This window comes from Schistocerca americana, chromosome X (assembly GCF_021461395.2).
Source record: "Schistocerca americana isolate TAMUIC-IGC-003095 chromosome X, iqSchAmer2.1, whole genome shotgun sequence".
In the NCBI taxonomy this organism is placed as follows: domain Eukaryota; kingdom Metazoa; phylum Arthropoda; class Insecta; order Orthoptera; family Acrididae; genus Schistocerca; species Schistocerca americana.
Window position 1 is genome coordinate 623,805,850 of NC_060130.1, and position 288,358 is coordinate 624,094,207.

General features: G+C 42.7%; 1 protein-coding gene across 1 annotated transcript; it reads right to left on the reverse strand.

Moving 5' to 3' along the window:
* Nucleotides 1-35,028: 35,028 nt before the first annotated feature.
* On the reverse strand, nt 35,029-184,832 carry LOC124556209 (trypsin-1-like). Its single transcript, XM_047130198.1, has 7 exons — nt 184,770-184,832; nt 142,815-143,233; nt 128,047-128,126; nt 121,128-121,304; nt 97,117-97,281; nt 85,096-85,289; nt 35,029-35,214 (listed from the first exon to the last, which is right to left on the reverse strand). The coding sequence occupies exons 1-7, from the start codon at nt 184,830-184,832 to the stop codon at nt 35,029-35,031; spliced, it is 1,284 nt and encodes a 427-aa protein (XP_046986154.1).
* Nucleotides 184,833-288,358: the final 103,526 nt, after the last annotated feature.

A 288,358-nucleotide genomic window follows, 5' to 3' on the forward strand; every position in this document is an offset into this window, starting at 1 on the left:
TTATTTCTCTTTGGGTACCGTTAGAACGCTTGTTTCGAGATCGATCCATGACACTCGGTAGCTTATTATATTAATTACGGGTTCCCGGGTTCGATTCCCGGCGGGGTCAGGGATTTTCTCTGCCTCGTGATGGCTGGGTGTTGTGTGATGTCCTTAGGTTAGTTAGGTTTAAGTAGTTCTAAGTTCTAGGGGACTGATGACCTAAGATGTTAAGTCCCATAGTGCTCAGAGCCATTTTAACCATATTAATTACGTATCTATACAGGGAACTGTCGTTGTGCTAACACAGCTCCTTTATATTTGTTAGATTTATACAAATATTTTAGTTGCAACATCACTAGAATATGTTGAAACCAGTGGACGATACCATTAGAATGAAATATTCACTCTCGAGAAAACCACCAGCGATCCGCCTCGCCAAACACTCTGAACTTCTGAAGCAAGCCGGCGAGCCAGTGTGCCGGGACTTACCCCAGTTCATTGCTAGTAGCGCCACGTCACCTTAGTGCGTCTGCGCGTAGCGCACAAGTATTGCACCACAATCAAGTATGAAATTAAAAAATCAAAATTTATGTTTTAAAACTTCGTTAAAATACCAAGCCTTTGTTCTAGACTTAACAGTTTACACAGAAATGCCGTTTTAAGAGAAAAATACGTGGCGCTAAATAATGAAGCTAGAAAGCCAATGTTTGGTCAGAAGATGTCTTTAGAACTCGTAAATAAGTGACTCAGGTTTCCAAAACCTTAGAACAAAAATTAACACCGGAATCCACATTTTTAGGAAAAATCAGAAGCGCAAAATAATGGGCTTAGAAACATGAAAATTTGTTTTATGTTTCGGTTCACCCCAGAAATAACTGAGACATCACGTTAAGCTACCTCTTATAGTTTTTGAGTAATTAAGTAAAAAACTAAATTTTGTAACTAAAATGTATCCCATTGTTGTAGATTAAGTATCTGTGATTTTAATGATAGAGATTTTTGGTTAAAATGGGTGATAAAACATACCAAGTGATAGAGCCATACCAAATTTAAGAGTTGTAGCATTAATAACAGCTGACATAAGTAATACTAAAGATATGGTTCAGAGGTAACGATCAACCGTTAGTTCCACTATAAAAATTCTAGAAGGCAAAGTTTTCAGTTTAGCGAGATGAAACTTTTTCGGTGATTTCAAACAGCTTAACTGTATACAAGTAAAAATTAAGACGTTTCGTAAGTAATTTGTAACTATATCATTAAAGTTTATGGTTCCCAGAAAGCGGTCGTTCGGAGGCTGCTGCAGTATGGAGATAACTGTAGACAACAAATGTTCCCTCTGCCGTCCGCTCCGGCACCTATATAAATGCAGCCCGAGAGGCGGTAGTAAGGTTCACTTCGCACTCAGCTACTGTAAGATCCACGTCTGTCAAACGTCGGATCGCACTCTGCCTCGGATGACGTCAGAGCCGGACTGTGTCAAAGAGCGTATTTTGCGGTAAAAACGGGTAGTGAACTCGCGAGGACTGTACACCGTCCTGGGTCGCGTAGAATTCGCCAGAGTAACCGTTAGTGTGCAGTCCGAGTAAAATATAATTCCGCGTGGCAAGTGGTGATTTTATTTCCACTTTTATGGTGAGCGTTAATTTTGAACATTTATTACAAACTTCCATTGAGTACCGTAGAGGTCGCCTCTGAACTGCTAAATGTGCTGTTAGACTAGAAAGATTTGCTTTCAATTGAAAATGTTGTATGGGAGAAACTTTATGCAATATGATTTTGATTGGAACTTTAAACATTTATTTAAAATCAAAGCCCTGGTCCCGCAAAGAAATAGGAGAATAGAAACTTTTCTTTCAGTGGGCTGGACCAGAACGTGGCCGTGCAGACTGGAAACTAAGGTCGCTTTCTGGCTGACAACTAAATTAGTTGTTGCCGGCCGAGGTGTCCGTGCGGTTCTAGGCGCTGCAGTCTGGAACCGCGAGACCGCTACGGTCGCAGGTTCGAATCCTGCCTCGGGCATGGATGTGTGTGATGTCCTTAGCTTAGTTAGGTTTAACTAGTTCTAAGTTCTAGGAGACTAATGACCTCAGAAGTTGAGTCCCATAGTGTTCAGAGCCATTTTGAACTAAATTAGTTGCCAGGCTCGCGTGAGAAAAACGGCGAACAAACAAATGATTAACTTTTACCCACCGTCCCACAACTTGTCACCATTCTATCGATTGACAAAGCTGGTAGACGGGAACCGTGAACGGTCACAAGGCCTGTCGAATATCGTGATGCAGTGTGGCCACTAGCGATGCGTAACAAAGTGTGTAGGAAAAGATCTCTTTTTTTTCTCCCGTCAACGAATAACTGTCGTTAGCGTGGGTCCAGATGCGTGCCCGTGTTGCTCCCACTAAACGTCTTTCGACTCGATCTGGTGTAATCAAGGCTACTTTAAGTGATCCATAATTTCTTCCCGTCGTCTAATACACGGGATACCGTGTTATGTAAGTGCCATTTCCATTTTAATGTGTCAGGGAAGACAGAACAATGTTGCTCGAAGTGTAGCATCTTAATTAATATTACTGTCTTCATTCACTGAAACTACGACAAAAGGGATGGATAAAAGAATGTGTCATTCGTGAATAGCTTAGTGTTTAACACCGTGGTGAAACGTGCACAGCAGTTTGAAAAGCCGTTTGCGATGTCCACTACTGAAAATATGCCTGAATTGTTTTTCTGGCTGAGATCGTTGTAGATAATTGTTTTCCTCTTAGCTTTCGTTTCGTGTAAGATTTACTAGTTGCACATGTGCCTGTATGCTGGTAGCATTGTGTCTCCTATGTTATGTACCAGCAAAGCTCCACAGTTGAGCAAAACGAATAGGCGAGGGGCCTCGCGAATTCTCTCACCGATTGTAGATGAGAGTACAGTATTATCACCACGCAAGGTTGTTTATGGGCAAAAGATGTCCCAGTTTGAATTCTGTAAACCATTCACTGTGTTAGATATACTTTCTGTCCGGAATTTTACTAAGAGATTGAAAGGTACATGGTGTCTGGTTCTGAAGATAAATACACAAGCCCTGAAGAGCAAGAGGACGTACAAAAAGGAAAGGCCAAGCTACCCAAGTGTCACATCAGGCAGTGGGCTATGTTGACTAATTGCTACATTCAAACAGAGAAACAAAGAAGTTTGTTATGTAGTATCAACTAATTGTAATGACACTTCCATTTAATGTAAAACTGTAGCTCGCAACTCGCACCCAGTTGTACATGTAGGACGAGTCTCTCTGTGTAAGGGCACCCCTGAAGCACCGTCTGAGTAGCTGGCAGCTCTTTTGGAAGTTGGCATGAAGCGGTAGGGAAGAAATGTAAGGCAGTAAGGTCAGGGGAGAGGAACAAGATACCCAAGTGGTTCCTGCGACAAATTCACATGCTCTAAGGTCATGGGTTAGTCTTGCAAGCTAACAGAGGGTTCTCTTCTTCTCTTAAAATAATGTCTGAACCCACACTCGGATGACTAGCTGCACCAGCTTCTGGTCACCGAGTGTTGGGCGAAGGGAATTGGGAAATTGAGGGGCATGGTCTTGAGCCTTGGCCGCGCGGGATTAGCCGAGCGGTCTGAGGCGCTGCAGTCATGGACTGTGCGGCTGGTCCCGGCGGAGGTTCGAGTCCTCCCTCGGACATGGGTGTGTGTGTTTGTCCTTAGGATAATTTGGGTTAAGTAGTGTGTAAGCTTAGGGACAGATGACCTTAGCAGTTAAGTCCCATAAGATTTCACAAACATTTTTTCTTGAGCCTTTTTCGTAATTATAGAATGGCAGAGGGTCTTAAGGTATGGTCTCTTGACGGGCGGCATACGATTAACAACAATCAGAAGCAGTACTGTCAGACCATCAGTAGACACTAAGAATGGACTTCAATGTATGGGCAGTAGAAAACGAAATTCAACGACCAGAGGAAATCTTTGGGGAACTGCAAGTCATAATCCAGGATAAAAAGGTGTTGAACTACACTCAAGGCGTGTATCAGCTGTTATGGCCCTCCTTCACATGGTTACAAGGGTAGCTATTCAGACTATGGACCTGATTTCGGGAATTCGATAAAAGAGAGGGTGGAGACACAGGAGGTCGGATTTTAAAGATAATATTCGATACTACTGATGCGGAAGACCTAGAAAAAGTAGATTTCGGTAGTGAATCAGGTGCAGGCAGATGTGGAGTATATCCAAGGAACCATCGAGCTCCACACTACATATGTGGCAAGTCTCAGGAAAGATGTGGTAAATAGTACCCGACACCGTCATTCCACGGCTGCCACGCTTATGAACCACAGTTATGAGTCAGCAGCGATGATAAACCATGACTTACGCGCTGTTCAAGATCACTTGGATAATGCTGACACCCAGATTATCATCGTGAGGCGGCTCCTTTGACCTCTCACCAGCAGTATCACCAATGCACTCATTGAGACCTTGGAGCTACAGGCAGAGCTCATCCATACTACTCATGGTTATCTGACCATGACACGCTTACAACTGGGGCAGTTTCTTAAAGGATTTTGAAAAGACAAGAAGGAATTACCAACACCCTAGAAACGCTAATAGTAATAGTGGACGAATCGTTACCACTGTTTTACTGTATGGCCAACGTAGCTATCGGCCAAAGGAGAACCAGGTTGCATGTTAGATTGCAGATACAACTGACATGTAAGAATTGTCTAGTCAAATGTTTCGTAATTGATTCCTACCCAGTGGAGTGGGGAGCCATGGGAAAATTCGTGCAGTTGAGAGTACAGGAGCTTCTGCTGGTAGCACCAGACAGGAAGTCCCATGCACAGTTCTCCACCACAGAGAGAGAGCAATGACTTACCATGTAGCCCACAAGACTAATAATTCCTGATAAATATGAGCTGCGAAAATCTCGTGTCACATCTACTCTTTTCAGTAGTAGATCCTGCAGTCATCATCCGTATCTGCTTCGACCAAGGACGCCTCGATATCACACAGCTTTGGGAACTGCAGGGGCAAGAGCTGCTGGTAATGGAACCAGTTTCGATATTTCTGGGCCTACCTTCGAAATCACCGCCATTACTTCCGCAACCACAACACCGCACTTGACTTACTCGCATGTACTGGACCTTCCCTTCAAAATTGTGCGTAGCAAAACCTAACCTATCTGAATTCCACCATAAAACTGCTCCTTCTAGCCAGCCAGAATGATTGCATTTCGTTGGAACGTACTTGGACACATGAAAAACATCAGCACTGGCCAACTACAATAGGAACCACCACATCAGTCTCATTCGCCATCTGGGTCATAGTAGGCATTGTTTATTGGTGCGTTAAGCGTGGAATTGCTCATATTCCAGCTTTAGCATCTTTTGACCTGTAGGTCCATGCTAATGGTGTTGGCATGAGTGAAGAATTGTCCAAGTCATGGAGAACTGAATTGAGGTAGAGCAGTAATCAGGAATCAGAGACTCAGAGACTGAACTCATGAATCTGAGATGGTGTAAAAAGTGTAAATACACTCCTGGAAATGGAAAAAACAACACATTGACACCGGTGTGTCAGACCCACCATACTTGCTCCGGACACTGCGAGAGGGCTGTACAAGCAATGATCACACGCACGGCACAGCGGACACACCAGGAACCGCGGTGTTGGCCGTCGAATGGCGCTAGCTGCGCAGCATTTGTGCACCGCCGCCGTCAGTGTCAGCCAGTTTGCCGTGGCATACGGAGCTCCATCGCAGTCTTTAACACTGGTAGCATGCCGCGACAGCGTGGACGTGAACCGTATGTGCAGTTGACGGACTTTGAGCGAGGGCGTATAGTGGGCATGCGGGAGGCCGGGTGGACGTACCGCCGAATTGCTCAACACGTGGGGCGTGAGGTCTCCACAGTACATCGATGTTGTCGTCAGTGGTCGGCGGAAGGTGCACGTGCCCGTCGACCTGGGACCGGACCGCAGCGATGCACGGATGCACGCCAAGACCGTAGGATCCTACGCAGTGCCGTAGGGGACCACACCACCACTTCCCAGCAAATTAGGGACACTGTTGCTCCTGGGGTATCGGCGAGGACCATTCGCAACCGTCTCCATGAAGCTGGGCTACGGTCCCGCACACCGTTAGGCCGTCTTCCGCTCACGCCCCAACATCGTGCAGCCCGCCTCCAGTGGTGTCGCGACAGGCGTGAATGGAGGGACGAATGGAGACGTGTCGTCTTCAGCGATGAGAGTCGCTTCTGCCTTGGTGCCAATGATGGTCGTATGCGTGTTTGGCGCCGTGCAGGTGAGCGCCACAATCAGGACTGCATACGACCGAGGCACACAGGGCCAACACCCGGCATCATGGTGTGGGGAGCGATCTCCTACACTGGCCGTACACCACTGGTGATCGTCGAGGGGACACTGAATAGTGCACGGTACATCCAAACCGTCATCGAACCCATCGTTCTACCATTCCTAGACCGGCAAGGGAACTTGCTGTTCCAACAAGACAATGCACGTCCGCATGTATCCCATGCCACCCAACGTGCTCTAGAAGGTGTAAGTCAACTATCCTGGCCAGCAAGATCTCCGGATCTGTCCCCCATTGAGCATGTTTGGGACTGGATGAAGCGTCGTCTCACGCGGTCTGCACGTCCAGCACGAACGCTGGTCCAACTGAGGCGCCAGGTGGAAATGGCATGGCAAGCCGTTCCACAGGACTACATCCAGCATCTCTACGATCGTCTCCATGGGAGAATAGCAGCCTGCATTGCTGCGAAAGGTGGATATACACTGTACTAGTGCCGACATTGTGCATGCTCTGTTTCCTGTGTCTATGTGCCTGTGGTTCTGTCAGTGTGATCATGTGATGTATCTGACCCCAGGAATGTGTCAAAAAAGTTTCCCCTTCCTGGGACAATGAATTCACGGTGTTCTTATTTCAATTTCCAGGAGTGTATAAAGGTTGGAATGAAGAGTATAGGAGTATAGTCTTACAGCAGCTAATCTAGAATTTATACTCTGGACCCGTGTCTTGATTGGGAGTTTGAAAACTGTAAACTATAGCCGGCCGCTGTGGTCGAGTGGTTCTATGCGTTTCAGTCCGGAACCGAGCTGCAGCTACGGTCGCAGGTTCGAATCCTGCTTCGGGCGTGGATGTGTGTGCTGTCCTTAGGTTAGTTAGGTTTAAGTAGTTCTAAGTCTAGGGGACTGATGACCTACGATGTTAAGTCCCGCAGTGCTTAGAGCCATTTGAATCAGTTTGTAAATTATAAAGTAACACCACCTCTGTTTCAGTCCGGTTATCCAATCAGAAATTGGACGGGCCGAATAATTCCAAGAGAGGAAGAGCGTAGTGATGCGGGCACAATCCAGGTGCTTGCTCAGCAGTTACTCCCGTGCTGGCCTGACCGCTGCTGCCACCGCTTCCTGCGGGGGCTGTGTCTACTCCTGTCCCACTTAGAAGTCAGTAAATCATTTTTAACCATTGACAACCTTCATCTCAAAAACGTCACGGATCCGTCATGCACCGGTTTTCATACTTTTTATTTATAGGATAGTACATTTTAAATGCCTTACAGAACATTAAATCCAGAGTTATGCAAATTTGCTATGTTACTGGTACGAGTAGTCAATGAATGCGCATGCAGTTTCTCCCTCTTATTCGCTTTATTCTTTGATTCAATAACTTCCTTTCTACTTCTTACGACAACTTTAGTTCAGCTTTTAGTTGCAATTATTTTGCTTCATAGCAGAGCAGACGTTGTCAGGGCTTAGCGATAAGGCAGGCTTCACACGGAGCGGCCACCAGCGGCAGGCCCTCAGCTTCCAGATAAATTTCTTGAAAACGGCTGGCGAGGCAAGATGCCGCAAGGGGGCTGCACACACTGAGACAGACACTATGGTTTCGCAGAAAGCTATCGCCCATACGCGGCCGGTCGTATAAAGTCGTTTTTGCCTCTGAAGTTAACAGTAGGCCTCTTCCCTGGCTAATACTTAGAACAAGCTTTCTCGTCACCGTTTTACTTCACTGCGGGGTGAAAAGAGCATTATTCACGCCACGCTAGGGAGGCGGCACTCTTGGAACTTAAAATCTGAGAATTTCAGCCGTGCGACAGTAGAATTCCTCCCCCGACTACTGCTGTTTATTTTTACCCTTTTTAGAGAAACTCCAGATCGAGTTTGAGAATGTTGTGACTTTAGCAATGTGTAGAGAGAGAAATGCTGATGTCTTAAGCATCAAAACATCAGAAGGGCAGTAGGAGACATTTCTCTGGAAAGCATAAAATGTAACAACACCCGGGAAAGGACAAAAAATGTATCGTATTGTAATACATACTCTTTGCGCTATACTCTGGCCTATGAATGACAGAGACATCCAAAAAATTATACACTACTGGCCATTAAAATTGCTACACCAAGAAGAAATGCAGATGATAAACGGGTATTCATTGGACAAATATATTATACTAGAACTGACGTGTGATTACATTTTCACGCAATTTGAATTCATAGATCCTGAGAAATCAGTACCCAGAACAACCACCTCTGGCCGTAATAACGGCCTTGATACGCCTGGGCATTGAGTCAAACAGAGCTTGGATGGCGTGTACAGGTACAGCTGCCCATGCAGCTTCAACACGATGCCACAGTTCATCAGAGGTAGTGACTGGTGTATTGTGACGAGCCAGTTGTTCGGCCACCATTGACCAGACGTTTTCAATTGGTGAGAGATCTGGAGAATGTGCTGGCCAGGGCAGCAGTCGCACATTTTATGTATCCAGAAAGGCCCGTACAAGACCTGAAACGTGCGGTCGTGCATTATCCTGCTGAAATGTAGGGTTTCGCAGGGATCGAATGAAGGGTAGAGCCACGGGTCGTAACACATCTGAAATGTAACGCCCACTGTTCAAAGTGCCGTCAATGCGAACAAGAGGTGACCGAGACGTGTAACCAATGGCACCCCATACCAACACGCCGGGTGGTACGCCAGTATTGTGATGACGAATGCACGCTTCCAACGTGCGTTCACCGCGATGTCGCCAAACACGGATGCGACCATCATGATGCTGTAAACAGAACCTGGATTCATCCGAAAATGACGTTTTGCCATTCGTGCACCCAGGTTCGTCGTTGAGTATACCATCGTAGGCGTTCCTGTCTGTGATGCAGCGTCAAGGGTAACCGCACCCATGGTCTCCGAGCTGATAGTCCATGCTGCTGCAAACGTAGTCGAACTTTTCGTGCAGATGGTTGTTGTCTTGCAAACGTCCCCATCTGTTGACTCAGGGATCGAGACGTGGCTGAACGATCCGTTACAGCCATGCGGATATGATGCCTGTCATCTCGACTGCTAGTGATACGAGGCCGTTGGGATCCAGCACGGTGTTCCGTATTACCCTCCTGAACCCACCAATTCCATATTCTGCTAACAGTCATTGGCTTTCGACCAACGCGAGCAGCAATGTCGCGATACGATAAACCGCAATCGTGATAGGCTACAATCCGATCTTTATCAAAGTCGGAAACGTGATGGTACGCATTTCTCCTCCTTACACGAGGCATCACAACAACTTTTCACCAGGCAACGCCGGTCAACTGCTGTTTGTGTATGAGAAATCGGTTGGAAACTTTCCTCACGCCAGCACGTTGTAGGTGTCGCCACTGGCGCCAACCTTGTGTGAGTGCTCTGAAAAGCTAATTTGCATATCACAGCATCTGCTTCCTGTCGGTGAAATTTCGCGTCTGTAACACGTCATCTTCGTGGTGTAGAAATTTTAATGGCCAGTAGTGTAGTTATAGGGGGAATGTGAAGCTTCATAATTTCCAATGCGAGACTCTGGCATTACTTCTTCTTTCTAATTTTCTGAGTCAGGCTGACTGCTTTAAGAAATTAACAAGGATTTCTATATACTACTGCCTTGACGACGGACAGGAGGCACCTCTGCTTGTCAATCAGCAAGTGTAGACCAGCCCTCTGGCTTAGTAAACAGTCGAGTGGATAGTTTCCTGTTTAATCTTCGGTTGTGACAGTCCAAACTGTGTTAATAACCGCAAGATTTAACAGACTTCTGGTTATGATCACGGAAAGTGGAAAAGACTTAGAAAAATTTTCGTCTCCTGATCCATGTTAGGGGAAGTTTGTCTCTAAGTGCCTGTTTATTAAGGAGCTTCACTCAGTCTCATATATTTTATGCTTCTGTTACAATTTGTTTCCCTCACTTTGTTTTGAATTTTCACAAGTCTAAAGATAGGTTACGCTCTTGCGTTGGCAGCATACCGTCATCCCCTTTAACTTAAATTTGGGTAGCATTCTTCGGAAAATTATTGCAGCGTATGGCAGGTTTACTCAAGATTCAACCACCTCCAGACGAGTCTGTAAGCAAAGACTTGATATGCAGCACGCATGCCGATCAACACCAGTCGTCGCGACGATGACGCCACAGTACAGTCACTCGCTGTTGTGTCGTAGCACTCAGCAGCGGCATGGTAGGGAAGTCAAGTGGCAAGATTCACGCTAGTTTCTTTCTGTTGAAGAGTTTTTCTTTCCTCATTAACGTACGCACAACTTTTCGTTATCATCTGCAATGCACATTCATTCTGGAAGGACAATTTGTCTCTTAAATGAGAAGTACCAAAAAATAGTTCAAATGGCTCTGAGCACTATGGGAGAACTTAGAACTACTTAAACCTAACTAACCTAAGGACATCACACACATCCATGCCCGAGGCAGGATTCGAACCTGCGACCGTAGCAGTCCCGCGGTTCCGGACTGCAGCGCCTAGAACCGCACCGCTACCGCGGCCAGAGGTAGCAATCTGTTGGTTTCTATTTCCCCATTTTCAGTATCCAAACAAACGTAAACTAATTCATTGAAATTCATTCGTGTTCTTCTGATGGAGCTTATGGTTCGTGTTTAATGTGATTAACAGTTGCTGAAATCATGTTCAATGTCGTTTCTTTATGTAGTGAAATTAAATCGAAGTCAGTGAACGCAACATCTTCAAGTAGTAGCGCCATTCATCCTAGAAATTTGTATGTTATGAATGCAGATTCAAAGAAGTACTAAATTTAAATTGATGTAAGTCAGATGCATGATTAAGAACTACTAAATTCAATTCATGTAATCCAGATGCGTTATTAAAAAATATTAGGATCAGGAGTAATTTTTTCTTAATACCGGCCCTTTAGTTTAATGTCACAGGGTGAAATTTATTCCTTTAGATGCAGTTTTCAGATCATTGTGCGGATTTGTCAGACATTCAGCTTGAGGGGAGTAGTGTTGCATTTCACATAGTCACACACGAGTCACAGGACAGTTAATAATAATAACTTCAATCGGTAGTTTGCACATCTGCTGCATCTACTCTTCACCTCCGCCAGGGAACCACTCTCCCACACCCAATACACGCTCTTTACAAGTAGTGCCAGAAGTGGGAGTAAGATCTATCACTCAGCTGCAACTTTACCAGTGCCCAAAGATATTCTCAAACGGCATATTTACCTGAACTAGCTGTTACCTGTGGCAGGAAAATATTTTTACAAAAGCTGCCGCTCTGACAAGGTGGAATATTCCTTAATCATATCTAATAACAACGTAATAGCTTAACCTTTCCACAACCATTAACTGTATAGTTAATTATCTTTATTTATTGTTCATCGCCTAACTAACTAAATGGATGTTTTGTACACTGAGTTTCGTAAAATGTTGTATAAAAACGTGCATTTTTGTCATTGTCCCTTAAAGAACTATTCTGACTTGGGCGAGTGGGGCCGTTGTGGTGTAGAGGTGATTGGGTGGCGGCCAGGAAAATTCCGCTCCAAGATATAACAGCTTTTACTTAGTCTTGAGCTACAACGTTGATGTGCTGCGACACCCCTGGATATACTCTCTGCAGGCGCATGGTCTACCGTTGGTGCGGTCGACACCGGAAGGTCGCGGTGGAGAATGGCAACTTGGCGTCCACGTCTTGCTTTGCTGACTCTGTTTACCCTACTCGGCAGCGTGTGCCTGAGTTAGCACTGTACGGCCTTGATTGATGTGTCAGCGTTGCAAATGCCCAATGAATCCTCATGGTCGTCTACTGTTACCAGATTACAAGCTCGCCCTGCTGACGAAGGATGGCGACAATACCACCCTGGCTGTGAGCCGCTGACCTCCACGAGCTCGATTCCTACCATGGAGCCTGGGAATGGCTCATCCGTCATGTCGTTCAAAGTCCACAGGTGCCGACTTACAAGGAACCCCTTCAGTGCGACGTCACAAAAGGCCAATGACATTCACTGCATTCGACGCCCCACATATTGTCTACCACTCAATCACAATATTAGCTGCTAACGGCGGAACGGGTGGTACCTAATGGTGGGTACAGCATGAGGCTACGGTGCGAAGTTGAAATGGTTAGTCGACGAGTAACTCACAACAGTGCTACAGTGCTAGTGGCGTTGATACAAAGCAGAGTAATAGCAACGATTCGTCAGAAAGGAACCCAAGGAATTTTGCAGAGTGAAAAAGAATTGACAGATGAAATATTAGCGTTTCTACAAGATGAGTCAGTGGAACGTGTGGTGTCATATACGCTCGACGGTGCGGATAATGTATATGAGGAATACAGTGATGACGATACGTGCTTAACAAGTGACAGTGGTATCGAAACAGGTATCAAGCCATGTAGTTCACCATTCTTGTCGGGCAGGGAGCCACAAATCCCGTCTCCAGTGAAACGTAGTAAAGGATATTTGCTGTCCAAGGAGCGAATACTAACCATAACCACGTACATAGTTCACCCGAAACATAGTAAGAAAACTATGAAGAACAGATTTCTACTAAGTCCACAGTAATATGATCGTGTAGTTCATAAGAGAAACTATGGATATTCAAGGGAGAACAACGCGCACTTGTTACAGAAACCGGTGTTTGTGAGTTTCGAGGATGGTCGATACACTTTACACAACGTGGCACTACACAAAACTGGCGCTAATGGCACAGTCACATATGGAACACACACGACACAGATCTGTAAGTCCACAGTATTGGTGATAAGTTGGGAAAACCGTCCCGAAACACATGTGCTACAAAACGCCACTGTTTCCTTCGTATGTACCCCGACATCAATGTGGGATATGATCACCGTGCACACGTACACAGGCTGCACAACGGGTTGGTACACTCTGGATTAGGTTGTCGAGCAGCTGCTGGGGTATAGCCTCCCATTCTTGCACCAGTGCCTGTCAGAGCTCCTGAAGTGTCCTAGGGGTTTGAGGACGTGCAGCGATACGTCGACTGAGAGCATTCCAGACGTGCTCGATGGGGTTTAGGTCTGGAGAACAGGCAAGCCACTCCATTCGCCTCATATCTTCTGTTTCAAGGTACTCCTCCACGATGGCAGCTCGCTGGAGCCGTGCGTTATCATCCACCAGGAGGAAGGTGGGACCCACTGCACCCCTGAGAAGGCGGACATACTAGTGCAAAATGACGTCCCGATACACCTGACCTGTTACAGTTCCTCTGTCAAGGACATGCAGGGGTGTACATGCACCAATCACAATCTCACCCCACACCATCAAACCACTACCTCCATACAGGTCCCTTTAGAGGACATTAGGGGGTTGGTATCTGGTTCCTGGTTCACGTCAGATGAAAACCCGGCGAGAATCACTATTCAGACTGTACCTGGACTCGTCCGTGAACATAACCTGGGACCACTGTTCCAATGACCATGTACTGTGTTCTTGACACCAGGTCGGTGTAATGCACCTTGCAGGTCTCCGGGCGAATAAACCATGCCTCTTCAGTCGTCTGTAGACTGTGTATCTAGAGACAACTGTTCCAGTGGCTGCGATAAGGTCCCGAGCAAGGCTACCTGCAGTACTCCGTGGCCGCCTGCGGGCACTGATGGTGAGATATCGGTCTTCTTGTGGTGTTGTACACTGTGGACGTCCCGTACTGTAGCGCCTGGACACGTTTCCTGTCTGCTGGAATCGTTGCCATAATTTGAGATCACACTTTGTGGCACACAGAGGGCCCGTGCTACGACCTGCTATATTTGACCAGCCTCCAGTCGTCCTAGTATTCTACCCCTCATAACGTCATCAATATGTGTTCTTTGAGCCATTTTCAAAACACAGTCACCATTAGAACGTCGGAAAACGTCTGCACACTTACTCGCTGCACCGTATTCTGACATGCACCAACTCACCTCTGCGTATATGGACTGCTGCCAGTGCCACCATGTGACGACCGCAGGTGAAATGCACCGCATGGTCATACCCCGAGGTGATTTAAACCCGCAAACCGCCCACCAGAGCGCTGTTTCACCATGTATCAGCATTATCCTTAATTTATGAGCATGAGTGTACGTTATGCACATCAAATCGCACGCGACGTAGATTACAATGATTTTACAGGAAGCAGTGGATAGTTGCATTACTTCAAACAGTGCTACAGAACTGGAAGACGTAAGATCACAAAATTTCAAAAAAAGCGTCAACTTTACTTTGCACAGAAGACTGCGGAATCAACCCGAAAATTTGTAGATGAGATAAACAAATTTATTCCATCGTTCAATGACGGGCGTGGAAAGTGCTACCAGACTGCACATGAGTGTGTTAGAATCAGAGGGTATTTAGATTGATTAATAGCACACTTTTTGTGCCGATACATTGCGTCAAGGCACTTATTGATCAAATAATCCACATACAGTTCGTAGTTGCATGGCCTTCCTGCAGTCCCAACACGATTGTGCAGCTCGGCCCAGTCGCCTTGTGGTAAACAAGCAGGCTCGCTTATAAAATTACCAGCTTGCCTCATATATGGCTGAAATGGAGCTGCTTTTCACCCAGTAACGCCCAAAATTAGTGACGGGGTTACAGAACGTTGTATTACTGGTCACCTCGTTTCCAACTGGCGGACAGCTATTTCGGCAGTGTACATTCCTCTGCACCTGTATCTCCTAAGAACTGGCTACTAGCCATTACTAATTTATCCATTACAGCTACCTTTTACCTAATTGCAACGCTCATTAGTTCGTTCGCATTCTTTCTCTTGGCTGTCTGTAAGAAGACATGTGCAATTCCATTTAAGACGCCAAGTGTAAGGACATTACACGCTACCCCGTAGAAAAGAATTCTTTCAAGCTGTTATGTCCTGTTAACAAGAAAACTGGGTATTCCAGTAAGACGTGGTCATATGTACCTGTGACTCCGCAATCACAGCTCAGTTACTCTTTTCTCTTAAATCTGTGTAAATAATCTGGACATTGATCACGGCGTATTAGATAGTGCCAAAGGCCAGCAGTTTTTCTAACATGATCCATTTGGAGTTTCTACGTGACATTTGCGAAGAAGCAATACGTCCGCCTTCCAGTGACAGAAGAGTGAGTCCCAAGTATTTCCTTCACAATAAGTGGCCTGCCTTTCTTCATCCAATAGATAGCAGCTCTTTCACTGACACATGCATTAACAAGCATGACCCCAACTTGCAATACATCAACTGATGTGTCAAATGTACTCTAGCAACGCAGATAGCCGGCCGGAGTGTCCGTGCGGTTCTAGGCGCTACAATCTGGAACCGAGCGACCGCTACGGCCGCAGGTTCGATTCCTGCCTCGGGTATGGATGTGTGTGATGTCCTTAGGTTAGCTAGGTTTAAGTAGTTCTAAGTTCTAGGCGACTGATGACCTCAGAAGTTAAGTCGCATAGTGCTCAGAGCCATTTGAACCATTTTGAACACAGACACCAGCTGTTTACTTCACCAGCCTCATTCTATACGTTCATATGCTCACACCATAACCCACTATGGCCATTTGTATCGCGCCAGGTTACAGACAAAAACAGTTTTGAGGAACATCGAATCTACGTTGTGTAATATTAACATTTTGTTCACAATTATTAAACCTGTTGAGCACTCTGTATCTATATGCATAAGAAATTTTGATGTACCATCCAGGTGCCTGTAGAGATACTTACAGGTAGGGATTCTGCGTTAGGGCACGTCATTAATTCTGATTACAGAATTTCGGCTGTAGCGTAGTTGACTTCTGATGTGCGATGGAAAGTTTATTTACTCTATAGCACTGCTGAACTGTATTCAGCAGAACTTCCACTTTCGCTTAAGGTTGTAGTCTGCTGTTAACTTGGAGTAATGGTAGGATATCGTCATCATACATTCTCCAAACGTCTGGTTTTGATTGTAGGCCATTCAAAAAGGGGTTCAAGATTATCTCAAAACCTAGACCAAAGGATCGGCCCCTGAGGGTATCATTTGGTGATTATTTTTGTCAGATTTTTTTTGGAAATCGACAGAGTGACAGTTCTATGTGCACATCAGTCCGTAAGATATTTATAAAGTTTACCTGGACAGTTAACGTGCCTCAGCTGAGAAAAATAAAGGCTGTCAGCATAGTTTGTTGAAGGTACCAGATATACCAGAAATGACAGCGACGACGATCACCAGGTCTAGAGTGTGGATAACAGCGACCTCTCAATACATTTTCCCTTTCTGAAGTCACATCTAGCGTCAATAATTCCAGTCTCGCTCCTGTGAATGTAGAGCCACCTATTTAGCACCTTATTTGGGACTCTTTCCAGGACCATGAGTACAATGAAAAATAACCAGAATACACTGGCAGCTGTATCCTTCACTTGCACACTGTGATTCACAGGTATAGACTGACACCAGTGTCGCGTGACACTCATGTTATACAAAATCCAGATCTTAAGAACAGTTGTTGTGATTGTAAACATGACATCAACAGACCGCTGTATAAAGATTATTTAAAAAATTAAAGTTACTGAACATCGAAATTCATGAAGGACAAAAGACTCCGGAGGCCAGTGACAAATTAATGAAAGAATAAAAACTACAAAGGAAGCTGGGAACTCAACAAGCTGAAATTAGGATTTTTTTGTCTGCTTCTCATTAAGGTTCTCCGTATTGTGGACTCTCTCTTGAGCAAATGGCGTCGAACCATCAATGTTTGTGAGGAGACGGCGTGGAACCCATTCTCGTCGCACTCATGTACGTTTTCTTCTGTTCTCTATGCTACATCGCAGCACATTTTCTGACCCAATGTAGGCTTGACTTTCAACACTAATAATGTTGATGTCGACGCCACATTAAATCACAACCTTCGATTTTGTAGCTCGAACAGTCTGTGAGTTTACTGCAGATTCATAGTGCCCAACAGGCACAATATTTCGGCGATCAGATAGCTTGGCATCGTCAGACGCGCTATCGAACTGACATCTCGAGGGCGCACGGCTGACTTTATCCTCTTCCACCCCCTCCCACGAGCCGTTCTATACGACGCCCTAGCACAAGAGCGCATGTCCGCGGTCGAGGAGGAGATACATTAGTCGAGTGTGTCATTGGCTGTAGTCGCAGAGCAGTGTCTGTCTGAGGCTCTTGCGATGGAATAAGAGCGTACCAGGATCTTAGCACAAACTTTCAAATACTGTAGCAGTGTCGTCAGAGATACCATCGAAATACTAACCAGGGACAATCTCGTCAACTGGGACTGGGGCTATAATCTCTCCAAGGCTTGAGAATACAGCACTGTCTCTAATTAAGAAGATACTCTGGAGAAACGACGTTCTGGAGACCAGGTCAGATGGAGCAAGTACACCCACCATACCAGACAGACGCAATCGCATATTCGGTCACCGACACAGACCCCGTTCAGTACGTCTCATGGTGAGAGGGCTTATAAGTCAGCTGTGCCCTCTCAGGTCAGTTCATGTACCTGACGACCAATACATGTCCGATGGCCGAAATACAGTGCCCATTGGAAGCTATGAACTGGCAGTAACTCCATGGACTGTTCGATCAACAAATATGCTCGGAGGAACTAAAGAATGACTTCGTTTTCATAGTTATTAAATCACTATTTTACCTTCCAGTCGCACCCAGTGCTGCAGCGGCCATAGCCCACTGTAGGAATGCTGTGGCTGGCATGCTACGTCCCAGGGCTAGGCGGGACCCACAGCAGCAATGGCTCTGTGTCTTATGCCTAGGAGCAGGCTGCCCCAATGGTTCCAATGGTTCAAATGGTTCTGAGCACTATGGGACTTAACTGCGGTGGTCATCAGTCCCCCTGCCCCAATGCAAAGTCAAACTGCACACATCATACATCATTCCGGATGGCACCCCAATTGTCACAGTTCCAAAGTGGTAGTGATGAAATACTACCACAAGATATTTCAGTACAAAAGCGGCTGGTTGTTTATATGTTCACAGGCTGCACTTCCTTTTGCAGCACATATACTAAACACTTCCATGCCTGCTGGAGTGAAAGGTATTCTGTCTTCTTGTGCTTAGGTGCTGCTACATCAACTGTCTTGACTCCTCGCCTGGCTGCCTCACCTTAGAACGTGAGATGACTGTATCATGTTCATTGTCATATTCCAATTTCCGTACATGTAAACAAGGACTATGCTTAGCGGAGTAAGTGTTGCTGTGGTAGTTGGTATAACAATGGTCAACATTGTTTCCCTCCAGAACTAACTCTACCTGTACCGACTCCATGGAGATTCGCCTTCCCCTACTCGCTACCAGGTTTGTCTATGGACTGACATAGCTCAGATCCCAAAGTCTGGTTTAACATAGTCAGATTTACAGCTGGTAGCACTTCCACGTATTCCTCTGTCCAGTACAATCGAGGCTGTGAAATGCTTAGGTGGGTCACCCATAAAATTGCGGCAGGTAAATGGTAAGTAGGTCCCATTATTTACTATCATGTCCCATTTATTAGTAATCCACTACTTTCTAACTCTAACCTTTTTGCTGATGTAAGCTTCCCCTGATTGAAACAACTGGCTGCTATTACTAATTCACTGACGACAGAGCACAACCAATGTGCCTAATCACTTCATTGTTGCATTCCTTCTCCGCTTTCAGACACACTGATAACATCAGTACATGGGAATTCTGATGCTCTCTCACTACTCTGTTTGGACAAATTGTAATCCCACTTCTGTGACTCTGCTTCTTCCATTTTCATACACAGAGTGAGGGGGCGCAGTGGTTAGCACACTGGACTTGCTTTCAGGAGGCCGATGGCTAAAACCCATGTACGGCCATCCTGATTAGGGTTTCCGTGATTTCCCTAAATTGCTTCAGGCAAATGCCAGGATGGTTCCTTTGAAAGGCCACGGCCGATTTCCCTCCCCATCCTTCCCTAATCCAAGCTTGTGCTCCGTCTCTAATGACCTCGTTGTCAACGGGACATTAAACAGTGATCTCCTCCTCCTCCATTTTCACATGTTTACTCTTGTCTTTCGCAATCAATAACAACTGTTGTACCTTTACCCTGACAAACTTCTTCACCTTCTTCCACTTAACAGGATGTGCATGGGCTACGTAACATCGGTACCATGCCTGCTTCCCTGCTATTGGAAAGGAAATTGAAATGTGCACCTTTTCTCCATTGTTCCTTGCTTCTACCATGACTTACTTCTGCCATGGCAAGGTTAAAATAAAAGGATAAATTTCTATGATGAGGTTTAAAGTCCAACCCTAGCTCTGGTGTTAGCCCTTTCTGCACTTTCTGTAGCCCCTCCAAGTACTGTTCTGATGACAATTTCACTACCAGCTGGCCTCACACAGCTTGCTGCATAGATTTCTCTAACTCTGCTACCAATCTTTGTGCTTACCTCATGCTGTTCTCCATGGATTGTAGCCACTTTGTTACCACTAGTTTCTTGTCCAATATTTCCACTTCCATTTGCAATACCTTAATGTTATGATTCACTGATTCTTCTACAGTTTTGGTGTAGCTCATTACTTCACCAATCAACTGGTGTGGTAACTGAGTATTGTTCAACATATCTTTTCCGAACTCATAATATGTGTGATGTGCCACTCACTTGCCACCTTGTTTCCTTTCACCTATTGTTTTATTACTTCTACTGTGTCATTCACTCTCTTAATGTCCTCCTCATCAGTTGTGCCAAACATAGTTTCGATATTCATCATTTGGATTTGCGGCTCCTTGTGTTTACCATGTTTGCAGTTAAAATTGTAGAGTGTGAGGTCCAGTTATACAAAACCCTATTTTTTCCCAAGTACCCAAACATGTTTCAGCACCACTGTGCCATCATCAGTGGGTTTCCATTTTATTTAATCTGTAATGTGAACATTTTTGCTAAATGATTACAACATTAGTTCATTTCGTTTTGTTAATACCTTTACACTTGGTGTGTATGACTTTTCAGGACCACTTTTGTATTATTTATTCCAGGTAGCTTGTCATCTGCAACCAAATGATGTTGAAGAGAAATTTTGTTGGGAGTTAACCTATCATCTTAACGTAATTTAGTTTGTTGCGACATTTCGCGCCTATATTAGTTTTTACTTACATTTTCATGTTTCAAGCCCTTTTATTCTTAGCATCATGGTGAGGTGTTGTGATGCACATGTAAATATAATACATGTTACGTAAGTAAAAATGTAAGTAAAAACAAATATAGATGTGAAATATCATGACAAACTAAATTACATTTAGATGGTAGGTTAACTCCCAACAAAATTTATCATGCACACCATGTGTAAAGGTATTAACAAAAAGAAACAAACTATTGTTTGAACTAAATATCCACAAAATTTTGTAATTATTTAGTAGAAATGTTCACATTACAGATGAAATAAAACAGAAACCCACTGATGATGGCACAGTGGTGCTGAAACATGTTTGGGTACTTGGTAAAAAACAGTGTTCTGCATAACTGGCAGACCTCACACCCTAAAATAGTTTCCATAAGTCAGTCTCCTGAATCGACCCAACCTCTTCTCCTCATATGTGGTATAAACCCCAGAAACTGTGTCCTCTGATCCCTCAACTTCTCATAAGTCCCATGTATTCTCTTACATACCTCAGCAACTGCTTTAGGCATTCCGTGATTCTCTGCCCCCTGTTGAAAATTATCAAAGGCTTCTTCTAGTTGCCTCATCTCATTCTGTGAATCCATGCATTAAGTACCACTAATACCACCCAACGATGACTGGTGATCATCCCACCTTCTTTCTTCGTGAACAGCAATTGTCCTCCTAGGTGCTAGTTCTGCAATGTTTCCACACTGATGACCAGTTGTCTGGTTATGACCCACATTGTCTTGCATCAAGGTGTATCTCACCTGATGACAGGTATACCTATTACCATTTGCTCATTTTTCTTATACTAAACATTATGTTACACCTATATCTAACATACAAAAAACATTCACTTGTTCTTATCTCCTAGGTCTTAACCCATATGGACTTCCTATCACTGCTTTGCCTAAAACCTCTTATTTCCTTGTCTTCAACTTATTTTCCAGTTTCCCTTTCCCACCTGCCCCTCCAGTTCCTGGTGTAACCTCCAGACTCCCTTGAAAAGGTATCAAACATTCCACATGCACAGTTGTTGTTGTCATTGGCAACTGAATCTTGATTTTAAGTGGTGATATAGTTTCCAAAACTTGATATTGCTCTTGATACTTCATAAAAAATTGCTCCATCTTCCCCTTCAGAGAGTATGAAGTTGATAGCATCACCCATTGGTCAATTTTGTATTGTGACATCCTTGCTGTACAGCTCACTGCTTTCTCTTGCTTTTCCAGTGCCCATGAATTCACCCTGTGCACCCTGTTCCAAATTTCTCTCATCACCCTTGCAAACTCCTTAATCAATTCCCCTGTCTTTCTGCTTGGTTTTCAACAAGTCAAATTGTGATTGCTTTCTATGACCACATACCACCTCATATGGTGACAATTCTGTGTCTGAGTTATTTGCAGAGTCCACATACCTTAAACAGACAACCCAGTTGGTATGGTGTGCATCCACATAGTGTCATAGTATCTTCCCTATTGTTCTGTGCACCATTTTGGTCCTCCCATTAGCTTGAGGATGTAGAGAACTCATCCTCAATTTTTTCACACAAAACATCTTACACAGTTCCTTGAATAAATCTGACATAAAGTTGGTTCCCTAATCTGTTGTTATAGTTTCAAATACCCCAGACTTCAGTATGCAATTGATCAATAGTACTTGTGTCACTGTTACTGCCTGTTGGTTTGGCACTGTGACGATTTCCACAGATTTATAATTGTGAGTAGATATTTATTTCCTACAGGTGTTATGTTGTAAATTTGTTTTCTTGAGAGGACTTAAAACATTAGTCTCAAGAAACTCAAACAGTGCTAATGCTTCAGGTAATCTCTCCGATGGTACTCTTCTTAGACAAAAATCCGCTCACTGTGCACACTGAATGCAATCCCTCACATACTGGTTCATGTTCATCTTCCTATCCTTCCACTAATACCTTCCTGCTACTCTCATGTTGGTAGACCTACATCCTTCATGACCTGCCAATACATGATAATGAGTTTCTTGTAGCATTCTATTCCTGAGCTTTGCTGGTACTACTACTCATGGTTCCAACTTGGTTTCTCTGCACAGCTCATTACTGCTTATTTGCAATACAGCTATTTTCCTGCTTAAATCATCCACCTCATGTTTCTTTCCAGGCTTATGAATGACCTCAAAATCAAACTCGCCTAGTCTTACCACCCATCATGTCAATCTACTAAATGGGTCCTTCAATCCCAGCAGCCATTTCAATGCTGCATGATATGTTATCACCTGAAACTTCTTCCCATTGGGATAACACCTGAAGTACGTGATTTTGAAGATAAGGCTCTACTTCCTTTTTCCCATCATGGAATAATTCCTCTCTGCTTAGTTCAGCTAACTTGATGCATAGGCTACCAGGTGCTCTACACCCTCTATTTCTTGAAGAAAAACATAACCATGTGCATGATTGGATGCATCACATGACAAAATTGATTCATTACTGAAATCTGGGAAAACTAAGATTGGACTGATGTTAAAGCTTCTTTCAGTCTCTCAAAAGCATGTTGGCAATCCTCTAACCAAGCAGATTTTGAACCTTTCTTCAGTAATTGCATCACTGGTCTAGCAATATCCATAAATCTCTTTATGAATCTCTGTTAATAGTTTGCAACCCCAACAAATGACTGTAGTTCATTCACTGACTCAGGTACAAAAAATTCCCCTATAGCTTTAATATATCTTGGGTCTGTCTTAAACCCACCCTTACTTATTATATGACCAACTTATGCCTCCTCTTTCAACATAAAATTACACTTTTCTGTAGTCAATGTTAAATTTGCTGCCCTCAGTTCAGGAATACCTCTCTTAAGCATTGTATGTGTTGTTACACATCACTGACATAGACAATTATGTCGTCAAGATACACCAAGCACTGATTTGGTTTCAGTCCTCTGAAAACTCTGTCTAATAATCTCTGAAATGTTGCAGGTGCATTCTTTAATCCAGAATGCATCCTACTCAACTGATAATTACCCCATGGCGCAGAAAATGTTGTTTTTGGTCAGTCTTCTGGAGCAGCTTCCAGTTGATATTATACAGACCTTAAGTCCGTCATTGAAAAATACTTGCACTGGCCAAAACAGTCTATGGTTTCAGTAATGTTTGGCAAAGGGTAGACATCTGTTGTAGTCTTAGCATTTAGATATTGATAATCACAACAAAACCTATACTTCCATGTTCAATTCACAGGTTTTTTTTTTTTTTTTTGTATGATGACAATTTCTGCCTCCCATGGGCTCTTACTCTCCTCAGTAATTTCATCCTTCTGCTGCTGATGAATCAATTCTCCAGAATCAGCTGAAAGCACCTCAGAACTCTGTATGATTTGCGGGAAACTAGCAATTCATTTCCTGTAGGTATACAGTGCTGCATAATATGTCTAGCTGCCAACGGCCCTTTTGGAAAAAAGCAAATTCTGAAACTCCAAAATTAGATCCTCCATTCATTCCCTATTACTTTCCTTTAAGTGCTTTACTTCTCCCTATAATGCAGTTTCAGTAGCCTTTGGTGACTGTACATGGCTGACACCACTCGTGTGCCATTCTTCCTCCTCTACATTAGCAATGAACAACCCCATTTTTAACCATAAATTCTTGGGGCAAAAATTATCCACAAATACAGGTACCATTTACTTCTCATATACATACAACACTTCTCTTTACAAAGCAACTTGCCTGATCCAATACTTCATCTACTTCGAACAGTTCCACCATACAGAAAATTCCTACTTGTAAGTTACACTCAGCATTAACCCAAAGCAATTTCCTGGCACCCTTAGGTAGACAATCATGTGCATTGAGTCTTAGTGTGATTGTTCATGGTTTCAAATAGTGTGTCATTCACGATACTCACCTCGCAACATCACTATGCTGGCAGCAGTTCCCCCATCAAGCTCCATCATGTGTGGCCAAAGATCAATTTTGGCACAATGCTGATACATGAAATCGAACCCCAGAATCATGTCATAGCCCTCACTCCCATGTGGCACACTCTCTACACATTGCTTGAACTGAACCATACCCAGGTAAAAATCTACGGCCACCCATCCCAATGGCATGACGTCTTTATCCACCGCTCCATGTAATTTATTCTGTGGTGGGTTTCATTGCTAAGGATCCACCAGATCACTGCTGCCAACTGACACATACACCCCTATGTCCAATGATATCCTGCAATTCCTATTTTCTATTATTCATTTGGCCACACACTCTACCTCTTCATATAAATGTGTAGCATCTTTCTGGGAATGACTATAGATGGTCCTCAGGTTCCCTTTGGCATTTAACTTCTGGTTATTTCCCAGTCCCCTACCTCTGAAACTACTGTGGTCTCAGCTTCTATTCCCATTGTCCTGAGGCTGGCAACATTGCTTTCTCACATGCCCTGTTTGCCTACACCTATAACAATTTATGTTGGTTGAGAACACTGCTCATATAACCTGCACTCCATTTGAAATGTCAATTTCTTCACATGCTGTTACCAATCTGACAGCTGTGCACAGATCAACTGGACCCCCTGTCTATACTTATCTCAACATCTCTGAAGGTAAATCCCCTTAAAACTGCATTAAGTGCTCTTTGCTCAGTCTCTCATAAAATCACCTCATTTACCACAGTACTCTGTCCCAGTTCCTAAGTACAACCATTGATCTTTCTTATCCTGTCTGCAAAGTCTTCCACAACTCTGCATGCTTCTTCGTTACCATGCCCAACCGTTCTCTAAAATTCCTGACACTGTTCTGCTCCTTGTACCTCTGGACTAACCCCTTCTTAAATTCCTCAAATGTTCTAGCTCCCTTGAGAGCCTCAGTATATCCCACACAGTTTTTGATTCTCCTGCTAATCTCAATTTTGCTACTCTTTAGTTCCATATCAAATCGTCCTTACATCTCCATCAAATTCTTAAGATCTTCCACAAATGCTTGCACATCTTCTGTTGATTTCCCAGAGAAAGGAACAACTAAACTTGCAGCTGACAAATCTATACCTCATTGTGTTGACTGTGACTCAACTAGATCATATAAATCCATAATAATTACTGTCAAATGTGCCAACCTTTCCAATAATATGCAAACTGCCTCCAGTTCTGACACACCTTGTGTGTCTGACTCTGCAGAAGCTTTGTCCTTTCCAACACTCATCCTTCCCAACACTCATTTTGAAACGCCAATACCCACAAGACAGACAAAATTAAATTTTTTAACCTAGATCTAATGTCTAATCATTAACCATTTTGACCCTTGATACTGCCTAGCCATATAGTCACAGTGTCCATATGTGAAACATAACACTGGTACTGATTCTGTACACAGTGCTCTCATTCCAAGTTACAGTGTGAACATCTAACAGGTACTAGTCAATGGTGACTCACATACCTCTGAAGTGCAACAAATCCACTGACATTTTACTTGTAACAAATGAAATTAAATGATTGTATGGCAGTGATGGCTGGGAGTCTTCATCTAGAGAGTTCAGCCACAAAGTTTCAAGTCTTTTCAATTGACGCTACATTGGGCAACTTGCATGTTGATGATGATGAAATGTTGATGAGGACAACACAACACCCAGAGCCTGAGCAGAGAAAATATGCAACCCAGCCAGGAATCAGACCCATGCCTTCTGCATGGCATTCAGATGTGCTAACCAGTAAGCTAAGGGGGCGGACTTTACTTGTAACAAAATTTAGCTTACCAAAAGCATGGCAATCAAGCTTGTTATCCATGGATTAACATTCAACAACAATTAAATTTTCTGGACTCACTATGCCATAAGCTGTAGGTACAGACATTGCATTAAAAATGCAACGTAAATGTCCTGACACCAGTAAATAGACACCAGTGTCAGTACATCTGTTTTGTGCTTTCAAATTCCTTTATTTCAACCCTCAACCAGGAAACATTTCAGACAGTGGCAGTGTGGCTAAGGCATCCAGTTGCCTCCCTCATGTGTGTGCATGATGTCCCGCAATGTTGACAGAATACGGTATGGCAGTGCGGTGGCACAACACCACTGCATCCATCAGCAATATCCTCTAGACTTGACAGCTGAGGCAGTGGTGGCTGAGGCACAGCTGATGTCTCCAGTGCTGCAGTGGCCATGGCCCACTATAGAAGTACTGTAGCTGGCGTGCTACATCCCAGGGCTCAGAAGGCCCTGCATCAGCAGCAGCAGCAGCAGCTCTGTGTCTGGTGTCTCAGGGCAGGCTGACCTAACACTAGGTCGAACTGAACACGCCATACATCATTTCAGATGGTACCCCAAATGTCACAGCCACACAATGATAGTGATGTGATACTAACACAGGAATATTTCAGTATAAACAGGGCTAGGTATTTATATGCTCACAGGTTGTGTTTCCTTGGGCTTAGCTATGCCTTACGACATGTATACTACACACTTGGGCGGTTGCTGGTGTGGAATGGCTTCTGCCTTCTTCTGCTTAGGTGTTGCTGTGTCAACTATTTCCACACCTCACCTTGCTGGCTCACACTGGAACACACAATGGCTGTGTTGTGTTTCGTATGGTATAACATCCATCCTGACCTGCGGCTGGCTCAGTTGCAATCTCCTTCCTGCTCTGTAAGTTTCTGACTGAATATGGATGGTGCAGTACTATATGGTACTCTACAGTTATTTAATAATATAATCCTAAAACTGAAAGGTAATGCTATTTCAGCAACATTATCATTTCAGACATATTCTGAATGAATTTGTCAACTTCAGGAAAGAAAAACCCACACCTTTATATGATCTCCTGGCAAAGAATTGCTATGCAATCTTAAAGAAAATAATGATGTTGAGGAACCAAAATTCTTCTAGAGCATGGACAATTTTTATAATTCTAGCATCCAGTATTTAGAACTGAGGAGAACCAGCTTTGATGAAGTTTATAAGTTTCAGTGGACAAATTTACAAACTGAAATTGCCTGGTCTGATTTAGAAGAGAGTGCACAAGTTGTTAATGAAATTATAAAATATTCCATAAATACTGATGGCCTATTAGAAGACCATACAGGGTGATTATAATTAAAGTTAAACTTTCAAACCACTGTAGAAATAACACCATTGGTCAGCATGATGTTGAATTTCAACAGAATATTATCAGAGAAGGGGGAAAACGTATGGCAGAAGAAAAATAAACAGTTACAAAATGTAGCAATAGATGGCACTGTAAGCATCATAATTTAATAGTGGTCGACTACAAATGACTAATGAATCATACAACAATGCCCAAGGTGTACCTTTGACATCAAACAAACTGTGCTACTCTGTATGCATGGGTGTACCGGTGTGATACTGTTGGTTACGTAAGCCCATCCACCATGGTAAGGTCATATCACATCAGATAGGAAAAACTGGTTTTTACTTTCCTGAGGCAAAAAACTGCATAAAAAGCATCAATAAAAATGAAATCTATGTGACTGGCACAAAAAATGTTCAATATGCTGTCACCGTTTTCCGCAACAAGTTGAAATTGAGGAACAGCATGTTCCACAACTGATCAAAGTGTTTCCGGGGTCACATTCAGAATGTGTTGTGCAATGCATGACTTGAATGCAGATAAGTTTGCAATTGGAACACTGAACACATCTTTCAGATAGGCCCACAGCCAGAAGTCACATGGATTAGGATCAAGTGATCGGGAGGGCCAGGGTGTAAGGAACTGTCAGCTGATAATTCTAGCATTTCCGAAATGGAGCTTCAGCAGCTGCTTAATTGGATTTGCAATGTACAGAGGTGCGTCATCTTGTATAAAAATGATCCCATCCACACAACCATGCTGTTGGAGAGCTGAAATAGCATGGTAATGCAAAAGACACTCATAGCACTTACCAGTGATAGTACAGGTAACAGGACTGGAAGCACCTGTCTCTTTGAAAAAAATATGACCCTATGATAGATGATGCTGTAAACCCACACCACACAGTGACCTTTTCAGGATGAAGTGATACTGGTTGATTTGCATGTGCACTTTTTCTTGGCTATATTTGACTATTCTATGTATTGACATATCCAGTCAGATGGAAGTGAGATTCATCTGTCCACAAAATATTCCACAGCCAAACATTGTCCACTTCCATGCAGGCAAGAAATTCTGAAGCAAAGGTCTCTCTTACTGGCAGGTCAACAGGAAGCAACTTGTTCACATGGGTCATTTTGAATGGATGGCAAAAAAGGATGTTTAATAGGATTTATTCACCATGTTCACGGTTATGTCCAACGTCCAGGCAATTCCTTGTGCATGACACTTTTGTAGACCACCACTCATCTCCTCCTGCACTGCTGTGGCCACTGCTTTCACTGATGTTGAATCAATCGCGTTTAAGTACCTGAATAGTGTAAATTCGCGTGTTCGTTTGTCTTCTGTTTTTGTTTTGAACGGCCAGTGTCGGTTGGTCACAGTCAGTGTGCTCCCTGCCGTCGTTGGATAAGCAGCTGCAGCAGCAAGTCGTATACTCCTAGCTCACTCATTTGCTACATAGTTTAATTCTTAATTTCTTTGCGTGTTTTTGGTACTTGCATTGTTTAATTCATAAATTTCGGGTGTATTATAGTATTTGAGAGTTGTAGCATCGCGCTTTAGTACCTGAATAGTGTAAAATCGCGTAGTCTTCTTCCGCCGCCAAGCAGTGTGTCAGCAGTGCGCAAGTAGCAGCATTACTGCATTTACTAGGCAATCTTGTATTTTAGTAACCGTTTAAATTTTGTGTCGATTTGTTTGCGCTCTCTGTAGATTAGTTCAGACGTTCTTTCCACAACAGTTTTTAGCATGGATAGGGACTGCAACTGTTGTGTTCGGATGCAGGCTGAGTTGGCATCCCTTCGCTCCCAGCTTCAGGCAGTGTTGGCTTCGGTCACACAGCTTGAGGCTGTTGCCAATGGGCATCACTGTGGGGTTCCGGATGGGGGTTTGTCGGGGACGGCCAGCTCGTCCCACACATCCCCCGATCGGACTACGACTGTGGTTACCCGGGATACTGCCCGCATTGAGGCTGATCCCTCACCTGTGGTAGAGTGGGAGGTCGTCTAAGGGTGTGGCAGGGGGCGAAAGATATTCCAGAGGGCTGAACGGAAGGCCTCTCCAGTTTGTATGACGAACCGGTTTCAGGCTCTGTCTCAGGCTGATACTTGACATGGCTGCTTGTTCTGTCCCAGAGGTTGCCCCTCAGTCTGCAAGATCCGGGCGGTCGCAGGGGGTGGGCTTACTGGTAGTTGGGAGCTCCAACGTCAGGCGCGTAATGGGGCCCCTTAGGGACATGGCAGCAAGAGAGGGGAAGAAAACCAATGTGCACTCCGTGTGCATACCAGGGGGAGTCATTCCAGATGTGGAAAGGGTCCTTCCGGATGCCATGAAGGGTACAGGGTGCACCCATCTGCAGGTGGTCGCTCATGTCGGCACCAATGATGTGTGTCGCTATGGATTTGAGGAAATCCTCTCTGGCTTCCGGCGGCTATCTGATTTGGTGAAGACTGCCAGTCTCGCTAGCGGGATGAAAGCAGAGCTCACCATCTGCAGCATCGTCGACAGGACTGACTGCGGACCTTTGGTACAGAGCCGAGTGGAGGGTCCGAATCAGAGGCTGAGACGGTTCTGCAACCGCGTGGGCTGCAGATTCCTCAACTTGCGCCATAGGGTGGTGGGGTTTTGGGTTCCGCTGGATAGGTCAGGAGTCCACTACACGCAACAAGCGGCTACACGGGTAGCAGGGGTTGTGTGGCATGGGCTGGGCGGTTTTTTAGGTTAGATGGCCTTGGGCGAATACAGAAAGGGCAACAGCCTCAACGGGTGAAGGGCAAAGTCAGGACATGCGGGGCCAAGCAGCAATCGATATTGTAATTGTAAACTGTCAAAGCTGCGTTGGTAAAGTACCGGAACTTCAAGCGCTGATAGAAACCACTGAAGCCGAAATCGTTATAGGTACAGAAAGCTGGTTGAAGCCAGAGATAAATTCTGCCGAAATTTTTACAAAGGTACAGACGGTGTTTAGAAAGGATAGACTGCATGCAACCGGTGGTGGAGTGTTCGTCGCTGTTAGTAGTAGTTTATCCTGTAGTGAAATAGAAGTGGATAGTTCCCGTGAATTATTATGGGTGGAGGTTACACTCAACAACCGAGCTAGGTTAATAATTGGCTCCTTTTACCGACCTCCCGACTCAGCAGCATTAGTGGCAGAACAACTGAGAGAAAATTTGGAATACATTTCACATAAATTTTCTCAGCATGTTATAGTCTTAGGTGGAGATTTCAATTTACCAGATATAGACTGGGACACTCAGATGTTTAGGACGGGTGGTAGGGACAGAGCATCGAGTGACATTATACTGAGTGCACTATCTGAAAATTACCTCGAGCAATTAAACAGAGAACCGACTCATGGAGATAACATCTTGGACCTACTGATAACAAACAGACCCGAACTTTTCGACTCTGTATGTACAGAACAGGGAATCAGTGATCATAAGGCCGTTGCAGCATCCCTGAATATGGAAGTTAGTAGGAGTATAAAAAAAAGGAGGAAGGTTTATCTGTTTAGCAAGAGTAATAGAAGGCAGATTTCAGACTACTTAACAGATCAAAACGAAAATTTCTGTTCCGACACTGACAATGTTGAGTGTTTATGGAAAAAGTTCAAGACAATCGTAAAATGCGTCTTACACAGGTACGTGCCGAGTAAAACTGTGAGGGATGGGAAAAACCCGCCGTGGTACAACAACAAAGTTAGGAAACTACTGCGAAAGCAAAGAGAGCTTCACTCTAAGTTTAAACGCAGCCAAAACCTCTCAGACAAACAGAAGCTAAACGATGTCAAAGTTAGCGTAAGGAGGGCTATGTGTGAAGCGTTCAGTGAATTCGAAAGTAAAATTCTATATACCGACTTGACAGAAAATCCTAGGAAGTTCTGGTCTTACGTTAAATCAGTAAGTGGCTCGAAACAGCATATCCAGACACTCCGGGATGATGATGGCATTGAAACAGAGAATGACACGCGTAAAGCTGAAATACTAAACACCTTTTTCCAAAGCTGTTTCACAGAGGAAGACCGCACTGCAGTTCCTTCTCTAAATCCTCGCACAAACGAAAAAATGGCTGACATCGAAATAAGTGTCCAAGGAATAGAAAAGCAACTGTAATCACTCAACAGAGGAAAGTCCACTGGACCTGACGGGATACCAATTCGATTCTACACAGAGTACGCGAAAGAACTTGCCCCCCTTCTAACAGCCGTGTACCGCAAGTCTCTAGAGGATCGGAAGGTTCCAAATGATTGGAAAAGAGCACAGGTAGTCCCAGTCTTCAAGAAGGGTCGTCGAGCAAATGCGCAAAACTATAGACCTATATCTCTGACGTCGATCTGTTGTAGAATTTTAGAACATGTTTTTTGCTCGGGTATCATGTCGTTTTTGGAAACCCAGAATCTACTATGTAGGAATCAACATGGATTCCGGAAACAGCGATACAGTGATCGTGTGAGACCAAACTCGCTTTATTTGTTCATGAGACCCAGAAAATATTAGATACAGGCTCCCAGGTAGATGCTATTTTTCTTGACTTCCGGAAGGCGTTCGATACTGTTCCGCACTGTCGCCTGATAAACAACGTAGGAGCCTACGGAATATCAGACCAGCTGTGTGGCTGGATTGAAGAGTTTTTAGCAAACAGAACACAGCATGTTGTTATCAATGGAGACACGTCTACAGACGTTAAAGTAACCTCTGGCGTGCCACAGGGGAGTGTTATGGGACCATTGCTTTTCACAATATATATAAATGACCTAGTAGATAGTGTCGGAAGTCCCATGCGGCTTTTCGCGGATGATGCTGTAGTATATAGAGAAGTTGCAGCATTAGAAAATTGTAGCGAAATGCAGGAAGATCTGCAGCGGATAGGCACTTGGTGCAGGGAGTAGCGCCAGACCCTTGACTTAGGCAAATGTAATGTATTGCGAATACATAGAAAGAAGGATCCTTTATTGTATGATTATATGATAGCAGAACAAACACTGATAGCGGTTACTTCTGTAAAATATCTGAGAGTATGCATGCGGAACGATTTGAAGTGGAATGATCATATAAAATTAATTGTTGGTAAGGCGGGTACCAGGTTGAGATTCATTGGGAGAGTCCTTAGAAAATGTAGTCCATCAACAAAGGAGGTGGCTTAAAAACCACTCGTTCGACCTATACTTGAGTATTGCTCATCAGTGTGGGATCCGTACCAGATCGGTTTGACGGAGGAGATAGAGAAGATCCAAAGAAGAGCGGCGCATTTCGCCACAGGGTTATTTGGTAACCGTGATAGCGTTGCGGAGATGTTTAACAAACTTAAGTGGCAGACTCTGCAAGAGAGGCGCTCTGCATCGCGGTGCAGCTTGCTCGCCAGGTTTCGAGAGGGTGCGTTTCTGGATGAGGTATCGAATATACTGCTTCCCCCTACTTATATCTTCTGAGGAGATCACGAATGTAAAATTAGAGAGATTAGAGCGCGCACGGAGGCTTTCAGACAGTCGTTCTTCCCGCGAACCGTACGCGACTGGAACAGGAAAGGGAGGTAATGACAGTGGCACGTAAAGTGCCCTCCGCCACACACCGTTGGGTGGCTTGCGGATTATAAATGTAGATGTAGATGTAGAATTCATTTCCTCCCTCTAGCAGGTTGCACACCAAAAGAACCCGTCTTTTCGAATTTCTGAATCATTTTCTCCAGACCCTTGGCTCTCATCAGACCAACGCCTTTTTCCAAACCCTTAAGTGTCTGGAACTTCTGCAGAGTAATGTGTGCACTGTCGTCATTCTTGTAATACAGCTTTACAAGCAGAGCATGATCCTTCATTGAGACAGTCATGGCGAATGTCGCAGACACGAAAGGAGGAAAAGCTGTGTACCTGGTGTGTTTATACTATCCTCAATGGGGCATGGATATGACAGGTGTTTCCATTTACATATTCTGACACATACAGTGCCATCTATTGGTCTATTTTCACACTATTTTTTTTCTTGTGCCATACGTTTTCCCCCTTCTCCGATAATATTCCGTTGCAATTTGACATCGATCTGACCAGTAGTGTTATTTCTACAACATTTTGAAAGTTTAACTTTAATTATAATCACCGTGTACATTGTTGAATCAAGTAATTCAAAACCAAAGGACATGTTGTGGTTCATGTTCTGAAAAGCACCAGACACTGTTGAAGAGAAGTGGAAAGCAATTTTAAGGCATTTCAAAAGACTGATATTTCATGCTGCCATATTTCTGAAATGGTTGAGTTTATGATGTCTTTGGGACATACACTCCAGTTGTGAATGTTTATTCAGTTCTGGGGAACATCTGGGCTGCAGAAGTGCATGGACATCCAGTAACTACAGTTAAATGTCTGCTAAATGTTGAAATCAACTCAGAACTATCTTGCTCTGAATTTGTTGATTTAATTAATACAAAACCACTTCTCAAAAGGTCATGTCTTGCAAAAAATACAATTGAATATATAAAGATCAATGTTTCAGATTTTTAAGTACTTTAAAAAACGTGTCCTGAGTTGGATTCTAAACAGTATTGTAACATGCCTTGGGTTGGACCCATGAAAAAAATGGTAAGCATACAAGTACATGTACTACAAAGTGAACATTTTTGTTGCAGTGAAACACCTTTATGTAAATTCTTATGCCATATATTTAATACTTTGCTCCTGTGATGCCATTATTAAGCAATGAAAACACAGTATCATATTTTTCTTTTTCAATAAATTATTAACTCAGTGTATATCGTGATAGTAACAGGAGGAGGAGGAGGAGTTTAGTGTTTAACGTCCCGTTGACAACGAGGTCATTAGAGACGGAGCGTAAACTCGGGTGAGGGAAGGATGGGGAAGGAAATCGGCCGTGCCCTTTCAAAGGAACCATCCCGGCATTTGCCTGAAGCAATTTAGGGAAATCACGGAAAACCTAAATCAGGATGGCCGGAGACGGGATTGAACTGTCGTCCTCCCGAATGTGAGTCCAGTGTGCTAACCACTGCGCCACCTCACTCGGTGATAGTAACAGTAATAGTTGTGACAGCTGTGTTTGTTTTTTCTAACATTCTCTAAATCATTCATTCAATCTCTCTCTGAGCCATTAGAAAAAGTGGCCATAACAGATTAATTTTCTCAATGTAAAAAATATTAATTAATGATTAACAAAATTTTCTGGTCAATACTTTTTACCAGGAGGGCTGAGAACAGTGGATTAGGTGCAGTATATGACTGAATCACACAACTGCCATGAAACAGGTAAACAAACTGCTACCAACTTTATACATATTTGCATCACAAAAACTTTGTATTATTCACATCACTTACCTGTCATAAATTTTAATACATCTAATACAGAAAGTAAGTAAGTATTTAAACATACTAACACAATAAGAAGTGTCAGATGAGATGATGTTCTACATATTTAATGTGAACCACAAATTTTTGGAGTGGTAACAGAAAGAGCAGCACTGACAGACACAGATATACATGTTTAATTTTGAGCTTTTGGAGATTCCAAAATAGTTTCTGTATTATGAAAACAAGTCAGGTACAAAATAGAAAATGTCAGAGCTATTAATGGCATGCTACAATCTAATGATGACTATCTCTGTTACAGACCTGTAGAACTAGAAGCTGCACATATTCATTAAGAAAGAGTGACAACAATAACTAAATTTTACTACTACTGAGTGTTTCATTGTACAAAACAGACTTAATCCATTCTGAAAAACAAGGTACTTCTGTGTAGACTCCAGGAAGGTGCCTTCTAGCACAACCCACACCCCAACTAACAACTCCACACAGATAATACCGACTGTCAGAATGCAAGCAGGCCATAGGTCCACCTGAGTCACCCTGGAAAAGAAAATTAGTAGTAATACAGTATAAAAGAAAAAATGTTAAAGATTATATTATGATATGAGCTTTACAAAAAATAAAAAATAAATTGTAATTGATTTCAAGTAGGTGTGTCATACCAGAGAAGAATTCAGGAAATTCAATGAGGACATGTAGTTTCAAATGACATATATGAATGAAAGGTACTAGTATATGAAATTTGAATCCACATTGGACCAGCCGCTCTCCAGACTTGCCACAAAATTTTTCTACTGAATGAAAATTTGGTCATTTTTTCATTAGAGCATTTGAAAATTTATCTTGTAGTACAAATACTTGTGCTCACATTTGAGAAAATTTGTAACTTCATTGATTGACGACTCCATGGAGTGCTGTGTGCACAATGACCATATATGTTAAATTAAAAGTAAGGTCAGTGTTGGGCATAATATTGATGTTTTATTGATAGCAGAATCGATTTTCAATCACATGGTGATCATCTTCAGTGCTGTACAAATTAAACTCAGACACTGGTATCAAGTTATCAATAACCAAATCTGAGAAGCAATTATTGTGATCAATTCTCAGTTTTGGTTATTGATAACTTGATACCAGTGTCTGAGTTTAATTTGTACAGCACTGAAGATAATCACCATGTGATAGAAAATCGATTCTGCTATCTATAAAACATCAATATTATGGCCAATGCTGACCTACCTTTTAATTTGTAACTTCGTTTTTGCTTTAAGTTGTGCTTACGACAACACAAATCACAGAACAATGGAACCTGAGACATAGGATGTGAAGAAAACTGAGACAAAAAGTCTCAAACATGAAGTAATGACAGATAAATAGATAGACTCACCCAGACTTGCAAAAATTATGTAACAGATGGAAAAATTGTCACATACAGACACAACATATTGAACATGGTAATGACAACAGCATGTCTTCATTTACTATAATTTATAGACGTTCTCCTACACAGTTGGTGGGACCAGCACTCTTCGAAAACGAGGCTGTGTGGCTGGGTTGTGAGCCATGCTTGGGTAAGTCAGTTTGTAGAGCACTTGTTCATAAAAGACAAAGTTCCCAGGTTCAAGTATGGCTCAGGCATACAAATTAACATAAGCCAGTTTGTGACACATCACAGCCTCCTTTTTAATATTTTAGAGAGCAGTTCAAGGGCCACTTTCCATTAAGTGTTATAAAATGCAATCAATTAAAAATATGTAAAAATTATTCCATTCCATCTTGGTGTGGGTGTGCAGCAACCATATTATTGCTACTATTTAAAAGAAAAAGTCATAGGTTGCACAGTGTTCTTTATGAAGTCAAGAATGATGCATTTTGATCAGGTAGGGCATCATCAGCTTATCAGAAAATATAAAGGGAGGTTGACACAATTAATATGGTACAGTCCTGTCTGGGACTGCTGTAAAAGCAAAACAAGCTTCAAACACTGCCCACATAAAATTACATAGAGAAATGTAATGTAACTCACAATTTTAAAAAAATCTGAAATTTTCTGCAAAAAAGTATCCATCAAAGAAGTGATGACACCGAATAAAACACATGGCATATGGGAATATTCACAGTGCAGGACATGCTATATTGAAAGCTATGAACAAAGACATAGAAAACCCTTATGCTCAAAAACAAGTAGAAGAATAATGTAGTAAAACATGTAGAGCAATAAAATAAAGATTAGTCTACAAATATATGATTGAAAGGTAACAATGCTAAAAAGATAAAATTATATTGCATACACATGACAAGCGACGTAGGTAATAAAAATCTAAAAACTAATATATTGTTCAAAAATGTGAAACATGCAGTCATAGAAAACCTAATTTTTGACAGATAGCTGATCATTGAGTAACATGTCCTTCTTTGCGTGTGAACGTTTACCAATTTCGATCTCTTCGTGCATGGTTTTTTGCTGATATATTCAAGAATTTCTTGTAATGTGACTGTTTCACCCAGGCCTCCACAATTTTGAGAAAAATCTGCTTTTATGGGTGATATGTTGATGACATAAAAATTGTTTCCAATAGTGAAGGATCGGATATTACACTTATTGTCAACGAGTTTAACAACTGTCATAGCAAAATCATCTTACACATGAAGTCATGGATAGCAATAGTATTCTGAACTTTGAAGATTTGCAGCTTTGTCTCACTACTAATGTCATCAAATCTGACATTTATGACAAACCTTCTACAAGTGACTCAGTTATACCCACTACAATGTGTCATCTGTATAAGTACACAATGAGCTAATTTAGACCTATGATACGGCACATCACTGAAATTCCATGTAGCGTAGAATTTACTACAAAGGAAATAGAAAACCTTAAATATGTTGCTTCTTGTAATGGCCAAAGGTCCTCCATCACTGAAAAATTATACGTGCAGAATACATTGCCACACGACTGACAAACCACTCTTGGCCCTGTACCTCAAAATTACAGTGGTTACAGATGTCGGAGCAGCACCTTTTTTTAGGATAGGTAGAACAGCAAGAAGTCAAATTCTAAGAGAAATCAGGATTGAAATGAACCTTCAGTTTGAGAAAGAAACTAAACAGCATAATTCTGGCACATTGGGTCAGCAAACACAGTTGTTTGTTAAAAATTATTACCAATAGCAGAAATTTGATTTCCACCCAGTCTTATCTCAGTCAACATGAAATGCCAACTATCTACAATGCATTAAAAATATGATGGCTAAGAAGTAAAATTAATGAACTACCTATCTGCATTGATGAATTAGTCATCCAAACCAGTCGGCATAATCTACCTTTCTGAACATCACCTGACCAATGGTATGGATGTGTCACGTGTTGTAGGATTTAGGTTAACTTCTACTAACAAAGAGATAGAGGGGCTGGCCAGTACTTACCTCAGCTCAGTACAGCCGATAGATACACATAAAACAGAACCGAAAATTTACGTTCCTAGCTTTCGGAAGAAATGTTCCTTCATCGGGGAGGAGAGAGGGGAAAGAAAGGGAAGAAGGGAAAGGAGATCCAGTTACTCACAACCCAGGTTATGAAGCAACAGGGAAAGGAAAATAGGGAGGGTAGCAAGGATGGAGGCATGGTTGTCAGAGGGAAGCCAAAGATATTCTACTGTAAGTACTGTGCCAGCTTCAAACCAAAGAGGATGCATACAGAAGTAAAGAGGTATATAGTATAAAGATAAACACAACTATGTGGGATGAAAAGATGCGTGAATGGCTAAAGAAAAAAGGGAAAGAGTAGAAGACTGAAGAGTAAATGGGAGTGAGGTTGTTTAACGTAGGTTCAGTCCAGGGGGATGGCGGGATGAAAGGATGTGTTGGAGTGCAAGTTCCCATCTCCGCAGTTCAGAGGGACTGGTGTTGGGTGGGAGAAGCCAAATGGCACATACGGTGTAGCAGGTTCCTAGGTCCCTAGAATTATGCTGGAGGGCATGCTCCACTACTGGGTATTGGGCATCTCCTAGGCGGACAGTTCGTCTGTGTCCGTTCATGCGCTCAGCCAGTTTAGTTGTTGTCATGCCGATGTAAAAGGCTGTGCAGTGCAGGCATGTCAGTTGATAAATCACATGTGTAGTTTCACACGTGGCCCTGCCTTGAATTGTATATGTTTTACCAGTAGCGGGGCTGGAGTAGGTGGTTGTGGGGGGATGCATGGGGCAGGTTTTGCAGCAGGGTTGGTTACAGGGGTGCTAGTTTCATCTTCCTCCTATTATCTTGTTCCGTTTATATCCTGTTCTCTTTTTAATTTATTGATTTATTTATTCAACATTCCATAGTTTTAACGTTCGTTATTCGCTGTTTTCCAGCCAACAATCACTGCCAACAATCTCTTCCACACCTACCAGTATCATCCATTTCCGTCGATGTCTTGTTGCTGGCGATATTTTTGTGCCATTGGCTATCTCTCTCTGTCACAAGAAAATTTGTTTGGGACATTTCTGCGCCACCCGCGAACTTTTTTGCGGCACGCGCGATCTTTTTTGCGGCACGCACGATCTTTTTTGCGGCACCCGCGATCGTTTTTGCAGCACGCGCGATCTCTTTTGCGGCACGCGCGATCTTTTTTTCGCCACTCGCTATCTCTGTTTTTGAGCAACGTGTGTTCTTTTCCCCTGATCTGGACTTACTTGCTTGGTCTGGGCAACTTTTTCCGTATTTTTCTTATTTAGTGGTCTTCCTTTGGTATTGAACATTACCAACACAATTAATTTCTTTCTTTCCCGTCCTTCCCTCCGCATTTTATTTTTTCTTATGATTACTATTTCAACTTTAGTTATTTTATTTCCCTACCCACCAGTTACCCACTATGTACCCTAATCCTATACCACATTATTTACATTCATTCCGGAAACATGCATTCACCGTAGGAAAACTGCTATCCCACATACTTTTCCTCCGGTCCTGCTTAACCTTTGGAATTACCACTAAAGGGGTTACCTTAAAAGTTCCCATCTCTGGGTGCAATTCCTCCTTCCACCAGTCTCCCCTTGACTTCCAGGACCTTCAATCCTTAGCCCTTACCCAACTTGTCCTGAATCTCTACACTACTTCATGTAACCACCACTCCCAACAGCTCCTATCTCTCTTTCAAGTCCTCCACCTCTCAAACCCTTGCTTGGAGAACACACTCAGGAACATCATCCTAGAAGCCAGCTGCAAACTTGAGTTCCATGCCACACACCACCTGAAAAAACTATCCACAGTGCTAGTGCAACACCTAAGAAGTGGGGTCCCTCTCCCTATCCCCCACAAACACCAACCACAACAGAACCTTCAACAAACCCCCCTCATAGCCAACAAACCTAGCCTAGCCACCCTACTCAATCTCCCCATCCCAGCACATACCCCACACAGACCAAATCGCAACTATAACCACAGTCAAATGTCACATATCACCAGTCCCTATTCAGTCCTAAACCTCTCATCCAGATCCCTCTCTCCTCCAGAGACATCTGTTCTATCAAAAGGCCTAACCTTTAGCCCCACGCCTAAATTCAACCACACTGCCCTGGTTAAAGATCTCCTCTCATTCACCCGGAACCTCAACTGGAAATATCACTTCACTACCCAAACACAGCCCCCATATACTAGACCCGGTGTTGAACCCTGTCTAGAACAGTTCCGACTGCCTTCTCAAAGGGATCCTCCTCCCCTCCCCCAAAACCATCCCTTGCATACATTTAAGGAATTCCTCACATCCAGTGTTGCCTCCCAGTCCTTCTTGAAGAACATCCCGACAACCCCTAACATCACCCCAGCTGAATCCCGCGTCATTAAGGAGCTGAAAATAGACCGCTCTGTTGTCATCCTCCCGGCGGATAAAGGCTCCACAACTGTTGTACTTGACCGTGCGGAGTATGTGGCAGAAGGACTGCGTCAACTCTCCGACACCTCAACCTACAAAGCTGTTACCCAGGATCCCATTCCCTCCATCCAGACTGAGCTGCAAAAAATCCTAAAAATCCAAGGTCCCTCACAAGGCCTCACAACGACTTCCATAAACTTACTCACTCCACCTGAGCCACGTACCCCTACCTTCTACCTATTACCCAAAATCCACAGAGAGAACCATCCTGGCCGTCCCATTGTAGCAGGCTTCAAAGCCCCAACCGAACGTATCTCAGCTCTGGTAGACCAGCACCTCCAACCTATCACCCGCAGACTCCCATCCTACATCAAAGACACAAACAACTTCCTAGAACGTCTCAAATCCATTCCCACCCCTCTCTCACCTGATATCTTTCTTGTCACCATAGATGCTACATCCCTTTACACAAACATCCCACATACCCATGGTCTCTCTGCCCTTGAGCACTACCTCTCCCAACGCCCACCCGAAGATCTTCCAAAAACCTCGTTCCTTATCACATTTACCAACCTCATCCTCACCCATAATTACTTCACTTTTGAAGGCCAGACCTACAAACAAATCAGGGGAACGGCCATGGGAACCAGGATGGCTCCGTCCTATGCCAACCTCTTCATGGGGAGGCTTTCCTGAAGACCCAACAGCTGCTTCCCCTGGCCTGGTATAGGTTTATAGATGACATCTTTGTGGTCTGGACTCATGGTGAAGAAACACTCCTTAATTTCCTCCATAACCTCAACTCCTTTTCGAATCTGAATTTCACCTGGTCCTTCTCCAAAACCCAAACCACCTTCCTGGATGTTGACCATCATCTTGTTGAAGCTCACATCCACACCTCTGTCCATATCAAACCCACAAACAAACAACAGTACCTTCACTTTGATAGCTGCCATGCTTTCCACATCAAACGCTCCCTTCCCTACAGCCTAGGTATTCGTGGCAAACGTATCTGCTCCAGTGACGAATCCCTCAACAATTACACCAATAACCTTACCAGTGCTTTCCTCTCCCGCAACTATCCTGCAGACCTTGTCCACAAACAGATTTCCCGAGCAATACATTCCTCCCCGTCCAACAACAATGTTCCTACCCCCAGACCACACAGAAGCATCCCCCTTGTCACCCAATATTATCCTGGCCTCCAAAACATCAACAAATTACTCCACCAGGGATATGACTTTCTCAAGTCAAGCCCTGAAATGAGATCATCCCTAGACAAAATTCTCCCCACGCCACCCAGAGTTGCCTTTCGTCGCCCCCCTAACCTCCGTAACATCCTTGTTAAACCCTACAGTATTCCCAGACTACTTTCTCTACCCAGCGGTTCCTCCCCCTGTAACCGACCCCGCTGCAAAACCTGCCCCATGCATCCCCCCACAACCACCTACTCCAGCCCCGCCACTGGTAAAACATATACAATTCAAGGCAGGGCCACGTGTGAAACTACACATGTCATTTATCAACTGACATGCCTGCACTGCACAGCCTTTTACATCGGCATGACAACAACTAAACTGGCTGAGCGCATGAACGGAGATGCCCGCCTAGGAGATGCCCAATACACAGTAGCGGAGCATGCCCTCCAGCATAATTCTAGGGACCTAGGAACCTGCTACACCGTATGTGCCATTTGGCTTCTCCCACCCAACACCAGTCCCTCTGAACTGCGGAGATGGGAACTTGCAGTCCAACACATCCATTCATCCCGCCATCCCCCTGGACTGAACCTACGTTAAACAACCTCACTCCCATTTACTCTTCAGTCTTCTACTCTTTCCCTTTCCTCTTTAGCCATTCACGCATCTTTTCATCCCACATAGTTGTGTTTATCTTTATACTATATACCTCTTTACTTCTGTATGCATCCTCTTTGGTTTGAAGCTGGCACAGTACTTACAGTAGAATATCTTTGGCTTCCCTCTGACAACCATGCCTCCATCCTTGCTACCCTCCCTATTTTCCTTTCCCTGTTGCTTCATAACCTGGGTTGTGAGTAACTGAATCTCCTTTCCCTTCTTCCCTTTCTTTCCCCTCTCTCCTCCCCGATGAAGGAACATTTCTTCCGAAAGCTAGGAACGTAAATTTTCGGTTCTGTTTTATGTGTATCTATCGGCTGTACTGAGCTGAGGTAAGTACTGGCCAGCCCCTCTATCTCTTTGTTAGTATTTGTTTCACATCTTTATATGAGATTTTCCATTAATCATTTAGATCACCTATATGGTCCACATCCTTCATTGTTTTGTCCCTTTTGTTAGCTATCACTTACGTCTGTCATCTTAACACTTTCTCTTCTTCAGTGGTTTATATATACATAAAAAAATATTTTCGTCACCAACTGTGCTAGTTTCATCTTCCTCCTATTATCTTGTTCCGTTTATAGTCCTCTTCTCTTTTTAATTTATTGATTTATTTATTCAAAATTCCATAGTTTTAACGTTCATTTTTCGCTGTTTTCCAGCCAACAATCACTGCCAACAATCTCTTCTACACCTACCAGTATCATCCATTTCCGTCGATTTCTTGTTGCTGGCGATATTTTTGTGCCATTGGCTATCTTTCTCTGTCACAAGAAAATTTTTTTGGGACATTTCTGCGCCAGCCGCGAACTTTTTTGCGGCACGCGCGATCTTTTTTGCGGCACGCGCGATGTTTTTTTCGCCACTCGCTATCTCTGTTTTTGAGCAACGTGTGTTCTTTTCCCCTGATCTGGACTTACTTGCTTGGTCTGGGCAACTTTTTCCGTATTTTTCTTATTTAGTGGTCTTCCTTTGGTATTGAACATTACCAACACAATTAATTTCTTTCTTTCCCGTCCTTCCCTCCGCATTTTATTCCTTCTTATGATTACTATTTCAACTTTAGTTATTTAATTTCCCTACCCACCAGTTACATACTATGTACCCTAATCCTATACCACATTATTTACATTCATTCTGGAAACATGCATTCACCGTAGCAAAACTGCAATCCCACATACTTTTCCTCCGGTCCTGCTTAACCTTTGGAATTACCCCTAAAGGGCTTACCTTAAAAGTTCCCATCTCCGGGTGCAATTCCTCATTCCACCAGTCTCTCCTGGGCTTCCAGAACCTTCAATCCTTAGCCCTTACCAAACTTGTCCTCAATCTCTACACTACTTCATGTAACCACCACTCCCAACAGCTCCTATCTCTCTTCAAAGTCCTCCACCTCTCAAACCCTTGCTTGGACAACACACTCAGGAACATCATCCTAGAAGCCAGCTGCAAACTTGAGTTCCATGCCACACACCACCTGGAAAAACTATCCACAGGGCTAGTGCAACACCTAAGAAGTGGGGTCCCTCTCCCTATCCCTCACAAACACCAACCACAACAGAACCTTCAACAAACCCCCCTCATAGCCAACAAACCTAGCCTAGCCACCCTACTCAATCTCCCCATCCCAGTATCAAAAGGCTTAACCTTTAGCCCCACGCCTAAATACAACCACACTGCCCTGGTTAAAGATCTCCTCTCATTCACCCGGAACCTCAACTGGAAATATCACTTCACTACCCAAACACAGCCCCCAAATACTAGACCCGGTGTTGAACCCTGTCTAGAACAGTTCCGACTGCCTTCTCAAAGGGATCCTCCTCCCCTCCCCCAAAACCATCCCTTACAGACATTTCAGGAATTCCTCACATCCAGTGTTGCCTCCCAGTCCTTCTTGAAGAACATCCCAACAACCCCCAAAATCACCCCAGCTGAATCCCGTGTCATTAAGGAGCTGAAAATAGACCACTCTATTGTCATCCTCCCGGTGGATAAAGGCTCCACAACTGTTGTACTTGACCGTGTGGAGAATGTGGCAGAAGGACTGCGTCAACTCTCCGACACCTCAACCTATAAAGCTGTTACCCAGGATCCCATTCCCTCCATCCAGACTGAGCTGCAAAAAATCCTAAAAATCCAAGGTCCCTCACAAGGCCTCACAACGGCTTCCATAGACTTACTCACTCCACCTGAGCCACGTACCCCTACCTTCTACCTATTACCCAAAATCCACAAAGAGAACCATCCTGGCCGTCCCATTGTAGCAGGCTTCAAAGCCCCAACCGAACGTATCTCAGCTCTGGTAGACCAGCACCTCCAACCTATCACCCGCAGACTCCCATCCTACATCAAAGACACAAACAACTTCCTAGAATGTCTCAAATCCATTCCCACCCCTCTCTCACCTGAAACCTTTCTTGTCACCATAGATGCTACATCCCTTTACACAAACATCCCACATACCCATGGTCTCTCTGCCCTTGAGCACTACCTCTCCCAACGCCCACCCGAAGATCTTCCAAAAACCTCGTTCCTTATCACATTTACCAACTTCATCCTCACCCATAATTACTTCACTTTTGAAGGCCAGACCTACAAACAAATCAGGGGAACGGCCATGGGAACCAGGATGGCTCCGTCCTATGCCAACCTCTTCATGTGCCGCATGGAGGAGGCTTTCCTGAAGACCCGACAGCTGCTTCCCCTGGCCTGGTATAGGTTTATAGATGACATCTTTGTGGTCTGGACTCATGGTGAAGAAACACTCCTTAATTTCCTCCATAACCTCAACTCCTTTTCGAATCTGAATTTCACCTGGTCCTTCTCCAAAACCCAAACCACCTTCCTGGATGTTGACCTTCATCTTGTTGAAGCTCACATCCACACCTCTGTCCATATCAAACCCACAAACAAACAACAGTACCTTCACTTTGATAGCTGCCATGCTTTCCACATCAAACACTCCCTTCCCTACAGCCTAGGTATTCATGGCAAACGTATCTGCTCCAGTGACGAATCCCTCAACAATTACACCAATAACCTTACCAGTGCTTTCCTCTCCCGCAACTATCCTGCAGACCTTGTCCACAAACTGATTTCCCAAGCAATACATTCCTCCCCGTCCAACAACAATGTTCCTACCCCCAGACCACACAGAAGCATCCCCCTTGTCACCCAATATTATCCTGGCCTCGAAAACATCAACAAATTACTCCACCAGGGATATGACTTTCTCAAGTCAGCCCCTGAAATGAGATCATCCCTTGACAAAATTCTCCCCACACCACCCAGAGTTGCCTTTCGTCGCCCCCCTAACCTCCGTAACATCCTTGTTAAACCCTACAGTATTCCCAGACTACCTTCTCTACCCAGCGGTTCCTACCCCTGTAACCGACCCTGCTGCAAAACCTGCCCCATGCATCCCCCCACAACCACCTACTCCAGCCCCGCTACTGGTAAAACATATACAATTCAAGGCAGGGCCACGTGTGAAACTACACATGTCATTTATCAACTGACATGCCTGCACTGCACAGCCTTTTACATCGGCATGACAACAACTAAACTGGCTGAGCGCATGAACGGACACAGACGAACTGTCCGCCTAGGAGATGCCCAATACCCAGTAGCAGAGCATGCCCTCCAGCATATTTCTAGGGACCTAGGAACCTGCTACACCGTATGTGCCATTTGGCTTCTCCCACCCAACACCAGTCCCTCTGAACTGCGGGCTTCATAACCTGAGTTGTGAGTAACTGAATCTCCTTTCCCTTCATCCCTTTCTTTCCCCTCTCTCCTCACCGATGAAGGAACATTTCTTCCGAAAGCTAGGAACATAAATTTTCGGTTCTGTTTTACGTGTATCTATCGTCTGTACTGAGCTGAGGTGAGTACTGGCCAGCCCCTCTATCTCTTTGTTAGTATTTGTTTCAAATCTTTATATGTTAGGTTAACTTCTCACTTCTATAGAGCAGAAATGAAGGATGGAGGAGTTGCCACACTAATATGAATTTAAATAAATTTAATAACATAGACATTCATAAATTTTGACTAAAGCAGCATATGGAAGCGTGTGTAACAGAAGTAGAATTTCATATTTCATTCATAATAAGATTATAGTGAGTAACAGCACGTAATTTTAATCTGTTCATAAATCAGTCTGAAGCTCTATTGGCCTATTTAACACTGAAAAAGAAAGAATTAGTGATTCCTTGTGATTTCAATATAGATTTTCTTGCAAAGTCTTCAGGTAAGCACTTATTGCAGTCAGTAGCATTGTCATTCAACTTAATTCATACTGTTAACTTTCTAACTAGAACAGATAAGGGCTCAATATATCTTTATATAAATGTCTAAAGAACAAAATTATAAATCCAATAAGAAATAGCCTCTCAGACAATGACATACAGTTTTGCTAAATGTTAATACTGATCCGAGTTCAAAAGTGTAGTCAGCAACCCGAAAATTGATTGTCTGAAGAAACTCCTCAAAGACATGAATTGGAGTGATGTGTACAATTCTCATAGCATGAATGAGAAGTACAACACTTTTATTAATAATGCCCTTAACTTATTTGAAAGCTGTTTTCCCCTAAAACTAACTCAGATTAGACCAAAGGCTATAAAAATTCCATAGATTACTCAAGGGATGAAGGTATCCTGTAAGACAAAAAGGAAACTATATGTATCAGTTAGAAACAGCTATAGATGATTACAAAACATACTGCAAAATATTGAAGGTAGCAATATGGACACCAAAGCAAATGCATTAACAGAAAAGGATAGTTGCACCACATAACAAAATAAGGACAATATAGGACACAGTGAAGGAAAAGACTGGTAGAGCCAGAGATAAAAACAAGCACATAGCATTAATAGTAAACGATACATGGGTAGCAGATGGGTGCAGTGTTGATAAGCTTTTCAATATGTACTTGATAACTGTCACTGAAAAGATGAGGTTGTCAGGTTCATTAGATGCTGCCGTGGAATATATGAGACAGTCACGACAAATAACTGCAATAATATCAGTACAAGCCTCACAAAACCAATAAAAGTAATGTCTACCATAAAATCAAAAAAATTCTAGTGGCTATGATAATATATCAAGAAAGCTGACTAAACAGTGTACCTCTGAGGTTAGTGACATTTTAAGTTATTTGTGTAACCAGTCTTTTATCAGTGGAACATTTCCTGAATGGTTGAAATATGCTGATAAGAAAGAAGATAAGGAAATGCCATAAAACTTCTGTCCAATTTCACTTTTGGTAACATTCTCAAAACTTTTAGAAAATATAATATAAAGTCATCTTCTTAACCACCTGACCACAAATAAAATATTATCCAAGTCACAATTCAGATTTGTAAACGGTTCCAATACTGAGGAGGCTATCAAAATATACAGTGTGAATGTACTTAATGCATTAGACAATAAACTGCAGAGTGCTGGTATATTTTGTGATCTGTCAAAGGAATTTGGCTGTGTAAACCACAATATCGTTTTAAGTAAATTAGAATCTTATGGTGTAACAGGAAATGCTGCAAAATGGTTCAAATAATACATCTCTGACAGAAAACAAAGGGTGTCTATAGGAAAGAGACATGTATTAAACCATCAGGCATCATCCAACTGCGAACCAGTAACACGTGATGCCACACAAGGATCCATCTTAAGGCCCTTACTTGTTATTGTGTATATCAATGACATACCACATCCAAAGTTTGTTTTGTTTGCAGATGATACAATCATTGCAATAAATAGTAAATCAAGTATAACCTTAGAAAGTTCAACTAATTAAATTTTCCAAATAAATGGTTACCAGCCAATTCTCTGAAAAAAGAAGAAGAAGAAGAAGGAGAAGAAGAAGAAAACTGCATGCTGTTCAGAAGTCGTAAAAACTTTCCTACCAGTACCTATATGCCTAAAGTATGATGATAAGCAGATAGAAGAAGTTGACGGTGTTAAATTCTTGGGATTACAGCTTGATAATAAATTTAACTGGGAGGAGCATACCAGAGAATTGCTGAAGTGCCTAAACAAATCTCTAATTATTATGCAAATGTTGTCAGACATAGGTGATATGAAAATAAAATGGTTCAAATGGCTCTCAGCACTATGCGACTTAGCTTCTAAGGTCATCAGTCGCCTAGAACTTAGAACTAATTAAACCTAACTAACCTAAGGACATCACACACATCCATGCCCGAGGCAGGATTCGAACCTGTGACCGTAGCGGTCGCTCGGCTCCAGACTGTAGCGCCTAGAACCGGACGGCCTGAAAATAAAAGAGCTAGTGTACTATGCTTATTTTATTCCATAACATCATACAGGATTATTTTCTGGGGTAACTCATCAAGCCAAGCTAAGGTTTTCTGAGCCCAAAACCATGTAATACAAATTATTTCTGGTGTGAACTCAAGAACGTCCTGCACAGGGCTGTTTAAGAAACTGGGAATACTAACTACTGCTTCCCAATACATTTATTCCTTAATGAAATTTGTCATTAAAAATATGCTTTTTTTTCCAAACCAACAGCTCAGTTCATGGAATTAATTCTAGGAATAAGACTAACTTTGACAAAGATTTAAACTCACGTACTTTGGTTCAGAAAGGTGTCCACTACTCAGCAGTGCACATTTTTAGTAACATTCCAGCAGCTATAAAAAGTTTAATTAATCCTAAAGTTCAGTTTGAGAAGAGTCTAAAGGATTTATTGGTGGCCAACTCCTTCTACTACATTGATGAATTTCTTTGTGCACTTAAGTGTACTGAACATTTAATATTTGGTGACAAGTTTTATATCATTTTAAATGTAAGTATGCTTAAGATTATTTACTGCATTTTCTTGTTTTCTGACATGATCTGCATCCCAGAGGATCTCCTCAATATGGATCAATTGGAATGGAAAGTACATCTAATTTGCTGAGCTTCCATTTTTAGGTGATGTGTCATATACCACAGCTAAACTCTTTCATGGTAAAAATATCAGAATAGTGTATACCACCTCTGATAAAATTCAATATCAATAAATTCACAATGAGCATCCCTAGAAAGACAAATATGCTGCCTCTGGCATATATGTGCTTGAGTGCTGTGAATGTCAAGCCCTTTATATTGGCCTGATGGGAAAGGCTTTTAAAAGTAGGGGTTTCAGGAGTTTTTACACACTAAGAATGGGCATGTTTCTGCCTTTGCTCAGTGCTGTAAATCCAGTGGCCACCAGCCACCCACACTTGTGAACTTCAGAGTTTTGCACGATGTGGCCAAAGAAAAGAGACTCAATCTGCTTGAAGAGACTGAAACTGTTAAACATTCACACACTAAGAAGGATGTGTTACTCAATGATCAGTTATCTGTCAAAAATCAGGTTTTCTATGATTGCATGTTTCCCATTTTTAACCAATATACCGATAGATTAGTTTTTAGCTTTGCATGTTTCCCATTTTTAAACAATATATTAGTTTTTAGCTTTCTATTATCAGGGTCTTGATAGCTTGTCACGTATATGAAATGTTATTCTATCTTTTTATCTTTGCTACCTAACAGCCTTATATTTGTAATCTAATCTTTATTTTATTGCTCTATGTATTTTACTTCATTATTCTTTTATACTGATTTTGAGAATAAGGCTTTTCTAAGTCTCTTTGCAGAGATTTCAGTCTAGTATGTCCTGTATTGTACATATTCCCTTATGCCCTATTACAGTTTCATTTATTTCTCAATTTGTCCATTACTATTTGAATTTTATGCAATTATCACACTGTACAGTCAAAGACAGTGCCACATGGCACCTGTCATTACTACTAGCCCAACATTTTGCTTGAGCTCCTATCATTCACATGTATGCACTATGTGAATGTAAATGGGCCTCTGGTGCAATTCTAATGTATGGCTGTGTTTACAATTTGTGCACAAGGTCCTGTTCTTCGCTGCCATGCCTGTTGTTGCTTCTGTGAGGTAATATGCATCTTTTGGTTTCTCCATTGTTCTCTACTCATAGCTGATCCTGGTGTTGCTATTCATTAATTTTTAATATTTTTTTTTCCATATAAGTTTCCTTATAGTATATTTTTCTCGGTATCATCCCTTCTTTCATGGATGCTTTTTGGCAGAAAATGTCTGATTTTTTTTTAAGATGAGTTACATTACATTTCTCTATGTAATTTTATTTAGTCACTGTTTGAAGCTTATTTTGCTTTTATAGAAGTCCATGATAGGTCCATGCCAGATTTATTAAAATGTCACTCTCCCCTCATATTTTCAGGTAACCTGATGATGCCCTATCCAAGTAAAACGCATTGTTCTTGAGTTAACAAAAAACATTTTGCAACCTATTGCAACCTACAACTGTTTTTTTTTTTATTTTAAAATATGTTCCACTAATTGCAGTGTGTCACAAGCATCACCCACACTCACTTCCCACCCTTTGGCAAAATGCCATGCATTACCCACAACTAGTAATATTGTTTCCTTTTGTCACATGGCTATGACTCAACAATACAGTAACTACTTGCAAGGGAATGGCACAATTTGTCACGATCAGCTCCCCACAAGCCTCTTTTGTCAGTATATCTGCTAGGTACACAGTTTTATCTGATGAAACTTTGAAATAACCATTCTCTGCCCATTGCCCCTGAGGATCAGCTGAAGCTGACAAGATGTGGCTGTGAAACCAGAGGTTGAATAAGAGATTTAAAAAATCCACATATAAAGGACAATCTATAGAACCCTATACTATGGATTAAGTACTTTCAAAAGAAAAGACAAAAAGGGTGCCACTTCAAACACTCCACTGATAGATGTGTTTCTTGTAAAAGCTTGGGAAAGATACATAAAATTTATGGACCACGAGATTAAGATAAGAGAAATATTGGTATGAACCGAGGCATATTGATAGTCATTTTTACCTTGTTCCTTATGCAAATACACTCCTGGAAATGGAAAAAAGAACACATTGACACCAGTGTGTCAGACCCACCATACTTGCTCCGGACACTGCGAGAGGGCTGTACAAGCAATGATCACACTCACGGCACAGCGGACACACCAGGAAACGCGGTGTTGGCCGTCGAATGGCGCTAGCTGCGTAGCATTTGTGCACCGCCGCCGTCAGTGTCAGCCAGTTTGCCGTGGCATACGGAACTCCATCGCAGTCTTTAACACTGGTAGCATGCCGCGACAGCGTGGACGTGAACCGTATGTGCAGTTGACGGACTTTGAGCGAGGGCGTATAGTGGGCATGCGGGAGGCCGGGTGGACGTACCGCCGAATTGCTCAACACGTGGGGCATGAGGTCTCCACAGTACATCGATGTTGTCGCCAGTGGTCGGCGGAAGGTGCACGTGCCCGTCGACCTGGGACCGGACCGCAGCGACGCACGGATGCACGCCAAGACCGTAGGATCCTACGCAGTGCCGTAGGGGACCGCACCGCCACTTCCCAGCAAATTAGGGACACTGTTGCTCCTGGGGTATCGGCGAGGACCATTCGCAACCGTCTCCATGAAGCTGGGCTACGGTCCCGCACACCGTTAGGCCGTCTTCCGCTCACGCCCCAACATCGTGCAGCCCGCCTCCAGTGGTGTCGCGACAGGCGTGAATGGAGGGACGAATGGAGACGTGTCGTCTTCAGCGATGAGAGTCGCTTCTGCCTTGGTGCCAATGATGGTCGTATGCGTGTTTGGCGCCGTGCAGGTGAGCGCCACAATCAGGACTGCATACGACCGAGTGGGCATGCAGGAGGCCGGGTGGACGTACCGCCGAATTGCTCAACACGTGGGGCGTGAGGTCTCCACAGTACATCGATGTTGTCGCCAGTGGTCGGCGGAAGGTGCACGTGCCCGTCGACCTGGGACCGGACCGCAGCGACGCACGGATGCACGCCAAGACCGTAGGATCCTACACAGTGCCGTAGGGGACCGCACCGCCACTTCCCAGCAAATTAGGGACACTGTTGCTCCTGGGGTATCGGCGAGGACCATTCGCAACCGTCTCCATGAAGCTGGGCTACGGTCCCGCACACCGTTAGGCCATCTTCCGCTCACGCCCCAACATCGTGCAGCCCGCCTCCAGTGGTGTCGCGACAGGCGTGAATGGAGGGACGAATGGAGATGTGTCGTCTTCAGCAATGAGAGTCGCTTCTGCCTTGGTCCCAATGATGGTCGTATGCGTGTTTGGCGCCGTGCAGGTGAGCGCCACAATCAGGACTGCATACGACCGAGGCACACAGGGCCAACACCCGGCATCATGGTGTGGGGAGCGATCTCCTACACTGGCCGTACACCACTGGTGATTGTCGAGGGGACACTGAATAGTGCACGGTACATCCAAACCATCATCGAACCCATCGTTCTACCATTCCTAGACCGGCAAGGGAACTTGCTGTTCCAACAGGACAATGCACGTCCGCATGTATTCCGTGCCACCCAACGTGCTCTAGAAGGTGTAAGTCAACTACCCTGGCCAGCAAGATCTCCGGATCTGTCCCCCATTGAGCATGTTTGGGACTGGATGAAGCGTCGTCTCATGCGGTCTGCACGTCCAGCACGAACGCTCGTCCAACTGAGGCGCCAGGTGGAAATGGCATGGCAAGCCATTCCACAGGACTACATCCAGCATCTCTACGATCGTCTCCATGGGAGAATAGCAGCCTGCATTGCTGCGAAAGGTGGATATACACTGTACTAGTGCCGACATTGTGCATGCTCTGTTGCCTGTGTCTATGTGCCTGTGGTTCTGTAAGTGTGATCATGTGATGTATCTGACCCCAGGAATGTGTCAATAAAGTTTCCCCTTCCTGGGAGAATGAATTCACGGTGTTCTTATTTCAATTTCCAGGAGTATAGAATAGGGCAGAAACACACTGAGTATGTGGTACCAATATGTATGTAAAAAGATAATTCATTACAGAAGAACTGCAGTAAACTTGGGAGACACCCACAGAACCTCTGACTTAGACAATGTGTGTGGCATTACTTTGCGGTATAATATATCAGCCTTACAACCAAAGAGTGTACTGATGAGGTGTTGCTTACAAAGTATGGAGTCCTTTATAGCTGTCTCCAGCCAGATCAGGTCACCCAGAGTCAAACACTACATTCTAACTACTCACTGGAAATGGATCAAAAACATTGCATTTCTTGAGGATCCACACATGATGACTCTTCATGACCTGGTCAAATCATTTCCATGTAGTTGGTAAGATCTGTACTGCAATAACTATTTGAACATGTGTGAGCTTTCCCTAGTTGCAGGAGAGGTATCAGGAAAACTTTTCTCCAGTAGTAGAGATAATATCCCTCTGATCATTTCTCACTCACTATGATTTTATGTATGTATTTATTTATTATTACTGGTGATTCAGTTGCAGCATTCTGCAATAATGAATGTTGTCAAGACCGTTACCTGTGTTCTTGACTACAGACAAGGTAGGTGGAAAGAGGAATTGGTTATACATGTCTGTGGAATCAACCTCCACTTCCAGTCTTGTCTTCTTCATGGCTTTCCAGTTGGAAAGTGAGGTTTTGTTTCACATTAGATTTCATAAGATAAAAATATTACAATAATAAATACCTGGTGATGATCTAAGAACTACATGACAGCTACTTTGATTCTTCCATCAATAAATCCTTCTGATTGCCTCCCATACTCTTGTAACGAGAGTAGGATCACCTATCAAACTTAAAATCTCTTTCCATGGTCTTCCTGCTTTAGTTCATTCTTCTCTAAGCCTCTGACCTCTCTATCCAAAAGGCTGATAGGTTTTTTCTTGCAAGTCTGAACTCAAAACTTCCAGTGCATCCCACCAGTCCCTAAATTTTCTTTCAAAGGTTATCACTGGGGACAAAAGTTGGATTTATGGTTATGACTGAAACTAAACAGAAATTGTCATAATGCAAGAGAACTTTACCTTCGCCTGAAAATGTTTGACAGGTCGAGATAATATTAGCTGAGAACAGTGTCTGCAAGGGTACACAAACAAAAGGAAAGGTCTATGGCAGAGAAGATCCTATTACAAAGCTGAAGAGTGTTGCGTGGCCTCTATTAAAAATACAAATGTCATCTAAAAGAATGAACCTATTGAGTGCCTAACCTTCAGAGCATTTGTCTCTAGACTGAAACTGTATTGAATAACACAATTATGACAACCTGTTTCTATCAGCTTGGAAAAGATACATAAAATTTATGGACCACAAGATTAAGATAAGAGAAATATTGGTATGAACCGAGGCATATTGATAGTCATTTTTACCTTGTTCCTTATGCAAATAGAATAGGGCAGAAACACACTAATATTAGCATGAAATACTCTCTGCCATGCACTGAACAGTGATTTGCAGAAATTAAATGTAGATCATTGTCAGAAACAAAGACAGTTTGTGTTCCATTGGATTAAGTTTATGCTAATCTTGCTTGAATTGTCCTGTTATTTATCCAGATATAATTTAATCTTCCTACTTCTCATTATAATACCTCACTTAAAAAATGAAACAAACTGAACAGTATGTTTACACTATAAAGGCAGCTTTTCATGGACACAAGATATCTACTTAAGTACTGGTGATATGAAGAATTATTATTGAGTTGATTACAACATTTGCAATTTGTTTTGTTGGATATCCCCTAAATAGTCGAAAGTCCACAATAGTCTCTAGTGAGCCAACAAAACACACTAACATATTGTATTCAATAAAAATAAATAAATGTTACATTGCTCCAAATCTTATGCAAGCTTCTTGATTTCATGCCATTCTTGCAGCTTGCATATCAACTGTGCTATTTATTTTCTCAAGCAGCATCTCTTTTGTTGTGATAAGGCTGGGTGAACCATATTCCAGAATTTCCCACAGCAGTAAAATCTTAGGTCATCTGGAAAAAATCCTGAGACTTCCACATAACAATTACTGGCCAACTGAATTGAATGCATCGCTGTCTTATCACTGACAGCAGAGAGATAGTGATTTTTTTTCTTGTGTTACACTCCCCCATCCAACTTGTTTTATACTATTCATTGCTAATAGAAGGTTTAATACTCATCTGTGAGTAAGACTTTGAGCCTGTTTCACACAAAGTTAGTTCTTCTTGTCATTGTGTGCACATATGCATGACATAAAAAAGTATTCCCATGACTCTAGTGAGGCATACTTTATACGAAAAACACTGAAAAGTTCTTGAGATACATTCTCATATCTCATTCCTGAAGTATTTGTGAAATTTAAGTCTCCTGCAAAATACAAAGGGTATTCTAAAATTTTGCCTGAACTAACAGTAACTTTAAAAAATAAACAAAAAATTATTTATTTCAATGGAAAAAGTAAACAGAATTTAATTATGTGTAAAAGGATACACCACTACTCAACAAGAAAGCAGGATGGAAAGAGGATTAGGGTTTGAAGTTCCATCAACTATGAGAGAATTAGAGACAGAAAATGAACTTGGATTGGAGAAGGAAATGGCTATGGCCCTTTCAAGAGGACAGTCCTAGTGTGAGCTTAAACTGATTTAGGGAAACTACACAAAATCTAAATCTGAATGGCCAGATGACTATAATATTCAATAATAACTTGCTAAGCTTTTGGCAAAATCCTCCCCTTAGTTATCACACAAATACCCACACATCAAAATCCATTGTCTACAGCGTAGCACACCTTCTATTAGGTGACAAGAGAATTAGCCTTGTATTCATAATTTTACTTCTATCATGGTGCTTGTTTTGATGGATGTATCAGTTAACTGAAGGTTTGAGAATAATATTTATTTTAACTTCTTTTGTACTAATTGAAAAATCATTTCCACATACTTTTTTGTACAAGGAATCACTATTGAGTTACGCAGTTGAAACACATTTGCTTCACTTCACTCTTTGTAATTGCATCTATGTTTTGTTGACATTGTAAACTTATTACTTTATTAGTTTTCAGATCATGAATAGCCAGGTCAACCTGATGCTACAAAATAAGTTACATGAATTCAGCACTAACAATAGATTAGTAAAACTAACTCAGTAAGTAATTTTACAGTTTTACACAAACTACTGATGCTTGTTGTGGCTATATAAAGAATATTAAATACTGAGATTTCACTTTCATATTTACACTTCAAGACCATATTATCTGCCAATGCATAAAGAGATAACGCAAGAATTTTATTCAAAACACAGAAAATATTTCAGAGAAAATAAACCTATATTGACAACTAAAAATTTGTGTCACACTGTGATCTGTACCCAGATTTGCAGCTTTTTGCTAACTGCCACAATAGATTTTTTTAAAATATGTAAAATCCCTTCTGGTAGTGTAAGGTATGATCTTCCATTGACTTGATTCTCCAGCAGTGCTATTTCCACATACTCCTGTGGGATTACCTCTGGTAGTACTAATTGGAAATCCTAAGTGGAAACATCAGTGGCGGTGTAAGATTGACATAGGCTCAGAAGAGTGCTTGAGCAGTTGTGGTGTTATTATTTCATGTAACTGCATCCCCACATCAGTGTGGTTAATTCATTTCCTATTTCATATAAAGTTGAGACTCCACACTACTGCCCATTAAAATTGCAATGCCAGGAAGGACAGCAAATAATGTAATTTTACTTATTGTTCATAATCAGTATTGTAGAAGGAATACAGTATTAAATTTATATGTGGTTTGGAAATATAAAGTGTGCGAAACTTAGCACGTATAGCTGCCACCTTTGCCAGTAACTATGGCTGGACATTAACTCTAGCTGACCTTATGACATAGTGTGTCATTCTGTGCTCCAACTCTACATCAGAATTCAATAACAGTGACAGCAGGTGTGGGTAGACCAGAATCTCAGCAATCAATGGTCAGATGTTATCAATGTCTGAGAGGTCTGGAGAAAGTACTGGCTAGGGTAATAATTGGAACTCTTTGTATTGTGGTAGGTGAGGACAGTACAAGCAACATGCAGTCTGGCATTATCTTGTTTAAATATAATGTCATTGTGACCTCAAAGATAGGGCACAGCCACTAATCTTGACATGTCAGAAATGTAACAGCTATGTTAACTAGAGGTGGTTGTGTCCTGGACGCAATGGCACCCCATACCATCAAGCCAGATGGTGGGCTCAAATAACAATGATGAATGCAACCTGATGCCGGCCGAAGTGGCCGTGCGGTTAAAGGCGCTGCAGTCTGGAACCGCAAGACCGCTACGGTCGCAGGTTCGAATCCTGCCTCGGGCATGGATGTTTGTGATGTCTTTAGGTTAGTTAGGTTTAACTAGTTCTAAGTTCTAGGGGACTAATGACCTCAGCAGTTGAGTCCCATAGTGCTCAGAGCCATTTGAACCATTTTTTGCAACCTGACAACATTCATCATCCTTGAAGTTTTAACACATTGATATGTGATGCTGTCAGAAGAACCAGACCTCACTGAAAAAGATGATATACAGTCACTCTTGTCTCCAATGTTGTCATTGCATGCAACATTGTTGACATGTCTCTGTTTGCCACCATGTCAAGTGAATGCAAACCAAATGGTTGCCATGCTGACAGGGCATGATACTCCAGATGTCACTGCCCTGAACGTGTGGATACTTGATATCAGACAGAGACCAAAAATGAATGACATCATCTCCTGTGGAAGTATGGTTCATTTTACAAAAGGACATTACCCATCACTAAACCTTGTAACACACAACATATTTAAGAATGAATTATACAAGTTCTGAGTAAATATTAGAGGCATAAATACAGGTCAGAGAAATGCTAACAGGACAGGAGTTGAGTAGGAAAGAAGGCATCAATGATACGGGGGTGTGAATAGAGTTCAGTAGTATTGATAGTGAGAAAATGAGTGTTGTAATGTGATATGCAAGTGACGGTGACCATAACAAGTAGATACATCTCACAAGTAGCATAAAAACACTATGACTGTATGATCAGTGATGTGTTGTGTGTTGTATATACCTGGATTAGAATAACAAAATGACTGACAGGTAGTTTTTTGCAGGACAGCTACCATAGCAACAGCTGATCAGAGCACGAGTTTGGTCATACCCTCTGTCAAAAGTACAGTTGTCATTTTGCTCTGCTGCCTCCATTACCAATTGTCCATCAGCTGCAGATGACAATTGCAGTCTATAACATAATTGTGATTTGTTCATATTTGCTTCATTTCTCATTGCACTATGTCTCTTTCATGAAATGTGTGATGATAACTGTGAAATTGCTTAAGAAAGTGGTAAGATTATTGTGATTCTGCAAAGTGAACTCACTTGTGGATCAAACGCACCATGGGTGTGCTGTTGGTCCATAGTGTCCTACAGGCACAATATTTCAATGATCAGGATCAGACTGGTCACTATCACCAATGGGCTGATGAACTGACCTCCTGATGGCACATGGCTGACTTATATTCTCACTCCCCTTGGGTCACTCTGTACATGATCTGCTCCCAAGGGTGCACGTTGGTGGCTGAAAGGCAATGGTATCAGTGTTTGTGGCCAGTGACGTCTGGTGGGTCACTCTGGCTGCAGTGGCATGGATGTTGCCCATCCATCCACCCTGGCTACCTGTTCATTGTCTTTGATGAGTGTCTTCTTAATTAGAACCCATGCTGGTTCCCAACCCTTGCTGAAATTATAGCTGCAGTCCAGCTGATGTCCTTGGTGCATATTTCAATGGATTTTCTAACAATGCTGTCAAAGTATTTTAATGTTCATGCTAAAATCCTGGTGCAATGGTATTCTATTGTATGAGTCTCAAACAAACAGTGCTCTGCAACTGATAACTTGTTAGGATACATTAGTTGAGTGTGCTTCTCGTGTTCTCAGCATTGATCTTTGATGGTGCACACTATTTGCCAAATATATGACTTGCCACACTGGCACAGAGCCTGGTATACCTCAGCCTTCCACAAAATGAGGTTATCTTGGAAACTCCCAAATAATGACCATATTTTATTGGAGAGGCAAAGACTGTTTTTACTTAATGTTTTCCCAATACATGCCTGATTTTTCCCATGAAAATATATGGTATAAAGGAAGTGGTTTCGCCTTTCTTGTACTTTAAATCATCTTCATAGGTTGCACTGTAGTGGTGACCGAAGAGTATGCCTGATCTGCCTTTCTGAATAATCATTTTTCAGAACAACAGTTCTGAAGTGTTCCAGTTACTGGGTGAGACTCTCTGCATCTTGGAACGGTACATACTCTGTGTAGCATAGTTTTGAGGATCCCATTTCTTTGCACAGGGTGGTGGCAGCTGTCTGCATGCAATTACAGGTCAGCATGCATTTTCTTCTGATGTACACTGTGGCCCTGGGTGCCATCCACTCTTCTCTTGACCATGATGTCAAAGAGTAGTAGTCTTTTCTCTGCCTTGGTCTCCATAGTGAATCTGATGGTGGGATGTATGAATTTTAAATGTTCAAGTATGTCATGGAGTTTGTCTCTTCCATGTGGCCAAGTCTTCACATGCAGATTCACAACCACAGTGAAGAGTTTGCTGCCCTTTGCGATTCTCTCCAGATGTTCATAGTATTCTCCATTAAACAGAAAATATGTGGAGATCACGGCATACCTGAAAAGGTCACTTATCTTTGAGTCAAATTTCTGACCAATGAGTGAAAGTGACTCTCACAGAGGCATCCTGCTGAACAGCAAAGTGATATCAAAGCATACCAGACTGTCTTAATCCTTCAGTGTGAAGTTCTTACGGTATTTCACAAAATCCAAAGAACTGTGGGCATGATGTGGGCACTTATCCACATAAGGGCTGCATTAATGATGTATAAAACATTCTCAGACCACTTGCCATGTCATTTCAGTGCAAAACCTTGAAATTTTAATGGTTACTTCTATCATCTTCATCAGGAGCTGCTGTGGTGGCCTTATATAGCCCATAGACAACTTCTGATTTGTCAGCAATTACACAATGCTGTCAGAGATGGTGTCAGTGTCTGCAAAAGTGACACCCACCACTCCCATAGTAGTATAAAAATTGTGATGTATATTTCTGCCTCTTGTCTGCATCGAGAGCTTGTTCCATGCACTGCTAAGATTATATCTGCTGTCACGGTTGAAGCTCTTCTCACACATTCTTATTTCTACAGCCTTTTTAATTACAAAATCCCTGTATGTAGGAGCCTGGGACAAAACTTTTATTTCATCAAACCGTATTTTGTGTTTGTTTTTTAGGCTTTGCTCAGCAACTAAAGATTTATCCAGTTCTCAATTTTTAATATGCTGTTGATGTTCTGCACAGCAGTCGGAAACAGTACGGATGGACTTACTGATGTAATTGGTTCTGCACTCACAAGGGCTGTTATAAATCTCAGGGATCCTGAGGCTGAGACTGTCCTTAACAGGGTGTAGCATCTCCTTTATCTCCTTAGGAGGTCAAAAAATATGTCTTATACCTCATCTACCCAGGACTCTGCCTATTTTGCAGGATGTAGCACTGCAGAAAGCAGGGAAAAACAATCGGTGACTCATCACATGAATGTTCAACATTTTCACATTTCCTTTTCTTGAAGCACACTGAATTTATATCACGTGAAGTACAGCCATTCTTTCAGAACATGTGCTTCAGATTCCAAGAGGTCCTTGTCAGAAACAGTTTTTGCTCTGTATACCATTGTATTTAAGAATACTCTATTCTGGACTGACTGACAATGTCCATGACCAATGTGAACTTGGGGGAGGCACCAAAATTAAGTTCCCTGTCAGGAACTGAAACCACATTGGCAATCAGCTACGTGTTAGTCACTGGCCACAAATGCCAACACAGTCACCTTTTCGGCTGCCAATACGTGCCCTCAGGCAAAGGCCGTGTATAGTGTAACCTAAACAGGCAGGTGATGGAAGTCAGCAATGTGCCCACAGGCGGGCAGTTCATCAGCATATCTGACAATGGCAGCACATCTGGCCACTGAAATATTGTGCCCACTGGTCACTATGAATTGGCTGTACACTCATGGACTTTGTCAATTAATACACTGGGAGAAATTGAAGAACCATGTCAGTACAGCACTTTAATGGGGAACATATAAATGTACTCACTATGGAACACAGGACAGCTATGCCACTGCTATCAGAGCCATAATGTGCTTGTGGAGACTGCTGAACTAAAAACATTCCCTCCCCACTTTCCACGTTCAACTGTCAGTCACACTGTTATTCTGATCCAGTTATAGTAGCATATACAAATGTAATTTAGCTTAATATAAATACTTTAATAAGAAGTAATAGGACAGCATCTCCATCTACAAAGAACTTTGATGACTCAATGTTTTGCCAAGTTTCTCAATAACCAGACAGTCAATTGTAATTAAATTATTAAAAGTTTGATGTTACATAGGCAGAACCAAATACTTCTATATCTGCATACATACTCTGCAAGCACCATACGGTACATGGTGGAGGGTGCCCCACACCACTACTAATCATTTCCTTTCCCATTCCATTCAAAAATAGAGCAAGGGAAAAATGACAATCTATGTGCCTCCATATGAGTACAAATTCCTCATATCGTATCTTCATGGTCCTTATGTGCAATGTATGTTGGTAGCTGGAGAATGTTCTGCAATCAGCTTCAAATGCCAGTTCCCTAAATTTTCTCAATAATGTTCTTCAAAAAGAATGTTTCCTTCCATTCAGAAATTCCCATTCGACTTCCTGAAGCATCTCCACAACACTTGTGTGTTATTAGAACCTACCGGTAACAAATCTAGCAGTCTACCTCTGGATTGCTTCAATGTCTTCCTTTAATCTGACCTGATACATCTCCCAAACACTCAAGTAGTACTCATAGATAGATCACACTAGCATCCTATATGTGGTCTCCTTTACAGATCATTCAAACTTTCTCAACATTCTCCCGATAAACCAAAGTAAACCATTCGCCTTTCCTACCACAATACTCACATCGTTGTTCCATTTCATATTGCATTGCAGTATTATGTCCAGTTATGCCCAGGTATGTAAATGATGTGACTGCATCAAGCAGGATGCTACTAATACTGTATCTGAACAGTATGGGTTTGTTTTTCCTACTCCTCTACATTAACCAACATTTTTCTATATTTAGAATTAGCTGCCATTCATCATGCCAACTAGAAATTTTGGCTTAGTCAGCTGGTATTCTCCTGCAGCCACTCATCTTTGACACCTTCCTGTACACTACAGCATCATCAGCAAACAACCACAGACTGCTGCTTACCCTGTCCACCAGATCATTTATGTATACAGAAAATAATAATTGTCCTATCACATTACATACAAAACCTGTACTGAGTTGTAGTGGTTCAAGACTTACCAAGCCATACACTAATGAGAGTGATAATCATTGCACTCAATTTGGATAGTCCGTGCAGCAATAAGATTTCTAAGAAATGTGCGCATGTAAAGTAAGCTGTTTTCCTACACAGACTTTGAAGACATATAGTTATGGCCACAAACTGAAGGTAAACAAAAAATATCCAAATTGGAAGCAACTTAACACATCCATTTTCATTCTTTGTTTCATTTCTGACTATTATTTCATAATACACACTGAAGGGCCAAATATCGAGCACGGCCCCTGTGAGCATGCAGAAGTGCCACAACACAGCATGTCATGGACTCGACTAACATCTGAAGTAGTGCTGGAGGCAACTGACACCATGAATCCAGCAGGGCTGTCCATGAATCCGTAAGAGTACGAGTGGGTGAAGATTTCATCTGAACAGCACATTGCAAAGAATTCCAGATATGCTCAATAATGTTCATATCTGGGGAGTCTGGTGGCCAGTGTAGTATTTAAATGCATAAGAGTGTTCCTGGAGCCACTCTGTAGCAATTATGGATGTGTGGGGTGTTGCATTGTCCTGCTGGAATTTCTCAAGTCTGTCGGAATGCACAGTGTGACATGAATGGATGCATGTGATCAAACGGGATGCTTACGTGTCACCTGTCAGAGTCATACCTAGATGCATCAGGGTCCCATATCACTCCAACTGCACACACCCCACACCAAAAGCTGTCTCCATACCCATACATGTCCATCCACTTGATACAATTTGAAACAAGACTCATCTAACCAGGCAACATGTTTCCAGTCATCACAGTCCAATGTTGGTATTGATGGGCCCAGGTGAGGCATAAAGCTTTGTGTTGTGCACTCATCAAGGGTACACGAGTAGGCCTTCTGCTCCAAAAGCCCATATCAATGAAGTTTTGTTGCATGGTATGCATGCTGACACTTGTTGATGGACCAGCATTGAAATCTGCAGCAATTTGCGGAAGGGTTGTACTTCTGTCATGTTGAACGATTCTCTTCAGTCATCGTTGGTCCCATTCTTACAGGATCTTTTTCCAGGCACAGTGTTGTCAGAGATTTGATGTTCTACCAGATCCCTGATATTTATGGTACACTCGTGAAATGGTCATACAGGAAAATCCCCACTTCGTCAGTACCTCAGAGAGGCGGTGTTCCATCTTTCATACACTGACTATAACACCATGTTCAAATTCACTTAAATCTTGATAACTTGCCATTGTTGCAGCAGTAACCTAGCTAACAACTGTGTCCGACACTTTTTGTCTTATATAGGCATTGCCAACCGCAGTGCCATACTCTGCCTGTTTACATATCTCTGAATTTGAATATGAATGCCTATACCAGTTTCTTCAGTGCTTCAGTGTACACAACAAAGTGTTTGATTAATCTACGTACAAATGAAAGGAATGATCAGAGGACTACGAAACAAGCAAATAATCCCAGTAAACATACACTATGTGATCAAAAGTATCCAGACACTGGCCAAAAATGAGTTAGAAGTTTGTGGCACCCTCCATCAGTAATGCTGGAATTCAGTAAGGTGTTGGCCCTCCTTAAGCCTTGATGGTAACTTCCACTCTCACAGGCATATGTTCAGTCACGTGCTGGAAGGTTTCTTGGAGAATGGCAGCTCATTCTTCACGAGTGCTGCACTGAGGAGAGGTGTTGATGTTGGTTGGTGAGGCTTGGCACAAAGTCGACATTCCAAAACATCCCAAAGGAATTCTATAGTGTTCACATCAGGACTCTGTGCAGGCCAGTCCATTACAGGGATTTTATTGTTGTGTAACCACTCTGCCACAGGCCATGCATTATGAACAGGTGCTCGATCATGTTGAAAGATGCAGTCACCATACCCGAATTGCTCTTCAACAGTGGGAAGCAAGAAGGTGGTTAAAACATCAATGTAGGCCTGTGCTGTGATAGTGCCACACAAAGCCATGAAGGGTGTACGCCCTCTCCATGACCACACCATAACACCGCTGTCTCCGAATTTTACTGTTGGCACTACACACGCTGGCAGATGACGTTCACTGGGCATTCACCATACCCACGCCCTGCCATCAGATCACCACAATGTGTACTGTGATTTGTCACTCCACTAAACATTTCTCCACTGTTCAGTCGTTCAATGTTTACGCTCCTTTCACCAAACAAGGCATCGTTTGGCATTTATCGGTATGATGTGTGGCTTGTGAGCAGTCGCTCGACCATATAATCAAAGTTTTCTCACCTCCCAACTAACTGTCATTATATTTGCAGTGGATCCTGACGCAGTTTGGAATTCCTGTGTGATGGTCTGGAGAGATGTCTTCCTATTACACATTATGAGCCTCTTCAACTGTTGGCAGTCTCTGTCAGTCAACAGACAAGGTCGGCCTGTACAGTTTTGTGCTGTACATGTCCCTTCACATTTCCACTTTACTACCACATCAGAAACAGTGGACCTAGTAATGTTTAGGAGTGTGGAAATCTCGCGTACCGACATATGACATAAGTGACACCCAATCACCTGACCACGTTCGAAGTCTGTGAGTTCCATAGAGCGCCCCATTCTGCTCTCTCTCGATGTCTAATTACTACTGAGGTCACTGATATGGAGCACCAGGCAGTAGATGGCAGCACAATGCACCTAATATGAAAAACGTATGTTTTTGGAGGTGTCCGGATACTTCATGCACAGGGATGCTGTTAGTGTCGTGCAGGAGGCAACATGATTGAATCATGAAGCATATTGTCAGAGAAGGCAGCCAGAGAGCAAAGTGTCCACTAGGTGTCATTAGTGCCTGCATGACCCCAGTTCATTTAAACCCAATATGCAACATGTAGGTAGACCAATAACAGTGTTGACACCATGACTGGAGTAGCTTGAACTACACCAAATGGTTGCAAATGCCTGGCACAAGTACTGGGACTGCTGCAACAGAGTCTGTTTCACCTCCACCAGAAGGCAGATATTACATGAGAGACAGCTGTACCTGTATCATGTACAAAGTGTGCAAGCCCTCTCCACACCTGACTTTTGAGCAGGGTTTGCCTTTTGCCATAGATGTTTACACAGTATGAGGATGATCAATAGTTCCTCATCCATGTATTATTTACGGACAAAGCATACCTTACCCAAGACAGTGTAATGCACATCCAGGACACATGTTAAACTTAATGAGGACCCACTTATTATCAATGAGATGGCACATCAGCTGAGATTTTCCATTAACATTTGGGCGGGCATCACAGTTGGTCAGTTGATAGGGCCACATTTCCTACCTGATCCATTTGCTGACTGAGTATATCTTCATTTCCGACAATATAATCTAACTGACTATCCCAATGATGTTCCATCTGGTAAAAGGATGCATATTTGGTACATGCATGATGGTGCACTTGCACGAATTCATGTGCCTACTTGGGAATATGTAGCACAAATGTTTGACAGTTAGTGCACTGATCATGGCTTACCAATACAATTGCCTCCCAGGTCTCCTGACTTGAACCCTTGGGTTCTATTGTACAGAGATATTTAAAGCTTTGGTGTATTCCAGCCCTGTTGATCATGAGGAGAATGCTAAAGCCTGTCTCCACATGAATGGCGACCATGTGGATCCCTAGTTGTAATGTGTTTATAATCAAATGTGTATCTCCAGTTTGGGGTCTCAGGCATTCCATAATAAGGTATTCATGTACTCAGTAGTAATATGTCATGCTGGGGAAATCACTGGTTTTAGACCTTTATTTATTAGGATTATTTGCCTATTTAATTGTCCACCACTAGCCACTTTCACTTACACCTTTATTATTGTGTTACTAGAGTTAATAATTTTTAAAAACATATTCTGTAGAGCATTTTCAATGTTATAAATGTGATTTGCTTTAGACGTACAGGAGGATAGGTTTCATAATACAATAAATACATAATATTATGCCATCCAGTTACTGAAGGTACTTGTCTGTGGTGGTGGCTTTCATACTCCAAATTATCTCTACATGAGTTGAACTAATATAAGGGTCTCTGGTTTCCAGCTTGGTGAATTTGGCAAAATGGTGTGATGTTTCGATCTGTGACATTCATATAATGAAATTCTATTTCAATGAACTTAACAGGCTGTAAAGCTAAGAATTTAAAAATAATAATAATTGGTGTATATAAAACTGAAAATTTAAATAAATTGTAGATTTGAGGATATAAAACAAACCTTCCAACAGAGGAATAGATTATGAAATACATTCTCCAAAGGAAATAAAATTTCTATACGTGTGTTGCAAAAATACTAAGTAAATGCTCAGATAACCTGTAACTACAATAATACAGCCATAAATCAAGTTTCATTCTGCCAGTACACCTCTACTACTCTTTCTAACATAGATATGAGAGCCATCCGAAATGAAGATTTGGATTTTGAGCTGGTGCACAGTCTTTGTTAGAGACTTAGTTTTTGATAATGGCCATACACTTCACATGCCTAAAATGATGAGAAAATTATTCACGAAAACTAAACTGATTAAACTGATTTAAAGAAACTACAATTATATTAATACCTTCAACTGCTGACGGGCATTGATACACATCAACAGGGTCAGGTGAAAATGTATGCCCCAACTGGGATTCAAACCCAGGATCTCCTGCTTACATGGCAGATGCTCGATCCATCTGAGCCACCGAGGGGACAGAGGATAATGCGACTGCAGGGACTATCTCGCGTGTGCCTCCCACAAGACCCACATTCTCAACTTGTATGTCCACACATTACATTTATAGTGTCCCACCCCAACACACTCATTACTTGTGGAAGACATTTTTACCAAGTCCCGTAAGATTTCAGGGAATATGTGTGCATCTGCACAGAAGAAGACGGTCATGGACGGTATTCCCAGAACTATGTACTTATATGGATATGGTGTCTGTTCTTTTGGACATGTCTGAAAGAACAGACACCATATCCATACAATTATAAAATGATTTAATGTCCTTTGATTAACTTCATAGTGAATTTTGGATTATATTATATTCTTTACGGTAGGCTGCATTATTTACATGAGTAATTTTTTTGTAAGATTTAGCTTCACTTGAACCATGAGTAATACCTACATTTGAGATTCTGATGTTTTGTTTTACAGGACACATTCTCATTAACAATTATAGTAGATTATGTTTTATCTAACAACAACATACATTTCCTTTCTTTTCCCTAGTTTTCTGAGTGTCCTATCTTTTGATCTGTTCTTACACTCTCATGTTCTCCCTTCAACAATCCAAGACAGGTATTCTGCAGTAGTGTAAATCATTCTTGTGTCATGTAACATATTAAGAAATGAAATTTGCACTCTGTCTTCCAGATTATGTTCTTTGGGAAGTTTTACCAAGCCAGCTATAAGAAAATGTATTCCATTGTAGTATATATGACATTTACTGTAACTTCTAGTGGTTAATGTTCAGTGAAAGTGGCAAGAAGATAAAAATTCAAAGTTGCTTTTCCATTTATAAAAAGGTAGAAATCTTACAGAAAGCAGTCTTACACTTGTGTTCAGTTAATAACGCAATTTAGGTGAGCTGTCTTTAACTCAAATACTATAGTCATATGCAAAATTTTGATGAGAAATGGGTTCAAAGCCTTTATGTAATTATTGGATGTAGTCATTCTACTTATGGCTGTAACAACTATTTACTACGAGTGCAATTTTAACACTTTTTCATTTGCAGGCATAGTGGAATGTTGCAACAGGGCATTGTAATCCAATCATACTGTTTAGCTACATGAGCAGTTTGTTTCTGCGTATGTTGAGGATAAAGTTCTTATTTTTATGTAAATCGAATGCTGTTTTGTGCTGAATTGCAGGTATACTTAAAACACCATATGTATTTGCACTCAGATTGCTGGAAATTATGTTCCAGCATGTCACAAATTAACATTGTAGAAAGGGCTTTGACATCCCACTATGCTTGAAAGTGACAAAATGTCAAAATTGCAATCACAATAAGTTTTCAGTAGCTATAAGTGGAACAGCTACATTGAATAATAGTTGTAAAGTGACTATCAGATATCAAAGATGGTAACAACATTATGTAAAGTGATAATGCTTCAAACAGTTGTGATACTGGGATCACTATTTACACCATACCAAATAAATGCACTGGCCATTTTGACACCTGTTACAATATTGGAGCAAATAAGTTGGGTGAACAAAGCAACATCATTGCAGATGAAACAGTGTGCCATTGGAATTTTGGACCAGATAATATTGTTAATGATTATTAATGAAAGAAAGGCTTTTGGTGTTCATGAAATTATATTTTGTCACAATGTTTTACCATGTAAAAAAGTATATTTCAAAGAAAATTAGATGTCAGGAAAAAAATTATATGTAGTGAGTATATGTCTCAATCAGCATCAGTACTGATGAACTAATAATATTAACTCCATTGCTAAAAAGTAAAATTTAAGAAAGTAAAGATGTTAAATGCTTTCTGATTTCTCTCATTAATTAAGTTCTCCTGGGCAACACAGATGGCCAGATGCCTCTGGATATTAAATAATTAACTCATTCATATGCCATGTTCTACAGATCCCAACATGAAGAATATCCTTGAGGATTGTGGAATAAGTAAGAGTTTTATTTAGGACTTCATACTCTTTTCTGATCGTTTCAACCACCTGTGTTGGCTGGCCATGACATGTTCAGGGAATACACGCTTACTGCAGTAGATGATTCCTTAGGATGACAATGTGTCATATACAGGGGCCTATTAATCATAAACAGGTCAACCCTGTGGCAAATAGTAGTAGCTCTAAGGGAAATGGCAGCAATGAATGTGAAGGAACACCATGTGCTCTCAGTGTTATGCCTAGGGGCCTCGTTCAGCATGTTCAGGAGCTTGTTCCAGCAGCACTGTGTAACCAACTGCAGTTTGTGGAGCACGTTGACACAAACAATGCCTGTTGGTTGGGCTCCATGGTCATAACTGGATCATTTCAGCAACTGGTAGAGGAGGCTGAAAAAATTAACTTGCTTATGGAGTATCATCTTCAGCATTGTCCCCAGAACAGGTCAAGGTCTCTGGTTCTGAGCTGAATGGAACACTTGAACTGGAGACTGCAAAGGTTCTGTGACAAGCTAGGCTGCAAATCCCTGGACTTGTGCCTTGGGGATGAGAACTGTAATGTCACCCTAAATGGGTCAGGAGTACACTACACAACAGAGGTTGCTACCTAAGTGCACACAAAGTTTTTCTTTTTAAATTAGATGACTCTCTATGCAATCCAGAAAATGACACCTGCAGGGGACCTGAAAAATCAGTGTAAGGTCCTAGGAAACAGTCCATCACAGGTGAGAGTATTAAAATCATAGTGGTTAACCACCAAAGCATTTGCTACAAAGTGCCACAGTTTGAAGTGCTCCTAAAAAGAAGTAAAGCTCATGCAATACTACAACAGAAAGCTAGTTAAAATCCAAAATTGATAGCAGTGAGATTCCTGTGGAAAATTCAAGCATATATAGAATGGATAGGTTAATGGGAAATGGAGGTGGCGTACTTCTTACAATAGATAAGTAAATCAGATACACTGAGAATGAAACTGAAGCTGCATGTGAGGCTGTTTGAACAAGCCTCAGTATCAGGAGTGGGCACAAATTTATGACTGAATGCTTATTACCCTGACCAGTGGACATAAATATGGACATAGAGGGTGTGGGTCTCTTGACAGAGTAGTGAGGAATGCTATCATGGACAGTACATGTGTAGTGTTGTATGAGCTGGCCGACTGACACATTTATTTACTTCCTGGTGGTGATAGATCACATCAGTCAGTTCTTATACCAAGATTGGTCAACACAGACCTGGTTTCTGCATTGTGCCATGCTCTTGTTTCCATTTGCAAGTTGTTTCAACTCCTTCAACCATTCATGCTGGTTACATTTGTGCTATCTGTGTATTTGGACTCTCTGCTACCTGTAGTTTGACCTGCATCTCAAGGTTACTGTCTTCTGGGTTTCAGCTCTCTGATTTCCCAGTTTAGCTCCCCCTGCCAGTTAGAAATGTGATGTTGATGCTGATGGTACAGTTTAGCAGGATTGTCACACCTGTGCAGATACAAAAGTGGTAATAGAGTATGCACTTACACATTTAATATTTTTTTTTTTCATAGTGTTAATTTGTAGCTACAGTGTTGGCAGGAACAGTTGTGCCTCCAGAAACAACAACAACAGCTGCAGCAGGAGCAGATGTAGAAGCTGCTCAAACAGAATGCGGAATTGATCTGCTCTCACATCATGCTGATGGTGGTCCAGGTGCCTGCAGAGAAGATGTCTCCTTTGCCACCTCAACACCACTCACCCATTTCTACAGGTCTGTGGAAAAGTAGGAGAATTACCTGCCTTGCTTCTTGCTGCACTGCCAGGTAAGGCATATAACTGATCCAAGTTGGTAAGGCCATCTTAATGCAGTCCAGCGGTCCTAGGTTGTACAAAATTGTACAGATTTTGAGGTCCTCTACTAAGCCCATGAAACTTAACATTGAGGAACACTGTTGGTTGCTCACACAGTATTTTTGAATTCAAATTCATGTGATGGTGGCACAGTTGCAGTCTAACAAACACTCTGGGCAACTTTCTGTGGCCTTTCATGCAAGTATTGATCTGAATGTCTCCGATGTGCTGCCTTGTAAGAGGACTCATTCATTAGGAATATGATCTTCTGATTGGCACCCAATCCTGAGGTTCAAACTTGGGCACTGGCCTTGTCCAACCTTTTTTTAGTGAGAGCTACCCAGAGTGTTGAATCACTTGAACTTACAGAAATAGCAAAGTATATATTTTCCAACAGTTGAAGGTGGTAAAGTTAGAGAAGATGATAAACAGCCCTCAGTGCTCCTTGGGGCTGGCCAGGTCACCTTGCCTTCCACTGAGCCACTGTGTGATGATGCCATTGATGTCTCAAGTGCAGTGATGTTATGGCACTGTCTGTCTTTGTCCATGGCAAGCTTGGTGGGCACAAGTAAGTCAAAGAGTTGGGGTCACTGTTTGCAGAGTTTTGTGGGTCCTCAGCATTGTTTTCCTTCCACACCTGTTTCTGCACAGTAAGCAAGTCGGAAGTCGTGCCTCAATTGTCATTTGGTGCACACAGAAAAAATTGCCCATACATAGATGCCATGTGTGAGGTATGCTGAAAAATATGCTGTGTGCCATCAGTTTGTGGCAGTTGGTCAGCCACAGGACAGCTGTCGGAGGCCCCAATGTTGCTCTTGGACTCAGAGGCTGCCTCCAATGCCCCATGAGTATCACCCTAGTTTATTGTGCTAATATTGGTAATAGATGGGTGACTGATTGAATTTCAAGTTGATGCATGGGCAACGGTCAGCCTAATTAACTTAGATATGTGCAGACTCTTGGGCTTCCATGTACTGCAATGACCGCTATATCAAATAGTATCTTATAGTAAACATTGTATTCCATTGGGGGGAGGGGGCCAGTTCTCCATCTCAGTATGGCTTAAGTTGTTAGTGGCAAACTCACTGTTTGCATTAAATATTTTTGGGCTAAGATGCTTATTCCGTTTTTGAGTAGGAGAACAGTGATAAAGCCCATTTCATGTCCTGATCAGTCTCCTTTTAAGATTGGGACTCTTTACCAGGTCATGTGGCCAGCTGTTGCAATGTGTTGCAGACTTGTACACTATTCCATGTCCAGAAGAGTTGTTGGCTAAGTTGTCTGGGGACCAATATTTTACCAATATCGACTCGCATGATGCATACTTGCAGTTGCCATTGGATGCTGCTTATCAGTGTTTCTTAGTGTTCAATACCCACTAGGGGCTTTGTCAGTTTAAGTGCATGCCTTTTGGAATTTAATCTGTTCAGCAATTTACCAAAGATATGGCCAGAGTGGCCGAGTGGTTCTCAGCACTTCAGTCTGGAACCGCGCGACCGCAACAGTCGCAGGTTCGAATCCTGCCTCGAGCATGGATGTATGTGATGTCCTTAGGTTAGTTAGGTTTAAGTAGTTCTAAGTTCTAGGGGACTGTTGACCTCAGCTGTTAAGTCCCATAGTGCTCAGAGCCATTTGATCCATTTTTGAACCAAAGATATGTGAAGCATTTTAGATGTGTCAAATACCTCTATGAGATATGGGTCACAGGCTCCATGTGAGAATTTATGATCATATGTCTATTACTGTCTCTTAATTTTTCCTTTTTAACAATTATTAGTTCATTGATTTTTATTGCTGTAATGCCTCTTATACCTTATAAGCCCATTACAGACTTCATTGGTTGTATCCCATTTTATTTTACATTGTACAATTAATCACTGAGGAATATGTGTATGCCTAAGTAGTGATATCTGGCGAACTTGCAACACAAACATTTTGTGGCTACTTTATGGCAGTTTGCTTAGAACAGCAGTGCTGCTGACATGAAAACTGGTGCTGATTTTGTGTTTAGCATTTGATGATACCATTACAGCTCCAGTATATTAGGACATGTTTTTATAAAACAAGTATGCCTCTTCATATTCAAAGCACACAAATGCACATGTATGTCATTAATACTTTTCATTATAGTCTATTTTATTGCTTTAAGCTGTAGACAATCTGCATGTAGTGTATTTGCGTTTTCCCCTAATTTTGCTGCAGATCTGAAGATAGTTATTATAGACCAAAACCAGTAGTCAGATGACAAAAAATTTGTGATCACAGACATGAACTAAAGGAAATTTATTCTATATTCAGGTCACTGTTCAACACGTGACCATGTTGCAGCTTGTGAAACTAAGGTATTCGTTCCTAATAAAACAAGAGCCTGTTCTCATTATTATGAATAATATTCAAGGTGAAATGCTGAAAATTACAACAGTTACTGTATTTTCATCTTTTTTAAAGGATTTCATTTTGCTTTCATGTGTTGAAATTTATTTTTTAGTTGCAATTTTGGCATTGAGCCATTTTAAAGCATCTTCAAAACATAATACAACGTAATGAACAGTTTGCAGTGGTGTTAACAGCAGGTACAAATAATTTTGTAATTTTTTGACATTTATAAGCTGTACTTATAAGATTTTGACCTACATTCAGACATAACTAAGTAATTTGCACAACTGCACATCAAAGAACAACTAATCAGATCCAGATGTGTGACCACTATTTTTATTACACCAAATATAAATTAATTTTTGTGGTTGGATAATAATGCAACAAGACAGAGAACTAGGTCAGGACAGATGGCTAGAGAGGAGTTATGCCAGGGATACCTGCTGATGTAGTGAGCACAACTGCTGAAGCATCAGTGTCATTACCTCATTTCATCACCAAGTAGAGGGACCAGGAGCATAAATAATACTGACACAGCAGAAAGTCAAATGGATTGCAATCTGGCAGGCACCATCTACAAGGAGAGGACTACTACACTGGTCCATGAGGTGACATAGTTCAATAAGCAGCTTCCACGAGACTTGTCCTCTGCTAACTGCAAGCCTACTGCTGGCTCTAAATCCAGTGGTAAAGGCTTAGCACCTTCCAGGCAGTGGCCACTTGCAGGCTTACTTCGAGCTGCTGCCAGTCTTTTGCCCTGGAGGGCAGCTGTTTGAGACCAGGGCAGTGCAGCTGCCTGACCACCTCCACTGGGGCAGGCATAACATCACTTTACACCTCTGCTCACTACTTTTGAAGATATATTCAGTGTGTTTGTAATTGCAAATATGGACAACCATCAGTTGTAGATCAGGCAGGGACTTGAACCCAGATTTCCCACACTGTACTCAGACATCCACTACATATATTCCCACACAGGTGAGAGATTTTACTTGGAAGTCACTTGCCCAATGTCGGAAGATAAATATGATATTGCAGTGCCTGTGTTATGCTGAATATGATGCATAATTCCTTTGGACATATATTTATGCAAACCATCACTACAGCTGAAGGGGGAGGGATATTTTATTTGCCTAGCATCCACCTCCAAGCAACACAGGTGTGTACTGTGAGCTGCTGCCTCTCAGACCATAGACACCATCGTAAGAGATTCGGGAAAACATTCTTTTGATAACAAAACCACACTACATTGTTGTCAATCACATCACCCACAGATGCCATGGTAACATGTGCTGCTAACTTTAACACTAACAGTGTGTGAGTCACTGCAAGCAGCACTGCCATTGTGGGTACCAATTCTTCCGCCATAGATCATGTGTCCGCTGATTGTCATGGTAGTATTCTTCCACAGGGCAGCTATAACGGACATCACTCAGCTGATCAGGGCCAGCTTACATCAGGAATGACGTTGGGCAAGCAGCGACCACACCTTGCCAGTCCTTCAGTTAGAGTGCCTTTCATCCAGTGCTGCGTCCAAGTGTTCACTCTGCATCTCATTCATGTTTTTCCTGTTGGGCCTGATGTTGGCCACAGCTGTCACCTGTCAGTGTACAACTCACTACCACTCCCAGATTGTGCCACTTGTGCTCATGGCCTGCCAAATGGAGTTCATCTCTCTGCATTGTCTGCAGCAGCAATGCTATCTCCGACTGGCTTCAAGCTCCTGCCATGTGGGACCCTCTCTCCTGGACCATCTGTGAGTCATACCACTCCCTGCCAACACCCCACTGGCAAATTTTTGTGTTCTGGCCTAGAAAGCCACATCATGAAAGAATAATATCAGATCTTGGATATGAAAATGTAAAAAACGTTGACTTACTTTTCTTATTTTCATTCCCTAGAGTCTTATGACATCAGAGTCTGGGGTAACACCTCATTGAGGCAAAAAGGATAATGTGTGTTGTCCACTTCAGAACCTCTTTTAAATATCTCTTTAAACAGTGGACATGCTGACAACAGGTTCACAATAAATTTACTCCTTTATGAAGGGTGCTGTCAATGTCAATCACACTTTGAAAACAATGGCATCATTCATAAATATAATTTTAGAAGGAGAAATGTTTTACGTATTCGCCACTTAGCCTTAGTGAGGCACAGAAAGGAGTGTGGTATTCAGCCACAAAAATTCTTGACCACTTACCCAGTGATATAAAGAATAAAATGGATACTACAATTAAATTCAAACAAGACACTGAACATTGATGAATATAAATCACTGTATGTATAAAAAAACTTAAAGCATCCGTTGCCATATTTTCTACTGAGAAGATGTACTGTAATTTTAAAACTAACTCATTCCATACCATAGTAAGAAGTCAGAATTATGTTCCACAGAACATGCAAATTCTTATTTCAAAATTTTATGCCTCACAATGATTAAATTCTGCATATAATAACTAAAGATGTTTAACTAATCAAACATGGTATATCTTTCATCGAGGATCTTTGTATTTCACTTCAGCTGTACAGCATACATGTACTGCAAAATAGTAATAACAAATATTGTGGTAGTGTTCAGTAGTTAATGCTGTGAATGAAGAGCAACAATAACGGAAATTACCAGATGGGCTTTAGTGGAAGTACTGCTTAAGTACAAATAAGTCCATCTGGCACAATCTGTGAAATAACCAGAGCTCAAGGTACTATATGAAATATTTTCTATATTTTATCAGAATGAAATAGCCTCTGTTGCTGAGAAAAATATTTAAAGATAATTAGTATCAGCTGAAAATCTGAATCCTGTCTTTGCAATTTCTTGTTAACACCACAGAAAAAATTTCATTGTAATTAGGTATCTGTCTGTACAGTACATAATAACTGATATCCTCCAGCAGTAGCACATTCACATCATTGCTAGATACCAGTATTTGAAGTAGACTAGCCCCAGCTGACTGGTGTAGTTAGAAAACCACCAACATTTTCTCACTTAGTTTTTTTTTCTATTAATTGTGTAAGATGTTAATCTGTACACGTTTTAGGTTAATATACGAGTATAGAAAACAAACTTGATTTCAGATGAGATGATACTTTGGGGCAATTTGGTTCAGCCACAAAAAAGTACAGTTTTAGTTCAATAGTATACATATAAAAATCAATTCATGAGCATCATGTAGACCACCGTTTAATAAGATGGCGGCTATAGCCATGAATGATTTAGAAAATGACACTGGAACCTCTCAAAGCATATTTTCATGAATATGTACTCACTTTCACATAGCAGCTGGAATTCATAGATGGTCACTCATGAGCATTTACAGCCAGAGGCAATTATTACACCTCAAAAACAATTTACAAGGTGCTACCCAAAATATCTGAGAATTTAATTGTACTGTTCAAACCAGCAGCATTACAACACATACCATTGTGAGATGTAGTGGTGGGTGTCAGAATGTGTTTCAGTGCTTCTGCAAATTGTGAAATGGATGAACACGAAGGAGTGATGGATTTGCATCAAAGCTGATGAAAACTGCAGCTGAAACCCATTGCAGACTGACAGAGGAATTTAGTGAAACTGCACTGGGTGAAACAAGAACATCTGAGTGGTTCAAGTGCTTCATGGAAGGCCAAGAATATGTGGAAGAAGACAAACATTCTGGTTGCTCTGCAATATGCACAACACCAAGAATGAGCATGAGAGTGCATGACATGATTCACAAAGACTGAAGGCAGACAATTTATGATGTTTGTAACAGACTTGGGCTGTCATACAGTACATGTCAGTGAATTCTAGGCAATGAACTGAACACGAGATGAACTGCAGTGAAGTTTGTCTCTTAATTTTTCAGCATTGACCACATGACATAAATTCTGACTCTTTTTTTTCCCCCCACAGATGAAAATCACGTTGAAAGGTGGAACTGCAATGGGTTCTGAACCCCCTATACCCTGCAGACTTTCAGGAGTGCATTCAAAAATGGGAACAATCCTGGTATCATTGCATACATGACTTCTTTGAAGATTACAGAGGACATTAGGATATAAGTATAGTTTTATGATTTTTACAATGAAACCCTTGGATATTTTGGGTAACACCTTGTATAAGAATAAGGAATAGAATAAACCTCAACTGTGAGCCTTGTTAACAGCAACAGCATACAAAATATCATTGCAAAACAGCCACAGTTGTCTTCATTAAGCTAGCTCTATGCATGCAGGCCCACAGTATGTCTTTAATTAAGACTGCACCTGATGACGCTGGACTACACAATGAACAGTGCATGTTTGTTGTGCAATGAGTTAAAATTTGGTATCAAATCTGATGGCTGATTTTTCGACATGGGAGGTCTCATTTACTGGCTGCACTGCCAATGACTCCCTTCTTTTTGGCATGGAGAGGTTGTGGAAGATAAATAAATCTACATTTTTTCCACAGCACATCTCGACGTATTAGTGACAGGATGGTGATGCTGTCAGGAATTTCCATTGGTGGACATTTCCATTGGTGACAATTTGAAACTTTATGTAGTTCCATTCAACATGTTTATTTATGCCTCAAATAACAGCTTCTGTAATTTGTTCTACAGTTTTTTGGCCCATAGGTCATTCTTTCTTTTCTGCAGATGACACTGATTGGTCTTATGTAGCTCATTTGGTGAATGAAATGCTATAAGGTTTCACTTGAATGCCATTAGCAGGAGTCCCATAAAACTGCCTGGGACTCTCTCGTAAGACACATTACAGCTGCATGAGCACTTCTGCTGACTTTTCCAGAGCTAAAAATATATTTCATGAAGCAGATGCAAAAAGTTACTATGAAGCTCACAAACAATTTCACAAACTCCATGTATGGAAGAGCAAAGGAATGCTGGCTCTCTGTAATGAGCACACAAAGTAATATGGGTGTTTCACCTGTATCTGAGATATCCCACCTGAAAGTAAATCTTCCTAAACATGATTTCAGATAGGAGACATTTTAATATCTCACAATAATCTCTCAATGCATACAAAATGTAGCTCATTCCTTATTACTTGCAGCCACCACTCATGCCACATTCAACTGGTTTTCCATTTTGACAGCACTGTAAGGTTACAAGAATGGAGGGGTAAAAGTCTCAATCTCCTTATTTTGTCTTGATTAGTTAGTTTATTTCAATTATTTTCTATGTTCTTGAAGACTTATAATATTTCACCTTTTTTCTTTTGTACTTGTGAATGAAAAAGGGTACCAAGGATTTACAAACTTCCTCTCTGTTCAGCAAAAATAGTGAAAAGCTTGAATGTTACTAAACTGAAGTTGATCAGACAAGGAATGTATCATTATTATCAAGTAACACTTCACTGAAGATTTTCAGGATTCAAACACATTTTGGCATAATATCAAACATTGATGTGTGACCAAAATAAAAAAAAAAAGGGATAGTTGAGGCTTATCAGTATAAAAACTGTAAAAACATAGTATCTACATTTAAAATTTAAGTAAGAGCACAAGATTTGCTAGACCCTACAAGATTTAAACAAAACTTAGGTAGCACAGAAAGTAGGTTTAATACTATGGCTAATATTAGTAAATGCACAGTTAGCTATATGAGTTTGCTCTTTTGTTCACCTTCCAAATAACCCTACCGTATGCTATGATTGTTCGGTGTTCAACATTCAAGTGGGCAATGGCATCCAGTGTGGTGGAATGAATTCATGCTGTGAGAACTTGAGGTTCACTGTTGTTCATTACTTAATGTCTTTGTGGTAGACAGAAGTGAAATTAGTCACTCAATGGATTGTAAGCACTGTATTGGAGTTAAAAGGCTTTAAGGGAGATTGATATAAAATGGGCTCTGGGAGAGCCAGGTGGCTTGTGGCCAGGTTTCGTGTGTGGCTGCAATTATAGTGAGTGTGAAAGATCCCTGATGTACCTTCACTCATGATGCAATTGATTTCAGCAATCGCATGCCCATACAGTTCAGTGGTCCACTTATGGAGGCCATTAATGTTTTGTCCAACCAGTGTGTTCAGTGCTATGCACATCCTGTACTTCAGTATATCTTAGGTGTTTCTCTATAAAGTACTACATTCCATGAATCGTGTTTGTTCTTGCCATAGCAAACTTGACAGTGATTGAGGGCTGTGCTTTCTCTATGTCTTAGTGTCAGTGCTTAGTCACCTGAAAAACACCTTGAGGACAGAAATACTCCAATGTATCACTGCCAACAGCAAGCTTTTGCGGAACAAAAGTAGGCTCTCGCCATTACTCTAAATCAAGTGGCATCCATATGTTCGTGGCAGGTTACTCTTCTATCAGTGCAATCTTCACTCTTTCTGGCGTATGATGAATCAGCTGAAGATTGGGACAACTATGAGACACAGTTACGCCAACATTTCCAGGTTTTTTGCATGGACAGTGCAAAACTGTGTAGGGCTTTCTTTCTTTCCTTGTTTTCGTCATGCATTTATCAGTTGTTGTGCCAACTAGGGCCTTTGCAAGAACTGGCCAACTTATCATTTGATGAATTGTGCAAGCTCCCCTCAACCTATTACTGTGACAGAACACATGTTACTGTGATGTATGTAGAATTTTACCATCATCAGAAACACACAAACCAATCTTAAAAAGCTTGGGCTGCAAAATTGCATGGGTTAAGCCATGGTTGTAAATTTGTCACTAGTACCCATTACAGATCCTATGCTGATCACACGGTGACTGATGCTATTATTTGCCTGGCCCCAGATATGGAAGTCTGCGAAAAAGCACTTCAATGTAAGAATCCAAAGCTTATGGATGTGCTCAATATAGCACAGTCCTTTGAAGTGTCACGGGCTGCAGAAAACCAAATTTCTGTGTGGGAGGAGGGATCAAAAGTTGCTCAGTCAACCCCTGTTAGGCACGCTACAAACGTTCAGGATGACGGGGAGGCCACTGCTGCACTACAGCCTTCAACTGAGGGTCGTATGAGGCAGTGTTCATTATGGCTGCAGCACTAACAGGACATGTCACAGCAGCGGCCACGTGCCCCCCTTCCATCTTGCTTGTACTGCTTCATGAAACACAAGCATGCTGTGTGCCCTAAGCATTGGGTGGTTTGCAACAAGTGAAGAAAGAAAGGCCACATTGCATCATTGTGTAACTCCTCTTCAAACACGGTGACCACAGTAGTACTGGCAGACATAAACTGCATCTCTACAATGACTGTTTCCCTGAAAAATTGTTTATAGACTTGTATGGGTTTATTAAACTGCTAAAAATGCAGGTGTACACCACAGCTGCAGTGACTTCTGTAAATGAACAAACATAGGTGGAGTTTGGCTCCCCTCCCTCACACAGGTTTCACAAAAGCTACAATAAACAGCAGATTCCAATCGTAGGTCAGTTCTCTGCTCCTGCCCCTTACAGATCTGTTGTTTGCCCTCTCACATTCCTTGTTGTGGATCATTCCAATTTCACAGACCTGCTCAGATTAAATGCATTTCACACTTTCAGTTTCTCTATTGCCAATGAGGTAAACTTAGTGTCACATAAAGCTCTGTATCAGCAAATGGAGTCTCTCTGCTCTGACTTTTCGTCTCTGTTTCCTCCTGGGCTTGGGTGTGCTACTGGTTTTCAGGCCCACACTACCATGAAAGAGTCTGCCTCCCAATTTTTTTGAGCGCAATAGGAGCCTGTCGCAGTGTGCAACCCTGTCATAGAAGAATTAGACCATTTCACACTGCTCAATGTCATTCAGCCTATTTTTTTCCAGTGAATGGGCTACACCACTGGTCATCATTAAGAAGCTGACAGGTCAGCTTCACCTCTGTAGTGACTTCAGTATCATGGTTAATGCGTAGTACATAATAGATACCTACCCTTTGCCCCACCCTGATGAGTTGCTCACAAAATTTTCAGGTGGCCACTATTTTTCCAACATTTATTTGTTGAAAGTGTACTTCCAGCTCCCCTTGGATGAGACCACTAGGTACCTTCTCATTGTCAATACACCTTTTGCCCTACACCTATATCAACACTGGTCTTTTGGTGTCACTAGAGTGCCCACAATTTTTCAGCAATTCCATCGATGATATCATTGTTTTGGGTTCTTCCACTGAAGGCCACCTTAGCAATCTCTGATCATTGTTTTCAGGGTCTCAAGTGCAATCTTGCCAAATCTCAGTTTTTTTCAGCCATCAGTTGGGTACCTAGATTTTGAGGTTTCTTGCACAGGGGTCGAACCATTACATCATCATGATGATGTAAGTACAGCTTTGCTGTGGCTGACCTCTGTTACAGAACTGCAGGCATATCTAGATAAAGTTGCATACTAGCGTAAGTTTTTACCAGACGCATCCACAGTGGCTCAGCCCATGCACATACTTTTGTGTAAAAGTATGGCATTTTTTCTGGTCCCCGGCTTGTGACCAAGTGTTCACTTTGCTTAAATCTAAGTTTTAATCTGCCCTTTGTCTGGTCACTTTTCAGGTGGGTCAGCATCTTGTGTTGGCTGCAGATGCTTCTTGGCATGGTCTTGTAGTGGTGTTGGTGCACATATATGCAGATGTGTTTGAATGGCACATTGCTTACCCTCCCAAGACTTTATCTCCCACTCAGCATCAATATTCTCAGATTGAAATGTAGGCTTTAGTGATTGCATTCACCCTCAAGAAATTTCACATCTTGTTGTATGGTTCTTGATTCAACTTAATCATGGATCAAAAGCCATTAGTTGCTCTTTTTAAACCTTCGGCTTCCATGCCGGACAAGGCAGTGCATCATTTGCAACTGTGGGTTCTCTTCCTCTCCCATTATCATTATCGGATCTGTTATCAGCCAATGGTGCAACAAGCCAATGCCAATGCCTTATCTCACCTTATGATTGGGCCAGACCCAGCATTTGATCAGGATGAGTTCCTTTGTTTGTATTTAGATTTGAAAACCAGAACACAGACAATGGTTTTCTCATCACTAGTTTCATGATAGCATTGACCGTGACCACAGATCCTGTACTTAGCTGGGACCTCTTTTTTGTGCAGCATGGTTGGCCAGAAAAATCTGTGGGCTGTGCCTCGGATCCCTTGCATAACTACATCTCCCTCCAGCATCACCTTTCTGTGTTTGATGGATGCATCTGCCCAGGTTGTGATTCATGCTTCCTTACACCATAACATACTGCAGCTTCTGCATGTCAGTCATAGGGTACCTCTCACACCAAGGATTTAGGCCTGCTGACATGTGTATTAGCCTAGCACTTATGGAGAGATTACATGACTTATTGCTGTTTGCACTCCCTGTGTGCAGCAACAGGCAGTCCTGCAGGTGTCCTTTTCCCCCTGGTTCATGCCTAAGTGCTTGTGGGAGAGCCTAAATGTCGATTTTGCTGGGCCCTTCCTAAGTCGGTATTGTTTCACTGTAGTGGATGCCTATTCCAAGTTTCCCTACACGGTGGCCACTATTTTGGCCCCATCTAAGATTTTTGAAACTGAGGGATTTCCATATACTATGGTTACAGATAACAGTGTCCAGTTTGTTTCTCAAGAATTTGCCACTTTTGCAGGCTAGTGGTGTACACCGTCTCACAGCTCACTCACTTCATCCTCAATCCAATGCTGAGGCCAAATGCATGGTTCAAATAGGGGACAAGAGCGCAGTGGAGTTGCTACATGAGCGCCAACCACAGACCCTCCTTCACCCACTGCATCCAGCACCACAACCGCTGGTGTCATTGGCTCTGCTATGGTTCTGGTCAGTTGCACCTGTCTGGGCTCATGGTTTCAGTCGCTGGCTGAACTGGGTTCCTGCCATCATTGAGCATAACTGCTGCCAGCTCTTGTGCATTGTCTGCACTCCTGACAGGTGGACATCCCACTTCAACTAGCTACGGCCACGCTTGGTGGTGTCTCTTCTGGAGGGACCATTACCTCCCCCACTCCTACTGCCACTGATGCCTGTTCCTGTATTGCAGACAGTCTGGTTCACGTCACAGTGTGGATCGCTGACTGACAGATTGCTGTCTACAGTTTCTACCTCCTCCCCCACTCCTCAACTGCTATTGCTGGTGCAGCCTCTGCTGCAGTGCCGCTGCACCTGATGCCACAGCCGCCGCCATGTCTGTTGCTGGATCTTGTGTTGCCATCATCCCCAATGCCCCTGCTGACCACTCTGTGGCAACCACTAATCTTAACAAAGATGACCCTATGGAGATGCCATCCCCGGTCCTGCCCTATGGCCTCCCACAAGAGGGGGAATGGTGCATCAAAACCGCCCCCTCATCACATCCACCCTTATTTGCTGGTGCCTGCGCACCACAGACTGCAGTAGCCACCATCATCAGGCAATTAAATGGACATCAGCACAGTCACTAGTGTTTCCCATACTGCTGCTTTTTCAGTACCACAGCTTTTCGGTACCACTGCTTTTTCAGTACCACTGCTTTTCTTGGTACCAGTGTTGTTTTGGTACCAGCGCTTTTTTTCTGTTCACACACTTTTTCTGTACCATGTATTTTTGTTTTTATGTATATGGTTTTCCCACCCCTGGAAGGGAGGAGTGATGTACCTCCACTCACGGTGTGTGAAATTTCAGAGATCGTACATCCATATGGTTCACAGACCCACTTATAGAGGCCACCTAGGCCAGACCCCTGGCACACTCTGGTGAGCCACCAAAGAAATAGTATTGTTTAAGTGACTGCAAATGAGTGCCCAGTCTATTCTGTAACTTGTATTACTGTTGTCCAGTCAATGTGTTCAGTGCTACTCGCCACCTGTACTTCATTGTGTTATACACGTTTCTCTATAAAGTACTACATTCCATAAATTGCGTTTGTTCTTGCTACAGCAATCCCAAAATTGAAGAGTATCATAATATGTGATTTGTTGTCATTAAAAGAGACAACAGTAGACAGTGAAAAGTTGAGGCCAGCACCATGCTTGGTGACCAGTATACCAGCAGATTGTGGAGCAGCTGAACTTAACAATTGACAATTAATGAAAATGAGTGCATACTGGAGGTGATTCAGAGCCACACTCTAATATCCACTGTATCACAAATGTATTGTGGACATGTGTCATCAAATACCACTGTTTGTACAACAGCACATTAATTGGATACACAATGATAGTAAAAAGGTCTGTTAGTCTGATGTGTCATTGCTTCCATTACACTTGGTGGATGAGTGCGGGTGTGCCTGGCATCAGACATGTGAGACTACAAATCCAGAGTGAAAGGTGACAGTGGGAGTTGTGCAGTTTGTGATCTGCAATGAGTGCTTTGCTTTCTTCTGTCATAGTTATCTCTCCACAGACTGAGTACATCTTGCAGTGTCATACTTTTCCAAAATGGTGATTTTTTATCTTCAAAAATGATTTTGCATTGAGTTCTGATACATATTCTGTTTTAGAACAGTTACATGAACTAAGCTCAGACTGTGATAATCGTGTGTGACTGTCAAAGTCGCAAAGTTGAAGTTTGAAAAAAGACAGAAGCATGCAGTCTGTGTGTCCAACATCCATGTATGGACACTGAATGCTACACAGCATGTTGTGCTACTATTGGAACCTCAGGACACCATAATGCAGACAGTTAAAAGGTGAAACAACGATCCTCAGTATTTAATAGATGACTGCATTACATGGATTGCACAGTAACTCATTAATTTAAATTTTCCTTACCTGACATGAATCTGCCCCACCTGCCCCATAGCCGCTGCATACTTGGCATGGATTCACATACTGACCATATCCAGCCTCAACATACCACTTTTTACAGAGGTCAGTTGATATAAATGGAAGGGAAACATGATGCAAAACATGTGGCAGGGTACCATCTTCTGTTAGACGTCCCCAACCAGTCACAGTTCCATTTCCTATAAAAAATACAAAATGTTTAAGGAAAGGAACTGATTGACAGTTAGGGCTGTTGCTTCTGTTCATACTTTTTTTTAAAAAAGAAAATACAGCAAGTACATGGCAAAAAGAATTCATTATGCAGTATCACATGCAAATGTTGCATTTGTTTCTTCAAAATTCTAAACACAAATCCAAATCAGATTTATTTTTACATTCTCTTTATATATTAACACATTAACTCCAACACAAAATATATTGATGTAAAATTTTACAAAGAAAGCTGTAAAGTGAACAATAATTGAAGTCAAACTAACTTGTGATTCTGCTAAGAAAGTAAAAAACTGAAGAAACCAAATAAAACTGTAGGAGTGAGAAGAACTCTACATGAGGCTTTAGACACTAGTACCATAGACAACTAAGAACCGAACATTCTTAAAAATTTGAATAGAAAACTTCAGGTGGCAGAAGGTTTTGTTATAAAAGCTGACAAGAGTAATGCGGCAATGTTAGTCTATGAAAAAGACTATGTTGTCAAAACAATATGATGTTTTGAACAGAACAATATAGCTGAAATAAATAATGGTCAACTCAAAAATATTCAGAATCAGTTAAAAGTAAAAATTGATAATTAACAGTTTCTGTTAAATCTGTTGTAATGCAATGTCATGTGAATAGGGCCTCCTGTTGGTTAGACCGTTCGCTGGGTGCAAGTCTTTCAATTTGACACCACTTCGCGAGTTGTGCGTCGATGGGGATGAAATGATGATGATTAGGACAACACAACACCCAGTCCCTGAGCAGAGAAAATCTCTGACCCAGCTGGGAATAGAACCCAGACTCTTAGGATTGACATTTTGTTGCACTGACCACTCAGCTATTGGGGGCCGACTTAAATTTGTTGAAGAAATGAAGATTACACTCATAATTCTTCAGGCTTTCCTGGTGACCTAATGACATCTTGAGTTGTCAGGTGCTCTGCCGGATATCAGTGTCATACTTGTACAATATTTCAATAACATAGCTCGTTACCTGCATCAGGTGTGACCTGAGACTACTCCTCACATTCTTTCCCCCCCCGCCCCCCCCCCCCCCGCCCCCCCCCCCCCCCCGCCCCCCCTCCCATTACCTGCCCTGAGGGGGCAGAGCGGTCTGCTTTAGTGCTTGCTATTTACTCTTTCCTGCCATAGGTTTTAACAATTTTATTTTTAAACATTTATTACATTTTTCTTGCTACATAATGTAAGTTTTCTTTAGATCGTTAACAATTAACAATGATATTTTTAGGTAATGTTACAATACAGTTTGTTCTCTTAACTAATTTTACATGTAACCAGGCATTCCCCCTGTGGTACTCTCCCACTCACTGTGATCTGCTGGAGTGTTGCCATTCCGTTTTCGGTCCGCTGTGGTTCCAGATGTTCCCTCTGTGGTCTGCACCCGTCAGACCCAACCCTGGGCATTCCGTCTTCCGCCTGATGTACCTGGAACTCTGTATGGGATTGTTCTCCATGTCCACGCCTTTAGTTCTTCTATTTGTGGAGTGCTGCAGCTGTCCCCATTGCTTCTTCAATAATTCCAGAGCAGGATCCCAGGCTCTACTTAGCTGGTACCCCATGTCATGGTTAATGAGATTATCGGTCACTTTTATCTCTATTGACTCCCTTATAACACTGTCCCAAAATCTGGGTGTCTGTGTTAGAAACTAGCTCTAGACAGTGTTCAGCAATGTCTGATTTTGTTGCCTGTCTTAATCGGGTGTGCCTCTGATGTTCCTTGCACCTGATATCTACTGTCCTTGTCATCAGGCCAATGTAGAACGTGCCACATTGGCAAGGTATATTATAAATCCCTGGTTTCCGTAAACCCAGGTGATCCTTAACATTTCCCACCAGTCCCCCGATCTTGCTGGATGGACAGAAAACACACCTGATATTGTGTTTACGGAGGGTCCTACTAATCCTGGCAGAAACAGAACCAGCATAGGGCAAATATGCCACCTTGTTTGCTTCATCTTGTTCTGCTTCTGGAACTTGTGGTGTAGTGGCTGGTTGGAGTGCCATCTCAATTTCTTTCATTGTATATCCATTTTTGCAGAACACTGTTTTGTGATGCTCTATTTCTGTCAGTAGACTATCTTGGTCTGACAGGACACGTGCTCTGTGGACCAATGTCTTAAGAACTCTGTTCTTCTGTGTAGGGTGGTGACAGCTGCTGGCCTGCAGATATAAATCAGTGTGTGTGGGTTTTCGATACATACTGTGGACAATTGATCCATCTGCTTTTCTTTTTACTAGTACATCCAGAAATGGCAGCTGGCCATTATTCTCCTGTTCTATGGTGAATTTTATATTTGGGTTGCATGAGTTAAGATGTTCCAGAAACTCATTGAGCCTGTCCTTCCCATGAGGTCAGATCACGAAGGTGTCATCCACATACCTGAAGAAGCATGTGGGTATATATCTGGCTGCCTCTAATGCCCTCTCCTCAAATCTCTCCATGAACATGTTGGCAACCACAGGAGACAGTGGGCTACCCATAGCTACAGCTTCATTTTGCTCGTAATATTGGTTCCCGTACAGGAAATACATGGATGTCAGTGTATGCCTGAATAGGTCTAGCAGAGCACCGTTAAATTTTTCTGCAATCATTTCTAGTGAGTCTCTCAGTGAGGTCCTAGTGAACAGTGATACCACATCAAAACTAACCATGATGTCCAAATCTGTGATGCGTAGTTGCTTGAGGCGTTGCAGGAAGTCTTCTGAGTTTTGGATGTGGTGAACACATTTCTCCACATACGGAGACAGCAGATTTTTCAAACACTTGGCTGTTGCATACATAGTGGCCCCAATATTACTTGTATTTTGTATTTTAGGCAGACCATACAGTCTAGGTGGCACTGGAGCTTTTGCCTGAAGTTGTCTGATAGTCTTCTCAGGCACCCCTGTCTTCTTCAGGAGAGCCCTGGTCTTCTTGTCCACCTTGTCAGGTTGGTTCAGTGCATAGGCTGTGCAAGCCCTCACAAGATGTTCAACATCATGATCAATCACCAGCCAGTAAACATGATGTTATGACAAAGCCTTCATACAGGATGTACCCCAGTGTGACATATGCAGCAACTAGAATACCAAAGGATGCAACACTGGAGGGATGACCACTCATCAGCCTTGCTCCTCTGTGGCCAGCACAAGGAGCCTATTGACAATTCTGAGTCAATCCCACAGCATAAAAAATGTACACTACACCAAATATGCTCCAGAATGAGTGTGGTCAGGCCAACCTATCTGGACTGCTGAAATAATTTTCAGAAGAGCAGCTTGGTGGCCAAGGTGGCCACAACATCCCAGGCTGTCAAAGAAAAATCCAGCAGTGTCTGCTGCAAAGTTTCATCCAACATGAAAACTAGAGCCTCTTGTCAAACTCTGGATCAGGCCCTGCCAGCAATTGTGATAGGGCATCTGCATTAACATGCTGGTCAGTGGACTGGTAAGGAGTGTCATAGGAGTAATTACTATAGTCAGAAAGAAGGCTGATGTCTGCAACTTGTGAGCGGTCTGAACTGGAGCGAGGGCCAAATAAAGAAACCAGCAGCTTGGGTCAGTGAAGAGTAGGAACTTAGCTAAAACAAAAAAAAAAAGTTTAATACCAAATTATAGTCAGCAGTCCCTTTTCCATCTGTGAGTAGTTATGATGCTCTGTGGAAAGCATCTTCAATGTGTAAGTAATGGGCTGCTTGTTTTGTTGACATATGTATTCCAGTGTGACAGAACTGCACCAATGCTAGGTTAATGGTTTACCTGGTGTAAAGGAAGTTGAGCAAGGTGTGGAACACAAACACTCCTTTAGGGACTGAAAAACCTGCTGATAAACCCTGATCCAAGTCTTTTGGTGGAACTAGTTAAGAGAATGGCAGATGCATACAGCTCACAGAATGAACTTAGCATAATAAGAAATCTTGCCCAAAAAGGACAGGAGTTTCTTTAGATTCTTGGGTGTCAGCAGGTTAATGATAGCTTTGACATGCTAATCCTTAAGAATGAGGCCATTTGCTGAGCACATGTCCGAGAAACTGCATCTTTGAAGAAAAAACTACACTTTTTGAATTTGCAATGAAGACTGCCCTCCAGAAGGAGTTAGAAAATTGCCTGCAGATTTTGTAAATGCTCCTCTTGCATGGAGCACATGTCCCTGATGTCATCAAGGTAGTTTTACACAACACGGAATTTCCTAAATCAACTGCTCAATGTCGTTGATAAATTCCTGGTGCACATGAAATTGCAAAGAGCAAGCAATTGAACTGGTAGGGCCCAAAGAAGGAGTTGAGCACTAAGAAAATCTGAGAGGCAGCATCCAGTGGCAACTGCAAGTATGTGTCACACATGCTGACACGTGAAAAATACTGGCCCCCTAACAACTTTACCAACTCCTCTGACCCTAGAATTGGGTGCAAGTCAACTACACAATGCATATTGACTATCTGTTTAAATTTGCAACATAGGTGCGTGGCACTGTCTGGTTTGTGGATCACAACCAAAGTGGTTGTCCACTGGCTCAATGAAACAGGAGATATGACCCCAAGGTCCTGCCAATGTTGCAACTTTGCCATGATTTTGTCATGCATGGCGAAGGGAATGGGGCAGAGGCAATGAAATTTAGGTATTGTTGATTGCATAAAAAAAGGAATGTGCCTTGAGGTTTTCTGCTCGGCACAGGGTATTCACAAACATCCGGTCATATGGCCCCAGTCAAGAGTAAAAATCTTGAAATGGAAAGGAATGAGACACTAATTGCACTTCGTCAACTACTTGGAAACCAAAAACAGAAAACTCATCTAACCCAGAAACCACTAATAATGTAAGTTACTGTTCCACATTATTATAGTTTGCAGAGATGGAGAATTGCCCCATCAAAGGAATATACTGCTTACTGTAAGACACACATTAATTTAGTGGCTTTAGCAGTGTAGGGCAACCCAAGAGCCTGTACATATCTAAGTTAATTAGGCTGACTGTCAGTCCCATGTCCACCTGAAAATCAGTCAGTCACCCGTCCACTATCAACATAAGCAGCATATGCTGAGGCAATGCTTGTGGGCATTGGAGACAGTATCCTAGTTGAGGGAAAACACTAGGGCCTATGACAACCATGCCATGTCTTGCCAACTGTCGCAAACCTTTTCCAAATGACGTACCTTGTGGCACACCTTACACATGACATCTACATGTCGGAATTCTCACTGAATATGCACCAAACAGCAATCGAGGCAGGACTACCAACTTGCCCATTGTGTGGAAATAGATGTGGTAGGAGAACCCAAAAAATGCCATGGTCATGGTTTACAATGCTGTGACTGACTCAAATCCGCTGACCCTGACACAGATGAAGATAAACAGCACCACGATGTTGCTGCTGATGAATCATCACCAGCATTAACACCTGGCAGCTCAGCAGAACGAGGCCATGTAGTTCACCATGTGGGGTACTGCACATCTAACTTTGCCTCCTACCAGTTGTTGGACATTATGCTCTTTGTGACTGCTGTAAGTTCTGAAATATTAACACTTTTGTCGAAAGAAGGCTTTGACAAAGCCAGTGCTCGGTTTGGGCCTCAGGGTCAGGTGTTAACTACAGTCAAGTCCCTAATGCCAGAGTCCACATATTGGGCAGCACATTGGGGACACTCAAACTGACACTTGTGAAGGTTGGTGATCCTCACCACATACCATTGCCTGGAGCACTTGTGCTTCTGGTTAAATTGTAACTGAGCTGTCACCACTTGGGTCTGTTGACAAAAATACTGTGTGAGCAACTGACATAGATTCTGAATGTTAAGTTTGTCAGACTCAGTAAAGGGCTTCAAATTCTGCATGATTTTGTACAATCCCACAATTCTGGACAGTGATAAGATAGCATTATCAACTGGATTGACAATACAGCTTACCTAGCAGTGCAGCAAGAACTGGCATAGGTAGTTCTCCCACCTTTCTGTAAACTCATCAAAGTTAGTAAATGGCATTGGGGGTAGTGGGGGAGAAGGCTTTTCTGCTTGTGTCTGGCTTGCCTCCAATGCAGCAAGTGTATGGAGCAATTTCACCTACTGTTTGAGCTGTTCTGGCATCTACTTCTGCTGCAGCTTTTGATGCTGCTCCTGGAGGTGCAACTGCTCCTTATATCATTGCAAAAATGCTGGGACCATGGTGGCCACAAATTAACATTATGAAAAAGAAAGGTGTCACAAGCTGAGGAATGTCCTATGCCATCACTTTTGTATCTACACAGGCATTACATTTCCATGAAACTATCACTGTTGGGACAAAATATTACTGTACTATCTGACAGTGGCTTGACTACAATCCCAGGGAACTGAACCTGGGGAGAGGAATTGAAACTCAACATGCAAATGGGGGAGCAGAGGTTCCAAACACCATGTACAGAAGAGAACATCACAAACACTACATTATCAGTATGAGCAACTGAAATAAACTAAGCACACAGAAAACAGAACATGGCTCAAGGAGGATGCCAGGTCTAAGGTTGCTGATGTCCATGTAAGAACTGCTCCTGACAGGTAAACATCTAGGTCAATGGCTCCACTCATGCAATGTTTTCTGCATGCCATCTGTGTCAGTGTTGTGCATTATTCTGGTATGATACCTATACCACCTCATCTGTCTCCATCTCAATATTGACTGGCAGGGATACTATGAAAGTATTTACAAACTTGATAAGAGTTTTAGGGTCAACAATAGTAACCAATACACACATAGGATGAGAGATGTGGATGTCCATTAGATACAATATTTGCTCATGGGATAAACCAAACTTATTTACCAATGTACCAATTAAAGGGACCTTAAAAATAGTTAGACATAACTTATTAACACACAAAACTGGGATAGTGGGCTAGACAGATGAGTTGCTACACATGTTACAATTTAGCTTAGAGTTATGGTTCTTTACCTTAATGGAAAATTCTTCAAAATGGAATATAGCCAACAAAATGAAGAGCTGTGTACTGCTTACAACTAGACCTTCAAAATATGACTTAAGTATAGCCCAACCAAATTACAAGGAATTAACATAGCTGATCAAAGACTCTGGGAAGCACATCAGTCAGAATTCTAACAAGAGAACATTCCCACCTTTGCAGGTGTGTAGAGGCAGCAAAATACTGCAATAAATATTTTTTTGTTTGTGCCCAACTTCACTTTTAAGCAGTAAAACAAACCCTGAAAGGTAAGGTTTGGAGGGAATATCTTCAAAACAATGATATACAAAAATATTTCTTACATAAAAGTTTATACATTATTACCACTCTTGAAAATTGTATAATCAAATTTTGCAATAATTTGTAATTTTTCAAAATACCCAATCAGTATTAATTAAATTTGATAAATGAAAACTTTTGTTACAACACAAATTAAAGCTAAATACATACATGTGCAATAAAACTAGGTTCTGAAATACTATTTTTGGAAAATAACCTGTATACAATATGCTGTTGGCATGGCATGTGACAGTGCCTCTGTAATAATGGGAAGCCACAATTCTGTTATAACAAGACTTAGGAACACTGTACCAGATCAGATTATTCTCAACTGCATTCATCTGCTTTAGTTGCAATTAAGGCATGTGAGAAGCTTCATAGATCCTGTGATAAATTAATAAGGTCAATGGCAAGCTACATATCTGTCAGTGCAAAGTGCTGCACTATTTTGCAAGAATTTCAAGAATTTTTTGGAGTCGAATGTAAGCAGGTGCTTAAATTATTGGGTACACGTTGGCTTGTTTTACATGCATGCATTGTTTGTCTGTCAGAAAACTGGGATGTATTTTCACACTACTTCCAGTTATCAACTGATGAAGATAAATTGAAGTCTGCAGAAATTATTCATCATGAATTAGAAAATTCATATACTAAAGCTTACATGTTGTTTGTAAAATATGTTTAGGTTTACTTCAACAGTTTTGACACCCTTTTCCAAATGTCATTATACCCCATCAGTATCAGTGCATCTTGGCTCCAGATGTGACCAGTTATTACACAAACTCTCCCTATGGAATGTGAAAAGGGAAGTCATCAATTAAGACTTAAATGCCTTGATTTTTGTATCACAGCAACTGAAGAAGTGAAGAAACATCTATATATGTACAACACATTTTTTGGAAACTTAAAATTCATAGAGCCAAATATTGCATTAACAGTTGACAGAAGGTCCCAGATAAAGGGTTTATTGTGTGTTGCATCAAAGTTTGGAGGATTTGATCTAAATACCATAACAGTTGAATGGAGCAGTCTTGCAGTTGTACCTGTGTGAAGTAGAATGTTTGATTTGCCCTGCTGGAACATGCATATCAGATGCGAACGTAGGTAAGATGTATAAGTACCATAAGGGTAAAAATTGGATATTTTTGGGTGAATTGGATTTCAAAGCACAAGAAAGCAATTCTAAACAAAAGACACATCTGCAGGCTGTAAGCTCATCTTCTAAACTTAAAAAAAAAAACTTTATTGTTCAGATCAAAGCAGAGAGAATATTTTTATTTGAGCAACTCAAGGTACTCTGGATTTTCATGGAGTAATCACCGTCAAAGCTTCAAGAAAATTGTCTGCACAAGTAAATTACACACAGTTCTGTGCAAAGACTCTACTATGAGAAATGAGTTTCATGTGCTCACACCAAATCTGAAGCCATTGTTACACCTGGTTTATAAACACATTCATTAGACATTACTATAGGTATGCCTAGTGGTAGTTCTTGCTTCAGTGTTGCAACAGATGGAAGCAATGAGGACACTATGAAAATGTTCCCTATTCTGATACAGTACATTGATACCTAGTCATAATACTAACATGGAACATGCTTTTTCTCTTGTAAACACACAGTGAACCAAAGACAGGTATAGATTTAAAACAAAAAACATAAAAGTTGTTGTATGTGTCCAGTACTATTTCAAACACATGAAACAAAACATTTGAGAAACAAAAAATGTTAAGACAGATTTCTTCATCCTCCAAATATTCATGACATACAAGGGAAAAAAACAATGAGATAACCAAGTGAACAGTTTGTTCACAAAGTGACGAGCAAAGTCTCCCTAGTTCTGAATCAGCAGGAGTCAGTCAACTGTGGTCCACTCATGGTTTTACATCCAGCCACTGCCAATCTCGGCAATCTAATATGAACATAGCATATGTAGCCATTGTGAATTGACTAGTATGCTGTGTTGAGTTCCTTTACATCTATCGATGAGTGATAATGAAGTAGTTACTGTCCCATCACAGGCAATTGCCGGGTACTCCTTCAACTCCTTGGAGAAGGACAAGGGGTAGCACTTTACGCAGCAAGGAAAATAAGTAATGATGTCACTAAATGTTGCAAGCAGGAGAGCAGATTAGATTTACTTTCATTCCAATTGATCAGTAGTGAGGAGGTCCTCCTGGATGTGGAACATGTCAGAAAAACAACAATACATGACAAATATTTACAACTAAAACAAATAAGCTAATGTACCATTCCACAGGTCCCAAGTGGAATGATCGTCATTTTTAATGAACACTAAGAGTCATTTTACAAATACTAATGCACTGAATTTAAAATAAAAAACGTTTTTTATTTATTTATAAGGTAATAAACATGTAATACAACTACTGTAATACTTATTTACAATGAACACATTACTGCACTGAAATGGTGCAGAAGTTAGATTATACTTACACACACACACACACACACACACACACACACACACACACACACACACACACACACACACAAATTTTCAGTGAACACATTACTGCACTGAAATTGTGCAGAAGTTATGTTGTACTTATATACAAATCAGTTGGTTTTACTAAGAAATTCATCAATGGAGTAGAAGGAGTTGGCCACCAATAAATCCTTTAGGCTTCTCTTAAACTGAATTTCATTGGTTGTTAAGCTTTTTATGGCTGCTGGCAAGTTATTGAAAATGTGTGTTCCTGAATAATGCACACCTTTTTGTACAAGACTAAGTGACTTTAAATTCTTGTGAAGATTATTCTTATTTCTAGTATTGATTCCATGAATTGAGCTGTTGGTTTGAAAAAGTGATATATTTTTAATGACAAATTTCATTAAGGAATAAATATACTGGGAAGCTGTAGTTAGTATCCCTAGTTCCCTAAACAGGCTTCTGCAGGATGTTCTTGAGTTCACACCACATGTAATTCTTACTGCACGTTTTTGTGCCCGGAAAACTTTAGCTTGGCTTGATGAATTACCCCAAAAAATAATCCCATATGACATTATGGAATGAAAGTAAGCATAGTATGCCAGCTTTTTCATTTTTATATCCCCTACATCTGACAAAATTCGCATTGCAAACAGAGATTTGTTAAGACGCTTCAGCAGTTCTGTGGTGTGCTCCTCCCAATTGAATTTATTATCAAGCTGTAATCCCAAGAATTTAACACTGTCTACTTCTTCTATCTTCTTGTCATCATATGTTAGACATATACTCTTGGGACACCCCTTACAAGTTCTGAACTGCATGTAGTGTGTTTTTTCAAAGTTTAGTGACAAAGAATTGGCTAGGAACCAGTGATTAATGTCCACAAATATTTTATTGGCTGATCTTTCTAAGACTACACTTGATTTGCTATTTATTGCAATGTTTGTATCATCGGCAAACAAAACAAACTTGGCATCTGGTAATGTTACTGATGAAAGGTCATTGATATACACAAGAAAAAGTAAGGGCCCCAAAATGGAACCTTGTGGGACCCCACATGTAATTAGGAGTTGCTCCATCCTGTTTCAGTGACAAGATGCACCATTACAGAGGTAGGGGTAATTTCCAGCTCTGTTAAATTACTTAGCAGAGTTTGCAAAGAAAATCCTGGAAAATCACCATAAACTCCAAGCAAAAAAGTGGTAAATTTCAGTTCAAATTTTTCTGTTTGACAGTTGTTTGAAACTGCCTTCCTCTGAGCCGTAGTAAAGTGTGGCAATTGTAATTTGGTCTGGTATATTGAGTGAGTCAGAATAGGTTTTCACTTTTTTTTTCTTCTGTCAGTTCATTTTGTAATTTTTATGACAGGGGACAATGCTTTTTCATTTATATTTTGTTGAGGAAATTTTTATGATTTACAAATGCATGTGGCACAGTCTCATCAAAGTCATCTTTTGAGCAACCTATATATTTGTCATCTTGCAAACTTTCTATGCTTACAAGAATAATTTTAAATTGCAATATTGCATATTTTATGGGAATATTTACAGTAATTATATTTCAATTCAAAGTGTAAGTTAGTAAACCAACTGTGTGAAAGATAAATATCTAACAATATTGCTTTTTAATATCTTGCACTATATCAGCTTTGTTTATCATGCAGTCTTTGGTGAACACTCATCCTTGTATGGGTAGTGAAGTCTACTTCAGTACTCACACAAAGATGCATGTTCACTAAAGGTTGCACAATAAACAAAGCTGATATATGAGATTCAGTCAGAAGTGGAAGTGAGTTACAAGAACTGCTATGAAATGGTCATGACTGAAATAACCTATGCCTGGAAAACAAGTATTATCATGGTAAAATAAATGTTGTATTTGATGATAAATGTATTGATTAAACTACAAATACCAAAGCAACAAAACATATGTAAATTTAATACAAAACTCAATGACCTGAGGAAGCTGTTCAGCAACTGGCCATAGACTTGAGGTCACCAAAGTTTGAGAATTTATGTAATACCTAACAATATTATGATTTGGACAATCACAATATTTCTAAAATTAGCTGAATAATGAATGTGCTTTGAATGAAAGAAAAGTACATTCAGAACTATTTTGAAATGTGCTCACCTTGTCGGTACTTTTTAGTTGGTTGTGGCAAGCAGATTGGGGCCACATGATCTCCATCCAGTTTCAATGGTTTACTTAATTGCAACAAAGCAATATCATGGGAGAAATTTTGTGCAACATAGTCATGAGTGACAATTCTGGTGACATATACTCGTTGCTCGAAACCTGGTAAAAATAAGCACATAGAATGCAGAACTTCTGCAGAAACATTACATGAAAGCATGTTACATATAATAATAACATGCTCTTATAATAATAATAAAATTAATTGCAGCCAAGTAACACTTCTCAGTACAAATATTGCAACAAACGACCAAAAACTCTCAAGATGAACATTATTATTACTTACACTGCTTGACAATCAATAAAACTTAAAATGTCACTTCGAGCATAAACAAGCCTGAACTCTTTTAAATTCTTCACTCATGAATTAAATTTGTTGTACATGACTTTAACAGTGAGTAGGGAGTTATATTGTTGATCTCATATGTTGTAGATAATACTAAATGATGAAATAATCCTCTCAATTTATTTCAATTGGCTGAGCCTGCACATTTTAAATTTTGTAAAAGTCTTAAGGCTACCACACTAAACAGACAAGGGACCATCACTCCTACCGACAAAGATTGTGGTAAAATGAGCCTGAAGTGGTGTTAAGGTAGGAGATTACCAATAAATTGGTAGTGACTGCCAGGCAGCAATGAGCAAATGTAGTAGCCCATTCGAAATTATTAGTGTAGAACAGATTCAATTCAATTCACAAAACATGTATGTAGCATCCTGATATTTCTCTGTCTGCATATTCAGAGAATGTTCTCTGCTAATCATAGGAATGATTTTGCCTAAAAACCACTGTCCTGTAAATGACCATGTATGCTAATAAATGTCAGCAATCATGTCAGGCTTCACTGCATATGATGGAGGGAACCATTGAGAGTGTAACCTGTTGTTGTTGTTGTTGTCATTGTTGACTTCAGTCTGAAGACTTTTGCACCTCCTGTCAGTCTCATTTTTTAGACATTTGTATTCCCTTTTGCCTCCTTCATCTGCTGCATTTTTATATTTCCTCCTTTCATCAATTAAATTCAGTATCTCCTGTGTTATCAAAGGATTTTTACTACAACTTGTCTTTTTACCTATTTTATCCTCTGCTGCCTTCATTATTTCATCTCTTAAAGTTACACATTCATCTTCTATTGTATTTGTTTCCCCTGTTCTAGGCAGTTGGTGTATTATGCTCCCTCCAAACCTATCAATTACCCCTGGTTCTTTCAATGTATCCAGGTCCCATCTAATTAATTTCCTAACTTTTTTTGCAAAATCTCTAGCTTTAATCTACAGTTCATAACCAATAAATTGTCATCAGAGTCTACATCTGCCCCTAGAAATGGCTTACAATTTAAAATCTGTTTCTGAAATCTGTCTTTGTGTCACATAATCAATGTGAAACCTTCCTGTGTCTCCACGCCTCTTCCACATAAACAGCCTCCTTTAGTGATTCTTAAACTAAGTGTCAGCAATGATTAAATTATGCTCTGTGCAAAATTCTACCATGTGGCTTCCACATTCATTTATTTTTCCCAGTCCATATTCCCCTACAGTTTCTCCTTCTTTTCCTTTCCCTATTCCTAAATTCCCGTCCCCCATATCAATTAAATTTTCATCTCCCTTAATTATCCAAATAACTTCTTTTATCTCATCATACATTTCTTAAGTTCCTTCTTTGTCTATGGAGCTAGTTGGCATATAAACTATTATTACTGTGGTGGGTGTGGGCTTCGTATCTACATCTACCTTGGCTAAAAAAATGAGTTCACTGTGCCACTCGTAGTAACTTACCCACATTCTTATTTTCATATTCATTATTAAAACTACTCCTGCATTACCCCTATTTGATTTTGTATTTATAACCCTGTGTTTGCCTGTTCCTTCTGCCACTAAACTTCACTAAGTCCCACTACATTTAACTTCAAACCATCCATTTTATATTTTAAATTTTCTAATGTACCTGCAAGATTAAGGGATCTAATATTCCATGCTCCATTCTGTAGAACACCATTTTTGTTCCTCCTGATCTATATCTACATCTACATCTACATCAATACTCCGCAAGTCACCTGACGGTGTGTGGCAGAGGGTACCTTGAGTACCTCTATCGGTTCTCCCTTCTATTCCAGTCTCGTATTGTTCGTGGAAAGAAGGATTGTCGGTATGCCTCTGTGTGGGCTGATTTTATCCTCATGGTCTCTTCGCAAGGTATACGTAGGAGGGAGCAATATACTACTTGACTCCTTGGTGAAGGTATGTTCTCGAAACTTCAACAAAAGCCCATACCGAGCTACTGAGCGTCTCTCCTGCAGAGTCTTCCACTGAAGTTTATCTATCATCTGTGTAATGCTTTCGCAATTACTAAATGATCCTGTAATGAAGTGTGCTGCTCTCCATTGGATCTTCTCTATTTCTTCTATCAACGCTATCTGGTACAGATCCCACACTGCTGAGCAGTGTCTGTATCATTGATGCATGCAAGTCACCCCATCAGTGTCAAGGTCCATGATGCATGGGGGTGTTACAAAATCAAAATTGTACCTGGACGCCTCAAGACATCTTATTACTTCACATGCTAACAAGACACAGAACTACTGCTCTATGGCTATACCTTTTTCAACTGGTACTAATTTCCAGCTGACATGCAGGCCATTAGAGATCAGAAACTATTTCACCTACATGAGAATAGAGGAGACAAAAATAAGTGAAAGCTTCAAACTTGGTGTACACCATACATGACTCAGATAAACCACATTAAGCTTAGATTAGCATTTCTTAACAGAGGACTTCAGTTCAACTTCCAAACATAAATGCACTATCTTGACTACCACACCACCTTGTCTGGTCACAACTAAAGCCCTCATCTGACAACAATTACAGTATGGTCACTATTGGAGAATAAAAATTAATATATCATAAAAAACACCTTAATCATGATGAAAAAGGTGGAAATGTGTGTGGACCGTGTAAGATAATGGGGGGTAAAGGCCGATTGGGGAATAACAATGACCACAGCAAGATGTGGAAGGAAATTTAAACTCTCAACAGACAGGACTACATCAATCAAACACTATAATATGGCATATGCAGAAAGAAGAAGAAAAAAATACCCTATCCCCCTCCCCGCATCTCTGTCGCACAAACACATACAGACGTTTCCTTAATAACAATCTCTCAATACCTGGAAATGCTCGTTATCATCTCTGTGTTATTATTTTCAACAGGATGAGTGGCATCAAGGAATGTTCTACAGTAACAGATTTACTCAGCTGTTGTGACACACTAGGCATGAAGACTGTGTCCTACCTACACACTCGTCATCCACAGTCCTGATGGTCTGGCCATCATATGATGTATCACAGCTGTGTGCGATGTGATAGACACCCACCTTACGCAAATAGAGACCATGCTTTACAGACTCTAAAAGGGGCGTAATCTTTGACAGTGGTCAGAAAACATACTTCACACCATGTTTCCACAGAATATGACCAATCCTGGTAGAAATGCTACCTGCATAAAGTGAAATGGCTTTAGACTTAGGTGCCACCTCCTTATTTTCTTCACTCACATGATTCATGGTAGGCTGGTAGTGCAACATGCATCTGATCTGTCTTTCACTGTAATCATTCTAATGAAAGGTGACTTTGAGCTTAGTTAACTCAGTTGACAAACTTTCAGGGTCTAAGATGATGGGGGCTGTATGAACAAGGTATGAAGTACCCCCTTACACTGAGGCAGATGGTGATAACTATCAGCATGCATGTAGAAACTGGTGAGAATTGACTTTCTACAAATGGCTGTCCCAATATAACATAAACATTCCTCCTGACTAACACATCAATGAAGGGAAGGCAGCTGAGTTAACCCACCTCAAATTCATCTTTTGCCAGAATGATTACAGTGACAGACAGATCAGTTGTGCATTGTGCTACTGACCAACTGTGAATCAAGTGATTGATGAAGGTACCTAAGGCAATACCTAAGTTTGGGGCCTTTTTGTGATTTATGCTTAAATTCTGCAAGGAATCCTGTTTTCTCTCTGGTCTAACACCAGAGGGACTAAGTTATTGTTATATGTGGACCTGTCAGTAATTTATATTCACTATCAGCAACTTTTGACGCTGATTGTCATTGATTGTGTGGTGGCACTTATTGTTTACCATTTGTGTGTGTGTGTGTGTGTGTGTGTGTGTGTGTGTGTGTGTGTGTGTGTGTGTGTGTGTGTGTGTGTGTGTTATCTTTCTGCATATGCCATATTTTGGTTCTTGATTGGTGTAGCCCCACATATTGAGGGCTTCAATTGCCTTGCACAGCAATCTCACATTGCATTTCTACCTAGAAAATGACAGGGTATTCACCTGTCAAAATACCAGTAGTTTTCAAAGATGTCTCCTGGCTGCCTTCCTGTACATTGTTTGAATAGACAAATGGTTTGAATGTGTAAAGAAACTGTCTCTGATACTCACTGATTTAAAGAAAATATGTCGCAACTAGATAATAAAACTTTACAAAAGCAATGTTACACAATACAAATATATGCAAACCCAAAGAACTGTAATCACCTAAAAACATTTGTATATCATAGGCAGCTGCATGTTTCAGAGTTGGACAGCAATTGGTGCTGTGAGTGAGAGAAGACAGTGAAGGTATACAACTTGATTTTTGAAGCATTATTTACTGGGTGGACTGTGACAGACATCAATTTCAGATAGAGGTAGCCAGAAGGTTAAATGTTCTGATGTTCATTGACTCTGGAAACAATTTGTCATACAGGTACAGCAAATGTTGGCCAACAGCACTGTATGTTCTGATGATCAATATTTGATGCCTTGCAGTCAAGGGAATGCAACCATGTCTCCATCAGAACAATGATGTGTCTTTGACGCTACCACAGAAAGGATAATATCACTAATAAAATAACACAGTTCTGTATATACTTTTTTGCTGCTGGAGGTTATCAAACTATGTATTGTTGTGAATTTTAAAATTTTTCTGGTGAATTGAATGCTGAATCAAATTTCAAGCTTGCAGATGGTCATCATTTAATTCATCTCACGATATTTTGACCGGGCAACAGCCAGCCATTTTCTGGTGAGCCATTGAAGACTGATGAAGACTTGCTCCATTCTGTCATATACAGGGTGCTCATTTTAACTGAAGACATTGAAATATCTGGAAAACTACAAATCAGATCAAAAAAGTTATAATTCCAATTTGTTTATTTTGGAAGGAGCGTCCAACAACACCACACTTTACTCGCCACCCCTCTGTGTGTGGGTGGCAGGGAGCAACTTTGAAATCTTCGATGTGAACACTCATTTTTTATTGCAGACTATGATTCTACAGAAAAATCAACATACATTTTGTCTGAAGCATTTTCTTTGTTTCACCACAGATCGCACTGTAATTGGAGGGATAGAAATAGGTACACAATCATAATTTGACATTCTTCTCAATGGTTCTTGAATATTCCATGGCAAGTGGGACCTCACCTTCATGCTGTGAGGGTAGGACAGGCCAGTATATGATAACTTCTAATTGGAAACACCATTTATGGTCTTGTGTTCCTCCAACACATCAAATACCATATCAATGCACCATTGTGACTATAAAGCAAACTACGACATACCATAACAGGCAGTATATCGTGACTGAAGATCACATATTGTGCAGATGTAGGAGAGATAATGGCTCTAAACATCACAATATTTACACAGTGTTTATTGCCTGCACACGTACCTATCATTTGGAGAACAGATGTGTGATTTGACAATGAATGTTGCAACCACAGAAGACAAAATTGAAATGGTCCTGATTTAAGGAGAATGTAGGAGAGATGTTGAGGCTGCTGTTGCCTTGTATGCTGAGCATTTTACAGAGGCGTTCACTCTTGTTTGTTCTTTTATAAGGTTGTGAACGGCTTTATGTCTGATGGCAGTGTACAGACTGACAAAAGGAAGCAAAGTAAACTTATTACAGGAGAAGCTAATGAAATAGCTGTGCTAGCAGCAGTGCACCACAACCCAGAGATAAGCAACTGACAACTACGCTGTGATTCCAGTATGTCTGTAGGTAATATTGTCACAATACTGCATTGTCATAAGTAGCACCCATACCATGTGTCACTGGATCAAGAACTTCATGGCACCAATTTTAATAACCAGGTACTGTTTTGTGAATGGGCATGTCAACAAACGCAAACAACTCCAATGTTCTTTGCCACGGTGCTATTTTCCAATGAGTCTACATTCACAAATCATGATAAAACAGCATAACGTACATTACTGGAGTGTACACAATCCCCGTTGGTTACAGTAAATTGACCATCAACATCCTCAGTCAGTTAACGTATGGTGTGGCATCATGGGGAGCAAACTAATTGATCTGAATTTGACAGCGTACTGAATGGACTCACACTGAATGGCTTTGGAACAGGAACTACCCAATACTACTGCAGGATGTTGCCCTGGATGTTCAACAATGTATGTGGTCTCAGCCTGACGGTTGTCCAATGCATTATGCAATTGAAGCACAGGAAATATTAGACTGTGTCTACAGTTTTCAGTGGACTGGCCTTATTAATTGGCCCACTAGGTCACCAGATTTCTTTCTGCCATGATATTTAAAAGATAAGATGTACCAGAGAGTGCCAACAGGCCACGAAGACATCGTTGATCACATCAGAAACATCTGTGCTGACATTCTCGCAGACTGATTCTGTCCTGTGTACTGTCCTTTGAAAAACAGATCACTAAGTCTACTGAAGCTGGTGATACTACTTTCAAACACTTACTCTACTTGGAATACAATCTTGTGAATGATATTTTCAATTATAAGTTATGAAATACTTGCCTGTCCTACCCTCACAGCATTGAGGTGGGGTTCCATGTGCCACTGAATAGTCAAGGTTATTGAGTAGCATGTCGTAAACTATGACTGTGTGCCCTATTCTATTCCTCCAATTACAGTGCCATCTGCAGAGAAACAAAGAAAATGCTTCAGATGAAACCTATGTAGATTTTGCTGTAGAATCATAATCTGCAGAAAAAAAAAAAAAAAAATGTTTCCCATTGAAGATTTCAAAGTTACACCTCACCACCTATGCACGAAGTGGGGGTGGGGTGGAATGGGGTGGGAGGGTCGAGTGTGGTATCATTGGATGTCCCCCACCGAGAAAAGCAAATTGAAATTATAACTTTTCTGGATCTGATGTGTAGTTTTTGGGGTATTTCAATGTCTTTAGTTGAAATGAACACACTGTATACTGTGCTGCGAGTATTCTATGCATGCCGCTCACTGCAACCATTGGTGCAAACTCTCACCTTTGATTAGAACAAATTGTGGAGATGATGTGGTTCCACTCACTGTCCAACTGGAAGCTACTATGACAGTTCATCAGATTTTCCACCAGTTTATTTCTATGGGTCCTTTAATAATGGAGACCCAAAAAGATGTTGCTATGGTCAGAATGATAGACCTATCACACTCCATTGTACGTCCAGTGTAAAAAAGTGTTCGGCAATAGTGGAACTGCTTGGTTGCAAACAAAGTTTCACAGTGCATGTGGTCTTTCCTACATAAGCCATACTACATAAGTATTTTGTTAATTCCAGCCTTCCACAATAAAAAGTCATCCTTCACTGATCCCAAAGTGTCTCCAGTCTTAGACAGTGGAAGAAAAATCACTTTCACTTGAAATTTAAAGAGGATTCTCACTATTTTAAACAAAATGAAGAACAGCTGAAGGTTTTTGCCAGTGTGTTCTCCTCTTTATCCACTTTCTGATTCTTAGTTTTAACTGACAGTGCCCTGTTAATCTGCTGGGTGGAATATCAATTTCTTCTGAGCACCATCTGTAGGTGGATGAGCTCTTTAGGCAAACTATCTAGACCTGAGACAATGTGAGTTCTGTGTGCGCATTTTTTAAGCATGCTTGTGGTTTGTGATGAGTGATAAAAATGTAAGTGTTGTGTGACTAGGGCCTCCCATCGGGTAGACCATTTACTGGGTGCAAGTCTTTTGATTTGATGCCACTTTGGCAACTTGCACATCGATGGGGATGAAATGATGATGATTAGGACAACATAACACCCAGTCCCTAAGTGGGGAAAATCTTTGACACAGCCTGGAATCAAACCCGGGCACTTGGGATTGATATTCTGTCGCACTGACCACTTTTTTAAAAAAATTTTCTTTTTTAATGTTTTCATTATGAATCTACAATGCTACCACTTCTTTATCTTTTTTTTTTTTTTTTTTTTTTTTTTTTTTTTTTTTTTTTTTTTTTTTTTTTTTTTTTTACAAATGCTCTCCTGACTTTTTTTTATAATTTTAGAACCGCTTTTTTCTTTAGTGAGAAAAATAAATATAATAACCATGAGGGAGTTCGGAACACGGTACCTCCACTTTATGGACCAACAATGTGACCACTTTCCTTTTTTTTTTTTTTTTTTTTTCGTGGAACAGGATGCAGGGTAAACAAACAATCTTTATTCGTGCAATTGTGCTGTCATAGGGATAAGAAAAGTATCGAGACAGCAAAAACAATTTGAAAACCATAAAATTAATGTAAAGGCCGTCCCCCCACCCCTTTTTTTTTACATGAACAAAGTAAATTACAGCCCTAGTCATGGGCGGGATTGAAAATGAAGTTATCATCTGCATCACAATCTGCCAACAGGTGGGGGCCAATTGTTTTCTCAGTAGGCAGTATGCCAATAAAATTGAACTGTGCAGTACTGTCTCTAGGTGTTCTGCTGCAGGAGTCTTCTCATTTCTGGAACACCCCAGCTGTTGGGCAGGTTGTGAAAAACACTTCCTAAAAAATTGGGAAAGTAAGTCCTGTATTTCATAAGACTCCATATGAGCTCATGTTGTTCTTGTAAATACATCCAACAATCCATCACGGACTTAATATTGTACGAAAAAAAATATTTTGTCGCATGTCCAGTGATCCAATTGATGGCATACGTGTTTTGTTTGGGGAAAAAAGTCTTGTTTGGTAGAAAAAGTACATCTGATGTGATTTCTGTGTAGTTAGTGTGCCGGAGGAAGGCCAGTATTTGACTTGTCAGCATCCAGACGTCCCTCACTGCACCACACTCTAAACCATGTTCTTCCATTGCTAACAGTCCACAGTTTGTGCAAAGAGGAGGACCGACCATATGAAATGTATATAGTCGACTCCTGGTCACAAGTTTACAGTTTATAAGAATATATCACATCGATCTCGCTGCTGTTGACAGTAATGGAGTATGCACACCAAATGGGGTTCCAAGTTCTCATTGGGTATTTGAATTCCATTATATTGTGGCCATGGTGATACATCAAGCACCAATAGATCTCCTAAGTTGTGTGTATTCTCGTGGAAGGTATTTTCAGATGAATACAACTATAATCAACAACAAATGAGGCAATGTGTACAAGAGAAGCCGAAATGTTACCCACCGCTATTGGGGTTTCGTATGCAGGTGGAATGAGTACTGCTATCAGAGCTTTCGTTGTTGCCAGTTTCGTATCATCTCTCGCATGTTTGTGAGGCTGAGGCCACCATTCTGGAACTGTAGGGTTAAAGTGTCATATTTGATCTTAAATAACATCCCAGTACTAACATTATAACCAAAGGCAGCCATGAGGCAGTCTGCAATACCCTTCGGTATTGGTAGGATCTGTGCTAAATGGGGCAGTCTTGATGCTATGTGAACATTGGTGTATGCCACATGTTGGATCATGTGAAAGGCTCTTAATGAGTTGTTGTGTATTGTCACACGAACATTCTGCAGAAGCCGCAGAGAACTCGCCGCCACCGACTGCCGTAGTGAATGGGTAAATGTGATCCTCAGACACCTCAGTGATTCCACCATATGAAACGGTCCCAGTACGTCTTCCAGTCCTCATCCAATGTGCATAATTTTGGATGTCATCGTGTTAACAACACTGTCTGCTGCTGTTCCGTAAGAGTCTAGATGTCTGACAGCCTGACACACTTCATGTCCTGATCTGACAAGAAGGATCAGGTCATCCGCATATGCACAACAAACAAAAGAGTTCTCATTAAGCGCTATCCCAGTAAGTGAGCGCCTCATAAAACACATCAGGGGCTTGAGTACTATCACAAACAGCATCATGGAGAGTGGGCACCACTGTTAATGGGAATTGAGCCCGCTTCCCAACCGTTTACACTCACCTTCGATGTAGCACCTTGTCTTAGCCTCATTACGATGGAGATGAAAACAGGTAGAGCCGCCATTCAGCTCATGACTGACGTCAAGAAGGTATGGTTTATCCTGTCGAATGCACAATCGAAGTCCACAGATATCATCGCTGCTCAAATTCTACACGTATCTGCAAGGGCGATAACATCACGGTATTCAATTAACGCCAAGGAGATGTTGCTTCGCACCCCTAGGCAAGCCTAATCAGGGGATATTGTCCTGGATATCGCCAGTTTGAGATGAGATACTAGTAGTCCTGCAAAGATTTTATAGTTGGTGTTTAGCATAGTGAGAGGCCGATATTGATTAACACTGTCACTCCCCGCCATCTTCAGGATGGGAAGAAGAAAGCCCATCACAAAATCCGACAGTAGGCGCATGTCAGGACGCATCATCTCATTGCACATCGACACCCACTGTGGCATCATCATGTCCACGAATTCTTGATAAAACTCTAACGTAGTCCCATCTGGCCCTGGTAATTTATGGGCCGCTCCTTTTTTGAGTGCCACCTTTATATCGTCTTTTGTGAGTGGCTCCATAAGCGCTGACTTATCTGTCTCTGTCAACGTCGTTTGCAGATGTTGAAATATATCTTTCCCCGCTTGACGGTCCATTGTTGTTCCGGCATATAGGTGGTGGAAAAGCTCTAAAAATTCATTTGCAATGTCCTGTTGTGTTGTCAGTTGACGGCCATCTAAACTGTGGAGCACTGTGACCAATGCCCGGTGGTAACGTTTATGTTCCCGCGACACATGGTGCACCGAGGTACATTCCCCAGTGGTGGTGTCGAGACATCTTGCCCGTATTGGGATGCCACCCAGTCATTGTCATGTGATCGATAGGATTTGTGCCTTGGCATGATGAACTTCTGCATGATGTTCTGCAGACAGCACCTGGAATGTCCACTCAGCTACTGGGGGCAGACACAATGGGTGATGATAACTTACCGCTTGCAAATACTAACCAGTATGTGTGGGCTTACAATGAACTGAATGCACCATAGAGCCATCATCCTTTTGTCTAACTATGGCATCCGAAAAATTCAGACAACCATCTTTCTCTATTTCCTTAGTGAACCAAATGTTGTTATGAATGGAGATAAGGTGGTGAAGAATCTTATCCATGAGGCCACACAATAGAAGTATTGTCTACATAACTCCATTATGCAGTTGGTTTAAGGGCAGATGAATCAAGCACACTCTCCTCAAAATCCTCCATAAAAAGGTTGGCCGTCAAGGGAGACAGAGAACTGCTCATGGCAACACCATTAATCTGTTCAAAATATTCTTGGTTGAAAATAAAATAGGTTGAAGATAGAGCATGCATGAAACTTACTGGCAACAGCGCCAAACAATCTGTGAGGAGGACCTTTCTAAAAAGTGATATCATATCAAAGCTAACTGATTGGTCAGAACTGCTTAGACTGTCTACTGGTAAAGTCAGCTGAGTTACAGATGTCATGCAGACATTTCCCTGCTAACAGTCTCAGCAAAGAAGTGACATGCTTGGCTAAATTAAATGTGAGTGCTCCAATGTTGCTCACTATTGAATGTAATGGAACACTTTCCTTATCAAATTTTGGAAGCCCATGCAGTCTTGTGGTACACAGCCACATAGTCTTAACCTCTTGATGATCCCTTGAAGTAAGGAGGAGGAATTCAGTCATCCTATAGGTAAAGTAACTTAGCAGACCATGCATCTTATCATCATACACACTGCAAGGCAACAAAACAGTTGCATTATTTAGTAACACCACATCAATGTCCTCTCATAGGTTTCATAGAGGAGCCCTTTCTGCAGACGTTACAGTAGCACATTGAGTAGGAGTTTTCAGAAGAGAATGGCTGGTTTTCCTTCTTATTTCTTCCGCAATGTCCAAAAGAAGGCATTGTACAGCTCCTTCAGATGTTTCACAAGAAATAAGAGGGGTAACTTGCCATGCTCTTGTGAAAACTCCTTCAAATCATTCTAACTTAACCTCTGCATAAAGGACTGCACTACGAAATCTATGAGAGGATACTGATGTATTTGTACTGAAAGCTGAGAAAGATAATGCAACAATTTTGTTACCTTGTAGTGTGTATGATAATAAGATGCATGGTCTGCTAAGTGACTACCTGTAGGAAGACTGATTACGACCCTATCGGATGTGTGCAACAGAAAACTTCTGCACTACTGACTTCCTCCTCCTTACCTCAAGAAATCATCAAGAGGTTAAGACCACAAGGTTGTGCACAACAAGACTGTATGACCATCCAAAAATTCATAAGAAAAGTGTTCTATAATGTCCAAAGTAAACAACACTAGAGCACCTACATATGATTTAGCCAAAAATCCTGCTTCTTTGCTGAGACCGTCAGTGGGGAAATGCCCCCATCACATCTGTCACTCAGCTGTCTTTAACAGTAGACTGGGGACTCTCTGTCAAAGCAGTTATGACTGTTTAGTTAGCTTTCATGTAATATCACTTTTTACTTCTCACAGATTCTTTGACACTAATAGGTGAAAAGTTTCAGGTAGACATCACTGCTTTGTTTCGGCATGCTGTATCCTCAACCTGTTTTATGTTCACCCAAGAATATTTTGAACAGACTGACAGCATCACAATGGGCAGCCATCTGTCTCCCTTGGTGGCCAACTTTTTTAAGGAGGATTTTGAGAGAGAGAGAGAGTGCTTGAATCAGTTGTTGTTAAACCAACTGTATTTTGGCGGTATATGGACGAGACTTCTATAGTGTAGCCTCGTGAAGAAGATAAACTGATGGAGTTTCTTTGTCACCTCAACTCCATTCATAATAACATTCAGTTCACTATGGAAACAGAGAAAGATGTTTGTCAGCCTTCCTTGGATGTCTTGATTAGACAAAAGAATTATGGCTCTCTGGTGCATTCAGTTCATTGTAAGCCCACTCATACTGATTTGTATTTGCAAACATCAAGTTGTCATCACCCTTTGCAAACTATGAGCATGCTTAAAACACTCATACACAGAGCTCACACTGTCTTAGATCTAAATAGTTTGCCTAAAGAGCTCACCCACCTAAAGACAATGTTCAGAAAAAGAGGATATTCCATCCAGCAGATTAAAAGGGCACTATCAGTTAAAATCAAGAATCAGGAATTGGATATAGAAGAGAACACAATAGCAGAACCTTTAACTTTTTCCTTTTGTGGGCAGCATTTTGTTTAAAATAGAGTGAATCCTCTGTAAATTTTAGGTGAAAGTGATATTCCATCCACTATCTAAGCTTGCAGACCTTTTTGGATCAGTGAAGGATGACTTGTTATTGTGGAAGGTCAGAGTTTACAAAACACCTTGTCAGTGTGGTATGGCTTACATAGGACAGACCATATGCACCGTGAAAAAATGGTGCACTGAACATCAATGTTCCACTCGCCTTCTGAAACCAAGCATATCCACAATCACCAAACACTGTATTTCCACCAGGAATTGTATGGAGTAGGATGGAATTACGATCCTGATCATGGCAACATCTTTTTGGGCCTCCTGTACTAAATAGTCCATGGAAATATACCTGGCAAAAAAACTTATGAACTGTGTAAGTGGCTACCAAATAGACAGTGCAGGGAATGGCCATGGTGAGTGGTAATGTGGACGAAAGCTGAGTTCCATGGTTCCACCAGTGAGGACACCGTTGCTGGGAAGTGTGGTCCATCTGTCAACTTGAATTTTTACACATGCATGGAATACTCGCAGTGAACAATATATGGCAGAATGGAGTAAGTCTTCATCAGTCTTCAAAGGCTCACCTGAAGATGACTGTTGAAACATCATGCAATGAATTAAGTGACAGCTGGCTCCTAAATCAAATCAAAATTTGTTTGGATATCCATTGTTACTTCTTGCAGTATACCAGACTAACATATTAACTTCAGTTATGTTTCATCATAAAGGTAAGATTAAAACTGTTGGTTTCAAAGAGGCTTAAGAGTGAAAATAAATACTTCTGTGTACACAGTGTTTTCCAATTTCATTTATGCCATGACAGGTATTGTACACTCAACTAAGTTTAACCACAATCAACAGACAACATTGGGTCCTTTTTTGTGATTTTTCAAACGTTTGAGTTGTGCTGGCTGAAGTTTATTATGGGCCATTCATATATTGTATGAATCATTTTCCTATGTTCTACTGTCAATTCTCCCTAGAAAGTGATGTGTTATTCCTTGCCATCATAATATATTCACTTTCTCACTGCTAGTATTCAGAAGTTGTGATTACATCAGGAAATAAGAGTGATCAACACACAGTATGTGGTTGACCCAGTCACATGGTTACACAAATAAACTCTTAGTTTTCTACTCTTGAAAATAAGACATCCTATCAAAATTTTTGTCATGGTGGCGTTCTCTTGGGCTGTCAGTATGTATAACACTGTTTCTGAACATCTCTCACTCTTATGAGGTGGAATCCAAAACTTTTGGGACTGGTGCTGCCATCTGGAAAGTAGGAGTAGTAGATCTTTGCATCGCTAGGTGGCGAGAGCTGCATATCTGATGAGTCAGTGTGCGGAGTGGCATTCAGCTGAGAGGATGTGTTGTGTGTCCACAGTGATTTCCGTAATACTCTGTGTTTGGTGTGTGGCTATTTTATGATGGATCCATGAACAGAACAGCACGTGTGTATCAAATTCTGTGTGAATCTCGGGAAAAGTGCTACAGAGAACCTTGCAATGATTCAACAAGTGTCTGGGGGGCAGAGCATGAGCCGTATACTTGTGTTTGAGTGGCATGCTCAGTTCAGGGCCGGCCGTACAGACGTTGAAGATGATGCTCACACTGGAAGGCCTGTTAGCCGCACAATGCCAGACAGTGTTGCCAAACTTCAACAATTGGTTCATGCAGATCAACGTCGAACCATTCAAGATCTTGTGAATGAAGTGGGTATTGGCTATGGGACATGTCAACAAATGTTGACTGATGAATTCGGCATGTATTGTGTCACCACAAAATTTGTGCCAAGGTTCTTCACCGCTGATCAGAAGGTACAGCATGTTGAAGTGTGCATGGACCTTCGTCAGACTGCATCTGATGATCCAACCTTCTTGTCACGTGTTATTACTGGCAACGAGAGCTGGATTTACAGTTATGAGCCAGAGGCAAAGCAACAATCATCCCAGTGGAAGAGCCGGGGCTCTCCAAGACCCGAAAAGGTGAGACAGGTGAAGAGCAAAGTGAACAGCATGATCATCATTTTCTTTGATACCAAGGGAGTTGTGCACAAAGAATTCATCCCATCCAACCAAACAGTGAATTTCACGCACTACTGTAATGTTTTGCAGTGGCTCTGTGAAAACATGCAGCGATGACAGCCTGAAATTTGGCGTCAATTGAACTGGCTGCTTCATTACAACAATGTGCCCCATCACACTTCCTTGCTTACCAGGATCTTTTTGGCAAAAAAAAACATCGTGGTTGTGCCCCACCCACTGTACTCACTAGATTTGGCACCTTGCAACTTTGCCCTATTCCCAAAACTGAAAATCAAGTTGAAAGGCCATCGGTTCAACAATCTAGAGAGGAATCAAGAAGCATCGCTGGTGGTGATAAACACCCTCAAAGAACAGGACTTCCAGAGAACATTTGACCATTGGCAGAAGTACTGGGGCCGGTGTGTACATGCAGATAGGAAGTACTTTGAGGGTGATGGTGAACATTAGTCCAAAGGTAAGGTTTTCAACAGATGGCAGCACCAGTCCTGAAAATTTTGGATAGCACCTCGTAGTTTCACATCAAAGTAACTGATCCAAATACAGAACTTATGAATGTAGCCTCCATGGCCACCTCTCATCAGAAGTGACAATATGCACACTTGAAGTGAAAAACTGTAACAGCATTAAAATTTATCATACACCTTTCTCAAAACAATTTACAATGCCTTATGCAGTTAAAAAACCAAGACACCACCAGCATGATCCATATAGTACAGACCAACAGCCTATACTGACATGAAGGAAAAGAAAGTGGAAAAATTTTGCTTCACATTTGAATAAATACATAGCTAATGTTTTGTGAATTGCAGGATCATCAGGGAAAGAGCCCCTCACTTAGAACTGCACTTATTGATGAAAAGTCATCTCCATATTTAGATATCATAATTTCTAGAATAATAACCTAACTTGAATTGATATGGCATTTCACCACAACACTTTTTATTTGTTATAGTGTCTTGAATGTTGACAGTATTTCTTTTTCATTTACCCAATATAAGTTTCATCAGAGTATAAGTGACATTACAGTCATGCACAATACCTGTGTTTAACCACATACAGGGGTTGGACACAAATATAGAAACACTGCAAAGAATGCATAACTGAACATAAATTCAGGTTCTACACAAGCCTGAAGGTTGTATTGTTGTATTTGACCATGAATGTGAATGTGTTCAATACATTACAAGTGTCACTCACAGTCAGAACAGTGTTCTACATAGCTGTGAGTGCATTATGTCGAAACAAAGTGAATTTGAATGTGGAAAAATTAGTGCTTATATACAGGGTGCTTCCATAACTAAGGTAGCCAGAGAGTTTTCTGTTTCAAGAGACACCACATTGATGATTTACATCACCTACAGGAAAGCAGAGAAACATCATGCAAAAGTCACAACACAGACAAGAGTGGCTTGAGTGATAGTGACAGGTGGTCATTGAAGAGGACCGTGATGAAAAATAAGAGGATAGCACATGAAAAAGTCACTGCAGAACTGAATGTCACACTAATAAACCCTGTCAGTACCAAAACAACATGAAGTGAGCTCCACAAGCAGGGAATTTCAGGACAAGATGCAATTTCTAAGCCTCTCATCAGTGATGCAAATGCCCATAAAAAAACAAAGGAAGAATGTCATTTAGTCAGATGAGTCTTTTTGCATAATGTTTCTAACTTCTGGTCCAGTTTACAACCCAAGAATGAAACTTGGTTGGGGTTCAGTGATGATTTGGGCACCATATCATGGTATTCTATGAGCCAATTGGTTACTACACAAGGTTGCATTACTGCCATGAATTATGTGACCATTTTGGCTAATCAGGTCCATCCCAATGGTGATGCTGTGTTCCAGGATGACAGAGCACCTGTTCACACAGCTTACATAATTCAGGACTGGTTTTTGTGAGCACAAGGATGAACTGTTGCATCTCCTATTGCTGCCACAGTCCCCATATCTCAATATTATTGAGCCTTTGTGGTCTAGTTTGAGAAAAGGGTGCATGATCATTATCCACCTCCCTCATCACTACCTGAACTTGTCATTATTTTGCAGGAAGAATAATATAATATTCTCTTGAAAACCATTCACGAACTGTATTTATCCATTCTGAAATGACTGGAAGCTGTTTTGAATGCCAATGAGTTTTCCTACACCATATTAAGCATGGTAATACATTGTATTTTTGATGTTTCCATATTTTTGTCCATCTGTAGTATGCTGTAGTGGCTTTTCAACTACCCAACATATGCCAATAACAAAATGGATAATATTTGCTGTAAAGCAATTAGAGCACACAATAGTCTCCTCCTTTCACAGCAGCAAATACACACTGGAGCCTGCACACTTCACTATGATGTCTATAAAATATTCTTATAAACTCTACATGACAATAATAACATGAAGTAGACAATATAACTGCTTTTACTTTTCTTTATAGTTAACATCTAAAGAGTTACTATATACCTGTAGCATTGAAATGTTAATTATAGAATAGAAATATGGGGTGCAGTAACTCAGCTAAACTAAATATGCTAGTAGTCCTGCATAAACAGTCTGTGGGAATAACCTATGGGGCTGAATCTACAGTATCTTGCTCAAGAGTATTCCCAAAAGTTAATATATTTACTGTAACTTACATGTGTCTAATAAGAGTAAATCTTATCAGGATCCCAACTGCATCAAGGGGTTATATGCCAATGAACTGTCAGTTGAGTGCTCCTTTGCCATTATCAAGTAGTAACTAACTGTCATGTGGTTTCTGCTCTCACTCCTTTATGGCTGTGGTGCTGGACGTGACATCACTGCTGTCAAGTATACTGTTATATAAGACAATGTTTCCATCCCAAATCTGCCATACCCACTTTAATCTCACAATGGCCAGGTGAGAAGCCACTCACTCATTTTTATCAAGGATGTTATCAGGTATATTGATCACTATTACTTTTAACTACATTGTCCCAGAAACTGTTACCTTTGTGCTGACAGAGTCTTTGAATGCACTTTGGTGTTCATTTTCCACTGCATGTTCAGCTACCATCAATTTCTCTGGATGGCATTGTTGAAGATGATTAACCAATGCCACATTAAAAATTAGAGGTATTTTCCACCATTTCTAGTATTACTATCACGGTGATGATAGTAATCTACTATACATATTTGCCTGCTGACCCACAAAGAATGTATAGTTAGACATAAGAGGTAGCTTAAGGCTCTGATCTTGATAAGTGGAATAAATGAACAAATTTGGTGCAGCAAATGCAAGACAGAAACATTGCACCAACCACACAGCAGTCAATTTGTACTTAACAATGGCGTAGGAGTGCTCTGCTAAAAGCTTATGGCTGTATAAGATGAGAAGTGAGAAGATTTTATTAAGAGCAATTTTTTTGTCCCAAACATTGAAGCCAAATATACACTCTAATCTACACCAATACAACACAATAACAACCAAAGAGAAACGTCATATTAATAGTTACAGTACATCACTGTACAGGAAGAGGTCACTCAGTTGGGGCGGCAGACAAATAGTCCAGTGATGTTTTAAATCATTCACAACTGAAGCTGTAAATTTATCTTAGAACAACTAATTATCAGTAATCCTTTTCACACCCTTGAATAAAATTATTATGTCATATAATACAAAAAAATCATGCAAGTAATTGGTGAATTTTAGTAATACAGGGAGTACGTAAAGTCTGGGAACACAGTCAATTATATATTGCACAAGAACCAAACATTGTACAGATATCATACATATGTCATTTTGAAGAGAAACCATGAGAGTTTTTTTTAATTTTTTTTAATTTTTATTTCATGTATACCGCCAGTGTGGTTTGGTAATTTGCTGATAGTCAGCACTAGTCGCAAACATGGCTTTTAGGTGCGGAGCGAGCTTTCTATGTGCTGGAGTTCGACAAAAACAAGTGTGCTACAGCTGTTCAACAGATGTTTAGAACCAAGTATGGTAAGAAGCCATCAACAAGAAGGCCATTTACCACTGGCAAAACAAATTCATTATGACGGGTTGCTTGTGCCCAGCAAAGAGAAGTGGACATCCCAATGTGAGTGAACTGAATGTGGAGCTCATACGAGAGACATTCATAAGAAGTCAAAAGAAATCAGTGCGTCATGTATCCTGTGAACTCGAAATGGCTCCAATGACAGTGTGGAAAGTGCAGCGACAGAAGCTGTCTATGAAACCATTGAGATTGGAGATAGTGTAGAAGCCCAATGATGATGACAAAGACAAGCATTTTGGTTTTGTTCACAGTTGCAACAATTGAATGAGGATGGGGATGGCAATGTTGATCACTTAATTTTTAGTGATGAAACCACTTTTCACACTAATGGGGAAAGTGAACAGGCATAATTGTTGAATCTGGGGTACAAAGCATCCACACAAATGCATTGAATTTGAGCATGATTCTCCAAATATAAATGTTTTTTGTATTTTGTCACATCGAAAACTATATGGGCCATTCTTCTATGCTGAGAACACTGTCACTAGATACTCCTGCTTGGACATGTTGCAGCAATGGCTGATGCCTCAAATACAATCGGACTCTCTGTTAATCTTCCAGCAGGATGCAGCTACACTCCATTTTCATCGTGATCTTCATGGGTACTTTAACATGGAGCTGCCGCATCAATGGATTGGCTGTGCTACAGAATGGGACAGCTGCTTCATGAAATCGCCTTCCTGATCACCAGATCTCACTCCATGTGACTTTTTTCTGTGGGGACACATTAAAGATCTGGTGCATTTACTACCTCTACCATGTAATGTAGCAGAGCTCCGGGAGGGAATATGGAAAGCGACTGCCATAGTCAATGATGACGCGCCGGGACAGGTATTGCAAGAATTCGATTACCGTATTGATGTTTACCGGGTCGCTCATGGTTCACATATCGAATTTTTGTAAAAAAGAACTTTCAGAGTTTCTCTTAAAAATGCATTATGTATGACATCCATACAATGTTTAGTTGTTGTGCAATATATAACTGAAAGTGTTCCCGGACTTTATGTATACCAGGTATGTCTTTCTCTTACTCTGTCTTAAAAAAATATCATGTGCTTTCAGAGAAGGAAAGAACAAAGATAAAATTTATGTAAACTGAAAACTAATCTTTAGCTTAAAAAATATTCAGAAAAATTAAACTGCAATGTATTAAAAAACTGCAATATTTGCTACCTTTTGGTAACAAATGTTACTAAATAAAATGTTGTTATACAGTGAATGGTCAAATTTATAGGAAGACATTGTGATACAGTGCCAAATTCCATCTGAACAGCTAAGCTGGATGCATGACTGAGCGCCTAAAAATAGGGCTATGACCTCTAAACTATACACAAATACAAACAAGTATAAATAAATAAAATGAAAAACCTAACTGTGAAATTTCTGTTCCAAAACAAATCTTGTGACATCTATCAGTCATCAGCTGCCAAAGCTTGTATGGTGCATTTGTTCCCATACGGTGATCAAATTATGGGCTCCTGACACCTATATTCAAATCAGCAGCAGTCTGACACAATTGGCTGCCAGTTACCCCATACAGATCTGTGGAAGTGAAGCGACCGCTGTTCATCAAACACCCTCTGACATCCTGTGCAGCAGTTTGTATGTGGAAACATTCTCCCTGTAATATTCAAGACCCAGACTAGACACTATTTATCTCAGAAACCCAAATACATGTGTAATCTCCAATATGCTGTGATCCACACATCTTGCACCAACTGTCATCCAACATTCAAAGACAGTTAACTACCAACATGCTGCCACATTCATTACACACAAGTCTGTAACAGATTCCTCAGATATTGTATCTAAACTTGTGCCATAAACAACATCTCACCAAACACCTGAGCATCACATGGAGCATGTCTTCAAATGTAACAATTCTAACCATGACTTCTGGCTGCCCAGTTTGATTATTTTTACTATCATTATTACTGTTAGTGGCATATTAATAAAGTATAAGTGGAAGAGGTACAGTCACAATCTTAGATCAGTCAGAGTTCTAAATGACATCACTGTATTACTACTGTTAATAATAATAATAATAATAATAATAATAATACAGGATCAAACAATAAACACCAGATATTGCAGCAAGCATATTATTAAAGATCCCAGTACCACAACAGATAAATGCAGACTTTGCAAACAACAAATAGAAACAGTAGATCACATCACAAGCGGATGTACAATATTAGCAAATACAGATTACCCCAGAAGACATGACAATGTAGCAAAAATAATTCACCAACAACTTGCCATACAATATAAACTAATAAAACAACACGTTCCCACATACAAGTATGCACCACAAAATGTACTGGAGAATGATGAATACAAATTATACTGGAACAGAACCATTATAACAGATAAAACAACACCACATAACAAACCTGACATCATAGTCACCAATAAAAAGAAGAAATTAACACAACTAATCGAAATATCCATACCCAATACAACAAATATACAAAAGAAAACAGGAGAAAAAATTGAAAAATACATCCAACTGGCTGAGAAAGTCAAGGACATGTGGCATCAGGATAAAGTTGGCAGTATACCAGTTATACTATCAACTACAGGAGTCATACCAAACAATATCCACCAGTACATCAATGCAATACAGCTACATCCAAACTTATATATACAATTACAGAAATCCGTAATTATTGATACATGTTCAATTCTCCGAAAGTTCCTAAATGCAATATAACATTTACCATACAGTTAAAAGGAAGTGACGCTTGATCAAGGTCCACGTCACTTTCCATTTTTAACCAGACTTAACGTCTGAGAAAGTAAAGAAATAATAATAATAATGTCAAATTCTGCCCAACTGGCTTGTTAGATCATCAGAATCCTTAGCTGGTTGGAGAGCCCAGCCCACAAAGCTCAAAATGGTCTAAATTGGGGAGAGATCTGTTGACCTTGCTGGCTAATGTCAGGTTTTTCAAGCACAAATACAAGCAGCAGAAGCTCTTCTTGTGTAAGGGTACGCATTATATTGCTGAGATGTAAGGCCAGTATGTCTTGCCATGAAGGACAACAAAACAGGGTGTAGAATATCACTGATGTACTGCTGTACTGTAAGGCTGCCATGAATGACAACTGAAGGGTCTTGGAATGAACGCCTGGTTGTCAGGCTGTATGGTGGGCAACAGTCTGTTTGGTGACTCGCTGGTGTCTGAGGTGTCTCCATTCATGTCTTCACTGATCATTTGGGCCCCATTTGAAGTCGGATGCATCACTGAAGACCATTCTACTCCAGTCAATGGGATATTAGGACAAAGATGTGTCCGGAGGTGCACCGGACAGTGTGGTATACCAACCTAACTGTCACCCACCATGCAGACCATAAACTAGAAGAGATGGTCTGGGGTGAAATTTCTTTTCATAGCAAGACCCCTTTGGTCATCATCTGTAGCACCTTCACAGCACAGCAGTATGACAATGATATTCTACACCCTGTTTTGTTGCCCTTCATGGCAAGACATCCTGGACTTACATTTCAGCAAGATAATGCCTGCCTGTACATGGCGAGAGTTTCTACTACTTGTCTTTGTGCTTGCCAAACCCCACCTTGCCCAGCAAGGTGATGGATCTCTCCCCAGTTGAGAAAATTTGGAGCTTTATTGGCAGGACTCTCCACCCAGCTCAGGATTTTGCTGATCTAGCATACCAATTGGACAGAATTTGGCACAATGTCCCTCAGGAGGACATTCAGCAACTGTATCAACAATGACAACCCAAATTACTGCTTGAGTAGTGGCCAGAGGTGGAGCAATGTATTATTGATTAGCTCAATTTGAGAAGCTCTTTCTGTTGAATAAATCATGAAAATTTTTCTGAGATTGTAATCATTTGTTTGTCTGTGCATATACATCACATCTACTGATTTCTATCCATTTTGGATAATTGCTTTGTGGTGCGTCCTTTTTTTCATCCTAGAGTGTATATGTGTGGTAGGAAATAATGCTTTGCTACAAAATTTGTGCTAGAAATAGAAAACAACACATTTTGAAAGCTATTTTTAGTATCTGCCTAAATATAACATCTTGCAAGCTCAAAGCACATATTCATGCAATTGGTAAGTTTAATGCTGTTACTGGGCCAGTTACTGTATGCAAAGTGATGTGTTCAAGTGACTTTAAATGCGGCAGCTCCCTCCTCTCGTTATTTATATCATTTGACAATAACATCACATACAGCCAATACAGTTTTAGGACTTCTGCAGTTCTTTGAAAGCACTCGTAGCTAAAGCTACATGGAGCTATTTACATGATTAAATGCTTATTACTTTTCAAATACTCATCAAAATTGTATTATAAAGTGTGTATCTCTACTGATATAACACTGTGGCATTTCTGAGAAAGTTTCATTCATTTCAATGCTTTGCATTGTTTACTTTGTTGAGTTTAAAATCATTATTATTTTTATGCAAAAATAGTAAAATATGTGGTGAAGTTTAGTAAAGAAGCTTTTTGTTAACTGACTTACCCTCTTCTTCATATAAATTATGATCTCCTGCAACCACTGACAGGGTCTTGGTGCCTAACTTGTGAACACAGTGTGCTGCTGTAATGACCCAGTATTCTGCTAACACAGCTCCTCCACAAACATGCCTCGCAGTCCAGCCAGTAACCAGCTGAATGGACACCTGCCATGGAAACTGTCCTAAAACAAGCATTACACAGGGAAAATATAGCCCTTTTTTGTTGCAGTAAAAGGAAAACAGACTAGGTCTGTAACAATTTATTAAGTTATGGCTGTAAAAAGAGAGGCAAAGTGCAAAATGCATGAATGTGCGAATTTGAGAAACAGTTTAAGTTGTTCTGTAAAGCAAAACAAAACAGAACTTTACTACACTTTTCCAATGTAAATTAAAGGTGTAGTCCAGTCAGTAAGATATTTGGATCACATCAATGTATGTAACTTCAGTCTACAACATGTGTAATATAATTACTAGAACCAGTACTGATGTGCTGCAAACACAGCATAACAATACCTAAAATTCTTCTATTATTTTTGTGCCTTCATTGTCATAAAAAACGCCACCAAAACTCTTATTTTATCATGACTTAAATGAAAATCTTTGATTTAGCTGAAATTTACAGTTTTTAGTGAATTTCAGTGATTCATCTTTTCAAATGATTTTTTTCTCTGGTGTAGAACTGCTATTGCTACCACATAAGATGCACAGTTTGTATAAAACACGAGAAAATTTAAAGCTTTTTATCATGAATTATCAAATGTTTTTTCTATACATTTGCTGACACTTTTGGTAGGGAAGGAGATTACATTACTGCAACTGTTCTAAGAAACATTCAATGATTCTAGTATGCTATTTATATACAGCAGTTGAGAGATTTCCATCAAATTTAACAATGATTTCAGCAGTAAATGGAAATATTGAAACAGGTAGGAAGATTTTTCTGTTTAGCAAAAGTGACAAAAAGCAGATTACAGAGTACCTGATGGCTCAACACAAAAGTTTTGTCTCAAGTACAGATAGTGTTGAGGATCAGTGGACAAAGTTCAAAACCATCGTACAATATGCGTTAGATAAGTAGGTGCCAAGCAAGATCGTAAGAGATGGAAAAGAGCCACAACAACCGAGTTAGAAAACTGCTGCGGAAGCAAAGGGATCTTCACAGCAAACATAAACATAGCCAATGCCTTGGAGACAAACAAAAATTACGCGAAGTGAAATGTAGTGCGAGGAGGACTATGCGAGAGGCGTTCAATGAATTCGAAAGTAAAGTTCAGTGTACTGACTCGGCAGAAAATCCTAAGAAATTTTGGTCTTATGTCAAAGCGGTAGGTGGATCAAAACAAAATGTCCAGACACTCTGTGACCAAAATGGTACTGAAACAGAGGATGACAGACTAAAGGCCGAAATACTAAATGTCTTTTTCCAAAGCTGTTTCACAGAGGAAGACTGCACTATAGTTCCTTCTCTAGATTGTCGCACAGATGACAAAATGGTAGATATCGAAATAGACGACAGAGGGATAGAGAAACAATTAAAATCGCTCAAAAGAGGAAAGGCCGCTGGACCTGATGGGATACCAGTTCAATTTTACACAGAGTACGCGAAGGAACTTGCCCCCCTACTTGCAGTGGTGTACCGTGGCTCTCTAGAAGAGCGTAACGTTCCAAAGGATTGGAAAAGGGCACAGGTCATCCCCGTTTTCAAGAAGGGACGTCGAACAGATGTGCAGAACTATAGACCTATATCTCTAACGTCGATCAGTTGTAGCATTTTGGAACACGTATTATGTTCGAGTATAATGATTTTTCTGGAGACTAGAAATCTACTCTGTAGGAATCAGCATGAGTTTCGAAAACGACGGTCGTGTGAAACCCAGTTCGCACTATTCGTCCACGAGACTCATTATCAGAGCGCCATAGACACGGGTTCACAGATAGATGCCGTGTTTCTTGACTTCCGCAAGGTGTTCGATACAGTTCCCCACAGTCGTTTAATGAACAAAGTAAGAGCGTATGGACTATCAGACCAATTGTTTGATTGGATTGAAGAGTTCCTAGATAACAGAACGCAGCATGTCATTCTCAATGGAGGGAAGTCTTCCGAAGTAAGAGAGATTTCAGGTGTGCCGCAGGGGAGTGTCATAGGACCGTTGCTATTCACAATATACATAAATGACCTTGTGGATGACATCCAAAGTTCACTGAGGCTTTTTGCAGATGAGGCAGTGGTGTATCGAGAGGTTGTAACAATGGAAAATTGTACTGAAATGCAGGAGGATCTGCAGCGAATTGACGCATGGTGCGGGGAATGGCAATTGAATCTCAATGTAGACAAGTGTAATGTGCTGCGAATACATAGAAAGAAAGATCCTTTATCATTTAGCTACAAAATAGCAGGTCAGCAACTGGAAGCAGTTAACTACATAAATTATCTGGGAGTACGCATTAGGAGTGATTTAAAATGGAATGATCATATAAAGTTGATCGTCGGTAAAGCAGATGCCAGACTGAGATTCATTGGAAGAATCCTAAGGAAATGCAATCCGAAAACAAAGGAAGTAGGTTACAGTACGCTTGTTCGCCCACTGCTTGAATACTGCTCAGCAGTGTGGGATCCGTACCAGATAGGGTTGATAGGAGAGATAGAGAAGATCCAACGGAGAGCAGCGCGCTTTGTTACAGGATCATTTAGTAATCGCGAAAGCGTTACGGAGATGATAGATAAACTCCAGTGGAAGACTATGCAGGAGAGACGCTCAGTAGCTCGGTACGGGTTTTTGTTAAAGTTTCGAGAACATACCTTCACCGAAGAGTCAAGCAGTATATTGCTCCCTCCTACGTATATCTCGCGAAGAGACCATGAGGATAAAATCAGAGAGATTAGAGCCCACACAGAAGCATACCGACAGTCCTTTCCACGAACAATACGAGACTGGAATAGAAGGGAGAACCGATAGAGGTACTCAAGGTACCCTCCGCCACACACCGTCAGGTGGCTTGCGGAGTGTGGATGTAGATAGTAACAAACTGTGTTACTATATTTTATTAAAATGTTTCTTCACTTTATACTTTTGTAGTAAACGAACTTAACCTCATCTCATTCTGTTGTATTGGCATTTTAATCATGTACAGGGAATATCATCTTTTGTGGAAAATATTTAGTATCACAACATAACATTTAGCTAATTCAGTACCGTTTGTACATCAATTACATGGGTTTCTTTGATAAATTGCATATTGGTATCATTAGTCATTGGTTTTTTATTAAGTAAAACTGCATAAGGTCACGAAGACACAATTTTTCGTTCAGTAACTACCACTAAATTGCTAGAAAAAAAAATCATCATAATGGACAAGTGTGTTAACTGCCACAGAGTAGTGAGGTATGGTCAACAGTGTGAAGACTGCCTAAGCTTATTTCATGCTGCATACTGTAAAGTACCCAACTAGGACAGAGATGTAACTAGCCTTTGGCACTGCAGTAGTTGCGGCTATTGCTTGACAATTATGGAGAAAGACGCAGCTGGTTTAAGGTTCAAGCCATACAACCAGCTGCTTGGGGCACCAAGTTGAGAGAGTATCTGAGGTGCCAAAGTGCAAAATTTGTATACTAGGTGTTATCATGATTAGTAGCAAAAACTGACACAGGTGGAACCATTTGAAGGAGGGTGGGCTTTGCAAATGTATGTCGCTTGTATAGGGAAGTGTTCTCAAATCAGTCCTGGAAAAAGAGCAGTTGGTCTCGAAACTCTTAAGCTGACCTAGGAGTAGCACAGGCAGAACTAGAACAGTTGAAAGTTGCAACTGTCAGCAGCGAAATTATAAATACATTAGCTAAGTGCACTGAGGTCAAACCTGCCAGATGAGGCAGGAGGTTCAAACGGTACTGTACGTCTGCTTTCTTCGATCTAGGTGTCTTCAGCAGCTTCACTGCTCTGAAGACTGTAGAAAACACTCTGGCAAAACAAGGAAGTGAAAGATAAGATTAGTACATTCAGATGGGTAATAAGACCTTTTGGTCTTATTACACATCTGACTGTACTAATCTTTCAGTACTCCTTCTGCAACAGTCATGGGAGCTGAAAATCAAGGTAATATAAAACTCACTGGCTTTAAGTTAGCTTTGTTTTCAGATTTTTTTCTGGTGGCAGTGGTGCCAACTTACTCAAATAGACGCTCTGCACAGGTTGTTTTCGAGTGTGATTTGGGAGTAACACAATTAATAAAATACTCAGAATCAAACACACTCGGCCAACAAAGAAACCTGTAGATCCAAACAGTTAACATTATACAAGCAGTTAACGTTATACAAGGAATGTGAATCACACACAAAACTGATCCATAAGTGATGCAACATCTGCAAAACTGCACATATAATACACAAAAATAAAGTGTTCATTAAGTGCTATTAGTAAATGAATCACTCAGGAACAACGACAATAAGCATTATGATTACTACACGTGCATACAAAGTTGACACTCGTCGCGATGGCTGGTGGAAGCGACTGTAAAGGCATTTCCCATTTACAGTCACTCCCATCACCCACTTAGCCGGCCGGTGTGGCCGTGCGGTTCTAAGCGCGTCAGTTTGGAACCGCGTGACCGCTACGGTCGCAGGTTCGAATCCTGCCTCGGGCATGGATGTGTGTGATGTCCTTAGGTTAGTTAGGTTTAAGTAGTTCTAAGTTCTAGGGGACTGATGACCTCAGTAGTTAAGTCCCATAGTGCTCAGAGCCATTTGAACCATTTTTGAACCCATCACCCACCGCGCCGAGTGTCACCTTTGTTTGCGCGAACAGTAAGTTATACAAAAAAAAAAAAAAATAGAACACAAAAGCAGTTGATCTACAAAAGAACTCCACTATTTACAGTGTCCGCATCCTCGACGTTAAATTCGGAGGTCAGTCACTCCATGAATATCACGCAAGACAACATGCCAATTGTAGCATCCAGTAGACTCGTTCCTTAGATTTGTGACATAAAATGAAGCCAGATTAACGAGCTTATTAGGTGAAACCGTCTATGAAATAACACAGGAAAAAGGTTCTGTATGTTCTCGGCCTCTAACTTTGGAGGTCCGAAACTCAATAATTCTCACCCGTCGCAACATGCCACTTGCAACATGCCAGCCGGTGTGGCCGAGCGATTCTAGGCGCTTCAGTCTGGAACCGCGTGACCGCTACGGTCGCAGGTTCGAATCCTGCTTCGGGCATGGATGTGTGTCATGTCCTTAGTTTAGTTAGGTTTAAGTAGTTCTAAGTTGTAGGGGACTGATGACCTCAGGTGTTAAGTCCCATAGTGCTCAGAGCCATTTGAACCATTTGCACTTGAAACATCTGTACATCTGTAGTAGACAGCTTCTTTAGTTTTGTGACAAAAAATAATGGCAGATTCACGAACTGATTAGGGGAAACTGCCAAACAGGGAATTGAATATCACAGAAAATACATGCTTTGTGGCCTCGGCCCTTTCTTTCACAGGTTTCTCTTAATTGGCTCATGAAATTGGCTCTTATGAAAGTTGCAAGTGGCATGTTGTGGTGGCTGATATTAATCGAGTTATGGACCTCCGAAGTTAGGCAAGAAAGCCAGGCAGCTAGTATTTTCTAGAGTATTCAGTTAACCTACCAGTTTCTCCTAATCGTCTCGTGAATCTTGCTTCATTTTTTTTGTCACAGAACTAAGGAAGGTATCAGATCAAGGTTTCAAATTGTTACAGGTGTCGCAGCGTTCATGTGTGGTCTGGCATTGTCATGTGAAGAACGGGGTGCTCCACGTGTGGACGAACTCTTAGAAATCGTGCTTTCAGTTTCCTGAGGGTCTACCAGTACCTAGCAGTAGCAGTAAGGTAGATAATGACGCAGTAATGCCATATCCCAAGGGAAAAATTGAAACACTTATCTTTGGCAGAATCTGAAGGCTGGAAGCACAGTTGACCAAGCACTGAATAAATACGCACCCATCAGAATAGTTCATAAGAGAGGGAACGTGCGTGGTATATGGCCTCTGTAAAGAAAGTTCTAAGGAAACAGGAACTACTGCACAACCGGCGCGAAACAAAGCATACGAGTAAGGATACTGAGATGCTGAATAAAACGCATCTGATTGTCAAATGGACAATGCATAAACGACTATGGAAGCGGAATATTTTCGGAAAGACCTTTCCCCCAACCCTGAAGAAATCACATCAGAAATCAACAAATATACGACACAATGTTAGTCCGGTATACAACTGTCGATGATATAACGACAAAGTAAAGTCGATAAAAAGTTGTAAAAACATAAACAACTTATACATGAACAGATATATAGAGTTAAATGTGCAAATGTCCTATAACAATATAAACCTACAATCAGATACTGGTTGGCATTAACAAAACAACATATGGCCGATTCCCTTCCACATCCTTGAAACATTCCAATCTTGTACTCCGTTTCTAATGACCTGGCTGTCGACTGAAAGTTAAATCCTAATCTTCGTTCCTCCCTTCCCTCTCTCTCTCTCTCTCTCTCTCTCTCTCTCTCTCCCTCCCTCTCTCCCCCCCCCCCCCCCCTCTATCCGTTCCCTACTAAAAACGATGACCCCATGTCCCACAAGCTAATGAATCCATTAGCTTTTTATGTATTCATTCGTCTGCTGACACCTGAGAAGTATCTTTTTTTAACAGATGTTCGCAGTTCTTCTATATGCGGATTAAATGTCTTAACATGCGTTGTCTTTAATACTTGTTTTGCGTTACCTGTTTAATGGTTTCTGTTAGTGAAACAAACAAGAAAAATGTGTCTACAAGATCTTTTTTGTTTTATTATTGTGTATTTAATTGTCGTTAGTTGTCACAATATTTGTAACTCTAAGGAAGGCATTATGCTAATACTAAAATGAGAATGCAGTCAAAAGCGGACGCAGCTGACCTAAATAATTTACCTGGTTCTGCACTCGCTCCACCAACAATACGACTCTCGTAGTACTGGTTGACGCCACAGGATACACTGTACCCGATCGGACTGCAAACAAAGTGTATACCGTCAAAAAATAATAAATAATGTTAAATAAATTGTAAGACATACACATTTACAGAATCCAGAGAGAAACAAGATTTTTTCCAGTTACCGAAGGCTCAATGGACTGTCTACGAAACGACAAGCAACAAACAGCACTACATTTGGAAATAACAGTAAACTGAGCAGACGCTGGAATTCAAACCAAGGTCAAGGGACATCTACATCAACAGCCCAATATCTTAAAGACTACACTGAAACAACAAGTTAGGAAATGAGCATTTTGCTCTGCCCTTGAAACAACTGATAAACATAGGACAAAATAGAGAAACACATGTAACATTTACTGACTACGTGAAAGCCTTTGACAGAGTAAATAGGAGAATGTTGCGGGGAAATACTAGACAAGAATGACATACTACATCACTTACTGGAATTAATCCAAAAAATGTACCAAATCTGAAAAACAGCCATTGGTGGAAAAAGAATCTCAAAGTAACAACAAATTTAGACTTACGACAATGATGCAGTTTGTCTCCGATAGTTTTTGGTATTTCTGTTGATAATACTTTGGAAGAGCAAGCAATGACAAAATTTTTGCACATGTTGTGCAGAATACATGAGACAGGAGGAATGGCCTCATACTTCAGAACAATTTAATAATTGCAATTCCAAAGAGGCAGGCGATGACAGGTGTGAATACTACCGAACCATCAATTTAATAGATCATGGTTGCAAAATATTGACACTATCTATAAAAGAATGAAAAAATTGGAAGAAGCTGACCTCGACGAAGATCACTTTGAGTTCTGGAGATATGTAGAAACACGCTTGGCAATACTAACCTACATTTCATCTTAGAAGATTAGGTTAAAGGAAGGGAAACCTACATTTATAGCATTTGCTGATTTAGTGAAATCTTTTGAAAATGTTTACCAAACTCTACTCTCTGAAATTTTGAAGGTAGCAGGTATAAAATATAGGTAGCGAAGGGCTACTTACAACTTGTGCAGAAACCATACTACAGTTATAAGAGTCGGCGGACACGAAAGAAAAGCAGTAGTTTAAGAAGGGAATGAGACAGGATTGTAGCCTATCCCCGATGTCATTCAGTCTGTAAAGTGATCAAGTTGGAAAGGAAAACAAGGAGCAATTTGGAAATGGAGTTAAAGTTTAGGGAGAAGAAATAAAAACATTGCAGTTTAACGATGAGTCTGTAATTTTTTCAGAAACGGCAAGTTACTTGGAACAGCTTCTGAACAGAATGGATAGTGTCTTGAACATGGATTACAGGATGAACATCAATAAAAGTAAAACCATGGTAATTGAATGTAGTCGAATTAAATCAGGCGATGCTGACGGAATTAATTCAGGAAATGGGACACTGAAAGTAGTACACGTGTTTAGCTACTCGGGCAAAATAACTGGCGATGGCAGAAGTAGAGAAGATGCAAGTAAAATGCAGACTGACAAGAGCAAGAAAAGAAATTTCGAGAAAGAGGAATTTGTTAATATCTTTGGTAAAATTATGTGTTAGGAAGTCCTTTCTAAAGGTTATCTGTCTGGAGTGTAATCTGGTATGAATGTGAAACGTGGACAATAAGCAGTTCAGGCAAGAAGACAATGGAAGCTTTTGTAATGAGGTGCTAAAGAAGAATGCTGAAGATCAAATTGGTAGACCAAATTACTGACGAAGAGATATTAAATCGAACTGGAGATATTAAATCGAACTGGGGACAAAAAATTATGGAGCAACTTGACTAAAGGAAGGTATCGACTTGAAATCGATTGATAGGACAAATCCTGGGAAGTCAAGGAATAATCAATTTGGTAATGAAGGCAACCGCGTGGGGTAAGAATTCTAGAGGGAGACCTAGGCAAGAATATAGCATGCAAGTTCAACTGGATGTTGGTTACAAATGATATTCAGAGACGAAGAGGCAGGCAAAGAATAGACGTGTGGAGAGCTGCATCGATCCAGTCTTCTGACTGAAGACTACAACAGCAAAGATGTGTTGAGAGAATGACTACGAGAAGTAGTCAACGGCAACGGTCGTGCCAAGGTGAATACACTAATTCTCGTTAGATCATGGAAGTGAAGCACCGTGAGGGCGTGACCAGTACGTGGATGGCTGACTATGTGAGTACGCTGCATACTGTTAACAATGTTTTCTTTGCCTTTACAGAAGAGGGGACAGGAGGGGAGGTGGCGTGAAGTCCCTGGTCGTCAGCGTTTGCGCTAATGTCCTCGACGAATTTCCAGACTTCTCCTCAGTGTCTCATGAAGTGAGGGCAAGCGACACTTAATGGTGATCCGTCCGTCGAATGGGGACGTTAAGCTTGGGAGGGATGGGGGGGGGGGGAGGTGGGGGGATGGGGCCATGGCTCTTGGTGCTCTTCGAGAGGAATAAGCGATGTGCTGGCACCAGATTTTACCTTCTCTCATCATCTGAAACACAATACTACACTACACACATATTATTGTTATCTACAATCAACAGATAAACTTCCACACGTAACTCTCATAACTCGTGAAGAAAAGGTGCCTGCGGGCGCGGAGGATTGGAAAAACCTTCCCAAGTAGGCAGTTGAACCTGCTCTTCGGTGTATCCTAGCCATTCATGCCGTACGACTTTACTTTCTACTAAAAGAGTTACAAGTTTTTATCCACAATGATGATGAAACTGTGCAATGATAACACTCTTTGCTGATGACCAACTTCTTACAGCTGATGGACAGGACACTCTTCAAAAAGCTATTTATAAATGAAATATAACTGCCGAGATACGTAATTTAACAATTTAGATGCAAAACATATCTTTTAAAGGTCAAGATGGGGTCCCAAGCAAAATTGTAATAAACAGTCAGAAAATAGAGAGGGTGAATGAATTCAGCTTCATGGACAATACCATATCATTCACAAAAGAAAAAGATGCACCGAAAAATAAGTAAAAAAATAAATAAAATCCTCAATTACTCTGCCCAGTCACATCAATATGACCACCTATCAAAGGCCTGAATAACCACCTTTTGCAGCGCGAACTGCTGCGAGACCTACAGGAAGAAAATTAGTGAGGTTCTGGAAGCTACCGACAGGGATAGGGAGCCATGCCGACCCCAGCGCCGTGACCAGCTGAGCTAGGTTCAAAATGGCTCTGAGCACCATGGGACTTAACATCTGAGGTCATCAGTCCCCTAGAACTTATAACTGCTTAAACCTAACTAACCTAAGGACATCACACACATCCATGCCTGAGGCAGGATTCGAACCTGCGACCGTAGCGATCTCGCGGTTCCAGACTGAAGCGCCTAGAACCGCACAGCCACACCGGCCGGCGCTGAGCTAGGTTTCTCGGTTGAGGGTCCACGGGGCAAAAAAACCGATCGTGGTGGTGCCACACAATCTCGATTGGGTTTAAATCCGAGAAGTTTGGTGGTCAGGGGGAATGGTAAACTCATCCTGATGGTCTTCGAACCACGCACGTACACTGTGAGCTGTGTGACACGTTGCATTGCCCTTCTGGTAGATTCTATCGTGCCGAGGAAAAACAAACTGCATATAAAGGCGAACATGCCGTCGAGGATAGATGCGTACTTGTGTTGATCCCCTGTACCTTCCAGAATGACGAGATCACCCAGGAAATGCCACGAAAACATACCCCAGACCATAACTCTCCCTCCCCTGGCCTGGATCCTTACGACGTTTGTTGCAAGTTGTTTGCTTTCAAACGTTTCACGCTGATGGGGCATAAAACGTGATTCGTCTGAAAAGACCAACTGTCGCCACTCAGTGGTCGTCCAGTTGCGGTATTTGCTTGCTGATTTCGAGCCTTCGTCGCCGATGAACAGCAGTCACCGTGGGTGCATTAACAAGTCGCCTGCAGCGGAGGCCGGAATGCAGCAACGTTACCTGAACGGTCGTTGAGAAGACAATGTTGGTAGCGCCTTGGTTCATCTGGGCGGTCAGTTGCTCAACAAATGCACGTCCATTCGCCTGTACACATCCCCGCAGCCATCGTTCACCACTGCCATTTACGGCCCGTGGTGAGCTATAATTGCATCGGAGCCGGTTTTTGGATAGTGCCATCTTGCCATGCTCGGTATACTTTAACCACGGCGGCATGTGAATCGGTTATCAACTTAGTCATTTCGGCAATACTTCCATCCTTGGCCTGACAGCCAATGACAATGCCCTTTTGGACGTGAGATAAATCGCTCCGTCCCTTGGACACGCTTAATCTATCTTCCACTGCTAATGCTGCCACCTGCCGCCACTGAGTGGTTATTGCCTGTTGATGTCCAACAAGGGCGGTGGTCACTTTACCGTGACTGGACAGTGGATATTAATGGAATTAAATATATAGTACCGAATAAAAATTTGTGCAAAGAAACCCAAATTAAGTTCTACAAATCAATGGCAGTGCCGTCTATTCTTTGTGGCAGTGATACTAGGACAATAAAGGCTGAAAATGAAGGGAGACTACAAACTACGGAAATGAGGAATCTGATTGATGAGCAGTGCAACAATAAGAGCTAAGACATAAAAAGCGTAAATAAACATACCAAGGAGTACAGAAATAAACGAATTGCTAATGGCTCTGAGCACTATGGGACTTAACATCTATGGTCATCAGTCCCCTAGAACTTAGAACTACTTAAACCTAACTAACCTAAGGACAGCACACAACACCCAGCCATCACGAGGCAAAGAAAATCCCTGACCCCGCCGGGAATAGAACCCGGGAACCCGGGCGTGGGAAGCGAGAACGCTACCGCACGACCACGAGATGCGGGCAATTGCTAATGTTACGAGAATGAACAAAAATGGAATGCCTAAAATAATAATAAGAGATCAAATGGAAACTAAACGCAGAAACAACAGTGGCGCTGAACAAATGGATGTAACAAGCAAGTGCCCAATAACTGAAGAAAGAGGAAGAAGAAAAAGAAGAAGAAGGAACCGTTTGACGGAGTGAAACATCCTAATGAAACTGTTATCGGCAGGGGCGAATTGTCATTGGTAAATCATTCTTGAATTATTAGAAATAATTTTTAATTCCTTTTGAGCTCTATACAGTTGCTAGGCACATATTTGCGAGATCGAGTTAAGTTGCAAGTAACACAGAGATATCTGGGAATTCTGTGAAACATGTGTTCCAAATATAACTTTTCCTGTACTTAATGGCCGAGTGGTTCTAGGCGCTTCAGTCTGGAACCGCGCGACCGCTACGGTTGCAGGTTCGAATCCTGCCTCGGACATGGATGTGTGTGATGTCCTTAGGTTAGTTAGGTTTAAGTAGTTCTAAGTTCTAGGGGACTGATGACCTCAGATGTTAAGTCCTATAGCGCTCAGAGCCATTTAAACCTGTACTTCATTTCGTAATCAGTCTTTGTACGACTGGGCAGAACAAGTCACTACTAAGTGACTACTCCAATACGGAAACTCTTGGGGTTACACGGGATTTTATTTCAGTTCAAGAGCAGCTTTAGATCTCCGAAGGTGCAAAATTTACTATCACTATACTGACGTCTCACCTGCCACAGCACAATGTTGAAGGACAAGTTTGGCTGTTTGTGGTTGGATGACCACAGTTAGATTGGAAGAATGTGTTGAATTCTTAACCAGGATGGACTCGAAGGAATACAAGCACCGTTTATAAGAGTGTATCCAGCAGAATATGCGGCTAGCATTCAACCTGTGTGCGCAGTAACAGCAGCGTGGAGCAGGCGGGGGAGTATAAATGTCCTGTGCATGTTTGCATAAGCTGGATTACTAATACTTAAACCTACTGGTGGTTCTATGCGTGTTGGAAAGTATCTTCATGTAAGAGTTCTAATGCAGAAGCGTTTTTTCTTATTCATCTTGTTTGTGTAAAGCGAAAATTAACCAGAAATGTTCATGCAGCCCACCTGTGCCTAGATGAGTGCAGGTAACTTCCACAATGAAGGTGACCAGCAGAACTAACTCGGAACGATCTGGGGTCGAATGAGGCAGTACTTGCATCCTCATCTGAGTCTTAAACACTACTCCATAGCGATGTAGGAGGGTCACCACATTTGTTGCTGGGTAAACTGTAATATATTTAAGGGACGGGAATTCGGGTCAAAGGATATTCATTTTATGTCTTGGTACGATATCAATAAGTTCGATTTTCATTTTCGTTCGCGAAAACCCAGATAAATCATTATGTACCTATTTTTGAAGTAAATAGTACATTAACAAGTATTACGCAATATGTATGTCTCAACGTAGTATCGATAAGTGCAATTTGTCATTTTTGTACGCGAAAATCCAGATAAATCAATATGGATTTATTTTAAAAGTAAAGATTTCATTACGCAGATTTATTTTTGCAGTCAAGATTGCACTAATAACTATTGTGTGTGTATTTGTGATCCTCTAATGTCCAAAATTAGCTGTCAGAAATGTTATTTATTTAATTTTGCTGACAAAAATATAAAATTAGAACGTTTCAAAATAACCATTCTTTTTATGAAATTAATTTCACTAGAACGAAGTTGTAACAAGTATATAAAAAAACTTGAAAATCATTGTTGTCACTATTTATCAACTCACAAGCATCGTATTCCACTATCTTTGTATGTAAGTTATACCTTTGATTAGTTTGATATCGAAAGTATTGGCGGAATTTACTATAACTCAGTTGTATCAAGACGAACAGTATGTGTGGTGTCACCGCCAGACACCACACTTGCTAGGTGGTAGCCTTTAAATCGGCCGCGGTCCGTTAGTATACGTCGGACCCGCGTGTCGCCACTGTCAGTGATTGCAGACCGAGCGCCGCCACACGGTAGGTCTAGAGAGACGTCCTAGCACTCGCCCCAGTTGTACAGCCGACTTTGCTAGCGATGGTTCACTGACAAATTACGCTCTCATTAGGCGAGACGATAGTTAGCATAGCCTTCAGCTACGTCATTTGCTACGACCTAGCAAGGCGCCATTATCATTTGCTATTTATCTTGTGATGCATGTACCGTCAGACCGATGTTCACCAATTATGGATTAAAGTTAAGTATTCAAGAAGCTACGTACTTTATTGGCTAGTCTCAATTACTTTACCTGTTCCAGACCTCACGTCAGCCTGCGTGAGCTTAAACGTGTGCCTTTCGGCTTCCTCTCATAGTGACTTGGCTGTCTTGCCAAGTCACAACAGTATGTAAGTTGTGGTGGCTGAGCAAGCAGAGAGCAAGTGTTGCTAGAAAGCAGTTCCACTATTTCCGATGATATTTAACCAAGAAGTTAAGAATAAATGGAGGTGTTATTCAAAGTCGTATGTTGAAATTGATTCAAATGTCACCAGTTCGACATGTATGCAAAACCCGTTGAATCCATGCATGATCAACAATCATCGATACAAAAAGGTAAGTAAAATTACGTTTCACCTCCTGCTCTGGAAGAATTATAAATACATTACAATAAGCTCGTTATTATGGAGTTCACTACAAGTACAATTAAAATCTATGTAAGTTTTGCAGTCAATAACAATGAGAGTGTGAGCGTTACAAGAGACGCAAGACGCGGGTTGACTGTTAACTACACTGCTAATATTAGATATACAACACCAGGAAGGGAAATAGATACCGAAATTTGATGTATTGTGCGTATACAGTATATCAGGAAGATTACGTAATTAAATTTGCAGGTGATCTGAGGATATAGCCTGAAATTTAGTACACATAGCTGTCACCTCTGGCAGCAACAGTGGCTCTAGCTCAGCTGGGCATCAAACCGCACTGAGTTTGGATCACAGATACGAGTTCATCCTTTCATGCTGCCTCAACTCTGTCCCGGAGTTCATCAACATTAGTGGTGATGATGGGGGGGGGGGGGGGGGCGAGAGCGGTGTCTCTCTCGGGAAGCCTTGATCTTGAATGTCCAGTGGATGATGGGAGTAGGTAAAGTGCTGAGTAGAGCAACCAGCATCCTCTTTACGTGATTCGTCAGGTCAGCGTGGGTGACATGCAGTCTGAAGTTGCCTTGCTGAAAGATAACGTCCCGGAGACATCGAATACAAGGCACTACCACTGGCCTTAACACGATACAAATGTAAAGCGTATTGTCCCAGTCCTCGGCTCTGTGAACCAGCGGTCATTGTGTTGTGTAACAAATGGTATGTCACACCATACGCCAGGTGCTGGATCCGTATGGGAATGGTGTATGCAGTCTGGCAATTAGCCTCGAACCCTCCTGACGCAGATATGTCTATAGTGATGCTGTACCTAGAATCTGGTCTTGTCAAAAGAGGCGACGTAGTGCCACTCACTCGTCCATTGTTGTTGGTCGCACCGCTCCTGGCGCGCCTCTCTGTGCGGCCGTGTCAAGGTACGGCATAGCAACATGCGCACTACAGACAGTAATTGGTGCTCCAGATGTCGTCACACTGTCCGTGTGGATAGTTGTCTCGCTGCAAACAAATCCACTTTCCGGTTCAGGGCCGCTAACTCCTGCTTGGCCGATAGATTAGTATGTCTGTACTCTCAAGCGCTTGTCGCATGGGTACTCTGAGATCCTACATGGAGTTAAGTATGGCCCTTCTAATCGTTTCAAATACGTATTCACATTAGAGTCATGGGATCCTGACTAATGCGAATGACAATATCGTGGAACGATAAACCGCATTCTCGACTGGCCACGATCCTGCCCCTCTCGAATTTCAACAAATGTTCAAAAACATTTCTCCTCCTTACATAAAGCGAAACATGATCTTCTCCCAAACAAGCGAAATTTAAGTCAGTTTCAAAATGAGAAATTAGATGTGTAATTTTTCCTTTCATACAGAGTGTAGATGGCATTAATCCTGTCTACTCCATGCAGTGTATAAAAGAGCAGTGCACTGGCGACGTGATTATGGTCGCATGATGGGAATTCACAGACTTTGAACGCAGAATGGTAGTTGTAGCTAGACGCATGAGACATTCCATTTCGAAAATCGTTAGGGAATTCAATATTCCGAAATCCACAGTGTCAAGATTGTGCCGAGAATCCCAAATTTCAGGCTTTATCTCCCATCACGGATAACGCGGCCTTCACTTAACTACCGGGAGCAGCGGCGTTTGCGTAGAGTTGTTAGTGCTAATGGATAAGCAGAATGCGTGAAATAAACTCAGAAATCAATGTGGGACGTACGACCAACGTATCAGTTAAGACCGTGTGGCAAAATCGCGCCTTAATGGACTATAGCAGCAGACGACCGACGCGAGAGCGTTTTCTAACGGCACGTCATCGCCTGCAGTGCCTCTTCTTGGCTCGTGACCATATCAGTTGGACTCTAGATGACTGGAGAACCATGACCTGGTCAAATAGTCCCGATTTCATTTGGTAAGAGCTGATTTTGGGATTCGAGTGTGGCGAAGACCCCACGAAGCCATGGATTCAACTTCTCAACAAGACCCTGTCCAAGCTGATGGTGGTTCCATAATGGTGGGGGTTGTGTTTACATGGAACAGACTGGGACCTCTGATCAAGCTGAACCGATCATTGACTGAAAATGTTTACTTTCGGCTACTTGGAGACCATTTACAACCATTCATCGACTTCATGTTCCCAAACAACGATGTAATTTTTATAGATGACAATGCGACATGCGGGGCCTCAGTTGTTTGCGACTGGTTTGAAAAGCATTCTGTAGAGTCTGAGCGAATGATTTGGCCACCTACTGAACATAAATGGGACATACTCGAGAGTCAAGTTCGTTCACAGAATCCTGCATCAGTAACACTTTCACAGTTATGGACGGCTGTAGAGGCAGCATGGCTATTTCTGCAGGGGACTTCAACGACTTGTTGAGTCTATTCCACGTCGAGTTGGTGCAGTACGCCGAGCACAAGGAAGTCCGACACGATATTAGGAGGTATCCCACGACTTTTGTCGCCTCAGTGTGGGATAGCGTGTAATTAGAAGGGTCAGACGTAAGATATCAACCAAAACATTATAACCACTGCCCTCCCCGAAAGTTATTACCGCCTGGTGGCATTGACCATGTGACATGGCAAGAGAGGTATATAGAGCCATCAGAAACAGTCTGAAAAGCTTATAAGAATGTTGCATGAGAGGTCGTGCTGAGAAATAATTGTTAGCAAAAAAAAAATCGTTACGTTGTGCCGTTTCCGATTTAAAGAGCACTGATTTTAGCCGATCAGGTCGCTCCGCGTGCCAATTTCAAGTACTTGCAAGCGCTAAAATGCGGTACTGCACAGACATATGTGGGTGCAGGAGTTACCACTTGTTCAAATATTCATTATCAGTTAAAATGTGCATTTTTCAAAAGTAATAAATTTAAGCTAGGTGAACAAAGCTACGTTTGTTTGGTTTAAGGCAACGAAACGACGCCGCGCGGAGTGGCCTTGCGGTTTAAGGCACTATGTCACGGACTGCGCAGCCCCTCCCGCCGGAGGTTCGAGACCTCCCTCGGGCATGGGTGGCTGTGTTGTTCGTAGCATAATTTATTTTAAGTTAGTTGAAGTATTGTGTAAGACTAGGGATCGAGCCGGCCGGTTTGGCAGTACGGTCTAGGCGCTTCAGTCTGGATCCGCGTGACCGCTCCGGTCGCAGGTTCGAATCCTGCCTCGGGCATGGATGTGTGTGATGTCCTTAGGTTAGTCAGGTTTAAGTAATTCTAAGTTCTAGGGGACTGATGACCACAGATGTTAAGTCCTATAGTGCTCAGAGCCATTTGAACCATTTTGAACTAGGGATCGATGACCTCAGCAGTTTGGTCCCTTAGGATTTCACACATATCTGAACATGTGAAACGAAACGATGAACACATTGCGAACACTCTCTGTGACAGGCTGTTTGACTTTGAGCGCGCTAAGACCTGATTGGCTAACTTAAATTCTAAATAACTCGGAAACGTCGAAAAGTATCGAATTTTTTTCGCAACAGGTATTTCTCAGCACAACCTACCCTGTAACGTAATTACAAGCTTTCCATACTGTTTCTGACCCATCCTTAAGCAGAGCAAACACGAATAGGGGAATCATTCTAGCTTCGATGCGGACCACCAATGAGGAATCAACTGAATTAACAATTAGAAAATCATTTTGTATTATTTATCTCACACTAGAAAATTTTTGCCAACGGCTTTGCCGCAGTGGTAACACCGGCTCCCGTCAGGTCACTGAAGTTAAGCGCTGTCGGGCCGGGCTAGCACTTGGATGGGTGACCATCCGGTCTGCCGAGCGCTGTTGGCAAGCGGGGTGCACTCACTTGTCAGCCCTTGTAAGGCAAACTGAAGAGCTACTTGATTGAAAAGTAGCGGCTCCTGTCTCGTAAACTGACATACGGCCGGGAGAGCGGTGTGCTGACCACATGCCCCTCCATATCCGCACCCAGTGACGCCTGTGGTCTGTGGATGATACGGCGGCCGGTCGGTCCCGTTGGGCCTTCATGGACTTTTCGGGTGGTACTTAGTTTTTAGTAGAAAATTTTTTATATGTTACTTTGTACGATGTTTTATTTGTGTCAAGTTTTTTCCTAAAAGATGTCGAAAAAACGTCACTTGTTTAGAAATTCTTCTTTTCTAAGAATTACATTTTTTTTTTCACACAACTGTTATTCATTTAGATCAACAAAAACATACAATTTTTCCTATTTTTATTCTTCGAAACTCCAGTTGAAAGCAAATTTCGGAGTTGATCTCATCAGAGTGTTTTTGTGTATTAGCTGTGTATACAAAAATGCGGTAGAATTTTATCTTAGCTTTGTAGAAATGTATAGTTTTTTCGATCTCCAGTAAAACGCTGAGAAACGGACTTACGTTGTGTCTACAATCACTGACTTTATTGACACAAGGATATGCTGTATTTAGAATACGGACTTTTAACCAACGATACTCCTGGAAGCTAGGTGTGAGTGGCCACAACCAGAGAAAATTTTATGAAGTGTTATTTCTGGGAAGCTTTATACATAGTCGTTTCCACTTGCGACTCTCAAAAATTACTTTGTTTTGTATTTACTACGCTTTCATTTTCGAGTATTACTGATCTTCGAGCATCTGTAATCATACTATATACCAATATATACAGCAGCTGTCAGAAAGAAGCATATGTTGAATACAAAGTTCCAGAAACTTTGGGTGAGCGGTACTTACAAATCTCAGATGCAAGTATGCATGTAGGCATCAACACAGTCGTTTCTCTCAACATCAGCAAGTATAAAAGGCGTCCAACTCGTAAAGTATTCGAATAAAATAAAAAACAAACGAAAACCATGAAAGCAACATTTCCTCAAGTTCGTGTGGTCCCTTTCATAGTTGGATAACACATGTGACAGATGGAACCTATAAAGACAACTTCAAAAAGAAAACTGTTTAAATACACTGTTACTTAAAGGTAATATATATATATATATATATATATATATATATATATATATATATATATATATATAGTGATTTTGAAGGAACTGACAGACAATAAAAATAATAAAACCGTGATAAGCGCATGTTACAGCAATAAGTAAGTGTTACAGAGAAGCTAGGCGCCTTAAGATGTAAGTTTACTATAAAGAGCACTAAAAAATTCCCGTCTGAGGGCTTTGTTGCAGTGTGTAAGCAACGTAGAGCAACTCCGATGTGAGTATATAAGCACCAACTTGTAGGCAAGAGATTAGTGTTGCATTTGAGTCTTTCCAATGCGCTTGCGGTAAATTTGGAAACGTGAACTATGGCGACGTTATTACCAAATGCATCCAAACAGGACCAACGTGCTGTTATTCTTTTTTGGCTGCCAAAAGACAAACACCTGAAGACATCCATTGAAGAAAGAAGAACATCTATGGGGCAGCATGTCTGTCGAGAACCACTGTTGTGGAATGGTGCGCCAAATTCTGTGCTGGTTTCGATTCGACACAAGACGCTGGTCAATACGTGAGGCCAGCCTCATCCATTACAGACAAAAGCAAATGGGCGGTTGACGATGCGATTAATGCGGACCAGCGCATAACCATCTGTGTGCTATCAAAAGTTTTTTTCAGTCCTGTGCAACACATTATCCCGCAGGAGTTAGGCTACCATGAGGTCAGCAGACAGTGGATACCCCGGACGTTGAATGCTGAACAAAAAGCAAACTGAATGGCTGTTTGCCTGAAGCACCTGATGCGTTTCAGTGTAGATGGAAACACGTTCCTTGAGTGAACTGTTGCAGGCAACAAAATCTGGTGCTGCCACTGGGAACTGGAGTCGAAAACGTCGATAATGCAGTGGTGTCAACCATCGTTCCCTCGTTCCAAGAAGTTCAAGAGCCAGCCATCTGCTGGAAAGATGATGCTTACCCTGTTCTTTGATTAGCGATTACCATTGCTCACTGATTTAAAGGAATCTGGTATCTTCATCACTGGGAACGGTACTGGGCAACCCTCGAGAAATTACAGCGTCCATAACGTCGGAGAAAATTGTGGCAGAGGGTGCTGCTGCTTCATGATAAAGAACATCCCCAATCGCAAATGTCGTAATGCAGAAGTTACGCCTACTCAAGTGGGAGACACTAGTGCACATACCCTATAGCCCTGATCTCTTCCTATGCGATTACTACAACTTTGGTCCCTTACAAAAGGCCTTGAATGGCCGACGATTCCTGTCAGACGAGGATGTGCACCAAACAGTTACGGACTTCTTTACGCAGCAAGACATGGTGCTTTACGAAATGGATATTTTCAACCTGGTGTGTCGGAGGGATGATTGTCTCAGTACTGATGGCGATTTTGCCTGATTGGCATACCTATTCTGGACTGCACAACCTTCAAACAGCAACTTCTTGATCGCCCTTTCTACAAAATAAATGCAAATACCTATCCATATTTTAAAGGAATAGATATTTCTAAGAGAAGGAAATACCATATTTTGTTTCAGGAATGTCGTATAACCCCGTCATCGTGTAGCCTCCTCAGTACAATTCTGATATGAGTGTACCTTGTCATTATATCTTGACAGTGTTAAACTTCGTCAGTTACCTTATTTTTAAGCAATCTTGCTGCTTTTTTTAACCTTAATATTTTATGCATTCACATCACCTTCCTTACATGACATATTCCAAACATAGGGTTTACAGAGCCTCTGTTTTTACCTATTTTGCTTTGACAATTTTATCTGTTTCTCTTACTTTACTATTTCATACATGCACCACACCCACCCAACACTACACATGTTCCTTGTATTAGGTTCATATTATTTTTACATAAGATAGGAGTTAATTGTTACATGTTTCTTAAATGACTTGTGCACTTCGTCTTATGAGGCTACTGGTACAATATCGTGATACAACCTCCACAGTAATTCTCTATGTTTCTTTGAAGTTTTTGTATATTAACAAACTTATGTCTTAAAGTTACTGTAAGAGATGAGTTTTTATACCACTTACTTATTGCTATAAGTTACGCCTAAGACATCACGTTATGTAAGTTCCTTTTAAGTATCCACATAAAGTTTTTAACCTTAAAGTTATAATATGTTTATAATGCTGCTACATCTGGTTATGTGCACGATAAATTATGTACGAGACTGTATCAACTTTACTTACCATCTTCACACCACTAGGATCATACTGTCTTTGGAGCCCATCTGTCCCGTTTGTTATTCAACTATCTACAGTAAGGCTGTGCACCCATCCTACATCAAACTCCCAGGAGGAAGGTTTCCCAGTAATTACAAAGAATAGCATTGCATAGTACAGTACCTGTCTGGCTCTTTCAGCTTAGGTTTAGTCGCTGTCGGCGGCCGGTGAGGCTTCACAGGTTTCTGCGTAGTTGGTTGCTTAACGCCAAAGACCCACTGGCTGGGAGGACGCTGTGTTTGAGGTGGAGGCTGCTGCGTTTGAGGTGGAGGTTGCTGTGTTTGAGGTGGAGGCTGCTGAGTTTGAGGTGGAGGCTGCTGCGTTTGTGGTGGGGGTTGCTGCGTTTGAGGTGGAGGTTTCTGCGTCGTCGGCTTTGGAGTGGTAGGCTTGACGGCAACCAACCAGTGAGGTGGCTTCTGGGTGGTCGGAGCCGCCGTCGGCTTCACGGTTGTGGGCTTGATGACATCCAACCAGTTTGGAGGTTTCTCCGTGGATGGAGCGGTGGCCTGCGTTTCTCCTTCAGACTGAGGTTTGTGTGTCACCTGGTAATACGAAACACATATTAGGCTGGCTGCTGTCGCTTGGGACCTCCATACCCACTACCGTCCACAGCTGAGAAGAGTGTGTACAACTGGAAAGAGGCAGTGAATCGGGTGTGCACTGCACATGCTCTAGAGAGAATAATACACACTGTTCTAAAACATTTTCGTGGATGCAGTTATGTCAACATTGTGACAGTAACCCACTCGAAAAGGTACGAGCGATGTAAACACACATGAAGGGACGAACTCAGGACCTTTGCCTTTCGCGGGCAAGTGCTCTCTGACTGAGCCAGCCTAGCACGACTCACTACCCGTCCTCACAGCCTCAATTCTGCCAGTACTTCGTCTCCTACCTTCCAAACTTCACAGAAGCTCTTCTGCGAAGAGGTTCGGAGTAGAGCTTCTGTGAAGTTTGGAAGGTAGGAGACGAGGTACTGGCAGAATTGAAGCTGTGAGGACGGGTAGTGAGTCGTGCTAGGATAGCTCAGTCGGAGAGCACTTGCCCGCTAAAGGCAAACGTCCCGAGTTCGAGTCTCGGTCCGGCACACAGTTTTAATCTGCCAGGAAGTTTCATATCAGCGCACACTCCACTGCAGATTAAAAATCGCATTCTGGATACATGAAGGGACTTCAAAAACTAAGCTTCACATGTGGGCGCACCCTAAAGCCATTGCGCAACAAGAGTAGTGCATTATGAGAAGAGAATATATCATCCAAGTTTCCTGCAGATGAGGTTTTACTGTGGTACAAAAAACAAGTGAATGACAGTGCGAGTGAAGCAGGACAGTGACTGGAAATGTACTCCAAAGTTGAAGCGCACAGAACAGTACAGTTCTTTTGGGAAAAACGTGTAAACTGCACACAGATCAACCGTGAAATTTTGGTGGTGGAAGGACCAAACTCAGTATCGCGTCCAGCCATGGTGAATTTGGCCAAGGCCGCACAGAATTGCGCGATTCTGAGCGGGTCGGAATGCCATCGACATGTAACACAACAACTACATCTGCAAACATCTACATTTGCATCTACATACATACTCCACCTGCCACGATATGGTATATGGCAGAGGGTACCATGTACCAACACTAGTAATTTCCCTTCCTGTTCCAATCGCTTATGGAGCGAGGGGAAAAAGGCTATCTACACGCCTCCACATGAGTACTAATTTCTCTTGTTCTCGCGGTCTTTGCGCGAAATCTACGCTGTCAACTGTAGAATCGTTGCGCAGTCAGCTGCAAACGCTTGTTCTCTAAATCTTCTCAATAGCGTTTCGCGAAAGCAACGAGGTCTTCCCTCCACGGATTCCCACTTCAGTTCACGAAGAATCTCCATAACAGTCGCGTGTTGATCGAACCTACCGGTAACAAATCTAGTAGCACGCGTCTGAATTGCTCGACGTGCTCGTTACTTTTTATGTCGCTTTGCGTCGTTACTCTTGGATATTTAATCGACGTAACTGTGTTAAGCAGCACTCCACTAATACTGCATTCGAGCCTTACAGCATTGCTTTTCCTACTCATGTACCTTAACTTACATTTTTATACATTTAGGGCAAGCTGCCATTCATCATGCCAAACAGAAACTCTAAGTCATCCTACATCCTTCTACGTTCACTCAACGACGATACTTTCGCGTATACTACAGTATCTTCAGCAAACAGTCGCAGATTGTTGCTCACACTATGCGCTATATCATTTCTGAATACAGGGTGGTCAGAAACAGTCTGAAAAGCTTGTAAGGATACTACAACGTTGGTTGCGCTAAGAAATAATTTTTAAGAAAAAAATTCGACACGTTGTGCCGTTTCCGTGTTAATTAACACAGACGTTAGCCAATCAGTTCGTTACGGATGCAAATTCAAGCACTTGCACGCGCTAAAATGCGGTAATGAACAGACAGCTATGGGATCAAGAGTTACCTCTTGTTCAAATGCTCATTGCCAGTTAAAATGCCGGCCGCGGTGGTCTAGCGGTTCTAGGCGCTCAGTCCGGAACCGCGCGACTGCTACGGTCGCAGGTTCGAATCCTGCCTCGGGCATGGATGTGTGTCATGTCCTTAGGTTAGTTAGGTTTAAGTAGTTCTAAGTTCTAGGGGACTGATGACCACAGATGTTAAGTCCCATAGTGCTCAGAGCCATTTGAACCAGTTAAAATGTGCGTTTTTCCAAAGTGCTGGATTTAAGCTAGGTGAGCAAAAGCCACGTTTGTTCTGTGTGAGGAAATCAGACGAAGAACACGTTTGGCGACACTGTCTCTAGCAGGCTGCTTGGATTTGCGCGCGCAACGATCTGATGGGCTAAATTCAATTCCAAGTACATAGGAAAGGCGCAACATATCGAATTTTTTTCTTGACAGGTATTTCTCAGGACAACCTTCCCTGCAACACACTTACAAGCGGTCTTGCCACACTTTACTGGAGCACTCCTGACGATGCCCTTCTTCTGACGAACACTCGCCGTCACGTACTAATTGTTACCGCTGAAGAAGTCTTCAAGCCACTCACACATCTGGGTACCTATTCGGTACCCTCGTACATTCGTTACCAGTCTACTTTGGGGCCCCATGTCAAACGCTTATCTTATCTGAAATCTAGGAATGTGGAAACTGCCTGTTGTCCTTGATCCATGTTTCGCACGATACCGTGCGAGAAAAGGGCAAGATTAATTTCGCACGAGCGATGCTTTTTAATTCCATGTTGCTTTGTGGACGGAAGCTTTTCTGTTTCAAGGAAATTTATTATATTCGAACTTAGAATACGTTCAATAATTCTGCAACATAGCCGGTCGGGGTGGCCGAGCGGTTCTAGGCGCTACAGTCTGGAACCGCGTGACCGCTACGGTCGCAGGTTTGAATCCTGCCTCGGGCATGGATATGTGTGATGTCCTTAGGTTAGTTAGGTTTAAGTAGTTCTAAGTTCTAGGGGACTGATGACCTTAGAAGTTAAGTCCCATAGTGCTCAGAGCCATTTGAACCATTTTTCCTGCAACATACCTACGTTAAAGATCATCATCATCTTTTTCTTCTTCTTATTCATTTGTTTATTCAGTCTCTAGATATCTGCTCCTGGACATAAACTCCTTCCAGATATTTCCATGTCGACCTTGGATCTGTAATTTTCAGGTCAGTTATTTTATCCTTCTTATATACAGGAGTTACCTGCGCTATTTTCCAGTCTTTTGGGACATAGCGCTGTGCGAGAGATTCGCTATAGGTGCAAGCTAAGTAAGGGGTTAGTGCCGTAGAGTACTCTCTGTAAACCCGAATCAGGATTCTGTCCGGATCAGGCGACTTGTTTTCAATCTGTCACCTGTTTTTCAACGCCAGGAATGCCTGTTTTTATGTCCTCCTACGAAAGTCTGTGCGATCCTCTTGTGTGATTGATTTATTAAACACGAAATTTAAAACTTCAGCTTTCGCTTTGGCATCTTCTATTGCCATATCAGACTGGTCGACGACTGGCTGGAGAGAAGCTTTCGATCCACTTAGTGATTTTACATAGGGCCAAAGTTTTATCGTTTTTTTCTGTCCTTCATCCACTTACTCGAAACATATTGTTCCAAAGTGCGATTAACGCTCGGTTTAAGCTCTGCCCCCAATCCCTTTACGTCCATCATATTAACACTAAATGAGGTCCATTCATTGTTTAAGAAAGATGTTAACAGCTTTTTATCTACTCTTTCCGGCATAAATACTCTCCTAGCCTTTTTGATGGATCTATTGACTTCAATATCCATCGTCGCTATGATGACGGCATGATCACTTATCCCAATCCTTATACTGAAACTGTCGATGAAGTCAGGTCTTTGTAACTACAAGATCCAAAATACAGGGTGATTCAAAATTCCGTCAACATTTGAAAATGCACTAATACACGGAATAATGTAGGCATACAGGTAAAAATTGACACACTTTCCTGAGATGACGTGGGCTTTTATGGAAACCAAAAGCGAGTGTGAAAACTGTCCAGAACGTGGCGCTGGACAGCAACACGTCAGTGATGCCGCATGAGAATCGTGTATAAAATGAGTTGTAGTGAGAGAGGGAGTCAGATCATCCCTAGCCTGGCTGATAAACACCGCTGGATGGTACGAATTTTTTGCAGGGTGCGCTCCTCTACATATTGCTACTCTTGTGAAAGATCTCTTGCACACATCCTTTGGTGAGGATCGCGTGCTGAGCTGCCATGTCCGTTATTCTTGGCCTCCCAGGTTCCCAGACCTCAATCAGTGTTATAATTGGTTGTAGGGTTCACTGAAGTCGCAAGCACACTGTGATGGTTGTGGGCTTCTCTGATGTCGCAAGAATATCGCGATCGTCCGACCTCACTGAGTATGCTAAGAGACAGCATCTGACGGCAGTTTCTCGCCACACCTACTTATATGCTGTACAGTGTTATTCACAACATTGTGCCTCGACTACAGATATTGTTGATGAATGACTGGCCACAAGTCGACCATTCGTTATAAAGAACATCGTCTGTGGTAAAAACCAATTGTTATGCCAATTATTGCTTTTGTATCGTATGAAGCACTATCTTTTGGTCATTTTGTGTACTTTGTGGTTTCAATAAAACCCCATGTAATTTCAAGCAAGTGAGTCCATTTTTACCTCTCCACCAACATTATTTCGTGAAATATTGAGTTTTCAAATGTTAACAACTTTTGGGTCAATCTGCATTTCCATTGTGAGTGGCTTTCCGAATTTGCTGCTCAAGAGAGTTTTCGGAAAACGTGTTCAGAACTGGTCCACAGGACTACTGTCTGTACCACGTATAATGATCCCAAGTCCAGGCAACGGAGGAAGATCGTCTGGGGGATGAGATTTTCCAACGAAGAGGACGTTCACACAGCGGTTCACGAATGACTCCGTGAGAAGGGAGAGGATTTCTACCGTCAAGAGCTGAACACTTAGTAAAACGTTCCGATTGTTATTTTCAAAGACTTGGTGACTAGTGTCATCTCTCTGTGTCAGTTTGAAGTGAATTCCAACATTAGACAAATGTTACTTGGCCTGCCGTAATAACGTGTAACTTACTTTTTGAAGTCCACTTGTAAATCGTCTCCGTCTCATCACTTCACTGCACTGGTACTTCCGAAATAATATCGGTATAATTCTGCATTTGCGCGTAGGTGTATCAGTAGGTGCTCTATTAAAAATTCAGTAATGATGGTACTGAGTATATAGCTACTGAAATGAATTTTTAATCACAACACATATTTCGTTTTATTCACTCACAACATCACCTATGGGAGAGTTTTCTCAGCCATTTGTTGCTTACCTTGTGAATGTGATGTCTAGATATACGTAGAATTTTCCTCTTACTCGATGCACATAAAAGAAAAGGAAGAAGTGGTTTCAAATATTTGTACGGCTACCACAGATCCCTAAATCGCTTAAAGCAGACGCCAGGACGGTTCCTTTGGAAATGAAATGACCGAATTCCTTTACCCATCTAATTGTATCCGAATCTCAAGCTCCATAATGACATTGTCGTGAACGGGACGTTAAACATTAAACCGACTTTTACTGTAGGGCACTATCTAGTGGAAGAAAACATGTGCCTAAACGCTAAGATCTACAACCATCCAACGCAACGGAATTGTGTATTCAAGACACATCGTGTACTCAAGACACGTCGTCTATAATAAAAGCCTGACTGCCAAATTATTGTTTCTACCGATATGTGATTAAAATGTGCTCTGCAAATGATTAAAAGGAAAGAAAAATCCAGAAGAATAAATGAAATATTTTCTGTTAGTCCGATGTACCTTCAAAACTTTCAGGGCAACGGTGAATTATCATATAAGAACCATATTTTAGTTGGGAGACCATAAACAGCGAACAGTGAAACACAGCTAGGCTCACAATGAAATCTATTCTTAAGTAATACAACACATTTTTTCTGATCGCAGGTTAGTTTTATTCGGGATTCCAATACACCATATTATTCCCCACTCTTCTGGCTACAAAGTCATATACACTTTCAATACGACGGCCTTACGCCACCTTTCTGGGATGGCCTGTATGCCCCCATGGTACCACTGTACTGGTCGACGTCAAAGCCAACGTCCTCCATTATCCACGTACTGCTTCCCGCGAAGTACATCCATCATTGGGTCGAACAGATGCTTTTAATGGTCTTCTGCTAGGCGGCGAAGAACCCAGCGGGCACATACGTTTGAACAAGTGTGTCAGCACTATCAACAGAGACGTCCAGTTGCGTAGCGAAGTATTTGATTGTGATCTGTCGATTATCTCGAGTGAGAGTGTCCGCACGTTCCAACATTGTAGGAGTCACAGCTGTGTGCGAGAGATCGAACAGGTTTGCGCGACCTTGTTGCGATGATGTCAGACGACTCGTCGAACGAAACACCGTGCTCTTGTTCATTTGCAGGTCTCCGTAGACATTCTGCAAGTGTCTGCGAATATCTGAGATGCTCTGGTTTTTCGCCAAGAGGAACTTAATGACAACTCTCTGCTGGGAACGCACCTCCGTCACAGACGCCAGCGCATATCGCCGCCACCTATTGAAACTTCGTGACACTATAAGGGGGCTGAAGTGGGAATATTCTGCGATGTCACGCAACAAATTCCGCATTTTTTCAACAGAAATTGTCCGAGAAAAAAATGTGTTGAGTTACTTACTGAACGCCGCTCATATTTTGGGTGACCAATAAGACACCTCACGATTAGTTAACAGGAGGAAAAGACGAGGCGTGTGCAGTCTCGCCACATCTTCTCGGCCGGCTACTGGCCGCTGTACGTACGTGCGAGTGTCCGTGGTGCTGCAGCTGCTGCAGGAAGAGCTGCTGCTGGTGGAAGAGGTTGTACTGCTGCTGCTGCTGGTACTGCACGTAGCTCTGCAACCCGCCGCCGAACAGCGACTCCGACGACGAGAAGTTCAGCGGCTTTGAGGAAAAGTAGTAGTGCTCCGCTCCTGCTGCGCCTGCAACCGTTAAAGAGCCTTTTCACAAGATCGACTTCCTTGTCTCAACTGACTAAACTCGAGACAAGTGAGTCTACTGCAGCGCTCCTGGCGTTTGTTCCTGTACTGAGTCTCTTCTGTTTCGAGCGGTCTCTTTCGTTCACACGTAAGTGCGAAAACTGAGTGTGTTATGAGAGCTGTCTGCTGTGCAGTCTGGCAACTGAACTGTAAAAGTGAGGTTATGAGAGGCTACACTTTTTACGAAAAAAAACAAATATAGTAACAAAATGTAGGAACAAGCAGGGATAATAGAGTTCATTAATGACCAGAGCAAAATACGTTGTGGATGTTCTAGCCAAAGATTGGTAATTTTTTTCCACTCCTGAGAACTGAAACAATAGTAAAAGTATGCCTATCAGGCAACATCTCCGTGAGCATTGAGACAATCATCCCACCGACGCACCCGGTTGAAGAAACCCGTTTGGCGAAACACCGTGTCCTGCTGCGTGAAGAAGTCTGTAACTGCCTCCTGCACATGATCGTCCGACGAGAATAGTCGATCCTTCTAGGTTCTTTTGACGGGACAGAAGGAGTGATAATCGCATGAGAAGAGATCATGACTATACTGTGGGTGCACGAGTGTCTCTCACTCGAGTCGGCGTAACTTCTGCGTCCATTTACCGCACGCAGGTCGGGAAGACACGAATGCCACACTAATCCCTTCCCTATGTGTCGATGCACATGTATCCGCAGAGGAGTCGCGCTACGTTGCATATACGTTGCAGCAACGCCCTCAGACAGAAACTTTTTGAGCGCCCCTGATATTTGCTCAGGAAAATATATTCTTGCAAACGCATCAAACAATATCTAGAACGCAGTAAACAGTGCTGCTTTAGGTTATCCTTTGTATCTTGTTGTTTTGCGAAGGAACATCGAAAACTTATTTTTCTCGACAAATAAATGTGAATTCTTGACTGTTGAAATGATTTTCATTGGGACACTTTTATTTATTTATGTTCTTATTTATATACAGTGTGTGCATCTTCTTTGAAAAGCGTAAATACCTTTTTTGCTTTCGGATATTTCGTCTCTATTGTAGGAGAACGCTAGTAACAAGATACTAGGACTTCGTGCAATATTTTCAGTGCGTCACGAAAATAAAGCAAAACAACACAATGAAGATTAAGAAGATGTGTAAGCACAAAATCCATTTCTGTAATATTAGTGCGATCAGCCAGAATAGGATAACTTTCGATGTTAGCAGATGCCGTCTTAGTCCTCTGTTTTTGTGCAAGAGCAGTGTGAAGGATTCTTGGAAATTTAGAACTCCACACGCAGCACAGTCTATAGATCATTGACGTTATATATACATTCCCGATGTGGTTGGCTGCTGATCTACATTTAGGCACGAAAGCGCACGACGCATTTGGAGTAGTCGATTTTGATCAGAAAGTCGCTCGTGTAAAAAACGGGCTTATGACTTACAGTACTGGCCGCTCTGTACGATGATGGAAGACGACGGGGTCAATAGAGACACTACAGAAGTTCATACTGTTCGAGGATGGTGAAACTAAAAGGTTGTGACCTTTTCAAAGGAACTAACCCCACATTTGTATTAATCAGTTTGGGGAAACCACCAAACTAACACAAATCTAGATGATACGACCGGCTTTAGAACCACGCTCTTCCAAAACGAATGTCCAGAGCCTTAACCGTCACGCCACCTTGCTCAGCGTTGGTGCACAGGATGTGCTGCTTAATTGGGGTATCGTACTATTTCGTAAATGATTCGAGAAATAAAAAAGATTATAGTTCAGAAGAAAGTGAGTTTTCCATTTTTCATTTGTTTCTCTCCAGAGCCATTGAAGGAACTATAATTTTAAAAAACAAAGCCGTACAAGAGTTCAGCATTCATCGCAATGCTCACTTTCTTAGTGATTGAGTTTGGTTACTACTTACCCATCGTCAAACTGATGACATAAAACAATCTAAAATTATTTACATATCCAAAAGACATTCAGTTATTTCAGCTAGAAGAAACAAAAAATTGAAAATATAATGGAATGAAAAATTAAAATTCCCTGAAGTGTCAAAGCTACTGTAGTGATACACACTTGCTGACGAATGATATTCCCAACAACGGTAATTTACGTATTAAGAAAACTGTAAAGTAAAATACGACATACAATAAAATAATATATAATAAATTTGAGGTATTGCATGTTCTCTTTATTTTATTGTTTGTGTAGAGAGCCATATTGAGAGACGACACGTGTCTTCAGTATGTGACGCCAGTCGCGACCACTGAGCGAGATGAAATATTTGCTCGGCCATAAGCATTCCATTCATGGTCATCCTGCCCTGGCGACGTGCGGGCTTACCAAGACAGTACACTACCTGATCAAAAGAAATCGGCCACCTACTAGTGCACATAAAAACGGTGTGTCCACTTTTCACCTTTATGGGAGCTTGAACTCTGCTGGGGACACTTTCAGTGAGGTGTTTGAATGTTTGAGGAGGCTTGGCAACCCATTCTTCCTCAAGAGACGAAACCAGAGAAGGCAGTGATGTCGGAGGCTCATCCAAAAGTTGTTCCATTGTGGTTAGATCTGAAGTGTGGGCAAGTCAGCCCATTCCAAGAATGTTACTGTCTATAAACCATTGCCTCACAGATGCTGCTTTGGGACAATCATCGTCTGTGAACTGTTCCTCTATTGTACAAAATAAACACGCTTTAAGATGTGCTCATATTCTTCTGCACTTAGCGTTTTTTTAAAGTGCAATAAGGTGACATTCCTATAATGTAGCACCACCTCATACGTACTTCACTGTTGGCATTACACATGATGGCAGGAACGTTCTCCAAGCATTCTCCAAACGCATCGGACTTCCACGGGGTATAGCGCGATTCTTCACTCCAAATCACTCATTTCCAGCCATCCATTGTCCAGTGGCGTTGCTCTTTACATAACAACGACTACAGAAGTGCGTAGTTTAGGAGGAGTCGCTAGACCATTGTACCCCACTCTTGTTAACTCGCTACGCACGTTCATTGTGCTAGCTGCGCTACTGGAGCTCACGAATGATTCGTTCTGCTGACTTCCCCCGATTTTTCTCAGTCACCTTCCGCAGCGCTCTGCCCATCAGTAGATGAGGTCTGGCTGGCCTTGCTTTAGGTGTTGCTGTTACTTTGCGTTTCCACTTCGCTATCACATCACCAAAACGCGACTCGGACAGCTTTAGAAAGGTTGAAATGTCCCTGATGGATTTGTTACTAAGGTGACATTCAATGATAAGTTCACGTTCGAAGTTACTGAGTTCTCCCGACCGATCCATTCTGCTGTTACTGGTTCTCTACTGACAACACAATACTCCCGCCTCATTTTATGCTGGCGAGTCCCTCTCTCATGACATCTAGTGGTCAGCTCTGCGTTACATAGAAGTGACCGGATGCTTATTATTTAACTGTGTATGTGATTGCTGGAAAATGAGGCTATTTTATCAGCACATTCCGAAAAAATTCTAATTGGTGTACAGTATGGACCGAAAAACTTGTCTTTATTCAGGGGCTGAAGTTATCTTCGCTACACCGGGGATATCTGTTTTCAAATTAGTCATCTTGGCAACTGATCTTCATCCGAACTTTGGAATACTTGTAACATCTTCTTCACTGAAGGAATTTCGGAAAACCATGTTTGGTAATTCAGCACTGGTGGCACTGACGTCGGTAACATTGACATTGCTATCATGCAGTGAATATGTTGATTGTTTCTTGCTGCTGGTGTATTTCACATACGATTAGGATCTCTTTGGATTTTGTGTTAGGTTTTGAAACACAGCTTCATCGTGGAAACTATTAGAAGCATACTATAGCCAGACTTGGGTTCCTATCTCAATTTTGTCCTTAAGACGTCCTCTGTAATCCCTCGAAGTTTGTATTGTATTGTGGCTTGTAGAATCGCACAGATATTTTTTGAGTAAGAATATTTCTGTTTAGCGCGGCCGCGGTGGCCGAGCGGTTCTAGGCTCTTCAGTCCGGAACCGCGCGACTTCTACGGCCGCAGGTTCGAATCCTGCCTCGGGAATGGATGTGTGTGATGTCCTCAGGTTAGTTAGGTTTCAGTAGTTCTGAGTTCTAGGGGACTGATGACCTCAGATGTTAAGTCCCATAGAGCTCAGAGACATTATTTCTGTTTAGATTAATGTGTACAATTATTCTTTCAGAGAAGTCTCAGTGTTAAATTAATTTGGCAATCGTATTTTATGCAATTATTTCAGGCAGCTATACAGGTGCAGTTGGTGCCAAGAGTACGTAAATGAATACAGGCAGAGAACGACAAAGGGGTACTGGGAGTACTACCACTACGTTATGAGATGAAAAAATGTAAAACAAGGGAATCGAATGAACTCAGACTGAATTTTTGCCATTTGGGAAGCAAAATAACCATTGAGGACAGAAAAGGATCTAAAAAGCAGACTTGCAATGGCAGGCAAACCATTTCTGAAAAAGATAAATATGTTAACATCTAATATTGATTCAAGCATTAACAATTACTTTATGGGTATTGGTGATAAAAGAAATATAAATCTATATGAGTGGTGTCTGTTCCTTTGGACATGTCCGAAAGAACAGACACCATTTCCGTGTTTGATCCCATGGCTAGATATAGAATATGTTCAGAAAGAAAAAATTCCGATTTCTGCCGCATTCGGGTAATGAAACCATTCCTTGGTGACAAAGGAAAATTTGTACCAAGGCCAGGATTCGACCCCAGGTGTCTTGATCTCTTGGCAGATGGGTTACCCATCTACGCCACATCGGCACAGGGGCTACACAGCTGCAAAGACTACCGAAGCACGCCTCCACCCTCAATCCATATTCCCATTTGTCGCACACTACCAAAGTATTGCCCCTAGCCCTTTTTCCTCTGTTTGCTCGTCGCATCACGCGAAGTCCCGTACGAGGTTGGGCGATGAGTGTTCTGCGCATACATATGGACCGTGAAGACTAATGTGATCATTCAGTGCAGAACACTCTTCGCCCAACGCTGTACGGGACTTCGCGTGATCTGACGAGCAAACAGAGGAAAAAGGACTACGGCCGCTACTTCGGTAGTGTACGGCAAATGGGAATTTGGATTAAGAGAAAAAGGGGGTGGGGGGTGGGGGGCTAGCTGCGGTAATCCGCGCCGTTGTGTGTAACCACTGTGGCATGGTGGCGTAGGTGGTTAACGCATCTGCGTAGTAAGGAGGAGACCCGGCGTCAAATCCTGGCCTTTGTACAAATTTTCATTGGAAATTTTCATTGGTCGCAAAGAATTCTTTCATTGTCCGAATACTGCAGAGACCGGAATTTCTCCTTTCTGAACATAAAGAAACATAAGGCACAGCTTGACTCCACCTCAGTAACCCACCACTATTAACATGCTACAGATGTGTACGATTTTACTAATAATATCAATGAAATGAACACATTCTTTCAATATACTTATAATGACTAGTTTAATTATCAAAAATGGTTCAAATGGCTCTAAACACTATGACACTTAACATCTGAGGACATCAGTCCCCTACACTTAGAACTACTTAAACCTAACTAACCCAAGGACATCACACACATCCATGCCCGAGGCAGGATTCGAACCTGCGACCGTAGCAGCAGCGCGGTTCCGGACTGAAGCGCCTAGAACCGCTCGGCCACAACGGCCGGCAGTTTAACTATCGTAAAATATACAAAATGTTTGAATCTATTAATAATTATTTGTTCATTATTATGAATAGTACACTGCTGTCGCATAAGATGCAAAAAATTACAATTAATAAAAATACAGCATTTGAAAAGAATTAAACCAGAAAATTTGAGCAATACATGTGACACGTCATTAATTTAAGAATTATAATAGCCACACACTCTCTAATAACTTTCAGAATGTCACAATGTACACACTAATATTTCACTAGGCACTACGACTGTGAACTTGGCTCCAAATTATAGCTATACGAGCATGTAAATGCGGGGAACGCTGTTTCTTTCAGTTGTTTTTGCCTGCGTTCGGGAGGTCCGCTTTTATTTATTTATTTATTTTTTCTTTGTGAAGGATCTTTCCCTTCGTGTCTTCCAATACTCAACTTCCGTTAATTTGCCTGTGGATTGACGAACCGAGTCGCTTTTGTTGTTTACAGTGGGTACGTCCGCCAGAATGTTACTGTTCAGGCCGACCCCACACAGAAGCAACTGAAAAGCACCATACAGGATGAACATCAATAAAACCGACAAACTGCAGGGACCGATTCCTGATTAGAAATGGAGGAAAAAAGTCCTATGAACACGCGTTCGGAAACGTATCGTTGTCACAGTAGATGGCACTGACGAACGAAAGTTCCTCTGACCACATGTCATGAGTTCCTTGTCCGTTGCAGGCTGTGTGATTGACGCAGTGCACTGTAAGCAGCAGAATGGTCCAGTATTCATGTCGGGAGCAAGCCGAGATGGTGTTTAAGTCGGGAACAAGCCGAGATGGTGTTCATGTACGGCAAGTTAGATGGAAACGGTCGAGAGGCAGCACGGCTATACAAAAACAAGTACTCTCAATGACACCAACCACGTAACACAACATTTCAAGCCATTTTTGAGTGTTTGTGTGATCATAGGTCCATTCAGACAGACGAACGTGCAGGAAGGCGGCTCACTGTGCGAACACAGCCTGCCAACACACGGCACGTGGTCAGAGGAACTTTAATTCGTCAGCGCCATCTACCGTGGCAACGATACATTTTTGGAGATGTTCATAAGACCTTTTTCCCCCATTTCCAGTCAGCAATTCGTCCTTGCAGTATTTCGGTTTCATTAATATTCACACTATATATTAAACGTAGCTTGTAATTTCCAGAATTCCTTGCCATTTTTGAGTCTCTGTTGTTCTCGTGCTCCTTTATTCTCAGAGTTATCTGTGAAATTTGGAACCTGATTGTTGTTGCTGTTGTGCTTTCTTTCGGCAGACCGAGTCGACGCAACTCTCCACGGTAATCTATCCGGTGCAAGCCTTTTCATCTCTGTATCTCTATTGAAACTTAGATACTCCTGAATCTACCTACTGTTTTCAAGTCATGGTCTCTCTTTACAATGTTTACCCAATACACATCCCTCTGTTACCAAACTGGTGGCTCCTTGAGGGCTCAAGACGAATCTTATCAACAGCTTCCTTCTGTTAGTCAAGTTCTGCGGTAAACTCCTTTTTTTACGCAGCTCATTTCAGTATCTCTTCATCAGTTATTCGATCTGCCATTTAATCTTCCACGTTCTTCTGAAGCACCACTTTTCAAAAGCTTCTATTCGCCGTTTGTCTCAACTGCTTATCGTCCACTATACTAGACTAAAACCGCCAGAAAAGACTTCCTAACATTTCAGTCTATATCCACTGTTGACAAATTTATCTCTTTCAGATACGTACACTCCTGGAAATGGAAAAAAGAACACATTGACACCGGTGTGTCAGACCCACCATACTTGCACCGGACACTGCGAGAGGGCTGTACAAGCAATGATCACACGCACGGCACAGCGGACACACCAGGAACCGCGGTGTTGGCCGTCGAATGGCGCTAGCTGCGCAGCATTTGTGCACCGCCGCCGTCAGTGTCAGCCAGTTTGCCGTGGCACACGGAGCTCCATCGCAGTCTTTAACACTGGTAGCATGCCGCGACAGCGTGGACGTGAACCGTATGTGCAGTTGACGGACTTTGAGCGAGGGCGTATAGTGGGCATGCGGGAGGCCGGGTGGACGTACCGCCGAATTGCTCAACACGTGGGGCGTGAGGTCTCCACAGTACATCGATGTTGTCGCCAGTGGTCGGCGGAAGGTGCACGTGCCCGTCGACCTGGGACCAAACCGCAGCGACGCACGGATGCACGCCAAGACCGTAGGATCCTACGCAGTGCCGTAGGGGACCGCACCGCCACTTCCCAGCAAATTAGGGACACTGTTGCTCCTGGGGTATCGGCGAGGACCATTCGCAACCGTCTCCATGAAGCTGGGCTACGGTCCCGCACACCGTTAGGCCGTCTTCCGCTCACGCCCCAACATCGTGCAGCCCGCCTCCAGTGGTGTCGCGACAGGCGTGAATGGAGGGACGAATGGAGACGTGTCGTCTTCAGCGATGAGAGTCGCTTCTGCCTTGGTGCGAATGATGGTCGTATGCGTGTTTGGCGCCGTGCAGGTGAGCGCCACAATCAGGACTGCATACGACCGAGGCACACAGGGCCAACACCCGGCATCATGGTGTGGGGAACGATCTCCTACACTGGCCGTACACCACTGGTGATCGTCGAGGGGACACTGAATAGTGCACGGTACATCCAAACCGTCATCGAACCCATCGTTCTACCATTCCTAGACCGGCAAGGGAACTTGCTGTTCCAACAGGACAAATGCTCGTCCGCATGTATCCCGTGCCACCCAACGTGCTCTAGAAGGTGTAAGTCAACTACCCTGGCCAGCAAGATCACCGGATCTGTCTCCCATTGAGCATGTTTGGGACTGGATGAAGCGTCGTCTCACGCGGTCTGCACGTCCAGCACGAACGCTGGTCCAACTGAGGCGCCAGGTGGAAATGGCATGGCAAGCCGTTCCACAGGACTACATCCAGCATCTGTACGATCGTCTCCATGGGAGAATAGCAGCCTGCATTGCTGCGAAAGGTGGATTACACTGTACTAGTGCCGACATTGTGCATGCTCTGTTGCCTGTGTCTATGTGCCTGTGGTTCTGTCAGTGTGATCATGTGATGTATCTGACCCCAGGAATGTGTCAATAAAGTTTCCCCTTCCTGGGACAATGAATTCACGGTGTTCTTATTTCAATTTCCAGGAGTGTATTTCATGACATTCCCAATACTCTCTACTTTGACCATTGTCAGTTATTTTGCTGCCCAAATAGCAAAAGTCATCTACTGCTTTTAGTGACTCATTTCGTAATCTAATTCCCTCGGTATCCCCTGATTTAATGCACCACACATCATTACCAAATCGTTATTCATTTTTTTATGTTCATTTTCTATCATCTTTTCAAGACCTGTCCATCCCGTTTCAACTGATTTTCCAAGCCCATTGACATCTCTGATAGAATTATATCGTCACTGGCAAACCATAAAATTTGTATTTCATCTCTCTGAACTTCAGTCCCATTTGCAAATTTTTCCTTTGTTTCCTTCGTAGCTAGCTAGCGCGCAGCTCGAATAAATCGGGGATAGGCTACAACCATGTCTGAATCCCTTCTCAACTACTGCTTCCCTTTCATGTCCTTTGAATTTAATAACTGCAGTTTGGTTTATGCATAATATTTTATCCCTGCTGCCTTCAGAATGATGATAAAGTAACCGTGTTGACTTTAAAACGATTCACTTCAAATACATACAAAACTGGCATAAATATTCAAAAATCGTAAATACCGTTTAAAAATACATGGAAATATTCGACTAGTGAAAAGCGGTTATTTGTTAAAGAGAAATAATAAGTACCGTTGCTGCAGATTACAGGTTGTTAAGTGTATTATTAGGCACTGTCGAAAGAAGACGGTATTAATTTTGTCTTAGGTAACGTGAAGTGTTTTAGTCTGTACTTTTTTATAATATAAAAAGTTTTGTGTGCTTTATTTTCGTAACAATCTTTAAAATATGTTTAACATACCATACTTCGTTAGGCTTTAAATACGCGTTACGTATGAACAAAAAATGCTATCCTCCGTCTTTTTTAAAACACATTTAGACATAATTGTACGAACACTCTCATGAAGTATTACAATTCCACAAAATTTTCGGGTAGTTAAATAAACTAATAACCCACTAAAGATAACATATATTGTGTTGGTACATTCACGGGTACAATGCATCCCATCCTGCATAAGTTTGATTTCCACGAATAATAAGAGGTGGGTTCGCTTCTGCTGTCATACCTCAAATGAATTTTGATAATGAATGTGTTTTAGTGACCAATGAGTAAATTTTGTGAATACTCATCTGAGTGCACAACGAAATATAGCAACACAGCAATTTGGGTCCTACAAACTTTTGTAACGGTGAAAGAAGTATAACGTTGTTCGTCTAAGTTACTGCTGTAGATTCCTATTCGTTACCAATATTTGGTACAGAAAGCTTGGATGACACACAACAACCAGGCTATTTCCTTATTTCTGGTTGTCAAGATTGTCCAGAGAGTTACAGATTGCACAGAAAAACATTCTACAGTTAACAAGAACGAGCCTCCAGTCTCGCTTTCGCGAGACCATTTTGCTTTCATTTCGTTCTTTGCTACCGTAGTGATATCTGTTAGAGCCCCAACTGGTTAATAGATATTTTTATGAAACAATTATAATGAATACAAATATTATTTATAAATATGCAACTGTAGTAATTTGAAGGTAATTCAAAGGACACTTTGACAAAGAAGTATTTTAACTAAGAAATATAGAACACCACACAGGTGCGGATGAGAGTGGGGGAGGGGAGTCACAATGCTCACTATAAAAAAAAATGTAATAAAAGCGTCTATATTTTCTTCATATACCGTATGCCTATGGATTATACAGCGTATTTCAAAAATTAGAAAGCATAATTTCTGGTACATATTCTCCATATATAAGCAACAAAAATAGTTAATTAAATGTGTTCGGAAACGCTTGGTTTCCGAGTTATTGCCTTTAAAACATTGATATTCGTCTGTTTCCTTTCCGCAGGTAGTTGCGTTGATACACGATGCTGCAAAATGTTCACTTCCTGCTTGAATACAGGCCTCATATTGACGTCTCATAGTCTTGCGAACATGAACCCAAATTCAAGGAGTATTACATATTTCCTCGCAAACTGTCAAACTTAGACTCTGAAGGGATTCCACGTCAGGCACTGCAGACGAATACAAATGATTTTAAATGTTCCCACAAGTAGCAATCGATAGGGTTCAAATTAGAGGAGCATGTATGTCAAGCAACTAATCAGCTCTACCTGTCCATTAATGAGAAACATTCAATCCAAGAAGGTAATCTGTAGGTGACAGGGGTTTTGGTATGTCGCATTTCTCAACAACTTAGGTCACAAACAGAACAAATTTTCGGTAGTATTTTATTATTTTTGGCGCACTGATCATATAATTTTTATCTGGTACAAACTGTCAGCATACGGACAGACGCAGACAATTTCACAGAGTTTCACACTCAAGTTGCCACGTAATCATGATTTACTTAGTTTCATAATTGAAAAAAGGTCTTTCACACAAGTATAGTAGCCGCGCAGTCTCAGGCGCCTTGGCACGGTTCGCGCGGCTCCCCTCATCTGAGGTTTAAGTCCTCCCTCGGGCATGAGTGTGTGTGTTGTCCTTAGCGTAAGTTAGCTTAAGTTAGATTAATTAGTGTCTAAGCCTAGGGCCCGATGACCTCTGCAGTTTGGCCCCATAGGAACTTACCACAAACCTCCAAAAATTTTTACTAAAAAATGTCGATCGAAATATTGTAGAACTTTTGCAATCTCATTATGCAGACCGGGAAACTTTACCTGACGGAAGTAATATAGATGTACTGGACAGTTTTAACGTAAAAAGATTTGTCATTAAAATTGGAATTACGTTGCAGATCAGTAAGTTACACGGGCACATGCAGAGGGGCGCTTTCAGCTGAAATGGCGAATGGTCTCAAGAACAGCATGGTGAAACGTCCCCTTTGAACATTTATACAAGACTGTGCTTAAACTGACACACAATATTTTTTAGCGCAACGCAATCTGACTTTCAAAAATCTCTACAAAAGAATGGCCCTGACTAACATTAACCTATACCTTTCACAAATCACTTACCTCACCAAAAATCTTCGTTACTCGAACTACTGCAATACAGCGAGCGCCACTACTGCCAGCTAAATAAAAGATTCAAACTACTGAAGGCACTAACTACTGATAGGCATAGATAGCAAATGAAAGATTTTGATAGAGAACAAACAATGTATTTACCTTAATAGTGTTCAAAAGTCATAATATATATAGCAGTTCATGACATCCAGTCTTACAAATTTCAAAACTCCGCCATTTCTCTCCCCACATCCACCACTGCTGGCGGCTCACCTCCAACTGCGCCACGCTACGCGCTGTTAACATCCAGCTGCCCAACACTGCAATGGCGAGTATTACAACAATGCCAACCAGCCACAGACTGCACACAGCGCAGCCAGTGATTTTCATACAGAGCGCTAAGAAAACCTAAACAGCCTACTTACAATTGAAACAGATGTAATATTGACACTATCCTTAAAATCTTTGTAAAACTATCCTTTTAATTCTGCCCAGGCCACAATGAATTATTCAATCCTCGTGTTTTTTTCTTTTTTTTTTTTACCTACAGTGAGCTTAGGGAAGTGGACTGTCTTTGTCAGCCTGTTGTGGTGTCACCGGCAGACACAACATTTGCTAGGTGGTAGCCATTAAATCGGCCGCAGTCCGTTAGTATACGTCGGACCCGCGTGTCGCCACTATCAGTGATTGCAGACCGAGCGCCGCCACACGGCAGGTCTAGTCTAGAGAGACTCCCTAGAACTCGGCCAGTTGCACAGCCGACTTTGCTAGCGATGGTTCACTGTCTACATACGCGCTCATTTGCAGAGACGACAGTTTAGCATAACCTTCAGCTACGTCATTTACTACGACCTATCAAGGCGCCATATTGAGTTACTGAATGTATTCTGAACAGATAATATTGTGAATCATGTACCGTCAAGAGCGACGTTCATCATTAATGGATTGAAGTTAAGTATCAAACTAATTGCGTCCGCTTTCTGAATTCCCATTCCTTGTCATGTTCCAGACCTCACGTCAGTATAGTTAGTTCTTCCCTCCACACGCCAGCCTGTGTGAGCTAAAACGCGTGCATTTCGGCCTCCACTCGTAACACGGTGTTGGCTCTTCTGCTAACACAAAAGCTGTGTCTGTTCTACTACGCTATTTTCTTTTGAAATGCATCCCCATCAAATTACTAAGAAATTATCATGTAACGTATTACTATGGGCAGTATACAGTCAAGTCCACTTCAAAAGCAAAGTCTGCAATACATTCCTGATTCTCCAATTTTCGTTCATGCATTTCTTTTTCCTTCAAAAATTCAACACAACGAGTTTTAAATCGAAGAATCGTTCCACGCGTGCTTCACTTATCCGACGTATTTTACAGTGATGTATGAAGTTTCCATACTCTTTTTTCATTACAACTGGAAAGGGTTGCAGCTGACAATAGAATAATGTGTGCGACTTTAGAAAGTTTACTATTCGTACGACCTATTTCTTCACGTGCTCCGTGCCATCAAGTTTAGCACAAAGTGCTTTTTTTGTACTGAACAATGAATCCCGCCTGTCGATCGTCGCAATTGTTTGCTCCTTCTTTGTCAACTGGAATCTTTAAACTCCTTCTGCGTGGTATTGTAGTGTCGTTTCGTAGCAAATATGCAGTACTTGTCGTTACGCGAATTGAGAAGTGTTATCCCTCTCTTCTGTCATTCTTATTCATTTTAAAGAATTGCGATGATAGGTCGCTAGACTGCTTCTTGTGTGCAAACAGCCATTGGACCTGTGAACGCCCTCCGTACGATGGTCAAGCAGCTCTGACAGCACCATTCTGCCGGGTTCTGCCGACTGAAAAATGGCGCACCGCAATACTCAATGAAATTTCGCGCGGTTGCGGGGACTTCCGGAAAGGACCGAGGAAAGCCGAGTGACAGGCCGGGCCTTGGCCTGCCCGTGGCCAAGGCACGCCGTGACCGGCCCTGCTGTATAGTTTATCAGCTAACTTTCAGCAAGTAAAGTAGAATGAAAAATAAGTTTCGAAAACAGCAGGATTTCTAGAAAACATAAGCTATGTTTAACACACATACTTTCTAGTTGCTTGTGTGAGGACCTGTCCACGTGGGTGTGCTTACGGACTGTGAGTAAAACACTCCAGTAAGGCAAAGGCGCACATTCACGGGCTGACAGTTCCCCTGTCCAAAACCAATCAGGATCCGATCGTGAAGCCACAGGTTGAACAGCCGGCAAACCGCAGGTAGTTGAGTAAGGCAATACAGAAAGGGAAAGACCCTCCATCAACATGGGGAGCTGTGAAGCACGGATTTTGATGAGCCTTAAATGTATTGTAGAGGGACCTGTCCTGCGTATCTGGCTAGTATCGTTACATGTGACCGCCCCTACTTCGCGAAAAATTCACTGTTCAAGTTTTATACGTATCTCATACACCGAAGAGCCAGAGAAACTGGTACACTTGCTTAATAGGGCCCCCTCAGGGACGCAGATGTGCCTTAACACAACTTGGCATGGACTCGACTAATATCTAAAGTAGTGCAGACGAAACTGACACCGTGAATCATGCAGGGCTGTCCATAAATCCGTAAGAGTGCGTGAGGGTGGAGATCTCTTCTGAACAGCACGTCGCAAGGCATCACAGATATGCTCAATAATCTTCATGTCTGGGGAGTTTGGTGGGCAGCGGAAATGTTTAGACTCAGAAGAGTGTTCCTAGAGCCACTCTGTAACAATTCTGGAAGTGTGGTGTGTCACATTGCACCGTTGGAATTGACCAAGTCCGTCGGAATGCACAATCGACATGAATGGATGCAGGCGATCAGACAGGATGCTAACGTACGTGTCACCTGTCAGAGTCGTATCTAGACGTATCAGGGGTCCCATGTCACTCCAACTGCACACGTCCCACACCATTACAGAGCCTCCACCAGCTCGAATAGTCCCCTACTGACATGCAGGGTCCATGGATTCATGAGGTTGTCTCCATAGTCGTACACGTCCAGCCACTCGATCCAGTTTGAAACGAGACTCGTCCGACCAGGCAACATGTTTCCAGTCAACAAAAGTCCAATATCGGTGTTGACGGGCCCAGGCGAGGCGTAAAGGTTACACGAGTGGGCCTTTGTCTCCGAAAGTCTATATCGATGATGTTTCGTTGAATGGTTCGCACGCTGACACTTGTTGATGGCCCAATATTGAAATCTGCAGCAATATGCGGAAGGGTTGCACTTTAATCATGCTGAACGATTCTCTTCAGTCGTCGTTGGTCCCGTTTTTGTAGGGTCTTCTTCCGGCCGCAGCGATGTCCGAGATTTTATGTTTTACTGGATTCCTGATATTCACGATACACTCGTGAAATGTCATACTGGAAAGCCCCTCCTCATCGCTACCTGGGAGATGCTGTGTTCCATCGCTCGTGCGCAAGACGAAATTTTATGAGAGACATTTTTGTTTTGCCAGTACGTAAGGAATCGCGCTGCGAAGTCCGAGTGCGAGAATTTTTCTTCATCCTGTATAATACTGTCTAGCAATATCAGGAAAAAGGTTATGAAAGGGAGACATCTGTTGAAACAGAATATGAATTTAAAGGGTGGGAAGTCTTTCCTCAGGTATTTGTCCGTTGTGTAGCCATGTTACTCCGTCCCAACAGTCCTCGGAACGCTCAAAGGCACCGACCGACCGCCGCGTCATCCTCAGCCGATAGACATCACTGTATGCTGATATGCAGGGGCATGTGCTCAGCACACCGATCTTCAGGGCGTTGTCAGCTTTCATGACCGGAAACGCTATTTTTCAGTAAAGTAGCTCCTCAATTCGCCTTACAAGATGTGTAGCCTTGTAGGGAAGTGAAAACGGATGATAACCAGTTTAGACAAGAAGAGAATTGAAGCTTTTGAAATGTAGTGCTACAAAGGAATACCGTGGAACAGCTAAAGAATAGGTGCTGAATCGAAATGGGGTAAAAAGAAATTTTGCGGCACAACTTGACTTCTGTTTTATTTATATGTGAGGTAGGTGAGGATCATTAATTAATAACAACAGGGTCTTTACCTTCAGTGGGCGAGCATGCAAAAAAAGGAATAATTACAGTAAAAAATGAGAGGAACTGTGAACAAGTAGAACAAGAAGAAGGAACAGGAGACGAAACATCAACAAAATATGAGTGCAAGAACTACCAGTGTAATAAATGTTTAAAAAAAATTAATGGACAGTAACAAATGGAGCAATTGTTCTAAATAGTTTAAGACAAAAGTGAATAGAATTATATTTCCTAATAAGTTATTCGCTGACTGAGCAATTCATCTCACTTGCATGTCAAAGACATATGAAATTCTACGATCATATAGCACGAATGGACGATTCTCGCTTGATGAAGAAAATATTCCGCATCAACGGAACCCTACAATACAAAATACGTTGGCTGGTAAACATCCAAAGTGACCTCACATAAATCAGCATTGACCCACTGACAATTGCACGGGCTACATACAGTGAGAAAATCAATACACTTAACTTCATATCCAAGAAACCAACAGGAGGGAATTTGAAATTTAAAAAAAAAAAAAAAAACATCGACGCAAGAAAGGAGACTGGTCCAAAATGAAAGAATGAGGAAGTTTTGGGAAGATAAGAGCAAGAAAACTAGTGCTAAGTAATGATTCCACGTGCGAACCAGATTATCACAAGTGAAATTGAAGATTTCTTAGATAATGAACCCAGCGGTCTAGATTATGTTTTTATTCCTTCTACCACATACCACACAATGATGAATTTCTGTTGGAAATTCTTATTTAAAGGTGTATTCTTGAAATGGTTAGAGACATCTTGCAACGTTTATTTAAAACAAACAAGTCATAGAAGTTTATATTGGACTGACAGTTCTGAGGAGAGCACACCTCACTAATTACTGCATAGTTTTATGGAAATTTTATGTTTTGTTTGAAGTGTATTCGATTCTCATATTGTGAGCAACATAAATTAGTAACTGCTACAATTATCGTGTAAAACACAATTCCACTGAATAGAAAGCAAATATTATGAATTCGTTGATCATTTAACAACACAATAACGTAACTCGTTTCCCGCAATAGTTGTGAACACAATGACGATGACAAACTCATCTGATAGTAGATAAATACATGGCAGACTTCGGTTCATTTGTAGAACAATATAGAAATTTAATCTGTCTACAAACGAGATTGCTTGCGAAACTCTCGTACAATCGATTCCAGAATATTGTTCATGTGTGGTGGACTCTTACTAAACAGGAACAAAAATGAACATTATACGCACACAAAGAAGGGCAGCACTAATTATCACAAGTTTGTTTGACCCATGGGAGATCGTCACGAGGGTACTGGAAAACTGCTTTGAAAACAGACACAAACTATCCGAAGAAAGCCTACTTATAAAGTTTCAAAAACTAACTTTGTGTGATGAATCTAGGAATATACTACAAAACCCCTACGTATCGGTCGCATGAGGATCACGAAGAAAAAAAGCTTACACTAATTGCAGTGCACATAGAAGCGTTTATGCAATCAGTCTGCCCGCGCTCCATACCTGAATGCAACCTGAAGAAGTCCTTAAAACTGGTATATTCGGAAGTACTTTCTTCCATGCGCTTTGCAGTGGTTTTCAGATATGGATGTCGACTGTACTTACCGTTATACAAATCATATGAAAACGATAAATCGAATGCACTGGATAAAGATTTTCAGTATTTTGTAAATAATCATTAGTTTTCTCACTCACATCAAAGGTGAGTAAAAAAAAAAAAAAAAGAAAAAAAAACAATATCTGTCGGCAGACAGCGAAAAAGAAAGAGGTATTCTTCATTGCTTTATGAAGAAGAAACCTTAAAAGACAACAACATAAATTTAACAATGTGTTTCTTATTTACACATTATCCATGGATAGCAGTATTGATGAAAGCTACTCAATCTTCGACTTTAAAGTTATTTGCAATCCTCAGTGGTATATTAAAACTTTTTCCCTAGTTGCAAGAACAAATCATGTTGGTTTGGTGGTACCCCCTCACTGCACAGAAAGCGTATGAACAAACAGCAAATACGTTTTAATACCTCGAGCAATCACATGTTCTACGCTTATTAGTCCTTTCTTCTCGGTATGCCTCGCTTACATCTACCTCTGGAGAACATTTTAACGCCTTATTCCAGTCAATCAATCCAGTTGAGTTGGAATACGTACAGACAGACAGACACACACACACACACACACACACACACACACACACACACACACACAGAGAGAGAGAGAGAGAGAGAGATCTTACGCATGGAAACGCATCATCTGGATGCATCGTTAGTAGACATAATTAATCTGGTTACTGGATGCAAGCGGGAACCATTATGGTGGGCGACCCCCCCCCCCCGCCAAAGCCAAACCACCCACCCGCAACTCCCCCCCCCCCCCCCCCCCCCACACACGCACGCACGCACGCATGCACTTGCGCGCGCACTCACACACACACACACACACACACACACACCACAGAGATGTACACTGAGGTGACAAAAAGTCATGGGATAGCGATATGCACATATAACATATGGCAGCAGTATTGCGTACACGACGTACAAAAGAGCTGTACTTTGGCGGAGCTGTCACGTGTACTCAGGTGATTCATATGAAAAGGTTTCCGACGAGATTATGGTCACACGACTGTAATTGACAGACTTCGGACGCTAAATTTTCTGCATTTGGAGTTAGACGTACGGTATAGTCCATTTTGGAGGTCGTTAGGGAATTCAGTATTCCGAGATGGAGATCCACAATGTCAAGAGCGTGGCGAGGATACCACATTTCTGGCATTGCTTCTCACCGCAGACAACGCAGTGGCCGACGACCTTCACTTAGCGACCGAGATCAGCGGTGTTTGCATAGTGTTGTTAGTGCTAACAGATAAGCAGCACTTGTTGAAATAACCGCAGAAAGCAATGGGGGACGTACGACGAACGTATCCGTTAGGACAGCGCGGCGAAATTTGGTGGTATGGGCTACTGCAGCAGAGGACTGACGCGAATGTGTTTTCTAGCAGCACATCACCTGAAGCAACTCTCCTGGGCTCGTGCCCATATTGGTTGGACCTTAGATGACTGGAGAACCGTGGCCTCGTCAGATGACTCGCGATTTCAGTTGGTATGAACTAATGGTAGGTTCGAGTGTGGCACAGACATCACGAAGCTATGGGCCAAAGTTGTCAACAAGTCACTGTGCAAACTAGTGGTAGTTCTATAATGGTGTGGGCTGTGTTTACATGGAATGGACTGGGTCCTGTGCTGCAGCTCAACCGATCAATGACTGGAAATGTTTATGTTCGGCTACTTGGAGACCACTTGCAGCCATTCAAGGATTTCAACGTTGGAATTTTTATGGATGACAATACGCAATGTCACCAGGCCACAATTCTTCACGATTGGACTGAAGAACGTTCTGGACAATTATAGCGAATGATTTGGCCAACCACATCGCCCGACATGAATCCCACCGATTATTTATGGGACATAATCGAGAGGTCAGTTCGTGCACAAAATCCTGCACCGGCAACACTTTCGGAGTTATGGACGGCTAAAGAGGCAACATATTTCTGCAGTGGACTTCCAACGACTGTTTGAGTACATAACACATCGAGTTGATCATTACTCCATGGAAAAGGAGGTCCGACATGATATTAGGAGGTACCCCATGACTTTTGTCACCTCAGCGTATTTTTCCTAGATTGCAATAAACAGTATGCGATTTTAACAATCGTTTTTACTGTAAACATGAAAATTAATAGCGTCACTTACTGTGTATCCGAGTAATGCATCGTATTCAAGCGCCACGCATCACGCCTTCCACCAAAGAATGGGAAATAATTTTATCGTGAAAATAAACATTTTCATAAAAAGAAAACTGCCACATGTCACGACTCACGCGGATAACACAACTTGAGACAACTGTAGCGAAATGCAGGAAATCTGCAGAGGAGACACGTTTGGAGCAGGGGGTGGAAGTTGATCCACAACATGAAAAATTAACGTATTGCGGAGAAATAGGCGGAAAGACCCATTACTGTATGATAAAACCATTGCAGAATAATCACTAGAAGCAATCACATCCATTAAATATCTTGGCATATGTGTACGGAACAATTTAGATTAGAAGGACCACATACAACTAATCACAGGTAAGGCAGATACCAGACTGAGATTCATTGGATGAATTCGCAGGAAGTGTAGTCCACTCAAAAAGGGGGTAGCTTACAAAACTCTCGTTCGACCAATACTTGAATACCGCTTGTCAGTCTGGCGTTCGTACGAGATAGAACCGATAGAAGAAACAGAGAAGATCCTAAGAAGATCAGAGCGATCCATCACAGGTTCATTAAGTAAGTGCGAAAGCGTCCCAACTCAAGTGGTAGATGCTGCAAGAGAGGCACTGGGAAACACAGTATGGATTACTGTTAAAATTTGGAGAGAGTACTTCACTAGAAAACTCAACGAATTTTTTGCTTCTTTCCACGTATATCCCGCGACAGGGCATGGAGGTGAAATTAGAGTGAGTCGACCTCACACAGACACTTATCAGCAATCTTCCCGAGGACCATTCGCGTCTGGGACAGCAAGGGGAGATGCGCTGTGATACACAAAATACCCTCCGCCACACACGATAACGTGGCTTGCGGGGGACCAATGTAGATGTAGCACGATCGCCCGGCTTGATAGAAACTGTCAGCAATTATCGTACAAAAAAAGTGAGAGTAGCAGTAGCTTAAGGAGGAGGAGACGATTACCAGATGATTGATTTATCGCCAAATCAATAATCAATCGATTAACGTTGCTCTCACTGGGTCTCCAAACACAAGACCGCAGGCTGAGGGGTGCGCAAAGACGCTTCTTGCCTTTCTACCGAAGGCCATTAACTGATAGAGATTGGTGTCACATTGACATTTACGTTCAGACGAGGGAAGAGCTCCTGAGGCTACATTTGTGTCATCTTTTAGATGTAATTTGTACTTGGTGGAAAACAGTTCTGCACATCCCAAGAGTAAGAATTAATTCATTCTGTTTTCTAGATGTTGCAGTTCCCACAAAAGTCAGTATTTTTAAAGGATATTTTCTAAACACCAGGAGCTGCACTTCAAACGTTTATGAGCCACACCGGCATTCGGGTATACAACTCATCGGCAGTGACATCTACAGTAGAGGAACAAACAACTGTACGTACATCAGTTTTTACAACCTGACAACTGTATACACAACAGCGAAAACATAAGTCTTGTTAAATTATGTATCTGCATATCAATTACATGTGTGTCAGTTATAGTTCAGCTTTATTGTTGGACAACCAGCGAGAAACATCAAAAAGAGATTTAGAGAACATATTAAAGTTAGTGAACCCTCAACATTCGGAGCTCATTTAAGAGAATACAAGCATTAAACTTACATTGGTACGACTGTTACTACGACCATTTGATCATCGTTCTCTTCCGTAATGTTTTGTTTATTTACTTTATGCACTGTTTTTCTTTTATTATATGACTTTGGAATTATTGCTGCAATTAACCCTTTAATAATTTGAAGAACGCAGTCGATACTACACACATCCCAAGTGCAAGAATTGTAACTTGTTTTATAAACATACAATTTTAATATCATTCAAAATTTAATTCATATTTGCCTTACTTTCCATATTGTAACGAATGTTCGTGAGACAAAGAAGTTCTTTTCGGTATAGAGATAGCTTCCCATTTCACTTTACCCGCCACGCGTGCGCCGCCTTACGGTATTTTGAGGTTTATATAATTACTCAGGGACTGGCAATAGTTCAGCTGACTATACGCAACAGTTGCTGGGACGAGTTTTTTGGTTACCAGATACGTTTACTTAGAATATATCTTTTTTACTTTGTTTTGTTGGCCAATTCATTTAATGTGTTTAACATATAGCTAACGTTAATTTTTTAAAGTTTAATTTGTATATTTGAGGATGACGCATAACGGCTGGAGCCGGTTAACAAAATTATAATACAAATTGTGTTCTAGAGTGCATTATTCACACAATTGAACTGCCCTCACCGTGTCTCTAACCCAGATCTCTGAGCCCCGGACACACGATTGAGTGGCACGCCAAAACGAACCATGGGTTCCTACTGCCGTCAGGCGATATGTTAATATGAAAATAAGTGCAAGTATAACTGCTGAATATTAGCATGTCAGAGAGTTCAATTTAGTCTCCAGGATATGGGACCACTACCTCAGGCTGTATTGGGAACGTGGACGGAATCTCCCGGCCGTGCTGAGTGCTTTTCCTTTGTCATACTTCAACCTGCCCTACAGTTCTGGTCACACACGTGGAACCTTGGACGTATTCTAAATTTGGATAAAGGCTGATCCTGAATTCCTCTGACAAAATTTCAGACGTTCAGGAATATTTTTTGAATATTTTAATAGAAGATACCCGTGGTCTCTGATGATTCATTACAGAAAAGTTGCATTTCGTTTGACTTCTTACCCTCCTTTATCTTTGTATTTGTAATGAACTGAAAATGTTTGTGCAACAGTGCAAATACGAGCAGTATGTGCTATGTGGCTTGTTTTAAAGCAAACTTGTTCCATACATTCATAGTGCTCGTTGTTGATAACAGTAATGCAAACTTTATGCTTTGCTCTCAATCTTGCATTCAGAAGTGCTCGGTTCTGTTTCGGATTTGTTTTTCGTAAACGTTAGTTGCACAATAACCGTGGTACGCAGCGGTACGATAGGTATACTGATGCTGAGCAGCACAACGACACTATGCTGAGACCTTCTCACAATGACGGTACCTAGCCCACAGTACCTTTTTCGCTGAAAGTTCTCCGTGCTTTTCCACAAATGTGGTAGCATTTTCATATAAATATAGGTAAAAAGGGTAAAAAAGAATAAATAGTAATTACATTACTTCTCTGTAACGAGCGACCAGAGACCACCGGTCCCATGTGCCGAACTACTCAGAAAATATCTCTCAGCAACCTTCGAAATTTTGTTGTAGATTGGGTTCACCCTACATGAGTTTTCCTTCAGATAGGAGAGGTTCTTCCCATGAATCAGCAGGGATTTGGAAAGCAGCGCTCGTTAGAAATATCAGTCCCCATTTTCATGTATGATCTCCTGTGGACAAAAGATATAGAATAAAAGGCAGATTCTATAGTCCAAGATTTCCAGAAGGTGTTCGTCGCTGTAACACACTTTAGACTGTTAACGTAGGTCTGCGTACACGGAATAGGTTTCCAAGTATGTCAGTGGGTCAAAGACTTTTTGAGCAATAGAACATAGTATATTGTCCTAGACTACGAGTGTTCATCAGAAACAAAGATAACATCACAGGAATGGTCCGGGGAAGTGTGATAGGACCGCTCATGCTGTCCATGTACAGGATGGGCAAAATAAAACTGACCAGGAAAATATTTCCTGCACTTAAAGACGAGCAATGCAGCCTATGTCTTCCGCATCCGTGGTGGACGTTGTGTGTTGAGTTGCCCACATTCCGGTGCATGAAATATTTTCTGAATCAGTTAAGATGGTAAATCCCGAGAAGCCTACGAGAAACTTTAACAACAGAAACCGCTGTGAGCGCGTGTATTGTTGTAACGCAAGCAGCTCAATCGTCGATTATTATGACAGCCAAGAGAGCGTGTTTTGACAGCTGAGGGGCCCATGTCAAGCCGGACGAGCTTCGCGGCTCTGTCAGTAAGTGGCGGCGCCTTTGACGTGCTGTGATGGCAGAGCTAATTAATACACTCCTGGAAATTGAAATAAGAACACCGTGAATTCATTGTCCCAGGAAGGGGAAACTTTATTGACACATTCCTGGGGTCAGATACATCACATGATCACACTGGCAGAACCACAGGCACATAGACACAGGCAACAGAGCATGCACAATGTCGGCACTAGTACAGTGTATATCCACCTTTCGCAGCAATTCAGGCTGCTATTCTCCCATGGAGACGATCGTAGAGATGCTGGATGTAGTCCTGTGGAACGGCTTGCCATGCCATTTCCACCTGGCGCCTCAGTTGGACCAGCGTTCGAGCTGGACGTGCAGACCGCGTGATACGACGCTTCATCCAGTCCCAAACATGCTCAATGGGGGACAGATTCGGAGATCTTGCTGGCCAGGGTAGTTGACTTACACCTTCTAGAGCACGTTGGGTGGCACGGGATACATGCGGACGTGCATTGTCCTGTTGGAACAGCAAGTTCCCTTGCCGGTCTAGGAATGGTAGAACGATGGGTTCGATGACGGTTTGGATGTACCGTGCACTATTCAGTGTCCCCTCGACGATCACCATTGGTGTACGGCCAGTGTAGGAGATCGCTCCCCACACCATGATGCCGGGTGTTGGCCCTGTGTGCCTCGGTCGTATGCAGTCCTGATTGTGGCGCTCACCTGCACGGCGCCAAACGCGCATAAGACCATCATTGGCACCAAGGCAGAAGCGACTCTCATCGCTGAAGACGACACGTCTCCATTCGTCCCTCCATTCACGCCTGTCGCGACACCACTGGAGGCGGGCTGCACGATGTTGGGGCGTGAGCGGAAGACGGCCTAACGGTGTGCGGGACCGTAGCCCAGCTTCATGGAGACGGTTGCGAATGGTCCTCGCCGATACCCCAGGAGCAACAGTGTCCCTAATTTGCTGGGAAGTGGCGGTGCGGTCCCCTACGGCACTGCGTAGGATCCTACGGTCTTGGCGTGCATCCGTGCGTCGCTGCGGTCCGGTCCCAGGTCGACGGGCACGTGCACCTTCCGCCGACCACTGGCGACAACATCGATGTACTGTGGAGACCTCACGCCCCACGTGTTGAGCAATTCGGCGGTACGTCCACCCGGCCTCCCGCATGCCCACTATACGCCCTCGCTCAAAGTCCGTCAGCTGCACATACGGTTCACGTCGACGCTGTCGCGGCATGCTACCAGTGTTAAAGACTGCGATGGAGATCCGTATGCCACGGCAAACTGGCTGACACTGACGGCGGCGGTGCACAAATGCTGCGCAGCTAGCGCCATTCGACGGCGAACACCGCGGTTCCTGGTGTGTCCGCTGTGCCGTGCGTGTGATCATTGCTTGTACAGCCCTCTCGCAGTGTCCGGAGCAAGTATGGTGGGTCTGACACACCGGTGTCAATGTGTTCTTTTTTCCATTTCCAGGAGTGTAGTATGAGAAATCTTGACTGCGGGCGGCGTAATGCGAAAAACTTGACAATGTGACTGGAGGGAAACCACTATGGCCAAAGTAACGGAATAAAGAAAAGTATGAGATAAGGGAACTTTAAATAAAAACTAAACCAAACCAGTGACAGAGAGGCCAGTCACATAGTTTTAAAGGCAAAAATTAGGAAAATGCATTAGTGAAGACGTGTCTTCGCTACAAGATTTATATTACAAGTTATTAACTGTTAAATGTGTTTGACTTAAAATGATTTGTAAAATTCGTAACTCACTGACACCTTATGTGATATACACGCATGTAGTGTCAGTCGATAGGTCACACTGAATACTATCGAACTGTTGTAAGAGATTTTCTGTGACTATTACGTACTTCAACTTAAAGGCCGGAATGCATACTCTGTGCATGAAAAAGTAAATTTTATAGTAGATGAAACACGAAATAATGAAAGTAGCGGCAGCATTAGTAAATGGAGGTAATCAGAGATGTATGACTGTAATAGGTTTAATTTTTAATACTTATTAATGATATAACGGCGAAAAACAGAGTCCATGTGAACAAAAAACACTACTTGTGTGAATACCATTAAAGCAACATGAAAATTACGAGCAGCATTGAAAAGCTGGTGAAATTTGCGTCTGAATTAATATATACACCCATCAAAAAAAGTTTTGCATCACCTCGGTTCCGAGAGATCCGGAACCTGTACAGAAAATTGGAATAGAGATCAACATAAACATTTCCACCCTTTTTATTTCTCATGAAAATCACACTTTGCATGTTGTACCATCATACAACGAGGCCTTCAGAGCTGGTGGTCCAGATTGCTGTTCACACTGGTACCTCTAATACCCAGTAGCATGTCCTTTTGCATTGATGCATGGCTGTATTTGTCGTGGCATACTCTCAACAAGTTCATCAAGGCACTGTTGGTCCAGATTGTCCAACCCCTCATCGGCGATTCGACGAATATCCCTCAGAATGGTTGGTGGGTCACGTCGTCCATAAACAGCCCTTTTCAATCTGTCCCAGGAATGTTCGATAGGGTTCTTGTCTGGAGAAAGTGCTGGCCACTATAGTCGAGCGATGTCGTTATGCTGCAGGGAGTCATTCACCAGATGTGCACGATGGGAGCGCGAATTGTCGTCCATGAACACGAATGCCTCGCCAATATGCTGCCATATGGTTGCACTATCGGTCGGAGGATGGCATTCACGTAGCGTACAGCCGTTACGGCGTCTTCCATGACCACCAGAGCGTACGTCGGCCCCACATAATGCCATACCAAAACAGCAGGGAACCTCCACCTTGCTGTACTCGCTGGACAGTGTGTTTCCGGCGTTCAGCCTGACCGGATTGCCTCCAAACACGTCTCCGACGATTGTCTGGTTGAAGGCATATGCGACACTCATCGGTGAAGAGAATGTGATGCCAATCCTGAGCGGTCCATTCGGCACGTTGTTGGGCCCATCTGTACCGCACTGCATGGTGTCGTGGTTTGCAAAGATGGACCTCGCTATGGACGTCGGGAGTGAAGCTGCGCGTCATGCAGCCTATTGCGCACAGTTTGAGTCGTAACACGACCACGACGTCCTGTGGCTGCACGAAAAGCATTATTCAACATGGTGGCGTTGCTGTCAGGGTTCCTCCGAGCCACAATCCGTAGGTATAGTCATCCACTGCAGTTCAAATGGTTCAAATGGCTCTGAGCACTATGCAACTTAACTTCTGAGGTCATCAGTCGCCTAGAACTTAGAACTAATTAAACCTAACTAACCTAAGGACATCACACACATCCATGCCCGAGGCAGGATTCGAACCTGCGACCGTAGCGGTCACGCAGTTCCAGACTGAAGCGCCTTTAACCGCACGGCCACACCGGCCGGCCCATCCACTGCAGTAGTAGCCCTTGGGCGGCCTGGGCGAGGCACGTCATCGACAGTTCCTGTCTCTCTGTATCCCCTCCATGTCCGAATAACATCGCTTTGGTTCACAGCGAGACGCCTAGACACTTCCCTTGTTGAGAGCTCTTCCTGGCACAAAGTAGCAATGCGGACACGATCGAACCGCGGTACTGACCGTCTAGGCATGGTTGAACTGCAGACAACACGAGCCGTGTACCTCCTTCCTGGTGGAATGACTGGAACGGATCGGCTGTCGGACCCCCTCCGTCTAATAGGCGCTGCATGGTTGTTTACATCTTTGGGCGGGTTTGGCTCTGAGTACTATAGGACTTAACATCTGAGGTCATCAGTCCCCTAGACTTAGAACTACTTAAACGCAACCAACCTAAGGGCAAGCCGGCCGAAGTGGCCGTGCGGTTAAAGGCGCTGCAGTCTGGAACCGCAAGACCGCTACGGTCGCAGGTTCGAATCCTGCCTCGGGCATGGATGTTTGTGATGTCCTTAGGTTAGTTAGGTTTACCTAGTTCTAAGTTCTAGGGGACTAATGACCTCAGCAGCTGAGTCCCATAGTGCTCAGAGCCATTTGAACCATTTCAACCTAAGGGCATCAGACACATCCATGCCCGAGGCAGGATTCGAACCTGCTACCGTAGCAGCAGCGCGGTTCCGGACTGAAGCGCCTAGAACCGCTCAGCCACAACGGCCGGCTGGGCGGATTTAGTGATATCTCTGAACAGTTAAAGGGATTGTGTCTGTGGTACAATATCCACAGCAAACGTCTGTCTACAGGAGTTCTGGGAACCGGTGTGATTCAAGACTTTTTTATGTGTGTATATTCTAATAACAGAGTGATTCAAAACTGTTAACATTTGAAAATTCAAATCTTCACAGAATAATGTAAGTAGACATATAGAAACTGACACACATGCTTGAAATGACATGAGATGTTATTGAACCAAAAAATAAGTGCACAAAATTGCCAACAAATGGCACTTAATATGATGAAAAAGCAATAATTAGCATAACAATTGATTTTTACCAAAGACAATGGTCTTTATAACAAATGCTCAACGTGTCGGGCATAATTCATCAACACCTGTAGTCGAGGGACAATACCCGCTCACCAGGGAGTACGACTCATGGACACTGGCACAGGATTGAAGCACCCCAAGATCAGTTCGACTTTACGCCCAGCTGGGTTCTAGTCACTGTTGCTCCCAGAGGTGGCTGCTCCGTGCAATAAATTTCGCGCCGGCCGTTGTGGCCGAGCAGTTCTAGGTGCTTCAGTCTAAAACCGCGCTGCTGCTACGGTCGCAGGTTCGAATCCTGCCTCGGGAATGGATGTGTGTGATGTCCTCGGGTTAGTTAGGTTTAAGTAGTTCTAAGTCTTGGGGACTGATGACCTCAGATGTTAAGTCCCATAGTGCTCAGAGCCATTTGAACCATTTTTGAATAAATTTCGCACGATACGTATCCCCGAATCACCTACAAATTTAATCGTCAATTTTTATTGCAATAGTGTATACTCACAATAAGTAAAATTTCGCTATTTGCTACACTCCCAGGTGTTGCAGTTTCAACGACTAGCAGTGTACTTCCGATGTTATCCGAAAAGTTTCCTCGGTTGTTACATAGAAGAGAGTCAACTGATATTGCAGAAACCTGGCGAATCATACGACGTTTTCTAGAGGCCTACGTTCTAATCATTATTATTTACACGGTACTCCTTCGTCGGTAGCCGAAAATATTAATAACATACGTTAAATGAGCACTATCTTTCAAACAAGAAACAACCTGCGAGTGCGTCGTAACATTTCATTACATTAATGACTTTGTGTCTGTGGCGACGGAATTTCCAAGCTCATCTATCGTGAAGAGGAGTAGACAGTTAATCCGGAAAAGCTCCACCGAGCGGGGTGGCGCAGTGGTTAGACACTGGACTCGCATTCGGGAGGACGACGGTTCAATCCCGCGTCCGGCCATCCTGATTTAGGTTTTCCGTGATTTCCCTAAATCACTCCAGGCAAATGTCGGGATGGTTCCTCTGAAAGGGCACGGCCGACTTCCTTCCCAATCCTTCCCTAATCCGATGAGACCGATGACCACGCTGTCTGGTCTCCTTCCCCAAACCAACCGGAAAAGCTCCAGGCCTGGTGTACGATAACTCGTATTTGTGACATGAGAACAATTTTTAAACTAGTAACACTATCTGTAAATGTGAGGATATTGGACTCGTAAGTAAGAATGATTTTACGTATAAAAATACTTAAAAGTAACTAGTCGCTCATTTTCCCCGCAACCAAATGCCTGTTTTACTTGCTTGCTAAGCTGATTTAATGTGAGCTGCTTCATATTTTCCTACTTGGTTGATGTTTGCGGTGTTATTTATTGTACCAAAACCAGTGTATTACACAGCATGAGACAGAGTTTTCCGCAGTTGAAAGAAAAGATCTCCTTAGATGAACTGATTTCATGAGGGAAACAAATCGCAGTAGCGCTGCAGGTTTGCCTACGTTGAATACTTTCGGGTATAAATTAAAATCTCGGAATGAAACGTTACTTCGTGCTGTGCTGTTCGGTAGCAACAGAACACAAACGATTCATAATGGTTCTTATTGCAATGCGATACATTAGCAGCGTTAATTTATTTGAAAGTGAGGATAAAAAATATTTGGCCTCCGGTCAGTTTTGCTGCATATGCGTAGCTTTGCAAGCAATATACTGCATATTAACTCAGAATCGCAAAATACATTACTTAATTTAGCTTCGCCATTTCTGTCAACTGTTTAACCCTCAGACACAGTCTTATTAAATCGCTGCGTCTTTCCAATTTTGGAAGCCTGAAGCCTGACGGGTAAAACCGAATAAAATGATTTCGATGTACAGAGATGTGTTTCTTCCACCGCTCACCAAAGTTGTTTGTCGGTGAAAATTTGCATTTTTGTACAATCGATCTTTGAAGGGAAGTAAAGCAGAGGAAGTCTCTGATGAAGCAGTAACGAGTATTAGACAATTATGACCATCAGATTCAGTAGCCTCGTGAACTAAGTATTATTTGACAGAGAGCTTAATTTTTCCTTGTAACAATACATGTTAACACATGTAGGTCTTACAGAGTCATATTCTCGAAAACAGAGTTAGTATATTGTCGCCCATGTTCCTGTTGTCCGTCATCGAAGTGGAAATGTGAATTTTTAACGAAGTGATTAAAACACGGCGGAATGGAATAGTATGGACACGTACGTATTCCTTAATGGTAACTAGTTACGAACGAGTCCGTCCATTTTCGAATCATTGTCTTCATCTTTATCATGTCACCGTAAAATTATTCCTGTGTAATAGATAAAAGTTTTGTTCTGTTCTTACAGTATATATTTGAACTGTCTGCCCTTGGCACATTTTACTTCCGTACACTAGGTGCATAATTACGGAAGTCAACTGTCACAATGAGAGACAGTTCGAATGTCTACAGTGAGAACAGAACTTTTATGTGGCACACTGAAATTATATTACAGACACATGATAAATTCGCTGGTAATGGTTCGAACATGAACGGACTCGTTCGAAACTAGTCACCATCAAGGAATATGTACGCAGCTGTGACAGGAAACTAAGTAGATAATAAAATATAGTAACTGGTCCTTTATGTCAACGTGATGTTGGACTTACTTAAATTTTCGGTGTATGCGCACAGCACCAGTTCAGCTATAGAAGTCACACTGATCACACGATCCAGATCTTTGTCGTGAGCTGTTGCATTTCACTGAGTCTTGATCATTTCGTTGAAGCTCCACGTTAGCACATGGATGACGATGAAGCGAAGAACAGCAATATTTAGCCAAAAATATGACTCTGTAAGTGTTGAATGTGTTAGCATGTACTATTTCAAACAAGTGTTTAGCTTTTTGCCAAATACTACCCTATTTATGACACTTATGTATGTGCAGGTTAATATTGCCTTTTACGCGGTAATGTTTATGCAGCAACTTCTGCAGCAGCTTCTGTAATCTTCAGAAACGTTCACATTCAAATATGGACTATACTCTAAAGCAGAGTTTTACAGGTTAAAGACCTTGATAGCTGGTAGAACACGCGCATCTTCGTATTTTAAAACTATTTTTATTAGGTTTTAGCCCTCCCAACTGGGGCATTTTCGTTGTAAATACTGTGTTCCCGCTGACTTACAGTGGTTCAGAGAAACAACAGAAAACAAACATCACCGTAAAGAGTGACTCACCAAAAAATTTTGTTTCGTGTAAGTCCAAGTTATAAAAACGATATTTCCAGCAAATGTTACTACTTAGGGACACGTAATTTTGTTTTATGGTTAATGCTTTTAACTCTTGTATCAATCTAGGTGCTTTTTATGGAACGAAGTACTTTTGTAATTGCCTTCGGAAGCTCTTAAAAGGACGAATACAGTGATGTAACGCTTGTTTGTGGTAAAGCTGAAACCGTTCGCAAAAATATCCGAGCAATATGCTGAAATTGAAAGGCAAGGCGACCGGAAGCAGCTATTGTGTTGTAAAAGTTGCCAAGTGGGGCTCTGATATTGATGTGTAAACACTGCCAAGTGGGGCTCTGATATTGTGGTGTAAACACTGCCAAGTGGGGTTATCAAAGCACGTAGCCGATTCCGGCTTCCTTCCTTTTATACTTCAGCACGTCTCTCGGATACTTTTGTAAAACTTTTCAATACCAACATTAACGAAAGCTGCACCACTTTACTAGACTTTTAAGAACTTTTTAATGCCATTAAAAACGTATATCGATCCATAATAAAAGTACTTGCTTCAGTATCTCGGTTGGTATAAGAGTTTAGTGTATTGCGCATACAAAAAAATTATGCGCCCCTCTGCCTGCTATCGTTTACCAGAAACTTCGGTTCGATATTTTGAACCGTTTACGAAGTAAAAGGGGTACAGATGTTTGTCGATTCAGTTTGTATACGCCTCTCATGCTTCTCACGGTTCGACAGATACCTTTACTCTAGAGTTTGAGAAAATATTTCAGTTTTGTTTTCTTCCATCGTAGGAGAAGTTAGTCCAAAACAAACTACTAGTTATCTTTTAAAATGATAATATTGCTCCATTTGAATATGTGCATTATTATTTCCACTACTAAGCATTCGGATTTTGACCCATTATCAAGTGCAACTAGGAAAGATATTAGTATTTGTTTGTAATATGTCATATTCCAAGTATCACGTCAATGTTTCATTTTAATCCCTTATTATGGCTGTGGGCACCAATAAAGGAAAGATTATCAACTAGTCACGTGTTTCATGTGATGGGCAGAGTAAATGGAAAAATTCATTTCGATTCTAACTGTAAATAAAATGTTAAGTTGTAATTCTATGTGCTCGGTAAAGCAACGTTAATTTAATCTGTTACAATACTCAGTTCATAGATAGTTACTAGCAGTCACAGAGGAAAAAAAACAAAAGTGGGTAGATTCTAGCAGCGACTGGGTACAGCTGCGCAGATTTCACATTTCTGTCGTAATGCTGCGTCTCTGAACTGAATCTCGCACCAGAAAACTTTGGGCGTTCGCACTCAGTTGTGTACATAAAACTGCATTTTAACAATATTTTGCTTGTAATGGAGAACAAAATGATTCTTTCGTTGGTCCTGGGAATAGCATTTTGTTGGAGCTGATAGGCCTACACAGTGAGAGCCACAGCTCCAACGCATCAACCTGCCCTACAGCGTTTGTCACACACGAGGAACCTTGAGCATATTATAGGCTCGGATGCAGGTTGGACCTGAATTCATCCTACAAAATTTTGTGTGTATTTTGGAATTAGGGACCAGTGGTCTCAGGTGGCACGTTACAGAGAAATTGCATTTCTTTTGATTCCTTACCCCCCCCCCCCCCCTCCATTGATCTCAGTAACTGTATTGCACTGCAAATATTTGCAAAACAGTGGATATGTCTGCACTGTGCCCTATGCGTATGGTCTGGAAACAAATTTGTTCACTCACGGTACTTGGGTTGAAAAGTTTGCATTCAGTACTGGTCGATTCTGTCTCCCGTTTGCTTTTCCAGCGGAGTTAGTTGCTCGTTATAGTGCTGCACAGCCACATGGACAGCTGTACTGATAAAGAGTTATACGGTTTATACAAAAATGGTCCAAATGGCTCTGAGCACTATGGGACTCAACTGCTGTGGTCATAAGTCCGCTAGAACTTAGAACTACTTAAACCGAACTAACCTAAGGACATCACACACATCCATGCCCGAGGCAGGATTCGAACCTGCGACCGTACCGGTCGTGCGGTTCCAGACTGTAGCGCCTTTAACCGCTCGGCCACTCCGGCCGGCTATACGGTTTATACCTCGTGGGTGGGTTCACTGAATCAAAAGGAAGAACTGCACTAGGATGCTATGCTGAGGTGTTCCACAGGTTCATCCTCGGGGCTCATGAGAAACACGGAACCCACAACAAACCTGTGGCGTCACACAAGTCGGCTTGTCCGCCACATTTAGCGAACGCTCGGCTCCGTGCAGGGCCACCAGAAAATCAGTATGAAACTGAAAAGCTACCCACTAAAAGTCTTAACTTCGTCACGTGCTATCGAGAGCTTGTATGCATTTAAACTCGTAGTCAAAAATTGTCGAACTCGTCTGCAATAGTTACTAGCCTCCGCCAGAGACGGCTGCTGGTACTCGTAAGGCCTGCAGTGTCACGTGCTGTGCCGTACCCACCACGGCCCGTCTTTCTCGGGAGCCTCGTCCATCCTGCTGGCTGTGAGCAGAGACTCAAATAAAATCAAAAAGGGAGACCTTGTTACAGGAGTGAATATTATTCTTTTTATAGGAGTAAATTGTTAATGAAGCTAATCTTTAACAGTAAACAGCTGACAAGGTACGCGATGCGCAGGGCCAGTTGCAAGTTGCCTGCCTAACGGCTTTAAGGGACAACAAAAATTTTATTTTCAATAATTCATATAATTATTTACGGAATTTAAAAATTTAAAATTCTGTCATAATCTGCTCATTAAGATGAATAATCTTTAACACAATAGGACAAATATTAAAGTTAGAAATTGTGTAAATGTCTTGAGGCAGCATAATTCATGGTGCGCAAATTACACTGAATATATTCCCTCATTATTTGAGGATGAGAGCACTCAGCGACTTCCAGTAAACCTTACACATAATTTCGATACATTTTTAAACGTTTTCTCGCCGACACAAAATAATGAAAGGAGAAACGTTTATCGGTTACTGCATGTTCGCTCTTCAATTTCAGCATCGGGCATGACGTTTTAATTTATTACTTTTTTATCACTAACTCTATTCTCAACACTTTTCGCTCGACGCTTAGCTAGGGAGAAGTGACATTACATATACGGTAGTCTGATTCTTTAAAAAAATCGGGGATGGGTGGGTTTACTGGTAGAATGCTACGAAATATAACTATAAATGACTCTTCATATACTAGTAACACATAAAATAACGATAAACTACATTCACTACTACAAATAATTCAGGTCCCTCTGCAGCATCAAGAGAGAATTTGAAGGCCCTGCAAAGCAGGCTAGCAGGTGGCATAGAAACGTGTTCACCTGCAGATTTGTACTCCTAAAAGCAATTTTCATCCAACGCACAATTTTATTCCTCCTAATGTGTGTCGAGAGGCACATGTTTCACAAAATCGGTGTTACATTACCGTTGCTGAAGAGGACGGCCGAGAGGCACACTGCCACGAGTCGAGCCGCGCGCTCCATCGCGAACGAAGTGTGTGCAGTCGCAGCGGACGCACCCCCTCCCCGCAACTTAATGGCATTTGAATAGCACTCGGCGCCATACATGTTTTTCCGGCTATTAAGACAAAGTAGCAGACATCTCAAACTGCTTTGTTTTTACAATAAACAGAAGTCCTTCCTAAATTTCTTGTTCGGCAGTCCGAATTGCTGGACGGTGCAAATACCGGGTGGTTATAATTCAACTTTCCGTACTTAACACGTTATAACACGGACACTAATTACCGTACGAGGATCAAACCTGGTAATGTTAATGTCAAGGACATGGGGAAGAGACATAAGACAGAACCAATTCAATTTAAATGCTTTTAATGTGCTGCTACGGTTCATTATACCATTGCATACGCCGGCCGTTTTGGCCGAGCGGTTCTAGGCGCTTCAGTCTGGAACCGCGCTGCTGCTGCGGTCGCAGGTTCGAATCCTGCCTCGGGCATGGATGTGTGTGATGTCCTTAGGTTAGTTAGGTTTAAGTACCGGGTGATCAAAAAGTCAGTATAAATTTGAAAACTGAATAAATCACGGAATAATGTAGATAGAGAGGTACAAATTGGCACACATGCTTGGAATGACATGGGGTTTTATTAGAACCAAAAAAATACAAAAGTTCAAAAAATGTCCCACAGATGGCGCTTCATCTGATCAGAATAGCAATAATTAGCATAACAAAGTAAGACAAAGCAAAGATGATGTTCTTTGCAGGAAATGCTCAATATGACCTCCATTATTCCTCAACAATAGTTGAAGTCGAGGAACAATGTTGTGAACAGCACTGTAAAGCATGTCCGGACTTATGGTGAGACACTGGCGTCGGATGTTGTCTTTCAGCATCCCAAGAGATGTCGGTCGATCACGATACACTTGCGACTTCAGGTAACCCCAAAGCCAATAATCGCACGGACTGAGGTCAGGGGACCTGGGCGGCCAAGCATGACGAAAGTGGCGGCTGAGCACACGATCGCCGGCCGAAGTGGCCGTGCTGTTAAAGGCGCTGCAGTCTGGAACCGCAAGACCGCTACGGTCGCAGGTTCGAATCCTGCCTCGGGCATGGATGTTTGTGATGTCCTTAGGTTAGTTAGTTTTAACTAGTTCTAAGTTCTAGAGGACTAATGACCTCAGCAGTTGAGTCCCATAGTGCTCAGAGCCATTTGAGCACACGATCATCACCAAAACGACGCGCGCAAGAGATCTTTCACGCGTCTAGTAATACTTTGTTTTTTTTATTATTTGTTCTAATAAAGCCCCATGTCATTCCAAGCATGTGTGTCAATTTTTACCTCTCTAACTACATTATTCCGTGGTTTATTAAGTTTTCAAATTTATACTGACTTTTTGATCACCCTGTAGTTCTAAGTCTAGGTGACTGATGACCTCAGATGTTAACTCCCATAGTGCTCAGAGCCATTTGAACCACTAGATACCGGTATCATTACTGTTACAAAAGGGGCTCAATATGGCGTCCATCAGTGTTCAGAAGAGTCTTAAAGTTCAAGATTGCATTTTGTACAGCAGAACGAAGCATGTCCGTAGGTATACTGGCTACCTCTCTTGATATGCTGCGCTTCAGATCAGCACATGTGTGAATGTTCCCCTGGTAAACCCTGTCCTTCAGGTAGCCCCACAACCAGAAATCACAGGGAGTGAAATCAGATGATCGTGCCGACCAAGCATTTGGAAACGATTGGCTGATAATTCGATTGTTTCGAAATATGTTTCAGAGAAGCAGGTGAACTTCACGACCTATGTACGGTGGGAACTCCATCTTGCACGAAAAGTGTTGAGTTCAATGCGTCTCTCTCCTGTAGGGCGGGTATGACACGCTGGCGAACCATATCGCAGCAACGCTGACCAGTCACATTACACGTCTTTGGTCCTTGAGCGCCAACCTGTTCAAGAAAGAATGGGCCAATGGTGAACGTAGCAGTGAAGCCACACCATACGGTAACACGTTCACCATACAGAGGAACTTCGTACTCAGTGACTGGAGGTGAAGATCCACACACCTGGCAATTCTGTGTGTTCACCTCACCTGTCAGAGAAAAATGGTCCAGGGCCAGCCTTCGTCAACTCTAGTCCTTACGAGAAAGTGGACAGCGAAGTCAACACGTCGTTGTGCGTCCTGTGGTGCAAGCTGCTGTACGATATGGATCTTGTACGAATACCATTTGAGAATGGTTCGAGACACCTTCAGTACAGTGCGCTAGGGATGTTCAACTGCCGTGACACAGCAAGAGCACTGCCTGACGATCGGGAATTGCGCACAGCGTTGTCTACCGTAGCAACAGCGGGTTCATCAACCACCTGTGGTGCAACCGGTCGTCGGCCTCTTCCCCGAGCGACGCCATGTTCTCTAGATGATTCGAACTTCATCATGCTCCGTACAACAGGTGAAGAAGGAGGACTCTCCCGTAATCCTTTCAGCCGGTGATATTCTCGAAGTGCAGCTGCAACATTACTTTTGTTTCGATAACAGAGTTCCAACAACAATGCCCTGCTCCTTTTGTCCAAGCTCATGTTGACACGTCAACAGATGCACTGCGACTGGTCAGGTGTGTGATAGTATGAATCACAATGACTGATTACGGCACCTGGTGGCTATAGTTGGAACTGGACGGTGGCGCTGTGACGCATGGAAATCACCCACCACATACTCTGGACATTAATGCTACCCAGTCTGGTACTCGTATGGTAATTAGTTTCCGTGTTATAACGTGCTAAATAGGGAAAGTTTAATTATAACCAGCCGGCCGTAGTGGCCGTGCGGTTCTAGGCGCTACAGTCTGTGAACCGGGCGTCCGCTACGGTCGCAGGTTCGAATCCTGCCTCGGGCATAAATGTGTGTGATGTACTTAGGTTAGTTAGGTTCAATTTTAGTGCTCAGAGCCATTTGAACTATTTTTAATTATAACCATCCGATATATCATAACTAATAGCGAAAATTGACTGGGTGAAATTATAAAATAATAGGCGCAAAAAGTTACAGTAAACATTGGTCTGCAAAGGAGCCGTTCGCGAGATGTGGAAGTAACTTCAGGTGTGCTCCAGGAAGTATGTTGCGACCCTTACTGTTCATGTCGCATATTAACCCTCGAGTGGGCGCGCCGTATTTTATGACATGAGCGGTGCGTGGCGCACTTTGTACACCTGTAAAGAATAGTTATCCTTATGTTACCAAGGTAAACGTGTATGAGCAAAATCACAGTTTAATTTTAGTTTAACTAAAAAATGATAAAATAAAGTCACATTTTATGAGCTAAATAACTGTTTAATTAAACAGTAATAAAATAAACCTTTCAGTATATCATTCTGTTGCCGCATGGGACTGTTACCCCACCGTAATGATCCACTCGAAGCATTAAACAGTGCATTGGATCAGATCCCTGCCAACCGCATATCTGATTACTAATTATCTCGTAGATAAATGTCTGATTGTGGGATTGTGCTGCTAGTTCCGAATCTGGGCATTTTCTTGCACGGGTCGTAAACTTTTTCTCGGCTAGGTTGCTGTTTATTTAATATTACTGCTTCTCCTTGTTACTGTGTTACCTGAAGCAATAATGAAGGAATAGGACGTGCTCGCAATTGTAAAACAACAATGGAATAGAACAAAACAATGTTATTTGTGATTGGTGCACTTGATACACAGGGGCGCCCTCTTGCGGGTTAATGACCTTGTAGACAAGGTAATTGTAGCCTCAGATTTTTCGCACATTATGCGGTTATCTATAAAGAAGTACTGCCTGAAAAGAGCTGCGCAATATCAAATTAGATGTTGATAAAATTTCAAAGTGGTGCAGAAGTTGGCAAACATGCTTTAAATGTCAGTAAATGTAAAACTTTGCACTTCACAAGACGTGATACCTTAGGACTACAATATCAATAATTCACAATAAGAATTAATCAACTTATACAAATACATGGGAGTAACAACTTATAGAGAAATGAAATAAAATGACTACATAGGCTCGGCCGTAGGTTAAGGCAGGTGTCAGACTTTGGTTCATTGGCAGAACACTGGGAAAATACAGTCAGTTCACAAAAGAGACTGCTTAAAAATCTTTTCTACGCCCCATGCTCGAATATTGCTCAAACGTGTGGGACCCATAGAAAATAGGGTTGTCAGTGGATATTGATCGTATACTCTACGCTGTACGACCGGTGAAAGATTTGTTTAACCCATGGGAGAGCGCCACTGAAATGTTGACAAACCTGAACTGGATGACTCATGGAGAGATACATCAGTTATCCAGCAGAATCCTACTTAGAGAGTTTCGAAAACTAGTGAAGAAGCCAGATATTCTTCTTCCCAATAGGGACCACGGAAATAAAAGTTAGAACAATTACAAAATGCACTGAGATATTTAGGCAGTCATTCTTCCCACATTCCATACGCACTTGGAAAGGTGAAAACCTCTAACATCTGGTATTGTGCTTAGTGTCCTCTATACTGCACTTCAGAGTGGTCTGTAGAGTATGGACGTAGATACAGATGCAGATTTCCATGAAATCTGCGAATGTTCTGCAGTATACAGTCAACCATTTTCTTGACTTGTTCCAACTTTTTAAAATCTCTGCAACAGCCCCAAAAGATTAAAATAGAGTGTTGTTAAGCCTGATATTTTGAAATTGTTGTCATTTTTCGAACCGGAAACACTGATACGCTAGGCCAGGTACAGCCAACGACTCAGCTCGTTGCGGAGCTCACAACTGCCTGCGAAGACCTCTTGCCTGAGAGCACACTTTCCCCTCTACCACGCCAAGCTGTCTGAAAGTGAAGAGGGAGAAGGGGGAAGCGAACTGCGAAAGTGCTGCATGCAGCATGCGGATTTGTTCCATATTTCATATTTCTCAACAACATACAAGAGCAACAAAACAAATTTTTAGCATTATTTATTTCTCAGGTTACCTTCCATTCGGAAAGTGGGTGCACTCAAAAAACTGTGGTATTCAAAGAATTGTGACGGACACCCGAACAACAGGGACTTACATGTATTGTGAATAGAAATTAGTGCATTGAGAATGGCTAGCTACTAGCTGAAATCTGGATTTGCGTAATAAAATCTAAAAAGGGACGACTAATTGCTGCACTCCATAATTTATATTATTTATTTATTTACTTTTGCCGCCCAGAAGACATAATAACATTTTATATCTGGCACAAACTGTCGGCATATAGGCAGACAAAGAAAGTTCCGCAGATTTTCATCGCTCAGGTTGTCAAGTTATTTAGTTTAATAATAGAAAGAAAAGCGTTTCATGCAGATATGTTGATTTAAACATTGATATCACCTTTGTAACCTCGTTATGAAAACGTGCACACCCTTCAAGAGGAACACAACGTGAAACGCCTGGTAGTTTTAACGTAAAGTAACTGTCTTTTTAAGGGGAATTACATTCCAGATCTACTAGTTCCATTTACAGATGCACGGGAGTGCTTTCATCAGAGTTGGCAAGTGGTCTTGAAAACAGCTCGAAAACATATTTAAGACTAGCAGTGTCCTCAAACATTTAGAAATCTGTTTCTGTGATTCTTTCAACACCACAATGGATTGTTCAGAATTCGCGTTCTCTTTAGCGCCAGTGAGCTTAGCGAAGTGGTCTTTGTTCCTTGTTAGAGACTGTCCCTTCCACAACGCGATTTTCTCTTTAAATGCATCCACTTTCGGCATTAAATCATAAATAAGTTTTTTCTCACTTTTCAATGTCTTACTGAGGGCAGCCTGCAGTCAACTCTCAAATGCAGGCTCTACAATCCATTAAGACTCTTCTAACATTCGTTCTTGCTTTCGTTTTACTTTTATAAATACTACAATAGCGGTTCCCAAATCGAAAACTCGTTCCAAGCATGTCCTTTAACGTAACCAACGTACACTACTGGCCATTAAAATTGCTACACCACGAAGATGACGTGCCACAGACGCGAAATTTAACCGACAGGAAGAAGATGCTGTAATATGCAAATGATTACTTTTCAGAGCATTCACACAAAGTTGGCGCCGGTGGCGACACCTACAACATGCTGACATGAGGAAAGTTTCCAACCGATTTCTCACACACAAACAGCAGTTGACTGGCGTTGCCTGGTGAAACGTTGTTGTGATGCCTCGTGTAAGGAGGAGAAATGCGCACCATCACGTTTCCGACTTTGATGAAGGTCGGATTGTAGCCTATCGCGATTGCGGTTTATCGTATCGCGACATTGCTGCTCGCGTTGGTCGAGATCCAATGACTGTAAGCAGAACATGGAATCGGTGGGTTCAGGAGGGTAATACGGAACGCCGTGCTGGATCCCAACGGCCTCGTACCACTAGCAGTCGAGATGACAGGCATCTTATCCGCATGGCTGTAAAGGATCGTGCAGCCACGTCTCGATCCCTGAGCCAACAGATGGGGACGTTTGCAAGACAACAACCATCTGCACGAACAGTTCGACGACGTTTGAAGCAGCACGGACTATCACCTCGGAGACCATGGCTGCGGTTACCCTTGACGCTGCATCACAGACAGGAGCGCCTGCGATGGTGTACTCAACGACGAACCTGGGTGCACGAATGGCAAAACGTCATTCTTTCGGATGAGCCCAGGTTCTGTTTACAGCATCGTGATGGTCTCATCCGTGTTTGGCGACATCGCGGTGAACGCACATTGGAAGCGTGTATTCGTCATCGCGATACTGGCGTATCACCCGGCGTGATGGTATGGGGCGCCATTGGTTACACGTCTCGGTCACCTCTTGTTCGCATTGACGGCACTTTGAACAGTGGACGTTACATTTCAGATGTGTTACGACCCGTGGCTCTACCCTACATTCGATCCCTGCGAAAACTTACATTTCAGCAGAATAATGCACGACCGCATGTTGCAGGTCCTGTACGGGCCTTTCTGGATACAGAAAATGTTCGACTGCTGCCCTGGTCAGCACATTCTCCAGATCTCTCACCAATTGAAAACGTCTGGTCAATGGTGGCCGAGCAACTGGGTCGTCACAATAGGTCATCCGCCTTAAACGATTGAGAGAAATTTCGGGAAACCTGAGTCTGAATGGTCGAACGGAGATGTGATCCGTCGTTCTCCAGAATACTACAGACAAAGGACTTTTCTTGTGATAGTCTTTTTATCAACTATCGGAATTAAAAACATCTGGGGGTTCATATTTTTTCAGTTTGAAGTGATTGTTTGATTATGGCTTCACGTTCTTCTCGAACCTACAAGCAGTCATTCTTTAGTTTTTTCTTTATTGTGCAAAAATCTCGATCATCAGGTAGAAATGAATAATCTCTAATGGGAAAATAATACATTATCTCCTGGAAACGTTCCATTTTTGGATCACTTTCAATAGTAATGTCACAGGAACACATGAATACAATGGACTATTGCTAATTCAAACCTCGATAAATCAAATGTCCCGATAAATCAAACTTATTGTCAGACCCAGTGAAAAACTTCTATAAGTAGACGAAATCCTATGTCTTTTGGTCCACTGGATAAATCAAAGCGTTTGTCATGAAAGATCACTCCGAAAACACTGTACTACTCAAGGTCAGCGGATATGTGACGCTCGGTAATTGGAACTGTTTCGTAAATTGTTCAGATAATTGCTTCGTTATCAGCTCTTCGCGACACATCTTCTTTTTTTTCTCAATAACACATAATTTCCTATGGAACATACGGCAGTTCAAAAAATACCTTCAACGAACTACAAGTTTTGACTTTCGCAGAAAAGAAGCAGACTGTTCAGGCCATTGAATGTGAAGAGAAAAGGAGGTGATGTAGCGGAAAGTTTCGGGATCCGTCATCCACGCAAACGACAGTATTGTAGCAGAAACGTTAAGGTTACCGAAAACATAACATAAGGAGGGACGAAGCGGCCCTGCAAGGTAGTTCCTACCTCTTGAAGGATGCGTACTGAAGTGGCTTAGTCAATATAGAGGACAAAACATATATGTCGCATGTTGTACTATGTTAGTCTGGGCACTGAAAGGTTCAGAAGTGAATGATGGACATAGTAATTTCGTTTTTAGGGAGACTTGTAGAGAAAAAGCTAGAGCTGATGACTGTTTGTGCAGCATGAATGAAATTAAGGTACTTTATATTTTTTCGGAAATTTGTATGTGCCTCACGCGTTTAAAATGTTGAAATAAAAACAATTGTTAAAAAATCAATTATCTTTTAATTTGAGTTTTAGTTGTTATCTGTTGTTTCCCTTTCTAAAGAAATATGTGTTACTGTAACTACAGTACCACTTGTAATTGGACCGAGCGAGGTGGCGCAGTGGTTAGACACTGGACTCGCATTCGGGAGGATGACGGTTCAATCCCCCGTCCGGCCATCCTGATTTAGGTTTTCCGTGATTTCCCTAAATCGCTCCAGGCAAATGCCGGGATGTTTACTTTGAAAGGGCACGGCCGACTTCCTTCCCCATCCTTCCCTAATCCGATGAGACTGATTACCACGCAGTCTGGTCTCCTTCCCCAAAACAACCCGCAACTTGTAATTTATACTTTTATTTGGACTTTTTCCTGATCTCACCTTGATCAGTTAAATTTTAGTTAAATCGAACTGTCAGTTACTCGAACATTTTGCTAGTTGTCTTGAATTTGGAATGATCGAGGTACAACTGTCTCTCTATACACGCTCACAGTAGATTCTCTGCTGAAAAACACAGTCCTTGAAAGATGATTGTAATGTGACCATATTACTTGAAGCATATCCTTTGATAATACACAATACACCAGCACAGCATCGTGTGAAAGCAGTGTAATACCATCTACCAACTGTAGCAGAAACCACACGAGTCGCTCGCTTACGTTGCAGTAATCGCTTTTTTCTATGGTCCCATATCTTCAAGACGAAGTGCCGGACTGGCGTAATTTCTACAGGCATTGTGTGTTGCTCCTATTCTAGACCATTAAAGCCATAAAACGTGTTACAAAAAATTCCAGACTTAGTGGTTTCTGCAACCACCGATTCAAATGATAAATACGTCAAAGCTTGAAATTCCATTTCTATCAGTCCGATTTCTGCAAACCGCCAATTTTTTTCCTGTCTGTTCGTTACCGAAAGATACTAGGGCATCTGTATGCCATGTGCTGTTTGCCTCCATTTGTGTTGGACGTATTGTTAAAAATAAATAAAGACAGACCAGGAGAACGATGATATATGCTGCTATTTCGTTCCGAAGTTTGGTTTAAACCAACTCTCCATGCTAGGCAGCTTGTAAAATTCTCTTGATCTCTATGTAACTACTGCAACCTACGTTTTTACCCCTCGTTTCCCTCGATTGCCAAATCTACTACCTCTTTTGCCTCAAGGTGTGCCATAAATATCTTTAATTCTCAGTTAGATTCTGTAGCCCCTCATTCGCTATACCATCTACCCACATAATTGTCAGCATTCCCCTGTAACACCACATTTCAAAAGCTTCAATTCTCTTCTTGTATGAATTGCTTATCGTTCACGTTTTACTTCCGTTCAAGGTTACAGAAGGCTACACTCCAGACAAACACCTTAAGAAAAGATTCCCTAACATTTAAATTTATGTTCGACGTAGCCAAAGATCTCTTTTTCAGGAACACTTTTTAGGTTACTGCAAATCTGACTGTTATATCCTCTCCACTTCGGCCGTCATTATGTATTTTTTCGCAAACAGTATAACTTATCAAATACTTTTAGTGTCTTATTTCCTAATCTTATTCTATTAGCATCGCCTCGTTTTATTTGGCTACATTCCTTTACTCTTCTTTCACTTTTTTTATGTTAATTTTATAGCCTCATTTAAACTCAATATCCCTCCTTTTAAAGTGATCAGCAAGTTATTTGCCGCCTGTGACAGAATTACAACGCCATTACCAAACCTGAAAAGCTTTAATTCTTCTCGTTGATCTTTAATTTTCTTTCCAAACCTATTGCCTCTTCCCTTTCCACAATATCGTCTTACAGTTCGTTTCCTTTGCGTAGCCCTTCTATATATTCCTTCCACCTTTCCGCCTACCATTCTTCTTTGCTTAGTATTGGTTTGCCGTCTTAGTTCTTGATACTCACAAGGCAGTTTCCGTTTTCTTTGAAGTTTTCATTAATTTTCCTATAAGCGGATTACGCCTTTCCCCTACTCATAGATGCTACTCCAAAATATATTTTTCCTTTAGTCAGTCCCAGTTTTAGTCGCCTGTTTTCTCTTTTGCCTAATTCATTTGATGCAGTTTTATATTTTTTCTTTTGTTAGTTACATTCAGTAACTCGTGAATAATGTAAGAACTTCTACTGGACATTGTTATTTTGTCTATTTCATCCCCTGCTGCCTTCACTGTTTCATTTCTCAAAGCCTCACATTTATCTTCTGTTGTACTCCTTACTATTTTTCAGTCAATAGTTGTCTTAATGCTTCATTTCAAAATCTCGACAATTTCTGGTTCTTTTAACTTATCCAGGTTCCCTCTTAATTTCCTACCATTCCAAAATTTCTTCAGTTTTAATCTGCAGTTAATAACCAATACATTATGATCAAAGCCCACATCTGCCTCTGGAAATGGTTTGCAGTTTAAAATCTCATTTCTAAACCTCTGTCTTACCATTGCATAGTCTATCTGATACTTATCGGTATCTCCATATCTCTCCCACGTACACAGTCACCTTTAATGATTTTTAAACCAAGTGTTAGATGTGATGAAATACGCTTAGTGTTAAATTATACCATGTGGCTTCCCCTTTCACTCCTTTCCTCCAGTCATCTACTGTTTTTTCTCTTCGTTTTCTTTCTACCAAATAATAATCCCCAATTACAATAATTTTTCCACCTTCCTTACCCATCTGAATAAAATCTATCGTCTTTTAATACATTACTTCACTTACTTCATCTTCTGCGGAGCTAGCAGGGAAATATAATTGCTCTGCTGCGGTGCTTTTTTTGTTTATTTATTTGCAACACGCTCCATTACCATATTTGTAATGCTACACGTGTGTATTGTGCGTATGTGTGGCGTGGAGTGTAATGTATGTTTTGTATGATGCTGAGCGAAGGGAGAGTGCGAAGCCCAGTGCCCGTAGCGTACTTCTCGCGAAGAGCACGGAGGGGGCCGCCAAGCGTTATGTCCCCATCCGACAGATGGCGCACCATCAACAGTGTTACACACCTTCACTTCATGAGTCACTGCGGAGAAGTTTGGTATTTAAAGCAGAACAATAGCGCAATCTGTTCAGTAACTTAAAGCTACCACTTCGCCTCCCCTTACCGGTCAAATACTGGCAATGAAGATTTTGACCACCATCAGGCCTCGAACCGGCTCACCTCAGCATCGAGCACCACCGCACAAGCCTGTGTTAGCGACCTCGGCGTCGGAGGCAGGTTTGCCGTGAGTGTTGCCTTTCTATCTACACAGCCCGACAAAAAAAGTGAAGCGCCCAGAAGGGGAGGAGGAAATGAAATGTAACTTCTCGTGTTGATAAGGTATGTGATGTTATTTCAGTGATTACAAAATCGAGTCAAATTTACCAAACAAACTTGGAAATATGAGCCGACTTATCAGTATTATGTGGCACCCCCTCTGGCCTGACGTTTACACTGATTTGTTTGGGAAGGATCTCATAAAGGTGTTGTATCCACTCCTAAGCAGACTCGCCCACAACTGTTGTCACTGGTGCTTGATATTGTGGGTACTGGCACTGAGACACAGTTGACGTCCAAGCTGATCCCACACAGGTTATAGTGGGGACATATCTGGCCATGTTGCTGGTCATAGAGATGCGTCTCGTGTGTGGACGAGCCTTGTCCTGTTAAAAAATGGCACCACGATACTGTCACATGAGAGGCAACACGTGAAGACGCAGGATGTCCGTGATTTACAGTCATGCTGTCATAGTTCCCTCAACCACTACCAGCCGTGACCTGAAGTCATATCTTATGGCTGCTCACAACAAGACGCCAGAAATAACACCACTGTGCCTCTCCAAAACATTGGAAGAATATGACCCCTTTTCAGGTTGGCGCCATACTCGTCGACGATGGTCATCCAGGATAGTGTACACCCGTGATCGCTGAACATAACACAGTGCCATTCGTCAGGAATCCGTGCTTCCCCGTCACGGCACCATTCCAAACTCAGCTGTTTGTGTCTTGGTGTTAACGACAGCCTACGCATGGGACGCTAATTCCCTAGTCTGGCTGCTGGTAGTCTCGGAACAACGTTGCTGGATGACATAGAATATAGCAGGGAGCACTACTGCTTGTTCTCGCATGGCAAGCGCAGATGTGAAGAGATCACGATGCACTTGGTGCACAAGTAGGCAATCCTCCCTTGTGCTTGTCAGCCGTGGTTGATCCGAACCTTGACGACGAATTCCCCACAATTCTATACATAGCACTATTCGTCTCGTGGGCCAGATTTACAACCAAAATGAGGCTCCTTTTAAACTCTGTCAGGTGCTTATAACGCTGTCTCAAACTGGTACACAGCATCTCTGCGCTCTTCACAGTCATCACTCAACATCCGACGCTGTTCACGCACTATATATACCCCACCAGGCATGGGAACAACATAATACACGAACAACACTAATTTACTCTGGTGTCCGTTCTACCTTTCACAGACAATTAAAAATCCAATCATTTAAAACCGCCTGTGGTGTGTACGTGTACAAAGTTACATTAAAATTCAGCAATTTCTTCTGGGTGCTTTACTTTTTTTGTCAGTCAGTGAATCTTGTCCTCTATAATGCGTTCATTACACTGTCCACAGTAGGTGACACACATTAAGTCGGTACCGTTGGACCTTCCAAGGCCTGTTCGGACGGAAAGAGAGAGAGAGAGAGACAGAAGCTTAAAGAACTTTAACATTTATGAATAATGTTTATATATTTATAGAACAGAAGTAAGGTCAGTGAATAGTATAAAGCAGTTTGTTATTAATGTATTCAAGGAAATAGTACATATTAAACCTTAACTAACAAATACGTAGCAAGTTTTTGATTTGTTTATTTAAGTGTCAAAATTCTCTAAGTACTGTAAACTCAGAACCATTTGGTTGTTCTTCGCCGTCACTTGTACCTCTCGAAGATACAGACTGAATAGAAAGAGGACGGAATAAATAACGCCATGTATTCGTGGAAGTAGCAGTCCTTGCTCTAGGCTGAAGATCACGCAGTTCATTAGCGACGTGTTCACCATGAGTTGTTTATTCACTCCTCTTCACTGCTTGTTGTAATTCAGCGTATGCTTCTCCTCCACGTTGAGAATATGGTGATGCAAGTGTGTACCGTTTAGCTCCCATCTTGGGTGAAAGAAATTGCTTCACACTTCCTTCATTATCTGACAGATTTGTAACCCCATCAGACTGTATTTGTTGGCTGGGAGTTGGGGAGCTGGCGTGGCAGTAAGTTGACTCTCAGATGCATCAGACGCAAAATCGTCTTCTTCCTAAAGAAGAAAGAAATACAAGCTGGAGCTAATTCGTTTCCATAAAATAAGTATGTGCTATCTTTATTTATGTTGTACATTCCACCAAATGAAGATGAGTGCAAGATAATAGCTAATGATTTTGAGAAAACTTGGAACTACTTACACTGTATCGGATCTATGGATGGAAAACGCATAGTACTTCAGAGCCCAAAGAACAGTCGAAACTTGTTCTTTAATTACAAGGGGTCCTGCAGTATTGTTTAGATGGGGACTGCAAATACAACTATTGTTTCTTGTGTGCGAATGTTGACTGTCAACGGGGGACTTCTGACGGAGAAATGTTTCGCCAAACTTCATTTTGCTAAAAACGAACGAAGAACTCACATTACCGACTCCTCGATCTCTCCCTGGGAATGAAGTGTAACCTCCTTACGATTTAGTGGCTGATGACGCATTTCACCTACAGGTACAAGTCACGAAGCCTTATCCAAGAAATCAAGAAAAAGATTCTAAGAACAGAATATACGATTATACACAAGCACGAAGAGTAATGGAAAATACTTTCGGATAATTAGCATCAGTGCTTTGTGTATTTCTAAAACCTTTAATGGTAAGTGCTGAAAACGCAGAAACTATCCACACATTTTTTAAACAAAAGCAATAATTTAAGGACTCCTTATCCACCTTGTGGAATGTTAGATATTGATACATAATATGGAACTGTTATTCGAGGATAATGCCGGACGGTTGTCGAAGATGATACAGGTATGGTGAATTTACGGCGCAAAGCTGGTGAAGATGAAAAAGCCGTCTAGGAGGAATGCATCAAGTATTTTGTGTAAAGGGAAGGAAATGTATCGTGGAAAGACAAATAGTAATAGACAAAACACAAACTCTGCGAATGCAAAATAAATGTGTTTAGCTGTGTTACTATTTTGTGACTTAATTTCTCCCTGTCACACACAAGTATCAAAAGTGGAAGATCAAGTCAAGAAAAGTTTTTTTTAATTTTTTTACTAGAATTTAAATTGGGAAACTAATTTTTATTTACTAGAATCTAAATTGGAAAACACTTTAGTATGGAAGCTGTAAATAAATCCTATATTAATTATTTGTAAGTCGTTTTGTGATTTTTTTATTACAACAGTTTTTAATACATTAAAACCATTACCCTATTTTCTTTTTACTCCCCCACAGTCCTTTTCGTCTCACTTATACATTATGAAGACCAAAAGCTGTCGCGAAACGTTTCTTATGTGGTATGGCCAGTGATGGTTGGCTTGCTGCCAGCGCCGGCCGCGGTGGTCTCGCGGTTCTAGGCGCGCAGTCCGGAACCGTGCCACTGCTACGGTCGCAGGTTCGAATCCTGCCTCGGGCATGGATGTGTGTGATGTCCTTAGGTTAGTTAGGTTTAAGTAGTTCTAAGTTCTAGGGGACTGATGACCACAGCTGTTAAGTCCCATAGTGCTCAGAGCCATTTGAACTTTTTTTGCTGCCAGCGGGCAAACTTGAAGTCATTATTGTTCGCCGTAGCTACAGTATACATGGCGACACTGTTGCTCATGATCTTGTGGCAGCCGGTTTCAGAGGTGAAAGGGGTGGGGGAGGAATGCATCCCGCGGTCCAACAATTATAATACATAGCAGTGGTATGTGGTTTTTATTTTCATATCCAGGCAGTTTCGTTGAAGCGAAATACAATACGAAAGAGCTTTCGAAAAGCTGGCATCAAAAAAGACGAAAATGAGATTGAACACGAAAATGTTGAATATTTTGATATACTCGTAGATTTATATGTACCGGAAAACAATGACTTGGCTCATATTTCAAATGGAATTGATCTTGATGATTTTGCTGACTTTGATGCCAGTACTACCGTCTGTTGTGTGCAAAATTCTGAAGAACTAAGTAAGGAATCTGTGCCTATACCAGTTCTGAGGAATTCGAAGAATCTTATTCTGAATGTATGGAGCATCACAGTCTGTTAGAAATACTTACTGCATTGGAAGTGACATAAGGACGAAAAACATTAGTCATGAGATGATATACACAGTAGCTTCATACGGACACTTGATCTGTGAATGCAGTGTTTCTTTCGAAAAACAACCACCAATTGACTCATTCTTCAAGCGTAAGTAATTTTAATGGGCCATAGCCTTGATATGAGCCTATTTGAATTGCCGCACTATACCTGCTAATGTACATTGTATGTATCTTCTATTTTTACACACGCTTGAGGTTAATACAAATATATCAAGAAGTTTCATTACAACGTTAGTCTCACTCTTACATTTATTAAATATTGTGGAAGTGGAAAGTTCTATTGATGCGCCGTTTTCACAGAATAGATTGGTAGTCAGGGGCTCGTACTGTTAGCCAATCAGCAAACATACACATTTTTAAACAGAACAATGCTTAGTGACATGAACAAACTAAAAGTAGAATAAATTAGAATGTCAGTGGTGTTTGTTGCAAGATTCTAGTGCGAGTCGTTTACGAGATGTCGTATTTTGAAAAGTGTCCACACGGACGTTTGTGCCATTTAACTTGTGTAATTGCTAGGTATGAGGTCGTTACTTTTGCTTGCATTGTGCCTGTATGTTTCTTAAGTGCATTGCGACTTGCTAGTCACTTAGGATGTGATAGTCCAAACAGTAGGTCGTGAGTGGACGATGGGATTTACCAATTCAGAAAAAGCCGACATACTCATGGTGTAGCCGGCCGCATGGGCCATGCGGTTCTAGGCGCTTCAGTCTGGAACCGCGCGACCGCTACGGTCGCAGGTTCGAGTCCTGCCTCGGGCATGGATGTTAGGTTTAATTAGTTCTAAGTTCTAGGGGACTGATGACCTCAGATGTTAAGTCCCATAGTGCTCAGAGCCATTTTTTTACTCATGGTGTATGGAGAGTGTAGGAAGAATGCAGTTCGTTCTTGTACGGTGTTGTGGCAGATTAATGAATTACCTGAATAAATATAATCTTTTAAGCGAATCACAGTTTGGTTTCCGAAGTGGCACGCCCGCACCAACGTGGTGACCAAACCAAAAGTTCTACTGTCACCTCCGTCAACATGTTAGTTGTCTAATCAGTGGCTCACAGGATGCTCGGCTGTGATGTTATCCGTGCGTCTGGGTAAGATTACGCATTAACACGGTCCATCAGGTGATTGTGGACGAAACGCGAATGAGGGTAGCGGTTTGAAGAGCAGAGGGAAAAAAGTGCCAAGGCTCGTGATGAGGGAAAAAAACCCTGCGACAGCAGGATGGGTAATAAGAGCAGTAGTGGGTTACTGGCTACGATAGTTCATGCAAGGTTGGGTTTGTTAGTGTGGGTATCATGCATCATTACCGTGGCAGGCGATGGCGATGTATCCCGGTTTGCTGCAGCCGCTGCATTCCTGGAACAGTCAAGATCGTTATACATTAGTGAGAGATCGACCATAGATCATCTCACTGTGCGGGGGGTGTGTATAGCTTGTCTGCATGTAGTGCACGGTATGGCTTCCCTACGGGGTGCCGGTTTTTCGGCAGGTGTGTTCCAACTGGATATCCAGTAATGGTGGGTGATAAACAGGGGCTCACCTACACCGTTGTGTTTGCGTGTACTTGGCCATAGATGTTAGGTCCTTGCAACTATGTTTTTTGGTCTGTTATGTTTCCATCCGTGGTTGTGGTCGTAGTTCCCCAGATTCAGAATGAACGGGTTCTGCGAATGTCTGGAGTGTCTGTATAGTCCTGCGGTGAGTTTGTGGATTACTTCCGTGACAGTCTCAAGTCGGTATTCCTGGTGAAGGTCCGCGATGCGTGTGTATCGTGGAGCATTGCTTATGATTTTGAGTACTTCGTTTTGTATGATCTGCAGACGGCGCAGGCGTGTGGGCGCAGCGTATCTCCAGACAGGGGCTGCGTACGTCATCAGGGGTCTAATAAGTGTCATGTAAATGGACCTCGACAACCGTCTGTTCAGTGTGCTATTCCTGTTGAGCATAGGGTAGAGCTGTTTGAGCCTCGCGCTTGCTCTGTTGGTCATGTGTTGTATGTGGTCCCCCCAGAGTAATTTCTGGTCCAGCCAGACACCAAGGTATTTGACTTTCTCACGGAAACGTATTGGGCGTGCATGTAGTGTTATTGGTGTAGAGCAGGGCCGGCCAAATGCTGCACAGTGTGCAGACGTGCGGTAGTGCTGCACATGTGCGCACGTGTGCGACAGCGAGCGACAGCGACATCTGTTATTAGACATGTGTCCTAAATGAACGACGGCGTCTCCACTTCCCTGTGGTACAAGCAAGAGCGCAACATATCCAGTCTCGTTTACCCCTGGTGACCGTAACCTTAACAGAGAAGTACTGAGAAATGGCAAGTACTGTGACAAAGCAAAGGACTGGAGATCTATGTTCTCAGTCGTTTAAAAATGACTGGGAACTGCAATTCTTTTTTGTAACCGTTGGCGAAAACTCACAGTGTTTGCTGTGCCGCAGAATAATAGGCGGCCAGCGCAAGTTTTCAATTGAAAGACACTACAATACATATCACAAAGACGAGTGTAGTGTACTCAACAGTGAAGAACGGCAAGCAAAATTAAAAGTCCTTAAGAAAATGGATGAGACACATCAACTCGATTTTACTGTACGTCAAAGTAACTGATACTTCTTGAACTCTTAGTTTCTTGTGTTACATTTATGTGTGTTTCACTGTACGCTGTACAATGTACTGTTTTCAATTTTCCAGAATGACAACCACACTAAATCTTCACTGCGAGCAAGTTTTGAAATCGCATTAAGAACTGCACAATCAGGGAAACCCTTTTCCGAAGGGGAGTTTGTGAAAGGGTGTCTGATTGATGCTACAGAACTTGTGTGTCCCACGAACGTTAGCAGGTTTCAAGAAATCAGTCTATCCAAACAAACAGTGACAAGACGTATCAGTGCTATGGCCGGCGATCTGTACAGGCAGCTAATAAATAAGGCTAAATACTTTGTTGCTTTCTCTGTTGCGCTCGATGAAGCAACACATCTTACAGATACAGCCCAGGTTGTGATATACATACGAGGTGTCGATAACGCACTTTGTGTAACAGAGGAACGACATCTGTGCGTAGAAACATGCACTACATGAACGCTGACGGCTGCGACGTGCTCGCTGTGACCCGGAAGTTACACATGCGCAGGAGCACCGCACGCGTGCAGAATTTCTGGCCGGCCCTGGTCTAGAGTCTCGTTGTTTGCGCAGTTGCTTCGTTCTTCGAGTGAACAGAACGGCTTCGCACTTGTCGACGTTTACTCTAACACGCCATTTCTCTAACCAAGGCTCAGTCACTCTGAGTGTGGTCTGTAATCGTGACGTAATGTTTGATGGTTTCCAATCTTGTGCGAGGATGGCGGTATCATGCGCGTAGATTGCCATCATTGTGTTCTGTGTGCTAGGGAGATCATATATGTAGAGATTAAACAGTAGGGGCCCTAGGATGCTTCCTTCTACATCTACATCTACATACATACTTCGCAATCCACCATACGGTATGTGGCGGAGGGTACCTCGTACCACAACTAGCATCTTCTCTCCCTGTTCCACTCCCAAACAGAACGAGTGTAAAATGACTGCCCATATGCCTCTGTACGAGCCCTAATCTCTCTTATCTTATCTTTGTGGTCTTTCCGCGAAATGTAAGTTGGTTGCAGTACAATTGTACTGCAGTCGGCGTCAAATCCTGGTTCTCTAAATTTCCTCAGTAGCGATTCACGAAAAGAACTCCTCCTTTCCTCTAGAGACTCCCACCCGAGTTCCTGAAGCATTTCCGTAACACTCGCGTGATGATCAAACCTACCAGTAACAAATCTAGCAGCCCGCCTCTGAATTGCTTCTATGTCCTCCCTCAATCCGACCTGATAGGGATCCCAAAAGCTCGAGCAGTACTCAATAATAGGTCGTATTAGTGTTTTATAAGCGGTCTCCTTTACAGATGAACCACATCTTCCCAAAATTCTACCAATGAACCGCAGACGACTATCCGCCTTCCTCGCAACTGCCATTACATGCTTGTCCCACTTCATATCGCTCTGCAATGTTACGCCCAAATATTTAATCGACGTGACTGTGTCAAGCGCTACACTACTAATGGAGTATTCAAACATTACGGGATTCTTTTTCCTAATCATCTGCATTAATTTACATTTATCTATATTTAGAGTTAGCTGCCATTCTTTACACCAATTACAAATCCTGTCCAAGTCATCTTGTATCCTCCTACAGTCACTGAACGATGACACCTTCCCGTACACCACAGCATCATCAGCAAACAGCCGCACATTGCTTTCCACCCTATCCAAAAGATCATTTATGTAGATAGAAAACAACAGCGGACCTACCACACTTCCCTGGGGCACTCCAGATGATACCCTCACCTCCGATGAACACTCACCATCGAGGACAACGTACTGTGTTCTATTACTTAACAAGTCTTCGATTTGGGAATCAATCCCATATGCTCGTACCTTAGTTAGGAGTCTGCAGTGGGGCACCGAGTCAAACGCTTTCCGGAAGTCAAAGAATATGGCATCTGTCTGATACCCTTCATCCATGGTTCGCAAGATATCATTTGAAAAAAGGGCGAGTTGCGTTTCGCAGGAGCGATGCTTTTTAAAGCCGTGCTGATGCATGGACAGCAACTTCTCTGTCTTAAGAAAATTCATTATATTCGAACTGAGAATCCTGCAACAAACCGATGTTAAGGATCTTGGTCTGTAATTTTGAGGATCCGTCCTTCTACCCTTCTTATATACAGTCGTCACCTGCGCTTTTTTCCAGTCGCTCGGGACTTTACGTTGGGCAAGAGATCCGCGATAAATGCAAGCCAAGTAAGAAGCCGATGAAGTAGAGTACTCTCTGTAAAACCGAATTGAAATGCCATCAGGACCTGGCGATTTATTTATTTTCAACCCATTCAGCTGCTTCACAACCCCAGGGATGTCTATCACTATGTCCTCCATGCGGGAATCTGTACGAGACTCAAACGGCGGTATGTTTGTACGATCCTCCTGCGTGAAAGATTTCTCAAATGCTAAATTTAAAATTTCAGCTTTCGTTTTGCTGCCTTTCGTTGCCAGGCCAGACTGATCAGTGAGTGACTGGATGGAAGCCTTCGACCCGCTTACCGATTTTACGTAATACCAGAATTTCCTTGGGTTTTCAGCAAGATATTTTGCTAAGGTATGGCGGTGGTAGTGGTTGAATGCTTCGCGCATCGCTCTTTTTACAGCAGCACGGATCTCTACTAACTTTTGCCTGTCCTCATTCCCCCGATCTTTCTTGTACCGCGAGTGCAACTGTCTTTGCTTCCTGAGCATTCTCCGAATTGCACCGTTAAACCACGGTGGGTCTTTTCTGTCCGTAACCCACTTTTTCGGCACATGCTTCTCCAATGCGCAATTTACAATGAGTTTAAAATTTGCCCATAATTCTTACACGTCCATCGTACCGGAAGTAAATGAAGTCGATTCATTTACCAAGTGGGATACTAACAAATGCTTATCTGCTCCTTCTAGTAAGAATACTCTCCTAGCCTTCTTGGCCGACTTTTTAACTTTCGTAACCACAGTAGTAATGACAACATCATGATCACTAATCCCTGTCTCAACACTGACACCGTCGATGAGGTCTGGTCTGTTCGTGGCTACCAGATCTAAAATATTTCCATTATGCGTTGGCTGTCGATTTAGCTGCTCAAGACAGTTTTCAGATAATGTGTTCAAAAGTAATTCACACGACGGCTTGTCTGTACCACCTGTAATGAATCCATACACATCTCATTCTATACTAGGTAGGTTGAAGTCGCTTCCGACTAATATAGCATGATCCGGGTACTTCTGCAATACAGTGTGTAGACTCCCTTTGAATGATTCTAGAACTGTCACGGTGGAACCTGGTGGCCGGTAATAACACCCAACAATTAACTTTATTTCTCCTAGCCCTGTTAAACGTGTCCAGATAACTTCACAATCACACTCTACTTCGACCTCAGTAGACACAATATTTTAGTCAACTGCAATGAAGACACCACCTCCTACGATGTCTAATCTGTCTTTCCGATACACGTTCCAACCCTCACTAAATATTTCAGAACTTCGTATCTCAGGATTCAGCCAGGTCTCAGTCCTTGGGGTACTCCCGCATGTATACCGTGTCGTGTTGATTGTTTTCCCTGCACCTCAGTTTTGAAACTCCTGTCTGTGAGGTATGAGAGTATATGAGACGCCCCTGTTGCTTTGTTAGTGTTGAAGCCATGTGTTATATGTTAAACGAGCCGTAAGAGTTCTGTTGTGGAGTGGTGATTCCTGAAGCTGAATTGCTTCGGTATGAGGGTGTCATTTGTTATGCAATGCCTAGTGATACGTTTGAGGATCACCTTCTCAACAATCTTGCTGAGCGAACTCAGAAGACTGATAGGTCGGTAATTTTGTGGGAGGGTGTGTTCTTTCCCCGGCTTTCTGAGTGTTGGGACCTTGGCCGTCTTCCAAAAGGCGGGGAAGTGGCAAAAATACGGAGTCAGCCATAGTAGAATTAACAAAATTGTACTTGATGCTGTTGATAAAGATGAGTGTGTTACAAGCATATTTTTGGATCTTTCTAAGGCGTTTGATACAGTCGACCACAAGATTCTATTACGAGGGTATCTCGGAAAGTAAAGATACACCGTACGCCAGAGGAACAGAAGAGTTTTGGCGAGCAAGTTGGCAACACTGGTGTTAACCTTGAACCGTTAGCTTTCTCCTCGAGGTCGTTCGGCAATCGAACGTTGCTTCTGTTTGGAGTAGGTCGTGTTTAAAATGGCTGCGCCGCCAAATGCGAAGAGTGCTCCGTCATACGTTTTCTTCATGCAAAAGTTCAGCGACAAGCGGATATTCACAAAGAATTTGTTTCTGTTTATGGGAACATTATGAATCGACAAAATGTAACGAAATGGTGTCGTCATTTCTCTGAAGGTATGACCGATGTTCATGACGAACAAAGAACAGGTCGGCCATCTGTGATCTATGATGTCCTCCTTTGGAGAACGGAGGAAGCAATTCGTTCAAAATGTTCAAATGTGCGTGAAATCTTATGGGACGTAACTGCTAAGGTCATCAGTCCCTAAGCTTACGCACTACTTAATTTAAAGTATCGTAAGGACAAACACACGCATCCATGCCCGAGGGAGGACTCGAACCTCCGCTGGGACCAGCCGCACAGTCCATGACTGCAGCGCCTAAGACCGCTTGGCTAACCCCGCGTGGCAAGCAATTCATGCGAATAGACGTCTCACATCGAAAGAATTGCTTCAGATCATACCGGACGTGTCAATGACAACTCTATGACGTTGTGACTGTCAAGTTAGGGCACAGGAATTTGTGTGCGCGCTGGGTTCCAAAACTGTTAACAGAAGAACACAAAAAGAAAAGGATGGGATTTGCACTCGACTTCCTCACACGCTATGCTGAAGCAGGTGGTGAGTTCCTTGATCACATTGTGACAGGTGACGAGACGTGGGTTTATCACCATACACCTGAATCCAAGCAACAATCAATCCAATGGCGCCATTCGAATTCACCAAAAGCCAAGAAATGCAAAATGTCGATTTCAGCGAAGAAAATCATGGCTTCTGTTTTTTGGGACAGACAAGGCATTCTTCTGTTGGAATTTATGCCTCCTGGAACGACAGTTAATGCTGCTGCATATTGCCAGACTTTGAAACGTCTTCGAAGGGCAATTCAAAACAAACGCAGAGGAATGCTGACAAGTGGAGTCCGTTTGCTTCATGACAATGCTCGGCCTCACACAGCGCTCGTAAACAAAGCACTACTGAAACAATTCAAATGGGACGTATTGGACCATCCGCCATACAGCCCGGACCTTTCGCCCACCGACTTCCATGTCTTCCGTTACCTGAAGTCACATCTGGGTGGAAAATCATCCCACAACGATGGAGAGATGAAAGATGAAGTTGAAATGTGGTTCCGACAACAGGCGACAACCTTCTATGACTGTGGGATGAAAAAGCTTGTGCACCAACTTAACAAAGGTTTGGATAACGGGGGTGATTATGTCAAAAAATAGCAAATAATCCAGTTAATACGATGTACCTGACGTTTTCTAAATAAATGTTCTATTTAAGGACTGCGAGCCATTGTATCTTTACTTTTCGAAATGCCCTCATAAATAAAGTAGAAGTGTTAGGAATAAGAGGGGTAGCTAATGACTGGTTTCGATCATACCTAACAGATAGGGTACAAAGAGTAGAGATAACACGTACTTCAAATAGATCTAAACATTTAGTAAAACACTTACCAGAACCAAAATACATTAATATAGGGGTCCCACAAGGTAGCATATTAGGACCAATACCGTTCCTGATATACATCAATGACTTTCCCAGTAGTGTTACTCATGGTGAAAAAATCCTCTTCACTGATGACAAAAATATTATAGTCACTGAGAAAAGAAGAGAACCCCTTGCCGAGAAAGCAAATGAAACTCTCAAGGAAGTTTATGATTGGTCAATATGTAATAAAGTGACATTGAACATAAAGAAAACTATTGCCATGAATTTCAGTTTGAAGAGGAAAAATGTCAATGTGAAATTAAATTTGGATGGTACCTCTATAGATTGTGTAACAAATGCAAAATTTCTAGCAATGAATATTGATTCTCAGTTGGCTCTGAGCACAGTGGGACTTAACATCTATGGTCATCAGTCCCCTAGAACTTAGAACTACCTAAATCTAACTAACCTAAGGACAGAACACAACACCCAGTCATCACGAGCCAGAGAAAATCCCTGACGCCGCCGGGAATCGAACCCGGGAACCCGGGCGCGGGAAGCGAGAACGCTACCGCACGACCACGAGCTGCGGACAAGATTCTCAGTTGAAGTGATGTGAACACACAAAGGTACTTGCAAACAGAATGTCATCAGCATGTTATACCCTTAACCACCTATCATCAGTGTGTAACATGCAGTGTCTTTTAATTACGTATTGTTCATATGTACACTCAGTTCTTAGCTATGACATTCTTTTTTGGGGAACAAATGCACAAAATATGAACACAGTTTTCAAACTCCAGAAAAGAGCCATAAGAATAATAACCAAAAATACTAGTCTAGCTCATTGCAGACATCTGTTCAGATCACTGGGGATTTTAACTGCTCCATGTGAATACATTTACCAGTCAGTTGTACACATCAAAAATAACATTGGTAATTACTGCACAAACAGCTCTGTCCATGACCATGCAACGAGAGATAGACTCAACTTACATTTACCAAGAAAAAATAAACATAAAACTCAAAACAGCATTATCTACCAAGGATTAAAACTGTACAATAAATTACCAAAAGAGATTAAAGAAATTGCAAAAATACACTTATTTAAAAAGGCAGCTAGGAAGTACCTGTTATGCAATACAGTTTATACATTGAAGGATTACTTAGCTAAAACAGAGTAGGGGTTTGATAAAAAATGTTATACAAGTAAATAATAATAATAATAATAATGATTATAAAATATTCAAGATTCCACATAACACGTTCACTTTATGTTTTTTCCCTTCTTTTTTCCTTTCTAGAAATACATACCCCCAAGCTATGCATGGCACAATACTAACACCTCTTCCTCTTTCTGAGCTCAACATCTCACTCATTATGGAGGGATGCTGACTCAGTTTGTCAGGATAGCAAATGGGAAGTTGCGGTACAGAAAATAGCCCAGAGATCACCAGTGTGTGTGTGTAGTGAGTGAAGTGTTATGAAATAATGTGTGTATAGTGTGTGCAGTAACTGATAGTGAGATATGAGTGAACAATGTGACATTACATTATTTAATAAGTTATTTGTAAAGAAAGGTATTGTATACCAGGAGTAAATCTAACGATTGTCTCTAACTAGAAGTCTGTATATATATGTGTATACGAATTAGCTTATTTTAAATTGATCTAAATTTGTAAATACTTTGACATGTCCTATATCCTTGTAAAAAGATAATCTACGCATTAATAAAGCTACTACTACTACTACTACTACTACTACTACTACATCGCACAAGGGGCGAAATAATCGCATTACAGGTTTAACCGCAAAAACATTGTTGAAGACACCTTCAAACACTGTAGATAAGCTTGGAATATAATTCAGAACATTAGGGCAAAGTCTGTTGAACAGGAACTTCATCTAGCCACCTGTTCTTCGCATGCCGGGAAAATACTATTGGTGAAAATTTCTTCCATCACTGGGATTCGAGTCGGCTACCTCAGAGTCGAGTGCCATGGCAAAGGCATGTGTTGGCAGCCTCTACAATTTCTTACCTCTCTAGTTCCTTCCATTACGTAATAGACGATTTCTTCGTGCCTTAGAGTGCGTTCTATCACCCGCTCCCAATACGATTCAGTACCTCCTCATTATTTATGCGAAATACCCATCTAATTTCAAAATTTTCTATAGCACTGTATTTAAAATTTTTCACTTCTCTTCTTAGCTGCACTGCTTATAGTCCAACACTCCACTTCGGCACAAAGCTACACTTCATAGAAAATACCTTCAAAAAAGACTTCGTAACCCTTGAATTTATATTCAGTGTTAACAAAGTTCTCTTTTTCAGAAACTTTTTTCACGTTATTTCCTACCCCGGTAGGTGCAGTAATGGCGCATTGAAAACCAAAATTGATACTTGACGCAATATAAGGCAGCCACACTACAGACGCCGACATTGTGTCTAAAATGGGGGGAATTTTTTTAACCTTATGGGGACTCTTAAACAAGATGCGAGAGTACGCCAAACGGGTTAGGCAAACCCGCATTGCAAAAACTGACGTGCGTGAAATTATCTTTGGGAGAGATATATGTGGCAAAATGGTAGGTTATATCAGACTTTAAATGTGATCTGCGCAGCTAAAGCTTAATGGTAGTATGACCTCCACATCGAATGCGCTTCTCTGATAATGGTGTTTTGTCTGAGCTTAATAGATCTGATCACGGCAACTTTTCAACTTTCTCTATCAGGAATCTGATGCCAGTAATTTTCGTATTTTGAGTCCCTAATGGAAATCGAAAGGATGAAAGTTGCGACAGCCGTCGGACTGAAAACAGCAATAATGTGTGCAGCTGTTACCCTCTGAGTCGAGGTAATGAGCATGTGATTTGGTCCACAGAAGCAACGCTCGCAATGCTGATAGCGCTTACAATACTTGTGCTTATTATTATTGTTATTATTATTATCTTCTTAGAAATGTGGTACATCTACGAAACTAAATAGAAGCCCGTTTGTTATTATACCTTACGCGTTTCGCTTCCTATGAAGTATCCTCAATCGTAGGTAATTCATTTTCGCTCTGTGTATATAATAACTGTGTATATATAATGGTTGCAAATATGTTACTAATTTACAGTTTTTTCGTTATTCTTTTATTATCAGGCAAGAAACGACTTTTAGGAGCTCAACTTTTGAAAGGTTAAATTGTTGTTTGGTTCTGCTTACGATTTTTTGAGATCTCGTTATCAGGTATCTGTGGTCTTAGAATTGTGTCTCGTTATTCTGCGTAGACCAGGATGTCTGATTTTCAACGTTTACGAACAAGTGTCATTTCAACACTATGTACTGACTCTGTGTGTGAGGAAGAGGGAAGGGTGATTTTTTCTTTAACGTGTGTTAGTTGTGTGTTCACCGTTTATAGTGCTGCCAATTGTCGGTGTATGTTTTTCGGTCGCCATTTGTTCGCGTTGTGGTGTCAGTATACAATTTGATGTTCGTTTGTTTGCTATGTGCGTGCTATTGTATGCGGTGGTGGATGCTCTGGGAAAAAGGAGGAATTTTAGGGAAGAGAATCGCAATTATTAGTTTGTGTGTGTTTGTGTGAGTGTTTTCTTTTAATAAGAAACGAAATGTCGATGGTGATGATATAAAGTTACTATTCTCTCAGGTTATGTTTTACATCGCGGTAGATCAGGGCCGGCCAAATGCTGCACAGTGTGCAGACGTGCGGTAGTGCTACACATGTGCGACAGCGAGCGACAGCGACATCTGTTATTAGACATGTGTCCTAAATGAACGACGGCGTCTCCACTTCCCTGTGGTACAAGCAAGAGCGCAACATATCCAGTCTCGTTTACCCCTGGTGACCGTAACCTTAACAGAGAAGTACTGAGAAATGGCAAGTACTGTGACAAAGCAAAGGACTGGAGATCTATGTTCTCAGTCGTTTAAAAATGACTGGGAATTGCAATTCTTTTTTGTAGCCGTTGGCGAAAACTCACAGTGTTTGCTGTTCCACAGAATAATAGGCGGCCAGCGTAAGTTTTCAATTGAAAGACACTACAATACATATCACAAAGACGAGTGTAGTGTACTCAACAGTGAAGAACGGCAAGCAAAATTAAAAGTCCTTAAGAAAATGGATGAGACACATCAACTCGATTTTACTGTACGTCAAAGTAACTGACACTTCTTGAACTCTTAGTTTCTTGTGTTACATTTATGTGTGTTTCACTGTACGCTGTACAATGTACTGTTTTCAATTTTCCAGAATGACAACCACACTAAATCTTCACTGCGAGCAAGTTTTGAAATCGCATTAAGAATTGCACAATCAGGGAAACCCTTTTCCGAAGGGGAGTTTGTGAAAGGGTGTCTGATTGATGCTACAGAACTTGTGTGTCCCACGAACGTTAGCAGGTTTCAAGAAATCAGTCTATCCAAACAAACAGTGACAAGACGTATCAGTGCTATGGCCGGCGATCTGTACAGGCAGCTAATAAATAAGGCTAAATACTTTGTTGCTTTCTGTGTTGCGCTCGATGAAGCAACACATCTTACAGATACAGCCCAGGTTGTGATATACATACGAGGTGTCGATAAGGCACTTTGTGTAGCAGAGGAGCGACATCTGTGCGTAGAAACATGCACTACATGAACGCTGACGGCTGCGGCGTGCACGCTGTGACCCAGAAGTTACACATGTGCAGGAGCACCGCACGCGTGCAGAATTTCTGGCCGGCCCTGCGGTAGATTATTGTTTTAGTGGCTAACACGATCAGTGAATAAATGATGAAATACATACAGGCAACAACTCACTGATGTTTGCGACTCTATCCACTCGAGTTCAGCCCTTTTCCCACAGCATACTCTACCAGATACAATTACACGCATCTACATGAAAAACAAACGAATATTAAACTGCATTCAGACACTACAGCGCTAACAAAAGACAGTTGAGAATACACACAGCTACAGTTTGCAACACTATAAACAGTAAGCTCGAAACTAACACACAGTTTTAAAAAGCACACATTGAATGTGAAGTGTTTAAGTGAAACGTGCTCACAAACGTCGAAAACCGTAGATCAAGGACAGACCTGATATCTCCCTGGATGAATCCCGCATCTTCGAAAAGCCAAACTAGTGCCACACACAGGGAACGAGTGTAGTGAAGGAGACTCAGGAGTTCTGCACCGCCGTTTTGGCAAGGCCTGGCCGCGCGGGATTAGCCGAGCGGTCTATGGCGCTCCAGTCATGGACTGTGCGGCTGGTCCCGGCGGAGGTTCGAGTCCGCTCTGGCATGGGTGTGTGTGTTTGTCCTTAGGATAATTTAGGTTAAGTAGTTTGTAAGCTTAGGGACTGATGACCTTAGCAGTTAAGTCCCACAAGATTTCACACACATTAAGATTAACATTTGCCAAGGCCTCCGTGGAGGCCAGGAACTATACCCTTCCTCCTCTGGCGGGCGAAATACGGATAGTAAAAATTTTCCGCTACCAAGATTCGAAACGGCTAGCTACAGTACCGTGCAACTCAAATATTATGAAATTAAAATACTATTTACATTTTACCATATTCTTCTCTCCAACTGGATATGCGTTATACAGGCTGAACATTAATAAAACCGACAAACTGCAGAGACTGATTCCTGGGTGGAAACAGTGGAAAAATGTCCTTTGAACGTGTGTCCGGTAGTGGGCGGTGTGTGTGCAACGGCAACAAATCGTCCCGGAAAACAGTACGGAGCTGCATCGCATCCACATCACAAAAGATGTTCAAAATGGCCTCCATGGTAGCGATTATCATGCAGTATACACATAACAGTACTTTGGCTTACACCCTACTGGAGGACCACTTGCGTGGAGCTTGTACTAGGGTTCGTCTCAGTATCCTGTAGAACCCGATCCTCCATATTTGGTGTACGCAGAGACAGCCGCCTACCTGCACGTTCGCCTGTCTGAAAGGAGCCATAATCACACAAACGCCAAATCAAGGCGTTGTGTGATATGTTTGGTGCCTGTGAGGGTACTTGTTTTGATATAGCCATGCTGCCTCTTGACTGTTTCATTGTGAACGGCCTTATTCAAATACCAACTCGGCTTATTCCCGACATGAACAACGGACCATTACGTTGCTTGCAGTACACTGTGTCAAGCACACAGCCTGCAACACACGAGGAGGCTCTGAGCGCTATGGTACTTAACATCTGAGGGTATCAGTCCCCTAGAACTTAGAACTACTGAATCCTAACTAACCTAAGGACATCACATACATCCACGCCCGAGGCACGATTCGAACCTGCGACCGTAGCGGTCGTGCGGTTCCAGACTGAAGCGCCTAGAACCGCTCGGCCACAACAGACAGCAACACATGAGGAACTCGCGGCACGTGATCTGAGAAGCGTTCATTCGTCAGCGCCATCTACCGTGGAAACAATATATTTCCGAACTTTTTTCCTCCATTTCCAGCCAGGAAATCGTCCCTGCAGTTTGTCGATTTTATTACTGCTCACCCTACATATTTGGTACGACAGGGTATTTCGAAAGGATTCATCAGATTTCACCACACTACATCTTGTACATTTTGTTGGGGTAGATTTTAATTTATGTATCGAAACTAAAAGTTTACCTGGGCGCCAGTTGCTAATTCATACAACTGCCTGCTCATATGGCTGCCGATACGAGTCTTCCTACTGTAGCTATCTCGTTCGCTCATTCATCCCAAAATGGGCGTTGAGGCGAGATAGCGACAACATAGCAACAAAAGATGTTTTGCGTTCTCCGTTTCAGCAGGGCGGATCACCGCTGCCTTGCTACCTGAGTGAAATAATATTTATTAACGATGAGCTCCGCCGTAAGAGGCGTCATTGGTAAACGAAAACTTGGATCCTAAACGTACACTGTCGGATCAGAAGTCTCTGGGCTTCCCTATTGAATGCGAAATTCGAAATTGACCACTAGATATCGCGAGAGCGTAGCCACCAGCAGAAAAACAGAGAAGCGGCAACATAACAGCAGACTGGGTCGGTCAGGAGAGCTCAGTGACATCCACATGTTATCTGAGTAACAGATTCATCAGGGATACTTCAACCCTTCTAAAGCTTCAAGTGAGCTTTTGGTGATGTGATCGTAAAGTGGAAACGCCAAGGAATAACTACAGCTGAAAGAAGTGCAGGCAGACCCCATCTTCTGACAGACAGGATCCGTCGAGCATTGGGGAAGCTGTCTAGAAAAAAAGCATGAAATCAGCGGAAGGAAGGAACCCCTAGTGAACTCCAGAGTGCTATCAGCTGTCCAGCTAGCTCAATGATTGTCGGCACGGAGTTAAAAAGAATGGGGTACAATGTTCGAGCAAACTCCTCATAAGCTACACATTTCTGTAGGCAAAGCTAGGCGACGCTTGAGGTGGCGTAAAGAGCAACGCCACTGGACAGTCGATGACTAGAAAGGAGTGATTTGGACTGATCAATCACGCTATGCCCTGAGGCAATCCAAAGGAAGTGTCTGGGTTTGGCGAATGCCTGGAGAACGTTACCTTCCATCACTTGAAGTGCGAACAGTGAAATACGGAGGAGGTGTTATGGCATGAGCGTCTTTTTATGGTTACGATGTTGTCACCTTATTGCGCTTAAGAAAAGACTAAATGCGGAAGGATACGAATAAATTTTATTGCACTGTATATTGCGCACAGTAAAGGAGCAGTTCAGTGACCATGGTTGTTTGTAACAACATGAGACTGCACCCTGTGATAAAGTAGGATCTGTGAGGCAATGGTTTGTGGCCAGTAACATTCCTGAAGTGGACTGACCTGACCAGAGTCCCGACCTAAATCCAATGGAACACCTTTGGGATGAATTATAACGTCGAATAACTTGGAAACTTGTGGTAAGTTCCTGTGGGACCGAACTGCTGAGGTCATCGGTCCCTAAGCATACACACTACTTATGTAACATAAATTCCCAAGCGCGGCCGTCGAATTACGAGTAGCTTCAGATCCTAGTGTCCCACATCACTACATTTTCTGGTTTCGGCTCTTGTGGAAGAATGGGCTGCCATTCCTCCACAGACATCCAGACACGTCGCTAAAGGTGTTCCCAGCATAGATGAAGCCGCCAGAAAGGCAAAGGGTGGGTGCCGGCCTCCGTGGCCGAGCGGTTCTAGGCGCTTCAGTCCGGAACCGCGCTGCTGCTACGGTCGCAGGTTGAATCCTGCCTCGGGCATGGATGTGTGTGATGTCCTTAGGTTAGTTAGGTTTAAGTAGTTCTAAGTCTAGGGGACTGATGACCTCAGATGTTAAGTCTCATAGTGCTTAGAGCCATTTGAACCATTTGATTTGCAAAGGGTGGACACCTCCCATATTCAAGTCTACTAATAGGTGTGCGGATATTTCTTATCGGATAGTTTTACGCCTCCCTTCCAACAGCTTTATGTGAATTTCAACACCGCATAGTAGTAGCAGTGAACACAGTAATATGTTCGCCAAAGTATGGAATGTTGTTATGACTATCGTCTGAACATTTGTGACAAGATCGGCGGAGGGTACATAGAACATCTGTTCAAAGGTAAATAAAAACCTTGGTCTTAGACGTAACCGTAAACAGTACCCAAAGGATGTATGTCCTTGCGTGTGTAAGATACTTGTACCGTCGGTTGAATGTTTTGAAAATAAAAACTTTGCAGCCCTGCGCTGAAGTTAAAATTTCCCAAGCTTTCGATCTTCATTCGTGTGGGAGATTCTGTCTTCTGAAATAGGATGAATTATATTTAAGAACCCTGTATGTTGTAAAAGTATATGCTGTAATACTTGCAGAACGCAGATATCGAGTCATTTTCGGTACACCAAAGTCACGTTTTGCGTATTTACGTCTGGCACTAAAAGAAATAATCTCATTGCATAAGGAAGGATTACATACGCTGTGACACAATAGTTGCGTGCGTCACATTCACTATCGCTCACTGTAAGATTGGAGGCCAAGGACGTATGGTCTCGTGTGGTGTCTACTAAAAAAGTGCTGAACCGGCCAAAAGTCTGACCCCTGCGGCACAACATTAAATATCAGCTTTATGTAAAAATCGGCTTTTTGCAGTGGAGAACAAATGCAGGTCGTGCATATGAGAGTAAACTGCTGGCCATTAAAATAGAGACGTCATGAAGATGGTTTCAAATAAACGTCAACTGGCATGGACTGAACTGTGAAGCTTGGATATGCAAATTAATCACATTTTAGAGTAACTGGTAGGAGCGACCCCATCTATAAGATGCGTCTGAAAATTTCGGTGAATGGGCTCAGACAATAACGAAAACAAGAGTTTCACACAAATTACCTTTACTGGCGGCCAAAGTAATTATCATTATCTAGAACATATTTCCGACATCAGTTGTGAAGCTGTTGGAAACTGTCAGCAAAAGCTTCTTGTGGAATCGTTCGAAACACCGCAGTCACGCGTTGTTGCATACCCGCATCATTACAGGATGTGAAACGTTGTGCTGCCAGTACGATCCGGAAACCAAGCGACAGTCAATGGCACGGTGTTCAGCCTCTTCCCCACTTCCCTAGAAAGGTCGGCTGACAAAATCCAAGATCAAGACGAAGTTGATCGTCTTTTTCGACAGCAAGGGGTCAGTCATCATGAATTTCTACCCGATGGAGGCAGGGAATACGATGGACACCAGGCCACTGGCTGTCGCTTGGTTCCGGGTCGTACTGGTAGCACCAAGTCTCACTTCCTATAATAGTGCAGATACCCAAAACGGTGTTACGAATGAGTTCACAAAAAGCGTTTGCTGAAAGCTCCCAACTGCTTTACAACCAACGTCAGAACTGTATTGTACCTAACGGGAGTTACTTTGAAGGTCAGTAGAGGTATTTTGTTTGTATCTCTTGTTTCATTTATTTTGTGAGACCACTCACTGAACTTTTCAGACGCACTTTGTTCGAGAGGCGTTCAATGAGTAACGCAACACATTTTTTTTTTTTTTTTTTTTCTGAGAGCAGGTTGATTTTATTCAGGATTCCAATACATCTCTCATTATTTACCATTCTTTTGGTTACAAAACCCGTTTTTTCAAGATAATCTCCGTTCAATGCGACGGTCTTACGGCACTTCACTGGGAGGGCGTGTATGCCCGCATGGTACCACTCTACTAGTCGACGTCGGAGCCAACGTCTAGCAACATCAATAACCTCCCTGCCATCCACATACTGCTTCCACGGAGTCCATCCTTCATAGGGCCAAACAGGTGGAAGTGAGAAAGTGCAATATCCAGGCCGTAGGATGGATGAGAAGAACAGGCCAATGAAGTTTGTGAGCTCCTGGAGGGTGTGTCAGCGCCACCAACCGAGACGTACAGTTTTGCAGCGAGATGTTTGATTATGATCCATCGATTACCTCAAATGAGAGTGTCCACACGTTCCAACATTGCAGGAGTCACAGCTGTTGCTGCCGGTCGGCACGCGGGAGATCAGACAGGTTTGTACGACCTTTTTGCGATGGCGACAGACGCCCCGCCAACGATCCGCCGTGCTTTTGTTCACTGCCAGGTCTCCGTAGACATTCTGCAAGCGCCTATGAATATCTGCGATACTCTGGAGCTCAGCCAAAAGAAACTCAACGACAGCTCTTTGCTTGCAACGCACCTCCGTTACAGAAGCTATTTTGAAGACTACATACAGCGCCGCCACCTATAGGAACTTCATGAAACTATAGGGGCTATGTCCCACAGCAAATTCTGCGTTTTTTCAACCGAAACTGGCCGAGGAAAAAATTGGTGCAATACTTATTGAGCCTCCTCGCACAGACTGAATACAGGGTGAAGCACATAAGATATAATACCCCTTTTATATCGTGAACGGCTCCAGGTATCAAAACGAGATTTCCGGGAAAGACGCATGTACTTCGGTATGTGATAAATTGTCGTAACTCTTGTATCGATCGATATACTGAAGCAAGCATCACTTTTTAAATAGCATGATATACCTCTTTAACGGCATCCGAAAACGCTTGAAAAGACGAGTACAGTGACATAATGCCTGTTAATGTTGAGGATGAAACTCTTTAAAAAAGAATCCGAGAAACGTAGTACAATTGGAAAGGGATTTGGCCAGAGTCATTTTTTGCGGTTTACATGCGAGCCTCCGTCGTTACATGCATGACAGGACTACGTTATTAAAATAAAATCGAATTTCCTATACGACGTAGATACAGGGTCAGCTATGGTTTCTGTATATGGAACTACGACATATGCTGGCTTGTGACGCATCAGATGAGGCTCAGGAAAGCTATTTCAAATGTGTGTTAAATCCTCTCCGTTGCTGCTTACTTGTCAAATCTGAAACTGAAACGCCGGTCATTTATCCTTCATAATGACAAACAGTTGCATTCAAAGAAAAAAAAACTACTTTATTAACTCTGTTAGATTTGAAAAAAAAAGGAATAACAATACCTGACATGTCTTCGCTGTAGACGCCTGAATGCTTCTTAATGTGAACCACCTGCTGTCGGACAAATGTGCTTATAAATACTACTCGAAACTGCAATAGGACGGTATACACTCTAAATATACTAAACAGTTTATTCAGACTGACTGACAAAATGTCTCAAAAAAAATACTTTTCTTAACAAAATGTAGTTTCACAGTTCACTTAAGTATATGCTCAAATTGTTCACCATCGGCTGCATGGTACATTTGCAGTCGCCCCTCGAAAGACAGGTGAACAGATGAAAAAGTACATTGGTCGATACGCCGCTGCGTGCTGTGGCGATTCGACGGCGCTTATCGTCTTGAGTAGTTGGAGCTTCGTAATAGACTGCATCTTCCCGTGCTGTCCGAAGAAAGAAATCACGTGGAGTCAAATAAAGAGACTTGGATAGCCATCGTACCGGAGAATTTCGTTCTATCCAGCGGGGAGGAAACTTTTCATTCAGTATTTCCCGTACAACACGGAAGAGTGAGTTGGACAGTGTCCGCAGCTCGTGGTCGTGCGGTAGCGTTCTCGCTTCCCACGCCCGGGTTCCCGGGTTCGATTCCCGGCGGGGTCAGGGATTTTATCTGCCTCGTAATGACTGGGTGTTGTGTGCTGTCCTTAGGTTAGTTAGGTTTAAGCAGTTCTAAGTTCTGGGGAACTGATGACCATAGATGTTAAGTCCCATAGTGCTCAGAGCCATTTGAACCATTTGAGTTGGACAGCCATCGTGTTGGAACGACGTACACTGTAGCTTATCCAGTGATACCTTTTCTAGAAAAAGAGGTAGAATGGTCCTAAGAAAATGTGCATGCGTATTTCCATTTAACATCCCCAGTACGAAGTAAAGTCCCACAATGGAATTTCCTATGATGCTGCACCGTAGGTAACGGTTGATTGTCGTTGTTGTTGTACCTGAAGAAGCCAGCGTGGATTTTCAGCTGCCCACTAGTGCATGTTACGTAAATTTACGTTACCATGGTCTTAAACGTTAGTTCGTTGGTAAAGAGCTCACGCTCGAAAAACGTAGTGTCGTCTCCTAAGAGCTGCAAAGCAAACCAACGAAATTCTATGCGACTTCTGAAAACACGTACTTAATGTGCCTGATGTAGTGACAGATGGTATGGGTGGAAATATGTCGATGTAACATGCGAATAACACTCCTGTGCATATCTCACATTCTTGGCAATACATCTCGTGTCACCATTCGCCGTATAAACGTAGCACGTCTTCCTCCCCATTGGTGTACATGTTTGTATCCAAGGTATGTTGGAGGAGAAATCATCTGCTGACAGATGACGTAGTTCCTGCTGGTTCTACAGCGCAGACAAGTAAACAGTCACAAGGCTTGATACAATGACGTAGCTTGGCATGAGCGTGTTTACAACGCAATAGCTGATTCCGGCCGACTCACCTTTCAGATGTTGAATATGTCTCGGATTCTTTCGCGAAGAGTTTCATCCTTATCCTTAACAAGCATTGTATCACCGTACTCGTCTTTTCAAGCGATTTCGGATGCCATAAAAAAGTATATCGTTCTATTAAAGAACATACTTGCATCAATATCTCGATCGATACAAGAGTTAAGACTTCATATGACATTCAAAAATACCTGCCTTTTGTCGTGGTATCATTTGCGGAAAACCTCGTTTCGATTTCTGGAGTCGTTCATGAAATAAAAGGGGTGTTACGTCTTACGTGACTCACCCTGTCTAAAGAAAAATTACACAGCGGATTTCTCATTCACATATCGGGTTTGAATATGGTTGCTTATGAAAAGGTCATATTATGCAGGGCCGGCCAGAAATTCTGCACGCGTGCGGTGCTCCTGCACATGTGTAACTTCTGGGTCACAGCGTGCACGCCGCAGCCGTCAGCGTTCATGTAGTGCATGTTTCTACGCACAGATGTCGCTCCTCTGTTACACAAAGTGCCTTATCGACACCTCGTATGTATATCACAACCTGGGCTGTATCTGTAAGATGTGTTGCTTCATCGAGCGCAACAGAGAAAGCAACAAAGTATTTAGCCTTATTTATTAGCTGCCTGTACAGATCGCCGGCCATAGCACTGATACGTCTTGTCACTGTTTGTTTGGATAGACTGATTTCTTGAAACCTGCTAACGTTCGTGGGACACACAAGTTCTGTAGCATCAATCAGACACCCTTTCACAAACTCCCCTTCGGAAAAGGGTTTCCCTGATTGTGCAATTCTTAATGCGATTTTAAAACTTGCTCGCAGTGAAGATTTAGTGTGGTTGTCATTCTGGAAAATTGAAAACAGTACATTGTACAGCGTACAGTGAAACACACATAAATGTAACACAAGAAACTAAGAGTTCAAGAAGTGTCAGTTACTTTGACGTACAGTAAAATCGAGTTGATGTGTCTCATCCATTTTCTTAAGGACTTTTAATTTTGCTTGCCGTTCTTCACTGTTGAGTACACTACACTCGTCTTTGTGATATGTATTGCAGTGTCTTTCAATTGAAAACTTACGCTGGCCGCCTATTATTCTGCGGCACAGCAAACACTGTGAGTTTTCGCCAACGGCTACAAAAAAGAATTGCAGTTCCCAGTCATTTTTAAACGACTGAGAACATAGATCTCCAGTCCTTTGCTTTGTACCACAGGGAAGTGGAGACGCCGTCGTTCATTTAGGACACATGTCTAATAACAGATGTCGCTGTCGCTCGCTGTCGCACACGTGCGCACATGTGCAGCGCTACCGCACGTCTGCACACTGTGCAGCATTTGGCCGGCCCTGATGTTATGCGTCTGTTAGAAGGAAAAAACCTTTACCAACACACGTCGGAATTCGACAACAGCAGGATCGTGGTATATCGAGACTGTGATTTGTCGTAGCACAACGTTGGTCGCCATCCTACGACTGTCATGTATACAGCGGTATATCGAATCGATGGGTTTAGAGGGGCCAGATGCAAAGCAATAGAGAACTTCAGCGATCTCGCACAACTAATGACCAAGGAGACAGACATGCGACGGGCAACCAAAAATAACGAGGATTGTTTTACAAAAAATCATGAATTTGGGGGAACATTTTTAAGACTTAGACGCTTTCAAAATAATGTCCATCAGACATAATATACTTGTGCCAACTTTTTTCCGTGGTTGGAAACAGATTTTGAACTCGTTTGAAATTATGCTGTTTAGGGCCTCCAACAATTATTTTTAAGGTCTTCTATGTCTTGATAACGTTTCCCTTTCAGGTTTCTTTTCATACTTAGGAATAAAAAGAGTCACAGGGTGCCAGGTTCGGCGAGTAGGATGGTACAAAAACCGTTATTATTTGGTTTTTGATATAAAAAAAAACTGCCTGACACTCAATGCTGTGAGCGCAGGGGCGTTGTGGTAAAAATAGCCAATCTTCTTGATTGGCAAAATGCGGACAGTTTACTTTCTCACTGCTTCACGTAATCGTTTTAACACTTCACAGTTATGATGTTGGTTAGCCGTAGACCCTCCGGAACGAATTCATGGTGAAAACTAAACCTACATTGTCTTCACGTGGGGTCTCACTTGCCATGTTTTCTTTGGTCATGGTGGTGGAGTCTTCCATTGGCTGAATTGTTGCTTGATTTCTCGATCGTGTCCACAATTCCACGATTCGCCGCTCGCAATGACTTTTGCTCCAAAACCGCAGCAGTTTGTGATCGTTCAGTTCCCGGCAAACGATTGGCTCTGTGGGCGTCAGAAAAGACTCCTGAACGAATTTCATCGCAAAACGTTTCATCTTCAAATCTTCAGTCAAAAAGCTTTAGTTTGAACTCCAGCATATCCGAGTCATTTCCACCAGTTCATCGACAGTTCTGCGACGATCATCTATTATCGCAACAAGGATTTTTCCGTTGTTTTCTTCCTTTCTGGAAGTAGAGGGAAGTCCCGGTTGTGATTTGTCTTTAACTGAAATTTGTCCGCTTTTAAAACGAGAAAACCACTCATAAAACCGTTGCCTGATGCAAAACTTTACCCCATAAGCTCTACGAAGAATTGTGACTTTTTTGTTTTTGCTGATTACCCTAACAGGAAACAAAAGCTGATGTTAGCACGTTGATGTTACCGTCTGTCATTGAAAAATCACCGAACGCGTGAAACAGCTCTTACAAAACAGTCACACTGACCACAGTAATGTTTCCACACCATCGCCGCTAGGGCAACGGATACAGAGTTGTATATAGTGAACGGCCATAGCCGTAGAATTTGAAACTATTGTTCTATCAACAGACAGAGAAAAATTCTCGTTACTTTTGGGTCCACTGTCGTATTGTTAGTTCACTGAGCAGCTTCGTACAGGCACGTTGAAAGGTTTCTACCAGTAGGTAGTATTACTCCTGCGGTTGATTTGTGAGTTCCGTGAAAATCTCTTTGGCGGTTTGTTTTGCCGTGTCTGACTTGCGGCATTCGGTGTTTAGCAGTCGATGCTGGATGCGGTGACTGCTAAGGGACCGACCGGTCGTTGGACGCTGTTCCTCTCGTGGCTAGCGTGTTTACTCCGTGTGCTGTCTGTCGACGATGAGGCTGTTTTCTGAGACGGTGCCTGTCAAAGACTTCATCTCCGGCGGAGTTGCAATACACGGGTGATATTCTGCTTGCACGCACAAGAGCAAGAATTTACCTCATGCTTGATTTTCAAATCCCTCCATCTTTTTCGTCATCACGGCTAATTTTCGAAATTAATTTGAAGTTGACAGCCGGACGGTGTGGCCGAGCATTTCTAGGCGCTTCAGTTTGGAACCGCGCAACCGCTAAGGTCGCAGGATCGAATCCTGCCTCTGGCATGGATGTGCGTGATGTCCTTAGGTTAGTTAGGTTTAAGTAGTCCTGCGTTCTAGGGGATTGATGAAAATGGTTCAAATGGCTCTGAGCACTATGGGACTTAACTGCTGAGTTCATCAGTCTCCTAGAACTTGAACTACTTAAACCTAACTAACCTAATGACATCACACACATCCATGCCGGAGGCAGGATTCGAACCTGCGACCGTAGCGGTCGCACGGTTCCAGACTGTAGCGCCTAGAACCGCTCGCCCACTCTGGCCGGCGGTACTGATGACCTCAGATGTTAAGTCCCATAGAGCTCAGAGCCATTTGAACCATTTTGAAGTTGACAATTTACTGCAGGTTGTACCTTTTCAATGTTTAACGTCCCGTAAGCCAAACTGTTACAAATTTTATAGACCTTCATACCACATGATGCCTAGAGACGTTAAGGTGTTTTGTTTGGTCTGATTAAAGAGGCTAGGATTTACCTAGCTTTCACGAGATATGAGTATTGTTTCACCTGATGAAGTAAGTGATATTTATTTGATTTGATTCTGAGAAGTTAGCATTTTTATTTTAATCCTGCAAAACTATCGTCTTCGTGGTAGATGTATGTATCACTTTTTTTTTTTTTTGGGTCCTGTCCTCTGACTGATTTGATGCGGCCGGCCACAAATTCCTCTCCTGTGTCAAGCTCAGTATGGCATTTACAACGTACGTCCTCAACTATTTCCTGAATGTATTCCAGTCTCTGTCTTCCTTTACAGTTTTGATCCTCCACTGCTTCCTCTAGCACCATGGATTATTCCGTGATGTTTAACAGATGTACTACCATCCTAGCCTTTCTTCTTGTCAGTGTTTTCCATATGCTCTTTTCCTCGCCGATTCTCCGGAGAACCTACTCATTCCTTGCCTTATCAGTGCACCTAATTTTCAACGTCCTCCTGTAGCACCACATCTCGAATGCTTCAACTCTCTTCTTTTCCGGCTTAATGCTGTGCTCTAGACGTACATTCTCAGAAATTTCTTCCTCAAATTAAAGCCTACGTTTAATAAAGTAGACTTCTCTTGCCCAGGAATGCCCTTTTTGCCAGTGCTAGTCTGCTTTTGATGCCCTCTTTGCTCCGTCCGTCATGGGTTATTTTGCTGCCTACGTAGCAGAATTCCTTAACTTCGTCTACCTTGTGATCACCTATCCTGAAGTTAAATTTCTCACTGTTTTCATTTCTGCTACCTCTCATTACTTTCGCCTTTCTACGATTTACTCTCAGTTTATATTCTATACTCGTTAGACTGTGCATCCCATTCAACAAGTCCTGTAATTCTTCTTCACTTTCACTGAGGACAGCAATGTCATCAGAGAATCTTGTCACTGACATCCTTTCAAGCTGAATTTTAATTCCACTATTGCACTTTTCTTTTATTTTCGTTATTGCTTCTTCGGTGTTTAGATTGAACGACAGGGGTGAAAGACTACATCTCTGTCTTACATCCTTTTTAATCTGAACACTTCGTTTTTGGTCTTCCACTTTTATTGTTCTCTCTTGGCTCTGATAGAAATTGGATATTACGCGTCTTTCCGTACAACTTATCCCCATTTTTCTCAGACTTTCGAATATTTTGCGCCATTTTACACTGTCGAACGCTTTTTCTAGGTCGACAAATTCTATGAATGTGTCTTGATTTTTCTTTAGTTTTCCTTCCACTATCAACCGCAACGTCAGAACTGCCTCTTGATGCCTTTACCTTTCCTAAAGCCAAATTGATCGTCACCTAACACATCCCCAATTTTCGTTTCCATTCTGCTGTATCGCTGGGCTTTTTGTGTTATCTGTGAATGATGTATCTGGTTTTTTGAATACGTAACTTAAATGAGTTCAGATTTCGTTTGCTTTGGTTAGTAACACCCCTTTTCTCCCCTTGCAACATAACGTACGTTGAGCTAGTAAAAGGGCTTGTTTTCAGCAAGACAAATATCCACACGGACAGTGCAGCGACGTCTGGAGCACCACCAGCTGTCAGCTCGGTGAAAATTGTTGCGGCTTCCCTTGACGCGACAGCAGAGAGGCGCCAGCGACAACACTGAACGCAGGCATGGCCCCACATTATCTCTGAAGATGAGTGCCTGTTCCGCGTGTGTGGAGGCTCCAAAGAAGCAAAACGTTGCCAGATTACATTCTTCGTCGCCATACGATTCCATGATATGGAATGCCATTGGGTACACAACAAGTCCACTTCTGGTTCACATAGACGAAGAACTGAATAGCAGACGTTACATTTCTGACGTGGTAAGGTCGGTTGCTATGCTGTATCTTCGAGCTTCCCCTGACAACATTAAACAAGATAGTACCAGACTGCAATTTTACCGTGCTGTCCTGAAGGACATCGATACAGAGGGTGTTAGAATGGTTCACAGGTCTTAACACTCTCGAAATCTTTCCCCCTCTGAAAACGTTTGGTTATGAGGTGCTGCGGGATTGGCGTGCCAGTACTGACCAGCCACTACGAGTCATGAGCTTAGGCATATAGCTGATGCATCATGGACATTATATACCCATACCTGTCATCCATGTATAAATACGCTTATAGTGGTGAAAATTACGTTGTGTCTAATAATGTTACCCCGACAGCCTCCCTTCTCCTTAGCTCCCAGACCAATGTGCTACTGTTAACGTAGCCCGTTTTCACTGCATCAACTATTGCTAGAACAGAGTCTCAATTTTTGTGCCTAGTTTTCTACATAAGCATATACGATGATGTGCTTGAAACCGATTGTTGTTAGGCATTGTGCTGTTTTTGTATAAGATTTGCTAATTTCTTTGCTTGTATGTGCCTGATTTTAAAATCTACACATTGACAATATTCTTCAGTAGCACATGTAGTGCAATAAAATTGTAATGTGGACAGCACTGCTGTTAAACTACTGTAGGCTACATGCAGTTTCACATTAAGTGACTTCTTATGTTTGTAGCTTTCTTTAATCTGAGTCTTAAGCCATGCACGTTGCCCTCCTGTGACAGTCCGCCTTGCAGGCACCGTCTTGGATTTTGTTCGTAAATGAATATAGTTTGGCACCACATTATGAGATCTACATTTCTTATTGAACGTAACACATTCTGTCGTCTTATGCAATTTTACCTTTAGCCGTTGATATTTAAATACATGCTCAGATGCCTGGCTAACCACACCAGTAAGAAGTTTTCGATGGAGCTGAGCCACAGTCATGCAGTATTTTTTGAAAGAAAAATCCTCCATTTGACTGTATTTATCTGTATGGTCTTTACCCGAGATATACGCAGGAGGAAGCAATATATTAGCTGATTCTTCAGAGCACGCAATTTCTCTGAATTTTATCAGTACGGGTAAATTAAAGGGTGACGCACAATATCTCTCTTGTAGCGCCTAACACTATGGAATCTGATGGCTATCTCTGTAACTCATTCCGCCTACTAAACTATCTTCTGACGAAAAGCGCTGCCCTTCTTTGGATCTGTTACTTTTCCGCTATAAATCCTACATGGTAAGGGTCACAGACCGATGGGCAGTGCCCGAATATAAGTAGAGGATCGATACTCACTGCAAGGATTGCCATTTGAGTCCTAACATTAACAAATATAACTTACTGTCCACAAATAGGCAGAAAGACACATTATTGTCTGAGTACATGTTTACAATACTCTCTCTGGAACCAGTCACGTCCATTGAATATCTGGTAGTATACGTACGGGGTGATCTAAAGTGGAACGACCACATGAAATGAATCCCATGTAAGGCTAATGACAGACTGAGATTCATTGGAAGAATCCTCAGGAAATAGAGTCCACCCACAAGGCTGGCAGCTTACAAAACCCTCGTTGGACTGATACCTGCATCTACTTGTTGTTTACCCATTTTGTTTTCTCCTTTTGAATGCTGTGAGTCACACCTGCGACTGGTCTCATTAAATTATAGATGTCTGCTGCCTTGCGGACAGAAAGAACACAGAGAATATAGTAGTTCTGCACGTCAATTGACTTGCATGCATCATACTTTGTAGTCTCCGTCAGTTCAGAAAAGACAAGATACGCAATAGCTCCACAACGGATTGCGGCCAGATCGGTAGAGTCCAACGCACCACATGACACTTCTAACTGGTCTTTCAGGAGGAACCCATACATATTGTAAAAATGGTTGTGTGTGTGTGTGTGTGCGTGTGTGTGTGTGTGTGTGTGTGTGTGTGTGTGTGTGTGTGTGTGTGCATGTTTTACATTTGGTCCTAAACCACTGGACCGATTTCAACCAAACTTGTTGTACATATCCCTTATTGTTAGGCAACAATCGCTGTTATGGTGAGAACCACCTACCTATCATAATTCAGGAGGTGGACGTCTTAAACACTGAGATGCGTGAAAAACTGCCGCATTGTCCATAACGTTTAAATTTCTTACTTCTTCCCTGGTAGCTGTATTCGCAACATATTCCGCTGATGGTACTCACATATGCCGCGGAATGTACCTACACAAATATATAATTATACAACACATAGTTGAAAAAATATGACTTCATAAAAACTGTGAGACGAGAAACAATACCGTATCATGCATGTAGTTTTAATATACAGGGTGTAAACGGCATAAGCTGCCAAGAAAATCCTGTTAGCAGAACACAAGTAATTGATTTAAAACGTCCAGTAATATGCTTGTTCGTTTCCTACGGTTGTCCCAGGAAAAAAAGAAAAATAAAAACAATTCATCTCGCAAGAAGGATTCCGAATAAGTACACTCTGGACAGTGCACCCGCATTAGAGTGAGTTGTGTAAAATTTATTCAGAGTAGCCTGGAGAAATTCCTTAAGAACGATCAAAACATTACGAGGTGCCTACCCCACCCTCTCTCCCAACACAGGTGCACTTCTATAAGCAATCGGTTCGTGTTATTTTCCGCAGCGCGTATTGAAATCGCGAGCGTGAGTCCCAAACACTGGCGACTACAGCCCGCGTGGTTGAGACATTGAAACTTACCGCTTGTCGATAGTCGTCGACTTACCTGTGCAGACGTTACAGTAACTTTAGGATGGATGGGTGATTTGCTATCGCTGAACTACGTGATATTTTAATTTATGGTGAGGCAAACAGTGCTGCGAGGGCAGCTACACTCATTTATCGAGAACTCTTTCCACAACAAAGACTTCCTGCACCATCGACTTTTGTTTCTGTTCACCAGAGATTTGTATCATCATAATTCTCTACTTTTACTCGATTATTTTGCAAGTCATTCGTAGCGAAGTACAGTAGTTACCTTTACTTTTTTACATGCGAAACGTATTGTCTGTTCTGATATATTTTCATTTTATTATTATATAAATCATGACAGAATACGACTTACGAGTACTAATTTAATTTGCATAGATTGAGAGATGCTGGCTCTTTAAAGACCTGCGCAGAGGACAGAGGCCCACAGTGCGAGGAACGTACACTGGAAGCTGGGGTACAAATTCTGGACCGCATCCACGAAGATCCTATTCATAGTGCTACAAACATTGCCTGCCAAGTGGGTGTATTGCACAGCCGCTCATTGCAGTTTGAAAGAGGAGCGTCTGAGGCCTTACCACATTCAACGTGTACAAGATAAAACGTCTGGTTTTATTTGATTCATTGCTTACGTGAAACGAATTACACGGTCCTGACAATCCGGCGACTGTTTACATTGCTTGTTTCGGTAGCATCTGACCGCCACGCAGCGTCGTTCTATGCGTCCAATGTTTGCGCTGCTCTGGTTTGTTAGTTACCTTTCTCTGACGCCGCGTCAGTGTCGGTAATACACCAGCAAGGTCGTCTACCGTCAGTTGACAATGTAAACAGAAATACGTGTACTATCAATCCTACAAATATCTGCCTTTTAGGAATACAAAAATAAAGAACATGATACAACGATACTTCGTTGGACTTTTATGTCAAGCACATTGAGATGTACACCCTGTATTTATTTATTCGTTATTACTAAGACACTCCTATAGTCGAATCAGCTTAAGGAAATCCCTGACATCTGGCAGTGCTTTCAACAGCTTTCAACTGCGAAGCGCCAACGGCTGTAGGTGAAAACGAAAACCGTCTATAGAATATGAAGAGACGTTGCCATAGAGACACGGTGTAGACACGCAAGGCAGATTATGAATATTTCTTTGTACGCCAGTTTCATACTTCCAGAGGTGTTTTCACGAATACGTGGAAATGAAATTTCTTCGATACTTCACTACAAAGACCGTTCATTCCGTTTATGATAGAAAACTGGTAAAATGAATACACGGACAATGCCAGGGTTGTCAACTAGTAGTAAATATTTTCTGAGGTAGTAGTATTGACTAATTAGAATAAAGCGTTTCATACAGGGAGCTCACAAATTCCCGTTACGAACTTGTAGATCTTGTAGAGGGGAATGAGTTAATAATATTTTGAATAGGAACGCATGTCCGGAAACGTCACCCAACGGTGCTATAGAGCGTCAAAGTTATAGGCGTCGGCGCCTGTAAATGTATGTACATCCAGGGTGATTCCGTGATGATGTTACAAACATCCTGTGATGACGGAGAAGGGTAACTGTATCAGTTTGAGGTAAGGGCCCCTCTACTGGAAACGAACGAGTCGAAAGTTATAATCGAAAATCGTTCTGATACCTCTGACGTTGGAATACATGTACTGCTACTGTTGTTGCTAAGACTGTAGGGTAGGCAACTTTCGGAGGTGGTAGTTTGGAAAAAACCGAAAAAAAAAATGTGTAGTAAACATGGGCTCTAGAATGCATATCTTAAGAGCTATGAGCACTTGTTCAATAGAAGAGTTGTGTTACACAGCAACGAAGATGAACAAGTGCTCACAGCTACTTAGGTAGACGTTTCAGAGTTCATGTTTGCTTGACATTTTTTCCTTGTTTTCGTCAATCCTACCACCTCTAAAAGTTGCCTACACTACAATCTTAGCAACAACAGTACGGGTACATGTATTCCACTGTCAGAAGCATCAGATCGGTTTTCCCTTATGACTTTAGATTCGTTCGTTTCCGATACCGTAACCCTTGCCTCAAATTGATATATTTATCCTCCATCATCCTAGGAAGTTTGTAATATCATCGTGGAATCACGCTGTATATACGTACATTTACATATAGATGCCGGCGCCTACACCTTTGGCATTCTGTAGCGTCGTTGGTTAACGTTTCTGGACATGGGTTCCTATTAAAGATACATGTACTCACTCCTCTCTACAAGTCCTAGAAGTATTTAACAGGGCCGGCCGCGGTGGCCGTGCGGTTCTGGGCGCTTCAGTCCAGAACCGCGCGACTGCTACGGTCGCAGGTTCGAATCCTGCCTCAGGCATGGACGTGTGTGATGTCCTTAGGATAGTTAGGTTTTAGTAGTTCTAAGTTCTAGGGGACTGATGATCTCAGATGTTAAGTCCCATAGTGCTCAGAGTGATTTGAACCATTTTTGAGTATTTAACAGGAATATCCAAACACCCTTTATAACACCTGTCCAGTTTTGAATGGTTACAGCTGGTTAGGCAGAAAATTCTTAATTTTGCGTCGCGGTATTCCAGTAGCTATGGGTTTATTTATTGATTCTCATTTTTCTTTTATTGTTCAGGTTGTGAAATTGTGCTTGAGTTTACGTAATTGAATTTTCTAAGTATGAATGTGGCTGTTATTTGTTGACCAGTTCTACAGAATCATTTAAGAATACCGCACGTATTTACCAATACGAAATATGCCGATATGGTATCCCTGTACTGGTTTTGCAACGGGAACGCTGCTGCTGCTTGTAGAGAATACAGGGTGAATCACCTAAAACTTTTCACCACAGATATTGTAGACACTCAAAGTGCTGTTTTCACAGAATGGATTGGTAGTCAGGGGCTCTTATTGTTAGCCAATCATCAGATTGTCATTATACTTAGAAAGTGTACTTTTTTGCAAACATACACTTTTTTAAATGGAACGACGCCTATTGACGTTAACAGACTAAAAATGGGGCAAACTAGAATGTCAGTGGTGTTCTTTTCAGGATTCTAGTGCGAGCCGTTTACGAGATATCGTACTTTGAAAAGTCTCCATTCCGACACTTGTTTGTGCCATTCAACCTACGTAGTTTCTGTGTACTTTGTTGTTATGTTTGCTTACAGTGTGATTGTCTATTCCTTGAGTGCATTGTGGCTTGCTAGTCCCTTAGGGTGTGACAGTCCAGTGAAAGAGCTACAGCATATGGGAATTAATCCTGGAGCAAACTGCATCAGAGAACTTGAACGGATGGACAAGGTTCGCATTGGTAAAGCAGAGTATGCACCACAGTTGGTGGCTAAGGAGTCCAGAAAGAAGAAAACAAGAAAAAACTTAGAAAAATATCAAGTGGATGATATACAGTATGGTGCAGGGTGCTTCTGAGTGACTAAAAATATAAAAAAATTAAGCATATATTAAGTGAGTTACATTCTCTTGAAACTTTAGAAGCTGTTCCTCAGAATTTACATTTTGTGTTGCATTTTTCCCTAAATCTCAGAAACCACTTCGAGTAGAGTATTCAAATTTTCAGGGAGTAATAACGTACATATCCTGAGCCTACTGAACTAAAAGATGAACATAACGTTATTTTTTATTAAAATTATTTAAGATAATGTACAAAAAAGGTACACAAAATTTTAACTGTGTAATTAAAAAATTGTATTTCCGAAAGCAGTGACTGAAATGCAATTATTGTATGTTCAAATGTGTGTGAATTCTTAAGGGACCAAGCTGCTTAGGCTATCGGTCCCGAGACTTACATACTACTTAAACTAACCTATGCTAAGAACAACACACACACCCATGCCCGAGGGAGGACTCAAACCTCAGCCGGGAGGGGACGCAATTATTGTAGTTCAGTAGACTCAGAACATACAGTTTAACGTGCTGTAAAAATTTCATGTCGATGGCTACAGTGGTTCCTGAAATACAGGGAAGCCAAGTCACTAAATTTAACATTTCCGAGATAGGGCATTCCAACTCACCTTAAATTTTGATTACCTGCCATTGTAGCAGCAGTAACCGATGCAACAACTGCGCCAGACACTTGTTGCCCTATTCAGTCGTTTCCGACCGTAGCACCGTCTTCTTCCTATTTACATATCTCTGTATTTGAATATATGTGATATATGTTTGATGTGTGCGTATGCGGCCAAAGTCACGGATAAAAAGCGCATCCATAACCCCTGGAACGCTTTTAATCACATTTGGTAAACTTATTAGTTACTATCTGGAAAGAAATACTGTGGGGGTAAGAACCACAAGCCTCCTATTGGGGTGAGCGTGACAATGGGGGGAAAGAAGGGGGAAGAAGGAGATGAACAGACAGTATTTGAGAAGGAGGAGATAGGCAGAGACAGGAGGAGGAGGAGGAGGAGGAGGAGATAGTAAAAGTTAATGGAGAGAGGGGAGAGAAAGAGTTGGATACAGAAAAGAAAGAGAAAGAGATGGGCAGAGACTTGGGGAGGAACAGATGGGCAGAGAGAGGAGGGGGGGGGGGGTTAGATGAACAGACAGAGGGGGAGAAGGAAATGGACAGGGAAAGGGAAGAGGAGGAGATGGACAGAGAGAGGGGAGAGGGTGAGATGGACACAGAAAGGAAAAAGGAGGAGTTGGACAGAGAGAGTGAGGAGGAAGGAATTGACAAAGAGAGGGGTAGGACAAGGAGGAATTAGAGGGCTGGTGTGGAGATGGACGGAGGGGAAGGAGCAAATGGACAGAAATGGGAAGAGTAGATTGACATAGATTAGGGGGAGGAGGAATGGGCAGAGAGGGAGCAGGAGAAGATGATGAACAGAGAGTGAGGGATGGAGGAGATTGTCATAGAGATGGGGTGGAGGAGATGGACAGAAAGGAGATGAAGGAGAAGATGGACTAATAGAACATTGGAATAAATACACACTTGAGCAACGCCAGCTACTCAGCTAGAACATAAATAGAAACTTCAGTGTTCATGAACATGTTATAAGACAAAAAGGAAAGTAAGTCAGTAAGGACATGAGATTGTAAAACTTCACAAAATCTGACAAAATGATTCCTGAGAGAGAGTCAACCTACATTTACTTAACATCGAATATTACAGAAAATATTTCTTTTAATGTAATTAAGTCTCACAATCTTTTAGAAAGTGTGAAAGTGAAAAAATTGGACTCAGCAAGATGCAGACCTGTTACACAATGAGAATTTCGTAACTCGGCGCTTCTATGCTGAACTTCGACATCACACGACCTGTATTTTATGTTACAATGTTCTATAGGCTTTACTTGCTGATATGTTACTAACTGATGTTTAATTATAACAAATACTACCAAGAATGACGCGATTATGATGGATTTTCAATGTGCCGTTGCCTTGAAACGGCGTACTTTCATAACACATGAGTTATAACACAAAAATAACTAAATACGAACACTCTTTAACCACCAATATAATGTTCCTCGCCATTTTGTTACAACAAACAATACTAATAACAACGAGTTTTCGACAGTTCCTCAATGTGCTGTTGCTTAGAAACAACATACACTAATCTGGTGTAAGTTATAATGTAAGACCGGCCTAATATGAGCTTCAACTGAAAACTACAAATACAGTATGGCGTCAGGCAAGTTCAACCTGTGATGTAAAGAGCGTTCTTGCCTCTTATTGGTTCAACATTTCGTAGCACTTTGCCAAAATATCACAGAACTTACTTTGTGTTTCACGCGAGTCACAATGGCTTCTCAATGTGAAATAACGGGAACTGACGTCACAAAACTCGTATAGCTCCCCGTCAACGTTAGATAACTCGTTGCTTGTGAAGACGGCTCATAGCTGCAATGCAGACCAACTGCGATAGAATATTCTGAATGAAAGAATATGTTGCAAGCGCACTCGTGTGGACCTATTAATGAGACTCAGTGTGGAAAATTCTGTAGCAACAAGTACGTCTGAAAGTGCACGGGGAACACCCGGCCCAGCAGACCTTTTAATGAGTTCCATCAGGAGTTTGGGACGGATGCGATGGAACGCCCTGAAAGAACAAAAACATTGCATTCATGCTTACAAGACCAAGTCGGTTAGACCTGTTAGTTGAGTAACTGCTCCAGTGTGGACGTGCCGTTATGGAATATTCCGACGAAGCGAATATAATACATTGTAACTCGCAGCTTGGCGGACCAGTTAATGATATTTGTACAGGCTGCAGCACAGAATGGTTGCAATTCGACATTTCATAGGAACTAATACATTGCAGGGGTGAAAATCCAACTCAACTGTGCGGAGCTATTAATGTGTTAAAGGCGCAACGCAGAGTAGCTAATGTGAAACATCCCGAGGGAACTTTCGATGCTTGCTAATAACACAGAATCGATTGACTCATTAAAGAGGCACAGCTGTTGCGCATTAATACATTGTATTAGTTTAATAATTACGTCAAATGTCGCCCATCTGTAGTACGTACTAGTACGTCAAATCACATCCGGTTGCTGACACAACACCATTCACCGAGGTGGTGGAGGCAGAATTAGGATCCACAGTACGAGTGCTATCGTCACCGGTACAGGGACGTATTACCCAATCCGTTTATTTGTTTAAGAGTAGAGTAGGGGCGTGGCGCAGATACGACGTGCACATAGCACACTACAGTGATGCAGAATGGTTGTGCTACGGATGTTGTCAAACGTATATTCTTCAGCAGAGAAAGACAGTGAGGCAGTGGATCTTTTGCAACCCGTAAACATTCAGCAGCAAAGATGATATTGGCTGCGCCCATAACAGTTGCAAATATTGGAAGAAAATTGATATCTTCGACTTGGTAAAAGGTTGAATATGTATTCTGATCATTTTCAGAATATTAACGGAACGTCAGCAGTGGTTCCGTATAGCGTTACATAAAGTGAGAGACAGAATTTAAAGAAAATCAGTGACCTGGAGGAAAATGAGAGGAAATATCAAATCACTTCTCCCCACTATGGAACCAGCCCAACTATGTCGTTAGTTTCGACGTTACTCACATTGAAATAAAGACACCATCACGTTTGGGAATTGTCGTAGCCAACAAAGAATTTTTTAGGTTTATTTTTAGGATTAGCAGATTCAGATAGCTTATTTCTTGTAGTAGACTCAGGTGTTTGTGGATGCAATGTCGATGAACGAGCATTTCGGAGCAGTTATTATGGAAGAACATTGCAACAAGAACACCTTAATTTACCACAATCGGTTGTATTACATGATAAAACGTGTAATGCTTCTCTCTGTTTTGTGACAGATGAAGCGTTTCCACTTCGCACAGATGGAACGAAACTGTTCTAAGAGAATCAGTTGGCAAACGAGCGAAAAATATTGGAAGTCATCTAGTTTAAAGGTACAGTTTTTTAAGCTGAAAGCTACAATGGCTTATATGTTCATGGTCCAATCACATTAATGCGAAAAACCTGAATAACCACCTTTTGGAGTGCAGGTGTGCACGAAGAAATTCAGTTGGGCCTGGAAAGTATCGTAAGGAATGTGGAGCCATGCAGACCTCTGTGCAATGGCCAGCTGCGCCAGGATTTTGAAGATCCATGGCGCAACAGCCCGATCGAGGTGGTCTCACAGATTCTCGACTGGGTTTAAATCCGAGGAGTTAGGTGGCCATAGGAGTATGGTAAACTCATCTTAGTGCTCTTCCAACCACGCACGTACACTGCGAGCTGTGTGACACGTCGTACTGTCCTGCTGGTAAATTCCACCGTACCGAGGAAAAAGCAGACTGTATGTAGGGGTGGACATGGTCCCAAAGGGTAGATGGATACTTGTGTTGATCCACTGTGCCTACCAGAACGACGAGATCACCCACGGAATGCCACGAAAACATTCCGCAGACCATAACACCTCCTCCTCCGGCCTGGACCCTTCAAACAACAGTTGCAGGGCCGTACACGCCAACGGCCATCTGTTGGATGACACATAAAACGTGATTCACCTGAAAAGACCATCTCACACCCCCCAGTAAATATGCAGTTGCGGTATTAGCGTGCAAATTCCAGTCTTCGTCGTCGATGAAGATCACTCAGCATTGGCTCATGAACCAGGAGCCTGCTGCGGAGGCCCGCTCGCAGCAACGTTCGCTCAACGGTTGTTTAGGAGACACTGTTGGTAGCCCCTTGGTTCATCTGGTCGGTCAGTTGCTCAACAGTTAGACGTCTATTGGCCCGTACACATCTCCGCAGCCGTCGTTCACCCCTGTCATCTACGGCCCGTGGTGCACAGCAATTGCCTCGGCACCGGTTTTGGATAGCGCCATTTTTACGTGCACGGTATACCTCAATCACGACGGCACGCGGATGGTTTACACACTTAGGCATTTCGAAAATGCTTCCACCCGTGGCCCGAAAGCCAATGATAATTCCCTTTGGACGTCAGATAAACAGCTCCATTTACATATTACGACTACTGCCCTGTTTCCCGCGTCCCCAAAAACGCTTTGTATACCCTGCCATCTATCGTGTTTGAGTCTTCATCTAAATCTATATCCATATAGATACTCTGCAAGCCACCGGATTTTGCATGGCGGAGGGTACTCTGTACCACAAATGGCTCAAAAATGGTTCAAATGGCTCTGAGCACTATGGGACTTAACATCTAAGGTCATCAGTTCCCTAGAACTTGAACTACTTAAACCTAACTAACCTAAGGACATCACACACATCCATGCCCGAGGCAGGATGCGAACCTGCGACCGTAGCAGTCACGCGGTTCCGGATTCAAGCGCCTAGAACCGCTCTGCCACCGCGGCCGGCTGCACCACTAATAGTCATTTCCTTTCCTGTTCCACTCGCAAACAGAACGAGTGAAAAACGACTGTCTATATGGCTCTGTATGAGCCCTAACTTCTCGTTTCTTATCTTCGTGGTTCTTACATGGTCCTCTAGCAGTCCGCCCCGGAATTGCTTCAATGTCTTCCTTCAGTCCGACCTGGTACGGATCCCAAACACCGAACCGTACATAAAAACAGGTCGCACCAACGTCCTATATGCGATCTCCTTTACAGATGAACCACACTTTCCTAAAATTCCCGCAATAAACCAAAGTCCACCATTCGCTTTCCCTACCACAGTTCTCACATGCTCGTTCCATTTCATATCACTTTGCAACGCTATATCCAGATATTTAAACGGCTTGACTGTGTCAAACAGCCGGCCGCTGTGGCCGTGCGGTTCTAGGCACTTCAGGCCGGAACCGCGTGACTGCTACTGACGCAGGTTCGAATCCTGCCTCGGGCATGGATGTGTGTGATGTCCTTAGGTTAGTTAGGTTTAAGTAGTTCTAAGTTCTAGGGGACTGATGACCTCAGATGTTGAATTCCATAGTGCTGAGAGCCATTTGAACCATTTTTGTGTCAAACAGGACACTAATAATAGTGTATTCGAACGTTACAGGTTTGTTCTTCCTACTCATCCGCGTTAACTTACATTTTTCCACATTTAGAGCTAGCTCCCATTCATCACACGAACTATAAATTTCGTCTAAGTCGTCTTGTATCTTGCTACAGTCACTCAACGTCGACACCCTATCGTACACTACGGCATCATCAGCAAACAACAGCAGACTGATGCCCACCCTATCCGCCAAATCATTTATATATATAGAGAACAACAGTGGTCCTATCACACTTTCCTGGGGCACTCCTCATGATACCGTTGTCTCTGATGAACACTCGCCGTAAGGGACAACATACTGGGTTCTATTACTTAAGAAGTATTCGAGCCACTCACACATCTGTGAACTTATTGCATATGCCCATACCTTCGTTAACAGCCTGCAATGGGGTACTGCGTCAAACGCCTTCCGGAAATCAAGAAGTATGGCATCTGCATGTTGCCCATCGTCCACAGTTCGCAGTATACATGTGAGAAAACGGCAAGCTGAGTTTCGCATGAGCGATGCTTTCTAGAACCATATTGATTCGTGGATATAAGCTTCTCAGCTTCAAAAAAGTTTGTTATATTCGAACTGAGAACATATGCAAGGATTTTGCAGCAAACAGAAGTTAGGGATATTGGTCTGTAATTTTGCGGGTCCGTTCTTTTACCCTTCTTATATTCTGGACCACCTGCGGTTTTTTCCAGTCTCTTGGGACTTTGTGTTGGGCGAGAGATTTACGATAAATGCAGGCTAGGTAAGGGGCCAATGCCGTAAAGTACTCTTTGTAAAACGAAATTGGGATTCCATCCGGACCTGGCGATTTATTTGCTTTCAAATCTTTCAGTTGTTTCTCTACGCCAGGGATACTTATTAATAGGTCTTCCACAGGGGACTCTACCCGATAGTCAAATGACGGTATGTTTATACGCTTCTCCTGTGTGAACGATTTCTTGAACGTGAAATTTAAACTTTCGGCTTTCGTTCTGCCATCTTAAACTGCTACATCAGATTGGTCAGCAAGGGACTGAATGGAAGCACGTTGACGTCGAACATAGGCGGTGGTCACATTACTGTGACTGGCCCGTGTAATATACAGGCACATCTCACTGATACCGAATATACAAACACATCTGAACGATAATTTATCTTCAATTCGCTTAAAATTCAATATTTGAGCGTAACAGAAAAAATCGTATCCTCCAATCTATGTTAATCAAGAAGACGCACTAAATGTGCGCAAAATATAAGATCACGATTTACAACGGAATTAATATACACTACTGGCCATTAAAATTGGTACACCACAAAGATGACGTGCTACAGACACGAAATTTGACCGACAGGAAGAAGATGCTATGATATGCTTGGCTTTTCAGAGCATTCACACAAAGTTGGCGCCGGTGGCGACACCTACAACATGCTGACATGAGGAAAGTTTCTAACCGATTTCTCACACACAAACAGCAGTTGACCAGCGTTGCCTGGTGAAACGCTGTTGTGATGCCTCGTGTAAGGAGGAGAAATGCGTACCATCACGTTTCCGACTTTTATAAAGGTCGGATCGTAGCCTATCGCGATTGCGGTTTATCGTATCGCGACATTGCTGCTCGCATTGGTCAAGATCCAATGACTGTTAGCAGAATAATGGAATCGGTGGGTTCAGGAGGGTAATACGGAACGCCGTGCTGGATCCCAACGGCCTCGTATCACTAGCAGTCGAGATGACAGGCATCTTATCCGCATGGCTGTAACGGATCGTGCAGCCACGTCTCGATCCCTGAGTCAACAGATGGGGACGTTTGCAAGACAACAACCATCTGCACGAAAGGTTCGATGACGTTTGCAGCAGCATGGACTATCGGCTCGGAGAACATGGCTGCGGTTACCCTTGAAGCTGCATCACAGACAGGAGCGCCTGCGGTGGTGTACTCAACAACGAACCTGGGTGCACGAATGGCAAAAAGTAATTTTTTCGGATGAATCCAGGTTCTATTTACAGCTTCTTGATGGTCACATCCGTGTTTAGCGACATCGCGGTGAACGCCCATTGGAAGCGTGTATTTGTCATCGCCTTACTGGCGTATCACCCGGCGTGATGGTATGGGGTGCCATTGGTTACACGTCTCGGTCACCTCTTATTCGCATTGACGGCACTTTGAACAGTGGACGTTACATTTCAGATGTGTTACGAACCGTGGCTCTACCCTTCATTCGATCCCTGCGAAACCCTACATTTCAGCAGGATAGTGCACGACCGCATGTTGCAGGTCCTGTACGGGCCTTTCTGGATACAGAAAATGTTCGACTGCTGCCCTGGCCAGCACATTCTCCAGATCTCTCACCAATTGAGAACGTCTGGTCAATGGTGGCCGAGCAACTGGCTCGTCGCAATACGCCAGTCACTACTCTTCACGAACTGTGGTATCGTGTTGAAGCTGCATGGGCAGCTGTGCCTGTACACGCCATCCAAGCTCTGTTTGACTCAATACCCAAGCGTATCAAGGCCGTTATTACGGCCAGAGGTGGTTGTTCCGGGTACTGATTTCTCAGGATCTATGCACCCAAATTGCGTGAAAATGTAATCACATGTCAGTTCTAGTATATTATATTTGTCCAATGAATACCCGTTTATCATCTGCAGTTCTTCTTGGTGTAGTAATGTTAATGGCCAGTAGTGTACTATTCTCTAACCAAAAGCGCAAACCAGATAGCATTTTTGAGTGCATGGAGAGAACCCATACCATCTGTTGTACTGTGGTGCACCCAGCCACATCTGAAACATCCTGGCAGTAATGTGGATTTGTAGGACAATTCACCACCTACCTGTAATCTTGTTCATAGTCTGGTTCACGTCGAAAGACAAAGCTGAAAGAAAAATCATGTAGTGGTATATTTTCGAAAAAGTTATAGTGCAATGGGCTAAAGTATTCGCATTATTTAATATGAATGATTTCTTATTAATTCTCCTGCTGAATGATATATCGATCCCAAGACAGAAGGCACGGCGTGTGATGAACAAAGGAAAGATATATCGTTTTCGCTACAGATTAATAAGATCCAAGAAAAGAAAAATACGATTGCCTTTTCTCATTCTTTAGATTTAGAGTTGAATCACGTTGAGCTAAGTGTACCCATGTTCATCACACCTTTTGAATTGTGTCTCCCAGGAACAAAGTAAATCTCAAGCTTGTTACAAAACTTACGATGTATTACACAGGAAATTCTATAAAAAGTCGAGCCTCCGAACGCTTCGGTATATTCTACACACGTGTGTGACATAAGGGTTTCACTTTCCCGTAGTTAATCAAATGAAGACATAACTCGAGTGACTCAAACAACTATATATGGGTGCATCCCTGTTTCGTAAAAACTGCACAGATTCAGGTCATAATAACCGAAACCTGTTAAGGAAAAGTTCTCAGTGATCATTGGACACAACAGGTACGCGAAATCTGAACTTTACAAAGAGAAATTGCACTCCAAGATATAAGTAACATACCACATATTTCAACGTTTCAAATTCCTAATCATTTACAAAGTACACGGCTGAGAAGAGGTCACACAAGGTAAGCTGGGTGGGGGAGTGGCTATGTACGTAAAAACATTATTCCATTTGAGTCCATAGATGTATCACGACACGGCACTGAACAGATATTTGAATGTTGTGCAGGGGCAGTTGAATTTAGTGAAACTAAACTTCTAATTATTGTTGTTGTTTATAGGTCTCCTATCTCTGGCTTCAGAGCATATGTGCTCAAGCTAGAGAGAGTTCTTGATTCACTTTGTAGGAAGTACCAGAAATTAGTTATATATGGTGACTTCAATATAAATTTTGTATATGATGGTGCAAGAAAAAGGATGTTGATAGATCTCCTATATTCATATGATCTGATGCAGACTGTACTTTTTCCAACTAGTGTGCAGGGGAACATTAGCACAGCCATAAACAATATTTTTATTCATTCTTCATTACTAGATGAGCATTCTGTTAGTTAAAGCGTGAATGGCCTTTCAGACCATGATGCACAAATTTTAACAGTAAAAGGCTTTTGTACTCAAACAAATGTTGTATTTAATTACAAACTATTTAGGAAAGTTAAATCCAACAGCAACAGAGAGTTTTTTAAACCTTGTCAAGGAACAAGAGTGGCAGGATGTTTATAGTGCCAATAACATAGAATATAAATGCAATGCTTTCCTTAACACATTTCTCATGCTCTTTGAGAGTTGCTTTCCATTAGAACGTTCTAAGCAGTAATATGCAGCCCTGGTGGCTGACTAGTGGGATAAGGATATTTTGTAAAACAAAGCGGGAGTTATATCAAAAGGTTAGAAGTAGTCACAATCAAGCTACAGTAGCCCATTACAAACAGTACTGTAAGGTGCTTAAAAATGTTATTAGGAAGGAAAAGAGTATGTGGTATGCAAATTCAATAGACAATTCACAGGATAAAACTAAAACCATATGGTTAGTTGTGAAGGAAATGTCTGGTCAGCAGCACAAGGTCGATGATATAAATTCAGTTCGTAGTAAAAATATTTCTGTTACTGATAAATCAGATGTATGTACAGTATTTAACAATCGTTTTCTAAGCATTTCTGGTGAATTAAATAAAACTTTAGTTTCTAAAGGAAATCATATAACTTTCTTTGCAAATGCCTTTCCGAGATTGATGTCTGGAATACTCCTCTGTGATACATATAAGAGGGAGATTGAGTCAATAATTAAATCACTGAAGACTAAGGACTCTTTTGTCTAGAAGAATATTAAAGTACTATGCTGTACATGTTAGCCCAGTATTTACCCATATTTGTTATTTTTCCTTTGGGAATGGTCAGTTTCCTGAGCGATTGAAGTACTCAGTAGCCCTAAAGCCGCTTTATAAAAAGGGGGAAAGGGATAATGTAGATAATTTAGACCTATTTCTGTGCCATTAGTATTTGCAAAAGTTAGTGAAAAGACTGTGTATGTAAGGATAATTGATCATTTCATATCACTCGATTTGCTATCAAATGTACAGTTCGGCTTTAGAAGTCGTTTAACAACTGAAAATGCTATATTCTCTTTTCTCTGTGAGTTACTGAATGGGATAAACAAAAGGTTTCGAAACCTTGGCATATTTTTTGATTTAACTAAGGCATTTGATTGTCTTGATCACAAAATATAGCTCCAGAAGTTGGACCATTACAGAATACGGGGAGTAGCTCACAATTGGTTCACCTCTTACTTTAGCAACAGGCAGCAAAAGTAATTATTCACAATATTGATAATGGCTGTGATGTGGGGTCTGAGTAGGGAACTGTCAAGTGGGGGGTGCCCCAGGGATCAGTGTTGGGGCCACTCCTATTCCTTATTTATATAAATGATAGTCCATCTAGTATTACGGGTAACTAAAATATTTCTGTTTGCTGATGACACTAGCTTGATAGTGAATGACGTGTGCAACATTGGCTCGGTTTCAAATAGTGCAGTACATGACGTAAGTTCATGCCTTGTAGAAAATAAACTAACGCTAAATCACAGTAAGGCTCAGTTTTTACAGTTTCTAAAACACAATTCAAGAAACCTGGCGTTTTAATTTCACAGAAAGGGCATATTATTAGTGAAACTGAACAGTTCAGATTCCTAGGTGTTTAGATAGATAGTAAGCTGTCGTGGAAAGCCCACGTTCAGGATCTTGTTCAAAGACTTAATACTGCCATTTTTACTATTCGAATGGCATCAGAAGTGAGTGAGGAAAATTAGTCTACTTTGCTTATTCTTGTTGTATTGTTGATTACGTTTAATTAAACTTATGGAATGACTTTTTTCTGGTTTATAAAGATTTATTTTTATCTGCTATTACTTTTATGTTGTAATTTTATGTACTGACACGTTCCATGACCTCGGAGATTTTCTCCTCAATTTGGTCCTACGGAACTTGTATAAATTCAAAAAAAAAAATTACCGAGGGCGTTAAAGTGCCTCTTCCGGGATTTGGGGAGGTGTGCTGGCCCCAAATCGAATTCAGCCAGAGGATTAACAACGGGGACTGGTGTACTGGCCAGCCTGGACTTGTTTCTAGACGATTTCCCACATCCAACGTCCCACCTGAGATACACTTCGAAAACGTTACCTCACTTGTACTTGATTCACACTAGGTGCAGACAGTTGGGGTACACGAATTCCGTACCGGAAGGGGGAAGGGGGGGGGGGGGAATAGTGGCCGCGTTATGAGAGGACATCCGCCCACCCACTGTCACCCACTTTGCTTCGAGCCATCTAACAATGCCTGTCCTTAGGGCACGGAACGTAATTACGGAGAGTAAGAGGACTCTGCAGCAGTGGCGGCGTGGTCCGTCTAAAGCAGCGTGTTCTACACTAATCTGAACGAGCGGCTTCTTTGTTCACACGTTTCCGCTAACAAGGGGAACCCATCATAGGTCGGGTCAAATTATTTTGTCTTGGGTGACAGCCAACGACCTATATTAACAACATAAATTGGTCAAGGCGCCGCCATGTATGAAGCCAATTTAAAATTTAGCCGCCATGTTCTGCAACATCAAGTTGGGAAATACTAGTCGTCTACTAGCACAGGATCATATGTTTGTTTTTGTTATTCAATAGCAGTTGCTGCAGCCAGTCACAGAAACGACACGTTTCGGAAAATGATCCTGGTAATGAAGTGAGTTTTTCGTATTTTATGTCGTCTTATGCGTGATCTTCGTGGCATATGAGCTTCTGCATTATTCTGGTGATTTCATTATAATATAAACAAACGTATTTTTGTCATTACCGATGTATCTTTCCATGTAAATGCAGACGCTTTCGTTTATAGCTTTTACATTCGGTTATTCTACTTCTGACTTGAACGACATTTCACGCCTAGAAGTAGGTCTACTGTCCTGTACATTTATTAAAGGTACATTCAACAAACCGTTGATACCGGTGTTTATACTGAAGGCAAATGATGAGTAAACAAACACTTAAAATCGTGCTTGGAGTTGCTGTTGAGGAGAATTACACGTATGTAGACAGGTCTTTCTGTTGTTGTTGTTGATGTTGTTATTGTTGTTGTTGTGTAATGTTGTTTTGTGTGGCTTTGAGCAATTGTAATGGAAGCCAGGACTCTCATGTTTTATGCCATACCGCATTAGGATATTTGTGCCTCGGAAAAGAGCGGCTACGAGATCCCCTACGACCAGTGCATACACTTTGGCGGAATTAATTTCAATGAAAAGCTCACAAAAGTTTTTGGGCAAATTTTTATGATCTGACGTAAAAATGGATTCGTATCTGTACATTATTGACTCCTGGGGTGTACGGAGCTATCCTTTCTTATACGATGGCCTGGTTGACGAGGAAATCGAAATATCAACTTTTTCATTAAAAGTAATTCCGTCAAAGTGTATGCCGTCGTATCAACCCTACGACATATACCTTTACTGAAAGGTAAAGAATTACATTTTCACATTACAGAAGTGCCCTTTCTCATCGAGCAGCAAACGGAAATCACAAGTATAAGCAATACCTGTAATAAAATACACGCCAGGAGCCGTTATCAATTGCAGGCTCCAGATGCCTGGTTTGCCGCGAAATCATCGCTAGAGCGCGAGGTACTTAGCAACGTTAACGAGGTTGCTTGACCTAGTGATATTCACACCAAAAAATGTGACTGTGACATATGTACCTTCACACGTTGCTCATGGTGCTCTGAATGTTCATGCTTTGATTGTTTTTATGATATATATCACGCTAGGAAGAGCATTGGTTCTCTTGAAGTGTAAGAGTAAAAAATCAAGGCAGAAAATGAAACACTATAATTTATGCGTTTTTCATTTTCAATTACATTTAATTGCATAAGGTAATATAAGATTGGTGATGATAAAATCTGTTAATTGTAAGAGTTGAAATGCTTATTTTAGTTATGAATAACTCAAATGTATTTCTCGATGTTACAAAAATATTGATGTTGCATAATTCCGCGAGAACACCAGAAAAAATGTGACTGGATCTGAATACGAAGCACAAATTTTCAAAACAGTGGTTTTAGTCACTGCGCTACCGACTCCCTTTGATTTAACGCCACGAGAACAAACTAAAGAACTAGCATCGAAATTTGACTGTCATTTTCTCAGAAACTATTGAGTGTTGTCACGTAAGGCAAAATAAGTGGTCCCTTTGTTTTCGTCCTTCTTTCCTCATGCGAAATTACGACTGTGTCAGAGAGCGACCTCTACCTTACTACTCAAGATAAACCCCTTCTCCTGTAATTATAGATTCTGCCAGTTCGAGTGTAAATTGTCCACAGTTAATGTAATATATGTGACCCACACACATGCCATAATATCCGCGAAAAACGAAAAACTGTTACGAGAAATAGAGAGCTCTCTCCGTACTCCTGCATTCAAAATGTGCACACTGGTACACAAATAATCAGGATACTAATAGGTATCATAAAAATCTGATTATATGCTGCCCTTAGGAATTCACACACATTTGAACATTTAATAATATGCTGGTACTGAATCTGATTCTCACTTCAGGACCCTTTCAATATTGATCGCCACATTGTCAAGGGGATGAAAATCAGTTGCATGTGGGTTTGTTTTGTTGGTATCAAAATTTGTAACTTAAAACTTGGCATTGTGTTGCAGCCCTTTCAGAGTTGTGTGACAGCTGGAACTGTTATGATGAAGAACGATGTTGTGTCTTCGATTGTTTATCCTTATTTCATCAGTGATTTATGGCAATCAAATAGTTTTAAGCCATTCAGTATTAACTAACTGTTTTTTGTCTTCTAAGGCAATTGATCGCAACATGTCGAGTGTAACCAAAGAAACAAGAGGTTATTTTCTTGGAAATGCTTCACGAACGAATTACTTTGGTTCTTTTTGGTTCATCTTGGGACACCCAAGCGGTTGACTGCTACTGTACACTTTCGTTTTCTGCCACTGTGATGTATAGCGATTTTACATTTCCTCGATCGAATTCCTTACGTCAATTGATACGAGCTTGCTTTTGATCGTTGCTAAAACTGCACGGAATCAACTGGGAACATATAATTTCACAGATAAATGTTCATCCAACATCGAATGTAATATAGTCTTTTAGAAGGGCCGGCCAAGAGACGAATAAAACTATGTTCCTACACATCTGATGTTCGTCTGTTGTAGAATTTTGGAACATGTTTTATGTTCACATGTTCTGAAATTCCTAGAGACCGAAAACACATCTGTAGGAATCAACATGGGTTCCGAAAACAACTACCGTATGAAACGTAACTCGCTCTGTTCGTCCACGAGGCTCACTTGTCAGAAACAAGTAGATTCCGACGCCGAGGTTGACACGTGTTCCGTGACCTCCGGAAGTCGTTCGAGACGGTTCCACACTGCCTAGTACGAGCGTACAGAATATCAGGCTAGCTGTGTGACTGGACTGAAGAGTTTCTACCAAACAGAACACAGCGCGTCATTCTCAACGGAGAGTAATCTTCAGACGCAGAAGTAACTTCGGGAGTGCCCCAACGGAATTTTATAGGACTATTTCTTTTCACAATATGTATAAATGATTTGCTACATAGAGTCGGAAGCTTCGTGAGGCTTTTCGCGGAAGATGCCGTCGTATAAAGAGAAGTCGTAAAGGTAGAAAATTGTAGCGAAATCCAGAAAGACCTGAAGAGGATCGATGCTTAGTGCCGCTACTGGTTGTTGACGCTCACCATAAACAAAAGTAGCGCACTGCGTATAAATACAGCGAAATACACATTATTGGATGATTACATGATTTCAGAACGAGCACTGGACGCACTCATATCCGTTAAATATCTGAGAATATTCGCAAACAGCGATTTAAGGTGAAATGACCACATAAAATTAATCACTGGTAAAAGAGATGCCAGACTCATATACAATGGAAGAATCTTCAACAAATGTAGTACAACTACAAAGTCGGTAGCTTACAAAACACTCATTCGACCAATGCTCGAATATTTCCCGGCTGTCTGAGATAAGTACTAGATGAGATTAGTAGAGGAAATAGAGAAGATTCCAAGAACAGTAGCGTGTTTTGTTAGAGGTTCAACCAATATATTGCTTCCTCCTGCTTATAGCTCGTGACATGACCATGGAAGTAAAGTCAGAGAGATCCGAGGTCACACGGAGGCTTACCAGCAATAGTTCTTCCCACGCACCAAGCAAAGAGGGAAGTGACACTGGTACACAAAGTACCCAACGTCAGGCATTGTAAGGTGGCTTGCTGAGTATAGATGCAGACGTAGATGTAAATGTCTTCGATATGTCTAAGCGTGTCTGTATCCCGTGGCAAGTCACGTAAGGGAAGTCCGAGAGAGTTGGACTCCTGGGTGAGAAGGACCATTGGCGTATTTTACAAATGCGCTGTAGGCAGCAGCTCCCACTACCCGTGAGAAAGCTCTTTTGCGAAAAAACGTGGTGCAAAAGATTTGCTGTTATTTTCATATTAGTTCTGGAGAAAACCAACATTCTCTGTCCTGGTAACCTGAAAATTTTTGTCGGGTAGTTACATAACTTTACTATTAAGGCACAATACTGATGCAGTTATTTTACTACTAGCTTGACAAATGTGTATGCATGAAACTAATCTAAAATGGCCACTGAGTTCGCTATCTGCAGATAGAAGTCGGGGTGATCCATCTCTCCCAGACAATCGAGAGGGATGGACCAGTGTTGGGAAAGATAGATCGCGTGTTTTAATGTAGGAGAGATGAGCCACAATGAAACTTAGCTTCAAGACATGTGGAATAACCCCATTGAAGATAGCCGAGGTACCAGACTACGGTTATTTGTCGGAAGAGCAAAATCTTATGTAGCCCAACCAACCACTTCAAAACTCATCAAAAAAACTAGTAACCCCAACCACACCAAAACAGCACAGCTACCTGCACGAGTCAAATGCAGTTGCCGTTACTGACAAAACTTCGGGCTCTACTCCTACAAAACCTAAAACTTCCAACATTACCACGTCAAAACAGGCTACTCCTAGGCCAACATAGACATCACCTTTTGGAAGAAAATTACCTGCTCCTTCTATTGATACACCCGTGAATTTGAAGAGGAAGGCAGCAACTGTATCCAAAGTGCTAAACTCTGCTGAAAATATTCAAACTGTAAAGAAAAAGAGGGGTAAGAAAAGAAAGGAAACGGAAAAAGGCACAAAAAAGATAATAGAAGGAAAATACTAGTGAATAGAAAACAGACAGAAGTTAAAAACGAAAAAAATGGTGCAAATTGCTCACTTTGTTCATTAGATACAAGAAGCTCCAACACTGAAAACATAGTAGAATACTACGAAAGTAAGTTTGATGTATGGGATCAACATGAATATTTTACTTTTGAATGCATTATGGGAACAGCAGTGATCAATGTCTTATAAATAATTACTATTAAAAACAGTCTTGATCACGATTTATTTAACAAGGTGACCGGTTTCGACCATTACTGTGGTCATCTTCAGACCATTGAGTAGGAACCTCTTTCTGTTGGAGAATTCTCCAACAGAAAGAGGTTCCTACTCAATGGTCTGAAGATGACCACAGTAGTGGTCGAAACCGGTCACCTTGTTAAATAAATCGTGATGAAGACTGTTTTTAATAGTAATTATGAATATTTTAGGTGTAGTGAAATCTGTTACGAAATAAATAAAAAAGACGATTGGATTCAGTGTGTTTCTGGTTCACGATGGTCATATTGTGTGGCGGCGGCTTAATTTTAAAATTTGTTTAATTATACACTCCTGGAAATGGAAAAAAGAACACATTGACACCGGTGTGTCAGACCCATCATACTTGCTCCGGACACTGCGAGAGGGCTGTACAAGCAATGATCACACGCACGGCACAGCGGACACACCAGGAACCGCGGTGTTGGCCGTCGAATGGCGCTAGCTGCGCAGCATTTGTGCACCGCCGCCGTCAGTGTCAGCCAGTTTGCCGTGGCATACGGAGCTCCATCGCAGTCTTTAACACTGGTAGCATGCCGCGACAGCGTGGACGTGAACCGTATGTGCAGTTGACGGACTTTGAGCGAGGGCGTATAGTGGGCATGCGGGAGGCCGGGTGGACGTACCGCCGAATTGCTCAACACGTGGGGCGTGAGGTCTCCACAGTACATCGATGTTGTCGCCAGTGGTCGGCGGAAGGTGCACGTGCCCGTCGACCTGGGACCGGACCGCAGCGACGCACGGATGCACGCCAAGACCGTAGGATCCTACGCAGTGCCGTAGGGGACCGCACCGCCACTTCCCAGCAAATTAGGGACACTGTTGCTCCTGGGGTATCGGCGAGGACCATTCGCAACCGTCTCCATGAAGCTGGGCTACGGTCCCGTCTTCCGCTCACGCCCCAACATCGTGCAGCCCGCCTCCAGTGATGTCGCGACAGGCGTGAATGGAGGGACGAATGGAGACGTGTCGTCTTCAGCGATGAGAGTCGCTTCTGCCTTGGTGCCAATGATGGTCGTATGCGTGTTTGGCGCCGTGCAGGTGAGCGCCACAATCAGGACTGCATACGACCGAGGCACACAGGGCCAACACCCGGCATCATGGTGTGGGGAGCTATCTCCTACACTGGCCGTACACCACTGGTGATCGTCGAGGGGACACTGAATAGTGCACGGTACATCCAAACCGTCATCGAACCCATCATTCTACCATTCCTAGACCGGCAAGGGAACTTGCTGTTCCAACAGGACACTGCACGTCCGCATGTATCCCGTGCCACCCAACGTGCTCTAGAAGGTGTAAGTCAACTACCCTGGCCAGCAAGATCTCCGGATCTGTCCCCCATTGAGCATGTTTGGGACTGGATGAAGCGTCGTCTCACGCGGTCTGCACGTCCAGCACGAACGCTGGTCCAACTGAGGCGCCAGGTGGAAATGGCATGGCAAGCCGTTCCGCAGGACTACATCCAGCATCTCTACGATCGTCTCCATGGGAGAATAGCATCCTGCATTGCTGCGAAAGGTGGATATACACTGTACTAGTGCCGACATTGTGCATGCTCTGTTGCCTGTGTCTATGTGCCTGTGGTTCTGTCAGTGTGATCATGTGATGTATCTGACCCCAGGAATGTGTCAATAAAGTTTCCCCTTCCTGGGACAATGAATTCATGGTGTTCTTATTTCAATTTCCAGGAGTGTATTTAGTAGGCCGTTTTTTTTACAACAGCTTGGAAACTAGTTTTGTTGTCTGTCAGAATGCAATGGAGAACATACTAACCGTAGTTTTCAATCTGCAAGTCCACTTTCTTCTTGTGCTCACTCAAAGAAAATGTTTCTTTCCCTCTATGCACTCAGTGGGATCAGGAACTACGATTATAAATAAAAGTTTTGAGTTCTGACTGATTAATGTATTTAGTAAAAGTTCACACACAGAAACGTAGTAATATTCCTGATAGTAATAATAATGATGTCTGTATCATTAACACCACTATGAGCAGTTCAGAGGCGACCTCTACGGTCAGTTCCAATTAAAATGGTCTTTGCCATGACTTCTAAGCATCAAAGTTCCACAAAAGTGGAAAATATTCTCACCGCTTGCCACACGATTTTGTTAACATTACAGGCGGCACACAAACAGTTACTTCCGTGAAATGTAAGCGATCCAGGACGGTGTACAGACCTCGCGAGTTCACTTTCTATTTGTTCCGAAAACTTGCATTTAGTAGCAGCCTGGCTGTAACGTCATCCGAGGCAGCGCCTAAGCCGGCGTTTGACTGACATGGACAGGCTAATAGCTCGTTGCAAAGTGTCTGTGTCTACTGTGTCTACTGCAGACGCAGATGCAGCAGCTGGAAGAGCTTCCTACACTCCGCCTGGAGGAGGCTAATCACAGTGCGCTATTCCTGCAATACCTGATGGGACCGTGATTTGTGATCTGGCGGATTGAGGGTCCTAACAGTTGATTTGGCTTTGTCCTGAGTCTGCTAGGAACCGGATCACTTCCGCATCAGTTCCGGCCAGCGTGTTGTTGGCCTGTGGTGTGGCCTATGTCCTTGCGCAGGGCGAATTTAAACGCCCTGTTTTGGACCCTTTGCAGGGTGACTGTCTTTGTGTCAGTGGCATTGCCCCACACCCCGGCCGCATACTCCAGCACTGGGCATATCAGTGTAAGGTAAAGCGTAATGCCATGGTGAGGAGGCAGGGTCGACGCTGGGTTCAGCAGAGGGTATAAGATGAGGAGGCGCCTTACAGCCCTCTCCTAATCCAACGAATGTGAGGACCCCACGAGCGTCGTTGTCCTATCTTGACTCCGAGGTAAACTGCAGTCTTGGTCCACAGGATGAGGTCTCCCACAATGGTGACTGGTTCAAGGTCTGGCAGTATCCTCCCCTTAGTGCAGACAACTGCCCGGCTCTTGGTGGGGTTGAAACGGAGGCTCCGCTTAGTGGACCAAGTCCCCAGTGCCTCACAGAATAGTTGTAGATGGCGTCCCATGGAGTGAGCGTTCATGCTGTTGGTGAACAGGGCAGTGTCAACTTCAACCTGTCCACCTGCAGCGCATCAGCCACATAAAGGGGGTAAGCAGGAGGCCAAGAACGGACCGCTGAGGCTTCCCAGCTCAAATAGGCCAGACAGTGGACATCGCTTGGTCGGCTCACACATGGAACGAGTGGCCACAGAGGTATGACCTCAGGAAGACCACTTGCGATGTTGGGTCCCTGTGCACAAAGAGCTTGTACACAAGGATGTCATACCACATGGAGTCAAAGGCCCAGGTGACAGCCAGGAATGCTGCCCCAATGTATTCCCTCGTCTCCAGGTGCCTTATCATGAGCTCCATCAAATGCAACATTTGGTGAGTGGTGGCATGGCCACCCCGAAAACCAAACCGTTCATCTGGGAGAAGATGTTCCTGATTTGAACACTTTCAAGAGGACCATTAGCAGACCAATGGTCTGGTAACTTGACAGCAATCGTGGGTCCCTGTTGAGCTTCAGGATGGCCACAACTTCTGCATGGTTCCACACAGAAAGGAAGACTCCCAAAACTAGGATCACATTCAAGATATCTGCCAGAGGTTCATGTACCACTGGCAGTAGGTGCAGCAGGAGCGTGCCAGTAACGCCATCACTGCCACTGCACTTTTGGGCATTCAGTGTCCAAAATTTTGAAGCGACCTCCTCAGAGAGGGCGATGATGTCATCCTCCTCCCTGGCAACCAGGAAGGTGGGGAATCGTTCCTCAATAAGACATATGTATGCCTTGTCAATGGCATCCTCTACTGGTGTGAAGTTGGCTTGGATGGGGTCAGCCAGTACACGGACTGCTGTTGGCGTCACTGATGGGTTCCTGGTCGACGGGCAGAGGCGGGGTGCACTCTCTCCACCAGAGGAACTGTGTACAACATGCCGCGCACTGCCATCATCAGGGTTGATGGTGGCGACCAAGTCAGCTCACTCCCTGTTCTAGTGGGCCTCCACAGCTGCCTTAATCTCCAGTTCCAGTTGGTTTAGTCGGCGTTTCGTGGCCAGGTGATTCGTGTGTTGCCACTCACATGACCGCCGATTTTTTGCAGCAATATCTGCCAAGATGAGAGGCAGCAGGTGATGGGAGAAGTCCCATGGTCGTTGAGGCCAACCATGTGTGGTAGCGTCATCAGCTGAGAGTAGTGCATCAGTGAGGAAGGCGAGGGCCACCTTGGCCCATTCCTCCATTGGAGCAGGTGTATGTTGGAGGTTGGAGGCGACATGCACCTTGGCCTTGTATCCTTCGACATCAACAGTTATGGCAAGCTTGGACTGCCACACAGATCACATCCATGTCAAAGATCATGGGGACGTGATCTGAAGACAAGGCTGTTCTTGTCTTGACAGATTTAAACAGGTCGATCCCCTTGAGGATGGCGACACTGAGGACATCAGGCTGCCCATGACCTGGAAAGATCACTGAGTCGGAAGGTCCCACTACTGTGGCGCCATGCTGCCGTGCAGAATGCAAAAAATGGTTCAAATGGCTCTGAGCACTATGGGACTTAACATCTGTGGTCATCAGTCCCCTAGAACTTAGAACTACTTAAACCTAACTAACCTAAGGACATCACACACATCCATGCCCGAGGCAGGATTCGAACCTGTGACCGTAGCAGTCACGCAGTTCCGGACTGAGCGCCTGAACCGCTAGACCACCGCGGCCGGCGTGCAGACTGCAGGAGGTGACTTCCATTGCCATTGGTGAGGCGAGAGTTCCACTGCATGGACCTTGCATTGAAGTGCCAACCAATGAAAAGCCGCCCCTCCACTGCCAGCAGGGCATCGATTAAGCACTCTGAAGAAGACCCCGCAGCAGCTGGTAGGCCGCAATGTACATGATCTTGGCAGCAGTGATGTGGACCAGCACACCACTGGCTTCAATCGTTGCCAACCGCGGTATATACACCTGGTGGTGCTGGATAGAGGTCTTGATGTGGACAGTGCTGACACCGCTGACAGTCAGTTTACATGTCTGGTAGCAGATGAAGGTCGCATCGCTGACAGCGATTTCAGGCTTGAGGTGGTTCTCACAGATGAGGCAAATATATATTGCCTCAATGCTCCTTGTTGTGGGAAGAGACTATTGGCGTTGAAAACGCAGATCTTCAGCCCATAGACATGGTCGTTATCCATCTACAGCATGGAGGCAACGGTGACATGGAGGGCCATCGAGACAGTGGAGACCAGCGCTGGGAGTTGGGACATGACCGTAATAACGATCTGGAGCAGAGTGCGAAGCTCGTTTGCAGGAACCCTATTAGTCGGCGCGGCCACAGGTATGGAGCCCTGAGCACCAAGTTGGCCTGGGTGGTCGCTGCAGGGGAGGCAGACTGTGCCAACATGGCTGTGGCAGTGTGATGGGTAGCATAGTCAGCCTGTGTCGGGCCAAAGCCTCAGGAGGGCGTCCTCCGCATTATCCACGATGTTGGGAGGTGGACTACTGGTCAGTCACCTGTGCTTTGGCGATAGACGCGTAGCTGACTCCACGCTGCACATTGCGTGCCACCCTACCGCCACAGTTGTGTGACTTGACTGCAGGGCAGTCCTGCAGCTAGCGACATGCCTTCCACTACAGTTGCAGCACTGTGGTGGTAAGTGTTATTTCTTCTTAGAGCATTCCTTGGTCTGATGCTGCCCTGCACACTTGATGCAGCAGACAGGCATGGTACAATCCTTGGAAAAATGGCAGAGACCTTGGCAAAAGAAGCATTGCAACCCCTTGCCCTCGGCTAGAGGTGTCTCGACCGAGACGTCGATGTCGGCGAGACAGTCGACGTTGATCTTGTAGTTGACACAGTTGTCAACCAGGATGACGAAAAACAGGACCATGTTCCTGTGTACCCTGGGACACTTCATGTGTTCAACTGTGTGACCCTCTAAGCCCTTGTTCATCAGCTATTGTTTGAGGTGGTCAGGTGCCATCTTGAGGAGAAGATGGTAGAGAACCACCTTCAGCAGCTTCAGGGGCTCAGCATTGTGTGTGAAACAGTGGAGACCCTGTTGCCAGATGAATGCCATTAGTTTGTGGTGATCATCAATCTACATCTACATCTACATCCATACTCCGCAAGCCACCTGACGGTGTGTGGCGGACGGTACCTTGAGTGCCTCTCTCGGTTCTCCCTTTTATTCCAGTCTCGTATTGTTCGTGGGAAGAAGGATTGTCGGTATGCCTCTGTGTGGGCTCTAATCTCTCTGATTTTATCCTCATGGTCTCTTCGCGAGATATACGTGGGAGGGAGCAATATACTGTTTGACTCTTCGGTGAAGGTATGTTCTCGAAACTTCAACAAAAGCCCATAACGAGCTACTGAGCGTCTCTCCTGCAGAGTCTTCCACTGGAGTTTATCTATCATCTCCGTAACGCTTTCGCGATTACTAAATGATCCTGTAACGAAGCGCGCTGCTCTCCGTTGGATCTTCTCTATCTCTTCTGTCAACCCTATGTGGTACGGATCCCACACTGCTGAGCAGTATTCAAGCAGTGGGCGAACAAGCGTACTGTAACCTACTTCCTTTGTTTTCGGATTCCATTTCCTTAGGATTCTTTCAATGAATCTCAGTCTGGTATCTGCTTTACCGACGATCAACTTTATATGATCATTCCATTTTAAATCACTCCTAATTCGTACTCCCAGATAATTTATGGAATTAACTGCTTCCAGTTGCTGACCTCCTATATTGTAGCTAAATGATATGGGATCTTTCTTTCTATGTATTCGCAGCACATTACACTTGACTACATTGAGATTCAATTGCCATTCCCTGCTTCATGCGTCAATTCGCTGCAGATCGTCCTGTATTTTAGTACAATTTTCCATTGTTACAACCTCTCGATATACCACAGCATCATCCGCAAAAAGCCTCAGTGAACTTCCGATGTCATCCACAAGGTCATTTATGTATATTGTGAATAGCAACGGTCCTACGACACTCCCCTACGGCACACCTGAAATAAGTCTTACTTCGGAAGACTTCTCTCCATTGAGAATGACATGCTGCGTTCTGTTATCTAGGAACTCTTCAATCCAATCACACAATTGGTCTGACAGTCCATATGCTATTACTTTGTTCATTAAACGACTGTGGGGAACTGTATCGAACGCCTTGCGGAAGTCAAGAAACACGGCATCTACCTGGGAACCCGTGTCTATGGCCCTCTGAGTCTCGTGGACGAATAGGGCGAGCTGGGTTTCACACGATCGTCTTTTTCGAAACCCATGCTGATTCCTACAGAGTAGATTTCTAGTTTCCAGAAAAGTCATTATACTCGAACATAATACGTGTTCCAAAATTCTACAACTGATCGACGCTAGAGATATAGGTCTATAGTTCTGCACATCTGTTCGAAGTCCCTTCTTGAAGACGGGGATGACCTGTGCCCTTTTCCAATCCTTTGGAACGCTACGCTCTTCTAGAGACCTACGGTACACCGCTGCAAGAAGGGGGCAAGTTCCTTCGCGTACTCTGTGTAAAATTGAACTGGTATCCCATCAGGTCCAGGGCCTTTCCTCTTTTGAGCGATTTTAATTGTTTCTCTATCCCTCTGTCGTATATTTCGATATCTACCATTTTGTCATCTGTGCGACAATCTAGAGAAGGAACTACAGTGCAGTCTTCCTCTGTCAAACAGCTTTGGAAAAAGACATTTAGTATTTCGGCCCTTAGTCTGTCATCCTCTGTTTCAGTACCATTTTGGTCACAGAGTATCTGGACATTTTGTTTTGATCCACCTACTGCTTTGACATAAGACCAAAATTTCTTAGGATTTTCTGCCAAGTCAGTACATAGAACTTTACTTTCGAATTCATTGAACGCCTCTCGCATGGACCTCCTCACATTACATTTCACTTCGCGTAATTTTTGTTTGTCTGCAACGCGTTGGCTATGTTTATGTTTGCTGTGAAGTTCCCTTTGCTTCCGCAGCAGTTTTCTAACTCGGTTGTTGTGGCTCTTTTCATCTCTTACGATCTTGCTTGGCACATACTCATCTAACGCATATTGTACGATGGTTTTAAACTTTGTCCACTGATCCTCAACACTATCTGTACTTAAAGCAAAACTTTTGCGTTGAGCCGTCAGGTACTCTGAAATCTGCTTTCTGTCACTTTTGCTAAACAGGAAAATCTTCCTACCTTCTTTAATATTTCTATTTACGGCTGAAATCATCGATGCAGTGACTGCTTTATGATCGCTGATTCTCTGTTCTGCGTTAACTATTTCAAATAGTTCGGGTCTGTTTGTCACCAGAAGGTCTAATATGATATCGCCACGAGTCGGTTCTCTGTTTAACTGCTCAAGGTAGTTTTCAGATAAAGCACTTAAAAAAAATTCACTGGAATCTTTGTCCCTGCCACCCGTTATGAACGTTTGAGTCTCCCAGTCTATATCCGGCAAATTAAAATCTCCACCCAGATCTATAACATGGTGGGGAAATCTACTCGAAATATTTTCCAAATTATCCTTCAGGTGCTCAGCCACAACAGCTGCTGAGCCAGGGGGCCTATAGAGACGTCCAATTACCATGTCTGAGCCTGCTTTAACCGTGACCTTCACCCAAATTATTTCACATTTCGGATCTCCGTCAATTTCCTTCAATACTATTGCTCTTCTTATCGCTATAAACACGCCTCCCCCTTCACTGTCCTGCCTGTCTCTGAGGTATACATTCCAATCATGGCAAGGAAGACCTGGTAGATGTCCTCACCCTTTGTTTTGAAGCACATTATATCGGCGACGGCATGTAATCTTCCTTCTACTGCAGAACAATCGGTGGAGGTCCCTGATGAAGGCTGGAGTCTTCATTCATGGCGTAAGTAGCCGTTCTGGGGCATACGGGAAGCGGTTCGAGGTTTTGATTGGTTGTCGTTGTACTTGTTCAAGCTTCTGTGCCCGGACTGTGAGCTTCTGCCAAGGCTTCTTGAAGCTATTGTCCTGAGGATGAGGCGGATTTGGCGCCCCTGGAGCATCCTGGTCAGTCGCCTTCTTCTTAGTCAGCTTCCTGTGAACAGAAAAATTTGCGGCAGCGGACGAGGTATCGTCCGTATCCGCCGCCGCTGCCCGCTTACGCGAGACCTGTGACACCTCCATGAGTGTCTGGTCCGAGAGGTGGGACGCCAGGTTCGCCTCCGGGATGTCCTGAGTCCTCAGAACAATTGCTCCTGGTCGGGCAGATATTTCTTGGGTAGACAGGTCGAGTTGAGGAGAAGCTGGCAGGGCAGCAGCCTCTTGACTGGCAGAGACCGAGAGGGTAACCAGCAGGACATCGACTGCTTGAATTGTCGAGCCTGGTGGTGCAACACCATTAGGAGCAACCAGCAGGACTCTGGCTTCTTGAACAGCTGGGTTTGGTGGTGCATCAACCTGCAGAGCCGCCACTGGTAGTGCAGTGCCTGCTTGAATAAACATGCTGGCGGGGCTCCCGGCGGTACTGTGACCTCTTCACTGGCCGCGCCTGACAATGTCTGCAAGCAAAGTTGAAACGCTTTGAGCGCCTTTTCCTCGGCATCGCGGCCAGGATATGTGTCGCTATGAGCTGAGGGCCTATAGCGGTCAAACGTTAGTAGTAGAAACCAGCGCGTCGTCCGTATTCATTACAAAATAATTCAAATGAAATGAAATGTCATGTGGCTAGGCCCTCGCGTCGGGTAGACCTGTCGCCTTGTACAACTAAAAAGACTTGACGCCACTTCTGCGACTTGCGTGTCGTTGGGATGAAATGATGATGAAGACAAGACAAAACCCAGTCCCTAAGCGGAGAAAATGCCCAACCCTGCTGGGAATCGAACCCGGGTCCGTTTGCACGGAATTCTGCCGCGCTGAGAACTTTTTTTGGAGAGAATAAAAGGATAAACACCTACTACATGAGCAAAAACTTGCAGGTAATGAGAAAACAAATAAAAACATCTATTGTTTGAAAATAAGAAACGACGTTCTTCATAAAATAAAACAATATTCCTCGAAGACGTGAAACATAAATAAGTATATTTTCTCAACATTCTTCTTTTTTCCTTGTAAACGTAAATAAGTATACAGTCTCAACATCAGCAACAAGCTTTTTTTTAAAGGAGGAAAACATTAGAAAGAAAACAAATAAGCTGGAGATACAGAGCTATGCGTGAATTGGTTACATACTTATAAGGAAAAAAACTTAGATGATGAGGAGAAGTGAAAGAAATTAGGAATACTTGCTGCTCCATGCTCCACTTTGGCACGCCATCAGAACAACGTCCATTCTCTCATTGATCATTAGAAGGGGAACGTGGGATCGTCCATTCTTGGTTGGTACGTTTCGTTGAGATTCCAGCTCCAAGGCGGGTTGGCGAACATACTCTGTAAATAGTTCGCGAAAGTGGCCTGATATTGTCGATGTCGGCGAAGGGTGTGATGGTGTACTTGGAGGCGTGTTCGAAAGTCCGCCGGATCGACGGTGTCGTCCCGGAAGAACTAGTTGATAGCCATGACACTGATCCATGTGATGGAGTGCAACTTAGACGATGGAAAACAGGTCGTGTCAGGATATATCATCATGGTACGAGAAACGTGATGTGGGGGTACTCGGAGGTAGAAAGTCACGATCTTCTGTACGAGGGTCCAGACAGCTACTGCTGGCCAAAACTCAAAACGATGTAAATCTGTATCTGCGACATTGCACTTGAGGCACAGGGGTGAGCCCACCGGCACAATGCGATGCAGTTTCTGTGTTGTAGTATATTTGCTGTTGACGAGAAGGTACCACGTCGCGGTGGTGTTTGTGGTGTAGTATGGTTGGCGGATCGTTTTCCAAACTGCAGGCCATGAAAACTTGGGGTGACGTGCTTCGACGGGGTTTCGGGGCGGGTACTTTCGGAGAAGGCGGTAGATGTAGTGGGTGGTCGTCTTCCTGGTCCTGGGGAGCTCGGTGCATGTGAAGCTGTGCTCCAAAAAGAAACGGCCGATGTGCGACACTGGGGGTGGGATGTGTGCCAAAGACGTCGGTGGGCTTCTCGAAACAGGTGCGACCTCGGTGGTCAACATTCCAGTAAAACTAGCATTATGGCTTTTCCATAAACGGAGCATAGTATTGTTGTAAAGTGCTGTAGTCCTGGGTCTCACGTTAACCAGATCGAGGTCACCATCCCACTTCGGTAAGGTGAAGGCATCATACTGGACTTTGAAGATATGCCCAGAACATATAAAAATACCAGAAAGCCGCCTGTAGTCTGGCTGCCATTGTCGCAGTGATGGGCAGAATCTGTGCGATGTGGGGCTGCCAGATGGGTACTGACGAAGGTGACTCTCTGCCACATATTCAGCGGGTGTAGAAGGTGATTTTGTATGTTTGCCAGGACGCGTTGCAGTAGCGACCGAAAATTGATCGCCGAGGTGCGGCGAATGTCTTGCGTGTACATCAATCCGAGACAGCGAAGGGTGTCCACCAGTTGAAAGGGATCTACTCCGTCTGCGGAAAGGCCCCGCAGGGCGCATAATTTTGCGACGTTCACAGCGCTCCCTGCCCCTGCACTGTAACAGGTAATCTTCTCTGCCTCGTGATGACTGGGTGTTGTGTGATGTCCTCAGGTTAGTTAGGTTTCAGTAGTTCTAAGTTCTAGGGGACTGATGACCATAGATGTTAAGTCCCATAGTGCTCAGAGCCATTTGAACCACTTTTTGTAACAGGTAATCCACTGCATCGCTGCTTGTACGTCGGCCGCTGAACGTACAGCAAGGGCCAAGTCGTCCGCGTAGGCTCAACAGCGGAACACATGATCCCAGACTGGAATACCTGTCAAGCGTCGTTGTAATCTGCTAATGAGTGGTTCCATCGCAATGGCGTAAAGCACAATCGACAGTGGGCAACCCTGCCATACTGAGCGTTCAATCCGTATAGGTTCTGTAAGTCTGCCGTAGACGAGAAGCCCGGACGTTGCCCACGAAGGTGCCATATAATCACTTGCGTGAACGTCGAGAGAATCGCCATCCGGTCCATCACTCCGTTGAGGAATGCATGATCGATGTGGTCAAACGCTTGATTGAAGTCGATGGAGATTAAAGCGCCTGGCAGTCGCGAATGTGTTGCCACGGCGATCACATCTCGATATTCACTGAGAGCTGTCTGTATATTATGATCGCCGCCTAAGGATGTTTGCTCGTGGGAAACAATTTCTTGTAATGCATGTTTAAGTCGTACAGCTCGAAGGCGTGTGAAAATCTTGAAGTCGGAACTGAGAAAAGTGATCGGCCAATAACTATCGAGTCATGTTCCTCCTGCAGGTATCGGGAATGGTATAACTAAGCCTTCCGTGAACATAGGTGGCGGGAGTGCCGCGCCGAACAAAAGTTCCCAGTACATATCTCTCCATCGTGGCAATATAAAATTTGAGCGGTAAAACATCCGGGTCGGGAGACCGATTCAGTGATCCTTTGCCCACAGCGCCAAGGACATCGTCGGTGGTCACTGCCACAGTCAGGAATGTTGAAATCTCCACTTACAATGAGATGATGGTATCTGCCGAGGAATAAAGGCGTGATATCTTCTGCATAGAACTGGGAGGGATCTCTCCGTTTATCAGTGCCTGTTGGGGCGTAGATATTTTTGATTTTGATTCCTTCATCTGTTACGGCCACCCCTCAGGCTGTTGGGAGATATGTGATATCGGAAACTGCAATCCCTTCTCGGAGGAGGATGGCTCTGCCTGTGTGTTCCATAGCTGCCGGGGCGGTGTACGTCACGTGTCCACAACACCCAGACCAAGCTGCTGTCCTCAGTTTGTTGTAGCAGGGCGATGTCGATGTCCGCAGCTCTTAGCGTGTCGCGGATCAGTTGAAGTTGAGAGAGGACAAGTTACTCTCTCACCTATTTCTCGCATATGGAATATTATTAAAGATTTTATTACAACCTGACGCACCTTGAGCGAGACTCTAGAAAGTTAACAGCCTGAGCAGACTTTATGAAGCCTGGTAGGGCGCTAAAAGCACGAGGTATTTTTATGATTCTTAGCTCATAGAAACGGCTTGTTGGTAGCTGAAAGCAATTGGCGGCGAGCCCATCCCTTAGTAAATCTTGCCAGACAGGCACACAGCCGTATAGGGCAGACAGGGCAGCCCCTCGTCGAGACAGGGCTCCAGCAAAACAGTGACGTGGTACCTGTCGTGGCGCCAGCAGAAGCCTGGGCTGGGGCGACGGTCTAAAGGGACGCATCTAAACAGTGGAGCAGTAAACCAGGCATTGTGTGCAGAGCCATGTGTAGTAAAAAATTCACATGTTTTCGTGTTCGCCAATAGTGCAAGTAGGTCAGTGAACCACTTCCCTCAGCCACCTCTGTTGTATAAGAACACTTCGGCACCTGAGAAACGTTTTGGGATAGAATCTATATTACATCTCATAGCTAGGACTAATAAGCTCCAAGGTACAGGCGATTTACACAAATATCTTTGAGTTTGTATCTGTTCGCTTGTTGCCATGAGAAGAGACACCACTTCGGAAAAAATCATCCCTTCCCCCTCTGAGAAAACTTAAAAAAGCCAGTAACTGGCGGTTTAAATTTTTCAGAGACGCAGATTTCTTAACTCTTGCCTTGGTTCGACATGAGTTTGTGCTGTCGTGTGGGAGAAGAGATTTAGCGCGTCTGGAGCCTTGTGATTGGCTCAAGATGGGGTAAAGGCGGTGTCGTCCGTGCACTTTGCGGGAAAACGGATTTTTTTTTTTTTCTGGAGAGGTGCGAAGCACTCGGGTGCGGGACTTTGGTCTGCTAAGCACTTCCGGTCGAAGCTCTGGCATGTGTGGTTGGTACTTGAGACCTGTTCTGAGATTGACTTCGCTTGCGAGTTGTTTAGACTGGGGAGCCTGTGGTGAAGTTCTTACTAAACCGACAGTGTGACTTCAAACGGCTCGGACTACTAATTGCCGAGGGCACACTTATTCGTTTTTGGTTGCGCAGTCTTGACGTTTGGTATCCTCGTGCGCTCTGTCACGTAAGTGAGCCAAATTGGTCCTTGGTACAACCAGCGAACGGGTGTGTCACACGCTGAAATCTACAGTGATTTCAGGGCTCTGGTAGTGAGTAAATTGCGATCCATCTGCCTGATCACTATATCGTGAGATTTTTGTATTTCTTTCGTGGCCGCGATCGATTCACAGGTGCCGCCTCCACACCTCACCTTCTCCGCCGCACACATCTCGCCAGTTGCAAGTAACGTCGCCGCACGAAGCAAAAAGGGCTTGGTACTGGGCAAAAAAGGGGAACGTGGATAAAATAGAAGAAATTTTAGGGAGTAGGACTGAAAATAAAGTTGAGATCAGGTTAAGAGGGGATCAGCTGTGGCAACATTCATGGGAAAATGAAGAAACAGGGCGAAGAACCTTCAACTTCTTACCAGATGTCAGGGAAAGAATGAAAATGAAGTATTTCGAACCAACTAGGGGACTGATTCACCTTCTCACTGGCCATGGACCCTACCCGACATACTTATGTCGATTTGGAAGAAAGGCGACACCCGCGTGTGACTGTGGTGTTCCGGAGGGTCCTCCTGACCATGTAGTCTACGAGTGCCCCCTTTTCAATGATGTGGCCTCAGTGTTACGAGACCAACTACCCCACAATGACACATTCAGACTGTTGAGACAACACGACACTTTTCAGACTATCAACGAACTGGCAAACGCGGTATCACAGAAAGTCTTAAGGGACTATCTGTGAGAACCGAACTAGCACCCTACTAAGACACCTTAAATACCGATGAAGTCTATTACCCTATTCCCAAACCGCCTGAGCGCGGAAAGGCCGACTTCTTCAGTCGAGAATCCGCCGCGCTCGGGATTAGGGGGAGTGGGGTGCACTTATACACTGAATTGGACAACGCACCCAAACTTGACCCTAGGATAAGTTTAGTTGTAGAACCTAGTTTATAGACTTTAATTATAGGAACCTGCAACGACTAACACCATGGCCTGCCCAGCGTCAGGGGCACGCTCATTGGGGTTAGCTCAATGAGCAAGGCCTTATAGTAGGTTTATATTTCCAGCTGACACATTTGTAACGCTGCAGGCTATAGTGACTAGTCCATAGTTAGTAGGATACCACTTAGTACTTAAGAACATATTATTATGCCCATTGTAGTTCTCATATACTGCTCTAACAAACTAGTTACTAAGTTATATGTAGAATAGCTGCAATAAAATGAATAAATGTACATGTATTACGGCCCACTAATCACATAAGGTAGTGGGCTACATTGTATGATTAATATGTATTTGGAAATAAAGAATTTAAAAAAAAAAAACAGGGCATGTGGTACGTGTCGGTCATGAATACGGCAGAGACGTCACCTTCTCGGTAATGGAGGCTGTTGACAGAATACAGCTGAAGACAATGAACCTCCCCACTGATTTCGGAGCCCTGCGTGACCTAGTCAAAAAAGTTTTCGAAAGGAGAAACGAGAAATTCGATCTTGATGAAATTTACAGTCAATCTGTCATCACAAATGGAAGACTAGCTCACGATTGGAGCAAGAATTGGCCGGAGTCGCACATCAGAACATATTACGCACGTGACCCATTTAAACGTAGGACAGATTAACTCACACAATAGCAAATTAGTCATGCAGGAACTCCGCAGGGTCGTGGAGGAGAGGAGTCTGGATGTGCTCTGTCTGCAGGAACCATACTCCCTGCCTGGGCGAATCCCATTTGCAGCAGCTAACTGGCAAGTTGTTCACAGCGAAGCGGAACCCAAAGCAGCTATAATGATAATAAATAAAGCGATAAGAGCCACAGTCCTCTCTCAGTTCTGCGACGATCACTGCGACGTCGTGGAACTACAAACACCAGCCGCAGTACTGTACATCATCAATATGTACTTCCAGTACGGCCGGGGAATAGATGAATTCCTAGACAAACTTACGCAAATAACCATGGCGTTGCGGGGACGTCGATGTGTCATCACTGCAGATATAAATGCCAAATCCCCCCTGTGGTTCAGCGGCACACGAGACGACCGAGGAGAAAAGGCTGAGGAGACCATCATGGCGTTACAATTAATGGTCGCCAACAAGCAAGGAAATCCACCCACCTACGTTGGAGGTGGGGGCGAGGGCACAATCATTGACGTCACATTGGTCACGCCCAATCTCGCCACCAGGGTAACCAATTGGATGGTCTGGGATCAGGTGACAACCAGTGATCACAACCTTATTACGTTTTCGTTGGGGAACGGGGAGTGCCGCTGGGACATGGGGTGGGAGACACAGTTGAATTACAACAGAGCTGACTGGGACCGCCTGTCAAGGGAGTGTGGAATACCGATATTGCCAGATGGTGACGAAAATGTCGAAGGATATGCTGAAGAACTGGTGCAAGCGGTTGTCAGGGCGGTAAAAGCTGTCGTACCAACCAGGAGGAGAGCCGTAGCGGCCCCCCCCCCCCCCCCCCCGTCACCATGGTCTACCGAACTTGGACAGATGCGCCAGTCTGTACGGAGGGCGAGGAGGTACTACCAGCGGAGTGTCGTCTGGGAGGAGAAGCAACGCTGGTTGCAAAGATATAGAGAAGAAAAGGAACACTTCCAACAGGAGCTTAAGGCAGTAAGGCTACAGAGCTGGGAGAAATATGCACGAACACAGCTAGCCACGACCCATGGGGTGTACCGTACAAGTTAGTACGGGAAAAGATTAGGTCACCCATGGTGCTGTCCACCGTCAGGGATCAGGGCAGGATGACGGAAACCTGGCAGGAAACTGCTGAGGTCCTACTCCGTGTCCTGCTCCATGACGATGACGAGAACGATGTCTCTGAGGCACAGCAACAAATTCGGAGACAAGACCAAGAAGAATACCAGAACAACAATGTGGTATATCCCTTCTCTGAAGAAGAAGTAGCCGCTCAGATAAATGCCCTCAAAAGAGGCAAGGCTCCTGGCCCGGACGGCATCTCCGCGGAGGTGGTGCAATTCCTGGCTCCCCGGCTGGTAGCACCTCTCACAAAGTTATACAACGAGTGCTTGAGGCTCGGGAAATTCCCCCAAATTTGGAAAAGAGCCACAGTAGTGATAATCAAAAAAAGCTCGGATAAAGACCCACAAGAAGCTAAGTCTTATAGGCCCATCTGTCTACTAGATACACTGGGGAAACTTTTTGAGAGGTTGCTGGCAGACAGACTGGCAGCACACAGAGTTTTGTGCGGGATGAGTGACAGACAGTTCGGCTTCAGGGCTGGGAGATCGGCGTCTGACGCCATCTACCTGGCTGCAGAGGTCTGTGCCACTACCCCGCACAAATGCGTGGTCGGCATCATGGTGGACATCAGTGGCGCCTTTGACAACCTGTGGTGGCCCTCGCTCTTCTCCCGCTTGCGAGAGAAGGAGTGCCCGAGGTCGCTATATGGCTGTCTGAGGAGCTATTGTGAGAATAGGGAGGTCTGGCTATCATCCCCTAGCGGGAGAATAAGTAAGAAGATCACCAAGGGGTGTCCACAGGGATCTGTCCTGGGGCCACTCTTTTGGGGTATTAACACGGAACCCCTCTTGGACAACTTACAGAACAGTGACGATGTGCTAGAGGGCATAGCCTACGAGGACGACCTCCTCCTGCTGGTTGGCGACCGTAGCCGCGAAGACTTAGAGCCGAAAATTGAGAGGGCTATTTCAATCTTGAGTACATGGTGCCATACGACCAAAATGAAGATCTCACCAACAAAGTCCACGTACCTACTCCTGAAAGGGCAACTAGTTAGGAATCCAACAGTAAGAATAGATGGCTCACCAGTTCTTCGACGCCACGATGCGCGGTACTTGGGAGTAATCGTCGATGAGAGGTGGACTTATGCATCACATATTGGCACCGTCACACATAGATCATTAGAAACACTAAACAACTTAATATCAATTGGTCACAAGCGATTCCACCTGCCACCAGATTCAATTAAATTTTATCACAATAGTATACTGACATCCATTGTAGGATATGGGTCAGGAGTCTGGGCCCACAGACTCACGAGGGTTATGCCTGCCATGGCTGTGAGAAGAGTGCAGCGGAACATGCTTCTCAGATCAGTAGGGGCATACAGGACAACACCGGGCGGAGCACTAACAGTGTTAATGGGGCTTTGTCCGCTTGATATAAAAATCAGAGAACAAGCGACATGGTACTGGGTTAAGAAGGGAAATAGGGAGAAAATAGTCGACCTAATGGGGACTCATGTGGGAAATAAAATGGAAATTAAACGCAGGGGGGAAGAACTTTGGCAACAACAATGGGATAACGAAGAAACCGGTCGCAGAACATACGAACTGCTGCCCAACATCAGGGAAAGACTGCAATTAAAACACTTTACACCGTCACGAGGACTGCTGCACTTCCTCACAGGTCATGGACCCTACCTGACATATTTATGCCGGTTCGGGAAACTGGCTACACCAGCGTGTGACTGTGGAGCCACACCAGGCACCCCAGAACACGTGGTGTATGAGTGCCACCTCTTCGACGACAGCCGGCCGAAGCGGCCGTGCGGTTAAAGGCGCTGCAGTCTGGAACCGCAAGACCGCTACGGTCGCAGGTTCGAATCCTGCCTCGGGCATGGATGTTTGTGATGTCCTTAGGTTAGTTAGGTTTAACTAGTTCTAAGTTCTAGGGGACTAATGACCTCAGCAGTTGAGTCCCATAGTGCTCAGAACCATTTTTTCTTCGACGACGTAGCAGCGCAATTACGTCACCAGCTACCCAATTTCGACACGTATCACCTGCTCAGGCATGATGACCATTTCTCAATCCTAAATAAATTGGCGAATGAGATATCACTTAAAGTAATAAAGGAATATCTTAGGAACAACAATTGAGATCTCATCACACCAAATCTGACTCCGCGCACCTGTCCTGTTCCGCCGGGGCGTGGACTTGGCCAGCCGCCTCACGGCTGGAATCCGCCACGTCTGGGATTAGGGGGAGGGTGCGCCCAACCACCGATCTAGACACTCACCAATTTCGACACTAGGCTAAGTTTAGGTTAGATGTAGGATAAGCTAGGATAACAAAATAGTATAGTACTGCAGCGATCAACAATTCTGGCCAGCCCGGTGCCAGGGGCACGTTCACCGGGATTAGCTCGGTGAACAGGGCTACTAACGTAGGTTTATATAACGCTGGCACATCTGTAACGCTGCAGGTAGATGTAGATTAGCATAAGTAGAATAAAATAACATAGAAAGACATAACAGTAGTGCCCATAGTGAGAACAAAAGAAAACTAACATAGAGTAAGCTGTAGTAGTAATACCAAATTGTATCAACTAGGACCCACTAATTGCATAAGGTGGTGGGTTCTTATGTATCATATATATATTAAAGAATAAAGATTTAAAAAAAAAAAACAAAAAAAAACCAGGGTAATGTACTGCCGCTCCGGCATTGTCAGGGCGGACAGATCTCAATCACCACTTGCTCTCAGATGCACCTACGTAGAGAAACTTCAGTAGATTTGATCATTCAAAGTGTGCTCAGCGTCAGATCAATTCAGCTTGCGTTAACCACATTTTTAGGGCCAGAGTATTTCACTTACTGGTCACCTAGTTAAACTGTCTTTGCCAACCAGGATCCACCCAATCGAGAAGTAAATAACCTGTTAGTTGTTTAGGGTATTCAATCTATAACTTGTTTAGAATAGTTTATGTTTTGTTTGAAAAAATATATATTGATAGTACACTAAATGTTTGCCAACATTCTAAATCAATTAATAGTCCCACGAGAGTTGCCTTTCATTGTGGCGTCCCATGACAGGATCTCGGATTGATGGCACCTTCTGTGACCGTCAGATCGAGTTGCCTTGCGTAGTCATTCAATTTGACGTCCCTTGCGCAGAATATTGAATTGATGGCACCTTCTGTGACCGTCAGATCGTAGATAGTGTTGCCTAGTGAAGTTTCTGTTTCCCATGCTTTATGTGGTGCACTGGGTAGAGTTGATTCCCGTTGCTGGGGCCTAGACATAGTACTAATATTTAATTATTGTATGTGTGTATTTTCATGTTGTGGTTGTGACTTCGGCGTCACTTCATTGTTTGTTTCTGACAACGAGCGGCGTTGTTCTGATTTGTTAGGATAGATTGAGATTTTCGTTTGTGAGCATAGACAAGCGTGCTGTTATTTGAATTCGTTGTCAGGAACTAGGAATCAGTAGCGTAATTTAGAGTGGAATCTGTGTGGCATAGGAATGTGTAGTGTTTAAATTTGTTTTGCTCAGAATTATAGTGCATGCTTAGAAGAAGCAAGGCACGTTTGCTACAGTTTAGTGGAAGTAATTGTGTTTTGTTAACCACGGATCCACGTCAGATTATTAGCGGTGACCAGGCAGATATTACGCTGGATTCTCAGGTAAATGCGGCTGCAGACCGGGCAGAAATGTCGAACGTAGAACCTGCAGAGCATGACGACAAGTCTCAGTCAGGTGACGAAAGTGAACGGGGGACCGCGGCAGAACGAAATGTAGGCGCTGCTGGTACGAGACTCATCCTCAGTGAGACTGGCAGACCAGAATCACGAACGAAACGTCACAGAATGGTGGAATCTCGTTCACCTAGTCCTGGAGGTGTTAGCGGTGGATTTCAGTTTGAGGCTCTCATGCAATTCATGCAAGACGCAGAAAAGAAGAGACAAGAGACAAAGAAAAAGAGACGGGAGGAAGAGGAGGAAAGACACAAATTAGTTATAAGAACGGTTACAGACGATTTAGATGGAGTCAAGAATGAGATCGTAGGAATCCAAGAAGAGCTAGAGAATTCCAAGAAAACGACAGTAGAAACGCGTGAGGTCGCGGACCAGGCGAAGCGCGATACCAAAACAGCGCGATTGGTAGTGCAAGTAGCACAAAAGGACGCACCAGTGGCCAAAGAACAAGTTAAAATGACAAGAACTGAGGTGTGTGAGACAAAAAAGGCACTTGCAACTCTCCAAAACCAAGGCAAAAAAATAGTTCAAGGAACACAGGAAAAATGAGTGAGACTGCGAAGCGAATCGAACAGATGGAAATCAAAGAGGCCGAAATCTCTGAAGTTAAAGATCAGCAGACCCTAGTCGCCGCGCAACAAAACGAGTTGGCTAAGGACGTTCGGCAGGCACATGAGCGGGTCGCGCAATTGCAAACACAATCTCGTCCGGTAGAGTGCCATCGAGAGCACCGTAGAAGTGAAGAAAATGTTTTGCGACTCTCCGAACCGCTATATGAGGGCACACCCCCTGCACATGGGCGAATGCAGCAGGAATATGCTCCTGCTACAGCGAAACGCGTAATAGAACATGCTCCGTCGGTAACACGCAGCATGTCAGAGACCGAGCCGGAAAACAATTGTACACGTCTACGGAGGTCAGAAACGTCATTACATGAATCTGACAACACGAGGGGATACCATAACAGTGCACGAGGATCGTTTGGGCACGGATACATGGAGTCACGCGCTGCAGACGGGAGGGAAAACTCGCACGGCGGATACGTCGAACCTTTCGACCACAAACTTTTCTTGACCATGCAGAATTTTCAAGTCTACAAGGAGGCAAACAACGCATTACATCCAAATATCTGGATGACACAGTACAATCACGTACTACCAGAATCTTGGCCACTGAAGTATAAGCTCCGGTTTATCTGTGGCTTCTTAGAAGTGTCTATTGCAAAACGTATGCGCAGAGTTGCGGAGAGTTGTCGCTGCTACCAAGAATTTAAGGACGCATTCCTTAGCACATACTGGTCGCAAGACACATAGGAAAGGATAAAACAGGAGACCATGTTAGCAAAGGACTTAGAAGCGTTAGGATTCCGCACTCCTGTCAAATTCTTCGAATCCCTGGTCAAGAAGAACCGATCCTTGGATCAACCGTACAGTCCCAAGGTAATTATAAGGCACTGCTACATTAAATTACCTTTGCGTTACCAGCAGCTGCTAATCGGTAGATGCAGCCATATATATGGCGACGATGTCTAGAGGGCACAGCCTACGCAGATGACCTCCTCCTGCTGGTTGGTGGTCGTAGCCGCGAAGATTTGGAACTAAAAATCGAAAGGGCCTTATCCATCCTGAGTACATGGTACCGTACAATCAAAATGACGATTTCACCTAGCAAGTCCACATACTTACAACTTAAGGGACAATTCGTATGGAATCCAACAGTAAGAATCGAGGGCTCACCAGTTCTTCAGCGCCGTGAGACCCGATATCTAGGTGTAGTCGTCGATGAGAAGTGGAAATATACATCACATATTGACACTGTGACGCAAAGATCCCTAGAAACACTTAGTAACTTGATTGGGATTGTACATAAACGTTTCCACCTGCCACCAGACTTAATAAAATTATACCATAATAGTATTCTGACATCAATTGTAGGATACGGGTCAGGAGTCTAGGCTCACAGGCTCACGAGGGTAATGCCCGCCATGCAGCGAAATATGCTCTTGCGTTCTGTAGGGGCATACAGGACAACTCTGGGGGGAGCATTACTAGAACTAATGGGACTCTGTCCTGTTGACATAAAAATCAGAGAAGAGGCGGCATGGTACTGGGTAAAAAAGGAGAAGAGAGACAAAATAGTCGAACTAATGGGGATTCACGTAGAAAATAAGTCTCAAATTAAACGTAGGGGAAGGAGGTATTGCAGGAACAGTGGGATAGCGACGAACGGGGCGTAAAACACGCGAATTGCTGCCCAACATTATGGAGTGATTACAGCTCAAATACTTCAAGCCATCAAGAGGTTTACTGAACTTCCTTACTGGTCATGGACTCTACCCGGCATACCTATGCCGGTTTGGGAAGCGGGCTACACCAACGTGTGACTGTAGGGTCATACAGGGCACCCCAGTCCATGTGGTGTGTGAGTGCCACCTCTTCGAGAATGTAGAGGCACAACTAAGACAACAACTACCAAATCACGACACGTACCACCTGCTCAGGCAAGAGTACCATTTTCAAATCCTAAATAAATTTGCCAATGAAATATCGAGCAAAGTTTTAAAGAATTATTAAGGAACAGTCAATAATAGATTAAACCCGATTTAGACTCCGTACACCTGTCCTGTTCCGCCGAGGTGGACTTGGCCAGCCGCTTCACGGCTGGGATCCGCCACGTCCCGGACTAGGGGGAGGGTGCACATTTCAACTGATTAAGACACTCACCGTACATGACAGTAGGAATTAATATTAGGGTACACAGGACAGGATAGGATAATCCCATTAGCATAGAACTGCAGCGATTCAAATATTCTGGGCTAGCCCGGTGCCAGGGGCATGCCCACTGGGATTAGCTCGGTGGGCACGGCCAAGAACGTAGGTTTATAACATGCTGATTCACCTGTAACGCTGCTGTTAGAGTAGATTAGTTAATAAAGTAGTAGATAAAGGAAAACATCAGTAACTCTAAGAACATAGCAATTAAAGAAACCTGTGTAGAACAACACACCAGTAGAACTTAGAAATTCCCATAGTGGAATAGAAATAACACTAACATTCCTAGTAACTAATTAAGATAAGCTGCAGTATTTTTAACATAAGTATAAATTAGGACCCACTAATGTATTAGGTTGATGCTATACCTGGAATTCTCGTCATATAATGCTAGGACTGGAAAAGATGTTAGCACCTCCTTAAGTAAAAGGAAAGGTGTTTCTTGAACCTCGTTTCAGGAAAATTGGCGTCTCTCTGTAGTAGTTCTTGTAAGGGGCGTGCTTTGGTAGAGAAGTACTTTATGGATCGACGGTAGTGCGAGCAGTCTGAGGAAACTTCTCACGCCACGAATGTGCCGAGGAGTTGGAAAATCTGTTAGTGGTCCTATTTTCTATGGCTCAGGATGGACTCTACCGCCATTCACTAGGTGCTCCAAGATTTTCATTTCTTGGGAGACGTAAAGGCACGTTTTTGGATTCAGGTGGAGGCCTGCCGTCTGAACACACTTCAACACGGTCGTCAGGCGGCTTAGATGTTCTTAAAAAAACGACAATATCATCCAGATAGCAAAGACATGTCGTCCATTTAATGTGTCGAAGCAGGTTGTACATCACAATTCCAAGATGGCTGAAGCGTTAAACACACTTCTAAAATTAAATGGAACTCTAGAGCCTTCTTAAGGTATTATTCGATCTTTTTATAAGGCTAGTCGTCCTGCTCGTGCTGACGCTTGTTTTCCAAAGCCATTTCAATTAAGAAAGACTGGAGATCAAAAGGCGGTAGTAATGGAGGCGTTGGCACGCGATCGGCAATACTCTCTGCCACTTCCTCGCGTCCAGCGGCTATGCAGCATTCCGTGGCATGTGGCATTGTCCCAATCTCCTCACAAAACGACTCATCTTCGGACTGTTCGCTGTTAATCCACATTTTATTTAATTTACTGTCTGTCACTACCGACTCTTGCAAATCACTTATATGACTTTTCTTAACCTCAGTACTTGGCCAAGTGCCTTGTTCGACTTCTATACCAAGTTTAACGTTTTAAAAATGAACTAGCTTCTTGACAGTTATCTTTCCTAAACTACGTGAACGAGCAAGAGTTCACCTTGGGAGACAGAAATACTTATACAAATAAAAAACTTCCGCCTAATTATCAAATTTCTAACCTAGACACCCCACGAAACATAATGAAATCCTACTAAAACAAAAACACATTTAAATATATGACCTAAAAGTGAAACATTGAAACTCAGGACAACGACTGACTATTCACCTGCCTTCTTCTTGCCGTAAGAGAAGCACAAACTAGCGGAGAGCACGCAACTTATAGCTAATTTAAATTCTTGAAGTTCTTTGGTTATTGTGGTGTTCCTACATATTTTCCCGCTAAAAATGTGATCAATAAGCAAATTATTCAAGTAGTAAGCGACAGATTACCTGTGAAAATGATTACGATAATCAAGAGGCTCTGAGCACTATGGGACTTAACAGCTGTGGTCATCAGTCCCCTAGAACTTAGAACTACTTAAACCTAACTAACCTAAGGACATCACACACATCCATGCCCGAGGCAGGCTTCGAACCTGCGGCCGTAGCAGTCGCGCGGTTCCGGACTGCGCGCCTAGAACCGCGAGACCACCGCGGCCGGCAATCAAGAGGTGCCAGTGATTGTAATAGTTCAGGATAATGATTGGCAAAATACTGTTTGTTGAATTAAAATTGCTACGTAAATCAGAGCGTTCCAGACTCCGAAAATCCTGGGAAGGTAGACAAATTCCTACTTGAGGTGTCAGTTGAGAAGTTTAGCGTGCTCCTAAGATGCTACAAAAAATAGCTCAGAGCACTATGGAACTTAACATCTGAGGTCATCAGTCCCCTAGAACTTAGAACTACTTAAACCTAACTAACCTAAGGACATCACACACACCCATGCCCGAGGCAGGATTCGAACCTGCGGCCGTAGCGGTTGCGCGGTTCTAGACTGAAGCTCCTAGAGCCGCTCAGCCACAACGGCCGGCTAAGATGCTACAGATCCGATCCCCCGTGACTTACAAGGAAAGGAAGCTCCTCACAAGATCATGCTGATTTAAGACAAACAATGTCGCGCAACGGATAACGTCTTACTAATTGAAAATTAATAGGTGTGATACAGTTAATCGTGAAAGTATGAGTACCACTCTTCACATGGATGTGTCGATGAAGGGGTTCATCTAACTACAAAACGAAACTAGTGGTAACCACAACAATTCAGTTTATTGCCGTAAGACCCAAACAAAATGATTTACCCACTAAAGCAAGCATTTAAACATCTGCTAAGTGGACAAGAGGTTGCAGATACGAATTATAGCCTTAGCGCATATGGTGGACACATGGAAGCATAATATGAAACTCTACTGTGGATACGGCGAATGACTGGAAAAATGGCCAGTGATTTGAAGAAAGATCCGCAGAAAAGCACGAACTATCGCCAGCACATTCACCGAAGTGCTTGATGGGTGGAACCAGTTAGCTGTGAATGTTAAATCTACGCAATGAAACCCAGATGCAAACTAACAGACATTCTCCCCCTCGTCTCGGTGGCTGTACCGGCAGCACATGATTACCATTCTTAAACCCTGTGAGTGTGGAAGACGGCTGCAGAAGCGGCTGGAATCTCTCACTCCAGGTCGGCCTCAGTACTTTGGTGTAAGTGGGAGACATTTCTCTCTGCGAGTATCTTTTATGACTGTCTAAGGTGAAGTGCGTTCTCGACGACATCCCTGAAGCAAGTGCTCTCTTCGATCTCTCCGCAGCTAGTGTATTCTTTGGCCTCCCTAAAACAAGTGTGTTCTGATTTCACTCTACGAAATTTAGCTGGTTCTGCCAGCATTGGAATATCGCCAGCCAACTACAGCAGATCTTTGCGAGTTCTGACCAGAAATAATTTCATAAAAAAGTTCACCATTTCCTACTCTTGCGGGTTTTGTCATGGTTAACCAATAACATATGGCGCGAGAAAGAGGGCAGCAAATCTCTCCAACTACGTGACAGATTTCCGTCATGGTCAACCAAAAGCCTTGCATCTAGGAACGCACGAGAAATCACCTCATCTAGTGAAGTAATTTCTGTTAGCCTCAATATGATCTGAGGGAACATGCCTCCACGGCACGGCACCGTGCAAAGACCGGTCCAACGGTCAGAAGCTCTGTGTTTTCGTCTGGCATTCGTATGTCATGTAGCCAAAAACATACCTTTTAGTATCTCGCACAAAGTAATTTTTATGTAACACACTCCAGTCTCTCTTACATTCCTGCCGTGCGGAAACAGGAGACTATTTCATGTTGTATAACTGCTCAAAGATGTCTTTCAGCACCAAACAACTTTATTACATTCCAGTCCCCTTAAGTTAACTTTTATATTACGAGTCAACTAAAGAAAGCCCCTGGCTGCAGAAAAAACAGATCTCCTTCACCGTATTAAGAGGAAATGAGGGGAAGAAGTAATTAGCAGTGCAATCACTGGCAGTAGTGAATATTATCTGCACTTTTGATGCAGATTTAAATAATTGACTATAGGCACAAACTGCCACGTAACAATGAGTATGGTTCAAAATTATTTTATAATTTTTGATCCAGTCAGAATACTTCCTAAAATGTTTAATGTTATTAGTAATGTTTTTAGCTCGTTTGTTTTCCGGTTAGAAGCGATTCTTCATGCAACTTTTTCATCAGGATTTCATAATTTTTTCGTCATGCCACAGTGAATAACTGTGGTTTTACATGTTTTACTGTCGTTGTTTGAATTCTTACGGCAAGTGTATGTGATAAACTGGGTGAATAATTTCAGTGCATGCTCTATAGCAACGCAGGCACACTGCACATTTTGAGGTGCACGTATGGATTCATATAGAACTTAACGCTGATTGAATATGATATTTAAGGGACTCAGATTTAAACTAACAAAGTTACCCATTTTTGAAGCTACCCAGAGTGGAAGGAAGCTGCTAACTCTGGTATGAGCAGACGCCCGCAGGGTCGCCTAATCGCTAATACAGAGATTTAACACAATGGAACTATATTACTCAGTATGTTCATTTCATAACTGTTTCCCTGACATAGGTCCTATGAGACCAACAAAACTCAAATTCGTATTGCTGATAGCCGAGTCGAAGCTCTTTGGAGACATTTGTGTAGAGAAGCAGCTTGGCATTCGCAAAGCAGACATCTGTGATCGTTAACACAGCTTACTGAGTCGAGCTTGTAAGAAGACTTAATGTGAAAAAGTTTTCTTCAGATTGTGTTAAAGATTTTCTTCTAGTAATCTGCAGCTCCATTACATAAAACGGATACTAAGAACCTAGAGTATATCGGTGTGGACTGATAACGCCCCCCTCGCACCCCCACCCCCACAGCAACGCAAAACATATGTGGAATCACTGAGCTAAAGAGACGTTGTTGGGAGCAGGTCTCTCTCACCGCAATGTTGGTATTTTAGCTTCATAAAACAACGTTAAAGGTGAGGACAGCTGTTACGTATGTGAAGTACATCATTTCTGGACTTTAAAAAGTAAATTTTCTGTCTCAGTGACTCATGTTACATCAGGATTACGTAGCATAAGTCATCGAATTGGAAATGGAATGCCAAACCAGTGTAGCAGAGCAGTTCAGACACTGTAGTTTTGCACACCTTTTAGTTTTGTTAAAATAAGCTTTCTTCGTAAGCCGAACAGGATAAGTGTGCAAGTCATTTGTACTTTTCAATGGTGTAATCTGCTGTCAGTTTGAAGCCTTCTCTTAGAACGGCATGTAGTGTGTGCAGCTAGAGCCAGGGCAGGCTGGAACAGGCTGAATAACATTGGGAGGTGCCATATTGCTAGTGCAGTTGAGACTTAGCTGTATTGCTGAGCCGGCCGCGGTGGTCTAGCGGTTCTGGCGCTGCAGTCCGGAACCGCGGGACTGCTACGGTCGCAGGTTCGAATCCTGCCTCGGGCATGGGTGTGCGTGATGTCCTTAGGTTAGTTAGGTTTAAGTAGTTCTAAGTTCTAGGGGGCTTATGACCTAAGATGTTGAGTCCCATAGTGCTCAGAGCCATTTGAACCATTTTTGTATTGCTGATGATGTTTGGCACCTCGTTATCGTTCACTCACATTCAGCATTGGTACCGAGTGATACTGCTAAATTCTCGTAAGATTCTGTTGAATTAACACCTTGACGATAGATAAATTCGCGGGTCAGTATATTACTCAACGGTCGAATATGTAGTATGGACTCTGTCACTGTTACATATAGCTAAGAATTTTTTGCCATGACCATGGTTTACCATTGGCTCGGCTGCTGCGTACAGTGTTACAGCTGTAAAGGGAAGGGTAAGTTCGATAAGCTGTTCATGTGAGCTATGCCAATGGATAAATTAAAGCTTCTCCTTGCTTTTATTTAGACAAGTACGTAAAACAAAACGGAAATTCCGGGCAATGAAGTGTATATTGCAGTAGTGAAATTCGATTTCGAATTCAATTCGTAAGCCATCTGGGAACCTCGATCCAATGGCCCATGGAAGTAGGCATCGTAGTTTGTTTTACGAATACCACCCAACAAAACACACAAAAGAAACACGCTAGAAGGATTCGAAAGAACCATCAGTGACATGAATTTGGATTGTTTGCATCATTCAGGGACCAGACATGGGGTGAATATTAAGGAAGCAATGAACCGGCTAAATGGTATGGGTTATATGTATAAATCTCAAGGCAAAAAACACATGAAGGCGCGGAATTGCACATTACCCACAGTTACAGTTTAGTTTCTGTGTTAATGAACATAATTTTCGGATTCTTCCCTTCAGAATCCTCAAATGGATTCATTACAGTGTGGTATCGAATAACTAGTTAACTGAGTCCCACCAACATACTTCTTCATTCTCGTGATAGTCAAGAAATTCTATTTGTATATGACAGCAGACTGAACATAGTGCCGCGCTGTTAGAGGCGCCATGTCACTGACTACGCGGCCCCTTCCGCCGGAGGTTCGAGTCCTCCCTCGAGCATGGGTGTGTGTATTGTTCTTAGCATAGGTTGGTTTAAGTTAGTTTAAGTAGTGTGTAAGTCTAGTGACCGATGACCTCTGCAGTTTGGTCCGTTAAGAACCTACACACATTTGAACATTTTGAACATAGCGACAGACAATTTGGAGTGCAGAGTATTTGATATATTACTGTTTCGTGACGTGCGGGGCAAAGTTGATTTCCAGTTACTTTTTTTTTTGCGTCGAAACAAGTGTTCGTTGCAAACTATAAAAGAAAGTGTTTATTCGTTTGTATTCTGGAGAAATTGTAATAGTGATGGATAACTAAATACTTCAATATTTCACATGCCACATACTGGTTGAGCGCAAACCACAGTAATATCACTAGCTTTCCTATCCCTATGCTGGAATTAATTGACATAGGTGTTAACAGTCCCCTAACACGCCAGAAATCTTCAAAATTGAGGTATTCTACATTACATTAATTTATGCCTTAAATATATAGATGGGAAAATAGACGTTAGAAGATGTCAAGAGATAATGCGGCATAAAAAACAAAGGTGCTCGCACCTCCACTCTGAACGCCTGCATAAGACCCACACGACAAGCATTTCGCTACATAGCTGCCCCTAGCAGAGATAAGAATTGACTACATTGTTGAAAATATTTGGCAACCCTGTGCTAGCGCATTTGCTTCCGTATGTGGAATTGAATCATTCAACTACATTCACATTCCAATTCGATGACTTATGCTACATAATCCTCATGTAAGATGAGTCACTGAGACAGAAAATTTACCTTTTGGACTCTAGGAATGACGTACTTCACATAAGTAACAATTGTTCTTATCTTTAACGTTGCTTTATTAGGCTCAAAAACCAATACTGCAAGGAGAGAGACCTGCTCCCAGTAGCGTCCCGTTAGCTCAGTAGTGCCACATACTTTTTGCGATGCAGTGGAGGGGTGGGGGGTGCGAGTGGCGAGTTATCAGTCCTAATCGCCGTCCAGGCCGGTACACTCTAGGTTCTTAGTATCCTTTTTATGTAATGGAGCTGCAATTTATTAGAAGACATTCTTAAACAACATCAGAAAAGGATCTATTTACTTTAAGTCTTCTCACAAGTTCGGCTCAGTAACCTGTCTTAACGATCACTGATGTCTGCTTTGCGAATACCAAGCTGCTTCTCTACACAAATGTTTCTAAAGAGCCTCGAATCGACCATCAACAATACGAATTTGAGTTTTGTTCGTCTGATACGACCGATACGTCAGGGGAATAATTATGAATTGAACATAGCCGGCCGAAGTGGCCGAGCGGTTCTAAGCGCTTCAGTCTGGAACCGCGCGACTGCTACGGTCGCAGGTTCGAATCCTGCCTCGGGCATGGATGTGTGTGATGTCCTTAGGTTAGTTAGGTTTAAGTAGTTATAAGTTCTCGGGGACTGATGACCTCCGCTGTTAAGTCCCATAGTGCTTAGAGCCATTTGAACCATGAATTGAACATACTGATTAATGTAGTTGCCCTGTGTTAAGTCTCTGTAATGATAATTAGGACCCCCAATGAACGTCTGCTGACACCAGCGTTAGCAGCATCCTTCCACTCTGGGTAGCTTCGAAATTGGCAATTTTGCTGGTTTAAATCTAACTGAATACCTTAAATATCACATTCGATCAGTGTTAAGATCTCCATGAATCCATATGTCGACCTCAAAATATGCAGTGTGCCCGCGGTGCTGTAGAGCATGCACTGAAAGGTATTCACACAGTTTATAGCATACATTTACCGTAAGAGTTCAAACAAAGACAGTAAAACAGGTTACACCCCAGTTACTCACTGTGGCTGACGAAAAAGTTCTACGAAGAATCGCTTCTAAACCGATAACAAACGAGCTATAAAGCATTAATAATAACATTAAACAACGTAGTGGGGTATTCTGATTGGATCACAAACTATAAAACTCGTGTCCTGCATATTAATGTGATGCATTACTCATCATGTTGAAACGGGTAGGTTGCCCCCATTGCTGTCGAATGTGAAGTGGAAATCGAAGACTTTTCTTTTGGAGCATGACACAACAATAGTAAAACAATTTATACTTTCTAAATCGATGATCGGTAGCTGTCGCTTTCGATTAAGAGCGAGGTAGTGCAGACCCGTTGCGGCACTCGCTGCCTGTTGCCAGGAAAGCAGTAATAAATTAGAACGTCATGCATGATGCGGCAGTTTTTCTCGCATCTCAGAGTTTGTGACCTCATTTCCTCTGGACTGGGTGTAGTACAACGATACATTTTTTGCCGATACATTCACTGGTATGTACTGAGGTGACAATAGTCGTGGTATACCCGCTAATATCATCGTATCTGACCTCCTTTTGCCCGGCTTACTGCCACAACTCGACGTGGTATGGTCTCAACAAGTCGTTAGAAGTCCCCTGCAGAAACACTGAGCCGTGCTGCCTCTACAGCCGTTCATAACTAGGAAAGTGTTGCCGGTTTTGGATTTCGTACCGGACTGACTTTTCGATTATGTCCCACAAATGTTCGATGCGATTCATGTTGGGCGATTTGGGTGGCCAAATCATTCGCTCAAATTATCCAGAATGTTATTCAAACCAATCGTGAACAACTCTGCCCCAGTGACTATTCAATGGTTGTATGGGAACATGAAGTCCACGAATGGCTGCAAATGGTCTCCAGTAGCCGAAAATAACCATTTCCAGTCATTATTTGGTTCAGTTGGACTAGAGCACGCAGTCCATTCCATGTAAACACAGCTCTCATAATTACGGAGCCAACACCAACTTACACAGTGCCTTGTTGGCGACTTAGGTCTGCACTACACTCGTACCCTACCGTCGCCCCACCGGTTAGCCGTGCGGTCTAACGCACTGCTTTCAGGGTGGGAAGGCGTGCCAGTCCCCGGCACGAATCCGCCCGGCGGATTAGTGTCGAAGTCCGGTGTGCTGGCCAGTCTGTGTATGGTTTTTAAGGCGGTTTTCTATCTGCCTCGGTGAATGCAGGATGGTTCCCCTTATTCCGCCTCAGTTACACTATGTCGGCAATTGCTGAGAAAACACTTTCTCCACGTACGCGTACACCATAATTACTCTACCACGCAAAACTGGGGTTACACTCGACTTCTGTGAGATGTTCCCGGGGGGGGGGGGGGGGGGGGGGGGAGGAGGGAGAGGGGCAGGGAGGAGGGGGGAGGGGTTCCACTGGGGGTGGGGGTGGGGGGGAGGCGAACAGCACGATAACCCTGGGTTCGGTGTGGGGCGGCGGTGGGGTGAGTGGACTGCCATAGCCTGTTGTGGGGTTGTGAACCATTGAGGGTTACGGCGGAGACGAAGCCTCTCCGTCGGTTCTAGGTCCCCAGTTCCATACAATACAATACCCTACGTCAGCTCTTGCCAACTGAAATCGGGACTCATCGGACGAGGCCACGGTTTTCCAGTCGTCTGGAGTCCAACTACTATGATCACAAACCCACAAGAGGCACCGCAGGCAATGTCGTGCAAAGGCGCTCGCGTCGGTCGTCTGCTACCATAGTCCGTTAACGCCAAATTTCACAGAACGGTCCTAACGAATACGTTCGCCATACGTCCCACAAATATTTCAGTGGTTATTTCACGCAGCATTACTTTTTATTAACACTGTCAACTCTACGCAAACGGCGCTGCTCTCGTTCGTTGAATGTAGACCGTCGGCCACTGCGTTGTCAGCTGCGAGAGGTAGTGCATGAAATGTGGTATTCTCGGCACGCTCTTGACACTGGATCCCGGAATGTTGAAATCCTTAACGATTCACAAAATGTAATGTCCCATGCGTCTAGCTTCAACTACCATTCCGCGTTCAAATTGTGTTAATTTCCGCCGCAGGACCATAATCCCATCAGATCATCTGAGCACAAATGATAGCTCCGCCAATGCACTGCCCTTCTATAGCTTGTGTACACGATACTGTCCCCATGTGTATGTGTGCATATCGCTGTCCCAAGACGTTTATCACCTCAGTGTATGTATGGATTTGTCTACAGTTTAGCCTTGTACGAAGGTGAAACTTGGACAATTAGCAGTTCAAACAAGCCCGCCCGGTTAGCCGAGCGCTCTAACGCACAGCTTTCCGAAGCGGGAAGGAGCGCCTGGTCCTCGGCACGAATCCGCCCGGCGGATTTGTGTCGAGGTCCGGTGAGCCGGCCAGTCTGTGGATGGTTTTTAGGCGGTTTTCCATCCTTCTCGACGAATGGGGCCTGGTTCCCCTTATTCCGCCTCAGCTACACTATGTCGGCGATTGCTGCGCAAACAAGTTCTCCACGTACGCGTACACTACCATTACTCTACCACGCAAACATAGGGGTTACACTCGTCTGGTGTGAGACGTTCCCTGCTGGGGCGTCCACCGGGTGCCGAACCGCACAATAACCCGGGGTCGGTGTGGGGCGGCGGTGGGGTGAAGTGGACTGCGGTAGTCGTCGTGGGGTTGTGGACCACTGCGGCTGCGGCGGGAACGGAGCCTCTCCGTAGTTTCTAGGTCCCTGGTTAACATGCAACATACAACATACAGCAGTTCAAACGAAGCTTTTGAAACGTGGTGCTGCAAGAGAATACTGAAGGTCATATGGTTAGATCGAGTAACTAATGAAAAGGTACTGAATCGAATTAGAGAGAAAAGAAATTCTTTTCACAACTGATGCTACACCCAGTGGCATCAAGGAATTGTCTGTTTGCTAACAGAGGGATGTGTGGACCAAGCATTGCTTGTACTAAGCAAGATAAAATGTATGTATGTTGCACTAGTTATACACAATTAAGAAACTTGTACAGTATAGAGTAGCATGGAGAGCTGCATCAAATCAGTGTGCGGGATGGAAGCGATTATGTGAATCACAAAAATGGCTCTGAGCACTATGGGACTTAACATCTGTGGTCATCAGTCCCCTAGAACTTAGAACTACTTAAACCTAACTAACCTAAGGACATCATACACATCCATGCCCGAGGCAGGATTCGAACCTGCGACCGTAGCGGTCACGCGGTTCCAGACTGAAGCGCCTAGAACCGCACGGCCACACCGGCCGGCTGTGAATCACATTTCATTTATTTCTGTAGATGGTCAACTGCAAGGCTTAGCGACGAGCACAGTTCATCTACAAATTCCTCTGTATTTCTTAACATTGTCCATTGACAACACCTTTCTGTACACTACTACATCGTCGATGAATAGCCTTATCTCTCCACCTCCTCATTAATATTATAATAACACTGGGCTCTGTTTACACAGAAGTCTTCATTACAATCCGATACCTACACCAACATTGTGTAAGAACGTGTATAATTTGTTAGGGAACTGCAGTGCACCGATGGTGTTCAACATTATCTGAAACACAGAATGGGTCCTTCTCAGTATGTTCGCTGTACAACAACAGCATCCAGAGAAAATGCGTGCAGATGGTGTTGTACTGGCAGACGTGTTGTACTTGACCCCCTGTATCTCTGAGAAGCTTCCACTTCCGCCGTTAACGACGTATCGGCGCGTCCTACATAATTCCAAGGAGATGTTTTCTTCCTGCGTCGTGGTTCCGGGTATTCAGAAGCCGCGATTACATCCCGTATTGCACACGCCGAGGGGAGATTTCGTCTTCCTCTTCACGGAAACTTCTGTTTTAGTGGGAAATGATGCAGCAGGGAAATACGTGAACGTAATGATTTACGTCGACGCACTGCCATGTCACCAATTAGCAACGAAAAGTAACGGAAAAGAAAACAAAACATTTGGGATAGTTAGAAAAGGAGCGTGGCCGGAGATAAGCAATCCTTGGTCATGTTGACGGGACCCGTGACCCGGACTTGGACCGAAGATAAGCGGCGTGTCGCTTTCTGCACGTCGCGTGCAGTTCAACACTCGCCGCGCCTTGCTTCTTCTCCCCACTACGTAGTCAGTACTACTCTTATTGGAAATTTCACGTTTGGAAAAGAACATTTGAGACGTGAGGGGAGGACGCATGGAATCAGGTATAATCTCAAAATGGTTTCATAAGAAACTTCCAATTGTTGAAAGCTCTTGAAAACACACCGTACAAACAAAATATCGATAGTAAAAAAATGTTCGACTGGGAAGCTGCAGCTGGCGAGGCAAGGATTCTGTGTCCAAATATTAGAAGCACTATGGATGTTGTTGTTCGTGTGGTCTTCAGCCTGAACACTGCTTTGATACAGAGCACCACGCTAGTCTATCCCATACGAGCCTTTCCATCTCTGCGTAGTTACTGTACCCCCCATCTATTTCAACCTGCTTACTGTAGTTCAACATCGGCCTACCTCTACAATCCCTATCCACCACACTTCTTTTCATTACATAATCGAGGATTCCTTGATGCCTGAGCCATAAATTTTTATCCCCAGTTCTCCGCTTTACTTATCCGATCTGCCCATCTAATCTTTAGCATACTTCTGTAGCGCCATATTTCAAAAGCTCCTATTATCTTATAATCTGAAGTGTTTGTCGCACACGTCTCACTTCCGTACAGTTCTACACTCCGCACAAATATCTTCAGAAAATACATCCTAATACTTAAATTTATAATCGATGTTACGAGCTTAGTGCTTTTCAGAAAATCTTTTCTTGCTGTTTCCAGTATGAATATTACATTGAGTCATGGGATACCTCCTAATATCGTATCGTATCTCCTTTTGCTCGGCGTAGTGCAGCAACTCGACGTGACATCGGCTCAACAAGTCGTTGGAAGTGCCCTGCAGAAATATTGAGCCATTGTTGTTGTTGTTGTGGTCTTCAGTCCTGAGACTGGTTTGATGCAGCTCTCCATGCTACTCTATCCTGTGCAAGCTTCTTCATCTCCCAGTACCTACTGCAACCTACATCCTTCTGCATCTGCTTAGTATATTCATCTCTTGGTCTCCTCCTATGATTTTTACCCTCCACGCTGCCCTCAAATACTAAATTGGTGATCCCTTGATGCCTCAGAACATGTCCTACCAACCGATCCCTTCTTCTGGTCAAGTTGTGCCACAAACTTCTCTTCTCCCCAATCCTATTCAATACTTCCTCATTAGTTATGTGATCTACCCATCTAATCTTCAGCATTATTCTGTAGCACCACATTTCAAAAGCTTCTATTCTCTTCTTGTCCAAACTATTTACCGTCCATGTTTCACTTCCATACATGGCTACACTCCATACAAATACTTTCAGAAATAACTTCCTGACACTTAAATCTATACTCGATGTTAACAAATTTCTCTTCTTCAGAAACGTTTTCCTTGCCATTGCCAGTCTACATTTTATATCCTCTCTACTTCGCCCATCATCAGTTATTTTGCTCCCCAAATAGCAAAACTCCTTTACTACTTTAAGTGTCTCATTTCCTAATCTAATACCCTCAGCATCACCCGACTTAACTCGGCTACATTCCATGCTCACTCTAAAGCCGTTCATTATTGCGAAAGTGTTGCACGTGCAAGATTTAGTGCACAAACTGACTTCTGTATTATATCCCTTAAATGTTCGCCGCAATTCATGTCAGGCTAATTGTCCAGAATGTTCTTCATACCAGGAGCGAATATTTGTGGCCTAGTGACATGGCGAAATATCATCCATAAAAATTCCGCTCTTGTTTGGGAACATGGGGTCAATAAATAGCTGCAAATGGTCTCCAGGTAGCCTAAATGCCCATTTCCGGTCAATAATCGGTTCGTTCCATGTAAACACAGTCCACACTATTATGGAGCCACAACCATCGTCCATAGTGCCTAGTTGGCAACATGGCTTCGTGGGGTCTGCGCCACACTCGAACCCTGCCATCAGCTCTTGCCATCTAAAATCGGGACTCATCTGACCAGGTCAAGGTTTTTCAGTCGTCTACGGTCCAACCTATGTGGTCACGAGCCCAGGAGAAGCCCTGTAGGTGATGTGCTGTTAGCAAAGGTACACGCGTCGGTCGTCTGCTACCATAGCCCATTAAAAAAAAATTTCGCCGCACTGTCCTAACGGATACGTTCATAGAACGTCCCACATTGATTTCTGCGGTTATTTCACGCACTGTTGCTTGCCTGTTAGCACTGTAATTCCTGGAATTTGATGTCCTCGGCACACTCGTGACACTTTGAATCTCAGAATATTGAATTCCTGACGATTTTCGAAATGGAATGTCCCATGCGTCTAGTTCCAAACACCATACCGCGTTCAAAGTCTTTTATTCCAGTCATGCAGCCATAATCACGCAGGAAAACTTTTCACACTAAACACATGAGTACAAATGACAGCTCCACCA

Coding starts and splice junctions, on each gene's coding strand:
- LOC124556209 (XM_047130198.1), bottom strand. CDS start 184,832: ATGGAGCGCGCGGCTCGACTCGTGGCAGTGTGCCTCTCGGCCGTCCTC. Junction 143,234..184,769: donor TCCTCTTCAGCAACGGTAAT/GTAACACCGATT, acceptor TCGTATTACCAG/GTGACACACAAACCTCAGTC. Junction 128,127..142,814: donor AAGCTGAAAGAGCCAGACAG/GTACTGTACTAT, acceptor CTTTGTTTGCAG/TCCGATCGGGTACAGTGTAT.